At 35.3% G+C, this 287,923-nt stretch overlaps 9 protein-coding genes across 44 annotated transcripts; 5 read left to right on the top strand and 4 right to left on the bottom strand.

The window, feature by feature from the left end:
• Positions 1-2,544: 2,544 nt before the first annotated feature.
• LOC123540004 (thrombospondin-2-like) lies at positions 2,545-11,100 on the bottom strand. The gene is made up of 10 exons (XM_053527524.1): positions 10,393-11,100; positions 8,846-8,887; positions 8,235-8,314; positions 8,067-8,123; positions 6,754-6,925; positions 5,935-6,057; positions 4,867-5,037; positions 4,120-4,290; positions 3,452-3,619; positions 2,545-3,036 (listed from the first exon to the last, which is right to left on the bottom strand). The coding sequence occupies exons 1-9, from the start codon at positions 10,403-10,405 to the stop codon at positions 3,525-3,527; spliced, it is 924 nt and encodes a 307-aa protein (XP_053383499.1). The 5' UTR covers positions 10,406-11,100; the 3' UTR covers positions 2,545-3,036; positions 3,452-3,524.
• Positions 11,101-15,701: 4,601 nt separating this feature from the next.
• Positions 15,702-22,203, top strand: LOC123541477 (perlucin-like). The gene is made up of 5 exons (XM_053527523.1): positions 15,702-15,815; positions 16,987-17,072; positions 18,576-18,666; positions 20,804-21,026; positions 22,130-22,203. Exons 1-5 carry the CDS (start codon positions 15,758-15,760, stop codon positions 22,152-22,154), a joined length of 483 nt encoding a protein of 160 aa, XP_053383498.1. The 5' UTR covers positions 15,702-15,757; the 3' UTR covers positions 22,155-22,203.
• Positions 22,204-32,671: 10,468 nt separating this feature from the next.
• Positions 32,672-38,113, top strand: LOC123541331 (perlucin-like protein). Its single transcript, XM_045326754.2, has 5 exons — positions 32,672-32,811; positions 34,359-34,444; positions 34,813-34,903; positions 36,851-37,079; positions 37,989-38,113. The coding sequence occupies exons 1-5, from the start codon at positions 32,757-32,759 to the stop codon at positions 38,011-38,013; spliced, it is 486 nt and encodes a 161-aa protein (XP_045182689.2). The 5' UTR covers positions 32,672-32,756; the 3' UTR covers positions 38,014-38,113.
• A 4,145-nt stretch (positions 38,114-42,258) lies between these two features.
• LOC123541154 (perlucin-like protein) lies at positions 42,259-48,445 on the top strand. Its single transcript, XM_053525858.1, has 4 exons — positions 42,259-42,390; positions 45,819-45,909; positions 47,815-48,022; positions 48,341-48,445. The coding sequence occupies exons 1-4, from the start codon at positions 42,259-42,261 to the stop codon at positions 48,363-48,365; spliced, it is 456 nt and encodes a 151-aa protein (XP_053381833.1). The 3' UTR covers positions 48,366-48,445.
• Positions 48,446-71,766: 23,321 nt separating this feature from the next.
• On the bottom strand, positions 71,767-246,018 carry LOC123540008 (sal-like protein 3). 35 transcript variants are annotated; one of them, XM_053526612.1, is made up of 6 exons: positions 245,939-246,018; positions 237,468-237,631; positions 233,705-233,861; positions 232,262-233,089; positions 172,712-172,902; positions 169,733-169,968 (listed from the first exon to the last, which is right to left on the bottom strand). In XM_053526612.1, exons 2-6 carry the CDS (start codon positions 237,555-237,557, stop codon positions 169,876-169,878), a joined length of 1,359 nt encoding a protein of 452 aa, XP_053382587.1. In that variant the 5' UTR covers positions 237,558-237,631; positions 245,939-246,018; the 3' UTR covers positions 169,733-169,875. The 35 variants fall into 35 exon arrangements, 33 of the variants coding, with proteins under 33 accessions (XP_053382612.1, XP_053382611.1, XP_053382615.1 ...); XR_008367808.1 differs by lacking the exons at positions 169,733-169,968; positions 172,712-172,902 and adding exons at positions 197,677-197,814; positions 198,396-198,952; XR_008367809.1 differs by lacking the exons at positions 169,733-169,968; positions 172,712-172,902 and adding exons at positions 197,678-197,814; positions 198,201-198,952.
• Positions 78,559-81,124, top strand: LOC123541570 (uncharacterized). Its single transcript, XM_045327134.2, has one exon. The coding sequence runs from the start codon at positions 78,774-78,776 to the stop codon at positions 79,851-79,853; it is 1,080 nt and encodes a 359-aa protein (XP_045183069.2). The 5' UTR covers positions 78,559-78,773; the 3' UTR covers positions 79,854-81,124.
• A 4,628-nt stretch (positions 246,019-250,646) lies between the features above and the next one.
• Positions 250,647-253,777, bottom strand: LOC123541568 (beta-1,3-galactosyl-O-glycosyl-glycoprotein beta-1,6-N-acetylglucosaminyltransferase-like). Of its 2 annotated transcripts, XM_053526642.1 has the most exons (3): positions 253,691-253,735; positions 253,503-253,619; positions 250,647-252,007 (listed from the first exon to the last, which is right to left on the bottom strand). In XM_053526642.1, the coding sequence occupies exons 2-3, from the start codon at positions 253,522-253,524 to the stop codon at positions 250,668-250,670; spliced, it is 1,362 nt and encodes a 453-aa protein (XP_053382617.1). In that variant the 5' UTR covers positions 253,525-253,619; positions 253,691-253,735; the 3' UTR covers positions 250,647-250,667. The 2 variants fall into 2 exon arrangements, with proteins under 2 accessions (XP_053382617.1, XP_045183066.2); XM_045327131.2 differs by having other exon boundaries at positions 253,503-253,777.
• A 9,472-nt stretch (positions 253,778-263,249) lies between these two features.
• Positions 263,250-265,258, top strand: LOC123541567 (arachidonate 12-lipoxygenase, 12R-type-like). Its single transcript, XM_053526607.1, has 2 exons — positions 263,250-263,509; positions 263,798-265,258. The coding sequence occupies exons 1-2, from the start codon at positions 263,385-263,387 to the stop codon at positions 265,134-265,136; spliced, it is 1,464 nt and encodes a 487-aa protein (XP_053382582.1). The 5' UTR covers positions 263,250-263,384; the 3' UTR covers positions 265,137-265,258.
• Positions 265,259-267,036: 1,778 nt separating this feature from the next.
• On the bottom strand, positions 267,037-274,724 carry LOC123541569 (two pore potassium channel protein sup-9-like). Its single transcript, XM_045327132.2, has 4 exons — positions 274,386-274,724; positions 272,557-272,696; positions 269,427-269,607; positions 267,037-268,488 (listed from the first exon to the last, which is right to left on the bottom strand). Exons 2-4 carry the CDS (start codon positions 272,671-272,673, stop codon positions 267,689-267,691), a joined length of 1,098 nt encoding a protein of 365 aa, XP_045183067.1. The 5' UTR covers positions 272,674-272,696; positions 274,386-274,724; the 3' UTR covers positions 267,037-267,688.
• Positions 274,725-287,923: the final 13,199 nt, after the last annotated feature.

Raw genomic sequence — 287,923 nt, 5'->3', positions numbered from 1 at the left:
TAAGAAGACGTCGCTGACCCCCTCCACATACACCAACCCGAAAAGAAAAAAACAAAAAACTTTCAAGCGCCGCGACAAAAAATAACTCATGTGGCATGACTTTGAAAAATCAATAAACAGTAAATTTGTTACAAGGTTTTCGTATTGTAGATGAAAATAAAATAAAATCTACAAAACTACTGGACAGCTTGAGCGCAATACTGCTACATTAAAAATAATGTAAGCATGTATCTTTCATTCTTATGTCAGTTCTAATATGTGACTTATAACAGTGTCTTACATCACTGAAGTCATAATCACTCGATTTATTTAGCCTTTCAGACGGACTGGTTTCCTTGTCAAAAATAGGCCGATATGTTTTTCTTTCTCTTGTATAAGCGTCCTATATTGATGTGAATATTTCCAAGAGTAATACGATAACGATCCCGGCAATCATTTTCTCCTAAAACTCATAAATACCCTGATAATATCCTATATGTTAATCTAAATGCATTCAGTACATCCGCTGGCCATATCAAAGTAAGCATTTGTAAGGTTATAATACAAGTTTTTTTATGCCCCCGAAGGGAGGCATATAGTTTTTGAACCATCTGTCGGTCTGTCAGTCTGTCCGCAGTTTTCGTGTCCGGTCTATATCTTTGTCATCGATGGATGGATTTTCAAATAACTTGGCATGAATGTGTACCACATTAAGACGACGTGTCGCGCGCAAGACCCAGGTCCGTAGCTCAAAGGTCAAGGTCACACTTAGACGTTGAAGGTCATTTTTCATGATAGTGCATTCGTGTCCGGTCCATATCTTTGTCATCCATGGATGGATTTTCAAATAACTTGGCATGAATGTGTACCACAGTAATACGACGTGTCGCGCGCAAGAGCCAGGTCCGTAGCTCAAAGGTCAAGGTCACACTTAGACGTTAAAGGTCATTTTTCATGATAGTGCATTCGCGCCGGTCCATATCTTTGTCATCCATGGATGGATTTTCAAATAACTTGGCATGAATGTGTACCACAGTAAGACGACGTGTCGCGCGCAAGAGCCAGGTCCGTAGCTTAAAGGTCAAGGTCAAACTTAGACGTTAAATGTCATTTTTCATGATAATGCATTTGTGTCCGGTCCATATCTTTGTCATCGATGGATGGATTTTCAAATAACTTGGCATGAATGTGTTCCACAGTAAGACGACGTGTCATGCGCAAGACCCAGGTCCGTAGCTCTAAGGTCAAGGTCACACTTAGACGTTAAAGGTCATATTTCATGATAGTGCATTGATGGGCGTGTCCGGTCCATATCCTTGTCATTCATGCATGGATTTTAAAATTATTGGGCATGAATGTGTACCACAGTAAGACGACGTGTCGCGCGCAAGACCCATGTCCGTAGGTCAAAGGTCCTAAACTCTAACATCGGCCATAACTATTCATTCAAAGTGCCATCGGGGGCATATGTCATCCTATGGAGACAGCTCTTGTTAATTATTGCAAAACGCGTTTATTTTCCATTTTATGTCAACATGAGCATGTAAATCTATAACAATAATATGCTCTCCTGCCTGGCTTTTAGAAATAAGGCTTTGGAATTTCTTAATCTTTTCCACTTTCGGGTTCCAAGGTATACACCATACAAAATGAAATTCTTTCACGGAGATATGTTACCTGGTCGAATTATATAAAGACCATTACTTGACTGGAAACCATGCTTTGACTATTGTATTTCATAGTTGTAGTATTGTCGGGAGAGACAGTTTCTCAATAAGTTTGTTTTTTGTCTGGTACGATAAAAGATTGATTTCCAGCACGCTATGAAATAGGACAATGTCATTGTTGTTTTCTCCTTTAAAATTTCTGCTTATAATTTGTTGAAAAATATGTTTACAAGGTGTTCAGTTTAACAATCGTTAAAAAAAATTGAAATGAAATATTCAAGTGTTGTTATCTGGGATTTTAAATTTAGCAACGTAGTTGCGTAAACTACTAGAACATAAAACGTAGTAAGAACTATTGTGTATTTGGAATGCTCACGATAGACTAATAGAAAGTAATTAAAACAAGCAAGTTAGATTCAAGCAATTAAGATGTTAGTCGATATTGTAATTATTGCGACAAGACTATATCCTGCGGAAGTTTCATTATTTCTTATTTTGTAAGGTTTTCAATGAAGTTTCATTATTTAGTTATTTAATTTGTTTTGCATACATAATGCATAGTTGACGGAAACTGATATCTGTTTAATATCTATATTTAGGGCTTACGTAATTTGTAACATTTCTTAAAGGCGGAAGATAATAAAAATGACACTAGCTGGCAATAACGCACCAACGTTCAAACCTTAGAAAACCGGAGGAGGCTTCGTCACAAGCCTAACTTGAATTGCTTTGAAAATGACAAATGTTTACTTCCAGTGCAGTAGTGATATTATAACAAAATGAGCTTCATTAATAGGAAACCCCATTGACGACATCATCAGTTTTAATTTTAAAGTCCAATTTTTTATCTTAATTTTTTTTTATTAAATCTATCACATATTAAATAAATTTATCAATATTTTCTACTACATGAACATAAAACACTTTAAATATTGGCCATTTTATGGAAGGAAAAAAAAAACAGAAAAAAAACAACATTTGGAAAATTACATGTCTGGGGTTACCAATACTCCTATAAATGAACTGCTTTGATCATTGTTTGCATCTGAAAGAATTAACGCGTCCTTTAAAATGTAAACAATGTTATTTTTATTAAGATGAAATGAGCCAGCTGCTGAATACTCCAAGGCCTCGTAATCAGACGAGGTTTTGTGACCTTCAATGTAAAGCTTTTTCGAATTGTTTACAGTTAGATAGCATCTAAATACATGACCATGCATGCTGTATTTCATAGTGAAAGAAACTGCAAAGTGGTAGATTCCAGGTGTAACACAAGTAAATATCCCTGTGTTATTGTTATAACCTCCACCGTAATTCAGCAGCACTTTTGGAAATAGTATCCTGTCACCACTGCTTGCCACTCCATATGCCGTAAATGCTATCTTGTCATCTGAAATGACAATATTTGTTCTTTCATTTTATCCTAAACAAATGTTTTGTGTATATACTAAATCTCAAGGACGCTTTGTTTTATTGTAAATTGTATTAATTTACTGATAGTATCATTCTTTTTGTCTCATATGTTATCAAACTTACAACTACGGGTGGCTCGTATGTTCCTCGTGACTTTTAAAATCATTCGTCCTCCACCTCTAATTCACGTGGGGAAGTTGGCAGTTACTTGCGGAGAACTGGCTTGTACTGGTACAGAATCAGAAACACTGGTTAGGTTAACTGACCGCCGTTACATAACTGAAATACTGTTGAAAAACGACGTTATCCCAAAACACAACGAAAACAATGCTTTATTTGCATTAAATTAAGGAAGGTCATATAGAATATAAAAATCTGATTTTGCATTTTACCTGGACATGCTTGTTTGTTGCAAAGATTAACTTCTACAGATGGACCGTCACAGTGTTTTCCAAGTACTGATGGCTAAGGATTTGAACAGGTTCTCGTTTTTGAACGTATCCCTACGCCACAAGTTCCACTGCAAGCGCCCCAGTGGCTCCAACGAGACCAAGCGCCATCTAAAAAAAATAAACGAGATTAATGTCTATGTTACACACAACTGTTCCAGATACCCGAAGCAATTATCGAGTGTCACATAATGAGTGAAATATATTAGTGTGCTTCCTTTGAAATAATATATCTATTGCTAAATTGAAATTGGATCTTTCTAGGTTAAGGTATTGGACAAAGTCAGTTCAAGCCGACTAAATTGAAACTTTCTATTAAACAATGATATATTTTGCACAAATATTGCACAAGGTTAACTTTTCAAATGTGAGCTATTCAGAACATTCTCTCCTGAAGTTAAGCTAATAGAAAAATCCAAAACTGGAAACTTTTAAATTCAGCGAAAAAATAATAGATCTACTGTTTTTTTCAACATAATGTTTTTTCATTTCACCAATTTGAAAACTACCTATTTCGACCTACTATCTGTAAATTTTATACATATATTCAATCATTAAACTTTTCAAGTAATGATAAGTCGGTTCAATAAAGATTATAAATTTCGTATTACCTGTGCAAGCTGCCGACGAGCAAATTCTATCTTCATGGGCATCGCCATAGCAGTGATCTCCTGCATCGCTTGGCCATGGATTTGAGCACGTTCTGTCCCGTCGCTCTAAACCAATATCACAAGTGGCAGAACAAGAACCCCAGTCAGACCAGCCACTCCAACCACCATGAACTACAAAATTAGCAATTTTATTAGTAACAAATTAAATTTATGTCGTGTGGAATTCGTAGTCCCTGGAATCCAAAGTAGTTTTTGTTTTTATTCTATTCAAGAAGTTAACTACGAGCTTTATAAAACGTACTAATGAAATCACACTTATGTGTAGAAAGTTGTTTATTTTATTTTGTATCTCAAACGCATGTGTATCCATCTTTTAATGAGAAACTGTTTCAAAAACAGACACCATTTATTAATATCATTTGAACAACGTATTACCGCCCGCGTGTATAAATAGTGTTAAAACACTCTTTTTTGCTATAATAGATAAAATATAGAATCGCTCTTTTTTGGTCGCAACAAAACCTTTACGTCACCGCACGTTAACGTGACGTCATTCTAGCGTAAGAGTGTTTTAACAGAAACAAGCGTATTATTAGAATTAGTGTTACATGCTGAAAAAAACGCAGCAAAATATTGATATAATGACTAAGAATGTGTGCACTATATTTTATGCATTGTATTTGTATATTGCATTTGACATTGAATTTCTACTTTTACGCCGATTTTTATACTGAAGTGTTGTCAAACCTGGACACGTTTCTTTATGACATTGTATTGTTTCTATTTTCTTCCCAACACAGTCTAGTCCTCCATTTGCAGGTGAAGGGTTTGTGCATGATCTCGCCCGAGTTCGAACTCCGGTGTTACATGTGACATCACATTCAGACCATGCCGTCCACTGTCCCCACTGTCCATCTACTACATGTAATCACGTAATAATCTTATTAATTAAGTGTATTAATATAGGCTTAGTTCCTAATATGCTTTATATGTGATCAGTCAGGGCATTCAATTAAATAACTTCACTGTCCTACCACATATAATATTAAAACTTTCTTCGTAAACCTTTGTAATAAAAAGAGACACAATGGCAATCTGTTAAAATTCACATACAATGTACATGAATAAGACGACACATCTCTCTTTTAATGGAGATAAATTCACATAGAATATCAAAGATACATATATTAGTGAGTTATTTGTTGGTAACTAAAGCCTAAAAATAAAACTGGCATGTTTTCAACGGATCTAATCATATCTCATTGTAAGCCGTGATTATATAACAGGTTGGACAATACAAAAATTTAGTGAGTAATTTTGTATTGACTGACTCTTATTTTACAATGGCAATTATTCCCAATATTTTAGCCAATGTGACGTCAAGTAAATCAATACTTTCAATATTGGCAACCTCTAGATTTTAACCGCATCGGTAGCCAAGTGGTAGAGCACCCACTTAGAGTGCAGGAGGTTGTGGGTTTGCTCTTTTGCCGCGTTATACCTAAAAGGTGAAAAATGGTACTAGTAGCTTCCTTGCTTAGCGCTCAGCATTGAGATGGTAGTACAAGGACTGGTCAGCCCAGTGTCAGTATAATGTAAGGGGAGGTAGGGGTGTCATGTCTTCGGCTTGATATTCTAGTGAAGCAGCACCATTACCTTGTTTTTAATAACAGACAGTATGTTCTAACTTACCATAGGTTTGCAGAATATTTAAATAAATAATAAAAAAACCAACTACTAGTATTATAATGTTTAAAAAAGTTTGTATTTATTGTTTTGTTTTGTTGGCTAAATTCAATCAGACTTTCTACCTACCTAGGTTGCACAGATTACAAAATCTTGGACAAACGTTTTTTGCCTTGTGGATATCTTGACAAATACTGATTAAAGTACTCATCCTAGCACAGTCCACGGATTCGTCGTCCACACATTGAGTTGCTAAAAAAGATGTTAATTGTTTACGAAAATTTTATGTAAGTTTAGTACCACATAAATATCAAGAAAGTTATATGTATGACATAACTGTTGACAATACATCTTTTTATTTTGTTGTGCGTTTCATGACATAAGTGTATATTAACTTTAGTGATATTTATTCTTTGGATTTCTTCTTGTTTTTCTGGAGTAGTTTCACATGCTTTGGCAATGATTTTGTTGCGTTCTGAAACCAGAAGTTCCTTTTGATTGGCAAAATTAAAAATAATTACTACGTTTGCAACAATTCCAGACGCGCCATTCATATCCGGTATGTGTACAAGTAAATGGTATTTAGATTATAAAGATGGAACGTTACCTTGAAATGTATCACTCATGAACTTGACGTTAGGAAATATTACAACAAAATATGTTGAAATATCAGAAACTGCTCTTGTTTTACTTTGTCTTTCTATTTTTAAGTATTAACAACGCATACACTACTGTAGGGTTTCGTTTTAGAAAGGCTTGAAATGTCCCTTTTCATATTACATCTTTGTCCTTTTTATTTTGTACGCAGATCAACATGTGGTTATAAATTGTTATAAACATCTTCGTTGATATTGTTATAGTAATGTGAATTTGAGGTAGCATTATATAATTTATCATGAAATTGTATATGGATATACCTTTTCTTTATATAACAAAAACTGCTCTTACGTTTAAGATGTTTGCATAAGTCTTTGTTGCATCCATCTGTCGAGCAGCATTCATGACAGTTTATTGATTGCCGGGTCTCCAATTCCTTTGCATTAAAGTCGCCCCTCATGTGCTTGATTTGGAATTCTGTGAAACTACGACCAACAAGACTACCTGCTGATGCTCCGCAGTTCTGTTCCAAAATATTTCACAGTTGATAACTAAGGAAATCATAGGTGGATACGGAATCGTTCGATTCTTGCATCATAATTTAATTCATTTCGTAGAGAAAACAACAATTTAATTTAAAAATTGAATTAGGTAAAAAATATCCAACCAATATTGCGATTTTGCTTTTCACTCACCGAAAAGGTCACTTTGTCACATATATAAAAGTTTATATCAAAATAAATATTGTTTTGGTTCAAAGTCTTGATTACTGTTATAAGATAAAATCTACACTCTTTGTACCGCATACAGGATATTCATATGCAAATATAGGAGATGCAAAGAAAATCCTTTGAACACATTAAATACAACCAATCAAAATAAAGAAAACTCGGTTTGACTAAGTCGCTCATTGAATTTGATAAAAATATGCATCACACAACAGCTTAAGTAAACGGTTTTCTGTGATATATGTACATTATAAGGACTTGGGAAGCACAGAGCGTAGCCAAGACTTGAATTCACATGGTTCAGAAAATAAAAAGGGGATATTTGTTTGTGTGTTACCGCTTAAACAGTTACCTTCGAGTCAGATATTCCCAGCTTACCTACCAGTTAAAGAATCTTATGCTCTATACATGCGTAAAATACTAGAAAATAATAAATAGAATTTCTAAAGATAAGCACAGTGGTACGTTGTAAACATTTATAGTACAAGAAGAAATTCTAAAGAAGCTTCTGAACAACTTTTCAAAGGAGTTTTTAGCACATTTACTATAGTTTTTGAGACACTAGCAAATATTACATACTAGTAGTAGCTTTTTGCAAAGCGTTATTTGATGTGTGTTCTAATTCAGTAAAAATATAGATGTAAGAAAACAGAAAAAAATCCCTACGACGAACTATATTATACTAAGATCAAAAGAAGTTTGATTTTATGTGCGAATGCATGTTATAAAAAAACATTGCAAAGAGACGCACAATTTCATTATTGAGTAGTACATACGAGGAATTATGATAAATATGTCATAATATCAAAGTATTACATAAAGGAAGCCATGCTTTACGTCCCGTTTTCTTTCAAAATAACAGGTTTCAATGTAAATGACCACTGAATTTGGATTTTAAGGAAATTATTTGCTATGTAAAATAATAAAACATTCTACCTGACTGCTGGAACATCCCAATGCATAACTGCCTTGGTGGCCATCCAGATAACAAAACTGAAACATCAATTACTAATTAATGCATATTATTAAAGATGTTTATAAAATGCAAAATACTTGAAACAGTAGGAAATATCAATCCAATGCTTTTATAATTAGAAAGTTTACCTCATTTTGTCCGCAAACGGCTGATGTATTACAATGGGCAGGGTCGTCAACGTGTTGACAGGAAAAACAATCTAAACAGCCTGTTGTTTTAAATTTAAAAAGTATGATTATTTATGATAATTTGTATACAGATATGATAATCGTTTTGAATGGCTACTTTTTCAGTCAGTCATTTACTACGAAACAATACGATTTTCACCTTTGGTACAAATCTGATATTAAAGTAGATTTTTCAAATACTAGAAATATGTACATGTATAGCAATATCATAGTTTTTTCCGAATATATACTAGTACCTATATTCCCGATGGTGTTACTTCCTTTATAACAATATATTCTTTTTTTCTCGAATATATATATATATCTATATTCTCGACGGTGTTACTTCCTTTAAATTTATAGCAATATTATTTTTTTTCTCGAATATATATCTATATTCTCGACGGTGTTACTTCTTTTTTTCTTCCCTCACTTGGCTTCAAGTGCTAGTAGTTCTGAAAATTATTTCAGGTATTTTGGGAAAAAACTGTTTAACATAAACAGTTTACGAAATTTGTTCAAATATTCGGAGCCAAAAATTCATAATTCATTATCAAATGAAACATACTTACTTGCTGGTAAAACTGAATGAGACACAAGGAACACGAATAAGCCTACAACGAAAGAAAACGTTCTGCGTACAACAGATGTCAGTCACTATTCATTGTTCTATTATACTCTTATCTTGTTTCCTTTAAAAAAAAGGACATTTTGAAGGAAATTTGATTTACAGAATGATCATTTAGAACTACTGTTCGATCCATGTTTTCCGTAACAAGCGTTTTCTTTGATTTCTGTTTAAATATAAGACAATAACATTGACATTATATTCATTTAAAAGAACTCCAATGATGACTTTTTAAATCAGACTAACTGAATATATCACAACAAACTGGCTTTGTTGGTGGGGCATTTCCGAATTATTTTTTTTCTGTCTGTTTTGTTTTTTATTGTTTTTTTTTTTGTTTTTGTTTTTTTTTGTAGTTGTTGTTTTGTTGTTGTTGTTGTTGTTGTTGTTGTTTTTTCCGAAATTGTAATTTTACCCGATTTTTGCATTGTGACATAGATTTGACATTCTTAAATGTTTTAAAGATTAAAAAAAGATTCTACTACAAACCTCGGAAACCTTTGAAATGTTGTATAATTGAAATCTGTTCGCAAAATAAAGACGTGTTAGTCGTATTCAGTGAACCAAACATCTGTTTTTAAATTGGAAATTAATGTTTTACGTTACAAGAACAAACCTGGTGCATTAATTATTGAAATGACGCCATTTGTACTAGGTGCTTAGTTTTATTACGAGAGAAAGGGTTTTTTTTTTATTATTTGGAACAAAGTTACCTAAACTTACAAAAATAACAAATATGCAAACTTTATTTGGTTATGTAGTAATGAAATCTAAAAGTGAAAATCGTGTGCAACTTTCATCTAGTAACGCTGTTCAGTAAGATGTAGCAACATTCTGTATAACTAATGCAATTTTATAACGGCTTCCAAACAAATAACCTACTCATTTCAGACTTTGTCACATAATCAAATTTTATTACTAGTATGTAAACAATGCTATATTAATTTTACATTTTACTAATCAAAACGGAACATCACGTACCATTCTCATTCATCAGAGGTTCGTCAAAATCACGAGACGAGCAACCAGAGAACCATGGTAGACCTCTGGTATGCGAGAATGATAACGTTCAAGAGAGAGGGCGAGAGAGAGGAGATACAACCATGTTTTGATTTTACATTTTTAAAACTCAAAGAGGTTTAACAACCTGAGAATACTTTTTCGAGGATGTAACCTGAGTGAATTATGGTTCGCATTTCAAACATGGTTTTGCTCTATCTGTTTTGATTTGAAGATGTTATATGTTCCGTAGAATAAATGTAGAGTGCGTAGACGTCTAATGAATTATTATTCGCGACTTATTATTGTAAATTAATTAAAACAGTGATCTTTTATATAATTTTACTTTTGAAATGTCCTTAATATGAAATAACGTATCAAATATGGTGGCACTCTCTTTCTCGGCACTTGCAAATAATTTTTTTTATTTAAGAATGGTTAAATAAACTATTATGTAGATTACAATATTGATTAAACATCATTTTTACTTACTGTAACATTTCATTCTGTCTCAGACTTCATCCATCTATTTACGCATCAGAAAAGTGTGCTTATATGATATCTTAATTGCGGGATCGCCTTATCGTAAGTTACTTTAAATGGCTTATGTCGTAACTCCCTTTATCAAAAAACTACCAAATTGCGAAATATTCAAATTTATATTTGGTTTATACAGTTTATGTGAACACGACTTTTGAAGAAATAGGACATCCAGTTGTGTTTAAAAACGACAATCTAACGGACTAAAATTGTGTATATTGGGGCAAATAAATATACAATTCCTTATTTACTATGCTCAAGGAAAATGAACTTTCTGGCCCTTTTAGAGAAAAGGAACAAACATTGAAAAAGATGGTGCTATTGCATTAATTGAAGTACTGTTTCTAACTGGTGCACTGCATTTGAAATCGTTTTCTTTTTAAGCGTGGATCAACATGTCAAATTTCCCTGTGAAAGAGATTACGGTCGATGAATTTTTAGCTGTAGTATATTGACCTGTTGCAGCCTTCATATATTTATGTTTCCCGGTCATATAATGTTCGTACGCAAGTGAATCCTATAATGGCAACATGTCCACATGTTGTAGCCTTCATATGTTCAGCTTTCCCGGCCATATAGTCTACGTACTTTAGTAAATTCTATAATGGCAAAATTTTGACATGCTGAAGCCTTCATATGTTTAGCTTTCCCTGCCACAAAGTCAGTTCTATAATGGCAACATGTTGACATGCTGAAGCCTTCATATGTTCAGCTTTCCCGGCCATATAGTCTATGAACTTTAGTTAATTCTATTATGGCAACATGACCACATGCTGTAGCAATCATATGTTTAGCTTTCCCGGCCATATTGTCAATTCTATAATGGTAACAATATGTTGACATGCTTGAGCCTTCATATGTTTAGCATTCCCTGTCATTTAATTTTCGTACTTTAATAAATTCTGTTATCGCGTTGCAATTTTCATGTTTTCTCACTTGCTGTCGACTCTTCTATAAAACATAACAATGGTATCTATCTAAAACCACAAAACTGCAAATGGCTTTTTAAGAGACGTGAAAAACGTATGTACCCTGTTATTGCAAGGGCAAGTCCTTAGGAACAATGGTCTTTGGAACTAGTATTAGATCATGTTTTGTATCTAACACAGCTTCGTATCATTAACTATGGTTATATGGCTTACATGCACTTACAGCAATTTTTACAAGGTCTTTTATCTTAAAACTGTTTGCATTTTTTTTCTATAAAACTCTAAAAATTGTGTTTCCTATTCAGTTGTCTGTAAATAGTACTTATTATGATAAAAAGTTATGACTGACTACAATATAATGGCTTTTCAAGTTGCTTAAAATCCGTAACTGCAAACGCCTTGCATAAACCCCATAAAGGTACAGATACTAAATAGCGAAATGGCACATAATCACATACTGTCGGATACAAATAGTTCTCATTTTTGTTGTTGTTGTTGTGTTTTTACATGTATTAGCTATTTTCCTTATTTTCTTTGCAGCTTTTTGCTGAAATCATATGACAGTCCTGTGCTTGACATGCAGGTAGCATTTTCATAATGATATAATAGCATGACATTTGGTCATGGAAACTATACACCACCACTTAAATTTGGGGTCTAATTGTTTAACCAGTTTTGCAGTTTGTGTGTTTGACTGATCTTTTTTTTCTTTCAAACATGACCCCCTCTTTTTCTTTTGATTTTTTATTCAGCACTAACAAAATATTCTTCGATAAAATGTGGGTTTCAGACATTTAAAATGGGTCCTGATGTGTGCTGCAGCCATTGGAAATTTGCCAATTTTATATAGAATACTAGCTATTTAGTGTGTTCATGCTAAAAGGGCCATTTTGTAAGACGGAAAAGTGAAACATGAGTTTTGCCTAAATCACGATGTTACATTGAAATAACACGACTGGTTACGAGACGATGATTAGACTTATATGAGCGGGAAATTTTGCAAATAAAGCTTTTTAGGAAAAAATATTTGCGCCAAACTGCAGTTACGGGGTTCTGAATTGACACCGTTGATAAGGTAGTTCTTTTTTTGGGGCAATACATGTACTACCTGACATATGACTTTCATACATTGGATATTTTATAGCAAAATTTTGTAATAGGCTATACACTATTTGTTTTCCAACTGCCTCTTGGCCTAGTCATTTAAAAACAAATAAATATATCGTCTAAAAATTATTTACATCAACATAATACAAACGAAATAATTTTATATCCAGTATTTCAGTATTGATAGACGGACAAAATTTGATTGTGCTCATGTCCAACCGGGCACAAGTGTGAGGATTTACGACAATATTTACGACAATATTTACGACAAACTAAGAGTGTGTTGTATCATCTTTTTGACGAATACGTATATTTGTCTCTGATTTGGTACTTTATAGTTTGATTATGCCCAAATAATAAAACGTACAGCTACAAAACATTGTCAAGTTAAAATTACGCCAAAGAAGTCATGATATCACGTGTCAATAATCCGTTTTTATCTTGAAAATATGTGATTTTGAACATTTCTTATTTGAGGTAACTTGAAACAGCCATTATTTTCCGAAATATTATTCGCGAGTCTTACGTTTTGAATAATGATCAATATTCACGGCTTTTTTATACTCGTATCAAAATGTCGTGCGAAATGTGAAAAAAAAGCAAAAGCTGCTGACTAATTTGATTGGAAATCAGGTGCAAGGTTGATAAATACTGGGGTGTTTGACCTTGGAATTATACATATTTGTCCGTTTTTTCATTGATAACTTGGTAATTACATACTAATACCTATGCTAATTTTTTCATATCTCAACAGAAAATAGTGACATCATGTTTCCATGGAAGAAGCATACGACTACACTGATTAAATTAATGAACATAGTTTCAGCTGTTTGACTGTACTTCAAAATGGTCCATGAGAATAGTAACTGCAAGTGCACACGATATTTCCATAAATAATGTCGGAGAGGGCGGGTATACTGTTAGCGTAGGTACAAGTTTAAATAAATGAAAATAAAACAATGATATCACTTACTTTAAACATAGATTGTTTTTAAGCCACATGAATCGGGGAAGGTAAACTTATTTAATTTGTTTTAAAATATTACGTAATCTGTAATTTTGATTTGTTCACCTCTCACAGCCTACATCTTTTCCACCTAGTTATATCATTTTTATTATATTCCAACGATATTTTATTGTCTCTACAATGTTATGTAATTTAAAGATGTATAATTTTGATTTATTCACCTTTTACAACCGACATGTTTTCTAACCTTCTTTCGATCTTGTGATATCATATTGTCTCTACCATGTTATATAATTTATGATCCGTAATTTTGATTTGTCCACATTTTACAGCCTACACGCTTTTCAACCTTCTTTCGACCTGGTTATATCATTTATATTATAATATGAAATAAGGCAATGCCTCAATCGGGAATCGTTACAGTCCATCAGCTTTCCCAGAAAATATGCGTTTGTATCAATTTAAAAGTAGATTTTGGAATAAAAAAAAATACATAACTGCACATATTTGTACTGATGTGCAAGACATTGCGGTTCGGACAAGTTATGTGGACGCACAAGGAAACCCGTATTTTTCCAAAAAATCCGAAGTCAGACGCTCTGTGCACGTGCCGGAAGACCACATTTTTTTATTCGATAGTATATCTCATTCGGTATATATCGCATGTTACCGTAGAGGGATCGATCCCGATTTTCGTCTCCAATCGGTAGGATCGGTTCCCTCCCTATAACAGCGATATTATATTGCCTCTTTTTTATGGGTTTAACGTCACACCGACAAAATTATAGGTGATGTTGGCGACTTTCCAGCCATAGATGATGGAGGAAGACCCAAGGTGCCCCTGCGGGCATCATTTCATCACGAGCGGGAATCGATCTTCCTTACATGAAGAATTCGACGCCCCGAGCAAGGCTCTAATCCACATTGGTGAAAGGCAAATGATTTTAAGTAAGCGACCTTAAGCTCGGCCACGGAAGCCCCATGCCTCTTCCATGTTACATTATTTATAGATCTATGATTTTGATTTGTTAGCATACGTGTTTTCCAACCTTAAATCATTTATATTACAAGTATATAACAGCGATATCATATTGTCTCTCGAAGTAGGACACGATAAGTAATAGTTCAAAGATCGATACAGTGCATGGAAATATCATGGCTTTGGGTGCAATCAAGGGTTTTCCTGCGAAGATATTAGTCGGGTCTTTGACCCGGTCAAAAAGCGAAGTATTTGATCAAATACATAGAGTATTACTATTTTAAAATCATTTGACCTGGCCCAGTATAAGGACTATATTACGTAATTTACGTAATTTTGTAATAACAATATATTGACCTATTAAAACCCAGGTGTTTTCCAACTGTCTGGGGGACCCAGTAATTAATAAAAAGCATACTAGATAATTGTATAATTTCACTACATCGCTAATTTTGAAATGGTCTCTGTTTTCTGTCAGTTATTATTACAACCTGTCATTTTAAACACTATTCTTACTTATTAGTATTTCTAAAGTTTCAACAGACACAGAAATTATGAGGTAATTCTATAATGGATATATTAGAGATTCAGTGTACCATTTTATGGACCAGTTTTGTCTTACATGTAGAACAATTTCAACATGCTTTTACTGAAGTAGATTTGCAGCATTTCGCCCACATACATTCTGCTTCTAAATGATTGATTTTTTAAAGCTGTTCCTTATTTTACCAGTCCTTAAAGCTATTTATCATCCGAGTCAGTTTTTTTAACTGTTATTTTTACGATTTATCCGAATTGTTACAGAGTTGTTTATGTGTCATGAAGCAACTAGTCCAAAAATTATTCTATTTTGCTGATCTTATAATGTTGCAAGAAAACGGAAATGTTGGTTTCATATATGGTGACAGCCATTCAACACGAAGTTGGCTAGTTCGAATCTGACTGAGAGGAGCTTTTTTTTCGTACGATGAGTAGACGTTTATAAAATTAGAAGATCATATCATAAAGTTACATTTAATTTATTTTCGAGAAATATGCCAAACAAGAATAATTACAGATTACATTTGTTAGACTTTGTACGTTTAATTTTACTTTCGTATGCCCAGGGGCGCATTCAGGTTTGGTTTAGGGAGAGGGGCGGGTGGTTACTAAGGAGTCCCTGGGAGAATCTTTAGACGCTTGCTTTGCAATTAAGGCAAAAAATCAAATGCTACGCCTATTCACACATGCGCGTCATTGACCAAACTATATGCTGTACTTTTATCTTCAGATCTTCTATGTACATTTGTCCACTAAAGATAAAGAATTTGTTGATAAAGGTTTAAGAAATCAGTCATGAAAACCTTACACATTTTTATTCTTTACCTTTCGTTTTACTGTTTGGATGTAAAAGGTAACTTTTTATTGCTGAAAAAGCCTTTATGTAGGAGATGTTAATGTTGTCAGTGCATTTTAAATTTACTCAATTTATTTTTGTTTACCTTTAAAAAATTTAACTTTCTCTGACTATAGATATAGTTTAAGATTTTTTACATATATATCTAAATATTCATCGACACAGTTTGTTAGTTGTTGCCGATTTTGGTCTGGGTGTTTCAACTACACATGTACCTGTTAAGCTTTTGTAGTGTAACAACCAGTAATATCAGGTTACCCTTCTGAAGTGGTTACTGCGCACTAAAAGGGTGTTCTTCTTTACCTTATATAAAACTGACACATTTTCAATGGCTGCAGCACACATCAGGACCCATTTTAAATGCCTGTAACTTACATTTTCTAGAAGAATATTGTCACCGCTGAATAAAAGTCAAAAGAAAATTGGGGGTCATGTTTAATGCAAGAAAATTATTTTCATTCAAACACACAAACTGAAAATCAGCTAAATAAATCAGACCCCTAATCATAGTGGTGGTGTATGATTTAAGTATCCACGACAAATTCTGTCATGTTATTATTTCATTATGAAAATGATGCCAAGCATAGATGAGTTCAGCAAAAAAATCAAAGAAAATAAGGAAAATAGCTCTAAAGAGCAAAAACAACTGACGGCTATTTGACTCCACCATTGTAAGACTACTTTTTTCGCGCCATTTCCCATTTGCCTAGTGTTACAACCAGTTGCTTCCGGTTACCCTTTTGTACAGCTGCAATCAATTACTTCAAGTTATCCTTCTGTAGTATTACAACCAGTTTCTTCCTGTTAACCTTTTGTAGTGTTACAACAAGTAACTTCCGGCTACCCTTTTGTAGTGTTACAACCAGTTGCTTCCGGAAAACCCTTTTGTAGAGCTACAATCAGTTACTTTCTGTTATCCTTCCTCATGTAGTGTTACAACCAGCTATTTCTTGTTAACCTTTTGTAGTGTTACAACCAGTAACTTCCGGCTACCCTTTTGTAGTGTTACAATCAGCTGCTTCGGTAACCCCTTGTAGAGCTACAATCAGTTACTTCCAGTAACCCTTTTGTATTGTTACTATTTAAGTGACATAGACATACCTGCTTAATCTTCCAAAATATTTATTGAGTACGCGTTAAATGAAGACGACTGCGAATTTCTTTTCAGCTATTGACTGCCCAGCAGGATGGGTCGACCACGACACAAGCTGTTACCATTTTAGTCATGACACGGAACCTTGGATGCTCGCACAGGTATGTTTGTTTGTTTTTTTGGAACGGATAGTACTGCTTAGTAACGTTGTTAAGTTTAAATCTATATGACGTGCATTCTGATTAAAACTTTTTCTTTAGGATTATAAAATAAAAAGTTACCAAACTTCTAATATAATTGGTTTGATGTTATTTGTATCGTTTCCAGTTAAACATGCAATCAGTCTAATAGTATAAAACCATTTATTTTGTGTTTGTTTTAAAACAGACTTTCAAAAATAACTTACTTGGACAACTACTTTCAGAACTTTCCAATAAGTGCAGCTACGCGTGCTGAGATTCGAACCCACGACCTTTGGTTTAGAAGTAAGACCCTCTACATCCTTTAGTCATACAACGTTAACACTATTTGGATAATATGTATATTAATATCATGTTTCTCCTTTACTTAGTTTATAATTCAAAATTGATATTCCGAAACGTTGGATTATGATAGCAACGACGTATTCACATTTCAAGAACTAAATTCCAACTGGCGCATTAGCTTTTTTATATAGCATTTTTATATCAATATTTTGAGATACATTGTACTTAAATTTTAAAGACAAATCAGTTAACCAACTTCGCTATGAACATGGTTTCCTACACTCTAGCTAAAAACAGAGGATATTACATGAGTGTCTTTTCATATCAATTTTAATAAACGAGTTTAACAAATTCAGTGTGGAATGTCACAAATGTAATAGTCTTTTTATCACATGTTAGCTTTTACTGCGGAAACATCAAACATTCTACTTTCTTTAACCATTAAAAACAAGTCAATTTGACCAAAGTCTCCTGCACTTTAAACGACGTCGACGTCAAAGCTTTATTACACCAGTGTATTATAAATTTTATGTGATGGCTTTATTTTACTCCCGCGACGTCAAACGTGTGATAATTATGTTTTCGTACACTTTCGCTTGTTAACCTTTCCTATTGACCGTGCCTTCCTTCACTCTCATTTATTTTCCCAACATACTTTCGTGTTTCTCTTCATTCTCGTGCTTTCCTACACTATAGTTTGTTTTCCTTCATTCTCGCTACGACCGTGTTTTTCTACATTCACGCTTGTTTTCAGACATTGATTTTCTGCACTTTGTTTATTACCGTATTTCACTCCCTTTATTATCATGTTTGTCCTACACTCTTGTTATTATCGTGCTCTCTTATGATTGTGTTCTCATACATTCTCACTATGGCCGTGATTTCTGCACTCTCGCTATCGCTGTGTTTCCCAACACTATCGCGGCGACCGTGTTTTCCTTTGTTTTAGATTCCAGAATAGCAGTACTTCCAGCTTTTCCTTACAATTTCAGTTAAATGCTTAAACATATCATGCCTGTATAAAATACAGTGGAAGATAAAACTCCCATACTTTCGATACAATACTAAGAGATCTAACATATAAGCTTACACATGATTAACTATTTTAAATACTTAAAAGCGATGCAATCTCAGCAAAATTAAAACTTATTTGTCTATATTATTCTGTCTGGTTGTCAGATGGTATGTGAAGGACTTGGTGGCCATCTGCCAGAAATTGAAACAGCTTTGGAAGATCACTTTTTGAGTAATGAAGTGAAAAAATTGACAGGTTTGTATCAACTATTTTAAAATATTTAATCCCATATGCAAAAAAAATCCAGTACCCACACAGAATAAATACAAAACATCACTACTTTAGGAAACCTAAGCATTGATAAACTTAACATTCGTCTTATCAGCAAGAAAAGTGGTCGAACATTAAGATAGATCGGCACGTTTGATAAACCGGAAGTAACGTCATTTATCCGGATAAATTCGGTGTACGGAAATGATTAACATCTGACACATTAAATAATTCCAAATAATATCTTGGAATCAGTTTGAAATATGCGGATCATTTTAGTCATAGGCCAATTTCTAAAACTAGAACTGTCACAGGAGTGACTCATACCCCCACAATACGGTCTTGTCACAGAAGAATGGCAACCATAAGAAATCTTAAAAATACTTAGAATAATATAAAAATGTCAAAAAAACTTAATACTTCAAAAACAAATTTACTCGTCTTTGGAGTACTTCATCCTGGGCTTCCACATATAAGTAATACTAGTATAATTATGTGCCCTAAATGAGGAATGAGGTAAATATAAAAAATCTCTACAATTAGAGATACACTAAAAGTGAATATAAAAAAAGTCTTACCGACACATGCTACCACAGAAAAATGTATTTACTTTTTACATAGGACTAATAATAAAAAAAGTTAGAAAAATACCTATTATATATAGTAAAATATTGAAAATCTAAAAATAGACTAATTCCTGGAATTTAAGGGGAAGAAACTCAGTACAAAAGTTTAAAAAGGTAACTTCCCTTTAGGTCTAAGCCAATCATAATGATATATGGTGAATATGCATCAAAATTAACCTTAAATTCTAAGTGAAAGGGGGCATAATACATGAAAAAATTGGTGTCAGAGTTATGCACCTTGTGTCACATGATGTTGCTGATGAGGTGGAACATCTACTTTAAGTTTGAATCTAATCCATTTAGTAATAACTGAGATATAGTGAAAATACATCAAAATCAACCTTAAATTTTAAGTAAAAGGGCACATTATTCATAAAAAATTGGTGTCAGAGTTATGCACTTTATGTCACATAATGTGGGTGATGAGGTGGAACATCTATTTTAAGTTTGAATCAAATCCATTTAGTAATAACTGAGATATAGTGAAAATACATCAAAATCAACCTTAAATTCTAAGTAAAAGGGGACATAATTCATGAAAACTTGGTGTCAGAGTTATGCATCTTGTGTCACATGATGTGGGTGATAAGGTGGAACATCTATTTTAAGTTTGAATCAAATTCATTTAGTAATAACTGAAATAACAGATTTCGCGACGCGACGGGACGGGACGCGACGGGACGCGACAAAACCGTCTCCTATATAGACTCCTATATAGCCCCCACCCTCTCCCCCCCCCCTCCCCCCACATCACAAACATGTTTGGTGGGGGTATAATAAAAACAAGCACACGGACCTATACATTTTATTTCACCATATATATAGGCCATCTGTTTATTTACAACTGTGATACGTTTCTCTTAAAACTAGATTATAGGAAAAAGGAAAAAAAATCTATTCGCGAAAATGTTATGACAAATGTGATTTTCCCATGCATAGACTCCCATTATGAAACCTTGTTTGAGGTCGAAATGTTTTGAATCAGTGTACCAGACAATCAAGCACACGACCCTTGTATATTCTGAAGTCTACGGATCGCGGGTTCGATCCTCGGGCGGGGCGTATGTTCTCCGTGACGATTTGATAAAAGACATTGTGTCTGAAATCATTCGTCCTCCACTCTGATAATTCATGTGGGGAAGTTGGCAGTTACTTGCAGAGAACAGGTTTGTACTGGTACAGAATCCAGGAACACTGGCTAGGTTAACTGCCCGCCGTTACATGACTGAAATACTGATGAAAAACGGCGTTAAACCCAAAACAAACAAATATTCTGAAGTTTTGAAAAATCAGGTTTTAATCAAATTCTACAATATTGAAAAATATTTTGATCCGAACGTGCAGAAGAACCTTAAGTCAGCCAGTGAATTCTAGATATAAAACATACCTGGCAATGTTCTTTTGTATTTCTTTTTCAATTATTACTCTACGCTCATATATGTAGAAAAATGTGATAACAACATTTTGTGTAAAATTATGTTTTCACCGTGTTGCAGGTCCGTATTTCTGGATCGGAGGAAGTGATCTTTCCGTTGAAGGCGAATGGAAATGGTGGACAACAAAAGAAGCGCTAAGTTACACGAACTGGCTACCATCAGAGCCTTCAAATGGTGCGGGAAACGAAAACTGCATGTCGTTAAAACGGATAAGCAATGGTACAGTAGGATGGAATGATTACCGATGTTCCGTAGCAACGTATTACATTTGTGAAAAACAAGCGTAAGTGTATAAAATCACTGTCGTACCTGGGTATCATACTTGCTCCTGAAATTTTTTAGTGTTTTCTTGAAAGCTCAAACATATGTATGTATTTTCAGAGACATACTACCTTATGGTTGCTGATTTCTACCATGTCGAATTGTAGTGCACATATTACACATAATACTAATAACAACAAATTAAGGCCAACTCGACAAATTTTTGTCGGATTTTCGTGTTAGTGGGAATCAAATATCTTTGGGATGTCATGTATTTGTCCAGCAATCGTGGTGTCGGTTACCTCGTCACACGACAGCACGATTGATCGGCACTTTCTGTATTAGTCGTGTTGGCGGTGCAAACACACGACGTGTTTGCGGGACGCGGTCACGACAAAATGTAATGGCATGACGTCAAACACAGGGTAGAAAATCAGCTACCAGATCAGACAATATTTGTCAAAAAGTCGCGTCACGGAACAAGTGACCAGTGGCAAAATATTGATATGGTATATTTATGTATATTAAAAACAGCGTTTAAGCAATGTGACATCAAATCGTTAACATCAGAAGGACTGATTTTTCTGACCGCATGACAAAATACATCGACACGGAAAGTTTTTTCAATTTCTTTTTTGAAAAAGATTGCAATTTCCTCACCGTCCGCTGTTATTTCATGATGACTGAACTTTAGAAGGTTTACAACTGACCAGTGCTATTTGATTAAATGCAATTTCGCTCTAACTCGGATAATTCAAACATCACCTTTATTTCGAACTCGTCATCAGGCCCATGCAAAATCACAATTTAATGTATTTTGTTCGATGGCTCGAACTGTCGATAACTCAAAATATAATCGAGTTCAACTGTATTTATGTTTCCGTTTTTCCAAGTTTATTCAATTTATAACAGCAAGTACAGTACAACCTGTTACTCTCACATCCGAGAAGCAATTTGGCAAAATTGTTAGCACTATATAGTAACAGTTTTTGTACAACAGACCTTTTCCAGTTGTTTTGTTTTTCTGTGGTGTTTATAATGCAGTGTTTTAATCCTACTCAAACAATGCCATACTTATTATTAATAAACAGGATGTTATATTTTTATTTTTCTATTATATTTCAGGGAACAGACGGATATTGTTGGATAACTGTCTAATATTGCTGCTGAAATAGAATAAATTATTTTCAGAAAAAAAGCTTCAAAATACTTACTTTTTATTTGAGATTGTATCTGAAGAGTTAAAATGAAGCGATGAAACAACGCTGTACAAAGGAAGTAGTGGTCTCTCCGTTTTCTTTTTAATTCATTCCATGAGAAAGCATAACGCGTGTTACATACCAAAAAGTTCGTTAGAGATCAATTTCATTCTAAGAAAAAGCATAAGGCGGATTTCATACCAAAACGTTCGTTAGAGATTCAATTCATTCTATGAAAAAGCATAAGTCGTGTTACATACAAAAAAGTTTGTTACAGATTCAATTCATTCTATGAAAAAGCATAAGGCGTGTTAAATATCAAAATGGCGTGTTACATACCAAAATCTAAGTTAGAGATAAAATTCATTCTATGAAAAAGCATAAGGCGGATTACATACCAAAATATTCGTTAGAGATTCAATTCAGTCTATGAAAAAGCATATGGTACGTTACATACTAAAAAGTTCGTCAGAGATTCAATTCATTGTATGATGGTGGATAACATACCAAAAAGTTCATTAGAGATTCAATTCATTCATGAAAAAGTATTAGGCGTGTTAGATACCAAAAAGCTCGTTAGAGATTCAATTCATTCTAAGAGAAAGCATAAGGCGTGTTGCATACCAAAAGGCGTGTTAAATACCAAAAAGTACGTCAGAGATTCAATTATTCTATGAAAAAGCATAAGGCGGATTACATTCCGCAAAGTTCGTTTGAGATTCAGTTCATTCTAAGAAAAAGTATTAGGCGTGTTACATACCAAAAAGTTCGTAAGAGACCCAATTCATTCTATGAGAAAGCGTAAAGCGTGATAAATACCAAAAAGTTCGTTGGAGATTTAATTCATTCAATTAAAACGCATAAGGCGTGTACTTACCAAAAATCTCGTTAGAGATCCAGTTCATTCTATGAAAAAGCATAAGACGTGTTACATACCAAAAAGTTCGTTAGAGATTCAATTCATTCTAAAAAAAAACATAAGGCATGTACTTACAAAAAAGCTCGTTAGAGATCCAGTTCATTCTATGAAAAAGCATAAGACGTGTTACATACCAAAAAGTTCGTTAGAGATCCAATTCATTCCATGAGAAAGCATAAAGCGTGATAAATACTAAAAAGTTCGTTGGAGATTCAATTAATTCCATTAAAAAGCATAAGGCGTGTTACATACCAAAAAGTTCGTTAGAGAGATTCAATACATTCTATGAAAAAGCATAAGGCGTGTTACATGCTAAAAGGTTCGTTAGCGATTCAATTCATTCTATGAAAAAGCATAAGGCGTGTTAGATATCCAAATCATTGTATGCGAGGTGTTCATATCCTTTGCTGAATGATATTCTGGGATTCTGGGGACATCTGGTGATAAAAGCATATTTTCCTTTAGTCAGTTTTATTTGTGTTTGGTCAGATATTTACCTCTACATACAAAAATATTCTAAAATTATGAGTCTATTGGAAAAAAAATTAAATAAACATTTTTTATATCAATTTTGTCCCAAGTACAAATAATTAAATCACACAAAACTTTTTTATGGGACCAGCCGCTAAGATAAATGAATAGTTATCAAGGGTAATTTGGGGTTCTTCGGTAAATTTCTGCAACCAATGTCCTTACATCAACTATTTTGGCTTCATGTACTGTCAAACTTGCTCGAGAGACCACTTGCATTAAGAGACCACTTTTCAGTTCTTTTTTATTTTGTTAAAGATCAAATTACGGGTATGTTGTTTTGCGAGACCATTTGTGTTAAGAAACCATTTTGACCTTCCCTTATGCATATCCTTTTAATGCAATATAATAACAATACACGAGCTGTTTTACTTCAATACTAACATTACATTACAAATAATTCCAATACAAATCTAAAACCCTGCTATATATATTATTTAAACATATGTAAGTTAAAATACTGGTGAATGATGAAAGTTTTCAAAGTTTTGTAAAACAAAATTAAAGAAGCAGTCAACATACATGTATCGGCAATTCTAATAGATCTACGTTTGGCCATGGTTGTTTTAATTGTCTCCCCTCCCTGTAGATTAGCAAGTGCGATAGTATAATACATCTAACATGATGCAAAGTCACGAAAACATGATTCAACGGTGCGATATACGATGCGAAAACGCGATATAGAGTTGCGAAGACGCTACTTTTAACATCGCACTTTCGCATCGCATTTGTTTTCCTTAGGTCGAGTGTGGGCTAGATTTGTATCTCACCGTTAGCCTATGGTGCTCATTCTTCGGCTTTTGTCATCTCTGCGTGCCCCTGGAAAATGGAGCTTATATGCCTGTGATTATGGTTATGTTGGTATGGTTGACCTTTGGCATGATGTCCTTCTTTTGTATTGGCGATAGGGTGGGTTTCAGACCGATATGGGGTTCTGTTGCTCTGTGCTGGACGGTCCTCACTGTTGTTGTATTTCGGGAGCTGTTGCTTCGGTGCTTCATACCTGTTTACAAGCAAAGAAGAAGGTCAAGCCATGTATATTGTGCGACAAACAACAGTTGCCGCGCGGACCATAAAGAAGATATAATGACGTCAATTATGACGTCAAATTCCCACATGACATTCGGTTCTTTTCTAGATCTGCTCCGAGTCTAACATTTTGTTTTCAAAATTGTTCAATGAGCATGTAGGAATGAATACGACCAATCTGAGCTCTTTACCTGTTTTAAGGATGTACTCGTTCATTGTAGTACTCGTGAGCGTTTTTTTAAGGCAGGTAGTAGTCCAAATATAAAAAGGCCTAGCGCTAATCTTTCTCCCTTTCCTCGTGCCCTTTCTCAATAGCATCGTGTTTTTTCTTTTACTCTACCGCGTTTCAGTAGGTATCACTTAGCATTCTATTGAAATCGGCTGGTTTATCTGTTGCTTCCACTGAAATAAGTACAGCTCTAACAGAAGGAACTACCGCTGCAGAGGAATATCTTGTGGTATCCGGAAATGCAGCAGAGGATATTCCCGTTCTCGGAACTATTTTCCGTGTTTACAACACAGTACAAGACTTGCGCCGTGGAACTGCAATAGGTTGACGCGGCTTTAGACGCTGCAGTTACAATTTCTGCTCTTTTTTGACCCGAAGCTTTGGTTGTTACAGTTGCACTTACAATAGTACGACTTGTTATCGATCACTTCTACTACGCGTTTAGCAATGAATTAAATAATTTGCCCTCAGATGCAACAGTTTTGCGGAAAATTGGGGCCGTATTTAAAGGTATTGGTGAAGATATAGTGTTAGTTTTAAAGAGCATTGTTGATTTCTTTTCTTTGGGATTTCTCAGTTTTGCTGAAACTGCGGACAAAATCGATAGGCAGTATAGAAAAGATCACGATTTACTTCACAAAATGTCTGACTTTCACAACCATTTTAAGATTGAGAAAGAAGAGGGTACACATGAAAAACTGATAGACTTTGCAGCGGGAGAAGAGTCTTGGAACGGCGGAAATATAGTTTTTAATATGTATGATGATAATACAGCACGACTTCAAATGCAAACTGTCGATGATAATGGTAGAGAACAGATACTCAACAAATATATAACTTTGGAGGAAGGTGCGGATGACATTGTTCTAGGAATAGGGGAGTCACACGATATAAGTTTCAAGAAACAATCGGCAAAAATATTCTGGTTTATTCCGGTACATTCAAGAAATCTAATAAGTAAGGTTAGAGGGAGGAGAAAGAAATACCTTACATGGCACGTACTATGGAAACTCAAAAAATAATAAGTTTTTTACCATCCAAAAGTTGCCAGAAAGTGCAGATCTCGGGTATTCGCTTGCGGACTACTTCTATGAGATTTATGGAGAGGATGGAGATGACAAATTTTATCTAGGTCCACAGAAGTCTGTAGTGAATGGTGGTAATGGGCGAGATACGTATATTATTCCTTATTCAGGAGGAAAGACGGAAATAAATAATTATGCCACTGATTTACAGGAAGATGTTCTGTTCATTCAGGTCGACTTTGACCAAATACACGTAGATCAGATTGGGAATGACTTGATTCTTCAGAATGGACATGAACACGCTGTAACTGGTAATGATTGGTTTTCGGTGCATCGAATGGGTTATATGACATTTAAAGCTAACAACGGTATAATTTTCAATGTAACCGTCGCCATTAATGGAAAGGCGTCAATTGTACCACTAGCAATTATACTCACTGGGAACACAAAAGAGCACACAACTGACGTATCAAGAGGAATATGGACAAACATAAGTTAATGATAACTGGATCTGACTCTTCCGATGCTATTGTTGCAAATGATAAGAACAATTTACTAAATGGTGGTAAAGGATACAACACAATTTACGGAGGGGCTGGAAGCGATACGTATATAATCAATTCAGTTGGTACTTTTGAAACTTCAGACTGGAATGTTATTAATAACTTTGATTTGAAAATGACGGTTGATAAGGTTATATTCGATATTCGGTATGAAATCAGAGTCAACAAGAACGACAGAGATGTACTACTGTACACAAACTCGATGAACGGTCCAAATGTGACATTAAAGAATTGGTTTTTCAGTGAGCATTATAGACACATGGTGTTTGTAACAACCGACGACGTGATTTTCAAACTTGCAGATGATATTAACGATCCATTTCTACTCCATCCAATAATACTAGATGCATCTAAAGAACACAACGGAATTACGTTAGATGCTACTAAAAGAGACTTTGTTAATGTTAGCACAATTATAGGAAGTGACTTTGATGATGTGATAACAGGTAGTAGCGGTAATAATTACATAAAATGTGGAAAAGGAAGCGATTTAGTAAAGGGTAGTGAACGAAAGGATGTATATGTGATAAGACAAGAACACGTTGGTGACGTTATTGATAACTTTGCTGAAGACGAAAAGGATGACTTATTACTTGTTGATTTCAAATACAACGATATTTCAGTATATCAAATAGGCTCAAATGCACTACTTGCATCGTCAGGCGGTGTTATTGTGACAATACATAATTGGATGACAGGAAACAGCTGGAGACATATCATTGCACGAACGATAGATGGTATTAGCTTAAAGCTGGAAAAAGTCACGAAACCCGACATCTACATAAAAAAGTCTCCAGTAGAGATAGATAAATCAGCAAAAGCGAAAAGACAAGAAAGCATGACGTACAAAAGGTCTATCCGGACAATTGAGCACATTATTGACTCAAATGCAACTGACTGACTTTCTGGAAATGAATGAGCGAACCGTATTTATCCTGGCTTTGGGGGAGCCTACATGATGTGTCTAGAAGGGCATGATCAGTATATTATTATGGATCATTACAATGGTCCAAATGTGGTCAATAATTTTGCTAGAGACAATTTGACATATACTATTAAACTTCCCGCGTTCTTCAACGATGTTCAGATAAATGTAAATGAAGAGGACATAGTTATAGCATCTAGTGCTAACCCGAGTACGTCAGTTACGTTAGAAAAATACAAAACCGATCCTTACAGGAGACATCTTGTTATAAACACAGTTCAGGAGGTATTAGATTCACATTTCCTCCATCTCACGATTTTCAACCTACTGCTATTTCAATACACAGGACAAATCAGGCACACAATCTCATCGTCGACCTACATACCAGTGAAACGTAGACAGATGTCGTAACGATACTAGGGTCAAAAGGACTTTCTAATGTCATAAGAGGAAACCAAAACAACAATACCATTATAGGTGGTTCACTTTTAGATACGCTTGAAGGAGGTGAAGGAAATGACGTCATCCTTGGCAACCAAGGAGACGATTTTATAGATGGGGAAGGAGGTTAGTCTAAATATTAATATTAGTTATATTTTTGTTGGTTTGTCACATTTTTATCGTAGACATTCACGTTTAGTAAAATATTTGCAAAACGCCCTACCCTCAATATGTATGAAAATTTGTTGCAATGACCATAAACAGTTTCCCAGTAAAATGGTAATGAAAGTCAAAAGAGTTCCAATTTTACGCACTGCCACTGTTATAAATGCGTCTTACACCATGACTAAAGGCAAAAGTAGGAATGTGAACAATGATTTTGAATCATGCAAAATTAGAGAGACTAGTCTGCTGTTGCATTAAATGTTTGTCGGTATCACGGCTAAGCCACGTTTCAGTTCACTCCACTGGCTACATTTTGTTTGTCTCGCAAAAAGTATACGTATTAGGCTGCCAACGTCTCACTGTGTTTCTATTTTTAGGAGATTACATTCTGGCGGGAGGAGCAGGCCGTTCAGCTTGCAGACGGGGAATTGGTATTGGACGATTTCAATACTGGTTATTTAGAAGTTGAACTTGAGCGACCAGACACAAAGGATAGAAAGAAAAAATGTGACCAATTAATTTCTGAGATATCTACAGATTATGATTACGTTGACTATTCAGATAAAGAAAGCGACACAGACAATCCTGAGATGTACCCTCATTATGAAAGCTACCCACAATATCCTAAGAGGAATCAACATAATGAAAGCTACACAGACTATCCTGAGATATACCGATATAATGAAAGCTACACAGATTATCCTGAGTTGAACTTGAGCGACCAGACACAAAGGATAGAAAGGAAAAATGTGACCAGTTAATTTCTAAGATATCTACAGATTACGATTACGTTGACTATTCAGATATGATCCGATAAAATGACAGCTACACAGACAATTCTGATATGTACCCTCATTGTCAAAGCTACACTTCCCTGAGAGGTATCAAAATAATTAAAGCTACACATATTATCCTGATATATATTGATATAATGAAAGCTACACAGACTATCCTGAGATATACTGATATAATGAAAGCTACACGGATTATTCTGAGATATACTGATGTAATGAAAGCTGCACAGATTATCCTGATATATACAGATGTAATGAAAGCTACAAAGACTATCCTGAGATATACTGATATAATGAAAGCTACACAGACTGTCATGAGATATACTGATGTAATGAAAGCTACATACAGACTGTCTTTATGTAATCCGATCTTATGAAATTCGAACAGACTATCCTGAGATATAATGAAATTAAGAACCATACAAAGTTTATCCAGATAATAATTATGTGTTACATCTTTCATACTTAATTCAATTTACTTCACTTTTTGTTGTAAAAAGGCTCAATACGTGGTTTGACATCAAACAGAGAATATTAGATATCAAATAAATGAACGTTGTAACAAAAACACTTTTTCTTCACATCAAGGCCTGTAATACAAATGTAATACGCAATGAAAGTACTTTTTACATTGTCTCAATACCAACAAGTGGTGAAATCAAAAACTTACATTTCGATGGTATTTTAAATTTCCTGTTAAAATATGTTTAAAATTCGACAATGGAATCCACTGAAAAACTTATATTAATATTGAATTCAAGACTCGCACAAATTTAGGAAATAAAATCTAAGCCTTTAAATAATTGTTCTCAAGTTCAACTTTTAGATAGGTAGGTAGATGGATAGATAGATAGATAGATAGATAGATACTTTTATTCCTCCAGTTGTGAAGAGCATAACATATATACAATTATTTACAGAATACAGACATCTATTTTCATTTTGATTTCAAACGGCATAATACCGCTCACCAGGAAACGAAAATATTGATACCTAATCTGACAGTAAAATTACGAAGGAGCATGGGAAACCACAAAATACTTTAATTCATCGGGTGACCCTGAGTGCATCAACAGAAATTACTCGTTTAATATATTGAAAACAAAAACAATGAATGTATTAATTACTCTATTAATCTTCATACATATCAGCAAATCTTAAACGGAAGTGGAAGAAAAACAAGATTTACAGGAATGAAGAGATGCGGGATTATTCCAGAGTATTTATGTAAATTCCAAAGTAAACATGCAAATTATTACCAAAACCTTTTACAGGTATTTTGCATAAACTACAACTAAAATAATTTATAGGTAATTAGCATAATGCAACTTGTAGAATTTACGGGTAATTGGCATAACTGCAACTTGTATAACTGACAGGTAAAATCGGCATAAACAACAACTTGTAGAATTTACGGATAATTGGCATAAAGTGCAATTTGTAGAATTGACGTGTAATTGTCATTACTTCAACTTGTAGAATTTACAGGTGCAATTGGCATAAACAACAACTTTTAGAATTTACGAGTTATTGGCAACTTTTAGAATTAACGGGTAATTGGCGTAACTGCAACTTGTAAAAAATTATGGGTAAAATTGGTATAAACAGCAACTCTTATAATTTACGGGTAATTAGCTTAAATTGGAACTTTTAGAATTAAAGTGTAATTGGCATCACTGCAACTTGTAGAAGTTACGGGTAGAATTGGCATAAACAAAACATTTTGGAATTTACGGGTAATTTGGCATAAACTGCAACTTTTAGAATTAGACGGTAACTGTAACTTTAGAATCTACTGATATTTCAAACCTCAGGACTTCCTGTTCACCATGAAAACCATGGAATCTTTATTTAGAAAGATGAAAATGACCATTTGTAATAAAACGATATTAAACGCTTCATTTTCTTATAACCGTTGTATTAATCAAATAAATATCTCATCCAGTCCCAGACGGTTATCTAAACTAAAGTCCAACCTGCCATATATTACCCTGAAAGTGTCCAACATTAAAAGGTCACATATGACAGAAAGTATCTTAATACAGGATCATTGACCACATAGCGCTTTGTACCTCAGATGATGCAGCTTAACTTATTATCATGTGTCAACATTGTTTTTATTATTTTAAAACTGTTCAGAACTATTAAGAACATAAAAATGATAAAGTTTCCTAAAAGTACATGAAATATAGTAAAATTAGTCATAAAACTAGAGGTGCTTTTGAGAAAAGCGCATGTCTCCCACAACTGCCTAATCATCTGAATATAAGTCTGTCTTTGTATACTGTTTGTGGCCTATTGGTATTCACGTGTTGGAGTAACCGGTCTACAATGCTGTGTCGGTAGTGGAGTAACCGGTCTACAATGCTGCACCGGTAGTTGTTGATAATTATGTTCAAGGGCCATAATTCCGAAGTGCCTTCGTCGATTTGGCTAGATATCGAACTTGGCCGAGGTCTTACGGTCAAACACATTTTGTTTAAGTTTGGTGGAGATCGGATGAGAAATGTTCGACTTAGAGTACGGGCAAGCTTTGTGTCACCACTGTCTGGTGGGAGACATAATTATACAGCATACAGGAATATATGGCTGACTTGAAATGTCACGACATCATGTTAGATATACATGTACATTTTTGTACAATCCACTTTGATCACAGTTTGTCACTAAAAAGTCAGCAATCTTTGCCTGCTTTAAGCTGCTTGTTACAAGTATTGTTAATTTCCCTTATTACCCTACCTCCGATAGAACTTAAAAATGAACAAATGACACAATGTTATTTCTATGCCCCCGACGGTGGGCATATTAAATTCGCACTGCCCGTCCGTCAGTCCGTCCGTGTAAATAGTTTTCCGGGCTGTAGCTCTGCCATCCATAAAGAGATTTTAAAATAACTTGGCATAAATCTTCCCCGTAATGAGACGACGTGTCATGCGCAAAAACCAGACCCCTACCTCCAAGGTCAAGGTCACACTTAGAAGTCAAATGTTAACATGGTCTGTTTCTTGTCCGGTCAATAACTCTGCCATCGATATCACTTGGAATAAATGTTCCCTATAATAAGATGACATGTAATGCTCAAGACCAAGATCCCTAGCTCCAAGGTCAAGGTCACACTTAGAAGTCAAAGGTTAACATGGTCTGTTTTTTGTCTGGTCCATGACTCTGCCATTTATCAATGGATTTGAAAATAATTTGGCACAAATGTTAAGAAGATGCGTCGCACTTATGATCCGCGTCTCTCAAGTCAAGGTCAATGTCACAAAATAATTCATACCTAAACTATTCTGGCATATTTTACGCAGACAACGGTAGCATTCTTGGGCACGCTTCGGGATGAGGGGTTGGCATTTGTCGCCAATAGTGACAGCTCTCGTTTGGTATGAGCCGTGGGAACCGCATTATTTATTATTTTACACTTCAAAACAAATTCATACTTCAAAACTCATTATATCATTCCAAAACTATATAATGCATAATGCAATCATTTCATATACATGTATCAATTTATCAAAAGCTTGATTAAATACATTAACATTAAATGTACCGCAAAATTATTTAATAATTACTGTACAGATGATGCCATTCTATTAACGCCCGTTTAATTCATTGAATTATCTAAATACTCATTCAACATGATTTATCTTGAAAAGAAAATCACAACTTACCGTCGATCGTTCCCAAAGCTGAATGACTATTTAGCGCAAAAAACGTGGTCAAAATATGGCGCAAGCTATGCTGTCGTGTTCTAATTCTGGCATGGGTGCCGACATAACAGCATGGCATGGCGGAAACGAGCCACCATAAAATACACCATATATATATCTAAAGGCAAAATCCATATATCTATTTAAGACTGACCTGAATACAAATACAGACAACCTTTCTTATCTATGAATTTTATGATACTATATTAACACACAGTTTTAGTCATGTATTTGTGCTTTATTGTGCAGATATTCTGCAGTCTACTTTGTGTTTCAGCAGGTAAACATTTTCTCTTCACGAATTGTTTCACAGTTCTAAGTGGTCATTTAAGAAAGTTTTGTTTTGTTTGTTTTGGGTTTAACGCCGTTTTTCAACAGTATTTCAGTCATGTAACGGCGGGCAGTTAACCTAACCAGTGTTCCTAGATTCTGTACCAGTACAAACCTGTTCTCCGCAAGTAACTGCCAACTTCCCCACATGAATTATCAGAGGTGGAGGACGAATGATTTCAGACACAATGTCTTTTATCAAATCGTCACGGAGAACATACACCCCGCCCGAGGATCGAACTCGCGACCCCGTGATCCGTAGTCCAACGCTCCATTTAAGAAAGTGGTATAACTGTTAGTGCGGTTTGGACTCTTCCAGCATTCCATCTGATTTTACTGAATGTTTCGCCGTCTTATTTACCTGGTCTTAAAACATACATTAAAGGGACTAGCCCACACATTTTTGGCGAAAAATAAATTTCTCTCAAAAATGCGTAGAAAGGGAATACTCTTAATGTGACAAGTGGTACAAACTTATTGACATAAGATATTTGCAAGATATTTTTAAAAATAACCAAAAATATTGTGCAGAAGGTAGTTATCCGTTGCAACGCTTTTCAAATAATGCAGAAAAATTACATCCTTCTAGCATTTTTACCAATATCTAACTTTTATTTTCACCCACTTTATCATTTTTCAGTGTCATATATGCATTCTATGCCAAATTAGGTGGAAGTAAACTTGCTGAAAATGTTTATCCAAACTGGGGACAAGAAGCTTTAATACCGAAACACTAAATATATATAAAGGTTGCTCAGTGCTTTAAAAGTAAAAAGAACAATGAAGAGATAACTTGGCAGCTATCGCAATACTTAAAAATATTATCTCTATAAAATGAAGTTTTCCTTTTCTCGAAAGATTATCTCGGTAGCCTAAAAGTTTCCTGGAAATATTAGTGCGATAATTTACATTATTATCTCGATATTTTTTGCTAATAACTGTCAGCTATCTCAATATCAAAAGGAAATGACGACAACCTGAAAACAACGCAGACATTCCCACGCGTTTCATAGAAATTTAATGACGTTGAGGGATAATTTATTCGTTTATTCGTTTTTTACGGGTTTTATGAAAGAATAGCGTCAACCCATGTTCTTTCCGTGTTATAACATTTTCAGAATCCCTCGGAAAACTTTGGTACCCTCGCCCTAACGGACTCGGGCCCCAACCAGTCCCTCGGGATTCTTCACATGTTATAACACAAAAAAAAACGTGCGTTATCCCTACATTAACGCGAAACTTTGCACAGGAAGTAGAGAAATATCTAGAAGATATTATTTATTGTTGTGATGTTTACAGTATAATGCACATATTTCCTTGAAAGTTTAGAGTCTTATCGAGATAGGTATCTCGTGGCAGAAATATGCCACCAAAAAATTGTAGGTTTTCCAATCAGAAATAAAATGTGAATGTTGAATATGCGACACATATTTGTGCAACCAGTCAACAAATGGAATGAGAACAGAAATAGTTTAGCTTATCATTTCTACGTTACAGCTGTGAATTGCCCATCAGGATGGATGAGTCACGACAGTAGTTGCTACCATTTCAGCCATGATCTAGAGCCATGGATAAATGCACAGGTTAGTTCTGCTTTCACTGGTTTTATTTGGGGTGGTTAATCTGGCTGCAGAGACAGCGTCACTGTTCCTAATATCTGTACCCTACCCGTACCTGTAGTTTTTTTCCTGACCGTTCAATAACTCTGTCATCCGCCAAAAGATTTAAGACGGTGTCCTAGATTTGATCATTTTCTTCAATTTGTTGGTATTGCAATATATGAATCAGCTGCAATTCGATATATCTCGCTAAGTTCAGTTCTAAAACTTACAATCTAACATAAAGACATATCACTTTACAATGTATATTAAGAAAACATCAGTTCCAGACAGAATAAACTATTCTTGTATTATTTAACTTTAAACTGGTATAATGCTACTATCAATTTCAGATGATTTGTCAAGGGTTTGGAGGCAATCTTGCTGAGGTCGAGACAGAAAAGGAAAATACTTTTCTTACAAATGAAGTTAAAAGACTAAAAGGTAAGGCAACAGCATGTTCACCTAAATTTAGACGTATTTTGTATAAAATGCCATTTAAAAGGTAAGGCAATAACCTGTTCAGCTAAATCAGACGTATTTTGTATAAAAGGCTAAAGGTCTAAAGGTAAGGCACTAACATGTTCACTTAAAGTAGGCGTATATTGTAAAAAAGGCTGAAATGTAAGGCAATAACATGTTTACCTAAATAAGACGTATTTTGTTAAAAAGGCTGAAATGTAAGGCAATAACATGTTTACCTAAATAAGACGTATTTTTTTTAAAAAAAAAGACTGAAACGTAAGGCAATAACATGTTCACCTGAATTAGACGTATATTGTAAAAAAAGCTGAAAGATAAGACAATAACATGTTCACCTAAACGGTAAATGTATTTTGTATAAGGCGCTAAAGGTATGACACTATCATGTTCACCCAAATCAGACGTATTTTGTGTAATAGGCTATTTAAAGGTAAGGCACTAACATGTTGACCTATATTAGAAGTATATTGTATAAAAAGGCTGAAAGGTAAGGCAATAAAATGTTCATCTAAATTGTTTGTATTTTGTGTAAAAACCAAGAAGGCAAGACAACTACATGTTACATGATACTTAGTTGAACACTTTTTTGTATAAACGTCATCCGTGTTATTGCCATTATAAAACATAGAATCAACTTTTTCCAGCAGCACTTTCTCGAGGGTCTGGATATCTTTCGTAATACCTTCTCCGGAACGTAATGAGAGAAAACATACTTATTACAAACAATTTACTTTTAACACAACTAATACATTTACGTTAATACCCGCTGAAAATTATTTTAACCGTACTTTAGTTCTTACGATTTTTAGCAGTGTATCCTCTGTCAATTTCCATGTTTTTGATTTTAACTGCTTTTTTAGACGTATATTGTAAAAAAGGCTGATACCTTTTGTCATCAATTATCACTAAACTCAGTATTTTTAATTGAGTGCTTGGGAGTGTGTATTATAAAGAAGATAAAGAGGTAAAGTTTCTTATTTAATGTGGGAAGTCGACGAAAGTCCCCACTTGGAATGGATGGAACAACGTATTTCAAGCCGAACCCATGGCAGGCGTCATATTTACCTCCCCAGCATCTAAACTAGGCCGATACTGCTGGAAACAGTACCAGATTAGGTAAATCACGCAGCACTGAACACTAGTCGGGATATCAGCCACGACCGGGAATCGAACCCGGACCGCTGGCGTTGTAGTTCAACCTGCTAACCACTGCGCCATTGACTCCCTTTAGCTTTGATAATGAGTTCAATTTAAGTTTTATAATTGTATAATACAGAGGTAGAACTAAGAGGTCTTCGTGGCCGAATGGTTAAGGTCGCTGGCACCGAATCACTTCCGCCTCATCGATGAAAGTTCGAAACCGCGCTTGGGGTGTGGAATGTGAGGAAGCCATCCAGGTGGCTTACTGAGGACCAGCAGTGGCACTACCCCGGTACCAGTTCATACCAGAAACCACGCTCGGAGGGGCACCAGGGGGCTCAGCTGGATATATTACCTCAGCTGTGTCGATGTTACTTTAAGCCTAACAAAAGCAAAAGCAGAGTGAAATTTTGTTGTTGATGAAACCTATTGCTAACAAAAGATTGCATAATCTTAACATCATTACACCATCTGAAATACACACTTGAAATAAATACATAGTCACCTGTTGAACTACGATGTTCAATGGTATTCAATGGTATTCAAACGCTTTGGACATGATGATCTAATACCATGCAGTGTCAATACGGTTTCTTTCAATACATTTCATAATGCTGGGTAGTCCGGCTCTTAACGTTATTATCCCTTCCATTTCATTTCAGTCTGTGGACGGTCCGGACCGTCAGGGGAGGTAACTTGAGACACGAATTCTGACTTATAGCTGGGACTTTTAAACGCAGGTTCATGATGTCGGGTTCTGTTTTTCAGGAAATTACTGGTTAGGTGGAAACGACCTATCAAACGAAGGCGAATGGCAGTGGTGGAATTCGAAGGAAGACTTTATGTACACAAACTGGTTGCCAGGGGAACCAAATAATTATAGAAACGGTGAAAACTGTGTTGATATCAGAATTACTGGAACGGGATCTCATCAGGCGATTGGCTGGTGGGATGATCAGTGCCAGAAATCTAAACTGTACATCTGTGAAAAAACTGGGTATGAAATATTAGTTTTGATATATTTAGTCCGGAGTTGTAGGTCTTCATAATATATAGCAAGTCCAGCTAGTCCAGTTTGTTCAACAACGTCTCAAGGAGGTTCAGTTTGATCTCGTGGAGAATCAAATGTACTACCGTATTTAAGGATTTGCAATGTATATGGGCCGCGCCATGAGAACACCAACATAATTGCGTCTGGTCAGGATCCATGCTGTTCGCTTTCAAAGTCTATTGAAATTAGAAAAACCGTCAGCGAACAGCATGGATCCTGACCAGACTGCGCGGGTGCGCATGCTGGTCTGGACCCATGCTAGTCGTAAAAGCACTATGTGTTTTTTTCATGGTTCAGCTGATATATGTCTCAGATTTATTTATCACCTACCTCTTTTCATTTGGAGGAAGTGATAGTTTTTGTATAAATCTTGACCTTTACCTTTCTTTGCAAAATTAAAAGGCCAAAAGACCTCCTATAAAAGTAAGTTTCCGTACAATAGACGAAACAAGTAACGTCTAGGAATGATAAATTTTACTATAGCCCGCCCGCTTAGCGTCATATTAAAGCGCTGATCTACGGATCACGGTGTCGTGAGTTCGACCACCAGAAGAGGCGTTTGTTCACCGTAACGATTTTACATTGTTCTGAATTCATTAACCCTCCGCCTCTGATACATGTACAAATTTTCAGTTACTTCTGGGGCACAAGTTAGAACTGGTACGGTAGAATCAACGTTAGGTTGACTGCCGGCCTTAAGCTAACTGGTATACTTTTGGAAAACGGCGCTTAATCCAAAACAGAAGTAACAAACAAACAAAACATTTTCATAATAGTATGACAGATGTTCAAATCACCTATGAAAACTGCACTGAGATTACATTCACTAAATAATATATGGTACTCTCGTTGCAGGGATCAGGTCGATATCATTGGATGATGTTTACAGCTTTAATATTCCATTGGAAAGAATTTTTGAAATGTGTGTCCGTGAATAATTGTTAAGGACAAAGGATAAACGTCATTAAAACTGCATTTTTGTCCATCAGTTGTCATATTTGTAATAAGAATTAATAGTCATCCACTAGAGACGCTCTTTAGCACCAACAGAAAAAAAGTAGAACACTTGTTAGTTCATTTAAGGTTTAGCAGTATATCACAAAACAAGAGATTTTTTTAGTAAATGAACAGCATCTTTACACACAACTTATCTGTCCAATACATGCTTTACTGTTCTCTCCCACAGAGTCGGATACTTAAAATATTCTAAATGAGTTGTCCCCCTTCAAATAAGAATGCCATTTGTAAAGAAAAAATGTAAACAATTGTCAAAAACGATGTTTTACATAGTTATGTAAAGTTTAAACACTCGCACAATGTTGCAAATGCATCAGAACGAAGACATGTAACAGCTTTTAAAAAATGGTGTGTTTTTAAAGGCGCTGAACTGTCCAGAAGTGTGGCCCCTTCATGCAGTCCCTTTCCGGAATTCAATATATATATATGAGTAAATTGACAATGGTTTTGTAGAATAATATAGATATTTTATACGCTGTTAAATTTTCATGTTAAACAATGCTTTCTTTCTATGATTTGATGACTTTCGAACTTTTTTCTCCAAAACATGGACCTATACCTTAATATCACTCTGCACTTTCTTCCTATACTACAGTTGTTTGCATTACAATGTCAATAAAACATAAAATTGTATTTCAAGATTTTCAATAATCATAAAAATGTGTTCGAGAGTCAATGATGACGTGGCGCTTTGAATAACCGGAACTAAATGAAAAAAAGGTGTCGTTTTGTAACAATTTCCATAAATGGACATTGCGGCATTAATTAGGGTTGATTCAAGCAAAATACTGACGCTAGCCCCTATTATAATAAAGATTTTTGAAGAAAGGAGAATACCGAATTTTTGGAAGATTGTAAAAAGGGTTCGGGTTAGGATTTCATCTCCCAGTTAGCATTTTTGTCATGAAAAGTGAAAGGAAAAATGCAGAGGTTGCGCTCAGAACCGAAGTTGGAGGCCAATACACAGTTTAATTTATCAGGTTTACCAAATGTCGTGTTTTTGAAGATGTGTATGTTAAAATCAAAAGAAGCTTGATTATCTAGTACCATCAATTAAAACTATGGTGGCTGATTTGGGACCTTTCGTTATGTCGCGTTGGCATGCATGTGGTTTTAATGTGTGTACGCAACAGAACAAAAAAAAATTGCTTCGTATTGGTGCGTGCGCCATAAAAAGTCGTGTTGGCACGTTGGCGTGCGCGCCAGAGTGAAAAAAATGTGTTTGTCATCGCAACAAAAATCTGTTAAAATAAAATGTTTCGTTTTCTTGCATTCAGTGTTTCATTGTGTCGCACTGGGCATGTGCACCAAGACGCCACAACGAAACTTCCAAAATGTTATGGCGCATTTGTGCTTGTGTCAGGACGAAACAATGAAATGTGTTACATAAGCCACGTGCGTTCCAACGCGACATGGTGAAATGTCCTAAAAAAGCCACTACAGAAAACGGTTAAATGAATATAACATAACACTTCTCAGACACATGAGACAATAAATTGCTATTAAATGATGAGATCGAACCTAGCCGAATTCGACCGATACACAACCGTGAAATGAGTCAACTGACTGAACTTCGAACATTTGTTGGATCACCTTAGTTGTTGTACGTAAGCTTATTCTTAGTTGCCACCCGTGACTCCTCCAGAAGACTGTTATTAATATCAGTGGAAGAATAGTGCAAGATAAAAGAAGACGCTCAATTCCAGAAGCTTCCCTGGTTCTTTAGCGTGCCAGATGTAAAATCACTTATACACGGGACTCTTATCTTAATGTTAGTAATTTTTAGTGGGGCTTCGAACTCCCGACCCCTGGTTTCGTAGTCAGACAGTGTTACCACTGGACCACTGCGTCCGCTCTTTGGATCATCTGACCAGCGGGGATCCGCCAGTAGTTCTTTAATGTCACTGAACACTTAATATACCGTAAGTGTATTAAACCAAGGTTTTTGAGACACGCATAGATATAACTAACTGTCTGTCATCAAAAATAGCTCTAAGTTAGAAGAGCTTGTTTCACCATTAATGCAATTATTTAATATAAATCTAAACTGATATATATACACTGTTTTGATAACAGAAATCAAATACAATATACATTGTTGTGAGCGCTGGTGTTTTCAATGCACTGGCAGAAATTATAACATAAATATACTTTGCAAGAAAAACCTGCATGCACAGTCTCAAAATGAAACTCTGAAAATTCATGAGAAATGTGCGTGTGTTCAAACTTGACATCTATTTCAACGTTTTGTTCGGGCGTTGTCTATATGTTAACGATGTTGCTCATTGCAGAGCTGGAGCGGTCTTCTGCGCATGTCCGGAAGTGATTATCAATTGGAGAGCACGGCAAAAATACGCTAATTATTGCATGTCCGCACGCATTTAGTGTAAAATATGTATAATATACTGAATAAAGGGTATGGTTAGTATTACCATGGTTACAAAACATATACATTTAAGATACTTTTCGTTCAAAATGCTTGAATCCGGTATATACCGGAGTCTGTAATTTATATAGGCGCTCCAGGTCTGCATTGATTCACAGTCATTTGTTACAGTTAGCACAATGCCATACATTATAGTGCTGCCTCAAAAGAATATCAAGCCGTTGACACGTGACATGATGACCCCCGGTGACCTAACCAGTCACATTATACTAACACCGGCCTTACATGTTCTCGAAGCTGAAAGCCAAGCGGGGAAGCTACAAGAACCATTTTCACGTCTTTGATATGACGCCGCCAGTGCGCGAACCAACGACCTCCCGCGCTCGAAGTGGGCGCTCCAAAATATTTATAATTATTTGAGGTGCAATTTGAATAGGCTTGCTAGATATGTTTGGAACTACATAACCAAAAACGTTTTAGAATTTTGAATTGAAAGAACTTTTGTTGACAGCTTTATCTAAACATTCACTTTATAAGTGCAATGTCTAAACTTGACTAGACTTGTATTATCTCATTATCTCATTTTTTTATTGGCCGTGGACATTTAAAGTTCAATATGCACCAACTGGTCTTTATCATATAGGGAAACATGTAGGTCAGAAAGGAATATTAAGGTGAGTTCTTCATGAAACGATCGAGTTGAAATTAATTATGGAGACGCAGTTACCATTCGCACTGGTTCTCATGTTATATGTTTGGCAAGGTAGGTGTCGAAGCGTGGTCTTTGTTCTTTCATCTTTTTCTGTTTTTCAGGAAACCTATTGGGGAAAAACTTAAAAAAATGAATGAAATATACATAATTGTATTCTATTGGTGTGTTAACCACTGACGGACGAGACTACAAAATGGCTCGCAAGATAAAACCCAAGGCCAATAGAGGCTAAGAGATCAATGCAAAGCACCAAGATGCAAAGCACTAGAGGTCGCGAGATCGATGCCCGCGGTCAACAGAGGCCGAAAGATCGGTGCAAAAGCGCCATGATGTCAAGAGACCGATGCAAAGCGCATAGAGGTCGCGAGATCGATGCTCGGGGCTAACAGAGGCCGAAAGAGTTATCCTCAGGGCCAAGAGACCGGTAGACCTATGCCCGGGGCCAACAGAGGCCGCCGAGAGATCGATGCCTGGGACCAAGCGGTAGTGAGACTGATGCCCGCGGCCAATAAAGACCGAGAGATCGATGCCTGGGACCAAGAGTAGCCGGAAGATCGATGCTCAGGGCCAACAGGTCGCGAGATCGATGCCCAGGGCCAACATAGGCCGAGAGATCGATGCTCAGGGCCAACAGGTAGCGAGATTGATGTAAGGGGCTTAAAGAGATATCGTTGCTCGGGGTCAATAGAGATCTCAGGATCGATGCCTGGAGTTTATAGTAGTCGCGGCGTGAGAAGATATGGTATCAATTTTTTGGATGTAATGGCTTTTTATGTCTATTAATCAACTGATGACGTAGCTCAAAGTCATCTGCAGACACTCCCCTGTACACTCAAGCATCAATAAAATACATATCTGGCATGAAAATGACGGTTTTTAGGCGGGAAACACTATATTCTGATATGGACTAAATTAGAGTGCAACCTGGAATCATGTCCGGAGAATTACTAACATCGTACCATCAACTGGATATTTTAAGTTCTGTATGCAAAAGAGATGCATGAAGACAGATGGTCTGGCTAGCAATTACTTTCCACATTGTGTTACTTTCAGCTGCAGCACAATGTCCATCTGGTTGGATGAGACATGAAGACAGCTGTTACCATTTCAGCCATGATACAGAACCGTGGATGCTGGCTCAGGTGAGAAGTTTTACTGCTCAACAAGAGTTTTACACCAAGGTCTTATGTACGTCGCCGTGTTGGGACTTTCAAATCGGGTGCTGGTCTCGTCAATCGTAATACTTAATTTTGTTGGTTCGTGCAGGTCGGTAGTTGTTACATAAAGGTCTTAAATGTGAGAAAAATATTGGATTTTGTTGGTTTGAAGGAGGTCAGTAGTTGTTACATAGAGTTCTTTCATGCTAGAAATATATTGTGTTTTGTTGGTTTGCAGAAGGTCTGTACTTGTTACATAGAGTTCTTACATGCAAGAAAGATATTGGATTTTGTTGGTTTGTAGGTCAGTAGTTGTTACATAGAGTTCTTTCATGCCAGAAAGACATTTTATTTTCTTGGTTTGCAAAAGGTCAGTAGTTGTTACATAGAGTTCTTTCATGAGAGAAAGATACTGGACTTTGTTGGTTTGCAGTAGGTTGGTAGTTGTTACACAGAGTTATTTCATGCCAGAAAGATACTGTATTTCGTCGTTTGCAGAAGGTCAGTAGGTGTTACATAGAGTTCTGTCGTGAGAGAAAGATAATGGATTTTGTTGGTTTGCAGAAGGTCAGTAGTTGTTACATAGAGTTCTTTCATGAGAGAAAGATACTGGGCTTTGTTCGTTTGCAGTAGGTCGGTAGTTGTTACATAAGAGTTCTTTCATGCCAGAAAGATACTGGATTTTGTTCGTTTGCAGAAGGCCAGTAGTTGTTTCATAGAGTTCTTTCATGAGAGAAAGATACTGGACTTTGTTGGTTTGCAGTAGGTCGGTAGTTGTTACATAGAGTTCTTTCATGAGAGAAAGATACTAGGCTTTGTTCGTTTGCAGTAGGTCGGTAGTTGTTACATAGAGTTCTTTCATGCCAGAAAGATACTGTATTTTGTTCGTTTGCTGAAGGTCAGTAGTTGTTACACAGAGTTCTTTCATGCCAGAAAGATACTGTATTTTGTTCGTTTGCTGAAGGTCAGTAGTTGTTACATAGAGTTCTTTCATGAGAGAAAGATATTGGATTTTGTTGGTTTGCAGAAGGTCAGTAGTTGTTACATAGAATTCTTTCATGAGAGAAAGGTACTGGGCTTTGTTCGTTTGCAGTAGGTCGGTAGTTGTTACATAGAGTTCTTTCATGCCAGAAAGATACTGGATTTTGTTTGTTTGCAGAAGGTCAGTAGTTGTTACATAGAGTTCTTTCATGCCAGAAAGATACTGGATTTTGTTTGTTTGCAGAAGGTCAGTAGTTGTTACATAGAGTTCTTTCATGAGAGAAATATACTGGGCTTTGTTCGTTTGCAGTAGGTCGGTAGTTGTTACATAGAGTTCTTTCATGCCAGAAAGATACTGGATTTTGTTTGTTTGCGGAAGGTCAGTAGTTGTTACATAGAGTTCTTTCATACCAGAAAGATACGGTATTTTGTTCGTTTGCTGAACGTCAGTAGTTGTTACATAGAGTTCTTTCATGCCAGAAAGATATTGGATTGTGTTGGTTTGTAGAAGGTCAGTAGTTGTAACATAAAATTCTTTCATGCCAGAAAGACATTTTATTTTCTTGGTTTGTAGAAGGTCAGTTGTTGTTACATAGAGGTATTTTATGAGAGAAAAATATTGGATTTTCTTGGTTTGAAGACAGTCAGTAGTTGTTACATAGAGTTCTTTCATGCAAGAAAGATACTGGATTTTGTTTGTTTGCATGTCAGTAGTTGTTACATAGAGTTTTTTCATGCCAGAAAGATACTGGACTTTGTTGGTTTGCAGAACGTCAGTAGTTGTTACATAGAGTGCTTTCATGAGAGAAAAATATTGGATTTTGTTGGTTTGAAGACAGTCAGTAGTTGTTACATAGAGTTCTTTCATGAGAGAAAGATATTTTATTTTGTTGGTTTGCAGAAGGTCGGTAGTTGTTACTTAGAGTTCTTTCATGAGAGAAAGATATTGTATTTTGTTGGTTTGCAGTAAGTCGGTAGTTGTTACATAGAGTTCTTTCATGAGAGAGAGATATTGTATTTTGTTGGTTTGCAGAAGGTCAGTACTTGTTACATAGAGTTTTTTCATGCTAGAAAGATATTGTGTTTTGTTGGTTTGCAGAAGGTCAGTACTTTTTACATAAAGTTCTTTCATGAGAGAAGGTATTGTATTTTGTTGGTTTGTAGAAGGTCAGTACTTGTTACATAGAGTTCTTTCATGAGACAAAGATAATGAATTTTGTTGGTTTGCAGAAGGTCAGTAGGTGTTACATAGAGTTCTTTTATGACAGAAAGATATTGGATTTTGTTGGTTTGTAGATGGTCAGTAGTTGTTACATAGAGTTCTTTCAGGAGAGAAAGATATTGGATTTTGTTGGTTTGCAGAGGGTCAGTAGGTGTTACATAGAAATCTTTCATGAGAGAAAGATATTGGATTTTGTTGGTTTGTAGGTCAGTAGTTGTTACATAGAGTTCTTACATGCAAGAAAGATATTGGATCTTTTTGGTTTGCAGAAGGTCAGTAGTTGTTACATAGAGTTCTTACATGCAAGAAAGATATTGGATTTTGTTGGTTTGTAGGTCAGTAGTTGTTACATAGAGTTCTTACATGCAAGAAAGATATTGGATCTTTTTGGTTTGCAGATGGTCAGTAGTTGTTACATAGAGTTCTTACATGCAAGAAAGATATTGGATTTTGTTGGTTTGTAGGTCAGTAGTTGTTACATAGAGTTCTTACATGCAAGAAAGATATTGGATCTTTTTGGTTTGCAGAAGGTCAGTAGTTGTTACATAGAGTTCTTACATGCAAGAAAGATATTGGATCTTTTTGGTTTGCAGATGGTCAGTAGTTGGTACATAGAGTTCTTACATGCAAGAAAAATATTGGATTTTGTTGGTTTGTAGAAGGTCAGTAGTTGTTACATAGAGTTCTTTCATGAGAGAAAGATATTGGATTTTGTCGGTTTGTAGAAGGTCAGTAGTTGTTACATAGAGTTCTTACATGCAAGAAAGATATTGGATTTTGTTGGTTTGTAGGTCAGTAGGCGTTTAACTATTATTACTTGTATTAAGCCCATTATAATTATACAAAAAATATAAAAAATACATTTGTTTTACCATTGTCGAAACCATGACTTCCACATAGAGCATACAATAATTACTAGTATATAATATTTTATTCATTAAAAGAAAACATTTTAATTTACATACTTTCGGAAAGCATCATATATATATTAATGTTTCGTCCTTTCTAATCAGCTACTAGTATATCTTGTCAAAACCGGGATTTTGACAAACTTCAAAACCTTTTCAAAGTCACTTAGAGCGTTTTGTTGTTTTCGTTTGGATGTTAGGTTAGGTGTCAAGGAGAATCTAAATTAATTTTGAAATTCCTTATGTACCAAAATAGCGAGCAAATATCGCTTTGGATTACGTTTTCCTTTGATTATTTGTAGGAAGTTTGTAAGACATTTGGTGGAACTTTAGCCGATATAACTTCACAAAAGGAAGACGTATTTCTACAGAATGAAGTCCAAAGACTGAAAGGTAAATATGCGTAATGAACACCAGTTTAATCACGTTGCATTAACGTCACATCTTATTTTAACGTTCACGTGGCAACTACAGATTTTAAGTGGGTTACGTTGAGTGACAATCTGAAAGGTGATCTAATCGGATTACTTGAAATGAAAGTGCAGATTACTTGAAATGAAAGTACAGATTACTCGTTACGAATGTACAGATTACCTTTAATGAATGTACAGATAACTAGTAAGGAAAGTGCAGATTAGCAATAAATTTTCATTCGAAGCAAACTTTGGTTTGTTATTTTTTTCAATTACAGCCTTTTTATTTGGTAAAAAATATTAGTCTTTTATAATATTAATGTATACACTGTTATAGTGAGCATTTTTAAAAACAAAAAAGACGATAAGTTCTGCCTTAAAAACTAAAAGCAAAATCAGAAAGAATTTCAACAAGTTGGGATATTTGTACGGTGGTATATTTAGGACATGCATTTATTTTTTTAAGACTAAGTTATCTCGTGTGCACGACATCTTATCTTGTGCGCTCGACATCTTATCTCGTTCGCACGACATCTTATCTCGTTCGCACGACAGCTTATTTCGAGCGCTCGACATCTTATCTCGAGTGCACGACATCTTAGTAAGGGAGCGAGACATCTTATATTAAGGCCCTTTGTGTGTATTCAGATCATCAGTAAAAACATACGACTGCCACCGTTTTTGCTTTTGTTTAGTTTATACATATAACCATTTCACGGGTTTGCAGGGTAGTAATATAAAAACACAAATTGATAAAAAGAAAACCAGCGAAAATTCAGTGATGACGACAAGGAATAAAAAGTCCTTGACAAAATAAAGATTAAGTATGTAGGCCCGCCCATATATCAAAGAATTTCCCCGTTTCCCCTTAATTCATGCATGAATGCAATTTTATAACTTTTTTGACAATGTGCAAATTGATACTATCAATCGAACTGCGATTCGTTGCTATTCATTATTAAGTATGTTCGTTTTTTAAGACAGGATGAACAATTATGTGCACTGATCTCCCAAATAATGTGACAGACTTGTACTTGTGGGAAGTTTAAAACACATCTTTATAATAAACCTAATTATCTACTTGTCAGTATGTATTTACTGATGACCTAATTACACACAAACGGCCCTGATATTTTAGACAAGATGTCGAGTGCTCTAGATAAGATGTCGTGAACATGAGATAAGATGTCGTGCGCTCGAGATAAGATGTCGTGCGCTCGAATTAGGATGTCGTGCGCACGAGATGAAATGTCGTGCGCTCGAGATAGGATGTCAAGCGTTCGAGATAAAATGTCGAGCGCTCGGGATAAGATGCCGTGCACTCGAGATAAGATGTCGTGCGAAGGAGATAATATGTCGAGCGCACGAGATAAGATGTCGCGCGCTCGAGACAAGATGTCCTGCGCACGAGATAATTTAGTCTGAAAAAATAAATGCATGTCCTAAATATACCACCGTATATTTGCTTGTTAAAAATTGTTTATACACGAGCTTTTGGGCATAACTGAATTTTCTTAATAATAAAACATGCTTTAGGTCGTCTTGAAGTTAAAATGAACTAAGGCATCTATAAAATATATTTGTCGAAGTTTAAACTGTGGTATAAACTGTACAATAAAGACACAGTGTTCCTTGTCCCCGAATAGGTACATGTCTACGCATTAAAAAGGTTAATATACTGAATGTCAGTTAAACACTTAAAATGTATAATCAAGATATTAAATCGTATGAACGGTGGAAATTTCCGAGGTTATATCCGGTAAGTATGATTATGATTTTGTTTACAAGGTTTTATTTAAGCCGAGTAATAATATCTTGCCCAAAATAATAGAAACTTTAAATTAAATACCTAAATATTGCTGTTCATACCTTGTATACCCATCAGTAAATCACTGGGTTGGTGGCAACGACCTGATGAATGAAGGCGAATGGCAATGGATTAACACTAACGAGGACTTCAGTTACACAAACTGGAAAGTTGGCGAACCCAACAGTAGGGCCCATAATGAAAACTGCTTAGACCTGAGAGTTATACCTGGCTGGAATGACGAGAGATGTGACATCTCACAGTTCTATATATGTGAAAAATCAGAGTGAGATATTTTCCCGGTCTATAATAAATATGTAAAGTAATTCTCCTATATAAAAGTTGCATCTGTAAAATAGTGTAGAATGGGACTTATTATTATTAAATAAATATAATTTTATTTGAAAGATAATAGAAATAGTTGCATATAAACAAGTCTGTATCCAACTTATTTCCGAATAAGACACATATATTTTTTTTCAAATCATTAAGTCTTACGAGAATGAAGTTTTTTTTTATAATGCTTTGTATTTTATTTAGTTTGAAAAAAGTAATCTTAGTCCAGATAAGTTATTCTATGTGTTCTGTATTTTTATTGTTCTAGTGAGGATGTTTCCATCGTCGGCTAAAGAGGCAAAGATGTTGGGTAATGAATATACTGAGAAAGTGTTTACTGTATAAAATTTCGAAATAAATGGGCAAACTTAGATTTTCGTTGAAAATGTTTCGTGTTGAATATACACACTTTCGGTGGCCTCCGAGACCGAGTGGTTAAGGTTCAAATCACTTCAAATCACTTGCCCCTCACCGATGTGGGTTCGAGCCTCACTCGTGGCATTGAATTCATCATGTGAGGAAGCCATCCAGCTGGCTTACGGAAGGTCGGTGGTTCTACCCAGGTTCACGTCCGTGATGAAATAATGCACGGAGGGGCACCTAGCTGGAGGTCTTCCTCCACCATCATGATGATTACAAAGTCGCCATATGACCTATACCTGTGTCGGTGCGACGTTAAACCCAACAAATACACACTTGCGAACAAGAAAACTGTGATCCAAGATAGCACAAGGCTAGCTAGCAAAAGCTAACACTGTAAGGTAGAGGACCCGTAATGACAATCGGCACTTTCCGTTCGTTTACGTAATCTCCGTAAGCGATTCTAGCAACTTCCGGTTATTTTGAAAAAAGGAATTTAGAATACAGAAACTAGAAACAGGAAATGAAAATACATTATCGTACGGATTTTGCCAGCTAGCATTTCGGAGTAGTAAATGGATTCGCAATGATATTTAGCAGTCTTCGTTCATTTCCGTATTCTCCTAAATTGGCATTCTCTGACCGACGGTCTTTGTTGAATATCACGTCTGAAACCTAACAAACGTTAGGTTTCTTTCTCTGAAGTGATTACTGGAATATCCTGCAACATTACAAATTACTGACATATTTATATTGCCCAAAATATTACTCTAAGCAAACTAAAACGACACACAGTAGTGAAACATGCAACGCTTTCCAATTACAAATTGGCGTTTACTTTCACCTCCGCTTATTGCCACGCAACGCGATTCGCTGAAGTGCCCGGATATCCGACCTGATTAATGCACCGAAATTCTACACATAATTTGGCAGTAACTATTTAGGACGTTTGGTGAGCGACACTTTCTGGAGCGGTAGCAGTGACCCAGAGATAACACTGTTTGACGACGAAACCAGCTTATGTGAGTTCGACCCGCCGCCCCTCCAGCATAAATTGTTATAATTGGGATATGAGTTCCGTGTATGATTGATGTATGTACCTGGTATATGCTAAAGAACCAGGTATGCTTCTGGAATTGGACTTTCTTCTGTACCTTGCACTTTCCTTCGGACGGTGAGCGATCACAACAGCTCACCTGAGCAGGTGAGCTAAAATGTTGTCCATAAAAAATACTGAAGTGATAGCTGAATATTTAATACATGTCATCAGCATGTCCCAGTTGAGTGATTTTAAGCGGAAATATGGCCGTTGATTTGTCATACTTTTAAACAGTGTTTACACTACTTGCTGTATACAATTAGACTGAATTCCACCAAACCTCAAGAGTGATTAGTGTGAAGAGTAGGTAGGTGTGCGTATAATCGTCGTGTTCTGATTAAATGATTTGCAGTGGAGTCATGTCCCTTAATTTATCAAATTCTTTGAATTGTGCTATTTCTCCTATGTCACTTGTTAGAATGTTACGATTGAGCGAATTTCCCTGAAGTTATTGCCCTTACTGTGTGGTAGTTTACAACATGAGTGATGGGAGTCATACTTTTTTTGTGTGTGATAAGCAATCACTAGTTTTACTCTTCTCTACTTTTGATAAAGGGGCAAATCACTTTTTTTTTAGTGTCGTCTGTTTTAATATTCATGTTGATAGAACAAGTCATCGAACACTATTAGGAAGCGCTAAACTTTATTACAACGAACAGTGGAATCTAACTGGCGAAAAGTAAACCTCAGGGTCATGGTGTCTTTAGACCGCTTACCCGAGTGTCAGAGTTTAAGCAACCTAGACAGTGTGCAACTTTGAAAAAAAAACATGATATGATCCAGGTGTTGGAAGTTCCACCGTCAGTGGAAGTTGATTATTGAATAAGTATGACAGATAATATACAGATCAAACAGTACTTAAAATTGTTTGGAAAACGAACACACACACTCGCACGCACGCACGCACGCACAATTCGAGTAGCCCGAGAGTTTTTTTGGAAGATCTATATATCTATATAATGGTTCTGTTTTTACCTCCAGTGGACTGTAAAACAGGTCATGAACCTTCATTTGCACAAAATTAGGAGATGACCTTATAATGATGCTACTGACCAAGTCTGATGTTGATGTATCAAGCAACCCACAAGAAGAAATTGTTTAGAACTATTTTTAGATTTAGCTCTGGGGGCCCCCTAAAAGTGCTGGGTGCCCCAATTTGCATATATTTGGGATAGACCCTTACAATGACGTACAGACCAAATTTGATGAAGACCCATCAAGCATTTTACGAGAAGAAATTGTTTTAAGTTATTTCTATTTTTAGCTCTAGCGGCCCCATAAAATAACCAAGTGCCCATTTGAATAAATATGGAGCGGAGCATACGAGGAAGCTACAGATCAAGACTGATGGAGTTTCATTAAAAAGTTCATAATAAGAAGTTGTTTTAAAGGAATTTCTATTTTCTGCTCTAGTTGGCCTTAAAAGGACCAAGCAGCCATTTTGTACAATATTGGAATAGACATTATAATGATATTTCAGGGCAAATTTAATGAATATCCACCAAGCGGTTCATGAAAAAAGTTATTAAAATATGTTTCTAGTTTTAGATCTAGAGACTGCCAGTTCCCTCTGCCCCCATTGAACAAATTTGAGACAGGACCTTACAATGATGTTACAGATCAAGTCTGATAAAGACCCATCAGGCGGTTCATGAGATGAATTTATTTAAAGATATTTCTAATTGTAGCTCTTACTAGCTGCCCCTAAAGGGCAAAGTGCAAGGACTTTAATTACAATGATGCAAAAAGGTTAAGTTTGATGAAGATCCAACAAACGGTCTATGATTAGGAATTTATTTCACGGTATTTCTACTTTTAGCTCTAGTGACCTCTTTTAGGGGCCAAGTTATCCAATTTGATTAAATTTGGGAGAAGACCTAACAGCGATGTTGTAGATCAAGTTTGATGAAGATCCATCAAGCAGTTCATGAGAAGAGGCCGATAAGGTATTCCATTTTTATCTCTTGCTGTTCATAACAGCAGGCAGTTCCCCACCCCTATTAAACAAAACTGAGAGAGGACATTACAATGATGTTACAGATCAAGTCTGATAAAGATCCGTCAAGCGGTTCATGAGACTAAGCTGTTTAAAGATATTTCTGTTTGTTTCTGAAGGGCAAAGTATCCCCATTTGAACAAACTTTGGCAAGGACCTTAAAATGTTTCTAGAGGTTAAGTTTGATGAAGATCCACCAAACGGTTCTTGAAAATACGTTGTTTAACGGTATTTCTACTTTTAGCTCTAGTGCCCCCTTTTTAGGTGCCAAGATACCCTATTTGATTTAATTTGGGAGAAGACCTTACAATGTTATTGTAGATCAAGTTTTATGAAGGTCTATCAAGCGGTTCACGCGAAGAGGTCGTTAAAAGCGACTATAGCTTAGTGGCCCCATTTATATTTATAAGGAGAGGACTTTATAATGATGCTACATGTCAAGTTTGATGGAGATCTAACTAGACGTGAAGTTGTTTAAAGGTATTCCTATTTCAGCTCTAGTGGCCTCAAAAGGGGGCCAAGTGCCATGATTCGAACAAAATTGAAAGGGGACGTTATAATGATGCTACAGTTTGATGAAGATCCATCAAACAGGGTATGAAAAGTCATTTCAAGAGTTTTTTTCTGTTTTTGCTCTGGTGGCCTTTAAAACATCATTTGACCAAAAGTGTGTATGGACGGACGGACGTACGACGGACTGTAGGTGATCACAATAGCTTACTCCGAGCACTGACTGATTAATGAATTTAAAAGGCGGATGGTAAACGGGAAGTTTCTGTTTTTCGTTTAACTAATACGGCGTACAGTTATACTGGGAACTAAGCAGGTTATATATTTAAGACATCCATTCTGCTATTCTAGACATTACGTTTCGCAGGGGAAAAACAAATATGATGTCTGGTTGAAAGCGAACCATCCATTGGACTGAAAGAGGTGGCGTTGAACAATATAGGAGTCTTAATATTTCTCTCTACACTTTGTTTCTCGGCTTCTCCTATTACGCTAACCTACATTCTGGGATGCAAACTAACCGAAAACAATATAATGGCTTGGAGCCGAAACCCAAAGCCAAATAAATATTGTTTACATGAAGCCATACTTTCTGCCCGCTGCTCATGAACTTTTGAGACAATGGTGATCGTTACAAAGTCTAGGATAAGTTTAATATTGGGTCAAACTGGATTGAAAACTAGATCACTTTACTGAAAATTTTGTTTACATACTAGAAACCACATTTTATACCTGATCGTTCTGACATTTTGTCAAACTGTTTGTGCAATCTTGCTGAAGTTCGAAACTCGGTCAGCTAGAATAAACTATGTATCTATGACAGATGAAAAAAAGACTTAATGTACTGCCTGATTTACAAAGAACAAGACCAGAATGTTTGTTTTAATGAAATCTAGATCAGGTGAGCGATACAAGACCATCGATCATGTCCCTCTTGTTTTGTAAAATGATTATGAAGTAAGACAAACGTGGAAATGGTTTATTAAGTGTTTAATGGTCATTTCAATTAAAGTTTAACACGAGTCTAGTAAAAACTATTACTCTTTTTCCGCTTTTTCCTAGGTGTTGAATAATTCATAGTTTTGGAAGCATGTAATTCCGCATAACTAATTTTGGGTAGTCATCCATACATGGTCCCCATTTTAGCTCGCCAACATCAAATCATGCGTTTATTTTCATGCAAAGTGAATGGAAATGTTTATGTTTTTGTTAAATATGCTGGAATCAAGTTTAGGTAACTCGCAAACCTAAAACACCACAGCTTAAAGGTCCCGTTCCTAGTGTAGATAACGAGTCGAGATCTAGATTAACCGAACTACCTTTAGGATCAGCCCTTTCCTTTGACCGGGACGTGAAGTATATGAAATACCAAGCATACGCATCTATTTGAAAAGCCTTGTGATACATCTCTTTTCCTCTCTTTTACCAATCGAGTATCAACAAACGGTCGTTTGATTTGTTGATTGGCGCTTAAATATGGTTACTGAGCAATGGCAATGCTACATTCTGAAATTGCTTTCCAAACTTCATTTCACAACCTAAAGCCTTTGCTGAAAGATAACACATTGACGGCCAGTCACGGAATTATACCTGATAATTGCACAACATTTAAGATTAATTCTGCAGGAAATCATTAACCAGTCTGCCTAACAACGTAGGATCCAGTTTTCTCGCACGTTCTACGTTACATCAGGTCAAAATGCTTATTTCAAGATGATGTTTCTCCCGGTAGCACACATTATCTAAACTCGCACACCCACAAAGGCTTTGTTACATCAGTGAGCAACACCATACTTTTCTATTTTTAGACTTTTCTACAACGTTAGGAAAGATTGTTTCGGTACTTCCAACACTTTCTTTGGACAATGAATTATTACGTTTGGTATATTGCCTTCCTCGGTTTATATGTCTGTTAAATGGATTAATTGCATGTGTATTAACAGGGATTCCCATTTCATCGACAGACTGATCAGCGTATCTTATTCCTATTCTTCTAAAATCACTTACACTCATAGACAGGTCACTAGAAGATAAACTAGAAACACTATGTCTTCTAGAACTGTTAGCCGATATTTGTCCAGTTGACGTCTGCATTTGTATGTAATCAAGAATTGATTTTGATATAGGTTTGATGTCTTTGGTCTTGATAACATTGTTCTGCAGTAACTGTAACTTCGTTATCATCTTTTCAATATATTTAATTGTCTGCTCAACATTGTCGCGCTGCATTTCAAATTCCCCACCATGGAATTTTTTCAGCATTGTGTCATCTTTATTTTCATAGTCAATACAAAATTGTAGAATGTCTTCAAGAATAGTTAAAACACATTGTGCTGGTTTTGCAGGCTTTGAATCAAACATATTTCCAAAGCGACAAATAAAATGATGATGTATAGCAGCAACTTTAATCATGTATGATGAAATTCCAGCTTTTGGAACCCATTTTCTTAATTTCTCCCCGTCATTATCTCCATTGAAAATATATTTTAATATTCTGTAAGCCTTTTTGTGAGTCGGTGATAATCTTTTTCTCATAAAATGAACTTCTGTGCCAGTAAACGACACTTCGTTTGTAATAAGATAACTTCCTGTTTTGACAATTTCTTTAGCAAAACCTTCTACGTTGCAAACCACCGTCACTTTTTCTTCAAGACATTTATCAATTATTTTGAAAGCTGGAACGATATCAACAAATATTGGCTTCTCGTCCGTCCGTACAAAATCATTGATTTCGTATCGAAACATTAGTTTTGAAGCAGGTCCCTGAGTCCTACTGTATCCATCAAAAGAAATAACATTTCCTCTGGAATTCTTTTCATCATAGATTTTAAAATTGTCCGTTTCTACCAGCCGAGTCAGAATGTCTTTAATTGTCTCATGGATATCGTTAAGTGTAAAATAATGTTTCAGCCAGTTAAATTCTTCTTCAAAGTTTTCCGTCACTTCAAGTGTACAGATAACATATATGAAATCAAATTCATCTGGGAAAACGTTTTTTGTACCCTCGTAAAAACTGCCTGCTCTTAAGATGTTTATTCCTTTCACAGTACCATGACATACAAAAACATACTCCTCATGTTTACGCAAAAATTCAGCTATTAACTTGTCTTTTTCCTCAACGGCGTGGATATCTATAGCTTTAACAAGCTTTTCAACTAATGTTTCAATAGCAGTTTGAATAAATCTTGCATTCTTGTTGTCAGTTTGAAACCTTAACTGGTTTTCAAAAATAGAATTCAAACATATATCCAAGTTGTTTTGTGTATCGAGATTTTGGACACGCGTAAATTCCCCCTCATCCATTCTTTCTGTAATTAGACAATATTTTTGTAAACGTTAAGACCACTCCTTTGTTGCCGTCGATGGGTATCTATTGGGTTAACAACCTACTCGTATACTTTTATACAATTTGTACCATTTTAAAATATGTGATACCATTTAACCTATTGATTATTGATTATCTATAACGAGAGTACAATAAATATTTTTTATGTTAACGGTATGCTAGACCCAAATTTCATTTAATAGTTTATGTAAATATACAGTTTTAACGGTACAGTGCTTTAGGTTTGAAATAGTACGAACTTAAAGTACGGTATGTATAGTTAAATAAAAAGTTCCTTTAGAAGCATAGAATGAAACCAAGCAAAATAATAGCTGAATTTGTTTGATTTGATTTCAACCTTTGGTACCCATTTTCTTAATGTCTGGATTTTTCACCGTCATTATCTCAGTTTAAAATATGTTTTAATATTCTGTAAACTTTTTTTTTCTCTAACGACTGTTTGAATGTGAATGTAGCTCTACATGCATGATTGATTAATATAATTATTTCCGTAATGTTTTTTTTACGTTTGAAGTTAATATCTGAAAATGAAATATCTTAATGAATGATAGGCATTATATACATTTCAAGTTGGGTTGAAGACATTTCCTAAATTTTGTCTACTGATATTTTGTTTAAAAAAGTTACATATATCTACTGTATCAATATGAGCGATCATTATGTTATGTACCATACCCGCTTTAAAGGATAGGGTAAGTGCATGACCAGTTGGAAATTAGTATTCAAAAATCAGAACCAAGTTGGACTGAAGCAAACTGCAAATTATATGCCAGTCTTGGTTACCATCTGATCAGAAATATGCTGATGGTAACGTATGTATCCCAAATTAAGAATAACGAATAAAATCATTTTCGGGCACCAAAATTCGTGTTCAAGATTGCCATCAAATTGAAGCCGACCATTGTAAATCAAAAGCACAAATACTAATTTATTCAAATTAATTATTTCTTACGATTGTCAAATTAATTATTCGTATTTTCAAAGGCGGCTTTGATAATCTCGTTCTCTTGTATATTTGTAAGGTGGCAGCCCTTATAACAAGTGCTTTTGTCATTGAATCCATGAATCACACAACATTAAGCTGTGTATAATGAAATGCACGAAAAAAAGTACTTACTCTAATATTAAAAATTAAATGTAACCACAAGTCACCGTGCCAGAACTTTTCCAAAAAATGAAGAAAAGATAATTTTATTTGAGTACAACCACATTCATGAACCAAGCACCGACACAAACCGACAATTCTACGTATAAAATTCCATTCAGAGTTAACAGTTCTATTAAGTCTGTTTTTACTGTAAAGACTTTTTCAAATATATAAACAATCTTGTAAAAAATATTTCAAGATATATTACGGTTGGAACAAAATTGTATGCCCTTTTACTTGCAGAGTTTTACCTTAACAGTAATTAAAGGTAGCTCTTTTACCTTTTAGCTACCAGTTCTACGGCAGCGATTCGTTTTAAGGTATTGATTTTAAAAGAAACGAAAATAAAGTAATATAAGGTGGCATACGTTCTTAGTAAAAACTTCAAACACTTTCTTTTCGGTTAAGCCTGCGCCCGAACAACCAAAGCCTATTCAACAAACTAAGAAACAGACTCTCGATACTCCGAAAGAAACATGGTACACTTTCACAAGGAATGTATAATGTCATATTATGACATTATACATTTCTTGTGAAAAAGTCCTGTTTTTTTTCGAAGTCTCGAAGTCTGTTTCTCATTTTGTTTTTCTTATTTTCTCTCCTCCCTTTTCTGTTTGCCCAAGGATTTAATTAGCAGGGAGGTAATAGTTTCACTGTCTGATTCTCTCTTTTTAAAGGAGCGCACTGCCTTTAGCCTTCTCACGTTCACGATACATCTTTCAGACTTCAGCCCTCGATGTTACAATAATGTTAACCTGGTGTGCAACCCACCACAAGTCAACAGTGAGTTATTATTACTGATATACGCACACATACACCAATAACCTATGTATTGATACATACGTTACCGATCACTGTGCTATGGGTACCATTGGTATGCTGTTTCCATTCATTTTGTATTAAAAAAAAATGTCAAACATGTCTCTTTATGATAAAAATGCTATGACATACGACCAATTCTGTAAACAAAACCTTTTTAACAAGAAATTAATGTTAAAGCATATATTATCAGATTTTAAAAATAGAATTTGCATGACACGTTTTAAACAAAAATAGTGATAAAAACAAAACTTTTCAGCAAATTAAAACACCTGAGCGTTTTATCTTGGAACCTTGACTTCAAAACATAAAAGAAGCCTCATGTTGTATAAAATGGACTGTCAGTAAGATATCAAATATGAAAGGATACATACGTTACCATACGTAACGTATGTATCAATAGTTTTTACTGCGTTTATGGCGTACTCAATATGTATAACAACATAAATTTAATTGAAACAAAAAGATATAATTGTCATATAATCACAAATAGGTTTTACTTTAAGATATATCAAATTATCTTCCTATTTAAACCGAATATTACCAGCGGAGCCCATTGAACATTTTCAGAAAAAGAAAACACGTCTTCAAGGACAAATGTGCGACTTTACATGTGTGAAATCTGCATCTTATGACATAGACGATACAAACTGATGACGCTGTCAATTAAAACTGAGTGACACTTTTTTGTTTAATTATGTTATTTAAAATAAGACTGGTAACGTTTGTATCGATCATATATCATTTTGCCATTTCTTATGCCATTTAAATTAAGAAGGACCTCTGCTTCATAATAGATTTATTGAAAATGCATGCACTGTATTGGCGTGGAAAAAAACTACTCTTAGTTCAACATGAATTGCTGTGATTTTCAATGTCTTAGAATAAAGGTAACGTTTGTATATCACAGAAAGTGGAATCTTTACATAAGGAAAGTTTAAGTGAAAAATATATCACTAGTAAGTATATCTTGTATCAAATGTTATAACATGTAGTTGAAACAAAACTAGAAATAACCTTTAAAGACATAAAAACGCTATTCTTTATATGTCAAGCTCATATATTCATAGTAGGATAGATCCATAACCTATGTATTCCTTCATCGGCGTCATATCTGTTTTATTGTTTAGGAATCGTAATAACACAAACATACATATTATGATGCAGTTATTAATAATTAGGGAATATGTATTCTTCGCATTTACTAAAAAAATCCGTCATTAACTATAAAAGCGGTCAAGCGTTGTGAATTTTGTATAAAACTTGTGCATGGCGTCAGTAACGTATGTATTATTTTAAATTGTCTTTAGTACATTTTTTGGATTATGGATCTGATAAATCCAATTGACATTAGCTAACAAGTATAAATACATATTCATTGGAATTATAGTATGTTTAATTTGCTTCTGGAGCCTATTTTTAAACCACCACGATAAGGAACACTCGATTGTTCGTCATTAACGACTTTTAATGATAGGAGGGTTTACAATATGGTTCAACTTTAGTATTAGTGTAGTTTAACAGCCAGGGTCACGATTCAGACCTCTTTAATTATTACATGATAGAGAAATGTCAATTGGTTATCTCAGAAACGATTAGAAGAAGAAGAAGAATATTTTGCAAGTGTACACAGTTTCTCGTCATACATATATACATATTACAATAAACATAGCTTAACAATAAGGTCATAGTTACTGTAAAATAAATCAATAATTAACAGATCTATAGATCTATAATTATACCAGTAGTTTGTTCACAAGTTATATACTGAGCTGTGAGGGTGGTTTTCTTCAAATTATAACAATAATATTAACACATTTTGTCCATCATGGTACTCTTACTTTTCTAGCGACTATATCTAACTATCTATCTAGCAAAATGTTACCAAAGTAGATCCTCGATTTCCAGTCTACAGTAGACAGGCTGCTCGAAAAACCAATATATACTGGTTTTCTCATGGCGCGGCTCATATAAAACATTTTTTTTTTTTCAGAATAAACCTGTAGTAAATTTTACCATATTTGGAACAGTCTACATCGCCAGTCAATACACTATATCGTAAATCGATTCATTCAATTTGATAACGGTTACATAGTAACACCTTCAAATAAGGAAATCCGATATCACGGTTCATGCATATTCGGGCATGCGTAGTCAGTGTGTAAACCAAGCTTGCAACAGCTGAAAAACTGGGACATGTGTTTTGGATATATTAACCTCAAATATCAGGCTGTATAAGTGTAACAGGTAAATGATTTGAGTTTAATTCTTTGGACTGATAAATGTAGTATATGTTTACTAGGGTGTTATAAGCTGACATTTGCTTGACATATAAAAAATGCAGTTTTATAAACTGGTCATACCACGTCACGTGTTTCAGTGCTTTCACAATGTTTCTGCCAGATTTAATGAGGTATCAAATTGTACTTAAATTACGTATTCTATATCCAGAAATGATAATTTCATGATTAGAGAAAACTGTGAAATCAGAAAAAACGCACTGCACCTTATCCTCTAATTTTCGCACACTGTTCCTTACCATTGGACAAAAATTGTGTTTTTTTTTGAAAATACGAACTGTGATCTGCTCAAAACCAACAGTATTAGATAAGTATGTGGAAATATTCCTTCAAATCAGAAAAATAGCTTACAACCTGCGGTACATTAGGTAAAAAAGACCATTTTTGCAAGTCGCACTATTCCTTATCCCGTGTTTACCGGAGGATTTTCCATCGATTCGAATCTCATGACCAGCATTCCAGACAAACTAAAGTGCTGTTTCCAAAGTAAAAGGTACCGATAGATAGAGAAAACAGTGAAGCAGGTTGATCGACATGTGTTATTGTCTAGATATCCCTGAAAAAGCAAAAAAGTAAGAAAAACTCACATTTTCAGTTTTGGCCGCCATTTTTTTCCATGGTAAGGAGTAGATCGAATACCCCCCTTGGCACTTGTTCTACACGAATTTTCGCACAAAAAAATGGTGAAACAAGGATCTGTTTACTACTAACTTCTTTCGACTACTCAAACGAAGCACATTTCCGACCGAATTACTGGCTTTATTCCTCAAAACGAAGTTAAACATGGGTCGATCCCAATAAAATATTTGACAAAAATATTAGAATTTCTGAACAAACTTAATTTTGTTTTTGTTGCAAACATTTTGTACCCCATAACATCTTAAATAACAAGACAAAACGTACGGAAGTCGCAATATTCAGTTGAAAATACACCTAAGAATGTGTCTATGTAGATGGGTCTTGAAAGCAAACTTGAAGAAATTATGTGAGAAGTTTTTCTTCGGATAGGCTGCTTCCAGTAGCTGGAGGGTATAAAAGACCAAAGATTTAACTTCATCCTAGCTGGTCATTGCATATTAACGCTGAATATTAGAAAAGGGGTCTGCGTCAATGTAATGTTCTTTTCAATAACGAGGACGGTATCCGCTAGATTGACAGAAACAACGAGGATGGTACCATGGTACATCGTCAGAGGTATCTTATTTTCTAGACATTGTCTTCGAAAAAATCGATCTAATTTTACTGTGCTTCAAGCTTTTGTGAAATGAAAGCAATGGCTAATACACAGAATGATAATACCATTAATCGTGAAAATATATACCATCGCCTTAAAATACCTTCATTTCAACGACAAAAAGCGTATTTTTTTCACAGTTATTCAGATCATATGACATAGATATTTGACATGGATATAGTTAAGGTATGATCTTACACATTTAATACTAAAACTTTTCAAATCTTCAGTAAAATACGGCATAATTACCTGTTATAGTTGTGAATTTCCTGTTCACCAACATGTACATTAATCACACGAGGGCGGTATCGCTCACACGAGTAGGTACCCGAATAACCAGTGTGGTATATGTACGCGACTACGTGCATATATTATGAACTTCGATGACGGTTCTCAAGACAACCAATGAATATTGATACCAAGAGATAAACATAACACAGCTGAGTTTGACCGCCCTAAGTATTGATCTTGCTTATCGCCAACATTGAAAGATTTTAAACATTGATGAAAATCCAAAATGATAAGATATATATACCTCTATTTTCGACCGTATGCTGGTTTTCCACCTCTGTTAAAATTGTTCTTCCACCCAGTATGAAATGTTTACGCAAATTTGCAGCCACAGCGATATTTTGAGTAGTCATGCTATTCATCTATATGAAAGCGATGAGAAATGAGGGACAAGGCTAGCAGAAAGGAAAATAAATACTTATGAATATCGGTTCCAAACGAGGAATATAATATCTGGACTCAGTTATAAAGAATGTAAATTCCACAAAATGTATTCTAAAGTATCAAAAAACATTTCATTTTTCTAGCTTTGCTGTCAATATATATTCCAGTTTTAACGTTTTTAACATATAATACAGTCTCTTAGATAAGGTCAGTTTTAAATAAAATGTTTTAATATGGATTAATTAAAGAATATCCTAGACCGTTCATTAAAAACTACACACTCATTATGAAATTCAGTATAATTAAAATCTGGCTATAATTTCAGCAAGGATATTCTAGAATCTTCAGTTACATATGTAGTGGTTCTCGTGCAGTAGTTATTCGAGTATTTCTTAATATTCTATGGTATATGTTGCCCATTAAAACAATATTTAAAACAAGAGCTGTCCGTAAGACAGCCAAGCTCGACTATTCGCAATATTGTAACAGAAGCAGGAAATTATTACCCAAAATGTTAAATATCAAAAGAATTTTAAGTTCGAAAGGGGACATAATTTGACTAAAATGCATACCAGAGTTATGGGACTTGATGCTATCAACTAGTTTTATAACCCCAAAGAAACAATTGTTAAATTTCAATTCCATATCTGCATTAGTTCTGGAGATAGTAACTTGCATGTAAAACTTTAACCAGAATTTTCTAAGTCCAAAAGGGGGCATAATTTGCTCAAAATACCTGTCAGAGTTATGGGACTTAACCCAGTGAGGCCGGTAACTGATCTAGTAAAAAACAAATTAAATTTCAAATCTATATGCCTTTTGGTAATAGCTGTACGTACCTGCATGCAAAACTTTAGCCGGGATTTTCTAAGTCCAAAAGGGGGCATAATTTGGCTAAAATGCAGGTCAGAGTTATGGGACTTGACTCGCTCACACAAGTAGGTACCCGAATAACCAGTGTGGTATATGTACGCGACTACGTGCATATATTATGAACTTCGATGACGGTTCTCAAGACAACCAATGAATATTGATACCAAGAGATAATCATAACACAGCTGAGTTTGACCGCCCTAAGTATTGATCTTGCTTATCGCCAACATTGAAAGATTTTAAACATTGATGAAAATCCAAAATGATAAGATATATATACCTCTATTTTCGACCGTATGCTGGTTTTCCACCTCTGTTAAAATTGTTCTTCCACCCAGTATGAAATGTTTACGCAAATTTGCAGCCACAGCGATATTTTGAGTAGTCATGCTATTCATCTATATGAAAGCGATGAGAAATGAGGGACAAGGCTAGCAGAAAGGAAAATAAATACTTATGAATATCGGTTCCAAACGAGCAATATAATATCTGGACTCAGTTATAAAGAAAGTAAATTCCACAAAATGTATTCTAAAGTATCAAAAAACATTTCATTTTTCTAGCTTTGCTGTCAATATATATTCCAGTTTTAACGTTTTTAACATATAATACAGTCTCTTAGATAAGGTCAGTTTTAAATAAAATGTTTTAATATGGATTAATTAAAGAATATCCTAGACCGTTCATTAAAAACTACACACTCATTATGAAATTCAGTATAATTAAAATCTGGCTATAATTTCAGCAAGGATATTCTAGAATCTTCAGTTACATATGTAGTGGTTCTCGTGCAGTAGTTATTCGAGTATTTCTTAATATTCTATGGTATATGTTGCCCATTAAAACAATATTTAAAACAAGAGCTGTCCGTAAGACAGCCAAGCTCGACTATTCGCAATATTGTAACAGAAGCAGGAAATTATTACCCAAAATGTTAAATATCAAAAGAATTTTAAGTTCGAAAGGGGACATAATTTGACTAAAATGCATACCAGAGTTATGGGACTTGATGCTATCAACTAGTTTTATAACCCCGAAGAAACAGTTGTTAAATTTCAATTCCATATCTGCATTAGTTCTGGAGATAGTAACTTGCATGTAAAACTTTAACCAGAATTTTCTAAGTCCAAAAGGGGGCATAATTTGCTCAAAATACCTGTCAGAGTTATGGGACTTAACCCAGTGAGGCCGGTAACTGATCTAGTAAAAGACAAAGTAAATTTCAAATCTATATGCCTTTTGGTAATAGCTGTACGTACCTGCATGCAAAACTTTAGCCGGGATTTTCTAAGTCCAAAAGGGGGCATAATTTGGCTAAAATGCAGGTCAGAGTTATGGGACTTGATGCTATCAACTAGTTTTATAACCCCGAAGACACATGTTGAGGTTCAATTCAATATCTGCATTAGTTTTGGAGATAGTAACTTGCATGTAAAACTTTAAGTCCAAAAGGGGGCATAATTTGCCCAAAATACATGTTAGAGTTAAGGAACTTGACCCAGAGAGGTTGATAATTGACCTAGAAAAGGAATAAATAAGTTTCAAAGCTATATGCCTTTAAATGTTAGCTGTATGTACTTGCATGCAAAAACTTAACCAAGGTGTGACGCCGACGCCAGGGTGAGTAGAATAGCTAGACTATTCTTCGAATAGTCGAGCTAAAAAGGTATGCAAAACTTTTTCCTCTGTGTCTAGCCAGCTTCACTTTAATAAGTTCTTATTGTGTATAAATTGCTGTTTCAGGTATGCCTTTAATTCATTCATACATGTTTATTTGCATATGATATTGTTTACAGAATCAAAATCAGCAAATGGACTCAAAATTGCTTCTCGAGATTGTCAAACTGATTCCATTGAAATGGATAAATAGGACCAAAATTCATGGCTGTGAACATAAATAAAGAAGAAACGAATCTAAGCAAACCTGCACGCCAAAGCTTTCTTATTTTCTAATGCCATCCCTAATTGTCGCCAACAGAGTTTTTATTAATCGGTTGTCGACGACCCATGATGCATACGATATCCGTCGTCCTTCCGTTTGTCCTTTCTTCGCAATAGCGGGTTTCAGCTACGTTTACAATTCTGATTCAACAAGTCAAATGGTTTATCGCGGCCAGAAATTTGTACAAACCGGACAGAAGTTGCGAAATTGTCATTTGTGCAGGAAAGAAGCGTTTACCATAATGTTCAGTACTGGACAGGTATAGTGACATACGTTTAAGATATCATGCTTTCTGTTTATGCAGAAATTGTGTTTGGTTAAATTTCAACAGAGCACATTTGTCTGAACAGTGTGCAAACTCATTACTGTTTTTTCAGGCAAGGGTGGAAAAAAAGTGGTAGACAATGAAAGCAGTAACATTTTTATAAAAAAAAAAAAAATAAACAATGAGACAAACATTTCCAACATCTTTGGACTGTTCAAAAATCCCATGTTAAACATACGATAAAGCCCGAAACGCGTGAAAATGTTCCGAATGTAAATCGGGTGAAGTAGGCGCTCTAGGATGTATAGAGTTAGATTATGCGTCTTGATACTGTACCAGAGGGGTCGGTCAATTGTGGGTTATTGATTACACTGGGCGAGTTTACTTACTTATTACTTGAGGATGAAAAAAACGTGTTTTTAGCTCGACTATTCAAAGAATAGTGAGCTATTGGACTCACCCATGCGTCGGCGTCCGCGTCGGCATCCGTGTCCCGATTTGGTTAAGGTTTTGTATGTAAGCTGGTATCTCAGTAACCACTTGTGGGAATGGATTGAAACTTCACACACTTATTCACAGTGATAAACTGACCTACACTGCACAGGTTCCATAACTCTATTTTGCTTTTTTACAAAATTATGCCCCTTTTTCGACTTAGAAATTCTTGGTTAAGGTTTTGTATGTAAGCTGGTATCTCAGTAACCACTTGTGGGAATGGATTGAAACTTCACACACTTATTCACTGTGATAAACTGACCTACATTGCACAGGTTCCATAACTCTATTTTTCCTTTTTACAAAATTATGCCCCTTTTTCGACTTAGAAATTCTTGGTTAAGGTTTTGTATGTAAGCTGGTATCTCAGTACCCACAAATGGGAATGGATTGAAACTTCACACACTTGTTCACTGTCATAATTTGACATGCAATGTGCAGGTCCCATAACTCTACTTTGCATTTTTTCAAAATTATGCCCCTTTTTCTGACTTAGCAGTTTTTGGTTAAGTTTTTGTATGTAAGCTGGTATCTCAGTATCCACTAATGGGAATGGATTGAAACTTTTCACACTTGTTAACTGTCATGAGCTGATAGGTACTGTGAAGGTTCCTTAACTCTTTTTCCCATTTTTACAAAATAATGCCCCTTTTTCGACTTTTATATTCATTCAATTGACAAGGCTGTTGAATAGTCGAGCGTTGCTGTCCTCCGACAGCTCTTGTTTTAAATGTTGCTCTTAAACAAGGGTGGCGGTTGAACTACAAAAAGTACAACAACAGTTAATTCACAACAAATCGTACGGTATGTTTTATAATCAGTAGAAGCTAGTCGTATTTACGCTTATGAGACCTGTTTCACCCATAAGTAAAGAATTCATAGGTCCATCATGAAATATTTTCCCCAGCGCGCATATACTTCACCTATTCAATATGATCGCGGCCGCGATCAATAAAAAAAACTATATCTAAATCATCAATATTTTATTAGATAAAATTAATACCATGTCTGACAGTAATGACACTTATCCTATCTGTGCCTTAAAAACTCGGATGATAACTTATCATAATGACCACTTATATCGATAGAAAATTATATTGTAGTAACTTTATATGAAATTTAAAAACGATTGTCTGCAGAAAATGTCTCAAACTCAAAGTTAAAAATAGTTAGTACCTATCTTTAACTAGCAGATGTTAACTTCAAATGTAAACAAAACGTGACGTAATTAACTTTGCGAAATATGTTATTCAATTATGCATGTTGAGCATAATTCAAAATAAAACAGATATATTATTAGAACAAGGAGCTGCGTTCAATAAACGCTTGATGCCCCGGTGGCATCCTTGTCGATACAAAGCAACCTAAGTCCAAAACGAGGTCAAGTTCATGGTCAAATCGAGGTCAGGTGATGTCTGAAGATGAGGAATGTCACAGGTTACATCTGGATTAGTATCAAGTCATTCTAGTAAGGGGTATTGATGCTAGACGAAACGGTCCCATTTGGTTAATCTAGTACGGACGGACGGACGGACAGGTCAATCACTATATGCCTCCCGCATCAGTAGATGCCGGGGCACAAAAACTAGTTTTAGTAGTACGAATAGTATACATTTACATATGTATTATATATGTATAACTGTATGTTATTTGAAACCTAAATCAAAGTACTGTTAAAGCACATAAAACACATACAGTAACTGTTCATCTAATCTAGTATACAGATAAAATAAATTATTAATTCTACTCTGGTAATAGATAATCAAAACTCAAGAGGAAAAATAAAATCAAACAGATGTTTGTAGATTGTCAAACCCCTAGATACTATTCCTTGTGGACGGCAACAAAGGAGTATTTCTTAACGTTGCTTATTAAAGGAGGAGAAAGAATGGACGTACGGGAATTTACGCGTGACCAAACTCTCAATACACAAAACAACTTGGATTTATGTTTTGATTCCATTTTTGAAAACAAATTAAGGCTTCAAATTGACGAGGATGATAAATCATTTATTCAAACTGGTGTTGAAATATTACTTAAAAAGCTTGTGAGAGATATAGAAAATCATGGGAGGTTGGAAAAAAAAGAGTTGATATCTGAATTCTTGCGTAAACACGCGGAATATGTTTTTGTGTGTCACGGTGCAGAAAACAGAAAAAAAATCTTAATGGTAGGCAGTTTTCCCGAGGGCACAAAGAACATGTACCCAGATGAATTTGATTTCATATATGTTATCTGTACACTTAAAGTTAGGGAAAACTTAGAAGACGAATTTACTGACTGGCTGAAACATTATTTTACACTCAACGATTTTCATGAAACAATTAAAAACATTCTGACTAAGTTGATAGACACGGACAAATACAAATCCTCAGGTGTCTCTTTTGTTGGATATAGTAGGACTCAAGGACCTGCTTCAAAACTTAAGTTTAAATACGAAATAAATGATTCTGATAACACTGACGAGAAGGAAATATTTGTAGATATTGTTCCAGCCTTTAGAATAATTGATAAACATCTTCCAGAGAAAGTAAAGGCAGTTTGTAACGTAAAAGGTTTTGCCGAAGAAATTGTTGAAACAGGGAGTTATTTTATTACAAACGAAGTGTCGTTTACTCTCACAGAAGTTAGTTTTATGAGGAATAAACTGTCCTCGACGCACAAAATGGCTTACAGGATAATAAAATATATTTTCAGCGGAGATAAAGACGGGGAGCAATTAAGAAATTATGTTCCAAAGGCTGGAATTTCGACATACATGATTAAAGTCTCGGTAATACGTCATCATTTTCTTTGTGACGGCAATACGTATAGAACGAAGTCTAGAAAACCGGCGCAATGTGTTTTAACTATTCTTGAAGACATTTATCAATTTTGTATCGACTATGGAAATAAAGACGATACAATGCTGAAGAAATTCAACGGCGGGGAATTTGAAATGCAGCGCGACAATGTTGAGCATACTATTAAATATCTTGAAAAGATGGTAAAAGAATTAAAGTTACTGCAGTCCAATGCTATAGAGACCAAAGATATCAAACCTATATCAAAATCAATTCTTGATTGCATACAAATGCAGACATCAACTGGACAAATATCGGCTTCCAGCTCTAGAGCGCAAAGCTCTTCTAGCCGATATTCTTATGTTTCGTCTAGAAGAGAAATTGGTTTAGACGCAAGAAGAACAACGCCTTCTTACCAGCCTGACGAGCAAACGGGAATCTCTGTCAATACGCACGCTTTTAATCCAGACAACAGTCGTATACACCGAGCGCGGCAAGAAACCACAAGTATCAGATCACCGTATGAAGAGACTGATCGTGCTGCGGAAACCTTAGGTGACCGATCACTGTATACAGAAACTGGTAGTGCTGCGGAAACAAACGTTCAAAATGTTGTAGTAAAGCATAAAACTAGAAAATTATGGTGTTGCTTACTTATGTAACGAAGGAGAGATGTGTGGATAAGTTTAAATACAGGGAGAAACATAATCTTGACATTGGTTTTTGCGTGCTTTACGCTACGGAAAAAGTAAGAGGAAACTAGATCCTGCCTTGTTACGCAGACTGTTTAATGTTCTCTATACAAGTTGCGCTATGACCAGCCTCTAATCTTCGTGTCATGTTTAAGCCAGGACTTGAGGTTATAAAACTTGGTTTGAAGAACTATTTTAGAATGCAGCACTACCATCGGTCAGTAACAAGATTACTGTAACTAACCAGATGGCCGCATGTTAAACTAATCTCAAATCCTGAATTTAGATTTAATTACCGAGAAGAAAGATATCTAACGCAACCTCTTTGCTTTTTCAGATTTATGCGTGTACTTAGTGTTTCAGTTTCATGTATTTCAAGTTCTGGTCGAAGGAAATGGCTGTAAGTCAAGTCTGGTTAATCTAGATATCGACTCGTTATAAACACTAGAAATACATGGTCATCATACAAAAGTTTACGAGTTACATGCACTTGATTCCAGCATACTTACAGAACATGTGCTAAAACCAAACACGTCTATTCAATTTGCATAAAAATAAGGCATAATTCGATGGTTGCAAGCTTTTTTCACATGTACAGTAGATCCACCAAGAATGGGCCCTTTTGCGAATAGCAGCCATAGTTACTTTTACGGAATTAAATACTTACAAAAATCTGACTAGACTGTGTTAACTTTTATATAATGAGCCATTATACACTTGATAAACCCATTCTGATAAACTAAATCCATTACTTCTCATGCCTGTGTATAAATTTTACAAATTACTAGTAAGAAGGCCAATTAAGAAGGCCCTGTATCGCTCATCTTATATAATTCTTTCCCCCAACGTAGTCTGATATCCAATTTGACATGGATTTAATTCTGAGGATATTCTTTCTTTTCAAATCGTGTATAACATCTAAGATTTTTTATGACCTGCTCTAGTTTTTTAACCTAGCTGACCGAGCTTCGTACTTTGTAAAGATTGAATAAAAACAAACATTCTGACAAAATGTCTTGAAGATCAGGTATAAAATGTGACCTCTACTGGGTAAATATGTTCCTACAATAAAGAGGCCTATATTCTGACCTGGGTTGAGTAAGTTTGAATTTAAAGACTTTTTTGACAAAAACATACAAAACGGTCATCAGAATAGGTTAGAAAATATGGCTTCTGGAGTGTAACAATGATTATCTATGTTTTGACCTAGTAACTAAGTTTTTAACCCTAGATGAACCAGATTAACTCTTATTACATCTCATACTGAAAGCAGCATAAGGGTTACTGGAAATGGTTTCTTTTTTAAGATTTAATTTACTGACATAGTTTTAGACCCGAGTACAAATTTATAAATTCATCCTAGATTTAATACAGACAAACACTCTAACCATACCTCGTGAGGATCAGGTAGGGAATTTGACATTTTGATTGTTAAAAAAGATTTTCTCTGTTAATTAACATAGTGGCCTGATCTTGGACCCAAGATAATCCGGTTTCGTATGTAGGGGAGACCGGGGCACCATGGGACATGGGCACCATGGGACATCAGATGTAACTTTTTTTCTGGAAAATAAACTAATCTATCCGAATTGCTAAAAATCTTTCTTTTCTTTAAGCTGTTTTTAGACGGTGTTTGAAGGTGGAAGGATTTAAGATAAAACTTCAGTTGATTTTTTTCATTTTTTCACTACTCTGAGTAAAATAACTTAATTCCAAATATTTCCGGTAAAGTTCTGCAGTGAACTCTTTGAAACTATTTCTAAATCACTATCTATAAAGCATACATTGATTGACAATTTCACAAAATGTTTAATCCCAGTGAATCAGATGACCTTCATATTTTTTTGAAAATTTAAGGGTGGTGGGGTTTGGGCACGATGGGACACATGCAATTGGGCACCATGGGACAGTGTTAAATACAGCTGGAAGAAACCCACAAGCTATTACACTGGTTAATTTAATGCATACAAATGTAGAAAACTTGATTGAGTTTTCTTGTTTTCTTGAAATGTCAACCCATGAAAAATATGGCTTCAAGCAGTGTTCATTATACCAAACAACAAGGAAACTGATGAGATGGAATATGATGACATTGTAATGAAATTGCCTCAGCCAAGCAATAAAGCAGGCACTGCAAAAGCTGAAAAGTAGCTGAGGTAAATTGACCTCGACCTAACTCACTATTTCTGAGTAAAGGCATATTTTTATATTGTTGACATGCCATTACTGGATAAATCAGTTATTAGAAGTCAGTTTATACTTTAATTTGAGAAGTTAATAAACATAATTATATATACTGTTGTATTGTTTTATACCTAAGACATAAATCCTGTTTCAGGTTAAAGGTAGGTATGTCATTGTAAGTAAATGCATTTGATCTGTCTGCGTCTTGATGATGATCTTTTAGAATTGCCATTGTAGTTCAAGATGAAGTAATCATCATAGATGTGTTTATATTTGAATTGAGTGTGTCATTTTACACTTTTTGAACAGTTAATAATAAGATAAGGTTGTTTCAAGTTAAATGTAGCCCTGTCATTGTAATTAAAAGGCATCTGATTAGCCTTTTTCTTGATGTTGGATGTTAAAGCAAATGTTATCAATGCAGTTCAGATGAAACAGAGTTTATAGATTTCTTTATTTCTGTCAGTGGCCCATGGTTGCCAGGATGTGTCCCGTGGTGCCCCGGTTTCGGGGTACAATGGGACATTTTAGTGCTAGTCTTCTACGATGCATATCTCAGAGACGATAACACAAAACATGACCATTGACTACCCCTCATGTACATGAAGGATTGTACTTTAAAATAGTATGACGATTAAAAAAAGTTAATTCAAGATACTTTAGAAAATTGAAAAAATATAATTTTTGTCCCAAGGTGCCCCGGTCTCCCCTATTCTAGATTTTATAAAGACAACTATTCTGACAAAGTTTTCTGAAGATCAGGTAAAAATGCGGCCTCGAGAGACTCAACAAGGTGTTTCTATGATCTGACCCTGTGACTTTAAATTTTTAAATTAGCTATACTAGTTTCATATGAAACATGTATCCTTTAGAGCAGAAAACATGACAAAGTTTTATAAAGATTAAGTATGCCGACATTAAATCTTCCCTACTGGATGTACGCACGTATTGAGTGTAGAATATACTGACAAGAGGTTAGGGTTAGGTTTAACATAGGTTTAATAGTGTACATTAAATGCATGCGTACTCTCATTTAAGTAGATGTAGCCCCTAGGATGTTAATAAGGTTTTTCTTATTGACCTAGTGTCCTAGTTTTGACCTCAGATAATCCATTTTTGAACTTGACCAAGATTTATAGATATAAATGTTGTCAATTTTAAGAAGATCGGGTAGGACACGACATCCAGAGCATTAATTTTTGACATTGTGACCTCGTTTTTGACCCTTCATAACCTAATTTCAAGGCCGTAAAGAATACATTCTGACTTAGTTCAATTAAAATTTTTAGAATTGTTAACAATAAAACTGTTGATGACACTTTGTCTTCGGTAAACAGCGCTAGCTATACACTAAACTGTACACAATTATACTATATCAAAGACCATGATTTGGAGAAGGGATCATGTCACCGTTTTTTTGCACTGGTCTGAGTAAATCCACTTTATCCTTTCCAAGATGGTCAGTAATTACATTTTGAAATGAGTAATCATGTGGCCTTTCAGAGCACTTTTCTGTGTAAACCCACGTCCACACTGCTCACATTTGAAGGGTCTTTCACCAGTATGAACTCGAAGATGCTGTACCAGTATTGATTTGAACCTGAACTTCATGCCACACGTTACACACTGAAATCCTCCGCTTGGTAGCCGTGCTGAAAGATATGAAATAAAAAATATAGGTTGTAGTTTCGTAAGTATTAATACAGTTTAAAAATAAAAATGTTTAATATGTTTTCATGACAATATTTCTGGTTGCTTATATTATATCCCAATATTTTGATATTGGAATGTCAGTGTTTGCTCCTTCAAAGTCATGCAGAACATTCAAAATTACTAAAACAGGATTGCATTAACAAGTGTTTGGTGGCATGAGGGCAGTTGAACAGTTCATTACCTCCCATGAACAGGCTCGGTCAAACTGAGTATGCTATTATGTTCCTTGGTTGCTTTTTTATGCGTGCAAATGATTTTTTTCACATATTTATTGTACAGCCCCTCAAAAACCCATAGTTCCAAATGACAGTTGTTGCACTATGCTTATCTGCTAACACCACACTGTCCTTCCACTCTCCATAAAACACACTTGTTAAGGTTTTCCGCCAATAACGAGTATATTCTTTATGTACATTTAGACATGTATCGCAATATAGCCCGCATACCCAAGACACAGTATGGAGCAAACTTAATGAGAAGTCACAGGACAGTTGCATTATGTTATAAACTGCATGTTTCCCGGATAAAGCATGACTCTCTCCATTTTAAACAACCATCACGTTCTTCAGGACTTCAAAAGTTAACATTAACTGTGCAGTTCCATTTACAAGTCGTAAGTTAAAGTCGAGAAGTTCGCGTTTTTCTAAGGCTACCCCATGTCCGATTTTTGGCCAAAAAGTCACCTCATGTGCAAGTTTTCGCATTTTTCGGGTGTTTTACATTAGTTCAGCAAATGTTTTGATGCACAGAAGGTAAAATAATCACTATTTTATCTAAACTGCCACGGATTTAACCAATCCATCGTGATTTCATGTCTAAATCATACAAATACGGGATTTGATCTGCACCAGATTTAGCGAAATTACCACCCCATGTGCGAAAATTTGGTCACAAATGAAAAAATCCAAAAATAAGTCTCTGTTTTGTGCCCAAATGTCGTTATATGTGAATAGAAATAGAATTAGGAAATTCCGCTCTGCCTACTGGTACTTTGAGAAAAATACCTGATTTGCCACTTATAGGCTATATACCAATAAAAGAAATTGTTCTTTGTTTCATATAAAAATCAGCTACTTCAGAACAATTTTGTTACAGTTTCTAGATTTTCACTCCGCCATAGACCTATTTTCTACAAGATATCCATACATTTGCTTCAAGAAAACGAAAAGAAAAAGGGGTGTTGAATAGTATGCAGTGAAATGCAAGTCAACTGAAGTCAGGTACCCTCATATTGCCGCATTTCAGAAAGTGGTCCGCAGAATAAACACCCTACTTTCGTTTTCAAGTAAACAACTCGAAAACATGCGAATATTAGCATAAAAGTGTCCTATTTTATGTGAAATTCATTCCACGAGTGAAATAATGCCCATTTGGCTCTTGGAAAAATTAGGATCTATTTATTAGGGATTTCTTTCTACACCACGGAAGCATATTTTTGACCGAATTACTGCAATATAACCAAGAGTGAAATTTTCATAAAATAAGACACTTTTCATGCAAATATTCATGCTAATATTTAAGAAAGATTTTATGCTCGGCGTTAATACAGTGCCACTTTGACTACTCGTGTTCATCCTGGTATGAAGGCCTAAACAAAGGTTTAAAAAACAAACTACAGATTATGCAAAACAAGGTTATTAGATTTATTAAAAGTTACTCTCCTAGAGAGTCTATTACAAGCGAAGACTTTGCTGAATTGAACATGCTGAATGTTAAAAATAGAGTTACACAACTAAGACTGAATCACATGTATAAAATTTTTCATAACAAATGTCCACCTTATTTAAATGATAATTTTGTACGAAAGTGTGACAGTATACAACATAATACTAGATCTAGTGAATGTAATTTTACTGTTCCTAGGGTCAACTGTATAAGTAAACAGACTTTTTATTACAGCGGTATAAAGGATTGGAACTCTTCACCTAGTAACATTAAATCAATTGAAAGTTTTAAGAGGTACAAATCTAGAGTTAAAGAGAATATAATAAAAAATCTAGTAACAGAATGTAACAGTGATTTTGTATACCATTGATCTCTGTTGGAATACATATGTCTGTGATACTATTTTAAGCACACTTTTAATAATTCCGTTTTCCACCTAAGTCTTGACCCCCATTAATCTTGTCCTAATATTTTTTGTGTTAAATGGATCCCATTGGAAAAAAGCTTTTAACTTAATAGGTTATCCATAGGTCCCTAGCATTTTAATAACACAGTTTATTTTTTAGCAATGACATTTGGTATTATCATATTAAAAGTATGCAAATTATGATACTGTGCTATTTAATGTAACAGAATTGTGATTTTTTTTATAAAATATGTTTTATGAAGTCTTGTCTGTGATATTTATACGTATTGTAATGTGTTCTTTTATGCTATGACCTAAATGTAAATAAATAAATGAATTCGCATGTTTTCAAATTCTTTACTAGAAAGCGAAAGAAGGGTGTTTATTCTGCGGACCACTTTCTGAAATGCAGCAATATGAGGGTACCTGACTTCAACTGACTTGCATTTCACTGCATACTGTTCAACACCCCTAGCTTTTTCTTTGCGTTTTCTTGAAGCAAATGAATATCTTGTGGAAAATAGGTCTACGACGAAGTGAAAATCTAGAAACTGTAACAAAATTGTTCTGAAGTACGGTGTATCTGAAATTTATAAGAAACATAGAACAATTTCTTTTACTGGTATGTTTTATGCTATTTTTATAATTTTCTACTTCACCCGAGCACACACTTACAAGATCAGTGATATTTAATGACATTATTTCGAATGATGTATATATCAACATGACAGACAGTGAAAAACTAGTTTTCCTTATGAAAAATTATCAGAATAAAGTTATAAAGTTTCTAGTTAGAGCATATATGTTAAGAAGAAGCTTACTTTATGATAAGTAAATATAAGATACTTTGCAATTATTAAAACACAATATTCTGTAATATGTTTTTATCCATTTTTATCAGTGTTCAATTTACATATAGAGATGTATACTCGATCTCATTCATGTTTCACTCTTGGTATTGTTCACAACTTATGTTAAATGTAGTAATAAGGTGACTTATAGGTCCGATGGGCCGGGTGTCTTTTGATGTATTTGTATTATGTATTCAGAATTTATGTATACACAAGTCACTATAATAAACAATTTACTTACTTACTTACTTACTTACTTACTTACTTACTCACTTAGCAAAATATCGTTTTTATTATATTGAAATATCTTGAAATTTCCCAATAATATTCTTTCTACCAACGGGAGCATATCTCTCAACATGTCTAAGATAAAAGATGAAATAAAAAAAGTCACAGAATTAAAAGAAAATTCTTACAGATCTTATCTATATTATTATTATTATTATTATTATTATTATTATTTTATAGTACAAAATCGATTGAATAAAGAGTAGGCCTTTGATTACAGACTAAAACTATAGAGTTTTTTTACAAATCTAAATGGATCTATAATGTTACACCTGTAACTTACGTGGGAGGTCGGTCCTGCGCTAATAGCAAAGTTTGAAATTACACTGTATTTCAAACATATTCCATTCATAAAACATACTATTTATGTAACTTTCAAATGAATACTGTAGAAAAATGAATAGAAAAAGAGTGATTTCTGTCATAACGAGAACGAAATATTACATTTTTTATCCGCGCAAGATGTGTGTCTGCGCTAATAATAAATCTGGAAATTACTCTGATAACTTGAATATCTTTTATAAATCATATTAACTTTTACTTTGATTTACGATTACAGACTAAAACTATAAGGTTTTTTTACAAATCAAAATGGATCTATAATGTTACACCTGTAACTTGCGTGGCAGGTCGGTCCTGCGCTAATAGCAAAGTTTGAAATTACACTGTATTTCAGATATATTTCATTCATAAAACATACTATTTATGTAACTTTCAAATGAGTACTGTAGAAAAATGAATAGAAAAAGAGTGATTTCTGTCATAACGAGAACGAAATATTACATTTTTTATCTGCGCAAGATGTGTGTCTGCGCTAACAATAATTCTGGAAATTACTCTGATAACTTGAATATCTTTTATAAATCATATTAACTTTTACTTTGATTTACGATTACAGACTAAAACTTTAGGGTTTTTTTACAAATCAAAATGAATCTATAATGTTACACCTGTAACTTGCGTGGCAGGTCGGTCCTGCGCTAATAGCAAAGTTTGAAATTACACTGTATTTCAGATATATTTCATTCATAAAACATACTATTTATGTAACTTTCAAATGAATACTGTAGAAAAATGAATAGAAAAAGAGTGATTTCTGTCATAACGAGAACGAAATATTACATTTTTATCTGCGCAAGATGTGTGTCTGCGCTAATAATAAATCTGGAAATTACTCTGATAACTTGAATATCTTTTATAAATCATATTAACTTTTACTTTGATTTACGATTACAGACTAAAACTATAGGGTTTTTCCTCGTTATGACGGAAATCACGCTTCTTTCTATTTTTTTTTTCTACTCCGAAAACATTTTTATGAAGTTACATAAATAGTATCTTTTAGAATTGAAATATGTTTGAAAGATCAACGTCAGTTCAGAAATTGCTATTAGCACAGGAACAACATCCCGCGCAGGCTACGGATGAAACATTATATTCAGATTTTCAAAAGCTATATTTTTAGATTGTAATCGAAAAACGAAGTAAAAGTTAAAATGGTTTATAAAAGATATTCAAGTTATTGGAGTAATTTTCAGACTTCTATTAGCGCAGGACACACATCTTGCACACCTACAAAATGTAAAATTTCGTTCACATTTTGAGGAATTTTATTAGTTATTCATTCTATTTATCTCACTATAAAACATTAAACAATTATATAAGTATAAAAGATCTGTAAGTTCGTCTTTTAATTCTGCTTATTTTTGTTTTATTTTTAATCTTGGCCATGTCAAGAGATATGCTCACGTCGGTAAAAAGAATTGCGCTTTTTCAATATGATAAAAAGAAAAGCGATATGGTGAAATGTGGTAAGTGTGTGGCCATTCAGTCTGTTATGTAATTAAGTCTCCTTTATGTTCTGTATTCGGTATGAAATGACTGCGTGTGATCGAATGAAGTAAAATACTTTAGTTATAAAAAGAATAGAGAGGACGATGTGGCTTTCCGAAGGAAATCACACCTTCACGCATGTTTGAGTTTTATTGCATATTGTATCATATTGCAGGTATTGAAACCAGGTGACCGACTCCCATGAATTTAATGATGTTGAAATAAATTTATGACACATTTTTAAAACCAAGATTTGCAATATCAGTCTGTAATTGTTAAACAATGTAAAAGTTAGTATGGTTTATGGCAGATATGCATATTATCAGAGTAATTTCCAGATTTTCTATTAGCGCAGGATCGACATCCCGTACAGGCTACGGCGTTTAAAAGCTAAAAAAAGTATAAAAATAAATAAAAAAATACTTGTGTTATTAAATATACATGGGATATTTTGTATCATTTTATGTTTTTTAACACCTATGACAAATGACTCTTAATACCGTCGTCAACAGAAATTTATAGGCCATAAACTACCATTCTCATCCATCAGATGTTCGTCAAAATCCCGAGACGAACATCCGGGGAACCACGGTAGACCGCTGGTATGCGAGAATGTAAACTACCAGGGACGTGAGAATCTCGTTGAAATTACCGCATAAATACGCTCATTTACTTTAAAAAATGTTTTTCCTTTTCTTTTCAAATTCACACCTTTACGCGTGCCTGATCACCGTCAGTTTTACAATTTTATGTAGGCCTACAAGTCTAACACTCTAATGATATTCAATTTTATCGGGAGATATCATCCATATGTTAAAAGCGCAGACTCATTTACCAAACGCGCAAGACAGTTGCCCTGAGCATATAAGAAATATATAAGGTTGCCCGATTTACAAATCGTTGCGCAGATAACAAATTGGTTATTTGCGCTGCGCGATTTACCAAATGCGCAGATTGGCTATATGCGCGTAACATAAAGCCTCTATTGCATAAGATATACTGAAATAATCTCCCTTAGAGCATTAAACGCCATTTGTACGATAGCACCCCAAATTATACGCAAATAATCTTAAAAAGGGTAATTTACTGTTGGTAAATGATTTATATCTGTGATTTATAACGTGGCTGGTCGAAATACAGAAGCAGTCTGAAATAATACACATTCCTAGGTTATTCGAAAGATTTCAGAGCAAATACCAGAAAAAAAAATTACATATAATTTACAATGGAAAATGAAAGTAGAACAACTAATGATACAGACTTTTCAAAAAAGACATGGAAAGAGGATGTGGCTCTCCTTGTTGAAGGAAAAAAGTTACATGTAGCGAAAAACGTTTTATCGTACACTTCACCAGTGTTTGACGCGATGTTTTCATCTCCGTTCAGCGAAAAAGACAAGGCGGAAGTAGAATTACCAGGGAAAGAATTCAAAAGTTTTCTGGAATTTTTAAGATGTATCTACCCAGGTTCAAAAGGAAGCATAACAGAGGAAAATGTTTTTCAGTTGCTTTCACTAGCTGATGAATATCAAGTCGAGAAACTTAAGAAAAAATGTACAAAGTTTTTATGTCAGTATGTTGGCAAAGAAACAAGAACTACACAAGACGTTCTGAAATGTTTAGCTGTTTCAGAGCGCTATCAACTGAATGGTATCAAAGCTATATGTGTAGATACTCTTAATAGTAAAGATCCTATAGAACTGATTGATGTGGAAATTGACCCATTGAATAAAGACACATTGTTTGAATTATATAAACAGATCATAAGACGGCAACAGCTCGAACTTGTGAAAGACTACATTGACAGAGGAATGGATCAAGCTGATAGAGCTGCGAAATTTAAAGATTTTGCAGAAGCAAAGGGTGCAATTATTGATTTTGAAGTTGATGATATTTCTGCTAAACAAAAGACCAGAAGTGATGTTCTACACTTCAGTCATGTAGTAAAGCTTTGGGGATTTGACTTTTCTGCATGTGTGAAATTTTTTGGAATAAATAGCGAGACGAGACTTGCGATATATTTAAAGATGAAGCAGCCTTCAGAGAATAAACAAAAATGGTCTTGCAAAGTTAAAGGAAGACTGATTCTAAAAAATTCACGGTCAAAAGACCATAGTTTTCCATTAGAAAATACTTTTACAAGTGATAACTCAGTGTCAGATTGGGGATTTCATCACATTTTAGCAATGACCAATATTCTAGATCCACGAAAAGGTTTCATTAGGGATGATAAAGTACAGATTGCAGCAGTATTTTTGGCTAACAAGCCAAAGTTTAGTACAGATTGCGGCAGTATTTTTGGCTAACAAGCCAAAGTTTTCTACATAGTGAAATTGAATTATTTGGTTATGACTTGGACCAGATATTGCAGTGTGTCAATGGAAACATACATTTGTATTTCTGATCATAAGTTTTCAGCATGTCCAGTGTTCATATGTGGGTTTCATTATGATGAAATATTTATTTGCTATGATATAAAAATAAAACATATACATGGTTAAAGCCCAACTGATAACAGATAAATTTCTAATTGTTCTGTATATACAGATTTGTAAGATGAAGTATCTTGAAATAAATGATTTCTTATCCATTGAGGTTGATTTTGTTGAGTGACAAATAAAATAGTTTTACATATACCAAGTATACTATGCAACAACAAATATTTTCCTGCTGCTTTCCTTCAGAACTATTTACAGTCAGGGGTGTAACTGTTTCAAGTTATCGCAGTTTATAACCCATTTGAGTTATTGCTTATATTTTCATAACTTGTTTCAGTTATCATAAAATATTACAACACCCTCCTGTGCCAATTCCTCATTGTAAATGTGACTAATGCAATTATTTCCTGAATCCTTAAACTCTTATCTTTCCAGCTATGCAGTAAAAGTTTTTAGGCAAGGCTGATGAAGTTTTACCAAAAGGTTTAAAGCTATAAAACTCTTAGCATCTCATTATGCTTATCAGGTCATGATCCGACTAAAAGAGAATTTGATTAACCACAGATTGCTACTTATTTCACTGTATAGGTCACTTTGTGAGAACAGCAATAAGACTTTTTTTTTAATAACTTACCTGAGTTAACTTATAGTTTATAACTAATACAGGTTATAAAGTGCTTGAAAAAACAAACTGAAATAGGTTACGTAACTTAAAACAGTTACACCCCTGACTGATTTACAAAATGATTTGTAATAGATTTGATCATGGTTTTCAAAGTAATGAGGCTTTTTTCTCTCTCGCCTTGTTTGAATTCAGTTCCGTTTTAGACAGGTTATTTTTTGGTGATTTATATCCAAATCAGTGTAGGCAATAAATTTGACACACAGTGAACAATTTCAGCAGTTCAAGCAGTTGTTAAGTTATATTAAATTACTTAGTATATAGCCAATTTTGTCCCCTGTGCACACCATGAAGTGTGAAATTTTACATTCAGGATAGTTTTCAAAGTTCGGTGTGTTATTTTTTCAAACCAGGCTTTATTGTTGTAGCTTTGATTTCTTTATGTAACTTAAACTCTGCACATTTAACATTTTTAAAGCAAAGAGAAAAAAAAATAATAAACTATATCTTATTCTCACCATATTTCACATCTTGCTATATAACTCCCTTCACAAAAAATAGTGCAAAAATACTGAATTTAAATGTTGAGTACTAAAACTTTATAACCCCATTACTTTTCTAATGTCCAAATATTTTTCTAAGACCTTAAACCTTTCAGCTTTGAAGACACTATGAGATTGTTTGTTTAGTAAATCAACTTTCTCAGAATCTTGATGAACGTTTATACACCTATAAATGTCCCCTGTGCACTCTTACAGTAGTTAAGTATCAGATTTCTTTTATCCTTAAAAAGAAATAGTTTTTCAGAGCGCTATCATATTAACTATTATATTTTTTCCTGAAATTTTCCTGTCGACCTTTACAGTAACATGATAATAAGTATGTATGAATTTTATTATTACCATTCATGACATTTTGTCATTTTTAGCTCGACTATAGGAACAATTAAGGAGAGCTATCCTACTCGACCCAGCGTCGGCATCTTTCCGCATCCCCACCTTGGTTAAAGATTTTTTACACTTTCTCTTTTTTTCAACTTATCTCTGTAATTACTTGATGGATTTGATTCAAACTTGAAATACTTATTCCTCATCATCATCCACATCATCTGACATAAGGGCCATAATTCTGGCACCAATATTTCATGAATTATTCCCCCTTTTTACTTAGAATTTCAGGTTAAAGTTTTGGTGCACTTTCACTCTACCTCTGTTATTACTGAATGGATTTGATTCAGACTTAAAATAATTGTTCAGCATCATCACCCACATCATATGACACAAGATGCTTAACTCTGGCACAATTTTTCATGAATTATTCCCCTTTTTACTTAGAGTTTCAGGTTAAAGTTTTATGCACTTTCACTCTGTCTCTGTTATTACTGAATTGATTCAATTCAAACTTAAACAGTTGTTTAACATCATTACCCACATCATATGACACAAGGTGCATAACTCTAGGACCAATTTTTCATGAATTATTTCCCCTTTTTATTTTGAATTTTGGTTAAAGTTTTGATGCACTTTCACTCTGTCTCTGTTATTACTGAATGGATTTGATTCAAACTTAAACAGTTGTTCAACATCATCACCCACACCATATGACGCAAGGTGCATAACTCTGGCACCAAGTTTTCATTAATTATTCCCCCTTTTTACTTAGAATTTTAGGTTAAAGTTTTCATGCACTTTCACTCTGTCTCTGTTATTACTGAATGGATTTGATTCAAACTTAAAATAGTTGTTCAACATCATCACCCACACCATATGAGACAAGGTGCATAACTCTGGCACCAATATTTAATGAAGTATGCCACTTTTTGCTTAGGTTATACTAATAAAGACACATTGTTTGAATTATATAAACAGATCATAAGACGGCAGCAGCTCGACCTTGTGAAAGACTACATTGACAGAGGAATGGATCAAGCTGACAGAGCTGCGAAATTTAAAGATTTTCCAGAAGCAAAGGGTGCAATTATTGACTTTGAAGTTAATGATATTTCTGCTAAACAAAATGTTCTACACTTCAGTCATGTAGTAAAGCTTTGGGGATTTGACTTTTCTGCATGTGTGAAATTCTTTGGAAGAAATAGCGAGACCAGACTTGCGATATTTTTAAAGATGAAGCAGCCTTCAGAGAATAAACAAAAATGGTCTTGCAAAGTTAAAGGAAGACTGATTCTAAAAAATTCACGATCAAAAGACCTTAGTTATCCATTAGAAAATACTTTTACAAGTGATAACCCAGTGTCAGATTGCAATTGGGGATTTCAACACAGTTTAACAATGACCAATATTCTAGATCCACGAAAAGGTTTCACTAGGGATGATAAAGTGCAGATTGCGGCAGTATTTTTGGCTAACAAGCCAAAGTTTTCTACATAGTGAAATTGAATTATTCTTTTTTGCTTTGGACCAGATATTGCATTGTGTCTATGGAAACATACATTTGTATTTCATAAGTTTTCAACATGTCCAGTGTTCATATTTGGGTTTCATTATGATGAAATATTTATTTGCTATGATATAAATATAAAACATATACATGATTAAAGCCCAACTGATAACAGATAAATTTCTAATTGTTCTGTATATACAGACTTGTAAGATGAAGTATCTTGAAATAAATGGTTTCTTATCCATTGAGGTTGATTTTGTTGAGTGACAAATAAAATAATTTTACATATACCAAGTATACTATGCAACAACAAATATTTTCCTGCTGCTTTCCTTCAGAACTATTAACAGTCAGGGGTGTAACTGTTTTAAGTAACAACAGTTTATAACCCATTTGAGTTATTGCTTATATTTTCATAACTTGTTTCAGTTATCATAAAATATTACAATGCCCTCCTGTGCCAATTCCTCATTTTGAATGTAACTAATGCAATTATTTCCTGAATCCTTGAACTCTTATCTTTCCAGCTATGCAGTAAAAATTTTTAGGCAAGGCTGATAAAGTTTTACCAAAAGGTTTAAAGCTATAAAACTCTTAGCGTCCCATTATGCTTATCAGGTCAGGATCCGACTACATTGTAAAAGAGAATTTGATTAACCACAGATTGCTACTTATTTCACTGTATAGGTCACTTTGTGAGAACAGCAAAAATACTTTTTTTTTAATAAATTACCTGAGTTAACTTATAGTTTATAACTAATACAGGTTATAAAGTGCTTGAAAAAAAACTGAAATAGGTTACATAACTTAAAACAGTTACACCCCTGACTGATTTACAAAATGATTTGTTAGATTTAAATTTGATCATGGTTTTCAAAATAATGAGGCTTTTTTCTCTCTTGCCTTGTTTGAATTCAGTTCCGTTTTAGACAGATTTTTTTTTTTTTTGATAATTTATATCCAAATCAGTGTAGGCAATAAATTTGACACACAGTGAACAATATCAGCAGTTCAAGCAGTGGTTAAGTTATATTAAATTATATAGCCAATTTTGTCCCCTGTGCACCCCATGAAGTGTGAAATTTTACATTCAGGATAGTTTTCAAAGTTTGGTGTGTTATTTTTTCAAACCAGGCTTTATTGTTGTAGCTTTAATTCTTTATGTAACTTAAACTCTGCACATTTAACATGTTTAAAGCAAAAAAAAAAGTTAATAAACTATATCTTATTTTCACCATATTTCACATCTTGCTATTTAACTCCCTTCACAGAAATAGTGCAAAAATACTGAATTTAAATGTTGAGCACTAAAACTTTATAACCACATTACTTTTCTGATGTCCAAATATTTTTCTAAGACCTTAAACCTTTCAGCTTTGAAGACACTGTGAGATTGTTTGTTTAGTAAATCAACTTTCTCAGGATCTTGATGAAAGTTTATACATCTATAAATGTCCCCTGTGCACTCTTTCAGTAGTTAAGTGTCAGATTTCTTTTATCCTTAAAAAGAAATAGTTTTTCAGAGCGCTATCATATTAACTATTATATTTTTTCCTGAAATTTTCCTGTCGACCTTTACAATAACATGATAATAAGTATGTATGAATTTTATTATTACCATTCATGACATTTTGTCATTTTTAGCTTGACTATACAAAGTATAAGGAGAGCTATCCAACTCGACCCGGCGTCGGCGTCTATCCGCGTCCCCACCTTGGTTAAAGTTTTTTTTACACTTTCTCTTTTTAGCTCACCAGAGCACAAAGTGCTCAGGGTGAGCTATTGTGATCGCTCACCGTCCGGCGTCCGTCCGTCCGTCCGTCCGTCCGTCCGTCGTCCGTCCGTCCGTCGTCCGTCCGTCCGTCCACACTTTCCTTTAAACAACATCTCCTCCTAAACCAACAGGCCAATTTTGATGAAACTTCACAGGGATGTTCCTTGGATGGTCTTCTCTAAAAATTGTTCAAAGAATCGAATTCCATGCAGAACTCTGGTTGCCATGGCAACCGAAAGGAAAAACTTTAAAAATCTTCTTCTCAAAAACCAGAAGCCCTAGAGCTTAGATATTTGGTGTGAAGCATTGCCTAGTGGACCTCTACCAAGTTTGTTCAAATCATGACCCTGGGGTCAAAATTGACCCCGCCCCAGGGGTCACTTGATTTTTACATAGAAAAATCTTAAAAAATCTTCTTCTCGAAAACCAGAAGCCCTAGACCTTAGATATTTGACATGTAGCATTGCCTAATGGACCTCTACTAAAGTTGTTCAAATCATGACCCCAGGGTCAAAATTGACCCCGCCCCAGGGGTCACTTGATTTTACATAGGAAAATCTTCAAAAAATTTCTAAAAATAAAGCAGAAGGCCTAGGTCTTAGGTATTTCACATGTAGCATTGCCTAGTGGACCTCTACAAAATTTGTTCAAATCAGACCCCCGGGGTCAAAATTGACCCCGCCCCAGGGGTCACTTGCTTTTACATAGGAAAACTTTAAAAAATCTTCTTCTCAAAAAGCAGAAGCCCAGGAGCTTAGATATTTGACATGTAGCATTGCCTAGTGGACCTCTACTAAAGTTGTTCAAATCATGACCCCCGGGGTCAAAATTGACCGGCCCTAGGGGTCGCTTGATTTTACATACGAAAATCTTCAAAAATTTTCTTAAAATAAACCAGAAGGCCTAGAGCTTAGATATTTCACATGTAGCATTGCCTAGTGGACCTCTACAACATTTATTCAAATCATGACCCCAGGGTCAAAATTGACCCAGCCCCAGGGGTCACTTGATTTTACATAGGAAAATCTTCAAAAAATTTCTACAAATAAACCAGAAGGCCTAGGTCTTAGATATTTGACATGTAGCATTGCCTAGTAGACCTCTACAAAATTTCTTCAAATCATGACCCCCGGGGTCAAATTGGTCCCGCCCCATGGGGTTACTTGATTGTACATAGAAAAATCTTCAATATTTTCTGAAAATAAACCAGAAGGCCTAGAGCTTAGATATTCGACATGTAGCATTGCCTAGTGGACCTCTACAAAATTTGTTCAAATCTTGACCCCCCAGGGTCAAATTGACCCAGCCCCAGGGTTTACTTTATTGTACATTGGGAAATCTTCATAAATTTGCTTAAAATAAACCAGAAGGCCTAGATCTTAGATATTCGATATTTTATATTGCCTAGTCGACTTCTACAAACTTTATTCAAATCATGACCCCCGGGGTAAAATTGGCCCCGCCCCAGGGGTTACTTGATTGTACATGGGAAAATTTTCCAAAAAATTTCTAAAAATCATCAGTTTGACATTTGAAACATATTACTCTGGTGAGCGATCCAGGGTCATCATGACCCTCTTGTTTCAACTTATCTCTGTAATTACTTGATGGATTTGATTCAAACTTTAAATACTTATTCCTCATCATCATCCACATCATCTGACATAAGGGCCATAACTCTGGCACCAATATTTCATGAATTATCTCCCCTTTTCACTTAAATTTTCGGGTTAAAGTTTTGATGCACTTTCACTCTATCTCTGTTATTACTGAATGGATTTGATTCAAACTTAAACAATTGTTCAACATCATTACCCTTATCATATGACACAAGGTGCATAACCCTGGCACCATTTTTTCTTGAATTATTTCCCCTTTTTACTTTGAATTTTAGGTTAAAGTTTTGATGCACTTTCACTCTGTCTCTGTTATTACTGAATGGATTTGATTCAAACATAATATAGTTGTTCAACATCATCACCCACACCATATGACGCAAGGTGCATAACTCTGGCACCAATTTTTCATTAAATATTCCCCCTTTTTACTTAGAATTTTAGGTTAAAGTTTTGATGCACTTTCACTCTGTCTCTGTTATTACTGAATGGATTTGATTCAAACTTAAAATAGTTGTTCAACATCATCACCCACATACTATGACACAAGGTGCATAACTCTGGCACCAATATTTAATGAATTATGCTCCATTTTTCTTAGGATATACTTATATAGTGTTTTGATACATTTTATCTTTACCTCTCTTATTACTTTAAGTTGATATTTCTGACATAGACGCAGGCTATTGTGCAATATCTTCATCCACAATTGGAGTCATTAAACACTCCAGTGACAGCTCTAGTTTCCTCAGATGTGCCCAGTTTCACTATCCAGCATCGAAATAGTTGAGCGCGCTGTCTCCTGTGCAGCTCTTGCTAACTCGACTGTTATCTAGCCTAGCAATTCTACTCATCATGTCCGTCGGCCGCACACTTAGTTAATTTTGCATGCAAAGAACATATGGCATTCATTTAAAGGCATAAAGATTTGAAAAATATTTTTTCTTTTTCAAGGTCAATAACCAACCTCACTTGGTCAAGTCTATAACTCTGACAAGTATTTTGTTACTCTCCAAAACTAATGCAGGTATTAAATTGAAACTTAACGTGTGTTTGGGGTTATAAAACTAGATAGCATTAAATCTCAAGCATTCATTGTCATGTCATATAATTATCTGCAGAAGAATTTGTAGTCCCGCCCAAGAAAAGCACGGAAAGCCCCTATGTAGTTTGTGCCCGAAGTTGACAAGATTGCGTACGCAATTAATAGCATAGCATTAGATCTCATTATCGGTATGCAGAATCGCATATTTTTTAACCTGTTCAGGTTGTGCCCTCATTTTTTAATCCCCCGCCACGTGTGGTGGGAGGGGTTATAGGAATGGTCTCCATCCGTCCTTCCGTCTGTCCGTAACACTTCGTTTCCGCTCCATATCTCCTAAACCCCTTGAAGGATTTTCATGAAACTTGGGTTAAATGATCACCTCATCAAGAAGATGGGCAGAACTCATGATATAGCCTTGTCGGCTCAAGTTCAAGGTCACAACTCAAGGTCAAAGGTTTGAGCCTTCCATTTTGTGTCCACTCTGTATCTACTAAACCCCTTGAAGGATTTTCATTAAACTTGGTATAAATGGTCACCACATCAAGAACTCATGAGTCAGCCATGTCAACTCAGGGTCAAGGTCACAACTCAAGGTCAAAGGTTTGAGCAATGTATCTCCTAAACCCCTTGAAGGATTTTCATGAAATTTGGGTCAAATGATCACCTCATAAAGATGATTTGTGGAATTCGTGAGTCAGCCATGTCAGTTCAAGGTCGAAGTCACAGCAATTGGTCAAAGGTTTACTCTTTCGCTATCCATAAAAGTGGCGGGGGATTAAGATGTCTTTCAGACTGCCTTGTTTGAAAAGGGGGATGCACTTAGATTTACCCTCGTCCTTCCGTCTGTTCATCCATCCCAATTTTTAGCTCACCTGTCACATAACGACAAGGTGAGCTTTTGTGATCAACCGTCGCCCATCCGTCCATGCGTCCGTCAACAATTTCTTGTCTGCATGATATTAGTTATGTCTTCCACCACACAGTGGTGTGGGAGACATATTGATTTACTCCAGTCTGTCTGTCTGTCTGTCTGTCACAAAGCTTTCTGCACTTCCTCACCAAACTTCAATAAAATGTGTCTGTCAATAAGTGCTTGGCCAGGTTCGATAACTAGCCAAATCGGCCTAGGCACTTCGGAATTATGGCCCTTGATTTATCAAAAACACTCGGATTTCTTGCGCAGTTTTACCCCTAAACCGGCGCCTATACTACTAGTAGTATAGGTGTCCTTTTGGTGTCAAGAAAGCACATGCACATGTGGATTAAGTAAACAGTATATAAAGACTGACTTACTATTTAGATGATAAGGCAGTTGTGGGAGACGTGCTTTTCTCAAAAGCATCTCGTTTCATTTATGATTTTATTTTAACCCAACTTGCACACAACTTGTATCACCATAAGATCTTGGTTCCTTTCTTGAACTGGCCAGACCCCTTAATGGGTTCCAGAATTATGGCTCCTGAAAGGGCCAGAATTAGCTATTTTGACCTTGTCTGCACAATAGCAGCTTTATTTATGGTTTGATTTTTACCAAACTTGCACACAACTTGTATCACCATAAGATCATGGTTTCTTACTTGAACTGGCCAGATCCCGTTATTGGTTCCAGAGTTATGGCCACCTTGTGACCTACTTCCAAATTTAATTTGGACCACATGCATAGTTTTATGTTCCGAAATGAAATTTGACCTTGATTTTGACCTAGTGACCTACTTTCACATTTCTGTAGCTACGGCCTTCAAATTTGGACCACAAGCATAGGTTTGTGTACAGAAATAAACTTTGACTTGACATTGACCTAGTGACCTATTTTCACATTTTTGAAGGTACAGGCTTCAAATTTGGACCACATGTATAGTTTTGTGTTCCGAATTGAAATTTGACCTTGATTTTGACATAGTGACCCACTTTCACATTTCTGTAGCTACAGCCTTCAAATTTAGACCACAAGTATAGGTTTGTGTTCAGAAATAAACTGACCTTGATTTTGACCTAGTGACCTACTTCCACATTTCTGTAGCTACAACCTTCAAATTTGGACCACAAGCATAGGTTTGTGTACAGAAATAAACTTTGACCTTGACATTGACCTAGTGACCTACTTTCACATTTTTGAAGGTACAGGCTTCAAAGGACTTCAGACACTTTCTATATGAATTTGCCTACTCCAAGAGTGAAAAATAAACCACTAAGAAATAAGTATTTAATTATATATGCCATCAAAATACATATTTGAGATTATTTCTTAAAGTCAAATTTTCAATATTTGTTTCATAAAACGGTGATTTTTGTTCTAAATAGAATTACGTACCCTGTTATATAGATATAAAAAGTGTTTTGCTTTATACAACATTGTTCCCACCTGTGCATCAAAACCATATTTGGCCAGCATATGTAGATATTAATTATACACATTTTCTATAACTATTGTGTTGATGCAAGGGGTGGAAAAGTACTTTTAAACAAAAAATATAACCACAGGGTGTTCCCAAATATAAAGGAACCAATACTTTTTATGCCCCTGAAAGGAGGCATATAGTTTTTGAACCATCTGTCAGTCTGTCCGCAATTTTCGTGTCCAGTCCATATCTTTGTCATCAATGGATGGATTTTCAAATAACTTGGCATGAATGTGTACCACAGTAAGACGATGTGTCGCGCGCAAGACCCAGGTCCGTAGCTCAAAGGTCAAGGTCACAGACGTTAAAGGTCATTTTTCATGATAGTGCATTCGTGTCCGGTCCATATCTTTGTCATCCATGGATGGATTTTCAAATAACTTGGCCTGAATGTGAACCACAGTAAGACGACTTGTTGCGCGCAAGACCCAGGTCCGTAGCTCAGAGGTCAAGGTCACACTTAGACGTTAAAGGTCATTTTTCATGATAGTGCATTCGTGTCAAGTCCATATCTTTGTCATCCATGGATGGATTTTCAAATAACTTGGCATGAATGTGTACCACAGTAAGAGGACGTGTCGCGCGCAAGACCCAGGTCCGTAGCTCAAAGGTCAAGGTCACACTTAGACGTTAAAGGTCATTTTTCATGATAGTGTATTCGTGTCCGGTCCATATCTTTGTCATCCATGGATTGATTTTCAAATAACTTGGCATGAATGTGTACCACAGTAAGACGACGTGTTGCGCGCAAGACCCAGGTCCGTAGCTCAAAGGTCAAGGTCACACTTAGACGTTAAAGGTCATATTTCATGATAATGCATTGATGGGCATGTCCGGTCCATATCTTTGTCATTCATGCATGGATTTTAAAATTATTGGGCATGAATGTGTACCACAGTAAGACGACGTGTCGCGCGCAAGACCCAGGTCCGTAGGTCAAAGGTCCTAAACTCTAACATCGGCCATAACTATTCATTCGAAGTGCCATCGGGGGCATGTGTCATCCTATGGAGACAGCTCTTGTTATATTCATTTTTAATAAATTGATAGTCACATATTTTTACATCTGTTTGTAACTCAAATACTATATAAATGTTTGAAAGGGTACACATAGGCATGTTATACATTTATAGTAGTGAGAGAAGCAAATACTGTGAATTCATTATTATTCGTTGGGTTAAATATTCATTGGCTTATCCTGGTTGTTTGCTGCAGTAGATTGGCAAATATGTGCTTTAACATACTTGCATGCCCCCCTCGCGACGCACACCACTAGCGATGAGGATGTAATTTGTTTTCCATTTTGTTTTTATTATTTTTTTTTTGTATTTCTTCTATATTTTTCATTCCTTTATTTTTTCATCTTCTGTGCGTTTATATTTATTTCTTTTAGACACATACTAAATGTCACACGCATTCATCACTTCATGTTCTTCCTTCTGTAAAAACTGAACTGAAGACTGTTCTTTGCGGCGGACTAGGCCTAAACACCAGAGGCGTTATTTGCACTGTGCACAGCAGTTAATCTGATCCTGACTATAGTCTATCCAACAGAAATAACGCTTGGCATTGATATGCCTGTGATGCATAGGTCAAGAACAGTAGCTTCATGGCAGGTCATATCAGTGACGGTTTCACATTCAGTGTGATGCCACGAAAGTGATGTGTCAAGTCGCTTTCAATGCAGATGGCATATATAAATACGGCTAGACGCGAAAACGAACTAAAAGGTCCAGCCGAGTTTCAGGTGGATTTTTTATGCAGCGACCTGCTTCTACTTTAGCCCTACAAATGACACATTTCGAATGTGTTTTGCTAACAACTTCAGCCCTGATTAGACAACAGTATCTTTAGATTGGTTGTTGTCAGACTTATCCCGATTTAACTTTTTCCGATACCACTTCCTTAGGCAAGCCCCACAAAGAACTGTCATTTCGGATACATTTTTATTACATATTTAAGCAAAATGAGCCGTGCCATGAGAAAACCAACATAGTAGCTTTGCGACCAGCATGGATCCAGACCAGCCTGCGCATCGGCGCAGTCTGGTTGGGATCCAAGTTGTTCGCTTTCAAAGCCTATTGGAATTAGACCAACCGTTAGCGAACAGCATGGATCCTGACTAGTCTGGGCTGATGCGCAGGCTGGTCTAGATCCATGCTGGTCGCAATTGCACTATGTTGGTTTTCTCATGGCGCGACTCAAATGTTATCTGTGCCACTGGTACTTATCCCAAGCAAGAACCAACCCTACGGCCTTGATAACATGACTGCCTTTTCTTAGTATTAATGTTATACAGCACACAAATATCTGCCATCACTTATAAGTTATAGCAGAACTATACAGACATGTACTTGTACTTAAATAACTACATGTACCTGAACCACTGTTATAAAACTGAGCGGTCACTTAACTTATGCATGTATACGTATTCACACATGTAATGCATCAATAACTTTACATTACGAACAGTGTATAGATAAATCAAGTACAGGTTGTTTGCAAAAATATCGTCCAATTTTTTATTTATTTATTGAGTCGGCTAAAGGCTGAAAGCCTTTTGACGAGTCCTTGCTATCCAATGATTCTCTAAATGGACCGAATAACATGTGAAGGGATGTAGTTCCATTAGATTTCTCAAATTTCAAACAGTTCACTGCATGAATGAAGTTAAGTTGTGTCAATTCCCTTTGCTATGACCAATATACGATGTAATCTGTCATATTTATGACTTGTAATTGTGCAATTCTCGAATGTAACTCATTAAGCATAAATGTGCATTTTAAGAATTGCACAGGCTTACAAAGCTTGGGTAACATCCAGCGAAAGACAAAAAATAGTTCCACTGCAGGGCTCCAGATAAGATGCGTATTAGCGTAAATTACGTATAGAAATAATGCAAATACGCATGTCTAATAATTTCTAAGCGTATAAAAACGTATATAAAATTACAGAAACGCACACAATGCTTTTTTAAAAACAAAATCTGAATCGTCTGGATGCGTTAGGTAACATAGCCGATCAGCCTTAATTCTCCCACATTGAACGTAAACACGCATCGTATGATTTCTGTAAACTTTGCGTGGGTTGAATTTTGCAGTCAGTAAACAGATAAATTATCGGAAGAAGAAGCTCTTACTGGTTTGTTTAGTTACTACTGATATTAAAAATGATTTTAATTCTTATTTTTCGAGAAATAAACAAATCGGCGAAACATTAAATTGTATTTTCTTGTAGTTTTTTGAAATCGAAAGTAGATCGTCTATGTTTGGCGAAACGAAAAAACTTTTTTATGAAAAGATTTAAATAAGAGGTAATTTAACCGTAAACTTCAAAGTCAGATACTGCCAACTGCTGCTAAATGTCTTCGTATCATCACAATTTGTAAAATATATTGTTCAAACTGGAGAAAAGTGTAATCGTATCCGGATATAATATTTTGGGTAAATATCGAGCTGTGTTATGAAATTTTAAGAAAAAAACTAAAAACAAACTGAAACTGGTAGACTATACTGTCAGTACATCAATCATTAGCCGACTCAGGCCATTCAGGCCTTTGATAGAATTTTAATCTTAAAATGTTACTTTTTTTCTTAAATAAACAGATATTGTCACTTTATTCGACTGGAATTCATATATTTACCGTAAAACTTCCGTAAAGTGATGACATTATATCTTTACAGAAATTAAACATTTTAATTTTTTCAAGAAAATATACCCTGGCCTAGATAAAATAAGAAAAACATCTTAATAGGAACAGATACAAACCAGTTTCTGCTGTAATAAGTTAACTAACACATTGGTTTATCATTGACTCAAAACGATTTCAGTATTATTTAAATACTTAATGAGAATTTTGCGTTCAAAATATAGGCTAGAAGCATATGATAGTGTCCGAAGTCCTTTGGACAGTTTTATTTTCCGAACTGAAATTTGACTTTGATTTTGACTTAATGACCTACTTTAACAATTCTTAAGCTACAGCCTTCAAATTTGGAACACGTGCATAGTTTTGTGTATCAAAATGAACTTTGACCTTTAGATGGATCAAGTGATCTTCTTTCATAATTTTCAAGCTACAGGCTTCAAATTTGGACCACATCCATAGTATTGTGTTCTGAATTGAAACTTTACCTTGTTGATTACCTAGTATCTACATTTCTCAAGCTACAGCCTTCAGATTTGAAGCACATGCATAGTTTTGAATACAGAAATGAACTTTGACCTTGAAATTGATCTAGTGACCTACTTTCAAATTTCTCAAGCTACAGCTTCAAATTTGGACCACATGCATAGACCACAGGCACAGTTTTGTGTACCGAAATGAACTTTGACCTTGATCTAGTCTTGAAATTTAGAACATTCAAAAATGGCTCAGTGGTGGGCGCCAAGATCACTCTGTGATCTCTTGTTTATTATTGGCCGTGGGGAAAAAACCGTGACTACTTTTCTGTAGTACAACATGGATGGTACGTCCAATTTTTAGGTGTATTTTGACATATCTCTACCTTGTAAGAATATTTTTTCTTTTTGGTTGAATTTCCTCCCTTTGTTGTTGATGTTGATAAAGGTTTTTTGACCTTCTTGTCCTTAGATGCAATGATAACAGGCGAGCAATATAGGGCCATTATGTCCGTCTTGTTATCATTCATATCTCAAAGTGTTTGACACAGAGTCATCAAACTTCACATGATTTTTATTCTGATCAGGCAGCAGTGCAGCAGGGGTTTTAATCTGGATTTCACATAATCAGACTAGAGTTATGGCCCTTGAGCATGTTGACTTAGTCTAAAATAGGCATAAAAGGGCCTAAGTTTGTATCTCAAAACGTATTAAAACCAGTATAATAAAACTCTACAGGAATATTATTTAGCATGTGAAGGTTTGCATCTGGGGGTTTTGTTTTAGATATCACTCAGTCAGACCAGAGTTATGGTCCCTGATTTAGTCTAAAATAGGCATAAAAGGACCTAAGTTTGTATCTCAGAAAGTATTGACCCTGTATTATAAGGTCTGCAGGAATACTATTTAGCATGTGAAATTTTGCATCTGGGAGTTTTGTTACAGATATGCCTCAGTAAGACCAGACTTATGGCCCCTGATTTAGTCTTTTTTTTCTGGTTGGATTTAACGTCGCACTGACACAAGATAGGTCATATGGCGACTTTCCAGCTTTAATGGTGGAGGAAGACCCCAGGTGCCCCTCCGTGCATTATTTCATCACAAGCGGGCACCTGGGTAGAACCACCGACATTCCGTAAGCCAGCTGGATGGCTTCCTCACATGAAGAATTCAACGCCCTGAGTGAGGCTCGAACCCACATCGATGAGGGGCAAGTGATTTGAAGTCAGCGACCTTAACCACTCGGCTACAGGGCCCCTGATTTAGTCTTAACTAGGCATAAAATAGCCTAAGTTTGTATCTCAAAAAGTATTTGGCCCAGTATTACGAAACTCTGCAGGAATATTATTTAGCATGTGAAGGTTTGCATCTAGGGTTTTGTTAGAGGTAACACTTAGTCAGACCAGAGTTAATTGCCCTTCTCAGTAAAGAAATATGCATAAAAAGGCATAATAGTTATGTCACACATATCTAAAAGTGTATATTTTATAGGGTCATGAATCATCATAGGAATATTATTCAGCATGTAAAGTTGTGCAAATCGGATTTTGTTTTGGGTTTTTATCAGTCAGACTAGAGCTGACCCTTGATTGTCAAAAATATGCATAAATGGGATACAAGCTTGTGTCACTTGTATCTAAAGAAGTATTTTACTTCGACACATAAAACAGTAGAGAATTTTTGTACAGCGTGTGCAGTTGCGCACCTAGTGTTCTGTCTGGAATTTCATTCAGCCAGTTTGTACTTATGGTCTTTGACTTAGTAAAAATACACAAAAAGTTTGTGTCACATGTATGTTACATAATTTTCTCTTAGAGTCATGAAATGATGTAGGAATATTATCCAGCATGTGAATCCTTACCCCTGAGATTTTTGTTACTTTTTAGCTCACCTGAGCACGAAGTGTTCAAGGTGAGCTTTTGTGATTGCCCTGTGTCCGTCGTCTTCCGTCCGTCCGTCGTCAACAATTTGACTGTTAAAACTCTAGAGGTCACAATTTGACCTAATCTTAATGAAACTTGGTCAGAATGTTACCCTCAATAAACTCTTAGACGAGTTTGATATTGGGTCATCTGGGGTCAAAAACTAGGTCACCAGGTCAAATCAAAGGAAAAGCTTGTTAACACTGTAGAGGTCACATTTATGACTATATCTTCATGAAACTTGGTCAGAATGTTAATCTTGATGATCTCAAGGTCCAGTTTGAATCTATGTTATGTAGGGTCAAAAACTAGGTCACTAGTCAAATCAAAAGAAAAGCCAGTTAACACTCTAGAGGCCACATTTATGACCATACATGTATCTAAATGAAACTTAGTCAGAATGGTAATTTTGATGATCCATAGGTCAAGTTTAAATCTGGGTCAGGTGGGATCAAAACCAGGTCACCAGGTTAAATCAAAAGAAAAGCTTGTAAACACTCTAGAGGTCAAAACCTTGGCCCAATCTTAATGAAACTTGGTCAGAATGTTACACTCAATAAAATCTTGGACGAGTTTGATATTGGGTCATCTGGGGTCAAAAACTAGGTCACCAGGTCAAATCAAAGTAAAAGCTTGTTAACTCTGTAATGGCCACATTTATGACCATATCTAAATGAAACTTGGTCAGAATGTTAATCTTGATGATCTATAGGTCAGTTTTAAATCTGGATCAGGTGGGATTCAGAAACTAGGTCACTAGGGCAAATCAAAGGAAAAGCTTGTTAACACTCTAGAGGCCACATTTATGACTGTATCTTCATGAAACTTAATCAGAATGTTAATCTTGATGATCTTTAGGTCAAGTTTGAATCTGGGTCATGTTGTGTCAAAAACTAGGTCACCGGGTCAAATCAAAGGAAAAGCTAGTTAACACTTTAGAGGCTACATTTATGACCATATCTTAATGAAACTTGGTAAGAATGTTGATCTTGATGATCTTTAGGTCAATAGGTCAGGTGAGCGATACAGGGCCTTCATGGCCCTCTTGTTCACTTTACTTGACTTAGTTAAAAAGTAAAAGTTGAATGTACTGTGAAATCATTTAAATTCGCTGGCATGAAATTTCGCACAAACATGAAAAGGGACTGTTTCGCGCGGGCTTTAATTCACGCATTTTCAATTTATAAATGAAAAAGTAAATTAAAAAATAATAATAGCGCGGTCTTAAATTCGCACATTGGTTCTAGCGCAAAATACGCAAAATTTTGTCCAACGCGAATAAAAATGATTTCACAGTATGTAAAAATTAACTTGACCTAGAGTCCTAAAATATTAGAGATTTTTTATAGCCTATGAAGCTTTGCATCAGAATTTCTCTTTGGGATTTACTCTGCTAGGCCAGGGTTTTGGCCCTTCACTATTTGAAAAATACAATAAAGCTGCAAACATCTTAAACGATATTATAACTTGTTTCATAAAACCATGTCCAGTGAACAGAGTGGGGAGCAGGGAGGGTGCACCTGTGCCCATATGGTCACACATCTAGCTTTTAGCTATGATAAGCTTTTCCAATGAAATATAAATGAGGCACTGTCTTGGTCGAAGTGGCCGTTCCATGTTGTCCCTGATTGTATACCTTAACATGCTCAATTAAACTGAGTTTGCAATATTCGCCGTTCGCTTTTGTTCTTCAAAAAGCTAAAAGAAGAAACATTTCAAATGTTCGAAGATAAGTACTAATAAACTTTGATAATGTGGCAGTTGTGTCCAATAAGTCCAGGGGTGTTCAAAGATAATCCGTCACAGTTCTATTGTAAAGCAAATATTGGATTCACCTGTATTGGAAAATAAACAGTGTTGACTACATTGAGGTCAACTGCCACATTATCAAAGTTTATTAATACTTATGATTTTTCTACTCTTTATACTAATTTACCACATAATCTTAGTAAAGACAAACTAGTAGCCTTAATTGAGAAAACATTTGCAAGAGAAAATGTTAACTATCTGGCTTGCAATGAAACTAGAGCATTATTTTCTAACAGTGCATTTAAGAGATACAACCTATGGAGTTGTGATCAGGTTTATGAAGCGCTAAGGTTTCTACTAGATAATATATTTATCAAATTTGGCAATAAAACTTACAGGCAAGTAATTGGTATCTCGATGGGAACCAACTGCGCCCCCTCATTGCTGATTTATTCTTATACTGTTATGAACGAGACTTCATGCTTAGTTTATCCACTGAGACACAACTTGAAATTATTGAAGCTTTTAATGGAACCTCAAGGTATCTTGATGATATTTTAAATATGGACAACCAATATTTTTCAGAAATGGTGAAATATATTTACCCAAAAGAGTTACAGCTTAACAAGGCTTATACTTCATTTTTGGATTTAAATTTAACAATTGTGAATAATAATCTAGAAACGAAAATATGTATATGATAAAAGGGACGATTTTAATTTTGAAATTGTCAACTTTCCCCGTCTTGATGGAGATGTCCCTCGAGCAACATCTTACAGTGTCTATATTTCACAGCGTATTTGTTTTGCAAGAGTTTGCTCAAAGATAGAGCATTTTATTGACAGAAATCTTCGTATCACCAAGAAATTGTTACAACAAGGTTACCGTTACCATCAGCTACGGAAAGCTTTTAGTAAATTTTACTACAGATCGTCGGAACTGTAAGAAAAATACAATTAGAACCTAAAACACTTTTAAAGCTTGGACTTACAAACCCCGAATACTATGGAGATGTAGTATATAAAATTTGGAAAATTAAACATACAAGGTAGCCCTTATTTTAAGCAAATATTTGTAAAATACGTTAAAAAGTTTATCAAAAGAGGATACAACGTGAAAATTGTGAAGCACAGTGCATGTTTAGTGATTGACCACTCTACAGTTAATTGCTATGCTTTCCAATTTGATGGTGGGATGACTAATAAAGTGTAAAACTCCATGATGCTTTTCTACTAAATCCTACATACAGCAGACGGAGGGAGTTGATTTTTGTCTTACAGTTTTCTTAGTCGTGCCCTTAAAAGTTAGGCTCTTGTTGCTCTGACTTCAGACAAGTTGTTGAGTACTGTGATGTAATTATACCTTAGATTTACCTTATTTTTATGTTTTGCTTTATTTATCTGTTTTTTTTTTTCACTAATGTTAGAGCCTTTCTCAGCGGGGATTTTATTTACATTGAGTTGTCTAACTTGTTGAAGATAGGGTAAGTGTGAGGTTGGCATGCCCTAAACGCATTTAAACCCCCAATTTCCTTTCATAGATTTGCATTGTCGCTATGCTTTTAGTGATGCCTTCCTTGGCAGACTGTTAAGGTCGTAGGTTCTAAGTCACTTGCCCTTCACTGCCTTGGGTTCGAAACTTCACATGGGGTATAGAATTCTTTATGCGAGTAAATGATCAAGCTGGCTTGTGTAAGGTCGGTGGTTCTTACCTGGTGCTTGTCCATGTTTGAAACAATGCCTAAAGAGCCCCAATGGCTCTTCCTCTACCACTATGAAAATAATAACGTACAAGGTGATGAATTTAGCACAAATGCTGAATCTGTGAATATTGACAATAAAAGAGACACTCAGTGTGAAAGAACTGTTTCAAAAGGTTATGACAAAACAGTTATTGCCCAACCAACTACACAATAACAGTTTTATTAAAGACCTGCTCTTGAAGTATGAAAATGCAAAGAAGTCATTTAACGACTGTAGAACGGCACAGCTTTGGTTGCAGTATGTAGAAATGGTCGACATTCTGAAACGATTTATAGCAGCTGAAAGAATGGGAAACTGGAAATACCATCTTATTGCAATGCGGCAAATGCTACCATATTTTGCAGCAGCTTGCCACAATCTTTATCTAAAATCTGGCTATATATATCTTCAGAAGATGTCTGAAATCACAGAGAAAAATCCAGATGTTCACCAGCCTTTTAGTGCAGGAAACCATGTTGTCCTAAGTAGCGATAGATACTGGGCTGGTCTTTCTACCGATTTAATCATAGAACAGGTTCTGATGTGAAGTGTCAAATCTGTTAAAGGAATGACCTGTGGTCATGGAATGTCGGAGGCTCATAGTGCTCAATGGCTCCTTTCAATGCCAGTGTGTGCTGATATGACAAATGCTATTCAGGAGTTCACAGGACAGAAATTTGAAGGCAGTGAACAACATAAAGAGTCTTCAGAATCTAGAATTGCAAGGGATAACACAGACCGTCTCACCATATCTGATTTCCTCCACAAGCGAAATTCTTTCTCTGATGAGACCAGTTTAAGGAATATTGAAACTGGTGCTGTTGCCGAATCAAATGTGAATGTAGACAAAGCGAAAGTAATCAGTCAAACAAATGTGAATGAAATGGAAAACCACAAAGTGCTTGAATATATTTTCAAACGTATAAACCAAGCAGTTACACTTGGTACAAAAAGCAGTTTGAATGTTGGTGGCGAAGAACTCCATATGGATCCTCAATTACTTTTCCAACGTTTAGTAGCCGTCTGAGACAGCTCCTTAGAAAATACTGAAGAACTATTTGAATATGAACTTTGCGCTTATCCATCTTCTTTGTTCGATTTGTCTGGGCTATTGAGAGAAGCACAGAAACCTTCATTGGTTAATGCAATTTGGGAAGGTGGTCCTTGTGGCGTTGCAAGTATTCAAGAGGATAATCCATAATATATTTTAGATGGCGGGTCTCTAGTGCATAGAATACCTTGGAATTATAGGGAATCTTTTGACCAAATATGTTCTAGATATGTGAATTTTGTAGAGAACAATTATGGTCAAGCTTATATCATCTTCGACGGGGTCCTTCGATAAAAGATGTTACATATGCTCGGCGGACAAAGAGAGTTATTGGTATGAAGATTAAATTTGGTAGTAGAACCCCATTCAAACCAAAAAAGAAACATTCCTGTCTAATAATGAGAACGGCAAAACTTCATTGACTTACTTGGTAATTATCTTAAACAAAAGAACTGCGAGATACAGAATGCTACTGATGATGCGGATCTTCTGGTAGCTCTGACTGCAGTATATTTAGCTGCTGAAAAACCCGTTGTTGTTGTTGGTGAGGACACTGATATTCTCGTTCTTCTCTGCTACCATGCAGTTCAAGATAGTCAGAAGATATATTATAAATCTGACACAATGAACATATTAAAACAGAAAAGATATGGGATATATTGAGAACGAAAGCAGTTTTGAGACTCGATAATTGTCGCTATATACCATTCGTACATGCTTTCACAGGTTGTGATAAAACTTCAAGAATATATGGTATTGGGAAAGGCGTTGTCTTGAAAGAACTTATCAATAGTGTTGAATTAAAACAACAAGCTGAAGTATTCCGTCATGTACAATCTTCACACTCTGAAACCGCCCATCATGCATAAATAGTGTTAAAACACTATTTTGCGATAAATTATTTCTTAAACGTGATTAATACTACTTAAAGCAATTTCTTTAACCAATGTTTTAAGTCAAATGTAAATGTCATAAAAAAACAAGGTTGATGGGGTACTTTTAACCTTGTTATTTGTATGAATAAGCATTATGATAAACTTCTGATAAGAATTAGTTAAATTTAATGCACTCAAATGTTATGATTATGCTTTTGGTGATATATAGTGGCTTCAATATAAAATTTCTCTGTTACCTAAGTAAAAAATGGAAGTTTTCAATAAAACATTTTTTTTTTTTTTAAATTTTGAAATTTGCGAAATGAGACGTCAACAACAGATGATTTTGTTTTTCAATTTTGGTCTACAATTGGGTTGAGGACTTTTTTTTCTGTGGTACACTAGACATTATAGATGATAAAAAATGCCAAGAACTTTTCTGAAGGAATTTGTTTTTAAAGGTGAAACCCATAATGCTAAAATACCTAGCCTTTATTGGATGAACGCACGTATTGAGTGTACTACATACTGACTAAGGGTTAGGTTTAACGTAGGTTTAATAGTGTACATTAAATGCGTGCGTATAATCAATGTGGGAGATTTAATGTCGACCTTGTGCACATGGCTTTCCATAAAAGCCGGAGTGTTCCGAAATTGCATACGGAGAAAACATAGTTTGCTGATTAGCATTAGGGATCCACTACCTTAAGCTACTGAAATCCCTTGTAACGATGACTTAACTAAATAAGGACCAAACAAACGGATCGTACGCAATGGCATCTACTCATTAATTAAAGCACGTATGGTCGGTCCCTTAATCTCCTTGAAAGCAGATCATTGACTAAATACAACTAATATAGCAGGCCTTATCATTTACACAAGTTCAGAATCATATGGATTTTATTTTAACCATCCTCACAACAACAACCCAAACTAGAAGACCCTGGTTCGCATCCTCGTGCGTTGACTATAATACTGAATACATTAATCGTTACAGAACCAGAATTCAAGAACATGCGCTTTATTGTCATACTGCAACAGGATGAAGGTAATTCGATTAGGCAATAATAATTCCAACAGAACAAGAATACAATAACAGACGTTCCACTGTCAGTTTAATTTCTGCAACAGGACAAATGTAATTAAATGCCAGTATTACAAAATAGTTTTTACATCACAAGAATACAAGGACATGTATTTTATTGTCAGTGTGATATCTGCAACAGGGCAAAAGTAATTAAAAATGGCAAGAAAAGTTATTACAGAACAAGAACATAAAAATATACGTTTTATCGTCATAATAATATATAGATATCTGCAACAGAGTGAAAAGTCTTTAAAACAAGAGGGCCTTGAAGGCCCTGTATCATTCACCTGAAAACTTGACCTAAAGGTCATCAAGAATAACATTCTGAGCAAGATACATGAAGACAGTCATAAATGTGGCATCTAGAGTGTTAACAATCTGTTCATTTAATCTGACCTGGTGACCCAGTTTTTGACCCAATATGACCCTGATTCGAAGTTGACCAAGAGGTCATCAAGACAAACATTCTAATCAATTCTCATGAGTTTCAAACTTAAAATTTGGTCTCTAGAGTGTTAACAAGCTTTACCTTCGATTTAAACTGGTTACCTAACCTGACCCAGATTGGAACTTGACTAAAAGGTCATCAAGATTAACATACTAACCAAGTTTCATTAAGATATGATTATAAATGTGGCCTCTAGAGTGTTAACTAGCTTTTCCTTTGATCAGACCTATTGACCTAGATTTTGACCCCATATGACCCAGCTTCAAACTTGACCTATAGATCATAAAGATTAACATTCTGACCAAGTTTCATGAAGATAAAGTCATTAATGTGGTCTCTACACTGGTAACCTTTGATTTGACCTGGTGACCTAGTTTTTGACCCCACTTGACCCAGATTAGTACTTGACCTTAAGATAATCAACATTAATATTCTGACCCAAGTTTCATTTAGATATGGTCATTAATAAGGTCTCTAGAGTGTTAACAAGCTTTTCTTTTGATTTGACCTGGTGACCTAGCTTTTCATCCCACATGACCCAAATTCCACCTTGACCTGAAGATCATCAAGATTAACATTCTGACCAAGTTTCATGAAGATACAGTCATAAATGTGACCTCTAGATTGTTAACAAGCTTTGTTTCATTTGACTTGGTGACCCAGTTTTTGACCCAATACGACCCAGATTCGAAGATGACCAAGAGGTCATCAAGACAAACATTCTAATCAATTCTCATGAGTTTCAAACTTAAAATTAGGTCTCTAGAGTGTTAACAAGCTTTACCTTTGATTTGACCTGGTGACCTAGTTTTTGTCCCCACCTGACCGAAATTGGAACTTGACCTAAACATCATCAAGATTAACATTCTGACCATGATTCATTAATTATATGGTCATAAATGTGGCCTCTAGAGTATTAACCTGCTTTTCCTTTGATTTGAACTGGTTTTTGACCCCATATGACCCAGATTCAAACTTGACCTAAAGATCATCAAGGTTAACATTCTATCCAAGTTCAATGAAGATATAGTCATAAGTATGGCCTCTAGAGTGTTAACTAGCTTTTCCTTTGATTTTTGGAACTGGTGACCTAGTTTTTGATCCCACTTTGACCTAGATTTGAACTTGACCTAAAGATCATCAAGATTAACATTCTGACCAAGTTTCATAGATTTGGAAGATTGGGCCAAAATTGTGACCTCTAGAGTGTTAATAGTCAAATTATTGACAACAGACGATGACAGACAATTGATGACAGACACAGGACAATTACAAAAGCTCTCCTTGAGCAGAAGTGCTCAGGTGAGCTAAAAGGCAAGAACAGTTCTAACAGAACAAAAACATAAGAATATGCATTTTATTATCATAATAATATCTGCAACAGGGCCAACGTAATTACATATGGCAATCATAGTTCTAACAGAACAAGAATACAAGAATATGCGTTTTATTGTCAGTATGATATCTGCAACAGGGCAAAAGTAATTAAAAATGGCAAGGAAAGTTATTACAGAATAAGAACATAAAAATATATGTTTTATTGCCATAATAATATACGCAACAGGACAAACATAATGAAATGTGGCAATAGTTCTAACAGAACAAGAATACAAGACCATGCATTTAATTGTCAGTGAAATAATATCTGCAACAGGACAAACATGACTAAATATGGCAATAATAGTTCTAACAGGACAAGAGTATTATTGTCAATGAAACAGTATATGCAGTGGGATGAAACCAATCAAATATGGCAATAACAGCCACTAAATGCAGGCATTTGTAACAACACTTATGTTGTATGTAAAAGAAACAAGTCCTGTGGCTTAATATTCTCATTTCGTAGGGTGAATGTGAAAGAGTTCTAAATGCATATAAATAAAGAAGCTCTTAGAACTTTTTCGCATTCACCCCTCGATTTGCAATGTGTGATTGTGTGTTTTCAATATAACAATCAATCTGAAGTGTGAGAAGGCATTAAAGCAAGCCCCTGGTTTCAAATTACTTGGCACTTTCAACTGAAAAACTGCACTTCCAGAGAAATTCCTATCAGATGCACACTCAGGTAGTCCCGTTACATTGATTACAAGTAACATGCACAAACATACCATAATTACATTCACTTTTGAATAGCAGTTTGTGTAAACCCTTCAACACGTTTTGTACAAGTCAAATTTGAATGGATATATGTGTGACTGTAAGTGCACTTTCCATGTAAATATTTTCCCGCATACAGCATAAATCATTTTTGAATGGACATTTTTGTGAGCACGTACTTCCTCCTTAAATCCTTTCCCACATACAACTTACACATCAATTTTGAATGGACATATATGTGAGCAAACTCGATTGTAGAACACTTTCTGTGTAAATGCTGACCCGTATATCATATAAACGTTAACTTGAATAGACATATAAAAAAAAATATGTGAACATGTGGGATTGTAGAGCACTTCCTGTGTAAATCCTCACCTGCATATAACTTAGAAATCAATTTTGAATGGACATATGTCTGAGCATGTGTGACTGCAGGTGCACTTTCTGCGTAAATCCTCTCCCGCACACTCTACACTTGTAAGGTCGATCTCCTGTATGAACTCTCATATGCATCTTCAATGCAAATGGACTCTGCATTGACTTTTCACAAATTTGGCAGTGGTACCTCTTTGTAGGTTCTGTTAAACCAATATCTGAAACAAACAAAAAATATGAATATCATTGTTCATAAAACAATGCCACTAAATACAAATGTATTACATTATTCAGTGCTAAATAAATAATCAAGATAAATGATCTGCCATGTTGTTTCATTCTTGTTTCCTCATAACATAAGGCAGGGAAGCAAGTTATATCTTTCGAATACAGGAATACATATCGGAATTAACAGTTCTACATTAAACTTACTGCAAGTAGTTCTGAAAAGAAGTGAAAATTCACAGTTTTAACAGAATTAAAAGTTCGACATTAATAACATGGCTAGACATTCCAATAAAAGAATAACCATTCCATATAAAATTTTATACATGCAATTCTGCACAGGTTCGCAATACGATTAATTATTCTACATTAACCTTTACCCTGCTAAACTTCTGAAATGGACTGGTCTAACTGACTGAATAGCGAACAGTGCAGACCATGATCAGCCTGCATGACGAATGTGCAGGCTGATCTTGGTCTGCACTGGTCACAAAGGTAAAATTACTTAGCAAGGCTAAATGTTTAGGTTGCTGAATAGGGTAATTAAAGTCTATCCAGTTTCGCTATTTACATTAAAATTTTGAAAATATAAAGTAAAAAGTCTAAATCTGCACTCTTGAAGTCTTTCTTAAATTAAGAAAAAAGAGAAAGACTTGAACTAAACCACAGTTCAAAACTAACCATTTGTATAATACATTTATCAAATGGCTTGCCAGCCAATAGTCTAGACTATTGCCCGAGGTCCAACGGACTTATGGGCCTATACTTTTGACTATTTACCGATAAGTCATCCAACAATTGTTTTACTACATTACATTAGAAATCAATTTTCAGTTTTATTTCTAATATTTTTACTTTTAAAGCCAGGCAAACGTATGTTGAGTATACACTAGGTATGTAGCGCAAACTATTGACCTGCAATTTATATAAGGAGTCATTTAATAATAAATTCTATACATATAATTCCTAATGAAGTTCCTTACTAGATCAAACATTTCCATATTAAAGTGACTGCATAGTTTAAAGGTGGTCAGTCATATCTGAGCAACATTTTATGACATTTTTCAGTTTTCCTATATTCTGTTACAGATTTATTTAAGAAACCAAAAGACCCATTACATAGAGTTAGATCCCTATTGGAAATTTGGAAATATATTACTTTTGATGAAAGATTGTAATTACCTCCCCCCTCCCCCTCCCCCACCCTTGATATAAAGGTATTTAAAAAGTGGTCTATTTCAATATACTTTCTAGTGTAAATTTCTAGTGTAAATAGTGGGATATTTCAACATCCTGAAACAAAAGGCCAGTTTTACAACAGTGTGTAACTTCGGAATCTATCTATTTTCATTCTATCTTGGTTGCACAACCGAGACAAAGGGAGGTAATAAAAAATTTATAAACTTGCATTTCTAATGAATTTTTTCGTAATATGTATTTGTCAAAGCAAATCTTTGACAATTTGTTACAGTAGTGCCTTTATTCATATTATTTCTTAGGCAAGATATGTCAATTTAATTTATACTTATGTTAAAATAACACTATCTTGGTTGGGCAAGTTTAGAAATATTTCCAGTGAAAATCTGATGTGTATTAAGAACTCAGTGAACATGAAATAGGTGTAAAATGATCAGTTGGTTAAGTTTTGAACAAATTCATTAGTTGACAGATGTCTGATTAACCTGTGACCTTTAGAATCCTCCTTTGTCATGAAGCATCATCTAAATTTAACCATTTACATTAAAAATTTATACTACTTTCATGAAGAGTGAAAGAAAAAATATTAATCTGTACTTTCAGAGTCTTTCTTAAATTATTGAAAAATAAAACTTACTATTTCTCATTTATAAATCACTTGTAAACTATAATTGAACTGCGCCATGAGAAAACAAACATAATGCATTTGCAGCCAGCATGGATCCAGACCAGTCTGCACATATGCGCAGTCTGGTCAGGATCAATGCTGTTCGCTTTCAAAGCCTATTGCAATTAGAGAAACCGTTAGTGAACAGCATGGATCCTGACCAGACTGTGCGGATGTGCAGGCTGTTCTGGATCCTGCTGGTCGCAAATGCACTATGTTGGTTTTCTCATGATGCAGCTCAATTATCAAAAACAGCTGGTAATTGTATCTTCTTTGAAACCAAGTCACAGTTATAATAAATCTACCTGTCCAAAAGTGAAATCAAGGGGGATCAATATTACATGTAGCAGAAGTCCTAGGACATGAATGACCTAAAAAATAGTCCAAAGGCATGAAGCAAAAAAGGACATATAGCACCTAAGAAGTAGTCCTCGAACATGAAGCAAAAAAAGACAGGAAGTACCTAAGCAAAACAAGAGGGCCATGATGGCCCTATATCGCTCACCTGTTATCATTGCACTTGAGACAAGAAGGTTCTCAAAAAAAATATCTAAATCCAAAGGACAGGAACAACAAAGGGAAGAAATTTAACCAAAAAGAAGAAAAAAATTCTTACAAGGTATAGATATGTCAAAAAACACCTAAAAATTGGAGGTACCATCCATGTTGTACCACAGAAAAGTGGTCTCGGTTTTTCCCTATGGCCAATAATAAAAAAGTTACTAAAAATAAGCTATTTATAGTAATGTAAAAGGGAAGTAATTAAAAAAAATAATATTGTAAGTGAACAAAAGAAGGATCTGCCAAATAAATATGTTGGCATAAATGAAATTTCAGATCAGTATCTTCATTAGTTACGGAGATATACCCATTTTAATTTGAAATAAAGGGAGGTAATTCGACATAAAATCAGTCCAAAGTTATCTACCCTGATTGTCTCAGTCCAACTAATAACAATAATGAAATTTCAAATAAGTCCTATAAGTACTTACTGATATAAATCCATTTTGATTACAATCAAAAAGCCAAAATAGCCCATTTTGGACCTTTAAGGGGCCATAACTCTTGAACCCAAGATGGAATCTGGCCAGTTCAAGAAAAGAAGCAAGATCTTGTGGTGATACAAGTTGTGTGCAAGTTTGGTTAAAATCAAATCATAAATGAAGCTGCTATTGTACAGACAAGGACGAAATAGCTAATTTTTGCCCTTTCAGGGGCCATAACTCTGGACCCCATTAGGGATCTGGCCGGTTCAAGAAAGGAACCAAGATCTTATGGTGATACAAGTTGTGTGCAAGTTTGGTTAAAATCAAATCATAAATGAAGCTGCTATTGTGCAGACAAGGTCAAACTAGCTAATTCTGGCCCTTTCAGGGGCCATAACCCTGAAACCCATAACGGGATCTGGCTAGTTCAAGAAAGGAACCAAGATCTTATGGTGACACAAGTTTTGTGCCAGTTTGGTTAAAATCAAATCATAAATGAAGCTGCTATTGTGCAGACAAGGTCAAAATAGCTATTTTTGGCCCTTTCAGGGGCCATAACTCTGGAACACATAATGGGATCCGGCCAGTTCAAGAAAGGAACCGAGATCTTATGGTGATATAAGTTGTGTGCAAGTGTGGTTAAAATAAAATCAATAATGAAACCACTATCGTGCAGACAAGCAATTGTTGACGCATGCACGGATGGACTGACGACGGACGAAGGGTGATCACAAAAGCTCACCTTGTCACTATGTGACAGGTGAGCTAAAAAGACTGGAAGTACCTAAGCAGTAGTTCTCAAACATGAAGCAACTAAGCAGTAGTCCTCAAACATGAAGCAACTAAGCAGTAGTCCTCAAACATGAAGCAACTAAGCAGTAGTCCTCGGACATGAAGCAACTAAGCAGTAGTCCTCAAACATGAAGCAACTAAGCAGTAGTCCTCAAACATGAAGCAACTAAGCAGTAGTCCTCAAACATGAAGCAACTAAACAGTAGTCTTCGGAAATGAAGCAAAAAAGGATGTGAAACACCTAAGCAGTAGTCCTTGTAAATGAGGCAAAAGACACAAATCACCTAAACATAAGTCCTCGAACAAGAAGCAAAAAAGACACATAAGCAGCAGTCCTCATATATGAAGAAACTAAGCAGTTAAGTCCTTGGACATGAGGCAAAGAAAGACATAAAGCCTCTAAGCAATAGTTCTCGGACACGTAGCAGCTACGCAGTAGTCCTCAGACATAAAGCAACTATGTACTCAGATATATTTCAGCTACGCAGTTGTCCTCAGATACATAGCAGTAAGGCAATAATCTTTGGACATATAACAGCCATGCAGTAGTCCTCAAACACATAGCAGCTAGGCAGTATTCCTTGGACATGTAGCACCTTAAGGCAGTAGTCCATGGACATGACACTATCAGCTACACAGTATTCCTTGCACTGAATGAAGTCTGAATACATACTAAAGTGGGCCAATTTCAAATATTATTCAGACTTTTTGTTTTCAGAAATATTCAGATGTTTTCAGCAATTCTTCAGGAAGATGTCTGAATCCATTCTGAAACATGTTCTGAATTTGTCTGAACAGAAATCTGAAAAAATACTGAATGAAGTCTGAATACATACTGAAGTGGGCCAATTTCAAACCTTATTCAGACAATTTTTTCAGACAATATTCATATGTTTTCAGTCATTGTTCAGACAGCAGTTCAGACAATATTCAGAAAAAAATTTCATGTCAGTTGGACACGTAGCAGGTAGACAGTATTCCTTGGACATGTAGAAGCTTGACAATTGTCCTCAGACATGTTGCAGCTTGGCAGTAGCACTCGGACATGCAACACCTAAACACTAGTCCTCCAACATGAAGCAGCCACGCAGTAGTCCTCAGACATGTAGCATCTAAGTAGTAGTCCGTGGACATGTAGCATCCACACGGTAGTCCTTTGATACATAGCACCTTTTCACTAGTCCTGTATGCAGTAGCCCTAGTACGACAAGCAGCACAAATACAGTAGTCCTTGGACATGGAGTACCTACGTTTCAGATGAACTGCAGTTGCATAACTGAAGCAATTTTTCAGCCGTAATGTTTCACATGGAGAAAAGTTGATACCAAAAATGGAACATTTCTATGCTTCAAAAATAAAAAAAAATCGTAAAACAAATGCAATACCAGCCATGTTATGCTCAACTAGTTACATCGGTCCAGAGTTTTTTCTGTCGTTCTATTGCAGTACTATTCTAAGAAAACAACTACTTTTCCTGCCTTTTTACATACTTTTGACAATTTTGGAATTTGATGCCAGTCCAATGCTTTGTGTGAAGTTTTAATCACATGCTTGCATAGGTTAGGAAATGTCAATTTTACTACATTTTCAAGAAAAATAAAAAATCCAGTCAGAGCTATGTGAACCCATATGTCAACTTGTCTCATGATCATAAAATCAAAACAATATTTGCAATATCTGGGACACTACAGACAGACGGACAATGTAATTCCTACATAATCCCCACCTAAACCCTGCAAAAGAAAACAAATACCAACAGGAAAGTTTGATGGGGTATAAACCCTATCAGCAACTTTAATATGTAACAACCTTTATACAAAAGAATAATATGTATAAAAAAATATCTTCAAAACAACTTATAACTGATCCCGAGGAACTTTTCAAATATTTATGTAGAGATTTAAGCATTGCATCTCCTAAAATCGCAAAAACGCTTCAAATACAAAAATTAACATATCTGTTTTTTCTATCCTTCTTTAAGACATAGAGCAATAATCCCTTCTTCCTATAGGTCACTTAAACAGCAGTTTATAACAACTAAACTAGATATTTCAAATGTCTATTTCAGACAATGATGCCGATCAAAGTTTCCTTTCTGCGTAAATGATTTTCCGCATCCTCCACATTTCCATGGCCGCTCACCAGTGTGAATACGCATATGCGTTTGTAATTTCCACTTGCTTGACATGATTTTCCCACAGAAACTGCACATGTGTTTAAACACTGAAAGGAAATAAAAAAAGACATTAGTACTGCCATAGCTGAAATAATATGTCTACCATACAAAAACAAAAAAAAATGCTTCAATCTAGATAATCATTTGGCAGTGTCAAACAGCTTTACTTAACACAATTTAACATTTGTGCTGTCTGAATAGGCCAGTTATATAACTAGAAATAATGTTAAAACCTTAAACTAATTCCAACATAGTGTTTTATTGATGATTTATAATCTTCAGTTACCTATGCAAAACACGAAAAGGTCCTCAACAGAAATCCAAGCCAAACTGTAAAAATTAGACTATATTCAAGGGCAGCTAAATCCTTCAGACATTATCAAATACCCTGTCCATCTGCAGTAACATTGTGAATACATTTTTGTTTTATGAATCCCCTATGAATGCTTTTAATCTTGTTTTTGACATTGATATACTTATTTTTGTTGTTTAACACCATTTAACTCCAATGCCGACCGGTTTGTTTTAGAAATGTAAAGTAAGTAAGTAAGTAAGTAACATCTTTATTTAAGGTATTAGGCCCATAATAGAGTACCTCCTTTTTAAACAGTATTCAATTCCTACCATAAACGTACTTTGACTGCAGTTTTCAGGGAGGCGTAGGTTCAAGCCCCACTGGGGCCAAAAAAAATTTCCCTTATTTTCCTTTTTTTTCTAGTAAGTTTTTACTTCTTTCAAGACTTGTTATTGACTTACTGTACAAAAGTGGAAAAAATTCATCTGATATGCGATTTCTTGCTGTTCAAAGTGAATTTACCTCTGAAACAGAAGGGGTAGAGTTAGACATCTTTAAAAATATTGAGTTACATGCGGTAAAAGTTCTCTATTTTGCCTTCATTCTTTAGATTACATATTGTGGAAGAAATATAGGTAGGTTTTACTTCTGCCCCAAGGTTATTTTGAATGAAGTGAGCAAAATTCAAAACAGACCTGCAGGATTCGACCTTAATTTTTCAATGTTGGAGTTAGAATTCTGTCTCATTAAATCCATTTACTTGAAGCAACCCTAGAAAAAATGATACTGACAGTTTTATTTTAAGTTTTATAATTGTTTACCAACAGTTTGATGTTTCTTTCATGAAAAATAATGGTATAATGAATTTTCTGCAAACGTCTTGGATAAAGGCCGCCACTTTGAAATTTGTCTCTACTTGAGCTTGTGGAAATACCATAAATTACACAAAATTTATAAAAAACGGCACGTTAAAAGTTTTTAAAACTTTGAAACAACGTGCGAAGCACGGTCAAACGTAAGAATATACAAAGCAAATGCCATTTTTTTTAACATTACTATTAGGGGCCTAATACCTTAACAAGGCTAACGCATTCGGTTTCCCGATTTTCCATGTGGGCCTCAACATATACACATAATATATACAACATAAAAATACATTACTATGTAGAAAGACAAAAAGGAATATTTGAAATAATGATTTTTATCAATTTATCAGTAACAGTTTAGATATTGAATTTTAAGATGATTATTCCATGCAAAAATTTAGTTAGAAAACTGACACAGGACATAAGATGTTTGAAATTTCCTAAGAGTGTCAGAATTTCAAATTTGTTTTGGAATGTCATTCCATATTTTTGGACCAGAGTAAGTAAATGACTTTCTAAACAATTCTATTTTTGGTTTTGGTATAATTTGAACTTTGTACAGATCTTAATTAGGTTTAAGTTGTGCCTGCGATTAACTGTTTGGAATTTATTTTTCATGTGAAGTGGAAATGATGGTTCGTTTATAGATTTATACAGGAGAATTGACTTTTTGTACATAATTCTTTGTCAAAGGACATCCAATTTAGTTCTTTAAATAATTCATTTGAACAGGTATCGAAACTTTTGTCTAAGATTATTCCGGCAGCTCTCTTTTGAAATTTGATAATGTCTGAAAGTAATTCATTGCTGCAGTTTCCCCAAATAGTGCAGCAGTAGTCCAAGTGAGGAAGTATGTATGCATTAAAGAATAGTTTTCTAGAATGAAGGTCAAGATATTGTTTTATTCTAAGGAGCAAGTGGAGCTGTGAATTACATATTTTTAACAATGTTTGTACATGCATTTTCCATTTTAGATTGTTGTCTACATATATTCCTAGTAGTTTTTCAGTGTTCTATTTCTTGGTTTTGAAGGTGTAGAGTAGGTGATGTAGTATTTCTTGATTTTGTATTTCTTATTGATAAGTTCAGAATGCAGTATCTCACATAAAAATGTGCCCTGATATTTTTGAGGACTTTTTCCTGTGTTTCATTTCCAGATATACTACATATTCTATCCCAAAAAGTTTAAGCTGGAATTAGTTCACCCCTAAAGTTATGTGTGCTTTACATCTCACTAAAAACCAGGCAAGCTTCTGAAATTGTAGCATCTACTTTATCTTGTACTGTGTTCAAATTAAACATACTAATTTTCTCTTGGTGGGGTCACCTATATAGGTAGCTGTTAGCGACTATAGATAAGTCTAAACAAAGACAAACATTTGGCTAATGTTGCCGAAAAATCAAGTATATTTTATTTCTAAAAATAGTTTAAACAATGTTGCTGGGAAAAGAATGATGACTGCATTATATAATGTCTATAATATCTATAATGGGTATTACCAGCTAATAGAATTGACTTTTTAAAAGTTTTAATTCTTCTATCCATTTATGGAGATAATTTTCAATCTAATCCAGAGTTATAATTCTTGTGCTGTTTAAGTTTATTTTATTTAATCTGCATATATCCTGAGTGACGGGTGTCTTGCAGCATTCTCGTCCAAGTTATCCAGTACATTCAGTTTTGGCAGGGACGGATCCAGAAATTTTTGACTGGGAGGCATCAGTCTTGAAGACATCACCTCCGAGGTGCAAGGTATTGAAGGGGCTGCCTTTGCCCATGTTAGGTAGGGGTTCAGGGGGCAGGTCAGAGGGACTCCTGGAAATTTTTGAAATAGAGGCATAAAATTGTGGCCTCTGGTGTATTTTAGGTCTAAATTTTGAAGTATTGGAGGAGTAAGATAGTCCCCTCTTGATTGGAGGGGGGGGGGGGGGTTAGGGGACTCTCCCACAGGAAAATTTTGAAATATAGGTATAAAATGGTGACCTCTGGTACATTTCTGGGTCTAAATTTTGAGAAAAAAATTATTCCTTTGCCAAAATAGTAGGGTGCATCTTTGATGAGTATAAGTCACTTCTCGGCCAACTGGTGGGGGGGGGGGGCACAGATATTAGTCACTACACTGAAACCTGCACAGTGTTATGAGCCAGCTGTCACATCAATACCCCGTTAGCTATATCTTTATTCCACGGAATGATGAAAGACATCACTCACTCTGCAGCACCACCTACATCACTGAGGATCTGCATATATCCTGAGTGACGGTGTCTTGCCATGTTCATTCCCAAGTTACCTTGTATATTTAGTTTTGGGCTAGAACGCATCAGGAAACATACTGACAAACACCCTAGTGAATATTCAACCACTCTATTCCATATGAGCCTCTATCCAAATACTAATCTATCATTGTATCAAGTAAAGAGAATTCCCTTTGATGGAATTAAAAACTAGAGCTATCACTAAAGGCGATTAATACCATTGTTTTGATGCTGTTTTGATACAGAAAAAAACACAATGTTGTGACCTCCAAGGATGACTTGACCTTAAACCTTATGATCTAGGTAAGAAGATATGGAGCAGATACAAATTTAAGCTATTTGATCTTTGACCTCTAAGTGTGACCTTGACTTTAAACTTAGTTACCCTGGTTATATGCTCTGCACGTGATCTTCATTATATGTTTTAAAAAATATATCAAATTCATTCAGTCCATTAGCTCAATCAAAACTGAAAAAGCCAAAAAAGATCAGAAAATCTGCGGTCTCTATCCCGAAACTCCCGAGTCTTGTGTCGGCTTGTCTCTGAGAAATAACACTCTACACTCCAAATTCTACACTGAAACCCATTATCTCATTCATCTATTGACCTCAAAAGAGAATATCACAATTAATATGCAATACAGAATCATGTAACTGTGCAAATCACAGGGTGACAAACACTTATACACGCAGGGAAAAATAACATGATTCAGTTAACATTTCTGCTTATATTTGTTTTATTACAAAACGTAATTTGGTAAGGTAAAAAGTGTCGAAGACAGGAAAACAAGTGTTTTCTTTCTCAGCAAAAAGCATCTGCCACAATTCTCAACATTGTCTTCAAACACTTCGTCCAAATCCCAGTATGCACATTACCTACACATTTGGTCTGTGAAAAGAAAACAATTGGCGAGGTGTCTGACAGAAGTATTGAGAATGTCTGGCAGGTGTTTAGTGTTGAGCAATCATTTTCCTCACACAGTCTTTCATGTTTTTTGAATTATTAAAATCAGTCAAGTAATATGGTAATTAACGAGCAGGTGTTTCTGCTTGCTTCTCGGCCAAATATATATTTCCATATTGCATATATCACTGTTAAATAACCAGTTTGTGTGATACTATTTATGCTACTCGTACACATGTATCATTTTTCCATTTAAGACATCATATCCATTCTGATGTTATTATGATATTATATCACATGACACGCCATATCTGCTCTATGGTTATTACAGCATTATTTCACATGACACATCATATCCCTTCTAAGGTTATTACAGCATTATTTCACATGACACACCATATCTCTTCTAAAGTTATTACAGCACTGCTTCATATTGCATATACATCTTTTCTAAGGTTATTTTAGCATTATTTCACATGTCACACCGTATCCATTCCAAATTTATTTCAGAATTTTCTCTTATGTCACACACTTTCCCTTTAAGGTTATTACATCATTATTTTATGACACACCGAAAACCTTCTTAGGTTATAACAGCATAATCTCACATGTCATCCGAGGTCCCTTCAAAGTTTACTGCAACATATTTCACATGACACCCTATTTCCTTTCAAAGGATATTACAGCATTATTTCACTTGTCACACCCCATATCCCTTCAAAGGTTATTACAGCATTATTTCACATGTCACACCCCATATCCCTTAAAAGGTTATTACAGCATTATTTCACATGTCACACCCCATATCCCTTCAAAGGTTATTACAGCATTTTTTTACATGTCACACCCCATATCCCTTCAAGGGTTATTACAGCATTTTTTTACATGTCACACCCCTATCCATTCAAGGGTTATTACAGCATTTCTTTACATGTCACACCACATTCCAGCTAAAGTTATTACAGCATTATTTCACATGTCACACCATATTCCTTCTAAGGTTATTACAGCACTATGCCATATGGCACAACATAGCCCTTCGAGGGTTATTACAGCATTATTTTACATGCCACACTATATCTCTTCTTCAAAAAGGTTATTACTCAAATCATCAAGTTATTGCATTATGTGGCACATCATATGTGTCTTCATATTATTTTTCAAGTTGAATCTTTTCTTGCATATATGGCACTGGAATGGTTTTTCTCCTGTATGTATACGCATATGGTTGATCAAGTGATTTGGCCTTGTGAAACTTTTATTACATACTGTGCACTCGTGTCTTTTCATTTCCCCCTGACGTCTGTCTGTCTTTCCTAGCTGATAATCCCCATGGAGACCTGGAATTTCAATAGAAGTTTTTATTATTCTTAATGTACGCAACAATAACATTTAAACTAAATTTCTAAAATGGACTTGTCCATCATTTAATTTGGGAAGTACCACTTATTATTAGAAGGGGTGTTCACTGGAAATTTACTCCCTGAAAAGTGAACAGTGCAGATATTGGTTTGACATAAAAGTATACAATGCAAACACACATAAATTATATATATTTTTGAGTATGTACGTACATGTTGCAGCAGAAATGCAATACTTGGGTGCAACAGCAGAAATCCAATACTTGGGTGCAACAGCAGAAATGCAATACTTGGGTGCAACAGTCATTGCTATAAGAATCTGCCCCTGGCTGAAGTTGCAAACAGAAGTTACACAAGTGCCCGATATTTCCATCTACTGCCAGTGATAGATTTTTTTTCTTGTTTATTGAATTCTTCAAATAATAGAATAATAAAAAAAAAAGAAAGATATAAGGCATAAAAAAATTTATTCTTTCCGGTATCCCGACCTACCCTAAATTTTTGGCCCAATCCTAAATATTTTTATGGCTTTGGAGATTTTTTTTTTTCAACTTTTTAATAAAAAGTTGCGAAACTGCACTTTTTATGCTATAAACATGGTCAGTGATGTTAGAAATCAACTTACTGATGCTCTAAAGGCTTAACCCCCTTATTTCTATCCATTTCTTTGACACAAAATAATTTCCGAAAAGCCCCACTTAATAAAAAAAAATTAAAAACAAAACAAGTTTACCGACCTACCTATCCTAATTTTTTTAACATGTTACCTGAAACAATTTTTTTATGCCTAAGCACATTATCTATAGTATAGTATCTGCGAACACACAAGAAAATCTTCCCTCACATGCAAGAAGATAAGCAACGTACAACACAGCAAAAGAAGAATCATTTTGGTAATGCTTACACAAGGAAAGAAGATGACGTCACTGTGCCCAAAATGGCTGCTGTTTCTAACCCCGGCAAAATGGAATTCATGAAATCATGAACTTTTCATCATCATTATGAATTATTCATGAAATGTTCTGGATTACTTCTTAATCTTACTCCATGAAGTTTTATGCAGGAAGTGTGGTTTGATCTACTTCATGAAGATATCAAGCATTATTGACAGATTCATAAAATCCTTAAAATATTCATGAACTACCGGTAGTTTAAGAATGAATCAAGATTTTTTCATGAATGTCAATATACCTAAAGAATTCAAGAAAAATTCTTGAAAAAAATGATGAACATTTTATGAGCAGTTTAAGAATATTAAATTCTTAAAACATTCTTGAAGAGTTCTTAAGAAAAAGTCATGAATATTTAATGAATATATCTACGATTCATTAAAAGTACTAAAATTCAAAACCTTTTTCTAGTTCAGTACCAGTTCTTGAACCCATTTGTGAGTTTCTGAACTGTCCGTTCATTAAACATAAAACTTAGGTTTACCTTTTACAATAAATGAATAAGTTCTTAAACTGTTCATGAATATTCATGAACATTAAATTCATGCCTCATGATCAGTTTCCATTAATTTATTTTGTTGCATGCTGGGAAATATTTGCTCATGTGATTCAGCAAATTTTGAGAAGTTTGTGCAGCAAATCAGAAGGAAATATTTATTATACTACAGTTAGAAATGGTTTAAAAGGAACATTAGTACACTGAATATCAAATAAGCAATTATGGTGTTGTTATAAATCGTTCATTTTAAAAAATATAAAATCCTTCTATAATGTCACAAGTTTTCACGACCCTGAAGCAAAGCTAGTATCTAAATTTCAATCTTGAGATTAAAGTAAATTATACATTGTTTAACTTAATGTTTTGTATTTTATACAGCAATTGTTTACTTCTTATTATGCTCCCAATCCCACTCCAGTTTACTGTTTGACTCAACATTTCATTTGTTGAGGTTGGAAAATGTCATTGTCACGTACAGTGACTCAGCAGAGACTAAAACAATCTCTAGCCACTAACTGAACAACACTTTGACCTACAGGATTTTTTCTTGTATCAAGCTATACCAATATTGTTCAAAGAATCCCATTACATGCAGATCTCACGGGTTTCACTCCTACCACTGGTTACCTTGATTAATTCATGAAACTTTTTTTTTTACAAAAATAGTTCATGAACATCAAAATTTATGTTTCATGAATTTCAATACATTATCTCAGCTCTTAATAACAAGTGCATGGATACTACTTAATTAGTACAGGTATTATTTAGTAACTGAAAATATAATGAATTACTGTATCTGATCTATGCCAAAGAAGTCCTTTTATAATGTTTTGTATTGTTCATGAAAAATTCAAGAATTTAAGCACAAATGTCTTCATGAAGTTATAAGAATATTTATTCTTGAAGTGGTCATGGAAAAAACATGAAGTGCAAATGAGACATTGAAATAAAGAACAAAATAATACATGAATTCTTCATGAAGTATTTTATCAGGAATATTTTCATGAATTCTTCATGAAGATTAACAAATACAAACTTCATGAATTCTTCATGAACACATGCTATGCTTAATTTCATGCATTTTTATGCATTAACCACTTCATGAATAATTCATGAATCTGTTTTCATGAGCTGCTGATGCATTTGTCTCATTTGCACTTCATGTCTTTGTCATGAAGACTTCATGAAGTCTCCTCATGAAGATCTCATGAATGCTTCATGAGTACTTCATGAAGTATGAATAAACATTTGACTGGGATAATATCTAAATTGCCATTTCGGAACCTCCGTGGCCCAGTGGTTAAGGTCGCTGGCTTCAAATCCCGTGCCCCTCATGGATGTGGGTTGGAGCCTCACTCGGGGCGTTGAATTCTTCATGTGAGGAAGCCATCCAGCTGGCTTACGAAAAGTCGGTGGTTCTGCCCAGGTGCCCGCTCGTGATGAAATAATGCACGGAGGGCCACCTGGGGTCTTCCTCCACCATCAAAGCTAGAAAGTTGCCATATGACCTATAATTGTGTCAGTGCGACGTTAAACCCAACAAAATAAATAAATAAATTAATTGCCATTCCTATTTTGTTATTAGTATGATTTTCGTTTTGGTTTTTTTCGCCAGTTTATATTTTTCATTCAACTCTTTCTAAATAGATACATTGTCAAATATAGAATCTTCCACTTTAAAAAGAAACAAACAAACTCCTAAATCTTGCAGTTGAACTCAAACTGACATCGGGACCATCAAAATTTGTTTTAGTTATCAGTAGTTAGAGTCACTGAACAATACACATAATACTGGGATTTTGCCAAGGACCTGATGATGATCGAGTTTGAGTGAAGGGCCGTGTTTGGTTTATCCTAGTTCAAGCGAACAAAGTCTGACTGTACTTGCATTGATAGCTGTTGTAATTATTGTGAGTTTTATACAATATTTTGTAAAGTATGTAGAAGAGCTCTCTAACCCTCTCTAAAGCATTTATCACACAGTAAAAATATGTCCCATCAATGTTAAATAGAAGGAATTCATTAAATTTTGTACTTTGTTTGTTTGTTTTGTCTGTTTGTTTAGGGTTTAAAACCTTTTTTCAACAGCAGTTAACCTAACCAGTGTTTCTGCATTCTGTAGCAGTACAAAACTGTTCTCCACAAGTAACTGCCAACTTCCCCACATGAATCAGAGGTGGAGTATGAATGATTCCAGACACAATGTCTTCTATGAAATTGTCACAGAGAACATGACGCCTTGCCTGGGGATTGAACTCACGACCCCGCAATCCGTAGATCTCTCCCTACTGAGCTAAGCGGGTGGGCTACTCATCTGTACTTTTTCATACATCACAGAATAGCAGTCTTAATTATACTTATATAAGATTTTTGACTTTTGAAATTATCTGGAGGCATGTCTCCTCAAACTTCTTCTACATAGACTGCTTTCAACAATGAAAACAACCTTATCATAACCAGATCAACTGCAGTATGAACTCCTTTCACAATGTACAGTCACACCTGTATAATATCCAGCCAATCTAGGCAGCGACACAATCTGACTGCTTAAGTCAGAAGATTGCTTCAGACAAGTTGATAATAGAACAGAAAGTCAATTTGACCCTTACCCTGATAAATTTCTATAATTAACTTGCCCATCTTTCAATTTGGACAGTACCATTAACTGTTAAAAGGGGTGCTTGCCAAAAAGATACTGACTGAATGGTGATCAGAGCAGATCATGATCAAACTGCACAAATGTGCAGGCTGATCTTGGTCTGCATTGGCCACAAAGGCAAAATCACTTGCCACCAAGAGGTCAAGGGTTAAGGCAAGTGACTGCTTAATGCAGGTGGTCACCAAGACAGGTTCATCTGTATTAGCAATTCCTCTTCTAATCGCTGATTGCTTTTCAATTAACTGGGTCTTTGGATAAACTGGTAATCACTACTTGTTGGTAAGGAAGCAGCTTGACTGGAATATACCTTTACCCTGCTAAATTTCTAAAATGGACTGGTCTATCATTCAATTTGGACAGTACCATTTATTATTCAAAGGAGTGTTCACTGAAAATTTACTGACTGAAGAGTGACCAGTGCAGACCATGTTCTGCACTGGTCACAAAGGCAGAACCGCAGGCTAAAGGTTAAACCACAGGTAGATGATGATGATGTGGGACAACACTTTAAAGGTGTTCAAAAACATTTATGACAGTTTATGATATTTTTCATTTTTTGTACATTCTGTCAGACATTTATTTAAAGAACAAAAAGACCCTTTACATAAGAGTTAGATCCTTAATGGAAATGCATGCTTTATTCATTTTTGTAAATACTCCACCACCCCCACCTCTTAATTTCTTAATTTGCAAAGTATCAATACAATTTTTTGTTTACAATGGGAAAGGTTCAAAACTGGGTATAGCATCTGTCTTGTCTGATTTAGCAACCAAAGAAGATAGGCAAAGGGAGATAATAATACTTTTCAACCTTGCAGTTCTAATACATATATTTAATGCATCTATTAAAAAAATTCTTTTAACAAATATAATACAATAGCTATCATATTTACATCTTTTCTTAAGTAAATTATATTTTTTTCAAATTTATACCTGTTTTAATAATATCTCCACCATAAATCTAATATGACATGGGTGACGATGTGGAACAACTTCAACAAGTATTTCAAGTTTGAATCAAATCCATTTAGTGATTTACTAAGAGGCAGTGAAAGTTTATAAAAAAAAAATAATAACCTGAAATTTAAAAAGTAAGAAGTATGATGTTGAAATTGTGTGACACATTCCCCACAAAAACTGCTTGACAGAATAACATTTAAAAGTCCGAAAAAGGAGCATCACTGGAAAACATTTTGGACACACAACTCTGGATAAAATGGGCATGTCTACTTGATGCTGATGATATATACCAAGTTACATTTCATTTGTGAGCAAATGAGTACACAATGTTCAAAAAGGGGGCATAACTCCTGAAATGGAAGTCCCAAGTCTATAGTTACAAACTGAGTGGCATATATAAGGTCAAAACAATGTGTTTTACACCTAAATTTTTATTGAATAAATGCAGCAGTATGCAGAGTACTTGATTTTTATTAGTTAAGACCAATCTTTGTTTCTTCATTGTAAGACATTATTTATCAAAGTTTTCTAAACTATACTGAAAAGAGACACAGTAAACAAGTTAGCAGATGAAGTTGTGAAAACACATTAATAATTCAAGATGCACCTAAATTGTCCACAGTCCTGTCATTTTGTACTATAATAGCTGTATTATAGGTATATGTTCATAAAGTAGAATTCTAGGTTGTGGTGGGTCTTTAATGATTCCTTTTTATTTTTCTGACAAAAAGTGTGACAGACATCTACACTAGATTCCACATCCAGAAAGGGAGACAATAAATTGTATGTGTTTCAGGTTATGTAGTTAAATACACAACAAGAGGATTCATAGTTTATATTTCCAAATATTCAGCTACTTACTTAGGGTTTATAAATTTAGAGATATATTCAAATAACAGTCAACAAGGTTACTAAATATTTATTTACACCACTTCCTTAACTCCATACAGTAGACTCATATCCAAATGTTAATAACAATTTTTAGTTGTGGGGACAGTTTCGGGGCCTCACACTCACTACCCCGCTTTCCTAGATGGACAGTTATCATCGAGCATGAAAAATGGCAAAACAAATGTTTGACTATGAAGAGTGACCTTGACCTTTAAGCTTGGGGTCTTGGTCTTGTATGTGACACATTGTTTGTTACGGTGTATGTTTTTGCAAAGTTACTTGAATATCCATCCGTGCATGGCATTTATTCATAGTTTTAACATGTCTGAAACATTGCGGAATGATACCAATTTCACTTAGGTAATGATTACATTTTACTCGATTTTATCATAGACTCCCTGCTTAAAATCTCAAACTTTAAACTAAAATACTTAATAAAAGTATTAAATACATATAATATTTCAATGATACTTTGAAAGCATCGTCTTGGACATGTGCAGTCAAAAATCCAATTTGATTTCTGAAATAGTGTTACCGGGTATATCTATTTCTAAAATCACTATTATATTCATTGTAAAATACTTCATTTTACCCAAATGAAACTGGCAGGTACTTGAAAATGCAGCTCTCTGATTGGTCAGTTTGAACCCCTGTTGTTAAAGTTATGAATTGTCAGACAAAAATGAGATGGACTGACAGAGTGACGGATAGAATGCAAACCTATAATCCTAAAAACTAGGGGACTAGTTAGAATTTTAATATTATCATTTATAAATCTGTCATCTGAATAATGGAATGTTTACAATGAGCTGTGTTGACTGTCAATGTAGCAACGATTACAGGTCTGTAATTTGTAATTAAAAGAACATGACTGACAATAAACCTCACAGGTTTATTCTATGGATAACAGGAGCATAGATGACTGTACACCTTTCAAGAACACATTTCTACACAACTATTATATGCAGAAAACAGTGTATTCAAAGAGTCTTGATGGCTGTAAACCACTTTTTACAATTACAGGTCTGTTCAGTGAATAACAAAATGCAGTTGGCTGTAAACATCCTTCAAATTTACAGATCTGTTCAATGAATATCAAAATGTAGTCGGCTGTAAACATCTTTCAAATTTACAGATATGCTCAGTGAATAACTAAATGCAGTCGACTGTAACATCCTTCAAATTTTCAGATATGTTCAATGAATAACAAAATGCAATTGGCTGTAAACATCCTTCAAATTTACAGATCTGTTCAGTGAATAACAAAATGCAGTTGACTGTAAACATCCTTCAAATTTACAAATCTGTTCAGTGAATAACAAAATGCAGTTGGCTGTAAATATCCTTCAAATTTACAGATCTGTTCAGTGAATAACAAAAATGCAGTTGGCTGTAAATATCCTTCAAATTTACAGATCTGTTCAATGAATAACAAAATGCAGTAGGCTGTAAATGTCCTTCAAATTTACAAATCTCTTCAATGAATAACAAAATGAACATCTTTTACAGTTATAAATCTGTTAAATGAATGACAGAGTGTTTTCGAAGAGCATAGTTCGCTGTAAATCTCTTCCCACAGGTAACACAAACATATGGCTTCTCTCCAGTGTGTATACGCATATGTATGTTGAGATGGTTTGGGCGTGTAAATCCTTTATAACAGATGTTGCACACAAATTTCTTGTTTGGATCTGTCTGTGTCCCTTGCAGAAAATATTGCTCTTCAGAGGGTGTATACACTGAAAAGGTAAAAAGAACGATAATTAATGTTCAAATAGTACATGTACAGCATATTACAACTCATTTTGTTCACAAGATTTTATAATTGCAAGGATACATACAGTATTGTTGGATAGACAGGAGTGCTGAGAAAATTTAAGCAGAAAAAGGTAAGCAAGAGAATATTTTCATGGATGTGTCTTTACAAGAACTTAAAACCTAAATAATCCTCAAAGTCACAGTCACATTTTTTCAATTTTCGAGGTTGAAGAAAAAGATAATCTTTAAAATATTTTTGTAATTATATTTCTTTGCTTTAACCCCAATCATGCTGGACACGATGATTCTGCCTTTGCGACCAGTGCAGATCATGATCAGCCTGCACATCCATGCAGTCTGATCAAGATCTGCACTGTTTGCCATTCAGTCAGTATCTTTTTGGTAAGCACCCCTTTAAGCAGTTAATGGTACTGTCCAAACTGAAAGATGGACAAGTTCATTATAGAAATTAAGCAGGCTAAGGGTTAAATCATTAGCAAAATTTACATCCTGTGCAAACATTCCCTGCCATTTAATGATCTTGTTTTCTTCTCCATTTAAATTGTGCCTTGATATTTCAGATAATTCTGCATTAGCTACCGCCTATATTAAACAGACATCTGCGTTTAGCAGACTGTCTGGTAACTCTCCAAAGTCACATTTTGTTCTTATATGAGCCGTGCCATGAGAAAACCAACATAGTGGCTTTGTGACAAGCATGGATCCAGACCAGCCTGCGCATCCACGCAGTCTGGTCAGGATCTATGCTGTTCACTTTCAAAGCCTATTGCAACAAGAGCTCGTCGAACACGAAATGCCCCCCTTGATGCATTCAGTAATTGCACAAGGAACAGAAATTATTTGCTCACTGTAAACAAAATTCTACTGTTCTGGTTCAATGTGACATTGACCTTTGACCTATTGACCTCAAAATCAATAGGGGTCATCTGCTGGTCATGATCAACCTACCTATTAAGTTTAGTGATCCTTAGGGCCCAAGCGTTCTCAAGGTATCGTCCTGAAAGGGTTTAACTGTTCCTGGTCAATGTGACCTTGACCTTTAGCCTACAGACCTCAAAATCTATAGGGGCCATCTACAGGTCATGACCAACCTCCCTATCATGTTTCATGATCCTTGGCCCAAGTGTTCTCAAGTTATTGTCTGGAAATGGTTTAAATGTTCCGGGTCACTGTAACCTTGACCTTTGACCTACTGACCTTAAAATCAATAGGGGTCATCTGCTGGTCATGATGAACCTCTCTATCATCTTTCATGACCCTTGGCCCAAGCGTTCTCAAGTTATCGTCCAGAAACCGTTTAACTGTTCCTGGCCAATCTGACCTTGAACTTTGACCAAATGACTTCAAAATCAATAGGGATCATCTGCTGGTCATGATCAATCTCCCTATCAATTTTCCTGATCCTAGGCCCAAGCGTTCTTGAGTTATCGCCCGGAAACGGTTTTACTGTTCCTGGTCACTGTGACCTTGGCCTTTAATCTACTGACCTCAAAATCAATAGAGGTCATTTGCTGGTCATGACCAACCTCCCTGTCAACTTTCATGATCCTAGGCCCAAGCAATCTTGAGTTATCGTCCGGAAACCGTTTAAATGTTCCGGGTCACTTTGACCTTGAACTTTGACATACTGACCTCAAAATCAATAGGGGTCATCTGCTAGTCATGACCAACCTCCATATCAACTTTCATGATCCTAGGCCCAAGCGTTCTTGAGTTATCATCCGGAAACCGTTTAACTGTTCAGGGTCACTGTGACCTTGACCTTTGACATACAGATCTCAAAATCTATAGGGGTCATCTGCAGGTGATGACCAACCTTCCTATCAACTTTCATGATCCTAGGCCCAAGCATTCTTGAGTTATCATCCAGAAACGGATTGGTCTACATACAGACCGACCGACTGACAGACAGACCGACCGACCGGCTGATCGATAGACCAACCGACATCTGCAAAACAATATAACCCTCCTTCTTCGAAGGGGGGCATAATTAGAGAAACCGTTAGCGAACAGTATGGATCTTGACCAGCCTGTGCAAATGCACTATGTAGGTTTTCTCATGACACGGCTCAGATAAACTTGCCTAAAGCTACTACCCGTAAATACAGTGAGCTAATTTATCAAAAATAAATCTCTCGACTCTTGCGAAAAGTTTTGGTTTTACAGTACATATTTTAGAAAACAATAACTTCCTACTGGAATAACAGAAACATATCATGTCATCCCAAGATTAGTACAAAGTCATGTGCATGATCAACATGAATGAGTGTGACAGTTTCGAGTTATGAATAGTTTTATTGAATAAATATTAATATAAATGCAGAAAAATGTTGCTCCTTTTTTTTTTCTTTTAGGCTGTTTACATTCAAATATCCAGACAGGTTATACATATACACTATCTTTGTAATATTTACGTTCAGGTAATGGATGTGTAATGACAGATGGCAATTTTTGTTTGTTGACTGCCTTAAGATTGTCATAATGGGTCCACTACCTTAAGATCAAACAGTCCGAGTTCCATCTATATTATAATGAGCTGCACCATGGGAAAACCAACATAGCGCATTTGTGACCAGCATGGATCCAGACCAGCCTGCGCATCCGCGCAGTCTGGTCAGGACCCATGTTGTTCGCTTTCAAAGCCTATTAAAAGTAGAGACACCATTAGCGAACAGCATGGATCCTGACCCGACTGCGCAGATGCGCAGGCTCGTCTGGATCCATGCTGGTCGCAAACGCACTATGTTGGTTTTCTCATGGCGTGACTCATATTGTGTTTTATATTTTAAAGTGAAAATAAAGGGAAAAACCTTGATATGGAAAATGTGGATCAGAGAGTACACATCATTTTTGCATCTGTTTTGCTGTCTGTCTGTCTGTTGTCTGTCTGTCTGTCTGTCTGTCTGTCTGTCTGCTATTATGGTTTAATGACATATCATGCATAACCTCCAACTGAGCAGATGGAATCAACTTCCTGTTATTGTCAAAAAGATATTTAGCCGATATCAGACATTTTTTGTTAGAAAAAAACATATAAAAATTGCTTATTCATCATTTTAGCCCAGATATCCACACATGTCAACTGTTGTATACTGAACTAGTATTGCTTGATGGACTCCAACTTTCGTAAGGCCTAAAAAAAAAAATTCTTTGTTTCCGGTACGATGCTAAAAAAATTAGGGTCGGTAGGTCGAAATTTTTTTTTTTTTTGGGGGGGGGGGATTTTTTTTTTTATTAAGGAAGACTTTTCAGAAATTATTTTTGTGTTAAAAAATGAATACAAGTAGGGGGGTTATGCCTTTAGAGCATCAGTAAGTTCACTGACCATGAAAAGTGCAGTTTTGCAACTTTTTGTCAAAAGTTGAAAAAATTATTCTCCAAGGCATTTAGGGTCAGCCAAAAATTTAGGGTAGGTCTGGATACCGGAAACAAACAATTTTTTTTTTTTACGCCTAACTAATATTTCAAACAATTTCAGTGTAACTTTGTAAGAACCAAATATATCGAAGACCTCCAAAGGTGGTACAAACACCCTTTTTTTTAGTTTTGAGCTTACATTTAATCATTTCAACACTAAACCCAAAATAAATCTGCCAGTCGGACCAGAGTTAATTTTTGGAATATCGTTGACAGTTTTGATTCTTTACTCTGTTTAAAAACTGTGCTTTTTTTTTTCATTTCTACCACAGACTTTCATTTGTTCATTATTATGGGCAACCATAAATTATGTGCTTAGAGTGACGGCAAATCTGCAGACTGTTTCCCACGCAGCATTTCGTATCTACATGATTGTGTTATCATTTGCACTTTGAGTAACAATGAATATGCTAAATCTTTCTCACACAGAATTTTATAGGTGCATTATGTGTAATTATATGCAAAAGAAAGTGTCGGTCATTTTTCACAAGCCGTTCACATGCACTTTGATTGATCATTAATGTGTTAATCGTTTTTTCGATTCACAATTTCATATGTACATGTGGTTCATCATTATGTAGTTTGAAAGCCGATGAGGGAGTTAATAGTTTTATACACACACAACACAGTATTTCATATGTTCATATAAAAGCCGATGAGTGAGTTAATAGTTTTTATACACACACAACACAGTATTTCATATGTTCATATGTGTAATCATATGCGTTTTGAGTGATGACGAATGTGTTAATCGTTTTCCACACAGTTGACACTCAAAGGGCTTTTCTCCTGTGTGTTTTCGCATATGTGCGTTGAGATGATTTGGTCGTGTAAAGCCTTTACAACATACTGTACACACAAACTTCTTATGCGCATCCAAGGATCTAGCAGGGAGACTTGCTTCTGAAAAAGAAATGGTAGTATTATGCCCTGTGCAATCATTTAACTCAATTACTGGTGAGCGCTTTAGCAAGGAAGGACCATGTTCAGTTAGTCCCAGGTCGCCTTAAAAATCCAGAGTATTTCATGGAAAGTCCAAAGAGTATTTCACGGAAAGTGTCCAAAGAGTTTTCAATTGAAAGACCTGAAAAAAATACTCTGGATTTTTAAGGCGACCCGAACATATACTGACTAAAGGTTAGGGTTAGGCATATGGGTCCTCTAAAACTATGCCTATACAAGAAACTATTTGGACTCTTTGGACACCTCTTTGGACACTTTCCGTGATATACTTTTTGGATTTTTACACGAACGTTAGTCCCATTGTAGTTCAAGGGAAACAACTCACACAAAATGTGGAAAACATTGTCATTAGTGATCTGCCCTGCATGCATAACTGAAGTGGCATTTCATAGCTGGGAAGCATATTCTAAAATATAAAATATCATACTTCCAAAAATCAAACAAAATTTATCTTTGCTGATTAAGATTTTTATCAATCAGTAGACATTGTGAATGTCTGTTTTTCTTGAATTCATCCAACCTGAAATAACTAATCCCAACACTTTTTTGTGTTTGATTTTAATACATTTTATCAGAACAACCTTAAATCCTAAAACTCCACTTTCACCCCCAGACAAAGTTCCTAAGCTAAGTTTTACTGGCTAGCGACCACCAAACCGGACAGTCCCGTAAATGCTTTATTTCGGTCTATAACCTTGCTCATCTGTTTATGATCAAATGGATGCTTGATTTTCAACAACACAGCGAAGTTACAATGGTTAAATTTAAGTATTTTACAATAAATGCTACATTTCGTTTTGTCTGCACTCATGAAGCATGTTTACATGTTGCAGGAAGTCGGAAGTGGCGTGATGAGCATGCACAGTATTTCCGTGAGGTCCTGCCATTAAATCTAAAGGCCCTATGCAAATTTTAGGTAAGCAGACTAGACGTTTAGTAAACACTTAAACCGGGGAAACAGCTTTGATAATTTAGTGCACGAGTTAAATACACCCTAAAACACATTTTCATATCAAAATATCTACTTCGAAAAGTGAAATTTTAAAAGATTCAGCCGGGAGAGATACGATCAAACCATCAATTCAAGAGAGGTAATTAGAACAATTCTATGACTCAGACACTGTACGACTACTTTCCCTTGGTTGAAAATAAAGTTCAATTCAATATTGAACGTAAATTGAAAATCAATAGTGACAACTTGCTGTTCATATATGGTCTGGAAACATGGCACTGTTAGACCTTAAAACGTGATTTGGTGGCCCTTTGTTCGGGCCTTGAAAAAGTACTTGATCTAAGTTTAGAAATAAACAAATAAGCTCTTTAGTTGGGAGGAGAACCTAGCTTTGTTCATGTGAAATTTCAACCATTAGATAGATCTATTTCCCGAGTAATCATGAAAAATATTACAAAAGTTTCCGGTTGTAGGATGCTAGCCAGTATATATGCTGACTGAGTGGCTTACATAAACTAATCATAAACAATGTCACAGTGACATTAACCTTTGACCTACTACTTTTCAAAATAATCTTAGTAACTGCCCACAAGCAATCATCCTTTGAAGTTTGACCATTTAGGCCACTGTTTTCAGTCCCACGGCTACTGTGACCTTGACATCTGACTTACTGAACCTAAGAACACTACAGGCAAAAAGTGTTTTCCAATTTTTGATCAGAAACCTAAGTGTTGAGAGATAAACATGAGCTAGACAATATGACCCTCTTCTGCGAACAGGGGCACAAAAATGCACAGTTCTAAACTGCAGAAAAGGCTTTACAAGTGTTTAATATATGTGTATGTCTAAATTTATCTTTATTTATGAAAAAAGAAATACTGCAAATACTGAAAACTCACAAAAACCGTACATAGCACATCTTTAAATAAAATTTTAAAAAATGAAATTTTATGAAGTTTGCTGGGAAAATGTGTCATCTTGTATGTTAACATTTCGACATATTGAAGAGCCCTAACTGCAGTCATGGAATCTACTTTGCCCATAGTAGTAATCATCCATTGTACCGTGACCATATATGTTCTGTGCAAGTTTCATGAAGTCAACACTGTGTTAACACTAGAATTATTGATGGATGAAAGACACTGGATGGACACTCAGTCTCAGTGACAAGACAATCACAACAGCTCACTCTAAAGCACTTGGTGCTCAAGTGTATTTATCTATTTACTTTTACCCTACTAAATTTCTAAAATGGACTTGTTTATCTTTCAATTTGGGCAAATACCATTTATTATTCAAAGGGGTGTTCACTAAAAATTTACTGACTAAATAGCAAACAGTGCAGACCATGATCAGCCTGCACCGACTGCTGGTCGCAAAGGCAGAATCACTTGCCAACAGCTGGTCAAAGGTTAAAGAACATGAAAGCAGTAAAACATATTTCCAGAACTCTAAATACACTTCCACTCATAAGTAAAGAGCATCAACTAAAACTTACAAATAATTCACAAAAACATTCCAATGTATTTATTCATTTATTTAGATGTAAAACCATGTGTTCTCTCAGTGTACTCATACGAGATAATTTCTTGCCACATATGTGGCATTCGAAAGGTCTCTCTCCAGTATGTCTCTGCATATGTATTGTGACATGGTTTGGTCTAGTAAATCCTTTGTTACACACTGGACATATAAACTTCTTGTGTGGATCTGACATGATCACATTCTGCTTATCCAGAACTAGTTGTTCCCCTTGTTCCATAGTCAATGAGAGTTCTGCCCCTTCCTGCAAATAGTCTGGAACAAATTGTCTCCCTTGCAGCACACCTGTAAGGTAAAAAATTCTTGACTTAGAAACTGCATCATTTGTTGTGCAGAACGGATATAAACTATAGAAGGTTAAATGAAGGACTTAAAATTTCAGAATTCCCTTCCTTCCATTTTTTATTTACATATATAATTTATATACATACAGTTACACACATATAATGTTAATCCATACACAATTATCACTCTAAATACAAGGTAAATCAGTCTACATTATATACACTTTTCATCTAAAAACATAAAAAAGTATGCAAAAAGTACAAACCATTACAATTACTGCAACTGTAATTATGGTTAAAGAAAGTTTGCAACGTGTTTCGTATTAAAATACTTCTTCAGGTAAATATACATACTGTAATTAGAAATAACAGAAAAAGAAAACAAAACTTGAGCTATCACAAAAAGTGATTCATACCCTCAGTTAAGGCTAATGTCTTCACATTTTTTTCTTACTCATCTATCATTATGTCAAATTCTAGTCAATCCTTAAAAAGTTTCTTGTCTGGACAAATATGAATATTACTAAGATAAGTTTGTAATTAATCAAGACAGAGTTAAGGTTCTTAAGCTCACATTTTTTCCCTTTGCAGAAGTAAGATTTCCCTTTCATGAAGTCAATGTTTTTTTCTGGACAAGAAAAAGGTGAAAAGGGATATAATTTTGAAATTATTCATATCAGAGACTGAGAGTTACAGCTCCTGTGCTATTTACTTCATCTCTCACTTCCATCCATTAATTTCTCTTCAGGTAAATCAAAAATACTGTATTCAACATCCCTGAAAAAAATGTAGATAATGCAAGAACAAACTAGGAGATGCTTTTGTAGAAAAGCGCATGTCTCCCCCAAAGCATAGTCATATAGGCAGGAAGTCAATAGGGGACAGGAGCAAAAGTCAAAGTGACACTGATGGTTAGCTGCAATAGGAATCATCCACTTGGCATGTCCAATCATTCCACAAAGTTTCAACATTCTGGGCTTAGTGGTTCTCAAGTTATGAATTGAAACTGTTTTCCATGTTCAGACCCCTGAGACCTTCACCTTTGATTGAGTGACCCCAAAATCAGTAGGGGTCATCTACTCTGTATGTTCAATCATCTTATATAGTTCAAACATTCTGGGTCAAGTGGTTCTCAAGTTATTGATTGAAAAGAGTTTTCTATGTTCAGCCCCCTTAGACCTTAAATTTTGATGATGTGACCCCAAAAACAATAGGTTCTAGGTCAAATGGTTCTCAAGTTATTGACTGGAAATGGATTTCCATGTTTGTTCATTGCAACCTTGACCTTTTATAGAGTGACTCCAAAATCAATAGGGGCCATCTACTTTTCATGTCCAATCATCCTATGAAGTTTCAACATTCTGGGTCAAGTGGTTCTCAAGTTACTGACCAGAAATATTTTTCCATGTTCAGGCCCCTGTGACCTTGACCTTTAACAGAGTGATCCCAAAATCAATGGGGGTCATCTACTCTGCATGACCAATCATCCTATGAAGTTTCAACATTCTGGGTCAAGTGTTTCTAAAGTTATTGATCAGAAATGGTTTTCCATGTTCAGGCCCCTGTGACCTTGACCTTTGATGGCATGACCCCAAAAACAATAGGGATCATCTACTCTGCATGTCCAATCATCCTATGCAGTTTCAACATTCTGGGTCAAGTGGTTCTCAAGTTATTGATCGGAAATGCTTTTCCATGTTCAGGTCCCTGTGACCTTGACCTTTGATGGAGTGACCTCAAAAACAATAGGGGTAGTCTACTCCATAAGCCCTGCCACCCTATGAAGTTTGAAGGTTCTAGGTCAAATGGTTCTCCAGTCATTGATCGGAAATGAAATGTGACGTATGGATGGACAGACAGACGGGGCAAAAACAGTATTTCATAAAAAAAGTAAAAATAAAAATTTGTTTCATTACTTTACAAGATATATATACTTCTAATGCTATTCACTTCATCTCTTTCACCATCTAGCACTGCATAAGGCTCTTCATTGGGTTGAAATTTATTTTCTTAAATGTTAAAAGATGTGTTAGATTTAAGTTCGAAAAGGAACAAATATTTATAAATATTCAAGATACTGGTTTTTATACTCATTACTTCCTATCTTTGTTATAACACTATTGTCTCATGTTACATTAAATTCCCTTTTGTCAAAGTTACATATGAGATGGTTTGGAATAAAAGTAGATTGGCAGTGCCAAAGGGTCTCCAATATAGACCTACTGCAAGCTCGTTTGGTGTGGGTGTAGTAAGAACACCAATTACATTTGATTGAACTAGAGCTACCACTAATTGCCATTACCACCCCAGACACCACATTGACACAGGGACAGTAAAATCACGCGATCATGACATTTGACCTTCATGTGTGAACTTGACCTTAAACATTGTGCCCTAGATTCTGCACTCTGCATGTTGTCTGCAGGAGGTTTACCACTGATGTTAATTTTATGAAATTCAGTCAAGTGGTTTTGAAGATATCGAATGAATATGAATTAAAGCTATTTGATCTTTGACCTCTGTGTGACCTTGACCTGGACATAGTGACTAATGCCATGTGCACTGCAAGTCATCTGGACAGGGCTAACAGCTGATACTAGTTTTATGAAACTCTTCAAAGAGATGTAGAAGATATATGGAGCTGACACAAAGGTAAGCTATTAAACAACTAACCTCCACAAGTGACCTTGACCTTTAACCTAGTTAACTGAGGTTGTGCGTTTTGCATGTCACCTTAATGAGGTCAATACTTGATGCAAATTCTATGAAAATATGAAGATATGGAGAAGACACGAATTAAAGATGGACAAAGGAATGGACATGTGTGACTCCAATATAACCCCATATACTATGTATCTGGAGATATATTAATGCAATTGCCACATAAATGATTATTTCATTTGGTTTAACCTTTACTTTGCTATATTTCTAAAATGGACTGGTCTATCATTCAATTTGGGCAGTACCAATTATTTTTCAAAGGGGTGTTCACTGAAAATTTACTGACTAAATAACAAACAGTGCAGACCATGATCAGCCTGCAAGTCCAAAAGGTATAATCATTTGCAGCCAGCAGGTTAAAAGTTAAACAAGAGCTGTCTGTAAGACAGCCAAGCTCGACTATTCGAAATATTGTCCCAGAAGCAGGAAAATATTACCAAAAAAGGTTAAATATCAGAAGAATTTTAAGTTCAAAAGGGGACATAATTTGATCAAAATGCATATCAGAGTTATAGGACTTGCTGCTATCAACTAGTTTCATAACCCCAAAGGCACATGTGAAGTTTCAATTCAATATCTGCATTAGTTTTGGACATATTAACTTGCATGTAAAACTTTAACAAGAATTTTCTAAGTCCAAAAGGGGGCATAATTTGCTCAAAATACATGTCAGAGTTATGGAACTTGACCCAGTGAGGTTGGTAATTGACCTAGAAAAAGAAAAAAATAGTTTCAAAGCTATATGCCTTTAAATGATAGCTGTATGTACCGTAGATACCCGTGTATAATGCGCACCCGTGTATAATGCGCACCCCCGATCTTAGTCCAAAATCCTGGGGGAAAAAAAAAAAAAAAAAAAAAAAAAAATTTTTGGTCAATTTTGAGGTGGATGGAAAACGAAAGTAGAGTTTACATCGACACCGGTAATAAATTTTATCTCCACGGCGGAGAGCAGCATCGGTCTCACAGTACTATCGATTTTTGTTTTCTCGAAAATAAAACCAGTAAATTATTGTTATATTTGTTGTTTTACCTTTTTTAATTCACTATTTTGAATAAATAAATAGCAGCTGATTCAATATTTCGGAACGGTATCTTTCAAAATGACATGAGCTTCTCAATTTAAACTGATAACAAAAGGTGTGATAGTCTTTTTGTCACGATCATAAAGCCAGTAATTACCGGCAATCAACGTGTCACCTCGTGTCAATTATGTTGTTCACAGTTTGATCTCGGTTAAAGATAATTCTCGATCTTTAATTAGTAACATAATTTTTGTGATTTATAAACATTTCTTTCGTCAAAATACTTTTAAATTTATATGAAATTAATTTTGTTTGAAAGAAAAATAAACAATTCGATCTTTTACGGAACGTAACGGCAATCTTAGATTTTAGCGGAGACAGTAAGCGCGGGGAGTAGTTTCCCTTTACCAAAATGGCGAACATCGGTAACAAACTTGTTTTGAAGTTGGAAAATTGTCTATACCTGTGTATTATGCGCACCCACGATTCGAGGGTGGTCCTGGGGGTCAAAAAACTGCGCATTATACATGGGTATCTACGGTACTTGTATGCAAAAACTTAACCAAGGTGTGACGCCGACGCCGACGCCAGGGTGGGTAGAATAGCTAGACTTTTCTTTGAATAGTCGAGCTAAAAATACATACTAATATTTCATTGATTTGAAAGAAATATTTTACAGTAATATACAGAAGAAAAGAAGAAAAGTCAAATTTTAACAAGTGTTCTATCCAATGTCCTGCGACAGTTTTTTTTTTTAAATATTGGTAATGAAGACATTTCTAAATGTCCAATATCTACACAAATACTACTAAATACTATTGCATATAAACTGGATTTGATATCAGCCACAACTATTTACACAGAATGACTTCCAGCACATTAGACTAACCATTATTGTTTAATATATCCAATGAATACATTCATAGCCTTTTGTTCTAGAAGCTGTTTCCAACTTTGAAAAATAAACCTTCCATTAGTATAATTAACTGCCTCAAAAGCCTCATGATAAGTGAGAGGTGTTTTTTTTTTAAACAATCCAGTCGGTCTGTCACAAATTAAGCTTTTGTAACAAGCGCATTTCTGTCTATATATGACATTGTGTTTTGTGTTAAGACTTTCTGAATACACTCTACACATGAAGTTGTGTGAATCATTTGTTCATATGTGTAAGCATATGTGACTTCAGATGATGCTTTGCGTTAAAGCTCTTTGAACAAAATTTACACACAAAGGGTCTCTCTCCAGTATGTATTCTCATGTGTATTTCTAAAGCTGAAGGCCATGGAAAAGTTTTGCCACACCAACTGCATTCAGTCTTCTTGAAATGCATTCTCTGAGCAGTTGTCAGTTCTTGTGACATCACTGGTACCTGCTGTGACATCACAGGTACCTGCTGTGACATTACAGGTATATGCTGTGACATCATTGGTACCTGTACTGAGGAGCCTGAAACAGAAAGAATACTGATTATTCTTACAGAATAAAATAAATAAAACAACAGAATTAACAATCAAAATCTGTGCAAACATTTTTTTCACTGTAAGACAATTCAAAAACAACAGTTGAACATATAACCACTAGAAAAATTAACCGAAACCAAGGTTTTTTAAATCTATACACGATTTTTGAAGGTCACTTTATATAAATTAAACTTGGTATTTCAGACTTCAACTCGAAATTTCGTTCTCAATGAAATTTTCAAATCCTGTGAAATTCTATCTTTATATCTGTGTGTTTACATTCTGTATAATTTTTACTTGCCCCTAAAAGGGGTAAAGTGAAATCATTTGTATAAACTTTAGACAGGACATTGCTGGGATACTGCACACCATATTTGATGTAATTCTGACCTGGAGTTTCAGAGAAGTAACATTGTTTATGTAAATTGTGGATGATGGACAAGGGACAACAGACTATGGAAGCTGAATTATCCACCTACACAAATTGCTCATCCTGCACCTTCCATTCAGGTGAGCTTAAAATGGACCTGTGTTATGGGGGTTATACTAAAAATGAGCAGAAATGCAGTTCTTTCTTTGTACAACATCCAAATGAGTAATTTTTGGGACATATGTATCTGATTTAAGTCATTAGACTGACATTCAAGCTGTTTGTCTAATGACTGATGAACTTAAAAAAAACAGTTTCTGATCTCCAACATTTCAAGAATCTTACAAAATTAGTAACTCAAAGAATAAGCTTCATGTACCTTTATTAGATTTTGCCCAAACTTAAAATCTACTATTTCATATAATCATCCCCTTCCTACTCCTTATCATGCTGGACACAAATGATTCTGCCTTTGCGACCAGTGTAGATCATGATCAGCCTGCACATCCATGCAGCCATTCAGTCAGTATCTTTTTTGCTATATGAGCACCCCTTTAACAGTTAATGGCACTGTCCAAATTGAAAGATGGATAAGTTCATTGTAGAAATTCATCAGGGTAAGTATTAGAGATGTAACATTTCAGCATTACACTCCTCAAAGAAATGGAACAATTCTTCATGTTAAAATTTACAAACAAGAGAACCATGATGGCCTTTAAGTGCTCACCTGAGTTTCACAGCTAAAACAGGTCACAGTCATTCAAGATACATGTCTGCAGAATTATTCTGAAAACGGGGCAGCAGATTCAGAGAAGACTTTCAAAGAGTGCCACATAGGGAAACCTATACCAACCCAAGGCAGTAAGGGGTGGCAATGTTTTTTGACGAATCAGAATTATTTGAACAAAAGGGTTACCCCTTTTATTTACTTTCTCGATACATAAAGGTTTTACAAACACACATATATATATATATATGCATTTACATCTAGTACAATTAATCTTCAAGAATCTCTTTAAATCAATATAAATCTATAATAAGATTTTATACCAAACATTAATCATATTCCTACGTGAAATCTAACATTTCCAAATTGTGATGCTATATAATATTTAGCACATAAAACAAAGACAACATATATAAGATATCAAGCAAAAGCAAATAAGTTTGTGCCGTATAGAAATAGGTATATCTCTTTTAACTGTACTTGAACAAACTTGTTCATTTGTCTGAAATTATTTCAAAACTAATTTAAGTCAGCAGTTTCTGACAAGATTTTTACAGTTTCAACAGTGTACAAAATAGGAACAAGAGTGCCAGAATGTCACAATATACGCCCGTCACAGCAAATTTCTTTACTCTAGCACCTGTATTTGCAAATGGAATTTTAATTTGTGGTTGTTTAGTAATCATTGTTAATTCTTTTGTTTTTCTAAGTCCACAAAAAAACTCCTTACCAGGTAGAGATACCTTAAAATACACCTAAAATTTGAAAGTAACATCTATGTTGTACCACAGAAAAGTGGTCTTGTTTTTTCCCTACGGTCAATTATAAAAAAGTTACAATATAAGTTATTTATAGTAACAACTAAGGGAAGGTAATCTTAAAAAAAAAAAAAAAAATCCAAAAAAAAATTGTAAGTCCACACAAAAATCTTTACCAGGTAGAGATTGGTCAAAATACACCTCATAATTGGATGTAGCATGCATGTTGTACTACAGGAAAGTGGTCTCGATTTTTCCCTACGACTAGTAATGAAAAAGTTACAATATAAGCTATTTATAGTAACATGAAAGGGAAGTAATTCTAAAAAGGGAACTGCGCATGACACTTCATCTCATGATGGTGTATAAATGTGCCAAGTTACATCAAAATCCCTCCATGCATGAAGAAGAAATGCTTCGGACAGTCATTCTTGTATCTGACCTTTGGCCTCTAAGTGTGACCTTGACCTTAGACCTAGGGACCTGGTTCTTGCGCATGACACTCCGTCTCGTGGTGGTGAACATTTGTGCCAAGTTATATCAAAATCCCTCTATGCATGAAGAAGAAATGCTCCGGACAAGGTTTTCATTCTTGTATCCTTTGACCTCTAAGTGTGACCTTGACCTTAGACCTAGGGACCTGGTTCTTGCGCATGACACTCCGCCTCGTGGTGGTGAACATTTGTACCAAGTTATATCAAAATCCCTCCAGGCATGAAGAAGATATGCTCCGGACAAAGTTTTCTTTGTTGTGTCCTTTGACCTCTAAGTGTGACCTTGACCTTAGACCTAGGGACCTGGTTCTTGCGCATGACACTCCGTCTCATGATGATGAACAACTGTGCCAACTTTCATCAAAATCCCTCCATGCATGAAGAAGATATGCTCCGGACAAAGTCATTCTTGAATTTGACCTTTGACCTCTAAGTGTGACCTTGACCTTAGACCTAGGGACCTGGTTCTTGCGCATGACACTCCGTCTCATGATGGTGAACAACTGTGCCAAGTTTCATCAAAATCCCTCCATGCATGTAGAAGATATGCTCCGGACAAAGTCTGTGGACGCCGCCCGCCAGGGGCGTTCCCATAATACGTCCCGTTTTTCAAATGTGCGTATAAAAAGTGACCACACACCCTGTTGGAGATGTTTTTTACAGAACTGAAATAATCTGAACATGTTTTAAAGATGGTAGAGAAAAAAACATTTGTGTGAAATTATTTCAAAATTTGACGAGCTGTGTTGGAGATGTCACCCAGGATTTTTCTTTTTTAGTTCCTGCAGCCCATTGAAAGATGACCATAATGGAGATCATCTAGGACAATATTTATCAATTTCAACATGATGGTTTTTAGATGCCACTTTATAACGGATGAGAAGATGGAAGATGAGTGATCACAGAAGCTTATCCCAAGTACTTTGTACTCAGCTGAGCTAACTGGTGTTTCAGAAATAGTTACAATTAACAAAAGAAGGTTTTGCATGAACGTTTAAATCAAAACTAAATGTCAATACAAGCAAAACATTTATTTTATCCCAGTACATTATATAAGTCTATGATAGCATTTGTTGTATTTGATCTGCCTTATTTCATAAATGTTTCCCCATTGAATATCTACATAAATCATCTGCACAATATACACGTGTCATAAGTAATCTTAAGTAATTCCAGTACACAGAGATGACGTCCATGTTAATCATCTGCAACACACAAGCATTGATTAAAAAAGTAACATCAACGGAGTAATAAAAACATTTATAATAAAAAGAAAACATCATAAGACATAGTGACATTACTTCTGGATTAACTCTCAATTGATGCACCATGGAAACAGAGACAATTTCTGGATCAACCCTAAATTTGATCCATGGACATAGTGAAATAGCTTCTGGATAAACCCTCAATTGATGCACCATAGACACTGTGAGTGACATAATTTCTGGATCAACCCTAACTTTGATCCATGGACATAGTGAAATAACTTCTGGATAAATCCTCAATTGATGCACCATGGAAACATTGACATTTCTTTTGAATGTACTCTCAATTGATGCAATATCGACAAAGTGACATTACTTCTGGACAAACCCTCAATTGGTGCACCATGGACAGAGTAACATTACTTCTGAATCAACCCTCAATTGATGCACCGTGGACACATTGACATACTTCTGAATCGACCCTCAACTGATGCACCATGGACACAGTAACATTACTTTTGGATAAACCCTCAAATGATGCACCATGGACATAGTGACATAATTTCTAGATAAACCCTCATTTGATGTCATTTGATGCACCATGGACATAGTGACATAATTTCTGGATAAACCCTCATTTGATGCACCAGGACATACCGTAGATACCCGTGTATAATGCGCACCCGTGTATAATGCGCACCCCCGATCTTAGTCCAAAATCCTGGGGGGAAAAAAAAAAAAAAAAAAAAAAAAAAAAAAAAAAAAAAAAATTTTGGTCAATTTTGAGGTGGATGGAAAACGAAAGTAGAGTTTACATCGACACCGGTAATAAATTTTATCTCCACGGCGGAGAGCAGCATCGGTCTCACGGTACTATCGATTTTTGTTTTCTCGAAAATAAAACCAGTAAATTATTGTTATATTTGTTGTTTTACCTTTTTTAATTCACTATTTTGAATAAATAAATAGCAGCTGATTCAATATTTCGGAATGGTATCTTTCAAAATGACATGAGCTTCTCAATTTAAACTGATAACAAAAGGTGTGATAGTGTTTTTGTCACGATCATAAAGCCAGTAATTACCGGCAATCAACGTGTCACCTCGTGTCAATTATGTTGTTCACAGTTTGATCTCGGTTAAAGATAATTCTCGATCTTTAATTAGTAACATAATTTTTGTGATTTATAAACATTTCTTTCGTCAAAATACTTTTAAATTTATATGAAATTAATTTTGTTTGAAAGAAAAATAAACAATTCGATCTTTTACGGAACGTAACGGCAATCTTAGATTTTAGCGGAGACAGTAAGCGCGGGGAGTAGTTTCCCTTTACCAAAATGGCGAACATCGGTAACAAACTTGTTTTGAAGTTGGAAAATTGTCTATACCTGTGTATTATGCGCACCCACGATTCGGGGGTGGTCCCAGGGGTCAAAAAACTGCGCATTATACATGGGTATCTACGGTAGTGACATTACTTTCGAATCAACCATCAAATGATGCACATGGACATAGTGACATTACTTCTGGATAAACATTAAATTGATGAACCATGGACAGTGACATTACTTCCGAATCAACCCTCAACTGATGTGCATGAACATAGTGACATTAATTATGGATTTAACCTTGACTGATGCACCACGAACAGTGACATTACTTCTTGATAAACTCCCAATAAACTCTCAATTGATGCACCATGGACATAGCAACATTAATTCTGTCTCAACCCTCAAGTGATGCAACACAGACATATTGACATTATTTCTGTATAAACCCTAAAATAGTGACATTACTTCTGGATCAACCCACATGTGATGCAACGTGGACATACTGACATTATTTCTGTATAAACCCTAAAATAGTGACATTACTTCTGGATCAACCCACGTGATGCACCATAGACATAGTGACATTACTTCTGGATCAACCCACGTGATGCACCATGGACATAGTGACATTACTTCTGGATCAACCCTCGTACTTATCATCAACCTCAAAGGGCAACATCATTTGTAAGATTGAGATCTGTTTGCTGTACAATGTACAAAGGCTGTTGCTTTATACATGTTACTTTATAAAGCAATGGGTTTATGGTTAAGAAAACATCTACCTTTGTAGAGGTAGTAACATATTTGGTGTTACTGAGGTAAGATTATACATATTATCAACTATAACATCAAAATTGATAGGCACATTTATGCTTTCATTACACTTCTTTCATTTTATTTGTGAAGTCATGTATCATTTAAGTCACGATTTTTGTGTAACATATTTTCCCCGTATGTCACATTAAAACACTTGCTCTAGACGAAGCTGAACATGTTATTTCAAGGTAAACATCTGTTTTACACATCTACCACTCATATGAATACTTCTACTTCAGATGTGTTATCATATGAGATTTAAGAGTAGATGTCTGTGTGAAACATCTGCCACATACGCTGCATTCAAATGGCTTCTCTCCAGTGTGAATTCTCATATGTACAGTGAGATGGTTTGGCCGTGTAAATCCTTTCCCACACAACACACACACAAATTTCCTATACTCTCCTTTAACTTTGACTTGTGGTTCCTGATGAGGAAAACCTGAAAATGTAAAAAGATTTATTTGATTACAGAGATAATAATTAATAGGTTTAACCTTTACCTTGCTAAATTTCTAAAATGGACTGCTCTGTCAATCAATTTGGGGCAGTACCATTTATTATTCGAAAGGGTGTTCACTGAAAACTTACTGACTGAATAGTGAACAGTGCACACCATGATCAGCCTGCATAGATGTGCAGGCTGATCTTGGTCTGCACTGGTTGCAAAGGCAGAATCACTTGCTACAAGCAATTATCCTATGAAGTTTGAAGTCTATAAGCCAGAGCATTCTTTAGGTATATACTGATTAGTGAGAAGGCTTGTGTTCAAGAACCACTGATAGTACGACCAACAAAAAAATCTGTTTATTTGATTTCTTTGTAATCATTTTAATGGAAAGTAAAATAGTTTATGAAGTTTATTTTTTATCCTTGACAGAAATCGTTTTAAAAAATATATGTGATGTACTAAAGCAATAGATGACATGCATTATTACAAAAGCAAGGCTTGTTGTCATGAAGGTTTTAAGTTATAACATAAGACCTACATTTATAAAAGACAAATATTCATTCTGCTATTTCTTTTTTCCTCATGAAATTTTGTTGAGCAGTCTGTATCTGTAGAAAGCACCTTCATACAAAGTTTCAATACAATATATTGTTTATACATAATTTATTTGAGGTTGATTGTGAAGCAAGTTCTACAACTTATATTAATCACTCTCGACACCTCATTCCTGATGGAATCCATTGCCACAAGGGTATGAGAGAAGAGGCCAGTTTTTCCCTTTTAATGCTGGGTGTCATGCAAGGGGGCTGCTGGTACCATTTTTCACGTCTTAGGTATGATGCGGCCGGGGATCGAACCCACAACCTCCTGCACTCAAAGCTGACCCTCTACCACTAGGCTATTGAGGCAGTTCAATATACATGTATGTATTTTGCATTATAATATATGATAACAATGAGTCTGTATCTGTAGAAAGCAGCTTCATACAAAGTTTCATTACAATATATGATAACAATGACCGAGCAAAATGAAAATTCATCATTTTTAATACAGCCTCAAAATAATATTGAAACAAACATGTCTCATTCTATAGCTGAATTCTTTCTCCTGTATACATCATATGGAAGACAACTGAAAATGTACTTTGAATTTCAGAATCTTTCGCCAGTTAAAAGTGCAAATTGAAATATCTGGCTCCAAGGTAACTGTTTCAGGTGGTAATGAGGCTCTGCCAAGTTAATGCAACAAGTGCTGTCAGTTGACAGCGCGCTTGACTTTTCTCAGTGCTTGATAGTATAATATAAGCTATGAGTAAAACTTTAAAATTACAATAAGCATATTCTAAGTTGAAAAGGGGCCATAATTCAGTCAAAATGCTTGATAGAGTTGCCTCCTCCTTTTTACAGACTGGGGTCATGATGGTAAACATGTATGCAAAATATCAAAGCAATATCTCAATGGACTTCGAAAGTATTTGGGGTGGTACGCAAACTTCAACATTTATTCTAAGTTGAAATTATCTAAATGGACTTTGAAAATATTTGGGGTGGTATGCAAACTTTAACATTTACTCTAAATCAAAAGGGGGCCATAATTCAGTCAAAATGCTTGATAGAGTTGCCTCCTCCTTTTTACAGACTGGGGTCATGATGGTAAACTAGTATGGAAAATATCAAAGCAATATCTCAATGGACTTTGAAAATATTTGAGGTGGTACGCAAACATCAACATTTACTCTAAGCCGAAAAGGGGCCATAATTCAGTCAAAATGCTTGATAGAGTTGACTCCTCCTTTTTACAGACTGGGGTCATGATGGTAAACAAGTATGCAAAATATGAAAGCAATATCTGAATGGACTTTGAAAATATTTGGTGTGGTACGCAAACTTTAACATTTGTGTGATGCTTACGCTCACGTTCACGCTAACGCTAACAATCACACCAACGCCACGGCAAGTAGGATAGCTCCCCTATTCTTCGAATAGTCAAGCTAAAAACAGTTACCAGAGAGTCAGATATTTCAATCGCCACCTCCTACCAGTAACAGATTTTTTTTTCATACCATATTCTTTAAATTATAGAGGAAATGAAATAGAAATTTTCTTTTAAGTACTAAACACAGTAGTGTGTGAACTTCTGCATTGATCCATACAAGAGAGCTTTCTTACTAACCCCCTTTGCAAGGTGACTTTTTTCCGCACCAGCAAAAACATGGGAAAATCCTTTCAAACAAAATTTACCAATTCTTTATACCTGTTATCACTAATTATTGTAAGAAAACAGTCATTTCTTCATAGTTTTATTTACATATTATTTACAAAACAGAATCCAGAGATAAACATTGACCAATTCTAATTGATGCTATACAAAACAGTTTAACACCTCTGTCTGGCCACAAAAAACCAATGCTTCATGATATGTATGCAAATCTTTGTCATACTTTATTAATTACTTATTAATGTTACAGTTGAACCCGTCTTAATGGCCACCTGTATAAACAAGAGCACCGCCTTGCGGGTGCTGATGCTCATCTGATTTTTTTTGTGTAATAGAAATATTGTCCTACCCATGATTTTCTAAGTCTAAAAAGGGCCATCATTCTTGCAAAAAGTAGAATAGAGTTATGTTTCTTGATGTACAGTGTCCACTTATGATGGTGAAAAACTATTGCAAGTTTTAATGCAATAGCTTTGATAGTTTATGAGAAAAGTTAACTTAAACATAATACTCAACCAAGAAAATGATTTTCTAAGTCCAAAAGGGGCAATAATTATTGCAAAAAGCAGGATGGAGTTATGTTGCTTGCTGTACAGGGTCAGCTTATGATGGTGAACAAGTGTTGCAAGTTTCAAAGCAATAGCTTAGATAGCTTAAGAGAAAAGGTTTACCTAAACATAAAACTTAACCAAGAAATCTGATATTTTCTAAGTCCAAAAGGGGCCATAAATCTTGCAAAAAGCAGGATGGAGTTATGTTTCTTGCTGTACAGGGTCAACTTATGATGGTGAACAAGTGTTGCAAGTTTTAAAGCAATAGCTTTGATAGTTTAGTATAAAAGCTGACCTAAACATAAAACTTAACAAAGAAAACTGATTTTCTAAGTCCAAAAGGGGCAATAAATCTTGCAAAAAGCAAGATGGAGTTATGGTTCTTGATGTACAGGGTCTGCTTATGATGGTGAACAAGTATTCCAAGTTTCAAAGCAATAGCTTTGATAGTTTAGGAGAAAAGTTGACCTAAACATAAAACTTAACCAAGAAATCTGATATTTTCTAAGTACAAAAGGAGCCATAAATCTTGCAAAAAGCAAGATGGAGTTATGTTTCTTGCTATACAGGGTCAGCTTATGATGGTGAACAAGTATTCCAAGTTTAAAAGCAATAGCTTTGATAGTTTAGGAGAAAAGCTGACCTAAACATAAAACTTAACCAGGCAACGCTAAAAAGTCCCTTGTTTTGGGCAGCCAGCTGGCTAACTTCCCAGGTATTTTTGCTCTTATTTCAACTTGTCTAAAGCAGCCAACTGTCTTATGTATTCAGATAATATCACTCTCTTGGCTGGCTGCTTAACACAGGTTATGCTGTATATCAATAATTTCAAATACATATGAGCCGCACCATGAGAAAGCCAACATAGTGCGTTTGCGACCAGCATAGATCCTGACCAGACTGCGCGGATGCACAGGCTGGTCAGGATCCATGCTGTTTGCTAACAGTTTCTCTAATTGCTATAGGTTTTGAAAGTGAACAGCATTGGATCCTGACCAGACTGCGCGGATGCGCAGGGTGGTCTGGATCCATGCTGGTCACAAACACACTATGATGGTTTTCTAATTGTGCAGCTCATATGTGTAGACAATTAATGATATCATCTCATAAGTTCATTTTCATGACCTTTATATTCTGTATCATATAAACACTGTCCTAATCTTGCTTATATAGGTGCTTTAAGATGGCAGTGAGACTTTTATATTTTGCATCATATAAATTGTCCATAGGAGCTGAAAGGTGGCAGTGAGATCTTTATAATTATGTTATTTTGTATCATACAAACTTGTCCATATCTTGCTTATATAGGTGCTTAAAGATGGCAATGAGACTTATATTTTAAATCATATACAATACTCTCAATACCTTGCTTATATAGGTGCTTTTAGTTGAAAGTTTGACTTTTATATTTTGCTTCATATAAATACTGTCTATAGGAGCTGAAAGGTGACATTGAGACCTTTATATTTTCTATCATATAAACATGTCCATATCTTGTTTATATAGGTGCTTTATTATAAGATGGCAGTTGTACTTTTATATTTTGCATCATATAAGTTACCACTGTCCATATCTTGCTTACATAGGTGCTTTAAGTTAAAGTGAGAATTTTTACATTTTGCATCATAACAAGAGAGTCAAGATGGCCCTAGGTCACTCACCTGAGAAACAAACCATAACAGTGTAAACATGTTTGACCTAATGATTTCATGGAAACAAATATTCTGACCAATTTTCATTAAGATTGGACCACAAATGTGGTCTCTTAAGTGTAAACAAGTATTTTCTTCAATTTGACCTAGTGACCTAGTTTTTGAGCCAAGATGACCTACATTCGAACTTGACCTAGATTTGATCAAGGCAATCATTCTGACCAAATTTCATGAACCTCAATTGAAAAATACAGCCTCTATCGCATACAAAACGTTTTTCTTTGATTTGTCCTAGTGGCCTAGTTTCTGACCCCAGCAGACCCATATTCAAACTTGACCTTATTTTCATCAAGGCTATCATTCTGACCAAATTTCATGAAGATCAATTGAAAAATACAGTCTCTAGCGCATACACAAGGTTTTTCTTTGATTTGACCTAGTGACCTAGTTTTTGACCACAGATGACCCATATTCTATCTTGACCTAGATTTCATCAAGGCAATCATTCTAACTAAATTTGATGAAGATCCAGTGTAAAATGCAGCATGTATTGCGTACACAAGGATTTTCTTTAATTAGACCGGGTGACCTAGTTTTTGACCCTAGATGACCCATATTCAAACTCGACCTAGATTTCATCAGACAAACATTCTGATCAAATTTCATGAAGATCTGGTGTAAAATCCAGCTCCTATTGCATACACAATGTTTTTCTTTGATTTGATCTAGTGACCTGGTTTTTGACCCCAGATGACCCATTTTCAAACTTGGCCTAGATCTTATCAAGGTAATCATTTTAACCAAAATTCATGAAGATCAATTGAAAAATACAGCCTCTATCGCATACACAAGGTTTTTCTTTGATTTGACCTAGTGACCTAGTTTTTAATCCCAGATAATCCATTTTCGAACTTGGCCTACATTTCATCAAGGTAATCATTCTGACAAAATTTCATGAAGATCAGTTGAAAAGTACAGCCTCTATCACATACACAAGCTAAATGTTGACAGACGACAGACAACGGACATTGAGCGATCACAATAACTCACCTGAGCACATGGGTGAAAGTTTGGAATATTGAAAATCCTGAAAATAATTGCTGGGGGCATGGGGGCCGCTAGGGCCCCCAGTGGGTCCAGGGCAAAGCCCTGGTAGGGGGGCCAGGGGGGCAAAGCCCCCGGAAGCTACTGAGAATTAGTGATTTTGAATGCTTAGAACAGCCCTATTCTAGCCTTATATGTGTGCCAAAAAATTACTAATTATGTTGCACAAAATGCATGATTATCAGTTAACAACTTAACAGTAACTTTTTTAAGTCAAGGACTTGTTTCAACAATATACCCTCAACATGTTTTTGTAAGGTTCAGACTGAAACAACCCGATAATTCTAGCAACATTTTTGTTTTTTCATGCCACCCTTCTTTTATTTTATTTTTTTTTTTTTTTTTTTAAGTTTTGGCACAACATTCACTAAATGCAGACCCTGCAATATCCGGTTTTGTAGCCAAAGACCCCATAGATCCTCATCAGTGCCACATTCAGATAGCCAAACGAATCTCCATTTGTTACCATGTTTGCTTTCTAAGTCCTAGGTATTGTACGCTGGCGGTAAAAACTTCATTTTTCACCCACTATCCCGTGACCCCTAATTACGGCGCGTTCATCCCCAATAGAAATCTTGATTTTATTCGTGTTCCTCATGGAAAAACTTTGGAGATAAAAAGCCTGCAAAGCGTAGAAATCAAGACATGCGTTTGAAAGTCCGTGCAGGCGCACGTGAAAGTCATGAAAAACGTGAGTGAATAGTTATATAAACGGTCGTCTTGCTTCCTTTTATCAGTATGCAGCTGTTTATATTTTTTTCCTGTATCCTATCTGATTTACATTGCTTTGGATTTGAAACCCCCGGAAATAATTATTTTGAGAAGTGTCCAAAAATATGGACACAATAATTATCATCAACCCATCCCTGTTCAAAGCGGAAGAACATTAACAATTATCGGTAAATATTCTGTTGATAAAATAAGTACTGGCCTTGTTTTCGTCATCAGTTAAAACCCCCTTAAAGAGCTAAAAGAAGTGTGTCGGTAACATGGCATCTGTAGTGGAGATCAAAGTTGCCCGAGATTGTCATGGCATTACGTCATATTTTCGCGCCATGTGACCCATCACTGTCTAATCGTACCGCCTCGGTTCTTTAAAACAGTAAAAAAATATCTTCTTTATTTTCTTTTTAAAAGCGAATGAGCAATATTCCGTATAAACTGACAGGTAAACTGTGTCAAACGACAAGTGACCTATTTGCCCTCAAGGAATTTATATTTTTGTTTGAGAAGAATATCTTACATATCCTGTCAAAAATACACCTACAAAGATTCATTTACTTATCAATTTTATTTAAAACCACAGCAACATCATACTGCTTTATTTTAAAACCACATTTCTATTTACGTCCACGAGGTGTTACTGCCGCATTACAGAAATGTTTGCCAAAATTGTTTTACTCGATGTATTGAAAAAGCTGCCGCGTTTTTATTATTTAAGATTTTTTAATTCTGTTTTTTGTACTTTCTTGTCAAAAGTCTGAATTTTATGACCATAGAATGTATTACTTATTTACTTTTAAAAATAAATAAATAATTAAGACCGCGCTGTTTGAAATTTTACAAATAACTGTATGAAAATTCGATCGTTTTTATAGAATATTGCCTACATTTCTGTCGATATCTTATTAAAATTGTTATAGAATTCAAACTGTGTTACTTCTCAAGTGGTGCTGAAAATTTGAAGCGATTATATTAAAAAATGAATGCATTACGCCCGTTTTTTGGTGTACGTGTCGATAAACAATGATATTATTATTACGATAGGTCGCTCATGTTCGTGGAATGGAAAATTACTGGTATGACGTTTTGGTATTTTTACGATTCGCGGGAAAATTCCAGTCAATCCAGGTTATTTTTAAGGATGTAATTTCTGAATTTGGTAAAGTTACGAGAAAAATCCACTCACCCGATCCGACGAGCATACAGAGAGGTCCACTCGTCCCTATCCAGACATTAACTCGCCAATCCTTGCATAAGACATAACTCGCAATATACGAGGCGTCTAAATGTTCTTAGTGTTTGAAGATAAAATTGCATGCAAGAAATCGAGAAATGCATGCTGCAGACAAAAGTCCGTGCAAATCCTGACGCGGGGGAACTTTTCGGCGCATGTAAAATTTATATGAAAAACTAACAGTTGTTTTTATTGAAGTACAGCGACTATGCTGGCCAATCAAAATTGTCATATGCGAGATGCACTGCAAACATAGAGTCGGTTGTGTTTGTCGGCGATTGATTGATTTTTCGATCTTTGTGGGAATGATGACACTATACCCCCCCCCCCCCACGACTTTCGACCCGGATTTAGACGATTTGGACAAACGATCCCGGTCAAGATGGAAAATCCGGAACTTCCGGAGTATTCCGGAAAACTTTCACCCTTGTGAGCATCAGGTGAGCTAAAAACACTGTCCATATCTTGTTACATATTGAGGGATAAATTCGAAAGTGCATATAAATAAAGAAGCACTCAAGACTTTATTTGCATTCACCCATTGATCGATATGTGCAACAACGCGGAATTGTTTGAATAACTTTGGAAGAAGATCATGCAAGGGTATCCAGGCTAAGTTTCATCAAGTTCCATCACACAGTTTCTGAGGAGATGTTGTTTGAAGGAAAGTGAGGACAGATGGATGGACACAGCCATTAGAGTGAACACAATAGTTCACCCTGAGCACTCTCTGCTCAAGTGAGCTAATAACTGAAATCCGCGGATTCATATTCCAACAAAATAGTAGTACGCTACATGTATACAGGTAGTATCTAGAAATAAATCATTTTTCACAAATAATCTAGGTTATAACTTATCAATATGTGTAAGCATATAAAAGCAACTTTATAGTGGTAACTAACATTGAAAGTATTTCTTCAAATTCTGCACATAGAAGTGCAACACTTCAGAATTAATCCGTATGTGTAACCTTATAATTTGGTAACTAACATTGAAAGAGTTTCTTCAAATTCTGCATATAGAATTACAACACTTTACGATTAATCCATATGTGTAACCCTGAATGTACTTTTAAGGCACCATCTAAAATTGAATGCTGAATGCCCTTTGAAAATATATCACAGGTTACAATTTATCCATATATTTAACCCCTATATGTACATTCATAGTGGTATCTAGGATTGAAAGTCTTCCAATAAATTCTGTATTCAAATGTATCTCAATTATTATTCATCTACAGGTACAACCATATTATGTACTTCTAAGAAAGCATCTTGCATTGAACATCCTTCACTACATTCTGCAGACACGAAAGTTCAAACAGTTTACTATATATCTCAATATGTGCAATCATACAAAGTCTTGTACTTTTAAGGCAATATCTGGCACTGAAAGACTTTCTGCAAAGTGTCCACATAGAAATATAGGAATTTACGATTTTCCAATGTGTGTAATCATATGAGCTTTAAGGTGATGTTTAGCGTTGAAAGTCTTTGAGCAAATTCTGCAAACGAAAGGACGTTCTCCTGTATGAATTCTCATATGTATCTGTAATGCCGAAGGTCTAGCGAAACATTTTCCGCAGTAGCTGCACTCGTGTCTTGGACCACTAGAAGGAATGAGCACTCTCAGTTGCATACTACCTGAAAAAAAGAAAATGTAAATAGGTATACATTTTGCAACATGTGAAAAATCCAGGCAACATTGTTCAATATTTCCCATACATAATGATCAGGATCTTTCAAAAGCTTGGCCTTCTGGCAGAAAGTGGTTCTGCCTTTGCGACCAGTGCAGACCAAGATCAGCCTGCACATCCGTGCAGTCTGATCATGGTCAGCACTGTTTGCCATTCAGTCAGTATCTCTTCTGGTAAGCACCCCTTTTAACAGTTAATGGTACTGTCCAAATGGGAAGATGGACAAGTTCATTATAGAAATTTAGCAGGGTTAGGGCAAAAAACCAATATTTAGATAGTGGATCAGTAATGACACTCAGTAATTTCCGTGTGATTACATATTCTGGTAAAGCCATCTGGTATTTTTCTGACGTAAACGTACTTCAATCCGCACATGATTTTTTTCGTAAAAAAAGAACAGAAAATGCCGAAATCACATACGAAGATATAAGCAATTTGCCAATTATCATATTGGGTCCACCACCTTAGGTTAACATAAAACGTTGTAAAGATATGCATTCTTCTTACGTGTTCAGGAAAGGAAAGCATTTCTCAACCAGTTTGCTAAATAGAACAAAATACCGGTACATCCAAAATCGAGGAGAAGCTGTAAAATTAAATCTAAAGTTTCTGACTTATCAGTGTTGGTAAAATCGTCCAAAAAAGCATTTTTATATACCATACATCCATTTCTTTAGACCTTTTCTTCATATTTTTTCAATAAAGTTTATTTTAAAGAAATAATCTTACATTTTTCTTTTTTTCCTCATAGATCATAAAGCTAAATGACGTTCTGTTGACTTTCCAATATGGTGGCGCCCGTAGTACAAGAAGTTAGGGGTCAACTCAAAATGAAGATGCCCAACGTATATATGACAAGACTGTGTTGGTTTGTGAATTTAAATTATCATGTCAAGTTAATACTTGGTAATACTTAAAATGTAATTGGAACTGTTTAGGACAAAAGGTCATGGCAAAAAATCATGGCTAAAGCCATCAAAATGATTTGCATCACTCAACTCATGGTGTTCATGTTGATAAAACTGAACCTGCTGTTAGTAGAAAACTATGCTTGTATCACTCTAAAAACAAAGGCCAGCAACTCTGGCAAAAATCTTTCAACCAACAGAAGACAAGATTATGCAAAACAATATTTCCGACAAACTTAAAAAAGTTTTTTCACAAAACCGATTAACGGATTTTCAGGACTAGTCTGGGCAAAGTGTGTGACAGAATGGTAAACAAAATTGAGCCACACCATGAGAAAACCAACATAGTGCATTTGCGACCAGCATGGATTCAGACCAGCTTGAGCATCCACGCAGTCTGGTCAGGATCCATACTGTTCGCTTTTAAACCCCTTTGCAATTAGAGAAACCGTTAGCGAACAGCATGGACCCCGACTATAGACTGCGCGAATGCGCAGGCTGGTCTGAATCCATGCTGGTCCCAAATGCACTATGCTGGTTTCCTCATGTTGCGGCTCAAATGTACATAACAAACATTATTATATTCAACAATTTTATTCTCAAAATATTTACATTGCTCTGGTATTTATCTTCATGTGAACAATTCATAACAAGCGCATTATGGCTATATTACCATGTAAAAGTAAAAAGTTGCAGAGTTCACATGAATGCAATTAACATATAACACATCCACGCATATTACATGTACAATATGTACAAACATCGAATGTGTGCAATGTAATGCTACTCTACCTTTTTCAAAACTTGGTTTTAGCTGATAATATTGTTCTTGCAGAAAACTATAACTTCATAATCAATGATGCAACACTTGATCAATTAAACAAAATGTTTTTGCTTTTAAAGGAGATATATAACTTCAAAATAATAATGTAACACCGGATGAATGGAAACATGTTTTGTTCTTGCAAGACCTATAACTTTAAAATAATGCAGAACTGGAACAATTAAAACAACATGCTTTGTTCTTGCAAAGATCTATAACTTCAAAATAGTGTAACACTGGATCAATTAAAACAACATGAAGCCTATAACTTCCAAATAATGCAGAATTGAACAATTAAAACAATGTATTTGGTTCCTGAAGAGATCTATAACTTCAAAATGATGTAACACTGTAAGTATGGCCTTGTCACAGAAGTAAACCAATGTCAAAGTCGAACCTCATAATCAATAGGGTCATCTGCTAGTCATGATCAACCTCCCCATTAAGTTTCGTAATCTTAGGCCCAAGCGTTCGCAAAATATTGTCCAGAAACCGTTTTAACTGTTTACGGTCACTGTGACCTTGACCTTGATTGACTTACTGACCTCAAAGTCGAACTTGACCTGTATTTTATTAGTAACACCTGTGTACCAAAATTTATCATCCTAGGCCCAAGCATTCTTAAGTTATCATCCAGAAACAGTTTAACTGTTCTGGGTCATTGTGACCTTGACCTTTCATCTACTGACCTCAAAGTGAAATTTGACCTGTATTTTATGACGTTACACCAGTCCTGTGTACCAAATTTATGATCCTTGGCCCAAGTGTTTTCAAGTTATCATCCGGAAACCGTTTAACTGTTCCGGGTCATTGTGACCTTGACCTTTGACCTCAAAATCAAACTTGACCTGTATTTTATGTGTTAAACCTGTGTACCAAATATGATTTAAATCTGTTTTTCATGTCATGCATTATTTTCCGGAAACCATGAAAACCAACAGACCACCCAGCCCACGGACAGACAGAGCGACTGACCAACAAGCTCACTTCTCTACACGCTCCCCACCACCCAAACGTCGTTTGTGGAAGTATAACAATGTATTTGGTTCTTGCAGGGATCTATAATTTCAAAATGATCAAATAAAACATTAAAACATTTTTCATTCTTGCAGAGATACTTTGATCAAGATATATACACTACTTCAGATCAGTTGCTGTGAAATTGTTCAATTTCAACGGCGTCAAATTTTCTTGTTTGGGTTCAAATGTCTATTGTGTTGCAATAGAGTCAACTGCTTTCTGTTTATAATGACTTTACTTGTTTGTTGTGATTTAATTTGTAGACACAACCACAACATAAAATTTCATACACCCCACTTCCCCTGACCCCTGCCACAAATATTAGTAATTTCACAGTAGCTCTGAAAAAATTTATGTTACAATAGAATCTGTCATACAAATGAATACTACTGGAAATAGTCCAACATATTAGAAAACTACTCACTTTAACTTAAAAAGATGTACTTTGCCCATCTGAATAAATATTTTTTCTTTCTTTAGTATTTTCTAAAAATCTTAATTTCTAAATTATAACTTGTCAGTCCTAATGTTAAGAAGTACTCTTCCTAACACTAAAACAGGTGAGAAAAAGGGGCATTTAATGAATTGCTTGTAAAAATCAATTTCAAAAGATTGTCATGACATTGTCTGTGGTTTTTCATTTTTTAAACTTGTAAATGTCTCAGCATGTGTGACTTCAAATGATGTTTTGCATTAAATCTTTTGTCACATTTAGGACAAGCAAATGGCTTCTCCCCAGTGTGTATTCTCATATGTATCTCTAAATGTGAAGGTCGGGTAAATCCACGTCCGCAAACAGAACAGGGGTACTTCCTCCTGGGATCTGACATCTGAGCCTGTGCATTAAATGGCATCTCACCTGAAATACAAAATTATTTTGTTTTAAATTTGCTATTAAAATAAGATATTTCTCTGATCTACAAGTTCTAACAGTTCTATGTTACAAATTTTGTCTAGCATGTCGTAACAATTGTTCATAATCTATCTGCCTCTGCTACTAGTATATTAGACTGTTACATCACTAATACACTTTCTGGTTTGGATTAAGTAGCATGCAGCATGGACTTTTAGGTTAAGCCATGATTCCAAGCTTCAAAGACACCTATCCACCATGCTTTAATAACTAACCCATCATCCTACTGAAAAATTACAGACACAGTTTTAAATTGTTAATGGCTCAAGTGACGAGGTCCACACAGATATAAACCTCTTCTTCTGCATGAAAACAGTAAGGTCACAATAAAGCAGTGGGCATTTCATTTCTGTTATCAAGTGAAAAAGTCGGTCAACCACTTGGGATACAAGAGGCCCTGATAATTTGCCGTAGCAGAATCTCTCTAGACTGGATGGCCTTCGAACCAAGGATTTTGTCCAGTTCAGAGGGTATTTAGTTTAAAAGGATTAAGCATCTTACTTCTCATTTAAAACTAAATAAATTGCTTCAAAATTATATATGAGCCGCACCATGAGAAAACCAACATAGTGCATTTGCGACCAGCATGGATCCAGACCAGCCTGCACATCCGCGCAGTCTGGTCAGGATCTGTGCTGTTCACTAACAGTTTCTTTAATTGCAATAGGCTTTGAAAGTGAACAGCATGCTGGTTGCAAATGCACTATGTTGGTTTTCTCATGGTGCGGCTCATATAATGTAATAAAGTGTATTTGTTTTTTACGACACAAATACAGACAATACACACAAACACAAATCAGAATAAGTTATTCAAAATAATCTAAGCATAAGGTAAGATTTTCATGGCCAATTTTCTAATGATAAAAAAAATAGAACCAGTTTTTGGAGGTATTTTAAATGGTTTTAGAGTATTCTTAGCAAAAGTGAACCAGAATCCAGAACAAGGTATCCTATTGCAGGTTTTAAAGCAGGACCAGTTTGAAGCAATAATAACAAACAGAAAAAAGGAACAGACTCCACATCACCTTAGTGATATCACACATTACATAATTATGCTGAAATGGTGTTTATTGTTAAATTTGCTCTTTAAATCTCTATAAATTAAACAGTTAACAAACAGTTGTGACTTAAAACCATTTTCTATCCAAACTGCTGTCCCTTAAGAAATTTTCAATCCATATTGCTGTAACTAAGGATTCTATCCCTTTGATAATAGTCAGAGTAATGGTTGTGTAAACACAAATCACACAAGTTACTAATCATTTAAGATCATCTGACAGTTGGGAGGAAATTTTCAATCCACATGTCTCTAAGGATTCAAATGCTTTGACAATATCCAAAGTATGACTGTACAAACACAAAACACTCAGTTACATACCATTCAAGATCAACTGACAGTTGAGAACATCACAATAAACATGCACATTGAATTAAAATTAAATTAAATGCCATGACAATATCTATATTTTATGGAAAATTACTTGTTTCACCCATATCAAATATACTTGTTTATATTAATCTGATCTACAGACACATTATCCTCGATGATCAGTACATTTGGCAAAATCAGGTTTGTCCAGGGTTTTAAATTCCACACAGGTAAGGGATTATAAGTAAATCACTTCTAAGAACAAAATTACGCCACTCAAATTAACTCAATCAAGTATGAAAATGCAACAAAGTCTGTACCCAGCCAAAGTTTTTTTTTTCTTTCTGCAAAGAAAACTTCAGTTTAAAACACGATTAAATTTGCGATAAAAAATCTGATGGTAACCTTCTTTAATTTGAATAATGAGTAACAATATGTCCAGTCAGATGCCCTTTCAGTCGAAACGATTTTTTACAGATGTTGCAAGTGAAAGGTCGCTCTCCAGTGTGAACTCGCATATGCAAATCCAGATGTGACTTCCATCGAAATCTTTTTCCGCATTCGGTACATTCATTTTCACCTATATTCAGACACTGTGTTCTTTTAACTGCACCTGAAAAGGAAACAAACGAAACTGTTAATGTCTAATCCAAACCTACCGTAATGTATTAGATACTGGTAAAGATATGAAAAAATAAAACAGATGTAAAATTCTAGGAAGAATAAAAACAAAAATCTCCCTAAATGTCATGAGAAACAAATGAGATCTTCTTTATGAATGAATGCCTTTTCTTTGCAATTTACTTAGTAAAAGTCTAGGCATTTGATGTATCAATCACAGTAATATGGGAATTCACAAGAAAATTGCAAGTTTTAATTGTGCTTGCATGGATGGTTGCAGCATGCATTTCCATTACAGAAACCTAACAGGCTCAATCAAACAGAGCCTGCAACATTTACATTTATGTTGTGTTGGTTGACCTGTGGTTTTCCACTTTTTCAAGTCTATTATATTTTGTATCATTTCTTTGTTTCTTGCCATTTTAATGTTTTTCAACGATTCTAGAAGCTGCAGTATTATCTACGCCATACAATGTGCTATACAGTCAAATCTGCGCAGCCAATAAAATTAATGGTCTTCATTTAACAGGTGAAATGGATTTCCAAAATGACAAGGGTTCTTCCAGTGCTTTGGGGAAGAGGGGTGGGGACTGAAAGGTTTGTGGTCAGTAGATGACCCCTAATAGTTTTTTTTATTACTTGATACCTTGGCCATAGCCAATAGACCTATGAAAATTGATGGCAGTGTTGTTATATTTTCTGGTCCTTTGGGATCAAGGGAGTCCATTCAATATCTATGTCATAGAATTCAGCTTAATTAAGCCAGTGCAAGGGGGCTCAAGTGGTGTTGCGCCTTCTTTTACCTCTCATGAACAGACTGAATCAAACCGAGTCTGTTATTATTTTTCTTGGTTGCATTCTTTGTTTTCGAAGACTTTATTATTTATTCTCTAGTTTATAATCTGAAATCATTTTCAGCCAATTTTTATTAAGACCACTGAGACTTTGACCTTTGACATTCAGATCATTGGAACCATCTATTGAAATATGCTAACATCCTATGCAGTCTGACCATTGTCGACCAAAGCCTTCTGTAAGTAACCAATTTTGTCTAATGAAACGCGTAAGGCAAAACATATGCCCTCTTTTCTTTGATGGGGTGGGGAACCCTCAAATCATGCTAAAATTGTTCACATGCATCTCTTGTTCATGACAACCTTCAATAAGGCCAGGTAAACAAAATATACCGTTCTCTTAAGATTTCTTACCTGGCTAAATTTCTAAAATGGACTGGTCTGTCATTCAGTTTGGGCAGTACTATTTATTATTCAAAGGGGTGTCCACTAAAAATTTTCTGACTTAATGCAAACAGTGCAGACTGCATGGATGTGCAGGCACATCTTGTCTACACTGGTCGCAAAGGTAGAATCATTTGCGGCCAGCAAACTAAAGGTTAAAAGTAGAATAATGTGAAAGTAGATTTTGGTAGAATAAAGTTCCCCTGTAAAGAACAAAGAAGTGTCTAAAAAGAAGTAAAACTATTGAAATGTCTTTGAATTAATGGGGAAAAGTACAACATTTTACAAGTTTATATATAAATATCTAATTCTAATTTATTTTTCAATTTCTAAAACTAAATATACATATATTTTACATACAACGATATTCAAATCACATGTTTTATACAAAGTTTTGCATAGTTTAGAATGAACCTTTATAAAATCTAAATATACATTTTATATACAAGGATATTCAAATCATACATTCTATATAAAGACTGACATAGTTTAGACAGAACCTCTATAAATTCTAAATATATATTTTATATACAAGGATATTCAAATCATATGTTCTATACAAAGTTTGGCATAGTTTGAACTGAACCTCTATAAAATCTAAATATACATTTTATGTACAAGGATATTCAAATCATACATTCTATACAAAGTTTGACATAGTTTAGACTGAACCTCTATAAAATATAAAGTACAATACATTAGTATGATAACTTTGAAAACAACAGCTGTCTGAAAAATCCCCATGATGGCCTGTGTGAGGTAACTGTGCATGTATCTATTAGTCTCATGTATGCTGTGACGATACTTAATGATCCCCATAAAAAATAAAGATAATCTTCTGACCTTCAAATAAAGTTTGAAGGCTACAGGCTGAAGTATTCTCCAGTTAATGAATTGAATCCATTCAACTGTAATATTGACCTTTGGCCTACAGACCCCTAAACCAATAAATGATCATCTACTGACCGCAGGTAAACATCCTATAAAGTTTCACCACTGCAAACCAATCATTTATTCAATTACTGAGCAAGAAGTTTTCAATCTCAAGGTCACTGTGACATTGACCTTTGGCCTACTGACCCCAAAAACATTTGGGGTCATCTTCTAACACAAGCAATCATACTATGTCCTCTAGCCATTCATCTGCAACAGTTTCAGTCTATAGATCACTGTGACTTTAACCTTCAATCCTAAAACTTTAAGTCATCTACTGACCACACAGGCCAAAGCATTCTTTGGTAATTGGTCACAAAGAATTTTTTGTCATGAGGCCACTGTGTCCTTGACCTTTGACCTACAAACCCCACAAAAGAGGTCATCAACTGACTGCAGACAATCATCCACAGTAGGTTTAAATGTTCTCTAGATGTTTACAGTATCAAAACCACTATGACCTTGACCTATAAACTATTGACCCCAAAAATAGTAAAAGTCATTTATACATTACAAGCAATCATCCTGTAAAGTTTGACCCTAAGAGGCACTACCGTTCTCTAGTTATTCATCAGAAACCAAATGGCCTACCGAAAGAACGATCTATGGACCAACATGAACTAAACAATATACTCCCTCTTCTTTGACAAGACAGTCAGGGCATAATTAATTTTTAAAAAATTCATCAAAAGCAATATCTTTAAATGTATACATCTCTAATACAGCTTAAAAATTGCATTAAATATTTAAAAAAAAAATCATTCAACTGTTTAATTGCTGGTCCCAAGTTTTCTTCATATCTTATCTGTATGTCAAGTGTTTCATTAAAATGCACTAAAAGGAATCCATTTTTAAACATAATTCTCTACAAGTTTTTTCTTCACAAAACCATCTTTATGAAACACCACAAGCTAATTTTGAGTTACATCTCAACACATTTATCATCTGGCTTTAGTAATTCCTATTTTTCCACAATGAAACACAGCTTCCTCGTGTACCAGGGCTGATGTGAGCAAACTATTTGGTCACCTACCATTTTCCTCAGGTTTCCTATGTGTTGGTCCCCCAAAACCCTAAATAACATTAACATTATGCTCATTCAAAGCAGGGCTCAATAAATTCTTTGAAAGCAACTTTGCAGTACAAGGTGCCTAGAATTTTCACTTGTCCTGCTACAATTTGTACTCATCCTGCACTTAATATTTTCACAGAGGGCATCTATTTTCAAGTCCGTTAAAAATGGTACATACCGAAATGTTCTTTATTATCGAGCGTCTAGCTAATGCGATCATAATGCGGTACCATTGGGCGGACTTGAGAGTTGCAAAACTACAAACTAATTTTCATTTTAGATTTTTTGAGCTATTCGGCTTCTTCACGGCTCCATTTTAATTAAATTTAAAGTATTTGTGGTCAAAAATTGCACTAATCCTGCCACTTGCCCAGAGCCGATTTCTACCTGTATTTACGAGTGGATGAGTGGATTTATCAAGCCCTGCAAAGCGATCGGTGTTATGATATAAATCATTTCTTCTTCTGTCTATGCTGAACACATCTTTTCGTATGATCGTTACAATTGCTTCGACTGGCAAACGCTCTCCCGCATAAAGAGCAAGTATACGGTTTCTCCCCAGTGTGAATACGCAAGTGTAACTTCAGATTGCTCCAGGAAATATCTTTTTTACAAATTGGACATTTGGTTGTAGGGTTTGAAGATCCAACTCCAATGATTGCGGGGTTAAAGTCGTGTTGTGAATCTGAAAAAAAAAAGTATATATAGATATATTTGAGTTTCACTGCAAAATCATTGTTCTAGTTTAAATTCTAACATATAACAAGCTAATAAATCCTTCAGTAATTAATTACATTTTCCTATGATATTGATAACTTATAAATAGACATAGTCTACACTTATTACATACTCGTTTCTATTCCCCGTTAAGTTACACTGGTACCGGAAACGTCAATATTTTTCCATACACTGACGCCTGAATTTCATATCGGGTGCGTGACGTAATTCAGTGTGTGCTGTTGCACTATTTTTTTCTATTTAGTTCAGTATTGTCAATCCTATTCAGGCTATTGAACAAATTTATGATATTTACATTATATTTATACATGTAGATGCGTATGTAATAAAAAGGTTATTATCTTTGCACTGGGAAATATGCACTCGTTCTTCAGCGGAATAATATTGCGCTCCTAAAGTCGTGCAATATTTCCACTGAAGAACTTGTGCATATTTCCCGATACAAAGCTAATAACCTATAATTATTGAATGGCTTGTTTGTTAGCAGTCAAAAGCCATTCAGTAAGTGTTTCACTACAAATTGTCGCAAAATGTTTTGTCTTGGCTGAATTAGGTAAAGAAAGTTGTTTATTTTTGTTTAATTTACCAGATTTAGGAAAAAGAGGTAAATATTGGTGCCTGGGAACAGGTCTGTGTACAAAAACATTGTGATTTTTTTTTTCAGATTTAGCACTGAATCGGTAAATCATGTAGTAAGAGCAAACTGTCTGCCTAGTAAATCTAAAATTAACAAGCAAATTCGATGAATTGGAATCCCCCGCGGAAAGGGTCAGAGTTGAGGAACGGCAAAAAAATATATCCAGCAAAAAGTTAAGAATGTTACCAAGAAGCAAATAATTTCATTAGTCAAAATCAAATTAAAAGAAAATGAATGGTTTGTTTGGGTGGGGCTGGGGGGGGGGGGGGGGGAGGACACAACAGTTTAAATGTTTGATTATAAATATTAATAGAAAATGAAAAATAAAAAAAAAAAAAAAAAAAAAAAAAAAAAAAAAATGGTGGGGGGTGGGGGGGGGGGGGGACCAAGGTAAGGTGGTGACCAGGTGTAGGTACACAACATCACATGTTTATAATAAATGTTCATGGAAAAGAATGAAAGAAGTTTAATGAAATTCTTCCAATTGGTTGGTTTGTTATGTACAGATCTGTGGATTTTTAAACAATTAAAGGGCAATAACTATATGGAAAATTGACCAATCGAAAAAAACCTTGAAGGGCATCGTCGCAGTATCTTGGTTCATGTCTGTTTCAAGTTTGATGAAATTCTACCTGCTAGTTACTGAGAAATGGCTGCAGACGGACATTTTTCATTAAATCAAGGGCAATAACTCTGACGGAAATTGACCTATCAAAAAAAAAAACTTGACGGGCATCAGCACAGTATCTTGGTTCATGTCTACTTCAAATTTGATGAAATTCTACCTGTTAGTTACTGAGAAATAGCTGCAGACGGACATTTTTTATTAAATCAAGGGCAATAACTCTGAGGGAAATTGACCAATCAAAAAAAAAACTTGACGGGCATCATCGCAGTATGTTGGTTCATGTTTATTTCAAGTTTCATGAAATTCTACCAAGTAGTTACTGAGAAATGGCTGCGGACGGACGGACGGACGGACTGACGGACGGACTGACGGACGGACAACGCCATTTCAATACCCCCCTCCCGATTTCATCGGCGGGGGATAACAAGAGCTGCTGTAGGAAAGCAACACTCGACTATTCAACAGCCTTGTCAACTGTATGAATATGTAAGTCAAAAAAGGGGAATAGTTTTGTAAAAAAAGCAAAATATAGTTATGGAACCCATGCAGTGCAAGTCAGTTTATTACAGTGGATAAGTGTATGAAGTCTCAATCTATTCCCAAAGTGGTTACTGAGAAACAAGCTTACACACAAAAAATTAACCAAATTTGGATGCTGACGTCGATGCTAACGCGAACGCTGATGCACATGCGAGTAAAATAGCTCTACCTATTCTTTGAATTGTTGAGGTTAAAAATTATATTGTTTCCAATAAGTAAATTTGGTGGATACTTGGGTTAACTGAGAATTTTTTTTTTATTCCGTACTGGACGATTCAACAGCTTTAAACTGACAATGAAATGCCTAGTGTATTTTTTTTTATAGGTTTAACATCACACCAACACAATTATAGGTCGTATGTGGACAGTAATTACATAACAGGCTTTAAGCGTATGGTAGGGAGCAGTCCAAACCAACATTTTTTTTCTCCCGAATAACAAGTTTACATAAGTCAACAGCTTCAACAGTACTGATCATTCAAGATAATTTGTCAGTTAGGAGCAGATCAGTATAAACTAGGGATGGCAACAAATATAAGTTATAATATTCCTGTATTTGGTCAACCCTGCAAACGAATATCTGGTCATCTCAGCATGCAGATATACACATTACAATTTCGGAAGCCATTTTCGCATGAATTTATAATGAAAGCGGGTTTGGTAAAATAAATAAAGATTTTGGTTCTCTCTTTCAGTCTTTATTTACCGGTATTTGTCATATTTTTTTCAGTTTTCTTTTCAAATATTCAATTAGTGAAACAGCATTTGGATATTCATGTAGTGATAGAATATTCGACTATTTGTTGCTATCCCTAATATAAACAAATCAATTACTTATGAATAAAGCTGTCATTCTTGAAATTGTATGTCAGTAAATAAAGTGTGACTGTTTTCTTGATGTATAATTTGTTCACTCACATCAAATAATAAACATATGTTTATCAATTTGCTTGACTGACACATTATCTTAAACAATTAGTACTAAGGCATGAAGATTTGCTTGTTTTTGTTGGGTTCAACTTCGCATCAACACAATTATAGGTCATACGGCTACTTTCCAGGTTTGACAGTGGAGGATGACCCTAGATGCCACTCCCAAGCATTATTTAATCATTGAAGGGCACCTGGGAGGAACCACCAACATACTGTAAGCCAGCTGGCTTCCTCACATGAAGAATTCAGTGCCCCCAGTGAAGTGCACACTATCTAGTACTAGTGCATGAAGACAAAAGATAAATAAACAACACTTAAGAAATGATCCTTTGGTTTATGCGAAATGGAATCAACAAATTCATGAATCACTCTATTTCTTACATTTACATTAAATATTTCCTCTCCATCTGTAAAGAAGTTATTATAAATTGCACATATTTTGTTGCATTTAACATTAGACTCAGCTTCTGAGTCTTTGGAACAGCTGTGATGTCATCTAAGAAACATTCTTGCTGATTATACGTTATCAAAACAGCAGCCCGTTTAAACACTTAGCAGCTTTGTCATACCTTTGGTGCCTATCCTTTTGCTGTTCATACAAAATGAGCGTCACTGGTTATACATGTATTTTTATGTTGACTGGCTAAAACAATTTAATGCTTTGATAAGATCAGATTTATTTCGACAGATTATTTATATACGAGTATTCCAAGCTGGATATTATTATACAATACAACACACTGTTATGATAGTAAATGTATTTTAAATTCGAATAATATCTTAATAACCAGTAATGGACAAATGCCAAAAATACAATTTTTTTTAAATTAGAGGGACATGCCTCCAGATCAACATCAAAATTTCAAAAATTTTGAAAATGATAGCGGCCGATATTGGATATCGTTAAAAATTCAATAAATATTTAATACGTGTTATGACACCATGTATAGCTAAATTCCTTATAACTTCTATCAAATTTCGTCAGAATGCCCAATTTTCTAAATATTTTGTTAACTAATAGAGGCTATATAATGCTGCAGAATTTAAAGTACATAATACAGGCAGAATAACTTAAAACTTCTTTCTATTGCAGTTGGACATTACTACCTGAAAAAATACCTACTCTAAACTTTTAAAATTCTGACATAAATCCAGAGACACGCAGCTTGAAAGAAACAAAAGCCATGCAGACATGTTGCGATGATCTGATGCCTAAAGAACGTGTGTACATGTACATATCGGATGGATATAAGCTCTGTTGAAATACAAGTTGTGTTCCTCTTTGGTACAGGTTTTCACAATCAACCGACTTACACTGTTTATCTTTGGCATGAAAAGAAACTGCACAGAACTCTCACTTTCAATATCTTCACAAATATTGTTCCGATTCAGTTCTGCAAAAGCAATAATACTTGTAGCCGTAAAGACTAAATTTCTAGTGGATTCTACCGATGCATCAAATCAACGAAATTAAATTATTTTATTTTCGAACATTGAAGTCCTTGAATTTCAATCCCCCAAAATTCCAGATTTAGCCAAAACCAAAAAACATCATAGTCACAAAAATACAAGATTTCACAATAGCCTAGCACTCTTTCCATTCTGCAGCCCTCCTAGTAGGCCTGAACAAAAATAAAGGTTTTTATAAAGGCTCCAATCTATGGAAATAAAGGCCTTTTAGTGTAAAATATTAAAAAATAAAGAGCAAATAAAGGCTATTTTTGTCGAATTCTCGTTGAAAACACATAATATATATAGGTATTTACTACATGTATGTGGTCTGGTGAACACAACAGCATTCTGAAAAACTCAAGATGAAAGATATACAGGCAGTATCCTAATAACAACACCTAAAAGGGGGGAAGAAATACAGTAGTATAACCATTACTTGCTTTAAACTGGCACGGCAAGCAGTCTGAACAAAAATATAGATTTTGAGTGAAAATTACAGGCTATTTGGCCGTTTTAAAGGTTTTTTCAGAAGATTTAAAGGTTTTAAAGGTTTGCTCTGAAATTAAAGGTTTTTATAGGTTTTAAAGGTTTCACTAGGAGGCCTGCATTCTGTTGTTCCTTTTTCTATGCCAGTCTCACTCATATTGCACAACTTGTACAAGCCCCAGTTCTCAGCATAAATCCGCATTCTTTACCTTCTCCACCATATTAAAACACAATGCTAGTATCAATAATTAATCTCCTGCCCATGTTCTTTTTTATAGTTCTCCATTTTATGCATGAAGACATGTTTATTATAGTTACTCCTATCTCCGTATTCTTTCCCACATACCGCGCACTGATATGGCTTCTCTCCCGTATGGAGTCGCAGATGTGTTCGCAACGTTGATCGGTTCTTCAGAACTTTACCACAGAACTTGCAGACGAAGCCACCACCGGGATCTTTCATCGCCAATTCATTTATATCAGCGCTCAGGTTGTACTGAAGCTGATCCATCACTGCAAAGTAAAAAAACGTTTTTAGATACATATGATCAGCTTTTTACCCTTACCCTGCTAAATTTCTATAATGAACTTGTCCATGTTTCAAAATAGACAGTACCATTAACTGTTAAAAGGGGTGTTTACCAAAATGATACTGACTGAATGCCAAACAGTGCAGATTTTGATGGATGTGCAGGCTGATCATGATCTACACTGGTTGCAAAGGCAGAATCTATCATGTCCGGCATTATAAGCTTTTAACATTCATAGTTTACCCTGTATCTAAACTTTTTACACATAGGTTAAAACATCACAAAAATTTCAAACACTTTAAATTTATTACATTTTTTTTTATTATTTCTTATTTCTACAACATGCATATTATTTCTTACATCACATCTATATGACTTTGTGGTTTTTTTTTTCATGATCCTGGTATCTTACGCCATAAACTGATAAAGGTCAGCGGACATTTCTTACATGTTTTCTGTAAGATAATGAAAAATGTACTATTTTGTACATAATCATGACCTTTTATTACACACTGACAACAGAAAGACCCAATGGTTATTTCTGGCCATGTGTCATACAAGCATGTACATACAATGACCGGGCATTGTCGGATTCCTCAACCCCCACAGTCCCACCTCTCCTAACACCCTATAATGCCCAGTCCAATACTGCCTTTCATTTCTCACAACGTAAAATTTAATCAGACAATCATATGATTTTCAATTGCAAATTTTTCAATTTGTAAAATGGTACAAACTATAAAAATCCCTACATCACATTTAAACTTACAATACTGTAGTCTAACATCTGTGATTCTTGTATTTATAGTGCTGGGCTCTAGAATTTTGAAATTTTGAATAAAAATGTCAAAAATATTTTCACACACCCCATACTTTCAGATACCACGAGAAATGAATACCAAAAAACAAAGATAGAAATCAGTTGTTTTATTTACATTTATTTTAAAAAGTTGTTGTCTTGGCCTGTACTTCACAAAATTGTTTATAAATTATAGAAGCAGCATATAAACACAGCAATTATTCTTAAAACATGCATTTCAAATAAATACATGCATATGGTGTTATTTTCTTTATAAAAACAGTGATTTTCAACAACAGTTCCTTCTGAATGCTAACTGAACAAGACTGAACAAAAATATATCGCAAATTCTACAATAAAACAAAAAATTGCTACCTTCTAGTTAATTTCAATAGCAGTGAAATTCACACTGGTGAAATGTGTATGATACTATGAAAGGAAATGAAATTTTCAACAAATCTAAGAAAACAAGATTAAATCTGACACTACAGATATAATTATTTATGAATCAGAAAGGGGCCGAAAAGATTATATACAGATTTCACTGTCTTCGTAAAAATTAGACGTGTTCTTATGCCTTAATCACTGGTCACATAATGAACTAATGTAATGAGGTACTTTATTATTATTTAAGGTGCTCTTTCCATAATATGACAACATAGTTAACTATGGAAGGGCAACTTCAACTATTTTATCACTGCTAAATCTCCTTTTCCCTAGAAAATAGGCCATACAATTAACTATGGAAGGGCAACTTAAACCATTACTCCTTTTTCTTTCAAAATATGCAACACATTTAACTATGGCAGGAGAAGTGTAACATTTTATCACTGGTAATAAGACTCCTTTCCTCTGGAAAATAGGCCATATAGTTAATTATGGAAGGACAACTTCAACTATTTTATCACTGTTTAAAGGACATCCTTTTCCTTGAAAATAGGCCATACAGTTAACTATCTAATCACAAACAATGACTCCTCTTTCTGGAATTATTTCGAAAGTATGTCACACAGTTAACTATGGAATGACAACTTCAACTATTTTATCACTGTTAAGACATCCTTTTCCTTGAAAATAGGCCATACAATTAACTATCTAATCACAAACAATGACTCCTCTTTCTGAAATTATTTTGAAAGTATGTCACACAGTTAACTATGGAATGACAACTTCAACTATTTTATCATTGTTAAGACATCCTTTTCCTTGAAAATAGGCCATACAGTTAACTATCTAATCACAAACAATGACTCCTCTTTCTGGAATTATTTCGAAAGTATGTCACACAGTTAACTATGGAATGACAACTTCAACTATTTTATCACTGTTAAGACAGCTTTTTCCTTGAAAATAGGCTATACAGTTAACTATCTAATCACAAACAATGACTCCTCTTTCTGGAATTATTCCGAAAGTATGTCACACAGTTAACTATGGAATGACAACTTCAACTATTTTATCACTGTTAAGACAGCTTTTTCCTTGAAAATAGGCTTCATTATATCTATAAACATCTAATATCAAAACCAATGAATGACATCCTCTTTTCTGTAGAATTTATGTACGAAATGACTGGTCACAACAGTTAACTATGGAAGGACAACATGGACTACTTTATGGCTAGTAAGACTGCTCTTTCTGGAAAATGCTTTGCCGCAAACATTACATGAAAACGGTTTTTCTCCCGTATGTGTCCTCATATGCATCTCAAGATGAGAGTTCCAACGAAACCTTTTACTACACATCAAACAGGCGTAGTTCCCTATATTTAAACAATTATCTGTCCTTGGAGGTTGACTACTAGGTCCTGTGTCAACATTTCCGTCAACGGAGGAGTAAAGATGTGGCATGCCAGTAACACCTGAAACATAGAAAATAAAATTTAGATCTAAATATAGAACTGACATTTCAAGTGTAATGTGTTCCAGTAATTATATGGCATCTACAACTTTATCAAAACAAGAACAGAATCTTCTTTTGTTACAGTCAGTCAACAAACACAAGTTTCACATTGCAAAAGATACAGTTTTTATGAAGTTATGTGTTTCATCTCAACAGTCATACACATATGCTAAATATCAATTGTAAAATTGGTCCAGTATGGCATATAGTTAAGTTATAAAACTATTAAATAACAAAATGGTCCATTTATGACGGCTGTTGAAACAGTAAACATTATTAAGACAATGTCTTAATGCCTGGTCCATACAGGGGTCCATAGGATTTCATAGGAATTGGAATGTGGTTGCTGTATATGAAATTTCATTTGGTTTGCTCATCACTTTCAACAGTGTGGCCAACCCACGTGACATTTGGATACCAAACACCGAGAGAAAATGTCCCACTTTAGGTAACATTCTGCCTTTATTTACTTCTCACTTGATGGATTTTCACACGATAAAGAGGATCAAAGACAGCAAAATGAGTCTTTCCTCCACATAAAATGTCTTGAATCATTTCTCACTTTTCTCGAACAGTGCCGAACAGCAGAAATGTGAACGTTATCTACGTAGTTAGTGCACTAAAAGCAGTTGGGCGAAGTGTTTGAGAAAACTGATGAGAGAATAATGCCATGACATTGTGCGGAGGAAAGCCTTCAATGCACTTTATCTTATGAAAATCTGTCAAGTAATTAAGAAATATAGGCAAAATATTAACTTTTTTCTCTGTGTGAATGGTATCCAAAATTACTTGGGTTGGCCACCCTGTTTCAATACAACTACTGATTTTCAATCTTAATGCAGACAGTACTGCTTCTTTTCTTTTTTTTTTCAAGTTTTGAAAAACTATTTTATCATTAACATGACTCCTTTTTCTGGAAAGTATTCCAAAATTTTTTTTTGGGGGGGGGGGGGGGGGGGGGGGGGGGTGGTTTAAAAACAAACCTCTGTACTTGAGCCTGCACAAAACCTGCCAATTCTCTACCCAGTATTGTTAATAATATGTTATATTTAGCTAGGACCAAACAAAGCAAAAAATAACGCAGAAAACATTTTCCATTTTTATCTATTTCCAACTGCGACTTCGTACTAAAATTCTAAGAAGTGAACAGTTACCTCTAGAAAATACCAAAATTAAATGATATCACATTAACTTCTCGAAAAAAAAAATCATCTGAATATTATGAAATACTGAATCTACCTGATTTTTCTAAACAAGGTAACAAAAAACAAACATCAATAAAGTGGAAAACTGCCATTTTTTACTGGTCAACCACAAAATATTACTATAAAGTAGCATGCTATGATGTCCTGAAATGCCAAGTGTGGGTAAGGTGCTAGTAAAATTTGATCTATGACAAAATATACTAAATTTGGTACAATTGCCTTTCATTAGTAACAAACTCATGTAAAATGATTTTTATTTAATTGTCACAATTAACAATCTTTGAATATTGTGTTTAAAAACTAGAATTGCGTTGTCAAAAATATAAAAAAAAATTTGATCATTTTTCAGCTTATTTTGGCCAAAACAGAATAGATCTACATTTGATTTTTGTAATGGTTAATTATCAATCTTTTTTTTTTCTGTTACAATTAATAAACCTGGATAATTTGACGGACTCCCAACATTAGGTTGAGTGTATTTGTGTATGCTGCAACTTACAACTCAAGTAAAAGGATACAGAGTTCATTTTCTATTTCCTCGCTCTATCAAAATATACACATTTACAATAACAAAAGTTGACATCATAAAAGGTCAGAATACCCATGTCATAAAAGATTGTTTTGTTTTGTTGGGTTTAACGTCGCACCAACATAATTATAGGTCATATGGCGACTTTCCAGCTTGATGGTGAGAGCTAGACCCCAGGTGACCCTCCGTGTATCATTTCGCCACAGGCAAGCACCTGTGTAGAACCACCGACCTTCTGTTAGTCAGTTGGATGCCTTCCTCACATGAATAATTCAACGCTGAGCAAGGCTGTAACTCCCGTTGCTGAGTGGCAAGTGATTTAAATTTTAGCATGCTAGATAAATTGTCGTCTGCTGGAAATGTCGTCTGCTAAAATTGTAAAGTTCATTCAATTTGCTCCAAAATTGGAAGAAATATTGTCAGAGTAGCAAACAGCTTGGAACCTGATCAGACGCCGATTTAATCGGCGTCTGATCTGGTTCCAAGCTGTTTGCAAAGGCTGTTAAATTCACCCGCAGCAGGCTAAGGGTTAACGTCAGTTATCTTAACCACGCGACCACAGAGGCCCTATATAAAAGTTCAAAAGTGTAATAATATTTTTTCAGATTCTTGCAACTCACATTTTTTGATATAATATCAATAAAAATCAATGAAGTTTATCCTAATACCAACATTAGGACAGGTTAATCTTAAATCATTTAAACTTTTACACATTTCATTATGCTACCTGAAACATGTCCCTAATGTGTACAATAAATGGAACAAACACTAAAATCTAAGTCTATACATACAGAAAGTAAAAAAAGGCTACTCTGTATCTATTATTATTTTTTTTTTTTTATTCTTTTTGCTGCCTTTAAAAACATTCTGAATGTTCATTTTGTACAGTAGGCATACATACACTGTGAGAAGTCTTTCTACTATTAATTAAAATTTCAATTTTGATATGTGGAAAAGTTATTATGTACTATAATCGTATGTTGATTTAAGCTTGATTTTTGCGCAAAAGCTTTTCCGCATATTTCGCATCTGAAATCTTTTTCGCCCGTGTGGATTTTCATGTGACGTGTAAGATGCGACTTCCAGCGGAACCTATACCCGCACACTGTACACACGTTGTCTCCCAGGTTCAAATGTCGGCTCTGGTTTTGGAGACTCACTGAAATGAGAAAACAAAACTCAATAAGTTCTTGCTTAAGCTTTACTTAACCCATTACCACACAGAACAGAAGCCAAAGTAACCTCTTTTACATAACACTGATAAGTGATAATCAATAATCAATAATCAATAATCGGTATATGGCTGATAAGCGTGACTGTCTTATCTAAACAGAGGTGTTGGCATTATTTTGTGATTACACATACTTATGTTAAAAATGTCATTATTTTAATTATAATATTTTCTGTAAGTTTGACATTATTTTTGTCAATATAAAGTTTATAGCAATTTAAATTCTCTTTCCAATGATACAAAATTTATTGTAGTTTCTCTTTGAGTTTCGAAGATATAAAGTGTTAAAGTAAGGAAATTATATTTTTAGGCATAAAATTCTGCTTTGGATTTCTTTCACATTGAAATTCATATACAGTTTCATTAAGGTGTTTTAAAGTTTGATTTATAGTTAATAGACATCTTCCAAATCGGAATCGGTAAGTATTTATATAAAAAACAACCATCAAACTGAATAACACTACAAAAATAACAGATTTTAAAATTTCTGCAAGTGCAAAAAGATCGCCGAGATCGAGACTCGTAACCGACTACAGTATTCTTGTGCTAAAAATTAAAATATTTTAGATAATATTACGTAATATTTTGATGATCAAACGTTGGTACATCACGGGTGACTTCCGCTGCAATTAACTCTTGGGGTGTCATAAAATATTTAGAAGCCGCGGTCCTTCTGTTTTGATTAACACTTCCCATTATGTAAGGCCATAAATTCCAAGCCATCATATACACAAATTGTTGTTTAGGGGAAATCTGCATGTATCACGCGTGACCTTCATGACCTAACACATTTAAAAATACTTAGATGTTAAATGGTTGTTATTTTTAGAATGAGGAAAGTCCCGCGAACCGGCCAGTGCAAGCAGTTTTCTCAGTAATTTTCCATGACGTAGCGTCGTGCACATGTAGGAAAAAACCCCGGTGTCTTTCTTTGCAAAGTACTCGATAAATTTAAAAAGTAACCACATGATCTTGTACGTAAATAATGATGACGAAATCCCACATTTTGAGTTAGTAAACATCCGGAATTTGTTTCTTTAGGAAAAGAACGAAAATAAAGCGATTGATTATGAGACACGGGATAAAACGATTCTTTTCAAATGGCCGTTAATCGGTATTATACGTTTCTATCGGGTAACCAATAGACACGGGTCAATACATTTCTGTTTGGTAATCGATAGATACGGTGATAAACATATCGATGAGGGAAAGGGTTAAGAAAATTTTGAAAAATATCTACCATGCAAGCATTTTTCTTCACAATGTTTAGAAAACCTATGTTAAAACTTTCTTTTTTTACAAAAGAGGTATATGACTGGCACCGGAGGACATATATCTGCCACCTTCACAGGTACACGGGTGGTAAACGCGCAATCCAATTCCCGCCGGGAATACGCTTAAAATGGGTTGCGCAACGTCCGGTGCTGGTGTTGCGCGTAAAAAAAGATGAAATTGAGGTATGTGAAGTTATGATTTTGCTTAGTATGAGACAAGAATAAATTTTCTCGAAAAAAGCAAAATGCTATTCGACACAGATATGATAATACATCATATGTGTAAAATATCTGGTTTGTAATTTATGATTCGGCTCTATTATCACAAAAACTCTGGCGACACGAAACGTGAAAAAAGTATGAAATCAACAAAAATGGCAGTTTCTGACCTCATATGCCTAATCTGAGAACATCTGATGCTTTTTATGATAACTCAACTGTTATAAAGTAACGAATATCAAAATTATTTGTTTCAAATCCTGCTTACGGGGACATAATTGACAAAATAATCATCGGGAATGGGGTTTCGCACCGGGAATGGAGTTGCTCATATACATCATAATTTATATAATGTATACGCGCAACTCCATTCCCGGGGCGCAACCCCATTCCCGATTATTTTTTGCCAATCTTTCCCCCAAAAGCAACATTTCATTCAAGTATATGTAATATTCATGACTGTTTTACACGTGTTTGATCATTCGAAGCGTCACATTTCCAGAAAAAAAAGCACAAGAGTTAGAAAATTTGCATTTTTCATGATTCCATGCTTTTTTGACAGCTCGAGCCATCAGAGTTTTCGTGATAACAGAGCTGATTCTTAAATTAATAATTTGGTATTTCACTCATATGATCCTTATTCATTTTTGTGTCGAATAGCATTTTGCTTTTTTTCGAAAGCACTCGTAAATGTGTAATTATTTACAAAAACAAAAACCCACCTACCTCGATTTTGTATATATTGATGCGCAACACCAGCACCGGAAGTCGCGCAACCCATTTTTAGCGTATTCCCAGTGGGAATTGGATTGCGCTTTTACCACCCGTGAGGTAGCACTAAAAACCTAAAACTGCTAAAAAACTAAGCTCCCGACAAAGAAAAATAGTACAGACAATCAGTGAGGGCTGCAGAGCCATTCGGGAGAGAAATTTATTGTTTTGCTGGAAAAGGGGATTTTTTCTTTTTACAAAGTATATTCACATTGATACAGTTATCAACTTCCAAATGTAAACCATTCTATTAAGTTTCACCTGGTCGAAAACTTTTTGATATATGTTAAACTATTTGGCCCTTCATGCACAAAAAACTTAAGTGATTAATATTACTGAATTTTATAACAACTTGCCAATTTACATTATCATTGAGTAAATGTTTCACTTAAAATTTCTCATTTGTCTCCGAGTGATAACATAGGCAATGTTAAATTAAGTGAACTGTTATTCAAACCCAAACCTACAGTCGAACTTCATCCGCTCAAACGCCACGGGACCATCAAAATTTGTTCGAATTACCGGCAGTTCAAGCTATCAACAATATACATTATATAGGGACGTTGCCAGGACCTGATGAGTTGGATCAAAAGGGTGGCGCTTGAAAAATCTGAGTTCAAAACAACAAAGTTCGACTGTACCACATTTACTGCAACCTTTAACCCTTACCCTGCTAAATTTCTATAATGAACTTGTCCATCTTTCAATTTGGACAGTACCATCAATTGTTAAAAGGGGTGTTTACAAAAAAGATACTGACTGAATGGCAAACTGTGCAGATCATGATCAGACTGCACAGATGTGCAGGCTGATCATATCTACACTGGCCACAAAGGCAGATTCAATCGTGTCCACCATGATAAGGCTTAAAATTTAACAGCTACTATTCACAACCTACTTCCAACTTCTAAAACAATATTTTTAACTAAAATATATTCGGGGATTTTTTTCAACTAAAATATTCATATTCATTTCATTCAGATAAATGTCTTCCCTTCCAATGTCTAAAACTGCAAAAAGAAACTCCTCTCCACTGCAACATCATATAACTTCAATAAAGAAACAAGGTTTGACAAGGGCTGGGTGGAAGTAAATATGTTTTCCTCTCTTTGAAATAACTGATTGCTGTAAACTTGGATATACCTATACCCTATCCCTGATTGTAGACAACTGATCTGTTAACAAAATTCACAAATTCAATGTGTCAAAAAATGATTTTTAATATTTTTTGTTGTATTAGAAGTTATCAAACAATTAAAAAATTTTTTACAGACTTTAACATCTACTCAACAAGGCAGTCTGAAATACAGCTATATCCCCCGCCATTGTTATGGATAGTGAAAGGGTTTATGGTATTGGGTGGAAATGTTTAACAATCAAGTTGTGACCTTGACCTTAAGCTGGCAGGGGTGAATTTTAAATTCTGCACATTGTCTTGATAAATGGAATATTACAGCCAAGTCATATTAAAATCCTTTAAGGGGTTAAGGAGATACAGAGCAGACATAAGATGGACGGCTCAAACATTTGACCTTGACCTTGAGCCAACAAGGCTGACTCATGAGTTCTGCATATCGTCTTGGTGAGGTGATTAATTGACCAAAATTTCATGAAAATCCTTCAAGAGGTTTAGGAGATACAGCGCGGACTCAAAATGGAAGGCTCAAACATCTGACCCTGAGTTGTGACCTTGACCTGAAGCCGACATGGCTGACTTATGAGTTCTGCACATCGTCTTGATGAGTTGATCATTTGAACCAAGTTTCTTGAAATTCCTTCAAGGGGTTTAAGAGATACAGTGCGGACACAAAATGGAAGGCTCAAACATTTGACCCAGAGTTGTAACCTTGACCTTAAGCCAACAAGGCTGACTCATACGGTTTGCACATCATATTGATGAGGTGATCATTTGACCCAAGTTTCATGAAAATCCTTCAAGGGGTTTATGAGATACAGAGTGGACACAAATTGGAAGTCTCAAACCTTTAACCTGGAGTTGTGACCTTGACCTTAAGCCAACATGGCTGATTCGTAAGTTCTGCACATTGTCTTGATCAGGTGATCATTTGACCCAAGTTTCATGATTATCCTCCAAGGGGTTATGGAGATACAGAGCAGACACAAAATGGAAGGCTCAAACCTTTGACCTTGAGTTGTGACCTTGACCTTGAGCCGACATGGCTGACTCATGGGTTTAATTGATTAAAAAATTACATGAATTAACAAAAATACCATTAACACAATGCATATACGGTTTCTTAAAAAAGGAGATTATTTGAAGAAAACATCATGATGCTTAGAAGCACAACTGCTTCATCTGTGTGTCAGCTAAGCTAAATTTTGAAAAAAATTGTGTTCCTGTGATATGCACAAGTAGATATACATGTTATTAATCAAAGATATTGAGAAAAAAGCTTTTGCATTCCACCACTCTATAACATTAAATTATGAAATTAAACAAAAATTAAAAGGGAAAAAAGCAATACAATATAATGATGACTGAAGGCAAATGATATATAACTGCAGCATATGTCTACAGATGTGCGTATGTACATTTCATTAAGCGTGCAGAAAAACAACATAGTCCAACATAAATGAGCCGCACCATGAGAAAACCAACATAGTGGGTTTGCGACCAGCATGGATCTAGACCAGCCTGCGCATCCGCGCAGTCTGGTCAGGATCCATGCTGTTCGCTTACAGTTTCTCTAATTGCAATAGACTTCGAAAGCGAACAGCATGGATCCTGACCAGACTGCGCGGATGCCCAGGCTGGTCTGGATCCATGCTGGTCGCAAACCCACTATGTTGGTTTTCCCATGGCGCGGCTCAAATGGCGTACTCAGATCACAGTATCAATTATGCTAACTTGTGAACAAACAAAACCTTCTGTCAACTTATTCTTGTGTATATTAATCAAATTTATTTACTTCCTTTGCAGTTTATGTTAAACTGAAATATTCATTAGGAAGGATTATCAAAGCCTAACTAGCAGTGAACAGTAAGATGTTTTGTCAGATAATTGTGCTCAATAAATGCCTATGAACAGTAGGCACATTTGTACGGCTTCTCCAGTTTAAGTTTTTGAGGTTTCTCTAATTCCAAGTTTCTGTGAACAACACAATGTTTTTCGGATTACTGCTCTGCAAATGCCTGTGAACAGTAAAAGTATTTAAATGACTTCTCCAGTTTACATTTATTAAGATTTCTCTAATTTCGAATTTCTGTGAATGAGATGTTCTTTTCAGGTAACTCTGCTCCATGAATGACTGTGAACAGCAGCAAAATTTGAATCGTTTCTCCAATTTATCTTTATAAAGGTTTCTTTAATTCCAAGTTTCTGTGAATGAGATGTTCTTTTCAGATTACACTGCTAAACAAATGCCTGTGAACAACAGCAACATTTGAACGGTTTCTCCAATTTATGTTTATAAAGGTTTCTCAAAGTCCAAGTTACTGTGAATAACACAATGTTTTTTCAGATTACTAAGCTCCGCAAATGCCTGTGAACAGTAGCTACATTTGAATGGTTTCTCTCCAGTGTGTGTTCTCATGTGTTTGTCCAAATGAGACGGCCATCGGAACCTTTTGTTGCAAATACTGCACACGAATTTCCCAACATTCAGACATCTTCTATCATCAAACATTGCTAAAAATAGAAATAAATATTAAATTTAGTTCAACTTCAATGGCAAATATAAAATATCTATTATTCAAGAAATGTCTGAAACCTGCATGGTAGTACCTAAAATGCAGTGCATGGATGAAGTACAAGAAGTCTGTGTTCTAGCTGGATGTTTTATTAACAACTACATGGAAACAATGACAGCATGCAGAACCCACTTAATGCTAGCGTACAAAGAAAAGTTTTAGCAAAACTTTTTCATGTTGAAGCAGGGGAACAATTTTGCTAAAATGTAAGACAGAGATATGAAACTTCAGGCATGATGTAATTCCATGATGCCAAAGACGTGTGCAGAATCTGAAAACATTTGGTCAAGTAATTCCTGAGAAACATGCTTACATGTTAAACTGAAAAACAATTTCTATGTTAAAAAGGAAAAATAAAGTTATGTACTTTGCCGTGTGAGGTCACTTGATGTCGAAGTTGCAAGAAGTTTGAAAGAATTTGATTTACTCCTTTTCGCAAAAACTCCTTACATGAGAAACTTTAACCAAAATTTCTATGCTAAAGCGGGACATAATTTTGACAAAATAAATGCTAGAGTTACATGTGTGAAGTTTGAGAGCATTTTGCCTGGTAGTTTTTGAAAAAAAAACTTACATACAAAACTTAAACCTGAAATTCTAAGTCAAAATGGGGCATAACTTTGACAAAATAAAAGCTTAAGTTAAGTAACTTGTCCTGTACAGTCATTTTGTTTGTGTTGGGTTTAACACCATTTTTCAACAGTAATTCAATCATGTAATGGCGGCCTGTGCAGTTACCTCATGATGCCGAATACATGTGTAAAGTTTGAAAGCATCAGGCCTATTGGTTTCAGTGCAACTTGCTTACACGCAAATTTTCTGTGATGGGAATACCGCAGCTAATGCAAGCACCAACAGCATGACTAACCCTATGAACAAATGTCAAAAAAAAGTTCTACTTAAAAAAAAAAATCTTATTGTCCAGCATAAAACAAACACATTTAACTAAGTAACAACATGATATTTTAAAGTTTTAATGTTCTTTACAACTTAAATGTACAGCACCAATAATAAGCATATACTATAAACATACAACAACCTATTCATCAGTAGTTTTGTGCTACTGTTTTTTTTTTTTTTTCTTCTTTTAATGCTAAGTTACCATTTACTGTGAAATCATTAATATTCATGGGGGCTAATTTTTGTGGATTTCATGGCTGAGTTAATCCACGATAATTAATCCCAATGAGCAAGTAAAATTCCTATTCATTTTATGTTCAAAAGTTGATATTCAGGAATTCATATCCGCATGAAATTGTTGTTTTAACCAAAACCACGAAATTTCATGCCCGCGAAATTAAATGGTTTTACAGTATACCATTAAAAAAATACCATAAAGTTCATTACTAATATTTCCTATTACAATAAGAATCAGCCAATGTCTAAGTTTTTGTTTTGTTTGTGAGGATTTCTTGTTACTGTTTCGTTCAGAGTCACACCAACATCAGTAAATTCATATGGCAACTTTCCCAGGTGGAAGAAGACACCATTTACCCCTCTGTGCATTGATTTAGGCACTGAATGGCACTTATAAGCCAGCTGGAAAGCTTCATCACTATAATTTACTCCACTGTTAAGTGTTTGACTTTATTTAAATTCACCATTTGCACCACCATTTGAAAGTTTTTGGGTTTTCTTTTTTGTTTTTTGTTGGGTTCCCAAGTCACACCACACAATTATAGGTCATAATGGTGCCCCTCCAGCTTTTCATGGTGAAGGAAGACCCCAGGTGCCCCTCCGTGCATTATTTCATCACAGGCGGGCACCTGGGTAAAACCACTGACCTTCCTTAAGCCAGCTGGATGGCTTCCCCACATGAAAAATTCAACGCTCCGAGTCTTAAAGTGATTTTAAGTCAGTGACCTTAACCGCACAGCCTAGGAGGCCCCACCATTTGAAAGTGTGTAATTTTATGTTTAAGCACTATAGTCTACTATTTACAGCACCATTTGAAAGCATTTGATTTTACGTTCATTCACTGTTTACTGCACCATTTAAAAGTATGTAATTGTATGATTAATCACTACATTTTCCACTATACCAGTAATATTATTATTTTGTTCCTTCACAGTATGCTCCATCTTTGTAATGTTTGCATTTTTAAGTTCTATTTTTCACAAACAATGTATTCCTTGTTTACACTACCACTTTGAAAGCGTGTAATTTTGTGTCAATGTTCACTGTTTACTCCACTATTTGAAAGTGTATGACTATGTTTGTTCAAGTTACTCCACCATCTGAAAGTGTATGACTTTATGTTTATTCAAATTACTACTATCAGCAAATCCACGACCACAATGGTCACATTTGTACGGCTTCTCTCCAGTATGAATTCTCATATGTGTCTTTCTGTATTTCTGGTTAAAGACACGGTTACAAAGCGGACATGTAAACTTTCCAGAAGATTTCTGAGCAGATAAACCAAAGACAATCGCGCTGTCAAGTTCTTCACCTGAAAGATAAAATAAAAATATATCAATGCTATATTTAAAACAGCAGAATGTATTTTTAACCCTTACCCTGCTAAATTTCTAAAATGGACTGGTCGATCATTCAATTTCGGCAGTACCATTTACTATTTGAAGGGGTGATCATCGAAAATTTACTGACTGAATAGTGAACAGTGCAGACCAAGATCAGCTTGCACGTCAGTCAATCTTGGTCTGCACTGGTTGCAAAGGCAGAATCACATGGCACCAGCAAGCTAAAGGTAAAGATTATAATTATACTGTTGAAAATTTTGTCTTGACAGTAAGTTTTTATCATGTTTATTATACTTCGCCTTTCTTCTTAAACTTGCACCAGATCAAAGATTTACAAATGGCCAAATCTGTTTTCATAGATCACTTAAGTGTAAAATGGTTTCTCACAACATAGGAAGAACAGTTTATTACAGTCACAGTCTTGACAAAGGTCACTAGGGTCAGAGCAACAGTAATGGTCACCAGGGTCAGAAGCCATGGCAAAGGTGACTGCAGATCAGAGCCATGCTATCATATACAAGCTACAGTTATCACAAGTTCAATTATTCATAGAACTCTGACCTAGTGATCTATATTTACAACAGCATTTAAACAAAATACATGCTGTTAAAATACAGATAGAATCAAACAGAACAGGTATAACTTACTTTTGATATGATAGAGTAATGTATAACCTGACCTTTTCTTTTGAATGGCATAAACAAATTAAAAAGCAATGGTAAGTTGGCTTCAAAGTTTTCTATATATTCTTTAAATACCGCATGCTATTAAAACAGCTTAAACTTTCCTAAACTCATGTAAACACAAATGGCCTAGTTTACAAAGGTTCAATCACATCTACCACGAAACATAGGAAATTGTCACTTGTTTAATTCATCTATCTATTCTCAATGCTATATTTCATATTGTTTTTGTTTTCCATCAGATTTCCACTTATGTCAGCATATTCCTTCCTGCATGTAAAACAAATGAAATTGTCATTTCCCTGACTTGTGTCATTTCCCTGACTTGTGTCATTTCCTTGACTTGTGCCATTTCCATGACTTATGTCATTTCCTGGACTCTTCAATCACATGTTTCACTCTATGTTTTTTCAGGTTACTACTATCAGCGTATCCCTTCCCACAAGTAACACAAACATATGGCTTCTCTCCAGAATGAATTCTCATATGTGTCTTTCTGTAACTTCTGTTGAAGTAACGGTTACACAGAGGACATAGAAACCGTCCGCTGTACTTTTCCTCATATGAAGGACTGGGCAGTGCATCTAGGTCCTCACCTGAAATACAGATTCACAAACTTTTTAAGCACTTGATTTAATTTTGTTGTAAAAACTGCCCAGTTAGTAAGATTAAAAAATACAGTATTTTAAACAGCATGCAGGTATAATTTGAGAATATGCTCTATATTGCCATAACATGGCTATACAATCTCATCTATGCCATTTCATATTTAGCAATGTTCAGCAAATGTTTAACAGTGTTCAGTCTTAAGTGAGGCTTACAACCATTCTCAACAAAAAGTGCAAATCATGATGATCATTTGCCTACTGTCAGATTCACCATTGCAACACTGTAAACTGCCATCCTAACATCAACCAAACACCATAACAGTCTTTTTAAGAGGAATTAGAAAAGACTAACCAGCTGATGTTGACATATAACAGACCACTGTGAAAAGCTGTATGTACGTGTATCTCCACCAAAGTACATGTACGTGTATCTCCACCAAAGTACATGTACGTGTATCTCCACCAAAGTACATGTACGTGTATCTCCACCAAAGTACACGTGTCACGTCATATGTCCTTACTGTGGTTACATCCAATATTGTATTTCAGAACAAACCAGTCCTTCTGGTTATATTGAAAAGTTACAAAAAAGATCATGCAATTATTCATTTATTGTTACAAATATCTAGCCAATACAAATCTAATTCTTGCTTTTTTTTTATATCTAATTGTCTAACACTGTCATGTACATAACTCTTATTACAATATAAATGGAACTTACAAACTTTTACAGCAACAATGAAAGTGAACAAATATTAATAACTAAACTACAAAATATATAACTAAATATCAATGAAAGGATAATAATGTTGTATCAGATATTTTTACACACTCATTCATCTTTGTAAAACATGGTAAGTACAAATTCCTTATTTGCTAGGAGGGTTACACAATGGCTATATGTAAATATGGAAATGTAGGAGTCTGTAACAACATTAATAAATTTCTTCTGTTCAAGTCAAAGTTTAATCTACCATATCTCTAAAAGTTTAATCTACCATATCTCTAAAAGTTTAATCTACCATATCTCTAAAAGTTCTTCACATTCATATGTACAGAAGGCTGAACTGATCAAAACGTTTTTTTCTCTTCTCTTCTTTTTAAATTTTTTGACTTCAGAAATGTCTGGTAAAGTTACACTTGTCAAAAACGGTGTTACCAAACTAGTCACAAGTATTTTCAACATCACTTTAAATACATCCAGAAACTAAATGTTTCGCAAAATTACTCTGTTTTGAAAACATTACCCGACTGATCACAAATACTTTCAGTGTCTAATTTTTATCCAGAGAATGTATAGCTAAGTTTAGTTTAATAACTCTTGCCAGAGAATGCAATGCAAAAGGGTCTTCAGTAGTTTTAGCATTTTTTTCCAAAGATGTAGAAATTTATGCTTGCTTAGATAACTCTTGTCAGAAAAGGCATTACCAAACTGGTCACGAGATTTTCAGTATCACTTTTTTATCCAGAGATGCTTGCTTAGATTTTCCTTTTCAGAGAAGACTGATCAAAATTAATTTCAGTGTCACTTTTACATCTAGAGATGTATAAATTTATACATGGTTAGATTACTTGTTACCAAACTGGTCACGAGTATTTTCAGGTTCACTTTTATATCCAGATGTATATCTTTATACTTGCTTAGATAACTCTTCTCAGAGGTGTTACCAGTCTTGATCACAAGTTTTTTATCATCACTTTTTTATCCAGATATGTATAACTTTATGCTTGGTTAGGTTGCTCTTGTCAGAGAAACCTTTGCCACAAATTCCACATTTGAATGGTTTCTCTCCTGTGTGAGTGCGCATGTGTACAGGCATGTATGACTTATCATAGTACTTCCCACAAAAACTGCACGCCGTCTTCCCGGCCTGGCTCATACTAACAGAAGTCTCTGAATAGCCTGAAAGTATAAAACAAAGAAATTCTGTCACTGTTAAATAAAAGTATCAATTTTATTCTAAAATGCATGAAATGTCTATCGTTAGCATATTACAATTTCTTCTCACAATCTATTTCAAAACAACACAACACCTTTAAAGAACATATTCTTTCAGAGAAGCAAAGAAAATATGAGCTGTGCCATGAGAAAACCAACATAGTGGCTTTGCGACCAGCATCTATCCAGACCAGCCTGCGCATCTGCGTAGTCTGGTCAGGATCCATGCTGTTCGCTTTCAAAGTCTATTGCAATTAGAGAAACCATTAGTGACTAGCATGGATCCTGACCAGACTGTGCGGTTGCGCAGGCTGGTCTGGATCCATGCTGGTCGCAAACACACTATATTGGTTTTCTCATGACGCGGCTCAATTATCATGTAAAACACAAGGATTTATTTACTAATGCATCTAGTGTTTTCCTTCTGATTGGCCTAGTGGCCTAGTTTTTGATCCCTGATGACCAGTTACTAAAATTATCTGAAATTTTACAGAGGGCAATATTCTGACCAAGTTTCATTAAGGCTTGACCAAAACTGTGACCTCTGGAGTGTTAACAGTCAGATGTTAATGACAACAGACAAGAGTCAATGGACACAAGCAATCACAATAGCTCACCCTAAACAGTGTTCAGGCAAGCTTAAAAAGGGGTTACCCTTGAACTTAATTTACTTATACAGCTGAACCTGCCTTAGCAGCCACCTGTATTAAGCAGCCACTTGTCTTGAGTAGCCAGTTAGCTAACTTCCAGAAATGACCTGGTCAAATTTCAACCTGTCTTCAGCTGCCACCTGTCTTAAGCAGATAGACTGTTGCACTGACTCCCTTAGCTGGCTACTTAAGAAAAGTTTAACTGCAAACAAGCAGTTTCAAAATGTTAATTATGTTCGGACGTTTGTCAGTAGCATTTTTTGATTCCCTTCACCATTTTCATCAACACAATTTAAATTTGCTTCTAATCAAATTAACAGCAAAAACTCCAATATTTTAATTATACTTGAATCTTTTTTATTCACAAAGTTCAAATTCTGCCTTTACTGAGCTTGCCTTACAAAACATGAAACGCTTCATTCACTTAAGTCAAATTTTGCCTGTATCAGATCTGTTTTAAACATATTCTTTTGCTCCATTTCATGGGAACAATTGATAACAGTCAAATTACAATAAATTTACATATTCTAAGTTACAATCAAGTCACATGCTTGAATTATGTCCAAATCTTACAGCATCAGCAATAGTATTGATATATATAATAACTTCAGTCATGCTAAATTCACATAGCTTGAATTGTGCTGAATTCACAAATCTTGAAATAATATTGTAAAATTTCACAACTTAAATTCTGCTAAATTCACATAGCCTAATTATTGTCAAACTCTTACATCTTGAACTACGTATAATACACAATAAATACACAAAGCCTGATTGTAATTCATTTTGATTCTGCTAAATCACAGTCTCGTCTGCTAAATATTATGTGAATCATAATATTCATGGGATAATTTTCGTGGAATTTCATGCTGAGCAATCCGAATTAATCCAGACAAGTAAATTTTATCTTTATGTTCAAAAGTTGAAATCACGATTTATATCCTGAATGCTGTTTGAAACACGAATTTCATGCCGAAATTAAAAGATTTTACAGTATCTTGAATTCTGCTAAATTCAATATCTTGAATTGCTAAATTCACAGTTAAAATTATGCTGAATTTGAACAGACTTTGCTATAACGATATACAAATTTGTCATCATCAATCTGATTCACATTCTCTGGTTAATTCAATGATTTCAGAAGCCTATCAAAGTCTGATAACATCACCAGGACTGCAATACTGTCATTTCTGCTTTAATTCCAATTCAATCATTCCTTCCAGACACAGAATGACTAGAATCTTATCTTGCATGTATAATCATATGTTTTCTAAGGTTGCTGGAATCTGCGAAGGCTTTCCCGCATATAGTACAGCTGTATGGTTTGATCCCAGTGTGACATTTGAGGTGTGCTGTTAGCGACGACTTCCAGGAAAAGGTACGATGACAAAAAGCGCAGGGGTATTCATTCTTTGCCGCAGAAGATTTACCAGTGAATTGTGAATCTGAAAAAAAAGAGGCAGAATAATATTTAACCTATATGTATAGATAATGTATGTGCAAATACAGTCATGCAGTCAATATTGTATAGCTTTAGTCTTAGACACCTAATATCATGACCATGAATTATAATAAATCTCCAAGTTAGTGCCCACAGGGTGTTGCAAGGGTTTTCATTTGGGCTGGGGGGATTTCTCCCTACTACAGTGGACTGAAGCCCAAGCTATTTCTCCTGTAGTCTCAGTCTGGTCAGGATCCATGCTGTTCGCTTTCAAAGCCTATTGCAGTCAGAGAAACCGTTCGCGCACAGCATGGATCCTGACCAGACTGCACGAATGCGCAGGCTGATCTGGATCCATGCTGGTCGCCAATGCAATGTGTTGGTTTTCTCATGGTATGGCTCATTAATAATAACACCTCTGTTGTTGGATCTTTCTAAAAGGGTGGTGATTATTTAGGGCTTTTGTGATCTGCTTTAAACTAACCTTATTTGAATGAAACTTACAGCATTTGATTATCATTAAATCTGAATAAAGAAAGACTTGATTTTAAAATGATTAATGGGGGATTTTTTTCCAACCTTATACATCAAGTCAGAAAACATTACTTCACTCAAAATATGCAACTAGAAAAATAAATAAAAACACTTACACGCTGTGGAAGTATTTCCAATTTTATTTCATACAGATTTTGTGACAGGCATTTTAATGACAAACAAAATTTTAATGCATTAAGTAAGTTCATTTTTGTAATAATTTCAACAGAAGAAGAATCAACATGTAAAAACAGAAAATAATAGTTTTGTCATATCTGCGTAAGAAGTGGGTAACTTTCTACATGTTGATGCTTTATAAGGGGTTAGTGCTGGCTGATCATGGTCTACACTGTCCACTATTCAGTCAGTTAATTTTCAGTGAACACCCCTTCCAATAATAAATTATATTGCCTAAATTGAATGATGGACAAATCCATTACAGAAATTTAGCAGGGTTAGGGTTAACAGTAAAGAGATAATGAAACCTCAACAGGGTGAACAATTTAAATTCCAATGGCAGAAAATACAGCTTGAATGACATTATGTGTTGCAAATTTCTTTGATGAGTTTTTTTTTAATATAGATTTAAAAACTAACAATACCTGTAACTTACATCCGATCTTTTATAGTTGCCCTTTAAGCAGAAGGCAAGTGGTGAATTTCAATCTGTAAGGAAATCCCAAACTAAATGCTTTCCTGTATTACACAGATTCATCAGTATTTGCTGTCAATCAGTGTTACGACAAAGAATGACTGTTATTCACTTATTTCCAGATATAAAGTCCATAGTTTACATCTTAATTGTTAGAAGTGCATGTATAATTAAATAACTGTCCATTACTAAAATCTAAGTAAACAAAGAAGTCTTAGTACCCTCTGTAGATACTCACAATTTCACTCAAATGCCAAAAAGATTCAAATGCATCCCAGCTTAACTTCACAAAAAAGTATTCCTCTACAGCCTTTTTACATTAACTGTACAAAAGAAGCATTCCTCTACCTCAAATGCACAAAACGAAGTTCTGTCTCTCTACAACCAATTAGCTTAAATGCACAAAACAACTGTTTCTTTCACAGCCAATTTAGCTTTATTGCACAAAACAATGGCATCTCTGACAATCAATTTTAGCTCAAATGCACAATACAACTGTTTCTCTCACAGTAGCTTAAATGCACAAAACAACTGTTTCTTTCACAGTCATTTAGCTTAAATGAACAAAACAACTGTTTCTTTCACACTCAATTTAGCTTAATTGCACAAAACAACTGTTTCTTTCAGTCAATTTAGCTTAATTGCACTAAACAATGGTTTCTCTGACAATCAATTTAGCTCAAATGCACAAAATTATTGTTTCTCTCTAAATTAATTTAGCTCATATGTGAGACAGTATGTTTATTCATATTGTCTCGGTCGGTAAAAGCTTTGAAGCAAACATTACAAACATAAGGTTTCTCTCCAGTATGAATTCTGTAATGGCGCTGTAGGTTCCAATTTCTTGGAAAACATTTCCCGCACAAGTCACACGCGAACGGCTTTTTCAAAGAGGCTTTATCAGTGTGGCTGCTAAAATTGTCGCCTTTATTTAGAGTTCCTGAAAATACAGAAAAACGTCATTCAAATATTTATCATTTTTCTTTAGTTCTACCACAATTTAGACATGACAGCCAAAACAAAGACTTATCTATCATTTCATAATAAACAGAAACTTTATTTTATACTCCAACGGCATTATACTACATCCTAAATTGCAAGAAAGTAACATCTTTTTCTAGAGAACATTTTTAAATGTCAAACCTTTATGTCCAGAAACTTACGAATAGGAAGTTTTTTTTAAAAGGCTCATCAGGACTTTCCTAAGTTTGGTTCTCTTCTAGAGTGAGGAAATTACCGAAGACGATGATGGTGATGATGATGATAATGATGAAATAGTAAATTGGTGAAAAAGGAAAAAAGATCATTCTATATTAACTTGTTTTGTGCACAAAAATAGATTCACACATTTTAGGGCTCAAATTAATTTGATAATAATTGGGGAAGGTGGGGTACTACAAGGGATCTACCCTTACCTGGATCTGTTCTGTTTTCTAAATCTAAATTTCAGTGAACAATTATCAGATTATGACATTCCATAATGCAACAGAACTGAAACTTGGGCCGTACTTGGACCACTAAAATGCTAGCTAAATAATACACAGAGAAACTTTATTAGTAATAAAATCATGACAGAAAATGTAGAAACAAATTTATGCAGGAAAGTTGTGGGTACAGGTGTCTGTTTTTCTTTCATTTTAGACTTCTATACTTTTTAATGGTTTACTTCAATTCCATCAAGACTGATTTATTTCAATACTGATTTTAAAAATATTTCCACTCCACATGTTTATCCTTGCGACGAACAGTTTTTCAAATTCAAGCACAAGACACAAAGTTCTTTATGTAGCCCCTTGCAGTGACATTTTATTCAAGTCTTGAAGCATTTATTTGAGTTTATACATTCATGTAGACAACTAAAATTAATATTTATTAAAGTTGCCTTCATCAGCGAAAGTCTTGAAGCATACTAGCGATTTTATAAATTAATGTGGACACTCGATGTTTATGCAAGTTGTCTTTGTCCGCGAAAACCTTGAAGCACGCTAGCAAGTTTACACATTCATGTGGACAACTAAATGTTTATTCAAGTTGCCTTTGTCAGCAAAAGCCTTGAAGCATACTGGACATGTGAACGGTTTCTCTCCAGTGTGCATTCTATAATGTCTCTTCAGCTGCCAGTTCTTGGGAAACGTTTTACCACATTTGTCGCACGGGAACAACTGACCCTCCGGTGCTGTCATACCATGCATCTGGTAAATCTCTCTTGCCCTGTCGCCCTCTGAAACAACAGAAAAGGAATACACAATTATTCACAAATTCATCCTGCAGATGAGTCAAAGCAGAGTAAAATACTATTTGCACTTAAGTGCCAAATTGTGACTTATTTTCTACTAACACAACAAAACTGAAAAGCCATCTGGTGCCCATTTTACTCGGGACAAAGTTAGAATTTGGGAGTAAAATGTTTCACGAAAAACATTTTAAGTTGATTCATCCTAATTATTTGGCTATTCTTAGAATCTGTGCAAAACAAAAATGATATAGATCTTTCCTAAAAATGAATTAATGACATCTTTTATCAAAATGATACATACATGTTATATCCTATGAAATGAATGTGTTTTGAAAGTTCATACTTAGGACAGAACTTGGGGTATTGTGAAACAGGCCTCAGATCAATTTACATCTGTCCTAAAACCTGACACACTGGGTAAGTACAACAAGACCACTGACAAATCACTATTCACAAATCAGTTCTATTCTCATAAGTATTTGGCAGCATCTTTTATTAGGGCCAAAAAGCATTATGTAAAGAATTCTGAGGAATACATTTTCAGAGGAAATGTTACTAAGGTAAACAAAATTCTGGTCCTATAAATAGTTGGTGTGCAACACAATATTCACCAACACTTCAAGTGGTATATTACAAATGCATATATGCATATAGGGAGTGACTTTAATTATCACACTTGTAAAAATATTAATCTGCCAAAAGTTTGACAGGTTCCCTTTGTCAGAAAATACACACTCATATGTCACACTTATACCAGTATATTTTTAAGTTCATATAAGTCTATGGTCTGTCAAGTACACAATCAAATGTCTAACATGAGTGTCTATCTCTATATTGTCACATTCATATGCACCAACCTATGTTTTGACATTTTCCCTTTGTCAGAAAATACACAATCAAATGTCTAACACTTCTACCTCTATATTGTCATGTTCATATGCACCAACCTATGTTCTGACATCTTCAATTTGTCAGAAAATGCACTATCACTTGCCTTTCAATTATACCTTTATATTATACATTCATATTGATCAACTTATGTTATGACACGTTCATTTTTGTCAGAAAATACACCATCATATGTTTAACACTTGTACCTGTTTATAGTTATGTTCCTATGAATTAATCTAGGTATTGCCAGGTTTCCCTTGCCAGAAAAAACATGAACACATGTCTAACACTTGTACCTTTATTTTGTTATATGTTGACAGGTTCCCATTGTCAGAAAGTGCACAATCACACATCTCACACTAGAATCTTTATTTAATTATGTTCATATGGATCAACCTATGTTTTGACAGGTTCTCTTTTTCAGAAATGTACGATCATATGTCACACTTGTACCATATACTGTTATGTTCATATGGATCAACCTGTTTTGTCAGCTTCCCAGTTTACAACCGTACGACTCACACTGGAACCTTTACATTTTTATGTTCATATGGATCAACCTATGTTTTGACAACTTCCCAATATACCAGGGATCATCCTAGGTCAAAATTTTAGGGAGAGTTCTCCCTCCGCAGAATTTAGGGAGAAATCAAGGAATTTAAGGAGAAGATTCGACATAGTATTCAGTTTCCTGCATATAATTATATATTTCCACTTTCTGTGGGTCTTGCTATAATTTATAAACAGTAATTATTTAAGGAAATTGATCATTGCATTATTATTTTCATGAATTTCTAAATAAAGTATTAACTTAGCTAAGAAAAAGTCGCCTTACAATTTTATTCGAAATTTACACGTCCAAAACTCGTAAGTTTATCAGGTGCACGATCGAAATGCCATGAAAATTTTCATTCATGTTTCGATTCTCGTGCTTTAATAATGCCCGATTCTTGCATCAACTTGTTCAGATTTATACATCTAATTGATATATTTATCAATCTTCATCAAAATAATACCAAACTCATAGATATTGGCAATCTTTTTACAATAATTCTGTACGGCAGTTGAGACGTCCGCGTAATCGTATTTTTTTTTATCAACAGCGCCCGGGGAATTCATTTACAGAAATTGGCCGTATTTGAAATATTTTTTGAAGTAAGTTTTAATAAAATAAATAAATAATATACAATTGATGCATAAGATCATGCACTTGTTAAGTTTATCAGCTTTTTACACGCCGATTGAAAATTTTCAAAAATGGCGGCGGCTTACAATATTATTGATTATAACACTGTGGGATATTAATGATACGATTCACTGAAGTTTGACAGGTGAGTAGGCAGGGTTGACTATGGATTTATCGGTAATTTAATCTAGAATATGCATAAAGTTTTACAACTTTAAGTAAACAGATTACAACACTCAGAAAAACTCGGCGATCCGGATTTCGCCTGGAGGCGATAATTAGGCGAAGTGGCCGACTTTACAGCGACGATATCGCTCAAATCGCCTTGTAGGATGATCCCTGTATACGACCATACATTTAAAACTTGAACCTTTACATTTTATGTTCATATGGATCAACCAATGTTTTGACAGATTCCCTTCGTCAGAAAGTGCACAATCACACATGTCACACTTGTACATTTATACAGTTATGTTCATATGGATCAACCAATATTTTGACAGCATCTCAATGTACATCCATACTTGTAACACTTGAACCTTCATATTTGTATGTTCATATGGATCAACCTATGTTTTGACAAGTTCCCTTTGTCAGAAAATGCACGATCACATGTCTCACACTTGTAAGGTTTTTCTCCAGTGTGAACTAACACATGTCTCTGCAGCCATGACTGGTACAGGAAGCTTTTCCCACAAAATGTACACATGTATTTCTTCCCTAGATCCATGTCTTCTGCCAAAGTTCCACCTGAAAGATAACCAAAGACATTTATAAATTGAAAGTATGAAAATACATATTAGACACACACCTTCAACACAACACTTCAAAAAACTTTTGACGAAAACCTGTAAAGAACCACAGCATCATGGTTTATACATACTGTATGTGTGGATTTAAGGTGGTCTGGTTTACCTGGTGCAGATGGTGGTGCACACATCAGGAAGAGGGAGTCTGAGAGCAGCAGCTTCCAATAAAACTAAGTTAAATCTAACATTATCAAAAACTTGACATAAAAATTATATCTTCATGATTCAGCAGCTTACTATTTTAGTGACATTTTACCTAAATTGAGCTTGGTAAATCAGTAGTTTGTCAAGATTTGAACATCTGTTTTATTACCTGAATAATAACATCTGTATGTATCAATACACAAAGAATTATGGCTTTTTTTTCTTTCTTTTTCGGAATATTTACACAACCTTTACAGTCACATATTTTCTTCTATCCTCTACCTCATTATTCTAACAACTGGTGCCTTTTGCCATGACAAATAATACATATTTACAACATTCAACTTGATGCTTACTACTTTTATTTCAAACAAAGATGTCATCATCATATATTCACATCATAGCCATCTGCCACTGTACTTCAGATTACATAATGAAGCCATTATAAAAAAAAATAAAATGTCAAACATCAAGCATGATAATTCCAGTTCTTTCTTAAGGACTAAAGTCTTGTTAATGATTTCAAAAATTGAATAATACTGTAAAATCATTTAATTTCATAGGCAAAAAATTTCATGGTTTTGGTCAAAACAGCTATTTCTTGGGGATATGAATTCGTGGATTTCAATTAGAATGTAAAATGAATGGGAATTTTACTTGTTTGTTGGGATAAAATTTCGTGGATTAACTAAACCACAAAATCCATGAAAATTAGTCCCCCACATAATATTAATGATTTCACAGTAAATTAAGACAACTATTGGACAAATAACAAAGCTAATATAAAGTCATTTACATAACCATATATATGGCAGTACCCCTATATTATTCAGCACAAAACACATAATGAACCGTGCCATGAGAAAACCAACATAGTAGGTATGCCACCAGCATGGATCCAGACCAGCCTGCGCATCCGCGCAGTCTGGTCAGGATCCATGCTGTTTGCTCACAGTTTCTCCAATTCCAACAGGCTTTAAAAGCAAACAGCATGGAGCCTGACCAGACTACGCAGATGCGCATGCTGGTCTGGATCTATGCTGTTCGCAAACCCACTATGTTGGTTTTCTCATGGCACGGCTCATACGGCTTTGCTTATAATCAGAAGTTGACAAAAGTTAAAAAGCTTTTTCAGAATCCATGCATCTTCCTTTATTCCTATATAATATGAGCAGTTCTTATTCATTTTTTGTCCTTTTTATTGAATTTATTTCATAATTGACAATGAAAAGGCAACCTGACGAATGTTGATAGCCCAAAATTATTCCAATTAAACACACACATATTTCTTCACTTATTTCAAAACTGTTCATTTTTGCAAAATATGCAGATTGAAAACATGTTTCTTCAAGTTACTCTTCACAGAGAAGGCTCGTCCGCAAAAAGTGCAGGAAAAAGGTTTCTCCCCAGTGTGAACTCGCATATGTCTCTGTAATTCCCAATTTGAACGAAACGATTTCTGGCAATAATCGCAAATGTTCTGTTGATAACTGGGTGTTCCTGGATGAACGGGTGGCGCTGAATGATCTGAAATAATATAAAAGAGTAACAAAATTGAGATCACTGGTTAAATATAAACCTGGAAGAATTTGATTAATACATTAAACTACTCTACAGAGGAAACTTTTCTTTTTTGTGAAACTATACTGAAGTTAAAGTTAAAACACCACTGTTCACTTTATAAAGCCAAAGCAACTTTACTTACATACTATAAAACAACATTGTCTAGAAACACATTGTGTATTATATGGTTGTGATTTTGTCACATAAAACAGTCCATCTAATTTTCCATGTAAAACAATCTCAATCAGTTCGTTATACATGCAGTATATTTCTTGATTAAAATAACATTACTTCACCAGTTATGTAGCAAAGAAAATTAAATGAAACTTTTATGAACTCTGTGTGTGTCTTTGAACCATCATAAGATGTCTGTTGTCACTAATTAATACAATGATCACATCATATAAAATACACAATTACTGTAAAGTTGTTGAATTTCATACAAAATTGTGTATTTCACTTTAGAAGATAAAATGAGCGGGAACTTGATTTGGTCGTGCCGTGACAAAACCAACATAGTGGCTTTGCGACCAGCATGGAGCCAGACCAGCCTGCACATCTGCAGTCTGGTCAGGGTCCATGCTGTTTGCTTTCGAAGCCTATTGCAATTAGAGAAACCATTAGCTAAGAACAGCATGGATCCTGACCAGACTGCGCATATGTGCAGGCTGGTCTGGATCCATGCTGGTTGCAAATGCACTATGCTGGCTTTCTCATGGCGCAGCTCAAATATCACCAATTACACAGTTACAGTTTTCATATCCCTAGCTAGCTTCAACCTTCTGTTGCAGTATTTATACTATCTCTTAAGTTAACCCTTATCATTTTGGACACGATTAATTCTGCCTTTGTGAACGCTGTTCACCATTCAATCAGCTTTTTTTTTTTTTTTTGGTAAGCACCCCTTTTAACAGTTAATGGTACTGTCCAAATTGAAAGATGGACAAGTTCATTATAGAAATTTAGCAGGGTAAGGGTTAACTATAACAAGTTTCAAGTTTCAAATTTATTGACAATCAGCTTAGTACATGCTTTTGATCACACAAAAACAAAAACAGAAAACATTAATGGCAAAGACAGATAAATAAATCAACATATAAACAAAACATCAAGTAGTCTGAATGACATTATAATCAAATTTTAAGAAACAGTCATAATTTCAATATAAGTTTCTTAAATTAGAAGCACCTTTAGTATAATGATCTGCACTGTTATCCTTTCAGTCAATACTTTTGGGGTAAGCACCCCTTTAGACCATTAATGGCACTGTCCAAATTGAAAAATGGAAAAGTTCATTATAGAAATTTAGCAGGGTAAGGGCTAATATTCCCCAACAATGCACATTAAATTTGCAAATTCTTTGCTAGTTTCAATTTCAAAATATTATATAAATATTGCATGCCTGAGAGGGTGATATGAAAAATGTTCACCGTGAGATATATGAGTATTGACCGAGGTGCCAGCCGAGGTCTATATTCATATTTCGAGGGGTGAACATTTTTCATATCACCCTCTCAGGAATGCAATATTTATTTTATTATACCTAAAGCTTATAAGGGTCAAAGCATTAACTGGAAAATCAACATAATAATTTATTTAACATTAAAAACTAATTACTAACCAAATAATGAAGACAGAATTAAAAAGTGTTTACTTGTTAGGACTCGTAATTTGTGGCGACTTTGCTGTAATAAGACTTTTTTGATAGATTTAGTCGAGACGTTTACATATCGCTGACCCCTATATTTATTTTTTAATATTTCAACATTGCGTCAGTCAGTAGCATTCGAAAAACGGCGATAACTTTCTTTCTCTAAATGAAACATAAGTGTGAGCACTCATTTTCTTAGTTAGATCATTTCCAAGCTTATTGTTGTAGTTTCGATTCAATTTTTGATGAAAAATTGTTTTCGAAATGTTTTGCACATAGCATAAAAAAGAAAATAATCAATGCGAAAGTATCTATCTCTCAACGGGTGATATGAAACAATAACATCACATGCGCAGGAAAGACAAAATAACGCTGTTGCACATGTGATATGAAATTATGGATCATATCACCTGCGCAGAAATTAAAAATAACGATTTTGTGCGTGTGATATAAAATCACTGGGGAATATGATATATTATTCAAGTTAAACTAATGGGAAATTTGCATTGGACAGTTATGTGAGGTATAATAATCATGAATATTACACAACATCATGTCCTCAAATACAAACTGTCATGTTTTGCTAATTTTTAACATCACAAATGAGGCTCCTAACGAAGAAAAATTTTTGGAGCAAAATCGAAAATTATCAAAGCCTTGGTATGCAACTTTTACTTACTTTATTGCATCAAACACACTGAGAACAACACTATGTAATACCCAAGACACATATACAGCACAGATAGCTACGTCTAGCCACAGATAGAAATGTAGCAATCCGTATAGATCCATACCTGAGTTGTACCTTAAAGTAGTAATCCGTATCAGTCCGTACCAATCCGTACGGCTCTGGTACGATTCGATACAGATTACTAAGTTTCTATCCGTAACTAGACGTAGCTATTTTCACTATATGTGTGACTGGGGTATTATCCCCTTTTGCTAACTCTCAATTTCTATCCAAATATGATATTTTATGATAATTTTGCATTGTCACAAATTTCCTCATCATTTGACATTAAATGAGGCATGATATGAAACTCTCCAAATCTATGGAAATATTTGGCAGTTTTAGATTATCGCAACTCTTCAAATCTCCAATTCTATCAACATGTTTTAACATTGTGATATCAAAGATGATATCTTTCAACTGTCACGTATCTTGAAGCTCTTGAATTCTATCGAAATGTTTTGACATCATGTGACGTTTAAGGTGGCATTTTTGTGCTGTCGCGTATTCACAGAAATTACACGTATACGGCTTCTCTCCAGTATGACCCATCTCATGTCGTTGTAAAAGTGATGGAGTCCGAAAAGACTTGCTACAGATCCCACAACGGAACTTGTTAAGTGTAATATCAGGACTGTAACCGGAGGTATTCCAACTATAATTATCTGTAATAAAAATCAAAATACAGTTAAACCTCCAAAGAACATAACATCTCCATATAAAGGCATAATTATATCGAGGGAAGGAACAAAGAGACTGTTACCACATATTTTTTTTTGCCTAGCACTTTTATGTTTTCCCACTTACAGAGTTTCTATACAAACAAACCCTTTCTACAACAAACTCTATTCAATGAACAAATCACCATTTGCTTCATCACGCTATTTTTAGATTAATGGGCAAGTATTACATGTATACAAAAAGAGGCATTAGGATGGTTCAACATTGTTTTTAATGTCTAAATAAAATAAATAAATTCCCTTAGATGAAAATGGTCTGATTAACAGTCACAGAACTAAAAACACTTAAAATTTTCTAACTTAGGACTCACATTTACAAAATGTTATGTATTTCAAACCACATAGAGTTGTTCTTCCTCATATGCATCAACAATATAAAACTGAACTCAATTTTCTAAAGAGTGATCACACAGTGCATAATTTAACAGCATCAATTACACACGCAAAAATTTACGCAGATTTGTGAAGTTCCGAGTCTCTTAAAACTGTGTCATCCATGTACTCACATTAATAAAATGGCCTTCAAAGAAAACTGTAACTGCTGTCAAAGAACTGTTTATGCTACTTAAAACACATAAGTCGTAGGCTCGTAGCTATTCTGGAGTGCATTGTAAGTTTTTTTACAATGACATTTCAATGTTGCCCTATGTTCACTTTCAATGTCAACCCAATTTCGAAGAAAAACATTATTTTGTTTAAGTCTGCTTTCAGGTGACAATTTCATCTGCCCTCTACTCACAACCCTATTCAGGAGTAAAATGTGTTTTTATTCATCCTATGCGCTTTTCTTTGACAATTCTGTAAATTTCATATATTCACAACAAAAAAACGTCCTTGTCCTATTCAGTTATAAGATGTTTTTTTATCATGTGTGTTTTCAGATGACAATTCTGTGTGGTCCTATAGTCACAATATTGGCAGGCAAATGGTTTCTCCCCAGTGTGAACCACCATATGTCTCTGTAGCTTTGCCGAACTAGGAAATATTTTGCCGCACACGCTGCATCGGCACACAAACACTGTATGACCTCCACTCTGAACTGGAACTCGGATACTCTGTTGTCCTGAAAACAGATATTGAAACACAATGCTAACTTAAAGCTGTTTTACAGTATAAAAAAAATTAACCAAATTCACTGCAAACCAACACTGCATATTCTATAACTATAAACGTCATTCTTGCAAAGAAGTTACGAGAATATGTTTTAATAAAGCTCCACAATACAAAATCATTACAGATCTAAGAATTGAATTTTGTGCAATATGTGCATTTTGACTTTACAGCTGTTTATGAAATTTTAGGAAGTTAGAATAGCAACCCCAGCTAATTTTTTAAATGTCTTATTTATCAATAAAACCTATTTCATAATAAAGGTCTTGATTAGACAAGCTCAGAACAGTTTACTTTTTCTAAATATCTCTACCAGAAAAAAAGTTATGGCAATTTAAATACGTGTATTTTTCGCAAAATTTCACGCACTTTTTTATAAGATTTTCTCATTTTTGGTAAATTTTGTACCAAATCGATGGCACCGAAAATGACAGATTTTTTAGTAAATTTGCCATAATTTTTTTATTACTTGAGATATCTTCATGAAAATTGGCAGTCTTGTGTAATTTTTGGTGCTCTTTTCATTTTTGCACTTAAATTTTGGCTAGGACCTGGTATATACATGTCAGTTTTCTTTAAGTTGACAAAAAATCAATGTAGATTTCGACATTTATTCAAAGATGAAGACACATCATACACATAAAACAAAAACATAATGTAACAATAATCAATATTTGCTTTATACAATGTAAACACTAAAACATAGCAATATCACTTGGTTATCTAAATTAAAAATAAATAGCATTTATCACAATCATTTTAGCTTAAACTGAACCAGAAATCTGAGATGTGAGGAACTGGCATAATTAAGCTGGCCCAAAGTCAGACTGTTTTTGCCATGACATGGCTCAAATTAAATGAATAAATAACATGTTCTTATCATAGTCATTATACTGTCACACATACAACAACCTTTCTCACAACTCAAAAGTATATTTTGCTGTATTTTTTGAATTTTGTGTTTATTTCCTCATGACAAGAAATGTACCACAAGCGCCCAGAATTTCTGCACTCGGGTAAAAATGCACGTTTTATAATAAATTCAAGAGACACTTGCTGCACATCCTTCCGGGATGGCCAAGTGAAATGCCCAGGTCGCCTTGTTGGAGCCATGAAATTTACAAACAGACAGTCATCACAAGTTTTTTCAATAATGCCCGGGTACCAACTGTCCTGGTAAGCAACAGCTATATATTCACCGACACTGAAATTTTCATTGTTTATATTCATATCATTTTCAAACTCATTTTCATCATCTATTTCTGCTTCAAGTCTCTTTCTCTTTTTTATTTTTTATTTTTTTTCTACTAACATGTCATTGTGAATTTCTTTTAGTACACATTTCTCTGATTCTAAATGAAGTTTTCTCAATGACAGCCCCCTTTTCTTGCGTCTTTCATAACTTTATTTCTGTCTGTAGAGGGCATATGAGAAAGCCATTTCAACATGTTATTGCGATTTCTTTTCAGCAACTGTATTGAGGAGTGGTGGTGCATAGATGCATTTGGGCGACGTTTTTGACTGGAATCCAAGTCCCCAAAATGGTGTTCGCAGCCAAGATTGGTCGACTGTGCATAGCCTGTGCATTTCAAATCTTCTGGGTTTGGTTCCTCACTAAACTGGCCACCGGGGAGAAAATCCTTTAACTGCTTTTCAATGCATCTAAGCATTGCACTAGAAACTACTTTGATTAATTCAAGCAGTAACTCTGTTTTGTCAGATTTTGAACACTTGATTTTCAAATAATTTTCTGTTTTGCACATCAGCAACATCATCAGATTGCCAGTGATTTTCAGGGTTCAAGAGAGTTTTGGGATTTGCAACACAAGTTTGCAAATAGTCTGCAAGGCTCTGAATATGTGAATAAAGCTTCAAATAAGGCACTAAGCCAGACGTAACAAGATTCCAGTAAGGTCCTGTAACTCTGAGAAAGAACAGTCCAAAACAATGAAGAAGTGTTTGTATAGTTGGACACTGCAAGTCTGCCTTGACTGAAATAAGTTTTCTGTTTGGTTGCTGTACTGTACTAAGAACCTCGAGCATATCATTTGAATGATGAAGTATCTCGGCTGAGGTCTGGAATATACCGTTGAACCTGTTGTCTTTATAGTTTCCTATAACAGACTTGACACCATTTTCGCTACAATGAGCTTCCCACCTGTCTCGTAATCCATGGTGGTCTCCAGCTGGTGCAAATGTGTCGGATACTGTGCGTACAACTCTCTCTATAACGGTACCAGTCTTGCCCCAGAACTTGAATTGTTCAAGACTGTCCCGACCGAGTGGGCCTTCTGCTTCTACAATATTTTTTTCAACTCTTTTCACATCATCACACGCATACTTGTGAAAACCTAGTAACACATGAGCCATACAGTGGAAGTGTTTAATTTTTTGCATATCATTTTCAGGACTTTCATTTATTACACTGTCTCTCCATTCGTCAAGCAGTCTATCTGCGGCTTTTTCATTGCTTGCACGATCCGACATACTAAAAGAGAGCTTTTCTAATGTATTTCTTATGTACTGTTCAGAATCTAATTCACCACTCTTATCATTTGTTTGTATATCACACATTTCTTGAACATGGTGTTTCGTTACTTCATTTATTGTTTTTGCAGTTTCATGTGCAACGCGTGTAAAACCAAGGCTCATGATCTCTCCACTGTCTAAAGTCACTGAAGTATCCAGTATTTTTTGTTTTTTTCTGGTGGTTCCATCGCGGTTAATACCGAAACTTTCAGCTGCATCAATCTTGGAGGCAATAAATTTCTTTGCGATGAAGTGGCCCTCGTCGACAATAGTTTGGGTAGTTGACTTTGAGGGAAGATCACTGTTAGCAAGATCTTTAGAGAACATGTTATGGGAAACAGATTGGATGACTTTTGGGATTTTCTCAACAGCTACCTCAAGACCGGCTAGTTCAATCACACACAATCTTACATTGTCATTGAAGGAACCATCCGAATTTTTAGTCTGGAAATTGTCTTTGAGCTTCTCCTGAAGTGTTTCTTGAATAGTGACTAAGTTCTGAATTTCCATATTTTTATCTGCAACAGTTTTGTGTAGTTTCTTTATAGTGTCATTGGATTTAATTCCTGTTCTGAGTTTGTTCAAGCTCCTCTTGAAATAGTTAACAGACTGTTTTTGCTTTGTGCTGCTGGCACCTTGTTCACCTAGCTTTCCTTTCAGACTTTCATTTTCTAACATAAGTTGTTGAACATGATCTTCACTATTTAGTATGGACCGCCTTGCCCTTTCACTGTCATCATTTTTTAATAATAGCTCATTTTTCAACTTCCTATTGACCCTTCTGATTTTTCGTTCCCTTATCTCATGATGTCTTATAACTTTGTCTTGCTTTAGAATTGTCATCTTTGCTTCACGCAGTTCTTGTCTGTTTTTTTGTGCTCTAGAATCTCGTTTCTCAACATTTCGCACGGAATAGTGTCCTTTCGCAGACTTCAGGCGTTCTAGGTTTTCCTTCTCAGTCTCTATTAAATTCTGAATTGATTTTAATTCTTTTTGTTTTTTAACAATTTCATGCTGAGTTGTGTTCAATAACTTTTCCTCGTCTGTTTTTTTTTGAGTTTGAAGCTCTTTTTCTGACTGTCGTCTCATTGTTGGACTGGGGAAATTCACTGTTCATATTATGCTGGGACTGAGTCTCTATCTCAATTTGGGACGGGGAATTATCACAAGACTTTATTTCTGGTCGCGACTTGGTGGTCACACTGCATGCCTCTAAGTTATTTGGGGACAAGGGAATATCACAAGGAGTCTCTGTCTCGGTAAGGGACTTGGTAATATCAAATGTATTCTTTGGAATGCATGTTGTATCTTCTGCGACTGTAGATATCTGATTTGTTTCGGTTTCATTTCTCAGTCCTGATGAATGACACTTTTCGCTCTCTGTTATGTTAAATGCAGTTGATTTAAACTCTTTGACTGATTTAAATCCTTTCACCTTTTTTTTGCTGTTCAACTTTCTATTAATTTCTTGCGCATTTGTAATTCTGTATTTCAGTGTACTTTGACTGGCATTTGATTGTGGCTGGAGAATTTGTATCCATTGGACTACACTAGCACATGGCAGATTTGATTTGTCAGCAAATGTTTTTAATTCTAACACATGTCCATTTTTCAAGGCACCTTCAGGGATTTGACATAATTCATTTCCTTTTAACCTATCTGACAAAAGCCCCAATTCCTGACAAAAAGGTCCAGGGAATAAAGATGCCATAATAATTGAAACCAACAAGACTTTCAGCTATTCAACAGTGTTGACATGGACCTGAAAATAAACAAACAAAAATGATTAATAAGATGACGATATAATCTGATTTTTTTACAATTGAAGGTCAAAAATGAAGTTACTTTCTCATTATTTTAAAGGTTCATAGAAATTTTTATTCGTTGTCCGAAATTCGGACATCCGAGTATATGGCCATTTATAGTCGGTGCCCGCTCGGCAGACACGCGGTTTTCAGACAATATTCAACTATTTTCGAAAGCAAAACGTCGAAATACATTTATAAATGATTCAGATTGTTAACTTGAATCATTTTGAATATTAACGGACCGATGCAAGAGTTCATTATACAATTTTTATTGATATTTTCTTGGAAGATTTTTCAACTCTAAACTAGGTCATTTTCGTCGAGAGAAATGTTCATACTTTTTCTTCGATTTCTACATAACGGCCATTTATAATTATCTAATAAGTATTTCATTATATCTAAATACCATTTACTATTAAGTTTTTTTGCACTGAAAGACCATACTATCGATAATTCTTTTGCTTTAGACTTTTTTCTGAGACTACCACTTGGAAATCAAATTTTCCAATATGGCGGCCAAGCACGCCTCGTGGCATCGGCGCGTTTCTTGCGTTCTCTGAACTTTGGATGCAAATGCGGTCGGGTAAACGTTGATGGATTTTAATAATTTATACATCACAAAAAAGCTTATAAAACGTAGTTTTTGATGGAATAACTCATTATTTTACATACCTTGTGGATTGGCAACAAATCTAACCAGACTTTACGGCATTGTAGATTTTTTTTTTCTAGGTCATTTTTTACGGAAGTAACGCCATTGTGAAGCTCATTCTTTTCTCTGATTGGATTATATTACCTCATAAATATTCATGAATGGCAAGATTACCGCATCTTTAAATGAAAACACACCCCGTTATAAACACGTGTCCACCATAAATAGCCGCGCGCGCAGGTGTGAAAAATACCGATTATTACCAATAATTGGTAATTAATAAATTAATTAACATACTTCTCCTTAATGGATTTTCTTTAAATTTGCAGCTTATGAAAGATAATTCATTTCTGATTTATCTGATATCAGTTTTATATAAATTGTTTAGTAATAAAATGGTTTATTTGGATAATAAACCTAATGACCCATGGAATTTATGTAGAAAATCCTTATCAGTTAATTGATTATTGGATTATGCTGGGGTTGCTAGTTAGAATGGATAAATATTGTCAACAACTCAATGACAGGAAGTGGCCTCATTACACAAGAAGAAACAGTGATTACAGTGCAAGATTAATATAATTAATTGAGCCGCACCATGAGAAAAATACACAGTGCATTTACGACCAGCATGGATCCAGACAAGCCTGCACATCTGCGCAGTCTGGTCAGAATCCATACTGTTTGCTAACCGTTTCTCTAATTGCAATAGGCTTTGAAAGTGAACAGCATGGATCCTGCCCAGACTGCACAGGCTGGTGTGGATCCATGCTGGTCGCAAATGCACTATGTTGGTTTTCTCATGGTGCGGCTCATATATATTTCACAATTCTTTTAGCTGTGGACAGACACAAATTGGATGAACATACTGACTATCCTCTTGGGTCAATATTCTATTCACAAGGTCAACATTTCAGAGCAAAAGACTGGACATAGTTGTATGGGTATGCCTGTGTTTCTATTTCTCAAACCCCTGTGACATCCAAAAGCAGATATGATAAAAAGATCACCTCTTGGGATATCCATCTCCTTTAGACAGGGCCTGTGTTTCTATTTCTCAAACCCCTGTGACATCCAAAAGCAGATATGATAAAAAGATCACCTCTTGGAACATCCATCTCCTTCAGACGGGCCTAGAAATTTTGATCAACTGAATGTTTTGTTTTGTTTAGAATTACACCAAAAAAATCCATTACATGAAATATGAAAGTAACTTTATTCATTTTGTTTTTATTATATCAAACATGGCTCTGATCAGGACAGATTCCTGCTTAGTTAACAAACATTCTTATAATTAAACTATCATTCACTAGAAGTAAAAATATCAATCATCTTCAGATTTTAATATCACAAAATATCTTACTATTTGCAATGACATTAAATTGGGGCTAGTATTCATCAATTAAAAGTCTGAAACCGCCTATGTAATGTACCACACATTCTACCGTCAAAACCTCTCTAAATCGAAATCCCTTCCAAACCAAAACTTTTACTCTGGAACAGGCTGTTCAGTTTAGAGCGGTTCCATTGTACCGCATAAACATTCACAAGAAGTGACAACTCCCAACAGTTACTGTTCTTTGGAAACCTGGACCTTTTCACCTCTACAGTTAGAAAAAAATTGGGCCTTTTGAAATAATTAACAAAACAATTGATAAAATTCCCGGGTTACTATCTGAATGCATTTTCAGTCAAGGCATTGGCAAGATAACAGGCCTTTTTGGGAATGCCACCAACACCAGTGGAATTGGGAAAATGCTCTCGAAATTGTCTTAATTGGGAAAATATGAAAAGATTTATAGCGGGGGAAAAAGCCCTTGATAATGCAAAAAGTACCAATTTTCAATGAAATACTATTTCTTTTATTTTTACTCCAAAATATGGATACTAACTGAAACATTGAAATTTGCATTTCCTGCTAGATCAATATTCCTGTAAACAGTCCTTTCAAAGAACTTAGATAATACTTTCTATGAGCAAGAATGTCTTCACATTATCGCTAATTTCTGTGAAAATCAATCCCCAATAAAATGTAACGATTTCCCATGACAGTCAAACTTTTATATTACATCCAGCATAGGAATTAAGTGACACTTTCTGGCTGCTTAAGGCAAGTGGTTGTTTAAGACAAGTTGAAATAAGAACAAAATGTCAATATGGTAAGTCAGCTGACTGGCTGCTTAACACAGGACTGGTGGCCCTTAAGGCGGGGGTTTCACTGTATTCATAACTGGTGCACTTGAGGATGCCTGAGTGTAACATGTCTTTTCAAGTTTTCTTTCTGTGACGAAGTGTAATCACAATAGCTACACTGGAATGGTTTCTCTCCTGTGTGAACTCGTACATGACGTTCAAGCTTCCCTTTGCTTGTGAACACTTTGTGACATATGCTGCATGGATTGTAGTACTGCTGTGGTATATTCAAGTCCGCGAAGTAACTCCCATGATCTATACCTGCATTAGATAGAAATGAAGTTAGTTCTAATGCATTTTATAACACATAAATGGCAAACAGACTGATAACTAGGTCTAAACTTTTAAATCTGAAAACAACAATGTCTTAATTTTAATGTGTTCTTTTATTCCAATGCTTTGACAACAGTTTGCTTATTATAACACAGTGATAGAAAAATACTAGTATAAGGGTCCTTATTGTAACACACTGATATGAAGGTCTTTATTTCAGTGTGTAGGCAACAGTATTGATACGTAGGTCTTTTCAGTGTGTTGGTAACAGTGTTCTTATTATAACACATTGATAGCAAGGTCTTTATTGATATTCCAATGCAATGCTAATCGATTCCTTATTAGAACACACAGATAGCAAGGCCTCTATTCCAATTTGCTGATAATAGTGTCCTAATTATAACATACTGATAATCAGGTCTTTATTCCAGTGTCCTTACTGTAACACATTCATAGCAAGGCCTTTATTCCAATCCGTTGATAATAAAGTCTTTATAATAACATATCCACTGATATTTGTGTCCTTACTGTAACACATTCATAGCAAGGCCTTTATTCCAATCCGTTGATAATAAGTCCTTATAATAACATATCAATATTAAGGTGCTCATTCCAATCTGTTGATAATAGTGTCCTTATTTAGCACATTGATAGCAAGGCCTTTACTCCAATGCATTGACAACAGAGTCCTTATTGATGCAAATTTACAGTACGGCCTTAATTCCAATCTCTTAATAACAGTGTCCTTACTGTAACAAATTGATAGCAAGGCCTTTAATCCAATGCACTGACAATAGCGTCCTTATTCTAATACATTGTACATTTATTCTAACACATCGATAACTGCGTCTTTATTGCAACACACTGATACACAAGGTTTTATTCTAATGATTGATATGTCCATATTGAAACACAATGTCTTTATTCCAATGCACTAATAACAGTGTCCTTATTATAACACAGTCATGACAGCAAAGCTTTTATTCTAATGCATTGATAACTATGTACTTGTTTTAACACAATGATAGCAAGGCTTTTATCCTAACGCATTGATAACTGTGTACTTGTTGTAACACAATGACAGCAAGGCTTTTATTCTAAAGCATTGATAACTGTGTACTTGTTGTAACACAATGACAGCAAGACCTTTGTTCTAATGATTGATAAGAGGGTCCTCATTGTAACCAATTGATAACAAGACATTTACTCTCATGCATTAGTAACTGTGTTCTTATCATAATGCATTATCACAGCAAGGTCTATATTCAAACGCACTGATGACACCGTCTCAATTGTAACACATTGAATAACAAAGTCTTTATTCTTGTAACACGTAAGTTGCAATGTCCTTATTGTAATATATTGACAGCAAGATCTTTAAAGATTTATAGTTTCCTTTTTGTAACACATTCATAACAAGGTCTTTATTCTAATTCACTTGTTAATTTCTAGCTCGTTCTGTACTTAAGGACGTATGCTAGAATTTGGTGCGAAAATTTTCCCAATTTTTGGGGGAAATGACGTTTTCAAGGGCAGATAATTCTTTTTCGAATCCGGTGACCTATGATTTTTATTGCATTTTTTTGTTTCTTAGATGACTGTCCTTCAATATCCAAAGTTTAAAGAAATTCTGTTATTGGGAAAATTTTCGCCCATCTCGTATACAGGGAATTCTAGCGTACACCTTTAATTATAGGAATTACACATTAAAAGGAATGACTCTTGTTTGTTATGTTTCACGGGTCAGTATCTTTCTTGTAATGAACCAACATATGTTTCTTCAAGTTGCACGCTTGGTTTGCAGCGTAGTTACAAAGTACACATTTGAACGGTTTCTCCCCTGTGTGGATTCTAAAGTGGCGTCTCAGGAGCCATGCACCGAAGAAATACTTGCCACAAATGCTACATGTTGTACCTGAAACGAAACAATCAACGATCTTTAAATTCGTCATAGTATTTTCATTATTGTTTGGAACAATGCAAAATCTAAGTGCCCCCTCTCACCCCCTTAGTGTACCGGTTGTATAAGATAAAGCATGCAGCAATAGACGTCAAGCACAAGTAAAGGTCACAAAAGTTATACAACAATACCAACAGAAAAGTACTTCTGGTTGTTGTACGGCAATACTGTAGATAGGTAATACTTGCAACTAATTTCTGCAAGGAGAGCGACACACAAGTCAAAGCTCTAGTGAACAGTAAAAAGCATTATCTGCTCTCTCTCTCCATACTGAGCAAAGCAGGCAGGCTATTGAACATGCAGCTGATACTGTTTCTGACATTATGTTCCTATCTATATAAAGAGATATTTAAACACTTTTAAAAACACTTTTAAAAACATATTAAAAACATTTTTTAACCTCGGATACCTATTAAACACCTCACAATAACAGCTGATATTACTCTTTGGTATAAATGGAACAGTTATAAAAATCTCTCAACATAAACACCCTCTGTGCAACAAATATTTATATATTTTCCAGCTGTGTTAGACCTGTACATTAAATGTAAGTTAAGATTCTAAGGCAAATTTGTCTAACGGTCAGAAGCTACAAATTCTATGACAACAACAAAATCACACTCTAGTAGTAATACTTGTTAATAAGGCTCTTGTCTAAACCTTATCATGCTGCACACAACTGAGTCTGCCTTTGCGACCAGTGTAGATCATGATCAGCCTTCACATCCATGCAGTCTGATCATGATCTGCACTGTTCGCTATTCAGTCAGTATCTTTTTGGTAAGCACACCATTTAACAGTTAATGGTACTGTCCAAATTGAAAGATGGACAAGTTCATTATAGAAATATAGCAGCATAAGGGCTTAAATCACTTTACAAAATGGGTGTCAATAATACTTGCAACATATTACTGCAAAGTTGAGATTCCCATCGTGTTTCCTTATTGTGCCATATAAATCTACATTCTCAAATGTTCAAAACGGGTGTCATTAACTTAATTGTATATGAGCAGCGCCATGAGAAAACCAACATAGTACGTTTGCGATCAGCATGGATCCAGACCAGCCTGTGCATCCGTGCAGTCTGGTCAGGATCCATGCTGTTCGCTAACGGTTTCTCTTATTGCAATAAGCTTTGAAAGCGAACAGCATGGATCCTGACCAGACTGCGCGGATGTGCAGGGTGGTCTGGATCCATGCTGGTCGCAAAGCCATGCTGGTTTTCTCATGACCCTGCACATATGTACTTCTATGTAGTTTGATCTAAAAACCTTTACCAAACTGTGTGGGGAGAGTTTGTCAAGGTATACCTGGTACGGTTTTATCAAGGCAGTACATAAAATTTTGTGATGTATGTAATAGAACCAAATGGTTGAAAACACGAATTGAAGAAAAAATTACCTTTTAGATTATTTAATGATTTCTTCATAATCATAAACCACTTTCTTTCATAAATTGTCCAACACTCATATTGTTCATGTGCATTCCAACTATATGACTTTTCAGTGAATTTTTCTGGTTAAATCCTTTGAAACAGTAACTACAAACAAAAGGCTTCACGCCTGTATGTATCCTCACATGTCTGTCGAGAAACCATTTCCCTTTAAACATCTTTCCGCAGAATGGACAGACATGCTCCTTCTTGGATTCAACGTCTATGCAAGACTTAAAACTTTCATTTCCGTGCCCAGACAGAATATTTCTGCCTGACGGAGTCCCATATCCAATTGCACCTTCTTCAGCATCATGGTGACCTGAAAATGTTAAGGTCATAAGTTTCCTTTTATTCTCTTGTGACTTTATGGCACTTCATTGTAACTTGAAATTTATTTAAAATACCTGCACATGAATGTGAATATTAGGCATTTTATTACAGGATGACGCAAGACAACAATTAACGCATGAGCCAAGATCAGGGGGTAGGACGTGTAAAGTATCCATCGGTGGTTTAAGTGAGAAAAATGCGTTTTTCGGTGCAAAATGGCGGAAATGCATTTACATGTGTCACGGAAATTTTAAATTTCTTCAAAGTTAGTGTGTTTTCCTTGATTTATATCCAAAACGAGTATGTCCATGTTGCGGAAAGATTATTTGTCTATCGTCGACTATCAACCTGGGGTCAATGATTTTCGATGTAAAAAAGTTATTGAACGGACAGTGGTGAGACACGGTCATCGAAACCTTTCCAAACTCACTTATAAATTGCTTTTCTTACATAAATCTTTGTAGTTTTCGTCTCAGTTACGTTGTTGATCATTGCAGTATCATTTGTGCTCCACGCCAGATTTTTTTACGTATAAGCCAGTTTTGGTATCTTTCAGGTTGGTTTAAGACAACTTTGTATCTACTCGGGAACATCCTTACAATCCTGATGAAGGTTGATAAGATTTTCATAATGTTCTTTGAATGTAAAGACCATAAGCATACATGTGTCAAATTGTAACTTTCTCAAATTCTAACCATACAATGTTGAATAACAACATTAATTTAGATATTTGCTTCATGTTATTACCAGGGCAATTGTATGGTCTATATCTTATTTGTATTTGAACGCAAAGAAGAATCTAGAAAATTGGTTTTGATATATATTTTTTGTACTTGAGCAGATTAATCATATGAAAGTAAAAGAGGGTATTTCCGAAGAAATTAGATATTTTGTAGGTACAGGAGTATATTCATCTTTCACATCAAACAATACATTCACCTAATCTGGTTCCCTTAGTTCCAAAAAATTTTCTAGAGTTGTCATGTTGCAGCTATTTTCCCTGAGCAATGACTGAGTTTTATTAACATGAGCACAAGATTCCATAATCTTATCGAACCACTTCTAAAATTTCTTTCAAACATTAAATTCTAATCTGGTACATTAAAGTCCGTATCCTACTGCAGGCCCATTTGAACTTTCCATATTTTTGTTTCCTCGAGTTTTTTTCACTGAGTTTTGAAGGTAAATCACAAATTTTTGCAGTATATCTGCCTCAGAAATTTAGATACATTACTAAAAACTCAGTGAAAAAAACTGCACCTACTCACTGGCACAAAAATAGAAAAGCATTATAAAACTTATTTACAATTAATTCAATTTAAAATTATTTTTAAAAAATTAATGCTTTAGAATTTAAAAAAGAACTGCATGAAGGGGTCACTCTTGCCAAAAGTACAACATAATATTGTCAAAGAACTGTTATATAAGTCAGTTTTGATGCATTATATGTAATAATGTCAGTGTTGGAAATTCACAATACTTGGTTTAGCATTTTTCTCCACAATTCTGAAAATTGCAAATGACATTTTTCTAAAAAGGTGGACAACTTTTCAGAATGATTTAAATATCCAGTACTAAGACACCTTTATTGGACAGGTAAATTATTAGCAAAAATGTTCATGAAAAATTCTTTTACCAGTTACATTCTCTTTTTTATGGAATGAATCTTATTATGGCATTTCATAAAGGTCATTACATTCATTCCTCTGCAAGAGTTGCACAATAAAACAGTGAACAGTTGCTGTAACATTTTTTCTGCAAAATTGCTTGAATATTTCAGCATGCTCATTCACGCACTGCAGTATGTGAATCACACAGAAAATATCAAATGCACGCATAAAAATCACTTGTTGAGGGTGCATGTACACAGAGATTCGGAACTCCTACGTTCAACTGCCAAATCCCTGTTTATTTCATCCTGCACTTGCCGATTGTTTGGTATGGTCTAAAACGCAAATCTGGTCCAGGGACATGATAATTTTGCTTCCATCACCGAATTCCCGGCGTAATTGTCGCATAGAGGGGTTTGGTAAGTGTTTTAGTCAGACGTCACATGGGTCGTTTATTTCATCCCACACTTACCGATTGTTTGGTACAGTCTAAAACGCAGATCTGGTCCAGGGACATGATAATTTCATTTCCATCACCGAATTCCTGGCGTAATTGTCGCATAGAGGGGTTTGGTAAGTGTTTTAGTCAGACGTCTCATGGGTCGTGTGCAAAAAAAAAAGTATCGATACATTCAAATGCAGAACTAAGCATTTTATGAACTCAAGCAAGTATTAATTAACAGTATTTTCTTCGATATTTAACTGCAGTTTTGATGCACATTTCATATCTGTAATAATTTGGTTTCAGAATTTCCTATCTTAACTTTGGAAAAACATTTTAAATTTTCTAAAATTATCTCGTCTGTTATACCCCACCCACGAGAGTTCTGCATGGAAAAAACATGTATACACAAATTTCAATAGTTAAATAGAAAAATTTCGGATCTGCGATGTAGTGTACCCCCAGATTTTGAAGTGTACCCCTATTTTGCAAAGGCAGAGGGTACATGTACCCTTAACTTTAAAAATGAGTGGGGATGCTGTATTTGCCACATTGATTAGTTTTAAAGCAAGAGCTATGTCTTTTATCTCTATACTTAGAGCAGGATGCTTTGTTTTTTTGTTAAGTATGATGACATACGGATATACTGAATATTCATTTTGGCCATTAAAAAGTACAAAAACATAATCTGTATCCAAAAAAAAATCAAACAAACTCTTTTAAGGGAAATAGTGTTACCAGACCATACAGTGCACACTGTAAATAAGTTGAATACCACTAAATCAGGCTATTCTTTATTTCATATAGTTTTACAATCTACTTACTTTTTGATGTTATATTGAGAGATTATTGACATCTTTTAGAAAATCAGATTTTCACAGACTTTTATATTCCCACCAAGACCTATAACATTGGCATAGAAAAATAAATTGGAGAGAAAGCTTTATGCTCCATCAACTACCACCTATCAAATTAACCTTTATTTTTTGCTTTTTTTCAGACTTGAAATTCTTACACTGCCATTTTCATCTACCAAAGGAAAAGAGCATGCAGATTCTAATAGAATACTACAAACTTGTACTAAAACACAGCTGGGTAAAAGAAAACACAGCTACTTGCGAAAGAGCATGCAGAAATGATAACTAGATGCCCACGGGCAACATGTAGAGTCCGCCCTTTGTTCCATAACTGTGACCTTGACCTTTAAGATAAAGTGTCTGTCTCATTGAGTTAAACATGATGCCAAATATAAATAAGATAACTCAATGCATGTCAAAGTTATGGGCCAGACAAGATTTGACATGATCTTTGACCTCCAACTGTGACCTTGACCTTTGAGATAGGAACCTGTTGTTTCACTGAGGTTAACATTCATGCCAAATATAAACAAGATTGCTCCATGCATGTCAAAGTTATGATACGGACAAACAAATCTGGACGGACACACAGCGCACGCATGGCCGCACACACAAACATACACTAAACAGCTATTTGGACAACACTATATCTTCGCTTCCACAAGAGGGCTCGACAAAAAATGAAAAAATATTGTGACTCATTATATTTTGACTACTTGTGACTAGACCTGCAAAGACTTGAAAATCTTATGCTGCCAATTTCACTCACCTACCGAAAGAAATGTTCATGCAGGGACGTAGAATGCTACTAATACATACTTAAACACTGCTGGGTAGAGAAATCACAATGCTATTCAGAAATGAAGAAAAATGAAGAAATATTAAGACTCATTATATTTTGCCTACTTGTGACTTGAACTGCATTTGATTTGGTACTCACAAGCCTGATAAGCAAAACAGGCTTTACTGGATACTGATAATGCAATAAAGTCCAAATGAATGCCCTTAACCTTTAGCATGCTAGATAAATTGTCGTCTGCTGGAAATGTCCTCTGCTTAAATTGTAAAGTTCATTCAATTTGCTCCAAAATTGGAAGAAATATTGTCAGAGTAGCAAACAGCTTGGAACCTGATCAGACGCCGATTTAATCGGCGTCTGATCTGGTTCCAAGCTGTTTGCAAAGGCTGTTAAATCCGCCTGCAGCAGGCTAAGGGTTAATTTAGACAACAAATACCCAATTTTTGTACGACACTTTATTCACTTTATTAACACACTAACCAAACAAATTTTTACAGCAGTGTATAATGAAATTTTCATAAAATGTATACACATCTAGCCAACATCTAGTGATTCTTTGTGTAGTATAAAATGACACAGTATTTTTCCAAAGACAACATTTAGTCCTAAAGACTACAGTATTATTCTATTTTCCTGTTCTAAACTATTACTATTTAACTGTATTTTCAACCCTTAGTATTGGGACACCCTCGAAATTCACAAAAATAATTCTTTTTCTTGTACCTTACATTATGGACAGAAAATTTCTTGAATATTTTTCTGTTCCTAGAGTTTGGGGCAATAAGTGAAGCAATCATTTTACTAACAGAAAAGTAAGAAAAATCAGGAAAAATATTCTGTTAGCTTAGCAATTGAATACTGCATGACTTTTAGGGCACAATAATTATTCTTCCACTAAAGAATAGGTGCATATTTTTTGGTAAACTAATAATCTGCTTTCTACATTGGTAGTTTTACTTAATTATATGTACATAACATAATTATAAGGCTATGATAAACAGAAAATATTTATGCAAATGAATATTAATTTTTGATGCGACAGCAGACATTCAAATGCAGTCCCAAACAACATCTCATACCTTTTTTTCAGTATTTGTAATAAAATAAAAACGCTTTAAACTGTCTGCAACACACAATGCACTGGTAACTAATCCACTGATAATTTACAAGATCTTAATTCTTAGGCAGTCAGTTTATGCACTGATAATAAGCTCCTTATTTTAATGCACGGTCTTGTTTTAACCATACATTGGTAACTAGCTTGTTCTTTAAATACACAAATAACAATGTACATTTTAATTCAGTGCACTGATAACAAAGTCTTCACTCTACTATAATACACTGATTTCATCTTTATACTCCAATCCACTGATAACAAGGTCTTCATTTTACTGCTATGATAACAATGTCTTTCTTTCAATGCACCTTAACTTAAATACACTGATAACAAGATACTCTATTGTGCTGATAACAAGGTCTTCACACCAACACACTCATAACATGGCCTTAACTCAAATGTATTGATAAGATTTTTGAGGTCTTCACTTCACTCTATTGCACAGATAACAATGTCTTTACTGTTAACACATAGATTAGATACAGAGGTCTTCACTTCACCCTATTGCACAGATAACCATGTCTTTACTGTTAACACATAGATAAAGAAGTCTTCACTTCACTCTATTGCACAGATAACAAGGTCTTTACTCCAACGAACTGATAGAATTGTCTTTACTCCAATGCACTGAAAACAAGGTCTTTTTTTAAACTGAATCCTGATCCAGTGAAAAAAACAGCACTGTAATAACGGTATTAAGAATATCACTCCAGTAAAAGTTACAGTGTAAGTCAGATTTGATATGGTCAACAGCAAAAGTAATTCTTAGTCATTGTTAAAAAAGAAAATCAAATGTAAATGTGCAAATAAGTCTTGGTCATTGTAACAAACGTGTACAAGTAAGATTAGTCTTGGTCATTGTAAAATGGTCATTGTAAAATGTAATAGTGAAGCTTAAGTGTTGGTCATTAAAACATGTAATTTTGAAGAAACATGTAATTTTGAAGACAAGCCTTGGTCACTGAAATGCATAAAAGTGAAGATTTAGTCTTCAGGTCATTTTAAAATGTAGAAGTGAAGGTAAGTCTTGCTCAGTGTAAACTGTAATAGTGAAGATTATTCTTGGTCAGTGTTAAATGCGACAGTGAAGATTAATCTTGCTCAGTGTAAAATGTGATAGTGAAGATTATTCTTGGTCAGTGTTAAATGCGACAGTGAAGATTAATCTTGCTCAGTGTAAAATGTAATAGTGAAGATTAATCTTGCTCAGTGTAAAATGTAATAGTGAAGATTAATCTTGCTCAGTGTAATATGTGATAGTGAAGATTATTCTTGGTCAGTGTAAAATGTAATTGTGAAGATTAATCTTGCTCAGTGTAAAATGTGATAGTGAAGATTATTCTTGCTCAGTGTAAAATGTAATTGTGAAGATTAATCTTGCTCAGTGTAAAATGTGATAGTGAAGATTATTCTTGGTCAGTGTTAAATGTGACAGTGAAAATTATTCTTGCTCAGTGTAAAATGTGATAGTGAAGATTATTCTTGGTCAGTGTAAAAGTGTACAGTGTAAGATTAATCTTGCTCAGTGTAAATGTGATAGTGAAGATTATTCTTGGTCAGTGTTAAATAAAGGAAAATCAGTGTAAAATGTAATAAGACTTGCTCAGTGTAAAATGTGATAGTGAAGATTATTCTTGGTCAGTGTTAAATGTGACGTGAAATATCTTGTCAGTGTAAAATGTAATAGTGAAGATTAATCTTGGTCAGTGTAAAATGTAAGTGAAATAATCTTGTCAGTGTAAATGTATAGTGAAGATTATTCTTGGTCAGTGTTAAATGCATACAGTGAAGATTATCTTGCTCAGGTATTTTAAAATGTAAGGAAGTGAAATTAATCTTGCTCAGTGTAAAATGTGATAGTGAAGATTAATCTTGCTCAGTGTAAAATGTAATAGTGAAGATTAATCTTGCTCAGTGTAAAATGTAATAGTGAAGATTAATCTTGCTCAGTGTAAAATGTAATAGTGAAGATTAATCTTGCTCAGTGTAAAATGTAATAGTGAAGATTAATCTTGCTCAGTGTAATATGTGATAGTGAAGATTATTCTTGGTCAGTGTAAAATGTAATTGTGAAGATTAATCTTGCTCAGTGTAAATGTGATAGTGAAGATTATCTTGTCAGTTTTAAAATGTTAATTGTGAAGATTAATCTTGCTCAGTGTAAAATGTGATAGTGAAGATTAATTCTTGGTCAGTATTGGTAAAATTATTGCTAGTGAAGATATATATCTTGTCAGAAATGTTAATAATGTCAGTGTGATAGTGAAGATTATTCTTGGTCAGTGTAAATGTGACAGTGAAATTATCTTGCTCAGTGTAAATGTGAATAGTTGAAGATTATCTTGGTCAGTGTAAAAGTGACAGTGAAATTAATCTTGCTCAGTGTAAAATGTGATAGTGAAGATTATTCTTGGTCAGTGTTAAATGTGACAGTGAAAATTAATCTTGCTCAGTGTAAAATGTAATAGTGAAGATTAATCTTGCTCAGTGTAAAATGTAATAGTGAAGATTAATCTTGCTCAGTGTAAAATGTAATTGTGAAGATTAATCTTGTCAGTGTAAATGTATAGTGAAGATTAATCTTGCTCAGTGTAAAATGTAATAGTGAAGATTAATCTTGTCAGTAAGTTAGTGATGTAATCTGTCAATGTAATAGTGAAGATTATTCTTCCAGTTAAAATTAATGTAAGATTAATCTTCATAAATGTAAGTGAAGGTTAAGTCATGCTCAGTGCAAAATGTGATAGTAAAGATTAATCTTGCTCAGTGTAAAATGTATAGGTGAAGGTAAGTCTTGCTCTGTGTAAAATGTAGTAGTGTTTTGTCACCATAAAATCTAATAGTAAAGATTCTAACATGTTACAGTGAAGGCAAGTCTTGGTCATTGTAAAATTTAACAGTGAAGATTGGCCTTGACCCTTGTAAATATTAAAAATCAGTTTTGGCTATTGGTAAAATACAATATATCAGGGATCAGTCAAAGTCACAGTGAAAATGTTAAGTGATGATCAGTCTGATCACTGTAAAATCTGTCCTTGTCATAGTAAAATGTAATAATGACGATCTGTCTTTGCCATTGTAACATGTAATATTGAAGATATGTGTTGGTTTAAGTAAAATGTAATGGTGCAGATCAGTCTTGGTCGCTGCAAAATGTGATAGTGAAGATCAGTCTTGGTCACTGTAAAATGTGATAGTGAAGATCAGTCTTGGTCATCGTAAAATGTGATAGTGAAGATCAGTCTTGGTCATTGTAAAATGTGATAGTGAAGAACAGTCTTGGTCATTGTAAAATGTGATAGTGAAGATCAGTCTTGGTCATTGTAAAAATGTGATAGTGATGATCAGTCTTGGTCATTGTAAAATGTGATAGTACAGATCAGTCTAAGTCACTGTACAAAGTGAGAATTGATCCTTCTTCCTTATTGTAAAACATAACAGTTTAGAACAATCTTGCTCAGTATAAAATGTAATAGTGAAGATCACTCTTGTAATGCATTATTCTTCCAGTAATTTTAGAAGAAATGGTCACAGATTAAGGTTCTTCCTGTAATGTAATCCCATGTGCATTTTCAGATGAAAAGATTGGTTTGCAGCATAACTACATATTGCACATTTATAGGGTTTCTCCCCTGTGTGGATTCTAAAGTGGCGTCTCAGCAGATAACGATTGGAAAAATTCTTCCCGCACTGGTGACATGTAAAGCCTGCAATGAAAAATCAGAAGAATTTTTATGTGTCACAAAAACATGAAGACAAGTATTAATACTAATGTAACTTATTTTCTGTAACAAACTTTTCACAAAAAAGTCCATTAAACTTCGTAAAAGAGCAAATTAAAATATCTGTGTTAAACATAACATAAATTGTCATTTAATAATTATCACTTAATGGGTCGTAAGTTGGGTAAAATATTTCAGATGATCTGGAACACAATATTGCCAGTATTGCCCTTTAAACCAACTAAAATCCTAGATTTTCCAGTACAAATCTGCCGGAATAGAACCAGGCTTTGTGCTGCCTTGCTGAACTCGGAGCTCTTAGTTAATGTATGTAAATTATAGGTAGTTTATACACAATAAACCCTAATTTTTTTTCATATGCAAATATATTTTTGTGATAAAAAAGTGTGATATGACATAAATTTCCAATCCTTTGTACATTTTTTGTACATGTATATGAATAAATGGGAATCTGTCTTCAGTCACAAAAAAATAAGGGTCACTCGTCAACTTTGGCTTTAATAGACATAGGAGCAAGATGTGTAAAATATTACCTTTTTATGTAGTTAGAAACTCAACTGCATCAAATATCAAGCCTTCCAATCTTTGCTTATACTGGACTTTAACCTTCAGCCTGTTAAATTTCTATGATGGATTGGTCCATTATTCAGTTTGGACAGTACCACTTATTATTCAAAGGGGTGTTAACTGAAAATTTACTGACTGAATAGCGAACAGTGCAGACAATTATAAGCCTGCACAGACGTGCAGGCTGATCTTGCTCTGCACTGGTCGCAAAGGCTGAATCACTTGCCGCCAGCAGACTAAAGGTTAATACAAAACTTGATAAAGTTCTGCATCGGGATCTTACTAATCAATGTACTAGAATAAATGCTGTCTTCTCTTCGTAAAATATCAGTAAGTTAGGTACTTCTTCAGCTAAACTGTTAAAAAAAATGTACATGTCAAGTTGTGCATCAGGTGTTTTAACCATTGCCCTCCCCTGCATCTCCTAAGTACATACTAACTTGCAAGTAGCACTAATTCTTTATTAACTTATTTTCCACCGTGTTCATTTTGTTTAGATCATTATGAGCCTAAACACTTTTATGCAGAATACACAAATATTGTTTGGAAAGTTTCGGGACAAGTGCCATAATTTTTTTTATTGTTATTTTTTGTATAGTTTTCTATGAAATTTTTCACATATATAGCTTAGTGTAACCGTAATTGTCTAGCTATCTACTGCAGTCATATTGCAATAGCGCAAACAGTACACTCGTTACTGTTGCTAGATATGGACAACAGATTTTGTTATTCTTGTGAAGGAAACGAATAGTCAAATTTTGTCAAAATACTCTCCGGTACACCTTCACACAATTCTCATATCCTTGGACCCAAGATTCAGAACAGTTTTCTTGTGGTACTCTCGAGGTGGAACAAACTTCAAGCAAAACTTCAAGCAAAAGAAGTAAGTAATACTGATTCGAAAACTTTCCCAACAATTTAATTTTCAAAACTGCACAGACATTACAAAACAAAATAAGTTATTCTAAACAAATTGTACATCATATATAATTAAACATGTTCAACATACATCAAATGAAACGCCATAGTTATAGAGGTTACACATTGAACATATTTGAAATAGCAATTTATGCCCTCCCCTCCCTCAACACCTCAACAACTGGTGAGGGCATAAATAAGAGCTGTCAGAGGACAGCAACACCTCACTAAAAAGTTAAATGAATAAATAGAATGACTTTAATAAACAATGACTAAAAGAATAAGTGTTTATTTAAACATTAGTAATGTTAAGCTAGAGATTAGTCCCTAAGTATTTTTAAATGCTGTAATACATGATAAATAAAGTTACCCGAAATTAAGTTTCCAATTCTTTGGATAACCAAAACATGACTTCACAAATATGAAGTTATGATCATTTTGTTACTATCATAATAAGGTTTTAATTAATTAAAAATGTTGTGATCTCATTTAGAATGACAACTCTTGGCCTTAGGCCTAGTACTTATAAGCAGAGATATCTGTTAGTTTACTTCCCTTGCAATTACACAATTGAGTGGAAAATGAAAACTGTTTTAGAAATTTGCACAACAAAAGCATTTAGGATTTATTCATTTGTGTTTGATTTACCCCTCAAAACATGGTTCCTATGATTCTGTCAACTTACATGATATTATGGTAAAAAATTAACTTTTAACAAGCCAATAATAAAATGAAGTACCAGTAAGTAATTAATAATGCAGACAATACACTTTTGCTTGTATCAAAATGTCACAATAGAAGCACTTTCGTAATACAGAACACCTTGTAGGATTAGTAAAGGTGCAATTATATTGATCTCTATTTCTTATGCCTAATTTAAGTAAAAGAACAGTCATGCACATCAGAGCATCACAGTGAACAAGTGTAAGAAATTTTTATTTATTCCCAGTAGTGGTTAACAAATTACTAGCTTACATTTCACTGGAAAAAGGGGCCATTACACTATGACTAAACAAAATAGATGTAAACAATGTTCAGTCAAGTTACTGAGCCTTATCATGCACTTACAGACATAATAATTATGTCTCAAACTAAGTAGTTTTAGTAAATACTGCTAAATACATGATAGTGTATCACTTTGCTAAGTATTACCCTCTATTAACATTTACCGGCTGGTTAATTCTTTTTAACCGAAAATCACTTGACAGGCACAATAAATTATTGAAAGATAAATGCCACTCCATTCCATAGATACATACTTAAATAATATTCTAATATGGCTAACAATGCTTTAATCATCAAAACGATTTTATGCTGACGTCATGTGGACATAATATTTAGCGCCATGTACACATACAGAAATAGCGCTTTCAAATTTGATCAAATATTTCACTTAAAAACATGTTTAAAATGAAATGTCACATAGCATAACTGTCTTAATAAATTTACACACACACAGAGTTGCTTATAAGCTGTGCAGAATAATTCGCCATCATATGCGCCCTAATGAAACTATTCCGCAAGACGTATTACCATTTCCAGTCCTGGCATGTATAAACAAGGAGCGTGACGACCTATCATTTGGCGCCATACATGCGCCAATAAACAGTTCAATCATATTTTATCTATATTTTGCAAAACAAGATATATTGGAATTGAAATAATTTATAGCAAAAGAGTGCTTTAACACTATTTACACACTCGGGTAGTTATACGTCATACAAATAATTTCACTCGGGCGCCCCCCCTCCCTCTCGTGAAATTATTACACCAGACGTATAACTGCCCGTCGTGCATAAAAAATGTTACAGCATTCTTTTGCTATAAATTATTTCTTAACTAGACTTAACTTATTTGTTGTCAAAGACTAGTCATAACAGTTATAAACAAAAATAAATTAGTAAACCACCCAGAACTAAATATTACTTGACTGACCATGAATTGGGCAGTAAGACAAGGAAAGAAACACATTAATTACCCCACTGGCCAATCAGACAAGGCAAGGAACTTATAAATTACTTGATATACCATAGCTGATTGGCCAATCAGACAAGGCAAGAAACTTACAATTCCTTGATTTATCACAGCTGACTAGCTAATCAGACAATGCAAGGAATCTATAAATTACTTGAATGGCCAATCAGACAAGGCAAGGAACCTATACATTAGTTGAATGGCCAATCAGACAAGGCAAGGGACAAGGCAATGAACCTATAAATTACTTGAATGGCCAATCGGACAAGGCAAGGAACCTATAAATTACTTGAATGGCCAATCAGACATGCCAATCAGACTTGGCAAGGAACCTATAAATTAGTTGAATGGCCAATCAGACAAGGCAAGGAACTTATAAATTACTTGAACAGCCAATCAGACAAGGCAAGGAACCTATAAAATACCTGATTAGCCAATCAGACAAGGCAAGCAACATATACATTACTGATTAGCCAATCAGACAATGCAAGCAACCTATACATTACTTAGATGGCCAATCAGACAAGGCAAGGAAGCTATAAATTATCTGATTAGCCAATCAGACAAGGCAACCTATTACATTACTTGAATAGCCAATCAGACTGGACAAGGAACTTGTACATTTCATGACTAACCAATCAGATTCTCAACAATCTTTGAATGTAATTAAGTACATTGTCAGAATTTGTCAACTACAGAACTTTTTTTAAATAATTCCTTCCTGCAATGATTCATCATCATACCCCTTAAATGTACCAGCCCTCTTCTAATTCTTTATTAACATCACATGTTTGAAAACACACAAAATCATAAAAGCTAATAATCCAAATATCATGAGCAAGTTATTTTGCATTCAACCAAATTTTCTCAAGATTCAACATCTTGCTCATTTACAATTTTAAAAATATTCTGCTAAAAATGGGGGAAAGACATTTTTTCTATTGGAAACTAAACCATGTCATAGCATCTTTTTTTTTTTCATTTTTAAGGCAAAAACTTGTTTGACAGAGACAATCGACCTAGAATGCACTTAAAATAGCTTATATTACCATCTTAGCCAACATATTTTCCAAACCATTAGGTTACTACTTTAAATATACCCAGAATGAATAAGTTTATTACTTCTCCGAATACGCTAATTTTGCTCATTCATCCCAATATACGAAGGTTTCAAATGAACAACCATATGCGAGTTTAGATTCTCCTTCTGGTTGAAGCATTTCTGGCAAACATTGCACATGAACGGTTTATGACCCGTGTGAATTCTGAAGTGGCGGCGTAAATGCCATGACGATTTGAACTTCCGACTGCACACGTTACATGATTTTCCACTTTGCTCCTCGTTTAACAAGTTTGAACTGTCGCCTATATTAGACCTGTCGCTATATAGTCCCGCATGAGAGAGCAGATTTTCAAAGCCCGAGTCTGAAAGGATAAAATCTATGTTTTAATTATATTTCTGTTTACACTTATTTCATGCTTTTCTGATGAACTACTGGAATCTGAAACAACAGAAGTATATTAATTAGCAGCTCTGAAATTTACTCAATTTTTTCATGCAATGAGTGAAAACCATTTAACAGTTATTTTTCTCAACAAAATTGGAGTACAACAAATTCAGCTCTGAGCATCCGACAACAAATACCTGCAGCCATGCAGAAAGCCATTCAATTTCTTTGAAGAACTTGTAATGACTTATTTTCTACAAAACATAATCTTGGAAGAGCCATGTAACAACAAAAAGCATTATAACAATCTGTTTGTCTCCTTATAAAACGAAACTTCATCTTCAGAAATGTGAACTCAGCCCATGCTCCAAACTTTACACTGCATTTTGAGGCACCAGTAACCTCTTTCATCTGTATGAACATAGAGCAAAATCTCACAACATATCTCATCTAAAACTGTCATTTGTATGAGTATAAAGCAAAATCTCAATACACCTCATGTGAAACTGTCATTTGTAGGGGTATAAAGCAAAATCTTGCTAAATCTCATCTGAAACTGTCATTTGTAGGAGTATAAAGCAAATCTCACTAAATCTCATCTGAAACTGTCATTTGTATGAGTATAAAGCAAAATCTTGCTAAATCTCATAAATTTTGAAACTATGGTTTGTACAAGTATAAAGCAATATTTCACTAAATCTCATTAGAACCAAATGAGATCTCATTTACTGATCATGAAGACACTTTCTTTATCACTTAACTTACTAGGTGGGTCAGGATTATGATACAGGATTTCACAAGAAAGTGCCAGTTACAACTCTGTTTATTACATCTTTGATATATTTATCTATACATAATTGCAAGCTTGTCTTGTAAGTGTTGCAGGCACTTAATATAATACAATACAAATTCTCATCATATTTCAGGCAGAATTTCAAAAGGATAACACATAAGACCAATTCATTGATCATTATTTATATTCTTTATTACAACTCAATACATATTTACAATTAACACAAATCCATAAACTGAAATTATAAAGGGGAATCTTGCTGCAACCCATAAACTCCTTTATTTCAAATTATAAACAGGATATAAATTATAAACAGAATATAAATTATAAACAGGATATAAATTATAAACAGGATATAAATTCCAACTTGAGGGAAAGACACAATGTTTGAGCACATCTATTTTTCTGAAGGACACAAATTTTCCCATGTGAAAGATTCATGTGAAAAAAAAAATGTCCTTCCACTTTTAAGTGAAAATTGCTATGTTCTTACAAGAAAATACAGTTTCCCCATGGAAAGGTAAGATCATTCTCTGAAAAACAAAGTTTATAAAGAAAACGACAATTCTGTTTCATGGCCTGCTGTCAACATATATCAACATATATCAGTACGTTTAACATGCTGTTAACTCATCATAACTGTCAACAAGCTTTCAAATATGCAACAGCTCTCTGTTATAACATTTCTTTTTTTTTTTTTTTTTGTCTACCAAATGCTGACAACTCCAAACATTCAATAGCTCAAACATATACACATTAAGTAGTAAAAGCAAAGATTGAAAAGACTGGATCTCAACAAAGTTCTATTCAATAAGGAGTGGCACATCAAACTCAAATTCTGGCATTATGATTATCTAACAATGCACACACTCCTTATGAACTTCCAAGAAAGAATTTTCCCCAGGAAAGAAAATAAGCAGATTTTGTTACAAGGCTGCAGGACGGTTTCTTCTTTCCATACAAATTATAATACACACAGGACCATTATTTCTTTCCATATAAGAAGTTGCAAGAACACTGGGCATTTTTTTTTTTCATTACATACTGGACAATTTCTTCTTTACCCTACAAGTTAAAATATTAAATAACACTTGATGGCTTCTTCTTTCCATTAAAAGTAACACAAAACATTCATATACTGTAACTCAGGGCATTCTGTTAAATAATTCACTTGGTTTTTCTGTTTTTTGGGGGGGGGGGGGGGGGGGTAGGGGGTTCATAATTCTTTTTTCAAGACTTGTGTGATTGGGACGACTGTTCAGGTTGATTATAAAAAATCTTACATAATTTATATATATGCAACACCATATACTTCCATTACAGTATGGGCTTTGTTACATAGCCATCAGTTTGTAATCTAGCAATGTATACGTCTTTTCTTTCATCTTTCATCGATCAATACTTTTTCTCCAGCCATACATAACTTATAAGGCTATAATATGTTGAACTTAATCTGGGTATAAAGTTTAATAAAGACAGAATGTGCTATGAAGACATATAAAAGATAAGACACAGGAATTCTTTCACAAGTGGTATGACACCCTTCTTACCACCCAAGTTCAATAAAGTCAGCCATAACTTCACAAGGAACAAATCGCACAGAAAAGATGCATGTAAAGATTGGTGAGATACCCAAAGAATATGCTAAATAAATCTTAAACACAAAGTCAACCATGTTGTAAGCCATCATTCTGCATCAACTTTAATTGTCACAATCTTGCAGCATATAAAAACGAGACAATTTTTGTTTGAGCTCGACTGAATACTCAATAAGTTAATTACTTCAAAAAGTTTGAAAAACAAGAGCTGTCGCTAATGGTGACAAATGCCCCCGCAGCACCTTGACCTTTGACCTGGTGACCCCAATGTCAGTAGGGGTGGTGTACTCAATAAGTACTATCAGCATGTGAAGTTTGAAGGTCCTGGGTGAAGTGGTTCGTGAGTAAAGTGCCTTCACGCAAAATGTTAACGTTGGCCCCTGAGACCTTGATCTTTGACCTGGTGACCCCAGTCAGTAGAGTTGGTGTACTCATAAAGTACTATCAGCATGTAAAGTTTGAAGGTCCTGGGTGAAATGGTTCGCGAGTAAAGTGTCTTCATGCAAAAAGTTAACATTGGCCCCTGTGACCTTGACCTTTGACCTGGTGTCCCCAAAGTCAGTAGGAGTGGTGTATTGAATAAGTACTATCAGCATGTGAAGTTTGAAGGTCCTGGGTGCAGTGGTTCGCGAGTAAAGTGCCTTCATGCAAAAAGTTAACGCTGGCCCCTGTGACCTTGACCTTTGACCTGGTGACCCCAAAGTCAGTACGGGTGGTGTACTCAATAAGTACTATCAGCACGTGAAGTTTGAAGGTCCTGGGTGCAGTGGTTCGCGAGTAAAGTGCCTTCATGCAAAAAGTTAACGTTGGCCACTGTGACCTTGACCTTTGATCTGGTGACCCCAAAGTCAGTAGGGGTGGTGTACTCAATAAGTACTATCAGCATGTGAAGTTTGAAGGTCTTGGGTGCAGTGGTTCGCGAGTAAAGTGCCTTCATGCAAAAAGTTAACATTGTGACGAACGAACGAACGAACTAACGAACGAACGGACGGACAGTTGGAAACTAATATGCCTCCCTTCGGGGGCATAAAAAGTGTTTTTAACTGAAGTGATCTTATAAATTACCAACCTTGTTATTGATATTGCAGCCATATATATTATAAATACGAAAGTTTTACAAGAAAAAGAGGGATACACAACGTAATGTGTCAACAACGTAAAATATGAAAATTTTGATCTAAGTATAGCGATTCTGCCAAATATCAATTTTGGATGGGACAGTGTGGTTATATACCTTCTGTGCAAGTTTCATAAAAGCTGCTCCAGAAACCTAGCCTCTAATGTACTGTCTATTACATATTAGCCACGCCATGAGAAAACCAACATTCGCGCAGTCTGATCAGGATCCATGCTGTTCGCTAAAAGTTTCTGTAATTGCAATAGACTTTGAAAGCGAACAGCATGGATCCTGACCAGACTGCGCGGATGCGCAGGCTGGTCTGGATCCATGCTGTTCGCAAACCCACTATGTTGGTTTTCTCATGGCGCGGCTCATATTATTATGTTCTAACAAAAAAGAAATGTTTAAATCAAAATTCACAGCAGACTGTTTCTGTTTTTAAATCCCATAAGGCTTTAAAAATTCATATCAAAACAATGGGGAACCTGTATCGCCTCACCTGACTTGGGTCTTACCCCAGATAACCTAGCATCAAATTTGACCTAGATTTCATACAGACAAAACATTTGACCATGTTTTATGTAAATCAGGTAAATCACTAACCAATATTTTTCATGATTCGACCTAGTGACATAGTTTTTGGCCTCAGGTAACCCAGTTTTGAACTCGACCTAGATTTCACAAGGATAAACATTCTGAGAAAGTTTTATGAAGATCAAGTTGTAAATGTGGCACCTAGAGTGTGATTTGACATAGTGACCTAGGTAAAGACCTGGAGTAACCAAGTTTTGAACATGACCTAGATTATATAGAGACAAACATTCTGACGAAAATTAATGGTAATCTAATAGAAAATATGGCCTCTAAAGTGTTAACAAGGTGCTTCCATAATTTGACCTAGTGACCTACTTTCTGACCTTGTGCCACCCAGTTTAAAATTAATCTAGTTTCACAGAGACAAGCACTTCAAAAAGATCAAACAGAAAATGTGACCTTTAGAGTGTTGACAAGGTTTCTTTATGATTTGACCTAGTTTTTCACCTATGGGAACCCAGTTTTTGTCTAATCTAGATTTCACAGAGAAGAAAAAGGTAGAAAATGTGGCCTCCAGGGTGTTAACATGGTTTTCCTATTAATTGACCAAGAGACCTAGTTTTTTTCCTCAGAAGACCCAGTGACAAACACATGCAAGATTTTATTGCAGATAATATTCTGACCAAGTTTCATTAAAATTGGGCTAAAATTGTGACCTCTGGAGTGTTAACATGCTCGACATACTCAACAGTCACGGGATGATCACAATAGCTCACCTTGAAGACTTTGTGCTCAGACCAGCTAAGAAAGCAGCTGTCTTACTCTATTAATGTAGTTCAGTTGGAGCAAATTAATGGTTTACAACATTTGGTTGAAAAAGATATAACAATCATAACTTATCTAGAAACAAAGAATCAGTTTTCATTTTAAATTTTTCCGAAAAAAACAAAAACAACAACAGTGATGAAAATTCAAGACTTAATTTAAATATTTTAAGGCCGACAACCAAAAGTTTTGCGAGTTTAAACAGTTGAGATGCTGACCAATTTCACGTAACAAAATTATATGCGAGTGACATTCAGAAATTTAATTCTTTTTAATGAATAATTGCACATCTGAATGCCATAACTTTGTTCTGAAAACAAATGTATAAATACAATATTCAGTGTATTCATAAAACTGATTCTTTATTCAAACAGAGAACAGAGAACAATCCTACAAAAGGCAGTTTCTATATCAAGACAAGAAAATATACTTTTCAAGACAGTAAGGGGTCAACTTGTTAGCAACTGACAAAAAAAAGAAGAATAACAAATCCAAATAAGTGCAAAGTATTCAAAACTGTCTGTATTTTTTTTAATACATCTACGCTTGTCTATTTCATGAAGTCTCAAAGAAAGAAGAGCTGTATAAAATGTTTATTTTTAGGACCACAATTTACAAAGCAGCCAAATAATCAGTTAAGGCAGTAAACAAGCGGCAATGTCCATGACATTATAAACTCTCTTGTACTATTTTGATATTTTCAACACTTCTCAAAGAGCAAGGGGATGTCAGATAGCTTAATAACAATCCCTATCAGTAGCCCGTAAGACTGTTAGTTATTTTTACTGGGCAGATTGTACAAGATACACAAGATGACCTTATTCATGAACCTTCCCTGGTGTGTGTGAGCATGCCAGAGGTAAAGCAACAATACACAGGACTTCTGTCTGAATGTTTGTAATTTAAGCTGAAAGAGTAGGGACTCAAAATGCCTCCCTGTGCATCACATTTTACCTAATATAACTTAAACTGGTAACTCCTTCACTAATGTAGTGAGAGAGTTGAATTTTACTGCGAATCGACACAAAAAGGTCATATATCGCAGAGCCTTCTCTAATGTAACTGCTTAGTTCTCCCCTTCTTATCAAATAAGACCACAGATTGCTGCTTGCTTGAAAGTAACAGGGTGGCCTACCAACCTATGGTCTACCCACCTGACTATTGGATTTTGTACACATGGAAAAAATGTCCCGATTCAGGTAGCATTTTTGCATATACACATGTACATGTATTTTCCTTATTACTTGAATTTTCATAAGATAAAGAGCATCAAAGACAAAAAAATGAGTGCTTTCCTCCACACAAAGCCCCTGCAATCAGTTCTCAGTACATTTTCGCCCACTGCCTAAGTGTGAACGTTATCTACACAGTCCACAAAAAGCAGTTGAGTGAACTGTTTGAAAAAAGTACTGGGAAGTGATGGCAGATGCTTTGTGCGGAGGAAAGTATCTCGTTTTGCTTTTTTCAACGCACTTCATTTTATGAAAATCTGTCAAATAATAAGAAAAATATAGGCAAAATGTTTCCTGAAACGAGACCTTTTCTCCATGTGTACTGTATCCAAAACTTACGTGGGCTGGCCACCCTAAAATATGATGTCTTACTGCACAGAAGATAAGCATTTGAGAAAGCAGCATGATTTATCGCATATCAGTTTTATTCACTTACCTTGTATCTTCTTCTCTGCGAGTGTGAAAGTCTGTGCTTTATGGTCAACACTCTTTTAAGTGGTTCCATTGAGAAACAACCACTTGATTCTGACAAAATGATCTCTGGTATTCTAATTCAGAGTGTCAGTTCATTAACCAAAGTGCAAAAGTAATGTAAAATGTTATCAAAGAACTAACTTTAAAACTGTTTTATGTAGTTCAAACATCACCCTATATGTTCCCTTTGCTTGATCTATTTTAGACGGCCACATAAAGAATACCTGATAGTCTGGTCCAGGCTTTTCAATTTCCAAATTCAGTTCCCAATAGTTCTAAAAGGAGCACCGTCCCAAAACAGGCATAAGTTTTAAACTGACCAATGGGAAGACTGCATTTTAAGACTAGTCCCAGGGCTTGACCTAAATAACTGCCCTATTGCCTGGGGCAGGTAAAAGCGGAATGCGGGCAGGCAAAAAATCCTACTCAGTTGCCCATCAGGCAAGTGAAACATATGAAAGATCCCAAGGAATACTTCTTAGAAAATCATGCTCTCCTGTAGTATCTCATCACATCATGTTACATTTTGGCAACAAAAAACTGGGTTTCGGGCAAGTAAAAATATACCCAAGTTGCCCTATGGGCATGTGCTCTACAGAGTTAAAGTCAAGCTCTTGAGTCCAAAATTTACTCTCTTTTATCATTTCCAATGCCAGGCAAAGAAAAACTGAAAAAAAGTCTTTAAGAACAGTTTACATTACCTTTGCACAATCAGCAATTATAAGAAAGCACCTATTCAACATTGAGGAGACAGCTCTACTTTCTATCAGTACATTCACTAGAAACTCCTGCCAAAGATTGTTCTCTGTTAACTATCTCCTTAACATTTATATGCAGAGACCAATGTTCTGGTTTACTTCAATCATGAATTAACCATCAACTGCAAACAATTTGAACACAACTTATAAGAGGGCTTTAGAAAAATGTTTTCTATTCTGTTGCAAATTTGGGTCCCTGTCTTATACGCGATCAACCTTATAGCAAAGTAAATATCATAGCTTTTATCACTTCCATCAACATCGGATATGGAACATACCAGAAGTCTACCAGATTCATGATATTAACAAGAACACCGAAATGCGGAGCAATATACACCCAAAGGTATGACATTTGACCCTTAAGTGTGACCTCGGCGCAAGACATCCAAAACATGCGCTCTGCACGTTGTCTCAATGTGGTGAATATCTGTGCCAAGTTTCTTTAAAACCTTCAAGCAGTTTAAGAGTTACAGAGTGGACAGGAAACAAATTCAAATGACCTTTGACCCCTAAGTGTGACCTTGAACTTGAAGGGAGCCATCCGAAACATGCGCTCTGCACGTCGCCTTGATGTGGTGAATATTTGTGTCAAGTTTCTTTAAAATCCTTCAACAGTTCAAGAGTTACTGAGTGGAAACGAAACAAAGTCATATGACCTTTGAACCCTAAGTGTGACCTTGACCTTGAAGCGAGCCCGGTGTCATAACATAGTATGTCCCTTTGGACATATAAAAATGTTATGCGCTGAAACATTTCTATAGGAAAAGTTTGTGTGGGGTGGGAAGAGTTGTTGCGGAAAACATTTATTAGAAGGTGCACCAAAAATAAATTCCTGACAACTAGTCTACCCATGAACTTGCAAAAAATGACTCTTATCAGAAATATTATAATTAGTTGATTAGTTTTCAGACTTAATTTACCCACTATTTATCAATAGTCCTACATGAGAAAATGAACATGATAAAAAAATGCTACAGGTTTTTTTGGGGTGTTTTTTAAAAGTCAACTAGTGCTTTAAAAGATTTCTGGCTAATACAAGACTGCTACATTTTAGCATATGGCATTCTGACCCAACTTGCAATTTGCAATCAAGCCACAACTCATTTTGTTAAAAAATACAATATATCTAAGTCGCTGCTGAATGAATTAATCACATCTATATAGATCCATGATGGTACAGTATTAAAAGGCAATAAAGTAAACATAACCGTCTCTGCACAGTTTGTGTATAAGGAGATAGTTTAATGAAAAAGAAAGGCAAAAAGACACTTACTGTAGCCTTGTTGCCCCGGGCTATCTATTCCAGAAGTGGAAGGGTCAAAGGGCATACCCATTGACACATCATATTGAGGCACTGCTGGTCTTCCGGGTTCAACACCCGTAATTTCTAATTCCATATCAGATTCACTAATAGCTTCCAGTTTTACATTAAAAGGTTCGCTATCTGTTCCCTCTGCCCCAGCTGAAGTCCCTGCTTTATCCAAATCTGAATTATCCCCACCACTAGAGATCATATCTGAAAGGTCAGATTGTAAGTTCAGTCCTTCTGTAGTTGGTTGAGGTGTTGTACCCGTTGCAGACGACTCAGATTTATTATCATCGTCATCTTTATCGCCGGATTCTGATTTAACGTTTGCTGGTGTGGATGGGGCAGAGGAATGAGATGGAGATGCAGATGGTTGTGTAGTTCCGGCTGTGCCGGAAGCCGATGGAACATTTGTAGTGTCAGTTGCACTTTGATTTGAAGATTCGTCATCCTCAGGTTCAATTTTTATCACCTGTCCGTTATTTCCTATTGGAATTTTCATTGCACCTGTGTTCTTATTAGCACCGGACGCTTGGTCTAGATTTAATGGTCGCCGAGGAGGGCGAGCTGAGGGGTAAGGTTCATGACGCATACCGGGAGATCGAGATGAGAATCGTGGGGAATACTGTCTGGGTGAACGTGAGGGCATAAATCGAGGCCCTCCACTAAATCTGGATGGTGACATCATTTGTTGCAGTTGTTGTTGTTGTAATTGTTGTTGCTGCAGCTGCAACTGTTGCTGTTCCTGCAGCAATCTTTCTTTTTCTTTCTCCTGTTGTTTCTTTTTATGATGATCTGAAACAAAAAAATTTAAATCTATAGTATGGCCTTTAACTTAAATCAAGTCTTTTTCTGTTCTGAAAAAACAATATTTCGCTGATTTAATGACTGAAAATTATTTTAATTCAATTGGGCACTAGTCATCTGTTGATTACTTTGCTGTTATTTCTTTAAAATTATTACTTGTACTTTGTAACTTACTTTTAGTATTACACAATTTTTTTTTTTATAGAAACTGAATTAGTGAAAATTTGAATTTAACCTGTAAGCAATTAATCATTTGTTGTTGTTTTTTTCATCAGACTTGTAATTTGTTTGATATATTCATTCATAAAAATATTTGTATACATTTTTTCATATACAACCCTTTTACACAAATTATGTTTCTTTTCTTACAATGTCTTTTTTTTTGTTTTTGTTTTTTTGTTTGTTTTTTTTTTTTGTTCAGTCCAGTCTAATGATATCAGTACTTATTTTACATATAAAACTTGACTGTAAATCACTGACATTCCAAGGCGGTGCCCCTATTTTCAACTTCAACTTGCGTGTGTGCATGCGTGTGTACATCAAGACTGCAACATAAGACTGGTCTATAAACTGTTATAACCCGTTCTAATTTCTAATACTTACATTTAAGACAGAAACCGAGGAATTGTGACTTAACATCTTCATTATCTTCCAAGAAGGATTTGCCGGATTCTGATCCAATATGGCTGAGAGTGCCATCAGCAACACTTGCTGTTAGAATGATCGACTCTTCATCTGTATGAGCAGCAAGTTGTTCCACCTGCAAACAGAGGTTTCATTAATAACTGATTATTTTTGCTTTGTTTTAGTTGGGTTTAACATCGCACCAACACAATTATTGGTCAAATGGTGACATTCCAGTTGATGGTGGAGAAAGACCTCAGGTGCCCTTCCATGCATTATTTCATCACTGGCGGGCACCTTGGTAGAACCAACAACCTTCCTCACATGAAGAACTCAACGTCTCAAGTGAGGCTCGAATCCACTTCGGTGAGGGGCAAGTGATTCGAAGTCAGCCATCTTAACCATTCAGCTACAGAGGTTCCTCATAAATAAATGAAGTAGATAATGGAAGCTGCAAAATAGAGGGGTTGGGGTCGAAGGGTTCTCCATTTCAGGGATCAAATTTAATTTTTTTTCCCACTAGCAATTTTATGCTAGTGCCATTTTTTTTCCACTAGAAAATGGTGGGTTTCACTAGCAATTATTTAAAGGCTGTTTTATAATGTTTTGTTGTTGTTTGGTTTCATGTAAAAGTTAAATGTTCAGCTCCGTTTCCAACTTTTTCACGGTTCAAACAGGCCGTGACTTTCTGGTTTCGGAAGTACAAACCAAAGTACTCGATGATTCTTTGGACTTTAGCTGGATTCGGAAGTTTTAAGTTCTTTCAGGTGACTGCCCGTGGTGTCGATAACATTTTAGCTCTAGGTGGGCCTTTTTCGCCCAAAGAAACTTGTAATTTTCCTCTCCACTTTTGCAGTTGCGAATCACCGACCAAAACGAAAACGAATATCGTCTAGACGCTTAGATAGATATCCAATAATTACATTTGTGTAACAGCGACAAGAGTCTACAATCGGTCACGTGATTATCGGTAAAATAACTACCCCAAAGGAGCTTTTAAAGAGCAAAGGACAGTTTGAGCGAATTCGTTGATTTTCAAACGTGATCGCGAAAATATTCGATTGCCATGATTTCCTACTCGCATTTTTTTATTCTTACTCAAATTTTGCAAGTTAGCGACCGCTAAATTTGATCCCTGCATTCAAGAATTTTACTTACAACAGGAAAAGGCTACGTAGCCTGGGCTTCAGACCACAACAGCAGTGAGAAATGCTTGCCATCCCCTCCTCCCATTCAATAATGAAACCCCTGTTAACTAAACCCAAATACTGAAATCCCTCTGTGAAGCTGAGCCTCCCAGGCAGACTGGTTACGACCACTTTGAATCATTCGATTCTGACCACTGTGGGTTCAAGCCCTGCCTGGGTTCAGAACTCGAGGAAGCTATGTAGAGCAAGGTCTGTTGTTCTACAAGTAACCATGGTGACTGAAATTTTGCCCTATGTGTGCTTGTATTGGATAGACAGATACAATATTAGTATCAGTACAAACTTACACAAATGCTGTTTACAATGGAGGAAAATTTGCAGTAAAAATGTGGATTCTGGCTGTTTGTTTCGCTTATAAATACCACTTGGAAGGTCGTAGAATAATTTGCGAATGTATTGTTTATAACTGCGTTTAATAAAGAGCGATTTTTAAGGCAGGGCGCATTATTCTGTAGCACAGAGATAATCGGTCCAGGTTGCATTTCTATTAATCTTTGATATTACATATAATCTGCTACATGTATACAGATTTTTCAATAAATCACATCAGTGTTTTCTTTCCACTGATTTAGGAATGGGGTCGGGGCCTTTACCATTGGGAAAAATGCGCATTAATTAAACATCTAAATTGGGAATTGTTAAAAGTCATTTTTTTAATTAAAATGTTACATTTAAAAAAAAATGGCCTTAAATGCATTAAATTAGCATACTGTCTTGTTTTTCAAATGTTTAAGGTTTCTTTGGTACAGTCTTGGTTGAAAAAGTAAAAAAAAATCTTTTTAACTTTGAGAACTTTAACTTTGAAATTGGGAATAAAACATACTTTTTGCCATTGGGATTGGGGCCCAATTATGGCCCCAAATTGACCTGAAAAAAAAAACACTACACTTTGAAAAATTTTCTTAGTTTTACTTTCTTTCATCATAAAGACCATAAGATATCTTATGCTGTTGCGATACTGGTATACGTTGTTGCAGGAATCAGTGTTGATTTTTGTTTGTTTTTTTGTTTGTTTGTGTGTTTTGGGTTTAACGCCGTTTTTCAACAGTATCAGTCATGTAACGGCGGGCAGTTAACCTAACCAGTGTTCCTGGATTCTGTACCAGTACAAACCTGTTCTCCGCAAGTAACTGCCAACTTCCCCACATGAATCAGAGGTGGAGGACTAATGATTTCAGACACAATGTCGTTTATCAAACAGTCACGGATAATACACACTCCGCCCGAGGATTGAACTCACGACCCCGTGATCCGTGGACCAACGTTCTACCTATTGAGCTAAGCGGGCGGGCTGGAATCAGTGTTGAATTTACGGTAAATGCTAAATATTATCCTTCGTAATGGGAAAAGGTTAGTTTGTTTTTTTAAATAAAATTATATCTCAATGTTTTCCAGACTTCTTTTTCGTCCAAGTTTTTATTTAATTTAGGATTCGAACTAGTTAACATTTACAACTTAACACAGAAGCTTTAAACTGAACTCTACTTTGCATGACCCCAACAGGTTAACAAGAGGTGTCAGTGGACAGCGCGCTCGACTATTCTCAGTGCTTGATAGTATAATATAAGCAATGAGTAAAACTTTAACATTACAATAAGCATATTCTAAGTCGAAAAGGGGCCATAATTCAGTCAAAATGCTTGATAGAGTTGCCTCCTCCTTTTTACAGACTGGGGTCATGATGGTAAACAAGTATGCAAAATATGAAAGCAATATCTCAATGGACTTTAAAAATATTTGGGGTGGTACGCAAACTTTAACATTTATTCTAAGTTGAAAAGGGGCCATAATTCAGTCAAAATGCTTGATAGAGTTGCCTCCTCCTTTTTACAGACAGGGGTCACGATGGTAAACAAGTATGCAAAATATGAAAGCAATACCTCAATAGACTTTGAAAATATTTGGGGTGGTATGCAAACTTTAACATTTATTCTAAGTCTAAAAGGGGCCATTATTCAGTCAAAATGCTCGATAGAGTTGCCTCCTCCTTTTTACAGACTGGGGTCATGATGGTAAACAAGTATGCAAAATATGAAAGCAATACCTCAATGGACTTTGAAAATATTTGGGGTGGTACGCAAACTTTAACATTTATTCTAAGTCGAAAAGGGGCCATAATTCAGTCAAAATGCTTGATAGAGTTGCCTCCTCCTTTTTACAGACAGTGGTCACGATGGTAAACAAGTATGCAAAATATGAAAGCAATATCTCAATGGACTTTGAAAATATTTGGGGTGGTACGCAAACTTTAACATTTCTTCTAAGTCGAAAAGGGGCCATAATTCAGTCAAAATGCTTGATAGAGTTGCCTCCTCCTTTTTACAGATGGGGGTCATGATGGTAAACAAGTATGCAAAATATGAAAGCAATATCTCAATGGACTTTGAAAATATTTGGGGTGGTACGCAAACTTTAACATTTGTGTGACGCTCACGCTCACGCCGACGCCGGGGCGAGTAGGATAGCGCCCCTATTCTTCGAATAGTCAAGCTAACAAGTGATCTAGTCTGTGTAGTTTGTAATGGAAAACTTACCAACTGCTGAATTTGGTTTTTTACAACTGCCTTTAGGATAACTTTGTACCCAGGAATGTCTTTGATTACATCTAAGTCTGGAGCAGCCATGCTTGTTTAGACTGAGTCGCATCTGAAGGGTTTCAATACCAGTCTGGACAATTCTTAGAATAACTGTGTTGTACCTGTAAGTAAAGAACTGATATCAATTGAACTATCTTATGACAGGAGTGCCATCTAATGGGACATAATATACATGAGGAATACCTGCCTTGAAGAGATAGAGAAACAAACAAATAAAATTTCAAACCGGATGACCCTTCTATACATGTGTCCCTTCAGCAATTAATTACAACTACAATTTAGAGGTCAAATAATTATAATTTCAGTTAATTTCATATTTCTGTATTTATACATTGAAAACAAGAGTGCCGGAATGTCACAATATATGCCCGTCACAGCAAATTTCTTTACACTAGCACCTGCATTTGCAAATGGAATCTTAATTTTGTGGTAGTAATTATTGTAATTCTTTTGTCTTTCTAAATCCACATAAAAACTCCTTACCAGGTAGAGATACCTTAAAATACACCTAAAATTTTGAAAGTAGCATCTATGTTGTACCACAGAAAAGTGGTCTTGGTTTTTCCCTACGGTCAATTATACAAGAGGACCATGATGGTCCTGAATTGCTCACCTGTCCCCACATGACCCAGTTGACATTGTTTTTTCTATTATTTGACATTGTGACCTAGTTTTTGAGCTCATGTGACCCAGTGTTGAACCTGACCTAGATATCATCAAGATAAAAATTCTAACAAATTTTCATAAAGATCCATTGAAAAATATGGCCTCTAGAGAGGTCACAAGGTTTTTTATTATTTGACCTACTGACCTAGTTATTGACAGCATGTGACCCAGTTTCGAACTTGACCTAGATATCATCAAGGTGAACATTCTGACCAATTTTCATGAAGATCCATTCAAAAGTATGGCCTCTAGAGAGGTCACAATGTTTTTCTATTTTTAGACCTACTGACCTAGTTTTTGACTGCAGTTGACCCAGTTTCGAACTTGACCTAGATATCATCAAGATGAACATTCAGATCAACTTTCATACAGATCCAATGAAAAATATGGCCTCTAGAGAGGTCACAAGGTTTTTTTATTATTTGACCTACTGACCTAGTTATTGAAAACATGTGACCCAGTTTCGAACTTGACCTAGATATCAAGGTGAACACTGACTTACTTTCATGAAGATCCATTGAAAAGTATGGCCTCTAGAGAGGTCACAAGGTTTTTCTATTTTTAGACATACTGACCTAGTTTTTGACCGCAGTTGACCCAGTTTCAAACCTGACCTAGATATCATCAAGATGAACATTCAGACCAACTTTCATACAGATCCCATGAAAAGTATGGCCTCTAGAGAGGTCACAAGGTTTTTTATTATTTGACCTACTGACCTAGTTTTTTTTCAAACTTGACCTAGATATCATCAAGGAGAACATTCTGACCAATTTTTATGGAGATCCATTCACAAGTATGGCCTCTAGGGAGGTCACAAGGCTTTTCTATTTTTAGACCTACTGACCTAGTTTTTGACCGCACATGACCCTGTTTCGAACATGACCTAGATATCATCAAGATGAACATTCAGACCAATTTTCATACAGATCCCATGAAAAATATGGCCTTTAGAGAGGTCACAAGGTTTTTCTATTATTTGACCTACTGACCTAGTTTTTGAAGGCACGTGACCCAGTTTCGAACTTGACCTAGATATCATCAAGATGAACATTCAGACCAACTTTCATACAGATCCCATGAAAAATATGGCCTCTAGAGAGGTCACAAGGTTTTTCTATTATTTGACCTATTGACCTAGTTTTAGACGGCATGTGACCCACTTTCGAACTTGACCTAGATATCATCAAGGTGAACATTCTGACCAACTTTCATGAAGATCTCATGAAATATCTGGCCTCTAGAGAGATCACAAGGTTTTTCTATTTTTAGATATACTGACCTAGTTTTTGACCGCACGTGACCCAGTTTCAAACCTGGACTAGATATCATCAAGATGAACATTCAGACCAACTTTCATACAGATCCCATGAAAAATATGGCCTCTAGAGAGGTCACAAGGTTTTTCTATTATTTGACCTACTGACCTAGTTTTTGAAGGCACGTGACCCAGTTTCGAACTTGACCTAGATATCATCAAGGTTAACGTTCTGACCAATTTTCATGAAGATCTTGTGAAATATATGGCCTCTAGAGAGGTCACAAGGTTTTTCTATTTTTAGACCTACTGACCTAGTTTTTGAAGGCATGTGGCCCAGTTTCGAACTTGACCTAGATATCATCCAGGGTTCGAATTTAAGCTCGCATACTCGCGAAATGCGAGTGCAAACTTCAAACTGCGAGGTGAGATTTCAGACACCAGCATTTTTTTGCGAGTGAAAATTTTTGGCCGAATAATGTGCATTTCTAACGGTCGTCTCGATCTTACACTGTTCTTTCTTTAACAACTCGCGGTCATTGCAGCGCATTGTCATTTGCAGAACGAATTTTGAAGCACTCTTTCATCTTTCGTCATAAACGGAAGTTTACACTCGATACATGTCCCGTGCGCATGTCTTTTCAACTGCTGACAAGTACCTGCGCCAATTTTGATGACATTTACCGCATCAGGTGGGTTTTTTGGTAATCTATAATAAGGTACTATTTATATAGCGCAAATACGATTGGCTGGACTCGTCACGTGGATGTTTGTGTTAATGTTCTAATAAAGTGACAAGTCGCGGAAAATGCAAGTTGTTTTTTCATTTAGCAAGTTAAAAAAATACCACTTGCGAAAAAATGCAAGTAGAAAATCTGGCTAAATTCGAACCCTGTCATCAAGGTGAACATTCTGACCAATTTTCATGAAGATCTTGTGAAATATATGGCCTCTAGAGAGGTCACAAGGTTTTTTCTATTTTTAGACCTACTGACCTAGTTTCTGAAGGCACGTGACCCAGTTTCGAACCTGACCTAGATATCATCAAGATGAACATTCTGACCAACTTTCATAAAGATCCCATGAAAAATGTGACCTCTAAAGTGGTCACAAGCAAAAGTTTACGGACGGACGGACGACGGACACCGCACGATCACAAAAAGCTCACCTTGTCACTTTGTGACAGGTGAGCTAAAAACACATCTTTTCAGATGTGGGAAAGAAAGTTGTATTTTGTCGGCATCGAGGAGGTAACAGTGTTTCAAAGGGAAGAAAACTCAGACTGAGAATTGTTTTAATACTGTGGCTCTATGTGGAACTAGGTGTAACCTGAATAATGTCAGTATTTTGGAGGTCTGCAGCTTTACATGTTACCGAGTTGGCGGTCAAAAATGATCACAGAGTCCAGCCACTAGGGTTGGATATCGTTAAGGACGAAGCGGTCCGATACCGATACCAACGAAACGATACGGTGTTTTTAACGATACCGATACCGATACCATGCTTTATAGTACAGCACATAAGCAGTGATTTGCTTAGTATTATATACACCTATGTAAGCAGATATACATGAAAATTTTCTGTGATAAATAAACATTTTAAGTCTGTTAATGGAATGTTGTATCATTAGATTATGAAAGAGTAAAAAATAAACATATCTTACAGACTAGTTTTCCAAAATAAAAATCTAGAGTAGATACCTTGCTCACTATGCAATTTAAATCTATGAATACACTCACTGTAGTAATGCTTTTAAAGCTCAGTACTGTCTAGAACTGTTAAACTGAACACTTATTAGCTTTCAAATTACCCCTCTAACAAGTCAGACTCATTTTCACTCATGATAATCTTCGACTAGGTTGACTAGTAATGTTTTTAATGTGAAACACTTTGCAACACATTTTAAATTGAACAATAACCTTCAAAACACTTCAAACAACCAACATTCCAACAATAACATTATTTCTAATGGTTCGCGAAAACCGATTATTTGTTTACGTAGGTTACAGCTTAGTCTCGTAACTTTTTATTTACATAATTTTTTTCATTAGTTTTAAAAGAATACTACAAAGAAAAATAGTGTCGTATATTTTGAAATGAAGTATTGGTTTACGTTGTTTAAAACGACGGGAAAAGAAGTATTTCAGGTAATATTTAGCATACGAAACTATTCGCACGGTTAGCTCTCCATGTCAAGGGAGGTTACTCGGAGCGGTTATCACAGTAAACAATGTCGATCGTGTTATTACGCTATTTGCTTAAATTTCTGCTTTATTTTGCCGCAGATTTTGTAAGAATTTTGTTTTAACTTTTATGGAAATACCGAAATAGGAACCGGTTCTTTTACGAAACGGTATATACCGGTACTTTTCGAAGTGATTATTCGGTATTGTACCGATACCGGGAACCGGTATCCAACCCTACCAGCCACTGACGCCGTTGCTGTTAGTTTTTCCCCCTTATTACAGTTTCACTTTGACTAGATGCAGCCTTTGTAAATGTGGTTATTTGTGTGGTTTACGAATCTAGTTTTAAGGTCTGTCTAACATACAAAACATAAATTTTTGGCATACTTTTCACATCAACATTTTTATTGATTTTCTTAGTATAATACTTACTTTGGTAGTTTCACATGTTTACGATCGACAGAACGCTTACATTATCATGCCTTTCAATTACACAGTTTAAGGGAAAGTAATTACAATTCACTGTAATACAATAATATCAACATCAACGTAATGGATTTCGGACCCCAACTTTTGTGTAATGTTGTGAAAATTTTCAGGCATTTTCCCAGCTTTTAACTGGGAATTTAAAAGGTAAAATTGGGGGGGGGGGGGGGAAATATTATTTTTCATTGGGATTGGGGCCCAAACTTTGGCCCAAATAGGCCTGAAAAAATAAAAACACTGGTCATATCTTTTTGGTCGAAAAATGACAGAGTGTGATATGAAGGCTGTCGTGAAATGTAGCACTGCAGAAGCTGGAAGCTAGTAAAGTAGTATTCACCAGTAAGAAAACGCAGGGAATAGGAAATGATATCACCGTAACACATTCCCCCAAGAAATTTTGCAATGTACTGTACCATATCTGCCGTAAATCGTACGACGACTCTAGATCTAAATGTAAACTTTTTTAAAGTGAATAGTTTCGCGTAAATATTAACTTTCTTCTGAGTAGTGAATAGTTCCTTTGTACTAATTTTTTTCTCTTAAAAAAGTTATTGTTTAAAGCTCACTCTCAAGGCTTTGCCTTATTTAAAGTTATGTAGTACATTGGTGCTGGGTTTATTTTTGGGTCCTGGATTGTCTAAAGACAGTTTTTTTATCATATATATCACCATTATTGGAATAAGGTCAGTAATTCGGTCGAAAATGTGCTTCCGTGGTGTAGTCGAAAGAAGTCCATAATAAATAGATCCTAATTTTCCCATTTTTTGCGCAAATTCGTGTAGAACGAGTGCTTTAATCACCGTTTCTCACTACTAGAAGACATTCTGCATGAAATGAGACGGTTTTCATGTTCATACACCCCACATGGCAAGTTTTGCAGATCGAAACTGGAAGTAGGTGTTTATTGCGCGGACGAGAGTAAATAGCGCCATTTTTAGGGTAGCAGACCCCCAACTGACTGGCATTTCACTAGGAACTACATAACCCCTATTTTCTTTTCATTTTTTCGTTAATTTGTGATAGAACTTTCATGAAAAATAGGTGTAGGAAAAGGTGATGCTCTCTAAAGATACGTAAAGACGATATGAAGTTGTCGTTTTTTATATGAAACAAAGAAGGATTTGAATTACTGACCTTTAACCTATAAGAGCTGAAATAAGACTTTCTCGAAACACATCGCAATTAGTCTTAATAGTCATAGATCGGTTGTTTATGATACAAGAGGACCATGACGGTCCTGAATCGCTCACCTCTTCCCACATGACCCAGTTTTGAGTATGACGTCGTTTTTTCTATTATTTGACATAGTGACCTAGTTTTTGAGCTCATGTGACCCAGTTTTGAACTTGACCTAGATATTATCAAGATAAAAATTCTGACCAATTTTCATGAAGATCCATTGAAAAATATGGTCTCTAGAGGTCTCAAGGTTTTTCTATTATTTGACCTATTGACCTAGTTTTCGAAGGTACGTGACCCTGTTTTGAACTTTACCTAGATATCATCAAGGTGAACATTCTCACTAATTTTCATGAAGATCTCATGAAAAATATGGCCTCTAGAGAGGTCACAAGGTTTTTCTATTTTTATACCTACCGGCCTAGTTTTTGAACGCACGTGACCCAGTTTCGAAACTGACCTAGATATCATCAAGGCGAACATTCAGATCAATTTTCATGAAGATTCATTGCAAAATATGGCTTCTAGAGAGGTCACAACTTTTTTTCATTATTTGACCTACTGACCTACTTTTTGAGGGCACGTGACCCACTTTCGAACTTGACCTAGATATCAACAAGATGAACATTCTGACCAACTTTTATGGAGATCCATTCATAAGTATGGCCTCTAGACAGGTCACAAGGTTTTTCTATTATTTGACCTACTGACCTAGTTTTTGACCGCACATGACCCAGTTTCAAACTTGACCTAGATATCATCAAGATGAACATTCAGACCAACTTTCATACAGATCCCATGAAAAATATGGCCTCTAGAGAGGTCAAAAGGTTTTTCTATTATTTGACCTACTGACCTAGTTTTTGACAGCATGTGACCCACTTTAGATCTTGACCTAGATATCATCAAGGTGAACATTCTGACCAATTTTCATGAAGATCTCATGAAATATATGGCCTCTAGAGAGGTCACAAGGTTTTTCTATTTTTAGACCTACTGACCTAGTTTTTGACCGCACGTGACCCAGTTTCAAACCTGACCTAGATATCACCAAGATGAACATTCAGACCAACTTTCATACAGATCCCATGAAAAATATGGCCTCTAGAGAGGTCACAAGGTTTTTCTATTATTTGACCTACTGACCTAGTTTTTGAAGGCACGTGACCCAGTTTCGAACTTGACCTAGATATCATCAAGGTGAACGTTCTGACCAATTTTCATGAAGATCCTGTGAAATATATGGCCTCTAGAGTGGTCACAAGCAAAAGTTTACGGACGGACACACGCACGGACAACGGACGCTGCGTGATCACAAAAGCTCACCTTGTCACTATGTGACAGGTGAGCTAATAAAAGGGCGTTTTCAATGCAAAATAATAGTGAAATTTGAAAAATTTTGAATTTTGACCATATTTTGAGAAGATGCGCCTATTCAGCAGCGATTTCTGGGATTAAAAAGCCAGTATTTTGTCTCCAGAATGTCAGAAAATGCACAAAATGCATCCTTTTGGGTCTTATTCATGACGGAATGAATGATATTTCAGAATCCAAGTGAAAAATAATGCAAACGAGTGAAACTTTTACCAAAATATACAATAAAAGGGCCATAGGGCCAAAATTTAGCCCAGTAAATTGGTAGGGGGTGGCTTCTATTAAATGTCTATATTTCTCTAAAATCTCGAAATTTCACAATGAAACTTGGCAATATGTTTGGTATTACATCTTTCTTGAAAATAGAAATGAAAATTATGTGATATCTGAAAAGAAACATTTCTTATAGGAATACGGTCAGTAATTCGGTCGAAAATGTGCTTCCGTGGTGTAGTCGAAAGAAGTCCATAATAAATAGATCCTAATTTTCCCATTTTTTGCGCAAATTCGTGAAGAACGAGTGCTTTAATCACCGTTTCTCAATACTAGAAGACATTCTGCATGAAATGAGACGGTTTTCATGTTCATACACCCCACATGGCAAGTTTTGCAGATCGAAACCGGAAGTAGGTGTTTATTGCGCGGACGAGAGTAAATATGCGCCATTTTTAGGGTAGCAGATCACAACTGACTGGCATTTCACTAGGAACTACATAACCCCCTATTTTCTTTTCATTTTTTCGTTTATTTGTGATAGAACTTTCATGAAAAATAGGTGTAGGAAAAAGTGATGTTCTCTAAAGATACGTAAAGACGATATGAAGTTGTCGTTTTTTATATGAAACAAAGAAGGATTTGAATTACTGACCTTTAACCTATTGACCAAAAAATGTGCTGCATGTCTGCCAGTGGTTCCCAACCCCCACCCACAACCTGCAACACGAATCTTGCAGCCTGTACAAATTATTTTGTTTATTTTTCGTATGACTCAGGCTTTGTTCGAATGCTGACCTCCATTACTCAAAAATGACAATCAGCTATAGAGCTACTGAGGCGGTAATTAAATGTACAGAACAATGGGAAATTTAAATAAATCCAAAAATTGTCTCCCTTGCATTGTCCCAGAAATTCTAGCTTTCTTCATCATTTACATAGAACAGTAGCCAAGACACACGATTGACGGGAAGGAAAACAGAAAGTAATTTGAAAGGAAACTCAATACTAAAACATAATCCTATACATTGACTGCTATGACTTACAAAATCAACTAATTATCTTCGCCGCAGAGCGGCGCAGCCTCTTCTCCGCCATTTTTTCAAGGGAAATTACTCATATTATTCGTTCCAAATTATTTCGTACCCATTTGTGCGGTCAGCGTCGAAAACATTTATACCTATCCTTCGAATTGTGTACACGATTAAATCAAGTAAAAGTGACTTCCCAGATCTAAACAATGAATATATCTAACAGACCTTAAGATTATCTGCAGACTTTAGCTGGAAAAAAAAAACACACATAGAGACTAAGTCATCTCAAGGCATTTAAACACACTCAGATTTATTAAAAGAAATATCCAAAGTAACAACATAGACATCAAAGAAAACGCCTATTAAACTTATGTAAGACCACAACTTGAATACTGTAACACAGTCTGGCTCCCATGGCAGAAAACATTATCAAATGAACTAGAAATAATGCAAAGAGCTGTACATAGCAGGATACGACTCATTGACTCCCATTATGTACAGCAGTGTAACATCAAAGCTAAATCAATTTAAATGACGTACATTTAGAGCACAGAAAGCAACCATCCCTAATCATGCTGTATAAAATTGCAAACAACATAGTAATTGTAGATCACAGACATCTCACACCATCAAGAAATCTAAATTACATCATCCCACATTCGAGAACTCAGTACCATATGAACTCTTTCCCCGTACAGTCAGACTCTGGAATGACCTGCCATATACCATCAAGGCCAGTGACTAGTCTACAAGGCTTCACTGCTAGCCTAATTTCTTAAATGTATTATAACAACAGTAAAGCATGCTTTTATTTTTATAACATATATATGTCTTGTAATATTGTCGTTTTAATCAGTGACTGTCCGACCTCTCAGCCTTTATCCGAAATTGATTTTTGAGAGTATTCTCGTAGAAGTAGAAGTAGCAGGCATATACTTAAAAATCTAGAAAAAAAATAACATCCCACGAATTTCATTCGACATACCACTTCTACACTCGCATATTACTCCGCACCATCACTGTGGAATTACTTTGGACGATCTGCTTAGGTAGAAAACATTACCAGATTCTGCAGCTGGACATCGCGACCGTTACCTCATTAGATGCTACTTCACCCGCCAAAGAACTATGACCGGCTACTGGCTTAGATACTTCCCCGCCAACAGACAGATGAAAGCTGTAGTTGATGGTGACTCCTCGAACTTTGTCCCAGATTTTCTGATGTCCCTCAAAGGAATGCCCTCGGTTCCATTCTAGATGTCACATAAACACACTGGCCATAGCTTTATCGATCTTGAGTGGTTCCAACTTTGTTTGAGTGGTGAATTTTACGCAGAACAAGTGGAGAAAATGTGGACAAAATTACACATTTCCGGCCTTTATCTATTATTTAAAAGAATTATCTAACCGTTATATACCGAATTAAATGAAAATAATGGGTGCACCAAGAGCGTAAATGTGTCCGTTTCTAAGTACCTGTGTTCATTTAGCTGCGGAGAGGTGTGCCGTTTATTCAAAACCTTCTGTACAGTCTGGCGGGAAAAAAGAGATGTTAGTCAATTTTTGAGAACATCGCATCATATGCAGTGCTTATCTGGATCAAGTAATGATTAAAACGCTTCATACTTAAAGGGCCACTTCTTAAGACAAACAATGTGTATTTTCATGGAATTATTCGGGTTTGTTTCTAAAAAAAATCGGTCAAAAACCTAACACAACGTAGCTCCGAGTGGCTCGCTACGCAACGCAATCAAGTAGATAGAGTTCCATTTCCTACTTGCTGAGCCTTAGTCCTAATAAAGAAAGTCGTCGGTGATCTAGGTTTACACCATATCTACCCTAAATGAACACATGTATATTCCATACATGTGAACGTCCTTTTAGTTACATTTTCTATAATACATTCCTCTTAAACAATGACCTGTAGTTTTTCTACTATAATCAGTTTTTCGGCGACGCCGTCTAAATTCGTTTTCGTTACCTATGCCACGTGACTTCAGTTTGCAAATCAAACTACTTGATAACGCATTATAGATAATTTATCAAAATGGAAGATTTATGCAACACCCTGCCTGATTGGACGAGAGTGTCAATTTCTTTCACTCTGTTGATTGTGCTACGCTGAGTGAAATGTAGACAAAGCGTTTATCCTAAACGACGCTGTTCACAGTTTTAAAGCTAACTTTGGCTCAGTATATTTAGCAAGAATATTGATATATCTCAAAATGATAAGTAAGTTTAATAAATATGATAAAAACCTGTTCAAATACCAACATATATCAAATTAAAGAAAGAGCTGAATACGGTCTGCGTATCACATGAATAAGGGTGTGACAAGAGTCTTTTATGTAGAGAAGTGCTTTTTAAAAGATTTTCCTTGTTGCAATTGTCGTCTGTATATGAAAAGGTTTCTTGCTTTTGTGACTTATTCAGATTGCATATTAAAATGGGTACTTGTTTGCTTTGATATATTTGTTATAAACTATTTAACTGATTTATTATATATGAATATTTTTCTGTAGTATGGTATGCAAATATTGAACTCAGTTGAAATCTGTTTCATTATATATATGCTATATAATGACATGACTGAATCTCATTACTCTGAAATGAAGGTACGCTGCATACAGTTTATCTATGTGATATCATTACGGTCAAACTTTGCTTATGAAACAGAAATATTGAAATAATTACAATTGTATGTTTTGCTTGACCTTCACTTTTTTATAGGTGTGACGTCATTGTCCAAAGATTCATGAATAGCGAATATGCATTTGTTAAAGCGGGATCAGTTGGCCTATTTTAGAAATAAATAAAAATAATAAATAAAAAAATCCTTAAATTGATTTTTTTTCTCATGTATTCTAATCAAACTTGATTTGTAGCATCTTTATTAGACCCGCAGCCAACTTTGTTCAGCTGGGACATTTAACCCCTTTTAGGGGCTGCTAGAGCTAAAACTAGAAATGCCTTTATACAGCGTCTCATGAACAGCTTGATGGATCTTTGTCATACTTGGTCCGGAGCATCATTAAAAGGTCCTCTTCCAAATTTATTTATATAGGAACTGGGGCCCTATTAGGGACCACTATAGCTAAAAGTAGATATGCCTTTCTTCGCATTAACCACTAAAATGTAATGGATTTTTATCAAACTCGATGTTTAACAATATCGTAAGGTCTCCTGCTATTTTGTTACAAATGGGGATAGGGACCAATTTAGCTAAAAATATAAACACGTTTAATGACCTCTTCTCATGAACCGCTTCATGAATCTTCATCAAACAGCTGCTGTAATTATTCGTCTAAGGATAAACGAAACAAAATTGCAACCCTACGAAACCTTTGCGAAAAATTAAAAGAGAACCATTTAAATTGTTAAAGTGCGGTGTTTAGTTTTGCAATTAGAAAAAATGTTAGATGAAAGATGAATGTTAGATGAAAAATTCATAAACTTCTTTCCTTATTACAATTCGCCGACCATCACTTTTAAAGATATTTCTTGTTTCCATTCATCTTGCATTGTGTATGGCATCATTGAAACATTTTCTTCAAGCAGAAAAAAAAACAGCTACATCTCTCTGATAAGGTAATTCACAACTATATAGTTCTGTAATATGGACTATATAATATGTCAGGCATCAGACGCCCGGGAAAAAGAAGAAGGGCATGAAGCTAGTTTAACAAGCGATTGCAGACCACGACATGAAGGCTTTGCCACCAAGACAACTCCCGAGAAACAACGGCGAAACCCTTATATAGTCCCTATATTTGTTCCCTTTTCTTCAAAACATCTCTGCCGCTTGTAGTAAACGAATTTGTGCCGGAAATGTATAATCGAATTTTATGAATTATGATGATGCAGTTATTCGTGGCCTTTTATATCTTCTAGTGTTTATAATTCTGTTAGCATCCCGTATTATGTAATGAACAATCGCCATTGGTGTGCTACAAAATTCAACTGAAGAGTTTCGGTAATCGTTTGCAATATATAATGCTCGGAGTATATCGTATGCGTATCATATACAAGTTTCAAGGACACTTACCTAGTTTCTGGTTCCATAAAAGTATTTCGGGCTCAATATCTGCCATGGATCATTAAGGGAACAAAATCTTAAGCAAAGAATCATTTCATTTATAAAAAAAATATAGTTTGTTAGAGCTGAGAATTTTTTTTATAAAATCCAAAAGTGCTGTTTAAAGCTTCTATGATAACCTAATTTTGGCACATTGTGTATTCATGGTGTATTGATCCCAGACATTTGATAAAGGATTATTCTAGCAGTTTTTTTTTGTTGTTGTTCAGGCCCTATATGGATAACCCAATTTAGATCCTCCGTCATTGGCATAATAGGGGTCGGGGAGAATCTGCCTATCAGCCATACAATATTTATGAAATTAAATATTATTATGAAATAAATAGAATCAAGCTTTAACAATAGGAAACATATCCGCGAGAAAATCATTAACATACAGCAGTCATAGTGAGACATTGTTGAGAAAGTTGCATAATTACGCCCCTTGCTTTCAACAAGTATGCTTCAATTCCAAAAGTAACGTTAAAGATTTTTCAATAAAGTGATTCCTGTGTTTGGATAATTTTACAGATAACTAATACATATTTTAGTGGAATATATTAATGTGAATTAACTTCATTCTCTTCTAAATTGAATCATATATTCATTGTTGACGAACAAGTTTGATGACGAACAAGTTCGAGATTTTCAAATCCCTTCAAAGCCCTATTCTAGAAGTTTCTTATATTCATTCAAATCAAAACTCAGATGCCCGCCATTTAAAAGTCTCTCATACATTCCTTGTTCGATACAGTCTAATGCCAAGGGCTGATAACTCTCGTAGAATTTGTTTGCGACGATATTTTCGTTTGTAAGTAACCTGGGAACGTCTTTTAAACCAAAGATGCAAATATAACGAACAAATTTTCCATAACATTGTGTAGTTCTGTTCGGTGTATGTCTCCATACCACTTCACGCGAAATAAATTTGGTGCATTCTGTCCGTGCACAACCTCCTGGGGAGTTGGGCAATTTCTGGAGCGTTGCCCAAATAAATTCTTCAGGGGAAAACGTGTTTTGAAACCAAAGTAAAAGTTCTTTCACGAACGGATCATGTAAAATATACTGCACAAAAGCTTTAGTGAACATCCCATAAGCCGATCCCTTCCGAATTCCAACATCCTCTGGAAAACGTCCGTTTTTAACTGATGTCTGTTTGAGCTGGTTCCCAACGATAATGCGCTTCCAAATTATTTTTTCCTTCTGACCATTAGGTATTGTCTCGCTTTCTATGTTATTTGTATTATTTAATAGTTTCAATATTTTTACAATTTCTAAATTTGTTTTAAGCATAAACTCTTGTCCAGTCAAATTGATGTAATATTTCCATTTAGTCTTCAGAGTGTTTAAAATCTCCATGCATTTTAACTCTGCTTCTACTTGTCGTATGGACGAATATATAACCGTAACCGGGTTGTCTACCACAAATATATTATCAAAGCATTTTTCAATGCCTTTGAAAAACATGTAAATTTCGTTTAGTGCCTTTTTGTCAACATGGATGCAATAAACGTTGTGTTCCTGATATATATATCTAAGCAATCTATGAGCTTGGTTTGAATCTTTATGAATCTTTAAAGCATACGCTAAAGGGAATATTTTTTCTTCGAAAGTAGTTCCCTCTTTTCCATACAGATAAGATTTTCGCAGCCCGTCACAGTCATTGTACAAGTATTCAACGTTGCAATTCTTTTTATTTTGTTTGTGTTTCTGTGTTTTGCATTCGTCCCTGAGGATTTTAAGGTACTCCGACATGTTGCATGGTACCTCCGACCATTTACTATGTAAAAATAAAGACACACTGGAAGTGTTAGTGTTCTGATACCTGTCAACTGTATTGTCATCTTCGGGATGTCTCTCTTCGAAATTTCTTTTCAAATCTTTCTTAAAATTGGCGTCACAATGACGACTTTTTCCATATATATAACTGTGGAATATATAAAGATACACGAAGTTTGTAACACAAATCAGCGACCACGCTAGTGGTATCGTCTGCTTTTTCAGCACTGAAATATAGACCAAAACTGCAAATGATTACAACTATCTAATATTACATGTATTTAGCAATATAAACTGCAATGTAAATATTAGATCAATCACAGTCTGAATCTACGTGCGCATCTCTAAATTTTCAATCTCAGCGAACTCAAACAGTATTTCAGTTATGATGACAACCTATCCCAGTTCTCATGGGTTGCTGTACCACCGTTATATAACTTGTTCTCTGCAAATCAGTGACAACATCGTAAATCAGAGGTGAAGAGTTAAAAGGTGTATTAAAGGCGTACGCTAGAATTCCCTGTATATGAGATGGGCGAAAAAATTCCCAATAACAGAATTTCTTTAAACTTTGCATATTGAAGGACAATCATCTAAGAAACAAAAAAATGCAATGAAAATCATAGGTCACCGGATTCGAAAAAGAGTTATCTGCCCTTGAAAACGTCATTTTGGGGGAAATGCCGTTAGTCAGAAACAATAAGGTGCAACAAAGACTACTGTAGTACTATATATCTAAGTCAGAACAATGAGGTGCAGCAAAGATTTTACTTTACTACTAAATCTGAGTAAGAAACAGTGAGGTGTAGCAGAGACTTTACTTTGCCACTAAATCTAAGTCAGAAACAATGAGACGTAGCGGAGACTTTACTTTACTACTAAATCTAAGTCAGAAACAATGAGACGTAGCGGAGACTTTACTTTACTACTAAATCTAAGTCAGAAACAATGAAATGCAGCAAAGACTTTACTTTAATACTAAATAGACTTGTGCAATCTTTGCACAGTGCTGTGTACATATCACTCCCCATTATGCTTCATTTTGTTATTATTTCTTTTATTTTGATGACTCATAGTTTACTGTCCTAGTTTTGAGACATCATGTATGTCAATAAGTTATTTATAGTCAATGGTTTGTTAGAAGGTTCCATCAACAGGGTGTTTACATTATTTTAAAGTCCTTGTTATTCTGGACCATTCCAGAAGCTTCTTTTTATTCTTGATGATACATGAAAGTGCTAGATGATGCTTTAAATTGGAAACTGTCTGAGGTCAGGACAGAACCTAAGTAAGATATTATTGAAAAACTTTCCTGTATTTCTTAATAGCAAAATATTACCAGTTTGGTCATTTAACATTTGATGGATATACATTAACATTGTGGATTAAAATATCTTTAAAGACAGTGGATTTATATTCTTATGATATACTAAATATTGTTTGAATTATTGGATATAAATTTGACCAGGACAGGACTATTCTTGTATATCATAATTGGATTTTACGGCTAGTTAACCCTTTCAAGGTATCTGAATTGTTACTTTTCAAAATAAATTTTGTTAATGTTTATATTTTATGATTTGTTTTTCTGTTACCTTGAGTATTTTAAGTAACAGGCAATTGTCATCCTTAGACGTAACAATAGAAACTTCACTAACTAATGCAACAGCAACTGTACATGTATGACTGTGTTGAAGCAATATAATGTTACTATACTCATACCTTTTTTAGGCAATTGAAACATGCTACGCTTTGCCTGATCTTTGAACTTAGGTGATTATTCCCATCCGAGAACTATGACGAATTGTACGACCTGAGAACTATGGCGACTAGTCCGGCCTAGAACTATTGTCCGACCTGAGAACTATATGGCAACTAGTCCGACCTATAACTATGGCCACTAGTCCGACCTAGAACTATGACGAATTGTCTGACCTGAGAACTAAAACGACTAGCCTGAACTAGAACTGTGGCGATAATTTCCTCCTGAGAACTGTGGCGATAATTTCCTCCTGAGAACCACGACGACCAGTCCGACCCAGAACTTTGATGATAATTTTGTCCTGAGAACTGTTGCGATTAGATCAACTTGAGATATGTGGCGATTTTTCCGATCAGTATGAAGATTAGCAAGTGCGATTTGAGCATTTTTACGATAACCTCGACCTGAGAACTGATGTTATAAGTTTCCTTTTTAACATCCTTTTGAAATATATATTATCATTTTTTTTATATAGCCATCCATTCAATAGTTATTCAGACATAATTATGTTCTGCAGTGACAATATGTACACATCTGTTCAAACATCAGCTGTGCAATCGCAATTATTTTCCGTGCTTCATGAATATTCCGGATCTTTCCGTGAATTAATTTTAGAGGATACTACATGAGTGTCTTTTCATATTGAATACATTAAATGAGTTGAATAAAATAATAAATATTAATATTATTCAACGGGTTTATTAAATTCAATGTGGAAAGGCACAAATTAAAGTATTATTCTTTTTATCACATGTAAGCTTTTCCTATTTCAGACCAAGTAATTCGACCAATATCTTTAAAACGTCGTCAACGTCAAAGCTTTATTACACTAGATTCCAAAAAGTACGGAATAAGATAAGTGTAATCCTGGGAATAAGGTAATGTTTGTCCGTTCTGATCCTTCAAATTTTATCTGCAAACTGTGGACAATCGTGACTTTTTATTTAATACTAAACCGCGATGCACGATGGTACGATGACGAAAACGCGTTGGCGCGATGGCGCGATGGCACGATGATCAAACAACGAAGGTACGATGGTGAAAACGCGATGGCACAATGATGAAATCGCGATGGTACGATGGTGAAATGTCGATGTAATATCGCGTTTACATCATCGTACCATCGTGTTTTCACCATCGTATCATCGTACCATCGCGTTTTCATCATCGTACCATCGCGTTTTCACCATCGTGCCATCGCGTTTTCATCATCGTACCATCGCATTTTCACCATCGTACCATCGCGTTATCACCATCGTACCATCGCATTTTCACCATCGTACCATCGCCTTCCGGTGGTCATGCGCAGTGGTACAGTATATGTGTCAGTAAAATACAGGCTTGATACAATCTCATTTTCACATTGCATTATGTACCTTCTACATCCTAACAAGAATAAGCTGAGTTTGAATCATACCATGTGACTATTACATCCAGCTTTTTCTTCCATACCAGACGGGGATTTCCGGTATTTTTACCGGTGCTGGAAAAATCCATCTTACACCCCGGGGTGTAAGATGACTCTCGTGCTTTAAATGACGTATTACGAACTACATATATGTAGAAGACTTATGTAGTTATTTATATTTTATTTCGAAAAACGGAATAAAAATCTAATACCCTGACAGTTTCTATTGGTTTCTGATAGTATATTTCTCGATTCAAAACACGTTATTTTATCAAAAATTCATAACGTTACGCTGGAACTGATAAAACAAAACCGGAACTAATCATTGTTATTTGTCTTTCAAACGTCATGACGTCTTTCCTGTTTACGGACGTTGTTTTCCCGCGCTTTGATTAAATACGCTGCTATTAGAAATAGTTCTAAAAAGAAAGCCGTTCGACTGATTTTATTTTTATTATTGTATCTTGATATCGATATGCAAGAAAAAGATTCTGTCACTGGTTATAGGTGCAGATGGGAATATCCGGCTCTCGGGTAACTGTTTAGGCGGTAACTCGGTAGGAACCTCGTTACCGCCTAAACAGTTACCCTCGAGGCCGGAAATTCCCATCTGCACCTATAACCAGTGAAAGAATCTTATATTATTTACTTTCATGCATACATAAAATACAAAGGACGTGGCCTTGAAGATTTTACAGTTTTAACGAACTGAGCACTGAACATTTTGTAAAACATTTTGCAAAACAGCAGAATCTAAATGGTAAATTTCTTTTTACAAAATACATTGAGATATATTCAACTATTGTTGACAAAAATACAAGTGTATGGGACTACGCATTTCTAACCGGAAGGCGATGGTACGATGGTGAAAACGCGATGGTACGATGGTGAAAACGCGATGGTACGATGGTGAAACCACGATGGTACGATGATGATAACGCGATGACACGATGGTGAAAACGCGATGGTACGATGGTGAAAAACGCGATGGTACGATGGTGAAAACACGATGGTACGATGGTGAAACCACGATGGTACGATGATGATAACGCGACGGCACGATGGTGAATAAAATGTCACGATTGTCCAAACGGAACACCGTAGATTGGCCAGTCACTTTAACAAACGCAAGAAGAGATTTTATTTCAAAATCGACTTTTTACTGCAATTACATTTTGTTATTATACATTTTCACTAAATTTGCTTTATTTTATGTGTTTTGAAAAAAGTCTTATCAAACGAATTTCTCCCGCCATGCAAACGATGTAAAAAGGGGATCTTAAACAAAGTATCACTATTCATATGTTTTTCGTCCGGTATTTTGGCGGAACTAAGCTAACACTTGAAAAAAATGTGATAAGATAAACATGTTTCGATTTATGGAAGGCCGAACACGCCATAATATTATAATGGAAGTCTACGGGAACACAACTGGTGTTTTCTAACCACTAATGTAATACCAAATTTATGTAAATGGCTTTATTTCACTCCGTCAAATAAGTGATAAACATGTAGCGATATCAGTATTTCATTGACATACTAACTTATGACATCTTTTTTGTTTTTGTTTTTTTTTATTCGAGTCCTACGTTTGACCATTTCTGTTTTGTTTTTTTGTATGTGTGTACGCGCGTGCGTGCGTGCGTGCGTGCGTGTGTGTGTGTTTTTCTAATTTAATCTGCAAACTGTAGGGGCAGGAAAACTGCCACACTTATCTTACCATTTTTCATGGGTCATTTATTGAAAAAAATACACTTACATTCAAATTAGCCGTCGTAGAAATTGAATTGTAGAACTGGAAATCTTTAAAAATATCTAGATAAAACACAAATTGCTTGTCACCAGCATTTCCAGAAATAAAGATACTACAAGGGGGAGGGAGAGGGGGCTCCGTGGCCGAGTGGTTAAGGACGCTGACTTTAAATCACTTGTCCCTCATCGATGTGGGTTCGAGCCTCACTCGGGGAGTTGATTTCTTCATCCAGCTGGCTTACGATAGGTCAGTGGTTCTACCCAGGTGTCCGCCCGTGATGAAGCACCTGGGGTCTTCCTCCACCATCAAAGCTAAAAAGTCGCCATATGACATATAATTGTGTCGGTGCAACGTTAAAACCTACTACAAGTGAATACGATTAGAATTCGTGAAATATGTTACATAAAAATAATGTAAGAATAAAAGCAATATCGATAGCATTATATTACATTCAATAAATTGTCTAAGGTAATTTCGAGTCCTTGGTAACGTGCGTGGTAGTCAGACACCATTACAAAAATATGAAAAGTACAGCCCAATGAAATCTAAACTCGAAAAAATAAGCTTTAATTTAGACCTCTATGACTATGCCAAGTTAAAAAAATAATGTTCAAAAAACCTTTTCGCCATACCGAACATTACAGGGTATTTCGGTGTCCCGATCACGTGATCGGGATCGCTCGGAGTTGTATGACTCGAGCCCACCTACTGTTTCAATCGGGCTACTAGGTATGTCCCGCGTGTGTACCGAACTGATGCGCGCGCACTAGCCGACTGAAACGAGTTGAAATCGGGCAAAATCGATGTAACGGGCGAAATCGAATTCCACAATCGGATCCACTTAACAAATGGAAAAATCGGTTAATTGATTCATGAAATACACCTAAAACTATGACCAAAAAATGTAAAAGCTATAACTGGTCTCAATGGCATGCGCACCCTATAATTAACCATTTAGGGATAATAAAGCATGCCTTCAAGACACAAAAAATATTATATTTAGATTTGACGTAACTTTAAAAAATAAACTCTGCCTGACCTTACATGAACAGTTGGAAGTCAGTGATGTAACCATGGGCTGGAATACCTAATCATTGACAGATCTTATATAATCTAAATGGCCTGTGTGAATGGATAGAGGATGAATAAGACCTGCTTGATCATTGATAATTCATCCGCATTGTTCGTGAATGGGACTACTTTGTGTAGCACATGAACAAATTCCTTTGGATGTGATTTGGAATCAAATAAAGATGCTACATGATTGTCAGAAATACACTTAACTTTGGTAGCGGGATAAACCCGCAACCAAAAATCTGTTTTGAATAAATAATCAGCATCATCCGAAAATGCGCCATTGAAAATAGCTGTGAAGCAATTACGCGTATATAGAAATTTACAAATGAATAATATGAAATAGATATGTTAAAGTCTAAACTAAAAAAATGTGTCAGTATGTGTGCTCATTTAATAAACATGGAACCATATTTGGGACTACATGTACTTCGTTTGTAAGGGTACATTAGTAATAAATGTGTAATCAAACAGCACTCCAGGCTGTTTTTGTTTTTATTTGATTGCGGGCCTATACTTGACATTTTGGTAGTGTTCATATTCAAGAAGATTTTTTTTTTGCATTTACAGAAATGCAAAACAAACTTTATTACAGATGTGTTATTACTCACATTCTAGCTATCAGGTTTGAAGATGTTCCATAGTGTTGACCTGTCAAAAAAAAATCTCTCTACCCCTTACCTACTTTTCTCCGTGTTATTTTGTGGTTTATAGGTCATTATGAACATAAGATTAACAAATGTTGTTTTTTTTTGTTGGTTTTTTTTTTGTCTTTTTTTTTTTTAAATGGGCTAGATGTGTGACAGCTCTCCGAAGGTTGTTAATTTTATATAGAACATATATTAAATTTATTTACTACTGTATTACCTAAATGAAATACACTGTACTGGTACAGGCTGTCTTTTAGTAGTTTTATTTTTGTCATATACACAATGTTACACATACATTAACTATACAGAAAATGTATTCGTACTATTAATTAGTGGTTTTATGCATGTTTTAATTAACGTGATAATAGATCTGCTGTCAAAATTACTCGTATTTATATTGCGTTTAGCGGTGCCTTGTGTTTTCTATCGTTGTTCAGACCGCTTACTTTTACCCTGTTAGTATAAAAATATCATGGATTCTGATTTACTGGTGTTAGTTGTTAGTACTTTGTTAGTTATGTGATTGATCATTAAACGTATTATTGTTAGTTTGTTGACGTATTTATGTTTCCGGCCACTAGTGTTTACAAATAAAATACCACAGTTTGGCATGTGTAATTAAGTGTTTATACAAATTAAGTTTATTTTTTTCTTTAAAAATGATTGTTATTATAGAAACTGACCTGGTTTTCTTTCTTTATATTTTTACAATCAGTTTGGACGTCATGTTACAGCAACACATTAAATCATGTATTTCCAAAATCTATCAAAATGCCGAAATTATATAAAAAGACCAACGATTTAAGTAAAATAAAATGCTTTTTCTCGTTATTAAAATTGTGAAATTGTGTTGAATGGTGTTACAAGATCCGATTCTGGCGTATATGTACGTGTAGAGCAAGTCGATAAATGAGCCGCGCAATGAGAAAACCAACATAGTGGCTTTGCGACCAGCATGGATCCAGACCTGCCTGCGCATCCGCAAACAGAATGAAGTAAATAATTGGATGCATTTGAAAAAAAATAAACGGGGGGATTTTGTCCGCCGTTATCACTTGAAATTGAGCAAGGGAAATGAGGGTGGGGTTTCCGTGGGGATTTTGTCCATATCCTATTAACCTGCGGTAGTATATTTAAGACTTCAACTTATTTTAAATTTACTCGAGTGTTTGATATGCTGTGGGTTCAGAAGATGGTGGATTTTGTAAAGTCGCTAACAAGAGCTCGAAATCACAAGATGTAGACTTCAAAATAAGCTTTAGGTTTAATGCTGCTAATACACAAAATCTGTGAACGAGAAATATTCATACTAATGATTTTATTCACATGTATTGACACATCATGTCAAAGGTGCTACTAACCTGTCAGATACTGATATTATCATAACGACATCCAATAACTTCTTTATTTGATGCGCCACCGGCTCTGGTGACACACGAACATTTTATGTTTTCTGGGAGGACTTAACTCTTCGGATAAAGGAGGTAAAAATGTACTTTTTCTTATGTTATTGAAATTATAATCATGCTATTTTTTTTTTAATTTTTGATAAGATATAAAAATGTTACACGTGATAAAAAAACTAAATCAGGAGAAAAACTAGTGGCAAAAACATACCAGCGCACCTGGAGAGAACTGCTTTTCAATATTGAACCTTCAAACTGAAATGCAGTGTCTCAAAATGTACAGTATAAGGACGTAAATATATATAGACATTTGTTGAAATCACGGAAATAGTTATTTAACCGAACTGCGGTGGCCTAATGGATAAGGCACCTGCCCCGCAATCGGGAGGTTGAAGGTTCGAGCCCTGTCAGAGGCGGGACATGTTACTGAAGAGAGAGCGGTTGGTGAGCCGGCAGCTAGTTGAATAATGGTTACCGTTTGCCTACCTGCCTGGTGCCTGGCATTAAAAAAGAATTGAGAAGTAATGCTGTTCAATGTATGTAGGTTTCTCATAAGCCAGCTTGGCTGGCCCTTTCAGTATGACACTATAATAAACAAACACTTTTTTATTTAAAATATTTGTCGTATAGGAAAATGTTTTCATTTTCTAGACAACCATGTTGAGCAGACTGAGTTCGAGTCTGCGCAGGCGCAGCTCTGCTTTCGCTGGTACCTTCAACTACACCATATATGTGCAGACTGGTGACCGGCCCAAGGCGGGAACTGACGCAAATGTTTACATAGTACTATACGGAGAAGGAAACCAGCGATCACCAGAAACGAAGCTTGATGTTCTGTTTCATGATGATTTTGAACGAGGACAGCTGGACAAATTCAAGTTAAAATTCCAACCGGTTAGTTACCGTACTTGTTTTATCCTTGTTAATTGGCGTCATTCGATCAGGAATATGAACATATACTGAAAACTAATAAAGTATAAGCAAAATAGCTTCGTTTTAATTGTCAATAGTAGTTCAGTAATGCCGTAATTGTGGTGAGTAAAGCCGACTGTTTTTTTTCTTTTTATTTTTATAAGTTGTCGTTTAACACATATAACTGTACTGCTTTCTTTTATCTTTTTATATCTTTTTACAACACTGCTTTTGGACAATTTTTATATGATTACGCCAATGGAGTAGTTACAAGAAAACAAACTTTCTCCACTATGGAATGAACTAACAATAGTTTGGGATATTTTCGGCTTAAAGAATGAATTTATTTGCTGAATCATAATGAAACATGCTCCTTTAATCTCCTTGCAGTTTTCTACGTTGGAATACATAGAAATATGGCGAGACACCAGCGGTTTTAAACGTGAATGGCACATAGATACCATAATGGTGGTAAATAAGGAAACAAAAACAAAGACGGTTTTCCCAATTTTTCGTTGGATACGACCAAATTACCGATACAAATTCTTCCCCCTGGATACCAGTCTACCCCAAGATGATCAACAAAAAGGTATTTAAGTTCTTAACCATCTCTCAGTTCCGAATATTTGTCTGCAGTTCCATGGACTGACCATTGGGTGCCAAAATGATAAATGTAATACTAATACTAATGTAGTACTGCATAATCTTTTGTCCAGCTTTAATACTGAGATTAATAAATAGATGATATTAACATTAAAGAAATGAAGGGGACATATTCCTCCAGAAATGTTCCTCTAGAGATGTAAATCCCCCTTCCTCTTCCATTAACTTTGTTGTCGAACCGTTATAGGTCTATGGACACTAAATGGAAATGGCGCGAAAAAAGTGGCCATCGCATAATGGCGAATTCAAATAGTTTTTAGGTCACAATAGCCTAAATAGTTTTCCCTATATATTCTATATAAAACTGACCTTTTTCAAAGAGTTACCAAACATAGCTAGACCCATTTCAGAGAACAAATCCTTACCTCATTTTAAAGAGTTATGATAAAACTGATATAAAATGAAGAGAAAAGTAGGGGTCATGTATCTTCTAAGAGAGATTTCTCTGGTCACATTTACTTACTGTAAACTGACAGCAAAATCACACCGCTGTGACCTGGAAGTACTACTCATACTAAAATTGAGCTTGACTTCACCAAATACAATCTGCTCTCCCATTTTTCCTACCAAAATGTCAACAATACATCCACAATGAAATTTAAACAAAAACTAGCCTCAATTTAGACCTCTGTTGCCATGCCAAGTGAAAAATTAGTGTTCAAATACAGTACCTGGCAGCCATTAAGCGATAGACCAGATGGCTCCCACGCTGGTTCCTTTAGTTTAGTTAGGCCTATAAGCTTCTTTTTGCACTGTAGACCGTTTTTCCTCATGTAATAGGCCTAAGTGTAACATTTAGTTTGTATTTTTACCATAAAATAATTGCATTGCAAAGAATTCTTTTCTACGGAAATTTAGGTCAAAACCACCCCTATTATTTGGCTATTATTTTCGAGCTAATTTTACAGTTTGTTTGACTGGAAATGTTTTTATTGCATCAGATATCACACCAACTTTCATTTTGATTTTTATTCAGCACCGATTGTTATTCAAGAAAATGTAAGTTACAGACATTCAAAAGGGGTCTGGCATGTGCTGTAGCCGATGAAAGCTTTACAATTATATATAGAATAAAGAGGATCAGCTATTTAGTGTGCTAATGCCTGTTACTCGGCCATCAATATTTTTTACATTAAAATTTTCAGCGCTGCAGGAAGAATTGCTTGATTGTCATTGCACCTTTTTCAGTTTTGTAAGGTTACTGCATTGCATTTACGGAAGATTATTAGCTAAAAAATGGTTTCTTATGACGTGCTTAAAACTTTATAAGATTATTCTTCCATTGGGTATACAGTAGTAAATAAATTTATTGTATGTTCTACATAAAATTAACAATCTTCTGAGAGCTTTTACACATAGCCGGGCCCATTTAAAAATGATTACTAGCCTTATGTTCTTAAATGATCTATAAACCACAAAAAAAGACCAAGAAAAGTAGGGGTCATGCACCATCTAAGATAATTATTTTTGTCGGATAGGTCAACACAATGGAATATCTTCCAAACTGAAAGCTAAATTGTGGGTATGAACACATGTGTAGTAATGTTTGAATACATTTCTATAAATGCAAAATGTCTCCTTGAAAATGCTACCAAAATGTCAAGTATAGGTCCACAATGAAATAAAACAAGAACTATCTTATATAAAACATGAAAATGCCACTTTATCTTGGGAAAAAATGAGGATTATTTTCTTTCCACCATTATCCGAGAAGTCCGGAAGTGCTGCTTGATTACCTATTTAGTACTTCTATACCTAATACCGCATGATCTTTTCGTCCTCATGCATTAGCATCGTCTTCAGTAGGCCTAATAAGTAGATGTTTTATTACTTTCAAAGAACAGCGTCAGCGTGAATTAGAAGAAAAGAGACTAATATATGAGCTTGAACCCAAAGCTCCCGGGCTACCCCCTCAGATTAAAAGCCTTCCCGCGGACGAAGAGTTCTCCTTCGCAAACAGCTGGGATATCACCAAGATGAAAACAAAGTTGATACTGACCGGTAAACTGGTTCAGCTGACCACGGGTAATTGGAAAACCTTGGACGATATCAAGAATGTATACACGAAAAGGGTGTTTGTAAAACCGTCAGATTTAAACAGGTAAAATATGCTAATTAGCTATTATAAATATATTTGTAAGTACAATACAATAGATTTTCAAATGTATCTTTTTGACCATGCTTCTAGTATTGCCATTTCATATGATTTTGTATATTGATAATTGACTGAAACAAATGCGGATTTAAAATGTTTTTAAAACAGTGCTTCTTAAATCCAAATTATGTCATATCCGATCATTATGTAATGTGAGTGTATGCCCTAAAGTTAAAAAAACAACTTTTAAGACTGGCAGATAACCTATAACCTGTTATTGTTTATATTTTAAAGATGGCGTGACGACACGGCGTTCGGGCGACAGAGGATTGCTGGTGTGAATAATGTATTCATCCGCCTTTGCCAAACTATTCCTCGCAAGCTCATGGTCACAGATGACATGCTTGAACCATTCTTGGAGGGTCTGTCGTTACCATTAGCATTAAGCGACAGACGAATTTTCATAGTAGATTATGAAATTCTTGAAAATTGTCCAACAAGACCTGACATCCAAGTATGTGCCCCAATAGCACTCTTCTTTTTGAGAAATGATGGTTCGCTGGTTCCTATTGCGATACAGCTACGCCAGGTACCATCAGACGACAATCCGGTGTTTTTACCCACGGACCCACCTTACACTTGGATTATGGCCAAAATGTGGTTTAACAACGCTGACGTCTGTATTCATCAAGCGATTACTCATCTTGGGTTCACACATTTAATAATGGAAGGCATCATAACTGTAACCCACAGACAACTTTCACAGTCACATCCGGTCTTCAAACTTCTGGCGCCACATTTTCTGTACCTCATCGCTATAAATGCCCGAGCGATTGAAAAGCTAATGAGCCCCTCTGGCTGGATAGAGGAAACGATGGCGATCGATGTAAAAGGTTTTCACGAACTGATCAGACGATACAAAACAAAATGGCAGCTTGACCTGGAGGGAACACTTCCGGCGGATCTTGCGCAACGCGGTGTTGATGACCCTGAAATATTAAGACAGTACCACTTCCGGTCGGACGCTCTCTTGCTTTATGAGGCTTTGAGAACGTATGTTTCAAAGTATCTCAGGATTTACTACGATACCGACGATAAAGTTCTGGCGGACGAAGAAATTCAGAATTGGCGGGAGGAAATGGTTAAACCGGAAACCGACAAAGGACTAGGGATATTGGGTATTCCGGGAAATTCAGGAAAATTCATCAGCAAAACTCAACTTATAACAGTGTGTACATGTCTGATCTACACGTGTAGCGTAGGTCACGCTGCGGCAAACTTTAAGCAGTATGACGAATATGCATTCCCTCCTAACTACCCAACAAAGCTGAGAGGATCGCCGCCGACAAGTAAAGATGCCCTTACTGAAGAGGATATTCTTGCTGCTCTACCGGATAAGGAAACGACACTAAATACCATGATCATCACAAAAATTCTAACTCAGAAGACCAACAAGCCTCTAGGAGATTTCGATGTGAATTACGTGTATGATCCAGCCGCCGTTCAGGTTGTGAAGGAGTTCAAAGAGGATTTGAAGAGAATAAGCTCAACAATAAAGACCCTGAACAGATCAAGAAACCCGCCATATCCGTATCTAGATCCGGCCGAAGTTCCAAACGCTATAAGCGTTTAAGCTTGGCTCGAATTCCGCTCGAGTTACGATTTTTCCTCAGGACATCAAATCTGATTTTAGAAAGAATACCAGAGATTCACGACGCTTTATTCACAAACGAGTAGAAATAAAAGGAGTATATAATCTGTGAACTGAACTACATACAATGTAATTCACTGTGTTGGAAAATGTCGATGCTTCATTTTGATACCCGTTTTTAAGCAGTATTAAAGATATGTAAGGCGGCAGGCTAGATTCGAAACCAATTAAGTTTTTGCTTTTTTAAGTTACTTTGAACTTTTTCACACAAAACAACAATGTGTGTCGATGGCTGAAAGCGACTGAAGTTATAGAATACGGCGTAAAATAGGCAGTTAGGCTATATTCATCGCTTATGTGGAAATTATCTCGATCGGGATATCTCTTAACTGAGTCTGGCTGGACAAACAACTTAAACGTGTTGACGATTGAATATAGATTCTCAGGATCTGTTTTGCAACTGCCACTGTTGTTCAGTTTGTCTGTATCAATTGTCTTTTATCAAGCATAGTGTTTGAATCTTGTTTGTCTTCTGCCAGCTGGTTGCAATAGTTTAACCATTAGTATTATCAGTGAAATATTTCAACTAAATGTTTGCTTATATAGATTTATTTCTTTCAAAAATATCATGAATAACTAGATTACAAACCCTAAAAAGCTTCAATTTACCCTGTCCATAGTAAGAAAATCGATATCTCGAAATCGCTTATCTAAGATTCCCGTTATCTCGAATACACATTCAAGTCCCGTTGCAAAGTATCATTTTAAGTCGAATTCCGGTTATCTCGAATACACATTCAAGTCCCGTTGCAAAGTATCATTTTAAGTCGAATTTCGGTTATCTCGAATACACATTCAAGTCCCGTTGCAAAGTATCATTTTAAGTCGAATTTCGGTTATCTCGAATACACATTCAAGTCCCGTTGCAAAGTATCATTTTAAGTCGAATTTCGGTTATCTCGAATACACATTCAAGCCCCGTTGGAAAGTATCATTTTAAGTCGAATTTCGGTTATCTCGAATACACATTCAAGTTCCGTTGCAAAGTATCATTTCAAGTCAAATTTCGGTTATCTCGAATACACATTCAAGTCCCTTTGCAAAGTATCATTTTAAGTCGAATTTCGGTTATCTCGAATACACATTCAAGTCCCGTTGCAAAGTATCATTTTAAGTCGAATTTCGGTTATCTCGTAGTAAAACTCTCGGTCACTTGGAAACACATTTGACTGATGATTTTCTGTATTTAAAAAATAGTATAACATGATAGAATGTTTAATTGAAAAATACACGTATAAATGATACCAGAAATTTTGCACTGACATGGCTTCGGTGGGTTTAACAATAACTAGTGAGTCCCTTTAACGCGCATTGTCTTACTGGAAACTCGTGTGCAACTTTTGCTATACACTTAAATCGATGAGAGTTATTATGTTTTTAAGACAGCTCTTTACAGCCAATATATCACAATTCCGTATTTCGAAAGGCTGGAGCCATTGCAACGGTTTCGAATCATTATGCATCTGTCCTGGCTTTTTCTTTCGTTATTCTTTAGGGATAACGCATGGTTTTCTCGTGTTTTAATATCTGCAGAATCCCGAGGGAATATTCTACAGATTCATTCTAATATTATATTATGAAATGTACGTGCACTAACGCTACAGTAATTACGTTTACGCTTTGCCACGTCACGCGCGTTTGAAAAAAGATGCTCGGGCACCAAACCAGTCTCTCGGAATAATGAAGATGTTATAACACGAAAATAGTGCGTTATCCCCACATTTAATACAATGTGTTGGAAGATGTTATAACACGCAAAGTTTGTGTTATCCCCACATTTCATAAATATAATGTGTAGGAAGATGTTATAATATGAAAAGTATGTGTTATTCCCACACTTCACAAATATATTATGGTACACAAAAATGTCAAACTGTGCGTACATATACGATGATGTCCAATCTGCTGTAAACGAGTAGCTTTAAAGCAGTTTTACCAATTATTGCAGACAAACTGTTTTTAAAAAGTGTGCAGTTGTGATTAAATTGACATAACTGCGACTATATGGCACGCTGTTTGCCATCTCTAAAAAAATATACAAGCGAGCTGTAAACCTGATCACAAAATTTTGGAATGTTACAATAAAAGTTTTATATGGTTGTCATCATGGTATTTGTAAAACCTGGATCATACACAATTGTTTGCTTTACTTCTCACAAGTACCATCTTAGCGTTGTATCTTCTTCTAGACCATCGCGGAAGTATAATTATGCAAATCATATTTATCCGTTACGCGTAGCTCCGGTCGCATAGCAATCACGCAGAATACAGAACGGTTTGGACGACCCACATAATCCTCATTCAAAATGTTCTATATCTGCATGAAAGAACTACAAAAACATCCTTTGTTGTAGTCATAGTTTTGTTTATGTTACTGCATGATAATCAATTACTAGTATAGAAACCTGCCGTAACGAGAGGTTTTGGATGTGCGAGCGGGTATATTCGTAGGACTATTTTCAGAAGGATTATTTTCAGAGGGAATTTCGTTTAGAGTGATACAAAAGGAATGAGTCCCCTTCATCGCTGCTATCATCTCGGCCATAGTTGTTCTTCCCGCTTGTTGTCGTAAAAATTGACTGACTTCTGCGTCGGTTATTTTGAGTTTCTTTACCTCGGTTTGACCTCCATTTATAACAGGAACACGAGCATACCGATATCACTTCGCTGTATTCGACAGCTGCACGCTCTTGCGCGTTTGATACAACGTGCACGTTGCCGTTTGATGTTATTACGTCACCATCTAGGTGAATGGCGTTCTGCGCAGCTGCGGCAGCCTCGAGTTCGTCTCTTCGTTCGTCTTCGGTATTCATCGTTAAAAATCGTAGCACCAGCAAATTCATAGCAGCAGATATTACTGTCAAGCCAAACAAAATAAATATCAGGCTAAACACGACATAATGGAGCTTATCTTGCAAAGCATCGTCCTTTTGAAGTGCTACGTAATCTCCAAACCCAATAGTTGTCAGCGTTATGAAACAATAGTACAGCGAGTCTAAAAATCCCCAGTGCTCGTAATGGTCAAACATTAACGCACCAGACGACAGCACGAGCATTGACAGGTTCATTGTGACTAAAATCACATGAGTTTCTGGAACAGTTCTATTGTTGAGCTTTAAACATTTTCTGATTTTCTTCAATGTGTAAGTAATGAAAACATTGAGTCTCTCTCCAACACTCTGGAACATGATGATGCAGAGCGGTATACCAGCTACAGCATAAAACATACAGAAGATCTTCCCGCCAACCGTCTGTGGTGTACTGTGACCGTAACCTGGAAACAAACAAAAAATGTAAAAAAAAAAAAAAAAAAAAAAAAACATTCTAAAATGCAAATTACAATAACCTTTCAAAGGTAGACACTTTCTTTCCCATAATACCGATTTCGAAAATTTAATGCAACAGAGTAAGAACCTCTAGGCAGAAAGAAAATAGGCCTGCATTTTTTGATATCGCTCTGTACGGGTTGCAAATTGTTATACTTTGCACTATCAGTTTTGTACTTTGCAATGCACTTTGCAATGTCAATTTGTTTCCAGACAATCATAAATATTCAGGTGACAATGTGTTATTTAATAGATAATCATGGCTTTCGAGTGGTTTATTATCTGATTTATCACGGTTCAGAGTTAAGATGCGTAGGAATTGAACAACGAGGGCATTAAACCGAGTGGTTAAATATATTGGCATTGATCAGAACGATGAACCGTGGTAAATTAGACGTTAAACCTCAAGAAGGCATTGATTCTTTTCATTCTTACATGTTCATTGAAATATTTTGATAATTTATCCGATTAGTAATGAACTGGGCGTGAAGCGTCAATTTGACATCATAATTGACGTCATATTGCTCTCTTACTGGTTCGTGCGTTAATCGTTGACTGTTGCAGAATATACAAAGCTTGACTTTATTCTTTGTTTAATTGATTATCGAGAAAGATCCCAGATGTATATCCCGGGTAGAACCACACACTCTTTAAACACGATGTGTGGCTTCCATCCATGAAAAAATGCTACACCCCTTGCAAAGTTACGAACCAACATCGGTGAGAGCTAGTGCTTCTAAGTCAGCGATTAAGTCACTCGGTCACAAAGACCCTAAGGTGACAATGTACCAAAATGAAATAAAAACAACAGTAATCATGTTTACTCTCATAAACTGCATGAAGATTCAAAATTAAAAAAAAAAAAAAAAAACATTCTTGAACTTACCAATAACCGTTACAACGGTGAGAGCGAAATAGAACGAGCCACTAAATTTCCACTGTACACCGGCGTAGTAGGGAACCGTTCTTTCCACGTTTCTACGCAGGGCCTCAAAGTCCTCGGTCGTCATGTTATATTTATTTCTGTACGTCATTTCTTCTGCGAGCAAATCATCACGACATTCAACCTGTGAAAATAGAATAAGATAAATGAGGTGCGTCATGTCAAAATGGAGCTTCTATTGTGACTTTCTAAAATGAAGTTTTCGGTGCGTCATGTCAAAATGGACGTTTTGGTTCACGTTCCAAAATAAGGTTTTAGGTGCGTCATGTCAAAATGGACGTTCTGATTCACGTTCTAAAATAAGGTTTTAGGTAGGCCTACGTCATGTCAAAATGGACGTTCTGGTTCACATTCTAAAATAAGGTTTTAGGTACGTCATGTCAAAATGGACGTTCTGGTTCACGTTCTAAAATAAGGTTTTAGGTGCGTCATGTCAAAATGGACGTTCTGGTTTACATTCTAAAATAAGGTTTTAGGTACGTCATGTCAAAATGGACGTTCTGGTTCACGTTCCAAAATAAGGTTTTAGGTGCGTCATGTCAAAATGGACGTTCTGATTCACGTTCTAAAATAAGGTTTTAGGTACGTCATGTCAAAATGGACGTTCTGGTTTACATTCTAAAATAAGGTTTTAGGTACGTCATGTCAAAATGGACGTTCTGGTTCACGTTCTAAAATAAGGTTTTAGGTGCGTCATGTCAAAATATTCTGATTCACGTACTAAAATAAGGTTTTAGGTACGTCATGTCAAAATGGACGTTCTGGATCACGTACTAAAATAAGGTTTTAGGTACGTCATGTCAAAATGGACGTTCTGGTTCACGTTCTAAAATAAGGTTTTAGGTGCGTCATGTCAAAATATTCTGATTCACGTACTAAAATAAGGTTTTAGGTACGTCATATCAAAATGGACGTTCTGGTTCACGTTCTAAAATAGCGTTTTAAGTGCGCCGTATCAAAATGGACCGTCTTCTAAGCACGCCAAAAAAACTGTTTATAACCATTGAAAAAATGAAATGAAATGAAAATGTTTGTTTTACACGTAAGACCAAAATATATTTTACTCACTCGTGGGTACGAGTTAACACCGAATGCAATCATTTTCGAAAAAAAAAAAGATATTTCGATCTTAAACTGAATCAAATCCGTTACTATGCCTACCGTTTATTTAACAAGTCAAACACGATTATTCACTACCGACCAGATGCTGTCTGGACAAAACTTAACGTATCCGACAGACGAATGATACAGGTCCTATGATGGCTGAATATGGGTTTGCTGGCTGGGCGAAAACGTATATCCGTTCAGTAAAAATGTTTAAAAATTCCAGCACTTGTGACTGTTAACGTGTCAACTATTTAAAATGTAACGGATTCGCAAAGATTCAATTCTTCATCTTTTTAGTATTTTATGCTCAATTTCGGACCAAAAACACTGCACTTTCTCGACCCCTCCCGAACAGTCCCGCGGACACCACCAACGCGTCCATCGTCACAGAATATACTAAGAAAAGACAGAAAATTGCAAACAACTTCCCGAAAATTTACACGCTTTGCTACAGTTAAAATATTTGCCTTAATTAACCTAAAATATCAAGAAGTTCTTGTTTAAATTGCAATAGATAAAATGTTAAGAATTCCTTTGATTTCAGTAAAAGAAGAATTCAAGCAATCTTGATATGATAGCCTCCTTACATTTTTGAAATGCCTCGGTACTTGAAATTTATCAAATTCCAACTGTTCGCAATGTAAACCAGCGGGGTTGTTCGTTTTTCATCAAATCAAGATATTTATATGGAAGATTTTATTCATCCGATGTTTTTTTTTTCTTACCTAAAACTAAGTTTACATTATTATTCTACTATCTCAAAAACACTGCTACAACAGTCATATTACTGCTAACACAATAATAATAGATATAAATACAGGATTTATTTTCAAAGACTGTAAGAAATTTAATTACTTGGTGAGGAGTACATAAACCTTGTAGGCTGATCAAAAAAAGAACTACAGGTGAAAAAATAACGTAAACTCCACATACATACAGAAACAGATATAATCAGTATATAATAACTTGGCATATATTTTATAATGCATTTTCCATGTATCCTCGTCTTGGGTTGAAACACTCGTTAATAAACAATTAATTTTGATACAATCCGTATATAATGTACCTCTTTGATTGCCTGAATTATTTCGCCCCAGGAAGCCGATGCCGAGAGCTTATAAAAAAATGAAAGATTCATAAACACACGAATTAATCTTTTCTTCTCCCAAATAATCTAGGTACGAAAAAGTCAACTGAAGAATTTCAAGTTATGTTCGGATTTTAACAAGCTAGGCACCTACATGATGTAAATATTCAGTGTAATAAAGTCAGCCAGACTCTAAAACGTCCATAGGTTTTCTATCAAAAGTCATCTCCTCTTAGAACGTTTTTTTTCATAGGCAATAACCTATATGTCCTAACGTAATTATTATATTTTGGTTCGACATAACCGGTAGCAGAATAGCTAAAACGAAACTTCTTAGTTAACAGGATGTCCGTGAAACACCTTCCACAAAAGTTCACTTTTTGTCATAAGTTCCTTCGTGCCCCTACCCCCCACCATCCCCATCCTCTCCCACCTCCCCAACCCCTGGAAACCATACGTATTTACAACGATCGAAGAGAAGGTTATAACTATAACAAACTATCACTGTTCCACGTATCGTATCAACAACACAGTTAAATCCAGCTCACTGGGACTCGAGTCCGAACCTCACTACAGGAACAATTACGTCTCTCTTTTGGTAATGTCTAACGGATAAATGTAAAAAAAAAGATAACAGCAGGTATTAAGTCTAACAAACGCACTAAAAATAATGAGCCACACCATGAGAAAACCAGCATAGTGCATTTGCGACCAGCATGGATCCAGACTGTTCTCTAATTGCAATAAGGGTTTGAAAGCGAACAGTATGTATCCTGTCCAGACTGCGCGGATATGCACAGTCTGGTCTGGATCCATGCTGGTCGCAAATGCACTATGTTGGTTTTCTCATGGTGCGGCTCAATATATATTTTATCTCACCTCAAATCTTGACTCCAAGGCATCAAAGAGCGCCGCCCCGACCAGCAGGTACGTGAACGTGCACACAATCAGTGACAGTGTGCGCACGTTCTGGCGCTTCATGATCTTTGATTTCATTGGTCAGGTCTTTCAGCTCTTTCCTGAAAACATGCAAAATATGCAGTTTTAAAATGTTATTATGTTTAATTCCTTGACGATTTTGAAAATGTGCGAGAGATGTAGTACATGTATTTAAAAATACATACTAGCACATAATCATGTTAATTTCTTCCGTACGACTATAAATGACACCATACATTGGGCAATACGATGGGACATCATGATCTGTAATGTGTATCACTATGTGGGGCAAGTATTGGTGTGGGATCTATAGGATACATCATGTAGTGGCAATCTATGGGACATGTCATTCACTTGGAATCTATACGACATGTTAATTCGTTGGAAACTACTGGACATTACATTACATGGGAAAATATACGACATGTCGTTGCGCAGGAACTTCTGGACATGACATTACGTGGGAAAATATACGACATGTCGTTCCGTGGGAAACTTCTGGATTTATCATAACGTGGGAAAATATACAACATGTCATTGCATGGTGAACTTCTTGACATGAAATTACGTGTGAAAATATACGACACGTCATTGCGTGGGGAGCCGTTCTGGATTTGTCCTTATGTGGGAAAATATACATGTCGTTGTGTGGGAAACTTCTGGATTTATCATAACGTGGGGAAATATACGACATGTCATTGCACTGGAACTTCTTGACATGAAATTACGTGAGAAAATACGACATGTCATTGCGTGGGGAACCGTTCTGGATTTGTCCTTATGTGGGAAAATATACATGTCGTTGCGTGGGAAACTTCTGGATTTGTCATTACGTGGGAAAATATACATGTCGTTGCGTGGGAAACTTCTGGATTTGTCATTACGTAGGAAAATATACGACATGTCATTGCGTGGGGAACTTCTAGACATGAAATTACGTGGAGAAATATACATGTCATTGCATGGGAAACTTCTGGACATGACATTATGTGGAAAAATATATGACATGTCGTTGCGTGGGAAAACCTGGATTTGTCATTACTTGGGAAAAATACATGTTGTTGCATGGGAAATTATACGACGTCGTTGCATAGGAAATTATACATGTCATTGCGTGGGGAATTTCTGGACACATTACGTGGGAAAATTTACGACATGTCGTTGCGTGGGAAACTTCTGGACATGACATTACGTGGGAAAATATACATGTCGTTGCGTTGTAAACTTCTGGATTTGTCATTACGTGGGAAAATATGGGACATGTCATTTCGTGGGGAACTTCTGGACATGTCTTTACGTGGGAAAATAAAGGGCATGCCATTACGTGAAATTCTGTAAGACATACCATTAAGACACATATTTATGTGAAAAGCTGTAAAACATATCTTTATGCTTGAAACTGCCGGACATTTTAGGGAGTGGGGGACTGCAAGGTGTATCATTATTACATTTCTTTAGGTGGAAAACTGAAACACATATCATTATATATGGTAATCTGTCAGACATATCATTTTTTGGAATCTTTGTAGGGGAAATTGTATTGTGGTAAAGTGGCACACCCAACCAGTGTTTAACCAGCGTTTGAATTTCAGGGAACCAGCGGATTAGCTCTGATATCTGAAAAGGTCTGCAGTCACGAATTATGGATAAAAAATGCTAAAATTTCTGGAGTAGGCGTATAAAATAGTTAAACATTAGAATCTAGTATACAGCATACTGCTTACTTTAAGCTAGTTCTGTCCAATATTTACCAAACAAAAGTTCTATACCTTTAAAGACGCGCTGATCGATCTTCATTTCTGTATCCTTTATTTTTAGGAGCAAAATCCATAGCACACATTCACAAAATATCCGCTATGTCGGTCTGTAATTCCGTGATTTTCAAGGCAGTCATATCTTGACCGAGTATTCGGCGTCTCACATCTCCCCAACGTTTGTTAAGCGGCTATAGGAAATCGATTCGCCAGTACACAGGGAATTATTCTTCCTCTTTTTGTATATATAAACAGACAATCGATCCAGACCTGCCTACAGCTCTCGCCTCTATTGCTTAACAAGATGAGAATTTTAGCGTGAATATAAATTATGCAGCTGTCAAACTGCGCATTTTTTCCCCAATACGCTCGAAAATATTATACAGCCTGATAAACTCACGCAGGATTACTTGTAGATAACAAATCCATATTTTCAACAAAGTAATTCATTTTAATATTTATATAATTTTCTGCAGCTTTTAAACAATATCCCTTTTGAAATACCGAAATGCACTGGTTCCGGATTTAAATGAGTAGAAGGCGTTGTTGCAGATACATAAGATAGTAACACGCATTGCTATGAAAGTAAAAAGGAAACCTTTGTTGAAGTAAATGAGAATCTGTTGTTTATGAAAAAAAACATGTTGTTGCTACAGTATAAGAAAACAAACCGTGAAACAAGAGCTGTCACAGAAGACAGCGCGCTCGACTATTTCAGTCCTGCATAGTGAAACTGGGAACGCCTGAGGAAGCTGGAGATGTTACTGGGCAGCCAATGTTGATGAAGATATTGGACAATAGTTTAAGTCTGAGATAGCGGTAAAGTATATCAAAACAGTATGTACGTATAAAAGGGAAGTAATTCATGAAAAATGTCTGCAAGAGTAATGCAGAATTGCAGAATGTGTTTTATCATGTAGTTAATGATGTGGAATAACTATATCAGGCTTGAATCAAATCTACTTAGTTATAACTGAGACCAGCGTTATGGACCTTGTGTCATATGATATGGATGATGTTGTAGAACAACCATTTCGAGTTTGAATCAAATCCATCAAGTAACAACAGAGATATAGTGAAAAAGCATCCAAATTAAACTGAAATTCTACATAAAAAGGACATAATTCACGAAACATTTGCACATGAGTTATGGACCTTGTATCATATGATTTGAGAGGTGATGTGGTACAATTCTTTTTAGATTGAATCAAATTCATTAAGTAATAATGGAGATAGAGTGAAAGTGCATCAAAATCAAGTAATAATTAAGGGGCAAAATTCATGAAAGACTGGTGTAAGGGTTATTACCCTTGTGTCATATGATAACGGTGATGATGTGGAACATCTATTTTAAGTTTAAATCCAATCTATTTGGTAATAATAGATAGAGTGAAAGTGCATCAAAACTTCAACCTGATATTCTGGAGAGGACCTTATCTATAATGATGCTACAGAACAAGTTTGATGAAGATCAAATGAACGGCTCATGAAAGTAGCTGTTAAAAGGTACTTTTATTTTTAGCCCTAGCGGCCTCTTAAAGGGGCCAGTTGCCCTGGTTTGAAAGAGGACTTTTGATCCTACTGAAGATCCATCTAACTGTTCATGAAAAGAAGTCGTTTAATGGTATTTCTAATTTCAGCTCTAGTGGCCCTTTCAAATGTGCTTAGTGCCCCTATTTTAATAAAACTGGGAGAAGACCTTATAATGATGCTACAGGCAAAGTTTGATGAAGATCCATCAAGCGGTTCATGAGAAGAAGTCTTTTAAAGACATTCTATTTTTAGCTTTAGTGGCCCCTAAAAGGGACTAAGTGCCCCCAATCAAACAAATTTGAGAAAGGACCCTAGAATGACCCTCTAAACCAGGTTTAATGAAGATCTATCAAGCAATTCATGAGATGTTATTTAAAGGTACTTCTATTTTTAACTCTAGCAGTCCCTAAAAGGGGACGCCGGACCATCCACCTATACTAACAGCTCACCCTGAACAAAGTTCAGGTGAGCTAAAAAAGGGAGATAATTAAAAAATGGGATCACCTAGAGTTATGGTCTCTTGTCATTTCACTTATACTCAATGATATCTATCATTGCATAAAGGTACAACTTTGTACCTTCAATATTTTTTTGAGTTATCCTCTGGACAAGAGTGACAGACAGACGGACAAGGTGGCAACTATATCCTCTCCCCTTCAGGGAAAATAAAAATATAATACTGTGATGTCATTAGCTTAAACATTTGTGGTTTTGGAAAAAATTGCTATTTCAAGTGGGCTAAAATTTAAGGATGTCAAAGATAATAATTGAGCCGCGCCATGAGAAAACCAACATAGTGCATTTGCGACCAGCATGGATCCAGACCGACCTGCGCATCCACGCAGTCTGGTCAGGGTCCATAATGTTCGTTAACTGTTTCTCTAATTGCAATAGGCTTTGAAAGCGAACAGCATGGATCCTGACCAGACTGCATGGATGTGCAGGCTGGTCTGGATCCATGCTGGTCGCAAAGCCACTATGTTGGCCCAAATATTAAGGACGCTTCTTCATTCCCTGGGATCTAATTTCATGGACCGACTCCATCACAAAGAAAATTAATCATTTTGCAGTACCTACTCAACATTTAGCTCATGCAATGACTTTAAAGGCATGTAAATTAAACCTATTACGACTTAAATGTAACAGTAAAAACCATTTGCACATTTTAATATGGAAGGACGGATGGCAGGATGGAAAGACGGAAGGACGGATGGATGGAGACCATTCCTATAACCATTAATAACCACAAACTGAACAACCTGCATCAATTTCATAAATCATGAAAAAAAAGCAAAAACTGTGTTACATAATATCTTTATTAACAACTAGCTGTAATGGTATATAACTAAACAAAACATGTAAAAATTCAAACAGACACAACATGTAAATTTCAGTATCAGCACTTTACAAATGAGCTACCCTCCATGCCCTCGTTCAGATATCATTCATCACTTTTAAATGGGTTGCCAAATCACTCACATTAAGACAAAAAATTAGGATCAAATATTTCATTTCTGATGTTATCTTGGTCAAAAGATAACCTAGATGCTATATCATGTTCTACAGTTATGTGCCTAATTAAATTTACCCCATAAACTTCTGTGCACTCTACCTTTTATGTCTCGGGAGTTCTGAAAATAATATTCTGTAACAAGACGGCCATGATGGCCCTGTATCGCTCACCTGGTTAAATGGTTGCTATGAAGATTTGCATTTAAGCTTGACCCCGGGGTCATGATTTGAACAAACTTGGTAGAGATCCACTAGGCAATGCTACACACCAAATATCTAAGCTCTAGGCCTTCTAGTTTATTTCTAGACATTTTTTGGAAGATTTTCCTATGTACAATCAAGTAACCCCTGGGGCGGGGCCAATTTGACGCGGGGGGGTCATAATTTGAACAAATTTTGTAGAGGTCCTCTAGGCAATGCTACATGTCAAATATCTAAGCTCTAGGCCTTCTGGTTTATTTTTAGAATTTTTTTGAAGATTTTCCAATGTACAATTAAGTTACCGCTGGGACGGGGTCAATTTTGACCCAGGGGGTCATGATTTGAATAAAGTTTGTAGAAGTCTACTAGGCAATGTTACATATCAAATATCTAAGATCTAGGCCTTCTAGTTTATTTCTAGACATTTTTTGGAAGATTTTCCTATGTACAATCAAGTAACCCCTGGGGCGGGGCCAATTTGACGCGAGGGGGTCATAATTTGAACAAATTTTGTAGAGGTCCTCTAGGCAATGCTACATGTCAAATATCTAAGCTCTAGGGCTTCTGGTTTTTGAGAAGAAGATTTTTTAAGATTTTCCTATGTAAAATCATATGACCCCTCGGGCGGGATCGACCCCGGGGTCATGATTTGAACAAACTTGGTAGAGGTCCTCTAGGGAATGCTTCACACCAAACATCTAAGCTCCAGCGCTTCTGGTTTTTGAGAAGAAGATTTTTAAAGTTTTTCCTTTTGGTTGCTATAGCAACCGGCATGTTCTAATCTCTGGCCTGGCCTGGCCCGGCCTGGCCTGGCCTGGCCTGGCCCGATGAGCCCAATTTCCGACTGAGCCAGGCCAGGCCAGGCCAGGCCAGGCCATAGATTTCAATTTCGTGAAAGTGATTTCTATAGCATCTTTAAAATCTGACTTTTGGAATAAGTTTGGATATTTCAGACATTGTATAAATACATTTTGAACTCCCACTCTGTAAAATTATACACATGGGAATAAGCCTGTAGCTAACATAACTATTATGTCTAATTTAAAGGTGATGCCTGATTAATTGTTATGACTATTATCAGGGGATCTCCACCTCAACTGACCCTTGACTGGTGGTTTGGTTTTCCCCAAATCGAATAACCTAACTAATTTTATTATTTTGTCTATTATTTAGTATTGTCCAAAATTATTGAACTAGCACTCAAGAATATATTTTGTATGCTTCCGTAAAAAAAATGTTGTGCCCAAACATAAATAAAAATATAAATTTTGAAAACCAAATAAAATATAAACATTTCTTTACTGCCAGGTCGTACATGCAGATAAAGCTGTGCTGACAAAACGTTCAGCTACCAATCTCGGGACTGTAAGTTCGAAACACCTGTTTGACCATTTTCATTATCGTTTTTTTTTAAATTTCCTCTGTAAACTTAGAATGCAGAAAAAAATTATCACTTATCGTGATTTATTGTTCATTTATTGAAAGAAATACACAAGTATTTGACATTCTTCTACATACAAGTTATTACCATAAAATGTTGTAAGAATAAAACCAGTATCAATAACATGACATTATATTGATTTAATGAAAACAATCTGAATTGAAATCGAACCCACGGTAACATGTGTGAAAGTCGGAGAACTTATCACTACGCCACTGTGCCATTGGTAAACTTTGCATGTTATTTTGGTCAATTTAGATATTTTCAGGTTACAAATATGATGTAAAATAAAGAGTGGCACCTGTCAATACTAACGGACAACAACTTTCAATTTCTAAAATAATGCTACCTCCGTTCTAGAACCTGGGATAGTATGGTGCGGGGAAGCGATATATAAATTTTGTAGTTTAGGTTATACACATACGGAATATTTTTGTAAGATTGTTTTTATATTGATCTAAGTATGTGGAAAAAAAATCATACAAAGTCTTGTGAAACAGGCTCAACAGCATCTTTTAGCATGAAATATATCACTTAGAAATAACATAAACACAATGCACCATTATTTTTTTTGTGCAAGAAAAATATCAATAATCTAAAATGCCAACACCCTGACAATGAGTTAGAGGTCCCACAATTAATGAATATTATTTTCATTACTCTTCCATAAATTGAACATCAGCTTAACTAAACCAAACACATTAAAAGTTCAACTGAACAGTTAAAAGGTCAGCTAAGGATAGTAGGGACACAACCTGTAATTACAATTCCCAAAGAGATGTGTTCTCAGTGCATGTAAATATTCAGTTATATTGCAGCAGGTAAACTTATCAATGAAATTAGCCATTAGTTTTTAAAACCAAGTGTTAAAGTTGACTTTAAATAATTTGATTACAGAAAAAATCGGTAGTTATCATTTAGTTACACCATTTCTGTATTTCAAATAAGATGAATGATGGCTAATTAATGATTCTCCAGAGGACTGGTTGACATGCAGCAAGTAAACAATGCAGGTTAATACTGCCTGCTATTGTAATTGTATATTTAGATTTTATGCCATTCATTTCTCTATGTATAATAAAATCTGGCCTGGCCTGGCCTGGCCTGGCCCGGCCCAGTCGAAAATAGAGCTCATCGGGCCAGGCCAGGCCAGGCCAGGCCGGGCCAGGCCAGGCCAGAGATTAGAACATGCCATAGCAACCAGAGTTCTGCATGGAATTCAATTCTTTGAAAAAATTTTGTAGAGCTTCAGCCAAGGAACATTCCTGTGGATGAAATTGGCCTAGCGGTTTATGAGGAGATGTCGTTTAAAGTAAAAGTTTACGGATGGACAATAATGGACACCGGACGGTGAGTGCTCACAATAGCTCAGCCTGAGCCTTTGGCTCAGGTGAGTTAAAAAGCTTTGGATTTATATCTCTTAGCATTCAGATTCATTAAGTTTCCAAAACTGTTCTGTTTTCTTTGTTTTTATTTCTTGGTTTTGACTTAAGTCAAAGAAACGCCAGGCATTTCAAGGTTTTCCCCATAGACAAGCTTACATGTATTTTTCATATATTTCTTATAAAAAGCACCGCGACAGAATGTCTGTAACTGTTTTACTGTTGATCTTTTTATGTACCATTTGTTCTTCACAAATGTATGCTATTATTTTGGTATACAATTAGCAAACATGAACCAATCCAAAGTTTTCTTTAGACCCACCACTCCAAGATACATTTAGACCCACCTGTTTAAAGACATGTTTAGACTTAGTCCAACTCATTGCGTAATTATCACTTTCATTTCACTTCAGTTCGGACCGTCAGGGGAGGTAACTAGAGTCACGGATTGGGACTAGATTAGACTTACCAGTCCAAAGTTATCTTTAGACCCACTGTATCTTTAGACCCACCAGTCCAAAGATACATTTAGATCAGACAGTCCAGGGATATCTTTAGACCCACCATTCCAAAATCCCCCAAATAAAAAATATCTTTAGACCCAACAATCCAAAGTTATCTTTAGCCCACTAGTCCAAAGCTATCTTTAGACCTACAACTCCGAACTTCCCTTTAGGCCCATCATTCCACCAGTCCAAAGATCTCTCTAGACTTATTAGTCTTATAATATCTGTAGACATTCTCTTTAGATCCAACAATCAAAAGTTCTCTCAAGACCAACTAGACTCTTCCACATGTTTAATACACCAGTCCAAAGTTATCATAAGATCCATTAATCCGAAGATATGTTAAGACCCAGAGTAGAACAAGTACGTCACATATACAATGCACAATTAGGTTAAAATTTCAATAACCATAGTAAATTCAGGGTTCTTAAAGAAATTTATGACCAAAGCAAAGAAATCATATTTTCTATAGATCTGTAATTTAAGACTTATAGCTGAGAAAAACTTAACCAGTGAGATGTCAACACATTTGTTAGTGTCTTAAGAATAACAATGTATTATCAACATATCTGTTAGAGTCTAAGTCATAACAAACATACAAGCATATCTGTTAGGGCATCTTAAGGATTATAAACACATTATCAACGTATCTCTGGGGTGTCTTAAAATAACAAACGTATTATCAACATATATCTGGGGTGTTTTAGGAATAACAAACGTGCGTCTAAAGAATAACAAACATATCATTAGCATACCTGTTGGGGTGTCTAAAGAATAACAAACATATTGTCAGCATATCTGTTGGTTTAAGGAATAACAAACATATTGTCAGCATAACAAACATATTGTCAGCATATCTGTTGGTCTAAGGTATAACAAACATATTATCAGCATATCTGTTGGTGTCTTAGGAATAACAAACATATTGTCAGCATATCTGTTGGTTTAAGGAATAACAAACATATTGTCAGCATATCTGTTGGTTTAAGGAATAACAAACATATTGTCAGCATATCTGTTGGTTTAAGGTATAACAAACATATTGTCAGCATATCTGTTGGTTTAAGGAATAACAAACATATTGTCAGCATATCTGTTGGTGTCTTAGGAATAACAAACATATATTATCAACATATCTGTTACAGTGTCTAAAGAATAACACATGCATTATCAGCATATCTGGTAGTGCCTAACAAATAACAAACACATAATCAGCATCTCTATTAGAGTCCAAAGAATAACAAACACATAATCAGCATCTCTATTAGAGTCCAAAGAATAACAAACACATAATCAGCATCTCTATTAGAGTCTAAAGAATAACAAACATCTTATGAGCACATTTAGAGTGTCAATCTCTTGAGCAATGGGACTTTGAAGACAAAAGTCTTATGTTTCTTGTACAGCAGAGGTTGATAAATGAGCCGCACCATGAGAAAACCAGCATAGTGGGTTTGCGACCAGCATGGATCCAAACCAGCCTGCGCATCCACGCAGTCTGGTCAGGATCCATGCTGTTCGCTTTCAAAGTCTATCGCAATTAGAGAAACTGTTAGCGAACAGCATGGATCCTGACCAGACTGCGCGGATGCGCAGGCTGGTCTGGATCCATGCTGGTCGCAAAGCCACTATGTTGGTTTTCTCCTGGCACGGCTCAAATAAATTTTGCTGGAACTGAGGTTAGGCTCATACACTAGGTTCAAGGCTTTCTTTACAACCCTTTGATTCCAAAGACTGGGATTCAGTCACGCAGTGGTTTCTGGTTGGACTGTAATGCCAGCAACCTGGGTTTCATTTCTGGCCATGATTGATACCTGACTAGTGTTCAGTGCTGGGTAATATACTTAAGACTGGTACTGTTTGAAGCAGTTTCAGCCTAGACTGGACGGTGGGAAGATTAATATGATGCCTGCTATGGGCTTGACTGCAAGTAAGTTTTTCCACCCATTCAAAATGGGGACTTTTGTTTACTACCCATGCTAAACAAGAGACCTTTACCTTTAAAAAAAATGTTGTATAAAAGGAGAAGTGCTATAAACATTTTAACCTTTACCCTGCTAAACTTATATAATGGACTGATCCATCATTCAATATGGGCAATACCACTTATTATAACAAGGGGTTTTCACTGAAAATTTACTGAATAGCAACCAGTGCAATACAAGACCAGTCTGCGCTGGTCGTAAAGGCAAAATCGCTTGCCGGCAGCAGGCTAAAGATTAGACAAAATAAAATTGTTACAAAACTTGAGAATACAAATGTAAACAGTAAAATCATTACATATTGCAGGCAAAAAATTTAGCAGCTTTTAACAAAATGTCTACTTCTTCGGGTCATGAGTTGTAGATTTTGCTTCAGGGACTCGCACAACAAAGCGATCCATGTAAATTTGTTCTGCCACAAACAATAATTAATTTCACAGTATGCATTCAGTAGAACATAAATACAAGAAATAACCAAATAACCAAATAACCATAAAGAGAACTAACACAGAACTAACAGGACTAATAAAAGACAGCAATGGTCAACCTTTTCTTTCAATGTAGAAAGGTTCTGTCTATTAAATATATACATTTACATTAAATGAGCCGCACCATGAGAAAACCAACATTATAGTGCATTTGCGACCAGCATGGATCCAGTCAGGAAACATGCTGTTTGCTTTCAAAGCCTATTGCAATTAGAGAAACTGTTAGCAAACAGCATGGATCCTGAATAGACAGGCTGGTCGCAAATGCACTATTTTGGTTTTCTCATGGTGCGGCTCAAAAGTGTACCGGTACAGACTATGGTATAAAATTAAAATTATATAAAAAGTGAAAGACTTGGGAGTTAATTTTTATATCAGTATAACAAAACTACTTGTAAATATATACATAATGTACATAAATAAATTATTTAAGAAAAAACACACAAAGCTGTTTTATAATAAAATACAGTATCAAAGTTTTCTATCACAGAAAATTCTACACATGACATGAACTCTAAGTAAGGTGTAAGAAATGATGTGCGGAACAAAAAATGCAGGACAGGTCAATCAGTAAATCTTTTTTTCTGCTATTCTGTCCCGCTATAATATTTGGATTACATATATAATTTATACCTTTTTGCAGAATTGTGCAATTTTCTTTTGAACACATGTTTGAAGTTTTCATAAAATACACATCTTTACTAAAACATTTAGTTTGCCGACTCGGCATAAATTGAAAAATAATTCTAACACGACCAGAGAATAACCTATATACATGTAGAGCAAAATCTATCTCGGGTTATTCTGCAATAAACCACTCGCGTGCAATGAGGTCATCGGATCCAGGTGCACAGTACAGTCGTAAAAAGTAGTTACCATTTTTTCTAACACTGTTGATACTAGTATGTCATGTTAGAATCGCAAATAATAAGTTCCCAAGTGTGATTTATCGTAGAATAACCCTAGTTTTTCGTTCTTATGCGAAGCAATATATCACTCAGGCCTACGGCCTTTGTGATATATTCTTACGCATAAGAACTCAAAACATTGGTTATTCTACGATAAACCACACTTGGGAACATATTATTTCTTAAATAAACTCTGAAGCAAACAACATTTCATTTTACACCTTATCAAACTTCTTCTGTTTTCACATTTAACATTTCATAACAACTTGCATGACATACGAGACATAAAAGTGACCTATCAAATAAAAAAATATTAATTTAAAACACCGAAATAACAACTGTCAGATACAGAATATCATATCTGATAACTCTGCCAATTAAACAAACACTATTTGTAAAACATGTAATGCTCTAAGGATGGCCTATCAGTGGTAAATGGGTGTGTAATTTTCAGTCTAAAGTATGCTGCGACATTGGCAATGGTCATCCATGATTACAGATGATCATGTTACAAAGTTTCATGACCATAGGCCAAGGTGTTTCTCCAAAAACAGTTTAAAGACTCCAACCTTTGACCAATCAAACCCTAAACATTAGGTTTTCTCTACTGACTGCAGATCAAAGCATTCTCCAGGTATTCATAAGAAACTGTTTTCAGTGTCAAGGTCACTGTGACCTTGACTTTTCACCTACTGACCCATTAAACAGCACAAACACAGGAAACCATCACGTAATGTTTGCCCAACGTAGGCTACAGCATTTTGTAGTTATTCATTAGAAATCAAATTGTTTACAGACAGACTGGCCAACCAACATAAGCAAAATAGTATACCCTTCTCATCTTCAAATAGGTACATAAGAAAACTGTTCTGACAAATTAGTTAGTGTTCAAAAGATTACATTTATAAACAACTATAGTACGACAATACTGCCTTAAGCAAAGATAGAGTTCATCATGAAATATTTTTCTCTAAACACAATATAAACTATAATAAGACTGATAATAACAATAATTTTGCCCATTTCAAAAGTAGATAATCTATGTTATAAAGCCAAATTTAATGAAACAGGGTACAGACGGATACGTGCGTCATAACATAATACATCACCTCGGGCGTATAAAAATAATGATGAAAATTCAGAAAAATATATATTATATAATTATCATTAATGATATCAATACAGACTGACAATTTACAAATGAAGATTATTTACTCTTTGTAATTTTGGCATTCTTCAGCCTTTACAGAAAGCCTGTATGACCTAAATTGGAAGAATTCTGTAATAGGGCCCCTGTGACCTTGACCTTTAATAGAGTGACCCCAAAATCAATAGGGGTCATCTACTCTGCATGTCCAATCATCCTACGAAGTTTCAAAATTCTGAGTCAAGTGGTTCTCAAGTTATTGATCGGAAATGGTTTTCCACGTTCAGGCCCCTGTGACCTTGACCTTTGATGCAGTGACCCCAAAATCAATAGGGGTCGTCTACTCCATAAGCCCTGCCAACCTATGAAGTTTGAAGGTTCTAGGTCAAATGGTTCTCCAGTTATTGATCGAAAATGAAGTGTGACGGACGGACGCACGGATGTACAGAGCAAAAACAATACGTCTTCCCTAGTGGGGGGAGACATAATTAATGTAGTCTCACTGAAATTGCCAAATATTATAATGGGTTCATGACCTTAATAAACAACCATAGCAAATGTAAAATTTCACATGTGGAAGATTTTTTCATCAAACAGGAAGTGACCAATCAAGCCATGTAAGAATGCAAATTAACACTGAAGCAATCAAATCAAGCCATTTTAGAATGCAAATTAATACTGAACCATAACACTCTGCAATTGATGGCCTCTTTGAAAAACTCTCTTCCTTTTACAGAACACATTATTACATGATTCCTCATAGAAATCAACAGTCCATAGTTAGTGCTATTTCAGCAGTCTACATTGTATATTCAATATTCAACATGTATGTCAAAAATATGTGACAAGATTTTTCCAATGTCATGTAATAAAACATCATCACAATGACTTACCAATGAATAGTAAAATGAGCCACACCATGAGAAAACCAACATAGTGCATTTGCGACCAGCATGGATCCAGACCAGCCCGCGCAGTCTGGTCAGGATCCATGCTGTTCGCTTTCAAAGCCTATTGCAATTAGAGAAACGAACAGCATGGATCCTCACCAGGCTACGCGGATGCGCAGGCTGGTCTGGATCCATGCTGGTCGCAAATGTTGGTTTTCTCATGGCTCGGCTCAAATCTATTTTCCCCCAAGGTCCAAAAGACTACTGAATAGCAAGTCATTCAATAAGAATACATTATATCATGGGTGAATATTGTGGAAAGTTAACAAATTCTATATCTAGTGAAAATTTTGATGCTTATTTCGTAATTATAAGAGGGTCATGATGACCCTGGATCGCTCACCTGAGTAATATGAGCTACATGTTTCAAATGTCAAACTGATGATTTTTAGAAAAATTTTGGAAGATTTTCCGATGTACAATCAAGTAACCCCTGGGGTGGGGGGTCATGATTTGAACAAAGTTTGTAGAAGTCTACTAGGCAATGTTACATATCAAATATCTAAGATCTAGGCCTTCTGATTTATTTTTAGCAAATTTATGAAGATTTCCCTGTGTACAATCAAGTAACCCCTGGGGGCTGGGTCAATATGACCCTGGGTGGGGGGGGGGGGTCAAAATCTGAACAAATTTTGTAGAGGTCCACTAGGCAATGGTACATGTCAAATATCTAAGCTCTAGGCTTTCTGGTTTATTTTTAGAAAATTTTGAAGATTTTTCTATGTACAATCAAGTAACCCCATGGGGCGGGGTCAATTTGACACCTGGGGTCACGATTTGAACAAATTTTGTAGAAGTCTACCAGGCAATGCTACATGTCAAATATCTGATCTAGGCCTTCTGGTTTATTTTTAGAAATTTTTTGAAGATTTTCCTATGTAAAATCAAGTGACCCCTGGGGCGGGCCAATTTTGACCCCAGGGGTCATGATTTGAACAAATTTTGTAGAGGTCCACTAGGAATGCTACATGTTAAATATCTAAGCTCTAGGCCTTCTGGTTTATTTTTAGAAAATTTTTGAAGATTTTCCTATGTAAAATCAAGTGACCCCTGGGGCAGGGTCAATTTTGAACCAGGGGGTCATGATTTGAATAAATTTTGTAGAGGTCCACTAGGCAATGCTACATGTCAAATATCTAAGCTCTAGGCCTTCTGGTTTATTTTTTTTAATTTTTTGAAGATTTTCCTATAGAAATCTCTGTAAAATCAAGTGACCCCTGGGGCGGGGTCAATTTTGACCCCGGGGTCACGATTTAAACAACTTTAGTAGAGGTCCACTAGGCAATGCTACATATCAAATATCTAAGCTCTAGGCTTCTGGTTTTTGAGAAGATTTTTAAAGATTTTCCCATGTAAAATCAAGTGACCCCTGGGGCGGGGTCAATTTTGACCCCGGGGTCATGCTTTGAACAAACTTGGTAGAGGTCCACTAGGCAATGCTTCACACCAAATATCTAAGCTCTAGTGCTTCTGGTTTTTGAGAAGATTTTTAAAGTTTTTTTC

This window comes from Mercenaria mercenaria, chromosome 16, assembly GCF_021730395.1.
Source record: "Mercenaria mercenaria strain notata chromosome 16, MADL_Memer_1, whole genome shotgun sequence".
In the NCBI taxonomy this organism is placed as follows: Eukaryota; Metazoa; Mollusca; class Bivalvia; order Venerida; family Veneridae; genus Mercenaria; species Mercenaria mercenaria.
This window is presented reverse-complemented; position numbering and strand designations above follow the sequence as displayed.

Bases quoted from the DNA above. Each gene is read 5' to 3' on its own strand.
- LOC123541154 (XM_053525858.1), top strand. From the start codon at position 42,259: ATGGTCTGGCTAGCAATTACTTTCCACATTGTGTTACTTTCAGCTGCA. The intron at 45,910-47,814 runs GTAAATATGCGT...TATACCCATCAG, and splicing joins TGAAGTCCAAAGACTGAAAG to TAAATCACTGGGTTGGTGGC. The intron at 48,023-48,340 runs GTGAGATATTTT...TTATTGTTCTAG, and splicing joins TATATATGTGAAAAATCAGA to TGAGGATGTTTCCATCGTCG.
- LOC123541331 (XM_045326754.2), top strand. From the start codon at position 32,757: ATGTATTTGTGCTTTATTGTGCAGATATTCTGCAGTCTACTTTGTGTT. The intron at 32,812-34,358 runs GTAAACATTTTC...TCTACGTTACAG, and splicing joins TCTACTTTGTGTTTCAGCAG to CTGTGAATTGCCCATCAGGA. The intron at 34,445-34,812 runs GTTAGTTCTGCT...TATCAATTTCAG, and splicing joins AGCCATGGATAAATGCACAG to ATGATTTGTCAAGGGTTTGG.
- LOC123540004 (XM_053527524.1), bottom strand. The intron at 8,124-8,234 runs GTAAACTTTCTA...TTGATGTTTCAG, and splicing joins CCGTTTGCGGACAAAATGAG to TTTTGTTATCTGGATGGCCA. The intron at 6,058-6,753 runs GTAAGAGCAGTT...CATCTTTTTTAG, and splicing joins CTTATGCAAACATCTTAAAC to CAACTCAATGTGTGGACGAC.
- LOC123541569 (XM_045327132.2), bottom strand. From the start codon at position 272,673: ATGAAATCAAAGATCATGAAGCGCCAGAACGTGCGCACACTGTCACTG. The intron at 269,608-272,556 runs GTGAGATAAAAT...CTATTTTCACAG, and splicing joins CCTTGGAGTCAAGATTTGAG to GTTGAATGTCGTGATGATTT. The intron at 268,489-269,426 runs GTAAGTTCAAGA...GTTTGTTTCCAG, and splicing joins CACCGTTGTAACGGTTATTG to GTTACGGTCACAGTACACCA.
- LOC123541567 (XM_053526607.1), top strand. From the start codon at position 263,385: ATGAAAACAAAGTTGATACTGACCGGTAAACTGGTTCAGCTGACCACG. The intron at 263,510-263,797 runs GTAAAATATGCT...TATATTTTAAAG, and splicing joins AAACCGTCAGATTTAAACAG to ATGGCGTGACGACACGGCGT.
- LOC123541570 (XM_045327134.2), top strand. From the start codon at position 78,774: ATGGAAAATGAAAGTAGAACAACTAATGATACAGACTTTTCAAAAAAG.
- LOC123541477 (XM_053527523.1), top strand. From the start codon at position 15,758: ATGAAAACCTTACACATTTTTATTCTTTACCTTTCGTTTTACTGTTTG. The intron at 15,816-16,986 runs GTAACTTTTTAT...ATTTCTTTTCAG, and splicing joins TTACTGTTTGGATGTAAAAG to CTATTGACTGCCCAGCAGGA. The intron at 21,027-22,129 runs GTAAGTGTATAA...ATTATATTTCAG, and splicing joins TACATTTGTGAAAAACAAGC to GGAACAGACGGATATTGTTG.
- LOC123540008 (XM_053526608.1), bottom strand. From the start codon at position 237,557: ATGGCTGCTCCAGACTTAGATGTAATCAAAGACATTCCTGGGTACAAA. The intron at 233,862-237,467 runs GTAAGTTTTCCA...CTCTGTTTGCAG, and splicing joins AAAACCAAATTCAGCAGTTG to GTGGAACAACTTGCTGCTCA. The intron at 233,090-233,704 runs GTAAGTATTAGA...TTTTTGTTTCAG, and splicing joins CCTCGGTTTCTGTCTTAAAT to ATCATCATAAAAAGAAACAA.
- LOC123541568 (XM_045327131.2), bottom strand. From the start codon at position 253,524: ATGTTTCAATTGCCTAAAAAAG. The intron at 252,008-253,502 runs GTATGAGTATAG...TCTATATTTCAG, and splicing joins GTTTCAATTGCCTAAAAAAG to TGCTGAAAAAGCAGACGATA.